At 34.8% G+C, this 288,358-nt stretch overlaps 2 protein-coding genes and 1 pseudogene across 6 annotated transcripts; 1 reads left to right on the top strand and 2 right to left on the bottom strand.

Annotated features, from left to right (window-relative positions):
* Positions 1-68,594: 68,594 nt before the first annotated feature.
* Positions 68,595-83,313, bottom strand: LOC150098734 (uncharacterized). The gene is made up of 2 exons (XM_090405669.1): positions 83,274-83,313; positions 68,595-69,840 (listed from the first exon to the last, which is right to left on the bottom strand). Exons 1-2 carry the CDS (start codon positions 83,274-83,276, stop codon positions 68,998-69,000), a joined length of 846 nt encoding a protein of 281 aa, XP_090261795.1. The 5' UTR covers positions 83,277-83,313; the 3' UTR covers positions 68,595-68,997.
* A 73,347-nt stretch (positions 83,314-156,660) lies between these two features.
* Positions 156,661-288,081, bottom strand: LOC150098732 (elongation factor 1-beta-like). Of its 5 annotated transcripts, none has more exons than XM_090404734.1 (10): positions 287,967-288,073; positions 254,233-254,347; positions 240,332-240,409; positions 232,000-232,096; positions 225,058-225,173; positions 209,015-209,074; positions 201,152-201,215; positions 179,517-179,642; positions 161,362-161,477; positions 156,661-156,747 (listed from the first exon to the last, which is right to left on the bottom strand). In XM_090404734.1, exons 2-10 carry the CDS (start codon positions 254,332-254,334, stop codon positions 156,709-156,711), a joined length of 798 nt encoding a protein of 265 aa, XP_090260860.1. In that variant the 5' UTR covers positions 254,335-254,347; positions 287,967-288,073; the 3' UTR covers positions 156,661-156,708. The 5 variants fall into 5 exon arrangements, with proteins under 5 accessions (XP_090260860.1, XP_090260858.1, XP_090260859.1 ...); XM_090404732.1 differs by having other exon boundaries at positions 232,000-232,111; positions 287,967-288,011; XM_090404733.1 differs by lacking the exon at positions 287,967-288,073 and adding an exon at positions 280,019-280,142 and having other exon boundaries at positions 232,000-232,111.
* Positions 253,865-254,030, top strand: LOC150098733 (U2 spliceosomal RNA; annotated as a pseudogene).
* Positions 288,082-288,358: the final 277 nt, after the last annotated feature.

Raw genomic sequence — 288,358 nt, 5'->3', positions numbered from 1 at the left:
ACCATCTGTTTAACGCACTGTCGTCATCTGCGTAGTAGAATGTATTTTTAGGGAAGTTTCACATTTGCGCCACTGCAAATGTGAGAACAGTGTTCCACGGCTTGGCAGATTTATAGTTGTTTACGTTATACATGTGCCTTGAATAGAGGATACCAAATTGCTTGGAGATTGAGATGTAATGTAAGTGATGTGTTTGATGGCAGGAAAGACTAGAGATATAAGTCAGTCACTCCGAAGAGAAAGCTAATCTCCACTGGAGATATGATTATCAAAATTAAGGAATACGTAAAGTGAGATCTCGTTCTGATGAGGAAATCTGGAGATAGGATGACGTCGACCATGACACATAAACGAATAGAAAGGACACGGAGGGCACTAATTACGCAGGTTGGTAGGCAGATAATAAGATGCAGATTATTAAGGAAAGAAATATCTCAACCACGCAAATTTCTCCAAATTTTTCCATGTTTTGTGTCCAAAAGTGAGTAGGCTTCGCTGGGAGATCAGCTTTGAAACAAGTGGTTAAGAGAAGTGTAAAGGAGAACTACTAGTGTTTTTGAGAAGATTTGGGCGAACACAATGAAATAATAGCTTGATGGTTGGCTTTTGCCTTTCTTTTTTGAGATGCGGTGAATATAGATTTGCGTCCATGGTACTGGATAGATGCCACTACCACAACTTGTATTGGATGCATACTCGTTTTAGAGCGCAAATTTTGAACGCAACTGCAGAGAAAGAGAGATTTTTTTATATATTAAACAGCAAAGCATATGCATTTGAAGAAACTATTCATATTCTTCTGAGTAGATATATAGATAGATAGATCATCAAACATCCATGCCCATGGCTGGGATTTGAAGTCGTTGTCTCTTGGTTGGAAAGCGGATACGCTAGCCAATTGGTATCACGCTATTAAGGATCATTTTTTGTAGCAAAAAAAATTAAAAAAAAATAAAATAAAAATGAGGCATGTACTTAACTGTTTTTCGTGTACTAGAAAATGATTTTCCAATATAACATTATCTCAAAATAAGGCTTCCAGGAGGGCATCTTTATCCTTGGGTAATGTTACATTGATACTATTTGAACGGAAAGAAGTATAGATGGCATTACGCTCTAAAAATTGGATCCTATAATATGCGCATCCATTCTATATTGTCTATGCAAGCTGTCGTAAGCCAGTTTGCCTTGCAAAAAGGGCAGAAAGCTCTACAACATTTTACAAATTTTGCCGCGGCAATGTTGGGTAATGCAAAATTAGGGTACTGCTTTGGAACACCCATGTTGAAGAATCAAGGCTTAGAATTTGTGTAACTGACTGATAAAATGGAAAATAAGGACCATAATTCCAGAATGGTAATAATGTTCATATCAAGAGAATGGAAATAAGTTAGTAATCAAACCATGGAAGGGTTGGGTACAAATTAAGGATGGCACCCCATATTTATTATTTCTTCACTCACGAAAAGTTGCAAACCTACAGTATATCAATATTGCAGGTGGGCTAAGGAATTTTTTTATTATGTTTTATTATTTTATTTATTTATTGTATTTTTTAATTTATTTGTACACAGTTTGAAAACCCTGCTATAGGGACCAAACATGAAGCTTTTTCAGTCACTTCAAACTTCTAATAAGCGGGGCGATGGTCTCATGCCGCACAATGAAATTCATCTCCCATCTAAAATTCATGTGCGGGAGATGAATTCGTGGGTTAATTTGATTGGAGATAAAATTCGTCTACCACCTAATAAAGATCAGTATATTAACATTTATCCAGTTATATCGTAAAATAGCATCTTTTGATGTTATTTTATTGCTGGACAGTGAAGGACATTTCATAGAAAAGAAATGATGATAAAGTTATGGTTTGCTTATCAAGAGGAGAGCTAACATCAAGGAAACGCTAGTTGAGAAGAGGTCCAAGGTATTAAGAGGATGGTCGTGATTATCCGGCATTCTGTTGGTAGATGGATGGCTATTTTTTTTAGCTCATTAGTAACAGCAAATACTTCAGTATCTCTTCTACTTGATTAGTGAAATTAACAAGCGTAAGCTAATTTGAGTTGTAAACATTGAATCCCTAAATAAGAAGACCTCGCTGTTTGAGTAGTCGAATTCCGGAAAATTCAACTTCAGTGATACATGTGGTTATCAGAATTTAGCATGTAGAATAAAATAAAACACCACAAGTTATTTTTTACGTTAATATTTGTGTTTTATAATGAACTTGAATCGTTTTGTCCATTTTGTAGCGCAAGGCGCTGCTTAGGAACCAGATGTACTGCACAATCTCGTGCAACTTATAATGTATTCACTGCTTAAAATCATGAAGGTGTAATTTTTGACTTAGCGCATAATTTCCAAAATCAAACTGAAAATAATTTCCTTGAAGCATTATCTGCACTTAAAATAATCAAAGGTAATAATGAAGTTTAATTCCCATTTAGCTTTTAGAATAACTCAAATATAATTTTAGTCAATATTATAACCATTGACTGCAGGTACAATAGTAAGAATAGGATAGTTATTTTGCTCCTGTAGCTTTTGATATAATGATCGAAAATCACTGTTATTACTAGAAAGTGAACACAGGAAAAATGATTTAACTTCAGAAAATAACAAGAATGACAAAGATAAATATTTTAGATCCCAGTGGAGATATAACTTTTGAGTTATATCTCTTCCAATCATCCAAAAATATTGATAAGTATTATCAATATTTTTGGATGATTGCCTAATAGCCGGTATATAAAATACGTACAGGACGAGAAAAATGGAGTTCATTGTACATTCTTCATAATACTAAAGACGTGATTTGAGCCTGTTCAGAAATATTCAGATAAATCTGCCATGCCGATGTGAACTTTTTTTTTTGGCACAAATTATTCAAATATTCGCCAAAGTATGTGGGAATGCCAAAATGATTATACTGAAATAAGTCGTAGAAAACATCTTTTACTGGTAGTCATACTGGTTATTTATTTATTTTTTAAATAATGAAATAGCCGATGAAGAGGTCCGATGATTAATACACCCTCGACACCGCAAGGTAAAAGAGGGAAAGGAAGATGAGATGATAAAATAGCAATATTTATTAACTAAGAAAGGGAAATAACGTATACTTTGCTAATATTTTAATCGCAATTTCGGAAAACGAAAACAACCGTCACCTACTGGATAAAAAGTCAATATTGCAGGATGGACTTGATTGACAACAATATTCAGATATTCCTTAGAGGATACCCCGACCTTCTAGCAATATCAGCAGCCCCTTTCTGCCAACAACATGTTCCACACCATAACACCACCTCCAGAACCTATAGTTGTGTTTACAAGGCAAGCTGGGTTCATTTCTTCATGGGGCTCTCGCCAAACTCTCTATAGTTCGCCCACCGATTTGAGGTCCCTCGAAACTACTGCATGTCAGAAAAAGGAGAATCCATTCCGATAATAGGGTAATCAGTCTGTCTTCTGGGAGGTAATAATAAACAAACTGAGTTTGATTATTATTACAGGTCGGAAAATTTAGCTTTTCTTTTACGAACATTGTTGTTTTTAAAGTGTAACTATTTTGCTTGTATAACAGTTGGAAAAAATGTACGTAGAGTGTTAATACGTGCAAATACTGCGTTCTACATAAAACAATGTCACTTCGCTCCATAATAAGTTTCCTTTTCATGGGACTTTTTAAAACAAAATCCGATTTCATGAAGTATTTTCCCTAAAGTTTCTCTTTTCCAAGGAAAATTAATTTTTTCTTTAAGCACAGGAATCAATTTCGGAACAGTTGGCACTCTTTTCTCGAATACGTAAAATTCGTGAATAGCTCTTCTTATAATGTCTACATCAAAATCATTCAAAGCTACGGTTTCGATGGTTTTACTCTGGCGCTTTTTTTTTTTTTTTTTTTTTAGGAGATTTAAATTTTGGCTTACCTTCACCTTTTGATTCCCTACGAATTCTTTTAACAGTCGACCCCGATACGCCCGCAATTGCACTTGCACGTTTTATGACTTGAGAAAGGGGAACAAGAAGACGGCCTTCTGACGATTCTTTTTCGCAGAATGTCAGCACATTATTCAATATTCTTTTGCAAGAGCTACTGAAACGTGTAACAATAGAACTTGTTGACTGTACTGGATCCATCATACAAATTAATAATAAAAAAATAATGCAAAAAGAGAACAACAAAAATCAAGCTAGTACTAGTACAGCGACAGACAAGAAAGCACGTGATTTCGCATGTTGGCGACCAATTCGTACATCCTTCATTTCTTTCTCCCCTTCAGCATGAATCGACTATTCTTGGCACAAAGCCAAGAAGGGACCTAGAAGTGGTGGGCGAACTATATCTACAGACAGTACAGAACAAGGTGCACCGCGACTCGTCGGACCACGACTTTTCTCCAATCTTCCACTGTCCAGTCACGGTGTTTCTGACACCACTGTAGACGAACTTTCTGATGCTTCAGAGTAATCGGTGGTTTCCATATAGGCACGCGACTGCCAAGTACCGATTTTCTTCAATTCCCTGCGCATAGTTCGGTGAGATATGGGTCGGGAACAGCCTTCATTAATTGCGCTGCACACAGGAAATTCTCTTTGTCTGCACAAGCCTTCTCAGAGGAAGGCGATTTTTGTTCCTGGCATACTGCTTTAGGACCATAGTTACGCCCTCTTAGACAAGCAATGTGGCTTATTTTCCCACTGATTAAACACCCGGGATATCTCACCTTTTGAGAAACCAATGAGCTTTGCTGTTTTCAAAATCGCGTCTCCAGCTAGACGGATACCCACAATAAACTTTATCTAACTCCGAAAGCTCCTTTGTTTTTCCCATTGTGATCAACGCTAATGATGATTACTGACCAGCAACATTCTTAAATAGTTGCATGGAACACGTGGTGACGCACGTGATCAAGTATTTTGTATATACGTTGTGTAAGTTGGCGTTTACATGCATCTGATTTCTAATTCAGTGGCCATTATGTGTAACGTAATATCATGCTTCAGAATTTCTTGTAGGAAATTCTGAAGTCAGTTTCTTCTAGGAAAATATGGATAATTCGATTAAAAATTACATTTTTGTATTCATCCTCTAAATAATTAGTATAATCGCAGTTAACGAAATTAAATAAAAAAAGAACCCATATTTTTAATCAAGTTTCCATATTTTCCACCAGAAACGCTTTATTTTTTTCTTTCCTTTTTTTTTTGAACCTTTTTTTAATATATTTTACTCATTCGCTGACATATCACTTGTAAGAAAATGCAATTGCCCTTAAATTTCCATAGCTTGTACTTGTATTTTTTTTTTTTTATGTTGTTCCTACAAACGAAAGGTTATTCACAAACTTGTAAGTATATTTTGTACCTTGGGTGGGCTAAGGATTTTTTCTATTTTTTATCAATTATATATATATCCTTTTTGTATTTTTCTTTTTAGTTTTATATAGTACTGAGCCTCCGTTCTAGAGGCCTAACATGGAACATTTTGAAGCCACTTCAGGCCTCCAATAAACGCGGCTGTGGTCACACATCGGGCAATGACATGTTTACGAATAAATTTTGCAGGTAATCCTATTTCCAGCGTAAATACAATCTTACTCGTAGTAAGGAATTGACTTTGTTACAAATGTAAAAACTTAAAATATTAGAATTAGTTCATCGCACAATCGAACAGTGATATCACATGTTTTAAGAATGGCCGAGTAGTTAGCGTTACCGCCTCCAGTCAAGAGGCGGCGGGTTCGAATCTAGCCAGGGTCATGGATGTTGGTGATTGTCCTACTAACTCTTTGTGGAAAGGGCATCTGCCACCCCACAACTTCTTCTAGCAGAAGGCTTCACTCTCAAAACCAAGTGAGGTATGGGAGTGACCATGCAACGTCAAAAAGACGTCACATGTGAATAACTCACTAAGTCATGCAATACATAATGAATAAATGCAGGTTTGAAACACAAGTTTATCATAATCAAAGAAAGCAGCCCTGATATGTATGCGTTGTTCGGTACGGCTGAAGCAACTAAGTCTGTGTGGCTAGTGTATTAGACCGACTTGCTCATTTTCAGTTGAAAAAATTCATATAAAGGCTTTGTTGTATAATGAAACCTGTGGAGCATTCATGACTAAACATACACACGTAACCACAGTAATAAAATTTTTTAATAAGTAAATATTTCGTCCTAAGTATCATAGGACATCTTCGGTACAGTTAATTCAAACAATACCAGGAATTACATACAGTTAGGACGCATGCTTAAAATGGATCCATTATAAGCATGCGCCCTAACTGTATGTAATTCCTAGTATTGTTTGAATTAACTATACTGAAGATGTCCTATGATACTTAGGACGAAATATTTACTTATTAAAAAAACCGCATTACTGTGGTTACGTGTGTATGCTTAGACAACTCTTATAAAGGTTTGAGTCCTGTATACAGGATTCGAATCCAGACTTCATAACCATAGGGCATCGTCGGTGCCGACTAAGCTACGAAAGCTCCCACTGCATTGAATGAGTAACGAAGCAAGATTAATATTCGTCATAGCTGATCGTACTATGCTGCTATCTTGTTTCATGATAGCAGCTTGTTGTAATCCTGACGAATTAAGGTTACATGAATAAATGAGACAGTCACTTCTAATCTGATAAGGCAAGGATCTTTTCTCTCTCTCTTATAAACTTCTAAACATTCGACGCTGATGACCTTTATGGAAAGTTATTTTAATGGCTTTCAGTGAAGTGGATAGCAACACGATGAAGTTTCACTTCTAGAACGGAATTCTCATAACCTCCTACATCTGTTACGGATGTAATCTTACTGGGGACTTTAACGTTTTAGAAAATACAATGCCATCCCACACAGAATTTTACCTAGTTCCATACAAGTAACCGAATTATTTAGACGAAGACAACTGTCTGAAGAATCATTCAAAAAAAGACTCGCTTGGATTTATTTATTTATTTATTTGAAACGTCAGACTTTGCAGTTCCTTACTATTCGGTGATCATTAAGTTCATCATAACAACAAGAAAAAAAAACACTATTTATTAGCTATAACCATAAACAGAAAAATGAAAACTATAAACTGTAGGTTTTTTCTTATTTATGTGTGGATAATTCAGTCACATGTTTTAAGAATCATATGGACTTTTTATCTGAAGGCGAGGCAACTAATCTCATGTGGGTTTGGGTGACGTTTTTCATTCTGGAAACTCGGGGATTCAGTTCTCCCCCATCTGCCATGAAAGAGTTGAATTGACTGAGAACATGTATTAACAGGCATGGTAGGCAGGTAGGCTATGATGATAGAATAAATCGCCCTTAAAAAAATTATATAAATCTCTTTATCTTTGAATTCTCCAAGGGTGTAGTTGGCACTCCATAGACCTAACCAGTCCTATTTGACCCATTATAAACCCAATATAAAATTGTGTTTATGGAAAGCTGGGAACATTAATTCTGCTCAGTAAATATATTACTTCGTATTTTCAAAACTCCTTTTCAATCTAATATATTATAAGAAAAACACAAGTCAGGATCGACTTTCGTTGGCAACCATTATAATGAATCACTAAACAGACTGCAGTGGTACATAGAATGGTGGCCATGACAACAAAAGGGAACAAGTTATTAGTTATTTTAAAAATCGATTGTCATAGATTGTACAGATACCTCACTCTCATTTCTGGTTACAACCTACTACAGAAGACGATTTCGCCAGAAGGTACATCGATCCATAATATCGATGAATTATCAAATCTGATAAGGTTTTGATACTCTACTAATACTGCTTTCCACAGGTTTTATATTATGATATAAGAATCGCAATGAAAATAAATACCCTTTTTTTCTTCTCTTCTCCTAAGTCTCTTATAATCTTTACTTCAAAATAAAAAAAAGAAGTTAAAAGTTACAATCTTAAATTTATATATGGCTATATTCTCTATATTCAAATTCTTTTAAATTAGGAAATTTTAACAGGTATTCAAATGACAGCATTTTATTTCTTAAATCGAAACACTGTCAAGATCTTTAGCAATACTATTAATCTGGATAATAATCATCCTTAGCCCTGACCCAAATCTCACTAAATCGAGATGCTTAAGTCTTACTTTAGAGAAGAAAAATTCTGTATTTAAATCTTGATTTAACTTCCTGCTACTTTCCGAGAGTAGCAGGAAGTTAGCTAACTACCTACCGTGAAGATCAGATCACCTGATTAAGCTTGATTCAATGAGACAGGATATTAGCTCAAATTTGGTTTGAATGCTGCTTAAAACACGAGCTTCTATAACTTTGAATTCGAATATTTATGCATGCTCCACAAAAATGATTTTATAATTATGCGGTGCATAATTATACTTTTATAAACTTAGTGCTTCATTACCTTTTTTATTCTTGGAATTTCAGAGCTAAGTTTCAGAGCTTTCACAAGTAAGAAAATTATTGCAGACAATCACAGAGGGGTTGGTGCCTTTTGTAATATCATTCTAGAACCTAGAACCATTTTTGACATATGTATTGTAGACATACTTTTTTTTGCCCAATGTTTCATTAAAATGATCCAATTATAGCAAAAGAAAAAAAAGAAAAATTATTATTTCAAATCGTTTTGACAAAAGAAGGAAAAAAAACAGGACTATAACAAAAAAAAATATTTTTCATCAAGCATTGTGAACCCTCGACAATTCGACATTCAAAAATTACTGAGTTGCAGTGTATACCGTTGGCTCATACGCTTATGAAATATAGCATCGGTTAGAATTGCTACAGGTTGATATTGTCCAAAATTGAATTTTCGATTGTAGATATCTTGGTTGTTTTTGCGAGAACTAACTGAATATGCCAACTGAAATTAAAATTGAACTTCATAGACATCTTTAATAAAAACTGAGATTTAGGATACTCCTTCTGTGAATCCTAAATCCACATAAATACACTGATCTGAGATCAGTGTATTTATGTGGATCAGTGTATTTATGTGGATTTTCTCCGTTATCAGTGAATACACTGATAACGGAGAAAATCTTAGCCTTAACTATGAGATTTTCTCCGTTAATCAAGTTTGTTCTTCCTCTGATTTGCCCATTTTTGTGTATATGGTGGGAAATATTTAGTTTATCTTTATTACTTTGCTGATGATAAAAGCATTTTGACTTTTTAAATAGTGGTAAACCTTGAAAATGGTAATGAAATATTTAAGATTTTCATTGTATTGAATGATGTGTAAAATTCACAGGAATACAAAACATTTTATAATAACACGAGTTTAAATTATACCTCCAATTAAATTATTAATTTATATTGAATATTTTCTGCAATTGACGTGAAAGTAGAATCAGAGGATTTTTATCAAATTTGCTCGAGTCGTTTACATCAGCTACATTTATTTCCTAATTACGTTTGCCAACTTCTTTATTAGGAAAGACACGTGTTATGAATAATATATTCGGTCAAACACCCAGAACTGCTATGTCGATAGGTTTTCTAGCAATCGCTCAACCTATCCTAGAACGTAAATTTATACGGCACTTTCCTCTTTGTGGATAGGGAATAAAAGTTATAGTCGCCAGTCGAAAAAACGACCTATTTCGATCCTAGGAATATAGTAAAAAACCAGACTAAGCCTTATAGGCAAAAAATTGGCCTCAATTAAAATCGTAGCTTTCTCTCTCTCTCTCTCTCTCTCTCTCTCTCTCTCTCTCTGACATTCCTTTCTGCCAGGAAATTTACCAAGGACATCATAGAGCTGTACATATGGATAAACCGTAGTGGTGAGATGATGTTTATTTGCCTCTCTTTCGGCGTCAATGCAGCGTTATGATGTATAATTAATGCGTGGAACCTAAGGAGGTCATAAAAATCATAAAAATTAAAACCATGCAATTTGGTCTGGTAATTTTAGGTAAAATGTTCCTTTGTATTGTAAGATCAAAGTTTACATTTTTATAGGGTTGATATTTGATTTGGAAATCGATAAATGAGTAGCCAGACAGTGCGTTTTAGTATATTGCAATATATAAAACGAGTAAATTAGAAGTTAATTATATAAGATAAATCCACCATAGAACGCATACCGTTTCACACAGTAATGCCAGTTAGGGTTGGGAACACAAGGTGGCAGCAGTTTTCTGTCACTATGGAAACTCTCTTTCTCTTTACAAATAGGCAATAAGAATGAACAAGAATAGTTCTGCCTATGTCCTTGAAAGAAAGGTGTTGAATTTATTTATGTTTTTATTTTTTATTAAATGCTTGCTTTGTTTGAATTGCCTATATTTATTGAAGTATTTTACTTAGGGTAATTAAAAGAGTGTTTCTCAGAACACATAAAATTTGGAAAATTGTCATAGGCTAGTTTATTAACGATAATTATACCGTGCTACCGCCTCAAAGCAGGAAATTCTGTAATCATGCAGTTGTATGCTGCGAACAAATGGGTTGTTTATGGTCGGTTTGTTTCCTTTGGGAAAGAAAAAAAACCGCATTGTCAAAGAACAGAATTTGAAAATACGTATCTATAATTCAAGGAATGTGTGAAAAAGTCGTACAATTACAAGGACCTGATATTATATTTATCTGTGTATATTGAGACTGAAGTAACTCCATTCAAAGAATTTTGCATAAATTGATACAGTTTGCCAAATTAATTCATTTCATTTTTCAAAGGTTGGTATCCTAACACATTTTGTACCCTGGATATGCTAAGGGTTAAATAATCTGGGAACCCTACTCTCAAAATTGAATATTATGATACTTTGTTAAGCTCGGTCTCCGATAAGCAGGGTGGTCTCACACCAAAAATTGCCTGAACCATCTAAAGTACTTTCATAAACACCCTCATCAGTGCAATAGTGTTATTTAAACCCACAATCTGTTGGTAGAGCAAAGACGCTAGAAACTCGATCAACCAGGTCGTTATATTTCATAAGTTACATAATAATGTAACGTTAACTTAAGTCGATATTTTAAAAATGGATTTAAAATATTTCCTAAAATTCCAGAAACATATTACATACATTTAAACATTCTGTACTCTAATATTACAATTATATTATATTATATTATGACAGTATGCTCTCACAACAGCCTCAACTATTATGTGTTGACTTTAGACATTAATGATAGGCGAAACATTATGAATGGAGTCATAGTGTAATTTATTTTGCATATATTTAAATTGTGTTCCAGAGTTCCAGTTATAAAGTTTCTTTATTGTGAACACGAGTGATAAATCTCTCTCTCTCTCTCTCTCTCTCTCTCTCTCTCTCTCTCTCTCTCTCTCTCTCTCTCTCTCTCCTGTCTAGAGAGAAAGAAAGAAGAAGAATGTTATTCAGAATTCTTAGCACAGTTGTGATTTACCCTATAGACCTTTACCTTTCTATCCTTTCTAAAGGTAATTACAGTGCATTGAGGACCTGCTTCCTTGATACACAATTCATATAAAACGGATTTTAATCAGGAATAATTTGTTTAATTATATAGTATATTATTCACTGATTAATTCAATTGATTTGTTACTTTAGATTGCATACCAGACAATTAGTAGTTAGAAAAACCTGTGTTAACCCAGTCTGAGGACTTTAAGAGCCTCAGGTACTTGCTTTGCATCTTAGATATTTGTGTATACGAGGCCAAGGTAGCGTTGGTTTTATTCGAGTGGATTTACTAGTTTCACTAGTTTTGAGAATAGTTAGTTATTCAATGAATGTCATATTTCCAAGACCAACGAAGTTAGGGTATACTTGAAGTAGAGTGAATTAATTTCGTAGGCAGGATATACATTTATATCCTGCCTACGAAATTTATACATTTATAAATATTGATTTTGATTTTATATTTAAAGAAAATTATTTTCAAGATATCTTTTAAAAGAAATTTAGATAATGAGTATAAAATGAAGTGCTTTTATGCTATCTAGAAAAAGGTACGACTGCATTTTAGTGCATATTCCAAGTTTCTTTCTTTCTTTTTTTAAGTTCCTGCTTATAGTTCTTTCGCACTCCATTACTAAAGCACACTAAAATGTGCGATAAATGTTTTTGTTTCCTTATCGTATCAGATTAGAATAGATATATAGACCACTCAGTGAAGATTAACGTGCTAATAGGAGCGTGTACTACATTCCACACTTAAATCCTATAATCGTTGGATAGATGGAACCGATAATTCAGCAATGGAAAACAATGTTACCTTGCTCTCAGCACATTGTCAAATATCTAGAATAATACTATTATCGATATAAAATTAACTATAATAGAACCAGCCAGTTTAGATGGCTATTTGTGAATAATATGAAGTTTGCATCAACAGACTTTATTGTAATTACAATACTTATACTATACACAATTTCTCAAATTATTTAATGTGAATTTTGAGTTTGATGAGTTCATAATATAATATATTATCATCCAAACATTAGGCATATATTTAAACTAAAACGACACCAAGATCTGGATTAGTTACGAGCATATGATTAAAATTAAATACTCATATCTGTTACTAAAATATTCATTTATGTGCAATTATTTGGACTAAAATAGATTAGAAACTAATTCAAGAACTGGCGGTAAAAAATGTCACGCGCATTAACTCAAGGTCTCAATACTGGAACTTTCCAAACAAGAATTTGGAAATGGAACGATTCATATAAAACACCAATTTGATAGAGAAATTCGATCTTTTGAAATTCTTCGGCAGCAAACACAAAACATGTTTTTACACTTTTACCTTGCATTCACAGACATAATTTCATTGATGCTGTTATTGAACAATGAACTGAAAGTGATACAATTCTACAAAATAAATTGTAATCATGGATCAGAAAGAATCTTACTGACAGAAATCCTCACGATCAACCTAGGGTGACCCATCCCTAGTGGTGGCTTATATAAATGGCACGGGACTTATTAATTCTGCCAGTACATTTCGAAAAGCTTGTAATAAGCTTCCGAAACTTTACGAAAAAGTCAGCGAGTACAAGAAACAATGCGAAATTACTATAGTTAAGATTTTTGAACTAAGTTTCATGTAGCTCATAAATTTAATGTGAATTTGTATAATAAAAGTTAAGCCTAATGGAAATGGAGCAACACTAGTGTAACCAACCTTCTAAAGGCTAATGGATTCAATAGCCTTTAGAGTGTTAGCTCCACTGGGGATCCAGTTCCCTTAGGCTTAGCTTTTATTATATAGATTCACAATAATTACAAAAATTTAAGAAATAGTAACCTCATTTTTAAAATGAACAGTGTCGTTAATTTCTTTAATAATAAAAACAGTCAGTTCAATGTAAATTATACTTAAGTTGCTTTCTTTAATTGCTGTCATACTATGTAGAAGATTTCCTCCATAATAGGAAAGGGACTATCAAGTAATTCTTTATTAATTGACTTCCCCGAAATAAAAGTTAACCCTTTTCCTTTGCCAGGATATGATCTACCAGTCATGTGCTGGCAATGATGTATCACGCAATGAGCTAAAGTTTGAACAGATCGATATTGAAGTCCAGGATGAGTCACAGGAACAAGAAATTATACAGAGAGAATTATGCTTAAAGATCCAGATATCACTAATGAGAGGCGCAAGGAATATCGTTAGCTCAAACTGTGAACGCATTTAAAAAAAACATTGACTGAAAAATAATTTTACAACAAATGCATTCCTTGTTATAATTTTGTCTAATTACACACATAGCAACTATAACAGATGAGTCATATCATGATCGTTACAACACTTGCAGATGGAACAGTTCATTGCAAGACAAGACATTACTTTAAACAGAAACAGAAACAGGAAAAAAAAATTAGACAGAGATGGGAATATGGCAGTGTCGGTTCTAAGTGGTTCTGAAAGTACCATTGTGAAAAAAGCAAGAAATATTCTGGACTTACTTACTAATGAAATCAAGAGCTTCCGGAAAATGTACAAAATTTAAATAATACTTATTGCAATTTTATCTACAGGTATCAATCAGTGACTTTGGATTCACTGTTTAAAGAGTCACCTATTGTTAAATAAACACAGATTTTGCTTGAAAAATTATATAGCATACCATATAGGGGTGGAAATTTCTGAGCACAGATTCTGAAAAATATCATTCAGTAAGAATATATCAAATAGATATCAAGAATATATCAAAATACAGGATGGAAGAATAAAAACAAAGCAGTAATGCAATAGAAATAGCATAAGAGGTGAAAATTACCAGAACCTATGGTTAAAAACTGTAAAGCAATAATTATATTTCTAAAAATTAACTTTTAAAAATATAAGCATAGATACAAATGCAAACGCAATTTTTAAAACCCAAATAAAACTATAAAAGGATTATATTTCTATTTATGAAAGTATGGAAAATCATATACAGTGAATACATCACAAAATATTTCATACAAAAATAAGAATAATGTTAAGGATCTTCCGACCATACCTTGCATAATCCGATAGTGGCCATTTCTTGATTGACTTGAGACGTTAATAGTTGTGAAAATAACACAGCATTATACAGTGCATGTCGTTAGCTCTGTAGAAAGTATATTAATACCGTTAATTAAGTATATTTATTAAAAATCACACATAGTGCATATATAGAAAAAACTTGTGCTTCATCATTGGTTATCGTGGAAAAGAGAATTTTCTTTCTTATAAACCACTTTGATTTAATTGATTCAGTTTCTTTTAATAAAGTATTTAGTGAAGCGAAGGCCACAGTCTTTAACCTCAGCTCCCTTATTGCTCTGGAACATTGTTAAAAGAACTATCGAATACCCATATGGAACACCCGTTTCTCCTCCAGGCTCTAGAAAAGTGTCTGCTTGTCACTGGCACAATGCTTCCCATTTCCATTTATCAGTGGCCTTGATTCAAAAATTAATTAGAATATGTGTCAGTCAATTTGTAGTACGGGTTATAATTTCTGATGATTAGCTTACTTTGCTACTGCTGTTACCAAAGTTATCGCAAACGGGTGTGTAGGCAAGAAAGTAGAAACTGCTGTATACATCTATACAAAATTTAATATCAAATGCTTTGCATTTAATTTTACCATTGTTATTGTTTATTGTTTGCAGTTTATTGTGAAAAGGAAAACTTACTAGTGTTATTAGTTCTTATTGCATCCGGAATACTTACTAGTGTTATTAGTTCTTATTGCATCCGGAATACTTACTGGTGTTATTAGTTCTTATTGCATCCGGAATACTTACTGGTGTTATTAGTTCTTATTGCATCCGGAATACTTACTGGTGTTATTAGTTCTTATTGCATCCGGAATACTTACTGGTGTTATTAGTTCTTATTGCATCCGGAATGTTCTTATTAAATCCAGAATGAAAGTGATTATTTTTAAAATAATTAAAATATTTGCAAATAGGATTCAACATTCAGAGCCTCAAAATTCCCCATTAAAACCTGGATAACTTTCTTTAACCATCTAGAAAATAATGCAATTTTAATTGCAAATTTATTACTCTTGATAGTATTTGAATGTACTTCGTTATTAAATTCAGATTTTTTTAGCTTACATTACTTAAACCATTTATATACTGATTGGGATAGTACAGTTACGTATAGGATTGAAAAATAATACCATATAAACTACTCACTTTACAGTAAACTTTTCCATAAATTGTTATCAGCAGAACAAAATCAAAAATTTTTATTCGGTTCATATGCGGTTATATTATAAGACAATAATGTATGATATTATGACTAAACATACACACACGTAACCAAAGTAATAAGATTTTTTATTTTTTTACTTTGGTTGCGTGTGTATGTTTAGTCATAATGCTCCACAAGTTTCATTATACAACAAACACATGTATGATATTCTCTTACATTATATATATTATGCTCTTACCACCTGTTTGGTTGAATTTGTACTTGCATTTCAGAGGTTGCACAAATAAAAAAAAATTAATAAAATACGTGATTTTCAAAAAAATTAGGACCAAAGGAGTGCTATCTATACCCTGTGATGAATGAGAAGGCATTCAACTTTTTTTTATTTGCTTGTTTTCGAAAGTCCGTAAGCAGTCGGTCTTCACTATTGCCAACAGTGAGTGTATTCTGTATAAGAGGTCATATCTAAAAACTAGTATTTATATATGTGTACTAGTCTCTGTTCTAAGGTCTATGTCGCTGAGTTCCTGGATTAAAAACTTGAGTTTCTTCTGGGACGACAAGAAAGAAAGGAAAAGGAGGGAGGAGAGAGAGAGAGAAACCTACTCGCCCGCTTCAGTGATCGATTAATTCTGGAATGGAGCAAAAAAGAGCATAAAAAAGTTTCTCTTTGAAATTTGATGGCCTTTTCTTTTGAGGATTTAGCGTCATGGAAGTTACCATAGAGCTATGCAGATCCATTGACGCTGATCGTTTCCAGACAGTGTTATGCAATAATTGGCCTTTATAATACATATCATAAGAAATGTGACACTCTTTACTAATGAAAAGCTGTTGTTCCAAACTATCCTATTATTTTTATTGCCGTCGAAGAGAGAATGAATCACCTAACCCGCCTCCATGTGGAGCATTTCGAATTTGCTAAAAATGAAATGCTTGAATGGAAGGCGGAGCCTCCGTAGCTCAGTCAGTATAGAAGAAACCCTTTGGTCGGAAAGACCTGGGTTCGATTCCCGTTAATGACGTGAGAAACCATGATGTGGTCTCTTTCGACTTAAGGTGAATTAGCTGGTCTCTTACGGAGGTAGGGATTTTTTTTCAGCCGGAAATTCAAGTTTTTCATCTCCCAGAACAGGCAAACCGGTCCTGTGAACACAAATGGATTACAGTCATGAATACGCCCTAGCAATATGCCCGTCCCGAACACGGATAAAATTGGCGGGGAGGGGTTGGGGAAAGCAGTGGACAATGCCTACAAAGTCACTTACAGTCGGAAACTACTGAAAGGGAAAACCAGGAATAGAAGACAACTCTCGAGTTTTATTTTCTTTTCTAAAGATGCATCCTTGATTTTTTTAATGTGGTTCCCACCCACGAAAAGTTATTAGTAAACCTATAGTACATTTGTTCCGTGGGTGGGCTAAGGATTTTTTTCCCCATTTTTATCAATTTCATATATTTTTTCATATTTATTTATTATACGAAACTTTGTGAGACCACCACCTCCAATAAGTGAGGTGGTGGTCTCACAAAGGTGGTGGCAATCAAATTCATCTCCCACCTAAAGACAATCACAAACATCCATACTCCCCCCCCCCCTGCAGATTTCGAACCCGCGATCTATTGGTTGGAAAGCGTGTTCACTAACCGCTCGGACAACCAGGCCGGCGTTCATTTTTACTCATCTCACAGGACTTTCCTATTTAAGCTTTTTTTTTTCATGTGTGCAGACAATCTTATTGATTTCTGAGTTCGTCTTTAGGCGGATTGAATTCTTTTTTGCTGAATGCAAAGAGGGGGCGAAGCTGTGGATGGATGACCTGCCTACTTTTACATTATATTGTTTCAAAGAGTGATATTTTATCGCGTGATAGTACAGATGCACTCTGCTTCTTGTATAATTGTGCATTAATTGACTTATATGGGAATAAAAGATTTTGCTTGCAAAATAGCCTATTGTAGCGTATTTTTTGTTTCTGTAGGCGCATACCTTCTCTCCCAAGTGTTGACTAGTTTTTCTTTCTTTCTTTTTCCCACAGAGCTGATTACTTCTTGTTTTTGTCCTAGCTGAAGATGTGATAAAGCATGTAGATATTTTCCCGTGTTGCCTTCCTGGACTATAGTTCAAGTAATGGTTTGAATAACATAGACTCCCATCATTACAGAGTGCAACATGACATGGATTATACAGGTTAGCATTACAGCGCATGACTAACAATAGCTGATAAGATTTTCCTCGACCCGCTGGGAAACGTACTGTTCTGAACTGTTGTGTTTAGGCTGTAATTTTCTCTATCTATGGACTGCAACCAGTTTTACTTGCTTGTAAATCCTTTTAGTTTATTGTTTTGGTGTATACAACCCTGAGAAAGATGACCACGCATTCAATGAAACACACGTAGATATGTAATTTGAGTCTTCTTCCGGTCATTTTTGTAGTTTGATACGAGACTTAAGTCTCTCAAGCCATAGAGGTATTCATCTAACATATACAGCAATAGCTAGCTAAAATGATATTAAAGCTTCTGTGGTTCTGTATTTAAATAAGTGGTTTTTTTTCCCTTTAACTATACTTTTTTTCCCCTTCAACCTATTGACAAGTTTTAGAGCGACGCTTTCCCAGCGAGTGAATGAAACCCGCTTACTTTTTTGTTATTTTTGTTTCGTTTACTGGAACGTATGGCATTCATTACATGTATTCTTGACATTTAGAAGGACATCCGGCTTTAAATTTTGTTCCAGTCATTGTGAACCTAACAAGTAAACTGTTTGAAAGAAATATAAGCTTTTATTGCATTTAATTAAGAAATGCAAATTTCGTGACGGTGCATAATGTGCGCTCACGAAAGTGCAAACGAGATACAAAAAGTTAAGAACACCATTCATTATATAAAGCCACGCCTAAGGAATCTTATCCGCAACCGCTCATGACTAAATAGGTTTTCCTCTAGTAAAAAAATTACTGCTCACTAAGCGATTTTTTTGGTGACCTATAGTTTAACTGTTGTGTGTGCACAAAAATCAAACTTTTATCGCACAAAGTATAAATGAGAGTTCATTTTTACTTACTATTATCGGACATAATCCTTGACAGACTGCACGCAATGCTAGTGATTTCCCACCGGAACTTAAACAACGTCCTTAATTTGTTTCTACATCAAAATGATACTTTTATTATTTCTAAAGTACTATTTTGCGTTTTTAAGTTGTGACTTGAATTCAATTCATATCAGTATTTGTGTTGGATGCATTCATTTTTGTTCTAATTTAAAGGAAAATATATTCCGAAGACCGGTATAATTTCTAAGATGATAGATATATACGAGTATAGTGGAACATCCTGGAAGAATTGTATCACTTCCCCCCCCCCCTCCACACACACACACACACTCTTGAATCTTTGGATTAGTGTCAGCATATTGGTGAATATCTTGCTTTGGCTTTTTTTTTTTTTTCGGAGAATTTGTTTTACTTATTTTTACACAGAAGAGATATGTCGAAATATCACAGAGAGAAGAGAGAGAGAGAGAGAGAGAATGTGCGTGTGTTTTATAAGCTGTTTTTTTCAATTATTGAAACTATAACTTACCGAAAGCACTAATTAAAAACAATTAATTTTTTGTTAATTGTTTAACAAAAAATTGCTCGCCCCTAAAGATGGGAAATATCAAAAATTTCATGAAAGTTAAATTTCCATGTTCATTTTTATGGAAGTTAAAATTTTAACGCTATGTAAACTAGGGTCAATTTGAGCACTATGGAGGATTTTATACCAAAAATAAAGTATACAAAAAGTTTTATGCGAAAGTTTTTTTGACACCGGCTTTCTCTGCTGTAACAAGCCACTGCAGTGTTGTCCGAGAATTCGAGCGTGTACTGTATATTAGTCGCAGCTGTATGTGGAGCCCTCGAAGAAGAATGACAATTGACTGCAAAGCAGTCATTGGTTAGCGGCGATCCCTTCCCCTCCTTATTTCAGTAAGCTCCTGATACTCACTGCAGACGTGTTGTTAACTTTATAACATTCTTATGTTATTGCGAAATTGTCATTAATGAAATATTAAAACTCTTTTACTTTTTATTTATCTATTTATTTATTTTGTTATTATTAGCTCGTTAGCATTTATACAAGTTGGGGATGAGGTTAGTTGAAAATGAGGCTAAAACAACTAAGGCTATGAAGCCGGTGTAATGTGACTGATAATTTCGTGTTCTCTGGCTTTGCCTGTTTGGAGGGGAAAAAGCTATGCCACCTCCATATGAGACTAGTTAACTTACCTTCATTTGAAAAGTCCGTATGATTGTCTCTGGCGCCCGAAGCGGGGATTCGCGAGTCTTTCGAGCCTAAGGAAAACGCGACAGCCTTGCTTATGCTTCACGGAGGCGCTGATGCCAGCAATTTACTAATTATTAATTACTGCTACTATTAGTGAAATGTCATGAAGCTCCACTGCCACTCTGCTGTGACAAACAGCAATGAGCTGTTTACATCAAACAAACAGCAATGCTGAGTTAGCTATTTACAGTTGCTACAATACCTGCTTGATTTAATGCTTCATTTTTGTGTTCCAGGTGAATTGCAGTTTAGTAGAATCGCGAAAAGAAAGAAGTAGTTGTATTTGTGTTGAAACAACGATAATCTAATATTATATCTGCATTTGTCATTAACAGAGCACAGAACATTTGACCATCCATAGATAAATTCCAAATTTAAATGATCGTTATTGTGTACAAAGCAATTTCATAATGAATATCATCTATAAAAGAACGACGTCAAAATCGCGTTATACATTTAGCAAAACTTTGTAATCACTTGCATGTAACTAGCAATATGCACTCACTATGCTTATTTTTAACGCATGGGTTGTCATTGACGTGACACCACTGTGAACGAATTTTGTGTAAGGCTGTTTAGCCTAAAACAGGTCGGATGCGTCGAAATTGCTAGTTAATTCGAATTTAGCCTTTTAAATTCCGTGATTTAAGAATTTTATCACTCTGACACACTTTAGTTTTTTCTTTCATTAAAATATTGCGCGAATGAGATACTTATGCCCCTTCCTCATATAAATAAAAAGTATTTGCACATCCTCGTCAACAACCGAGAAATTTTTAGACTTTTAATTGAATTATGAAACCTACGAAATATACATTCACTTGTATATCAAGATCTTTCCCAGCTTTCACCAGGTTTTAACGTAGTCGGTAGAACAAGAATTCTTTAAGCCCATTGAGTAAGTGAATGACTTGTTTCTATTAAACTCTTTGAAGCTTGATTTTTTTCATCTGTCGTGGTGTAGAAATCAATGTTTTTGTTCTGGCAATTTTTATTCATCAATGTAATGAATTCTTTTATATTATATTTATAGCGCAAAAAAAAAAAAAAAAACAGTATCGAACTTCGACGACCCCCCCCCCCCTTTAGTACACGTATGAGATATGCCGCGTGTCGACTGCATGCACACTAATAGAAGAGCACTTGCAAAGTCTAAGCTATTACATTTAACTATAGCAATGGTGTTGACATTGGAAGAAAACGTTTATCGTCGAGAATTATTTTCATCTATTCGGAGTTGGCAGAGGAAATGGTCCAGTGCATTGCCTTAATCGAGAGGTTGCGACGTACCGGGAATGTTCTTCCGCAATGCAAAGAGCATTCTGGGTGACCATGAACTGTTAACACAAAGGAGACTTTCTGTTAATCTTACAGCTGGCAATCTTTTCACCTCAATATACATAACTTGGTCGCATTGAACTGAAATCCATTCTCCTTTGCCCAGACTGCCAGTCTATCATCTATATTAATTATTGCTGTACCCAATTTTACATCATCGACAAACAACTAAACAGTTCATCCCAGATCCTTTCCTATATCATTGATGTGCAAATTAAATAGTAGCGGCCCAAGAACAGGGCCCTGTGGCACACCACTAGTCACTTCTTCTGGAGTCTATTCCTGAATAAACTACTCTCTGATATCTCTCCATCAACAACCCTCTAATCCGCTTTATCAACTTTATATCCATCCCCATGTGCTGTAATGTAATGATTAGAGTTCCATGCGGTCCTGTCAGAAGCTTTTCCAAAGCAGCAGTATCACTGTAAACCCATTACCTTTATCATATTCAGCTGTCATTGTATTATAAAACATGAGCAAGTTACTGAGGCATGATCTACCCTTCGTAAAACCCTCATACAGTATCCCATTTCAATCTATCAATTCCGGTATTTTGCTTTTGACCAACTTTTCCAGTACCTTGACAACGACTCCGGATATACTGATCGGTTGGTAATGTGCTACATCAGTCTTGGAGCCTCCATTATACAATGGAACTATTTCCCCCTCTTTCCATCCCATTGGCAATAACCCACAGGCGAGACTTGTGTTAAACAAGATGGTCAAAACACAAAAAATTCCCTAGCACATTCTCGTAAAACTCGAGCTGTTATACCATCTAATGCCATAGCTTATTCACATTAAGATTCTGTAATATGCTATTCATATCCATTTCATTTACTTCAGTTCCATATAAGCCTTCGCCTCGTGCAATATCTCCACCTGCTTGCTAGTAATTCTACTATTTCGCCTAATTCAGTTACCTCTCTACAATCGGCATTCGTTAAAATTTCTGCCATGGAAATTCTTCATTTTATTTTCAACATACCGAAAAACTGGGATTATCTTTCGCTTGCACTGCTAATTTCCTTTCATATTCTGCTTTTTCCTTTCTTTACATACTGGTCAATCTTCTGGCCTGTGCTTTGTACTGCTCATGTGCCTACTATTTTCCTTTCTCCTTGAATTACTTCCACAATTTTTTTTTCTTTCTTTCGTTCTTTTTTTTTTTTGTAGTTCCAGCTTAATGATGATATTCATCTATTTAACTCCTACTTGATTTATTTTCCTAACTCTAATTATGCAGTCTGCTATTACTTCCCTGAAACGATCCTTTTCCACTTCCCATGCACTATCAACATCCAACGCTTGCAGTTCCACATGCCATGACACGAATCCAAGCAATTCCACACATTTAGCCACCTTCTAGTTGTGCAATTTTGCCAAATAAGATGAAATGTGGTTTATCATATTGGAGGAATTTGCTTCAGGAGGTAGAGGAGAGTTCAGGGGACCAGTCACAAAAGCTGTAAAGATTAACCAAAAATACTCATATAATGCGGAGAACCTTCAGAGATGATAGTTCAAATAAGATTATAGTTCCGCTGTGGCACTAATCAGGCGACATTTGGATTTCTGTGCACCGATTTGGTCACATGTTGTAAAATACCTTTGTAATTTTTTTATCACATACCATCTAGGCCTACTGCATCCTTTGCGAAGGATGATTAGAAAATAGCTATCAAGTAAGGAGATTTCTGATTCTTGCTTTAAAGTAAGAATTTTCTATTTTTTCAGTTTCATTTTTACTATTCATCCGGCAAAACATGTGAACAAAACACACGAAATGCATGGCAGAAAAACTCAAAATTAATGTCGTTTCATGGCAAAAATGCCGGGTCGTGAGATGGATTGCAGAGATCGGCATTTCACAATGAGTTTTGAAACTCCACGGGTGGAGTTTCAAGATGATAAGTTAAAAGGGGTTTCTTGTAATAACTAATAAACGACAAATAAATGACAGCAATTTAAAGTAAAATTTTTCAGACCTTTATTAACATAATATGTACATTTTATGTTTCACAGTAATATCTAAATATTCGTGAAGCGATACATTAATTATTATGCAAATACAAATACTAATCAAATACAGAGCATTAAATTCTATTGTTTATAATATGATTAAATTTATTTGTCCTACAGCTCTAATAAAGCATCTGATATTTAATTTTATTTAACTAATTGTACTTCATCATCATCATCGTGCGTATCAAGGATTTAGGCCTAGCATTGCCTGTTCCGGCCTTAGAAGTTATCGTTGAATCGTTTAAGAGGACGTCCTGGTTTTCTTTTTCCTAATGGCTTGTACTTTAAGGCTTGTTTTGGTAATCTTTCTGTTTTCATTCTTTGAACGTGTTCCATACATTTATGTTTATATTTTTAATTTTTTCAATTACTGGTTCTTGGTTAAATTCTTTCATAATATCTTCGTTTCTTTTGTGATCAAATAGGGTATACTTTGCAGTTTTTCTCATAAACTTCATTTCTGCTGTTGTTAATCTTTGTTTGTCTTTTGGTTTTATTGTCCAGATTTCCCTTCCATACATTAAGACTGGTAGGGCTAATGTATTGATACTTTTAGTCCGGTTTGTTTTTGAACTAGGTTTGGGTTTAAATATTAATTACACCTGTTATTTTTAAATGTTTTGCCATTTTTACGTTTATATCTTTTTCATTTTCACATGTGATCATGAATCCTAGGTAGTTAAATGAATTCACCTGTTCTAAGATCTTGTTATCTATTACTGTTTTTTTTTCTTGCTGGATCTTGTCCTTTAAAGGCCATGGTTTTTGATTTTTCTGTTGATATCATCATACCATAATCTTTGGATATCTCATTTAGATCTAAAATAGCTTTCTGTAAGTTATCTTCAGAATTCGTAATTATTATTTGGTCGTCGGCAAAGAGGAGAGTGTTTAAGTTTACTAGGAGAAAGTTTCATTCCTTGATGTAAATTTTTATTCCATTTTATTATTATTTCATTTAAGTAGACATTAAAAAGAGTTGCTGAGAGGGGCATCCCTGTCGGCCCCCTTGGTTTATCTCGCTCGTGATTTAATCTTATTTGTATTTGATCATTTTCATATATACTTGTGATAGCTTTTAGGATAATATTTGGTATTTGTCTTTCTTTTAATATGTTAAATAATATGTTTCTTTTAACTTTGTCAAATGCTTTTTCAAAGTCAATAAATGCAATATATGTTTCTAAATTGTATTCTCTACTTTTCTCTATTATTAATTTTAGGCAAAAGGCCGGGTCTATACATGATCGTCCTTTTCTAAATCCATTCTGTACTTCTAAAATAAAGTTTTCGGAATATTTCATTAGTTTGCTATTTAAGATTCTGCTATATATTTTGTAACAGGAATTTAGTATACTGATACTTCTATAGTTTTTAAGGTAATCTCTGTTACCTTTTTTAAACATAGGAATCACAATTGCTTTTTTCCATTCTATTGGGGGATACCAGTTGAAAAAATTTTATTTAAAAATAATAAGAGTCTTTCTTTGAATCTTGTTCCTGCGTATTTATATAGTTCTGAACCTGTCTTATCTTCTCCAGGTGATTTTCCGTTTCTTGTTTCTTTCAGGCTGATTTTTAATTCTTCTTTAGTTATTTCCTTTTCATTTTCGTTAATTGTTTGCCAGTTGTCTTTTTAAAAATATTTGTCTGTCCACAATTCTGTGTAGTAATTTAGAAATTCTAATTTCAATTCAGTGTTTAATTTTATGTCTTCTTTGGTATCTGCATTTAAGTGTTTCAAAATCTTATATACATTGGCTCTTATTTTATATAAATCATGTTCTACATTAGAAACAAATTTGTTCCATGATTCTCTATGTCTTTTTCTGACTAATTGTACTTACCGCCTTAATTTCTTGCCTTATGTTTCATATTATATTAACTCTTAAACTGACTCATATTAAATGTACTCTTATTCCAATCAGAAAACGATTTAAATAACACACACTACTTGTAAATATATAAGATCAGATAACAAAACATCGTTATCTTTATTTTAAACGTATTTAAATAATACCCGTTATTTCTTAACGTTTAAATAAATAAATAAGTTATATATATAATTATTTCTCTCTTATTTTAAAAATTTGAATAAATATAATAATTGAGTCGAGAAAGAAAAATCAGAGGGCGCAACCGTTTAGTAGCAGATGATAGTTAGCAAGTCATGACTGGGTTTGCTTTGTTATTTTGAAAAACATGGCAGTGTAATTATAAGAGTGAGAAGACTAAATTCGTTATTAAAAAGTATTTTCTTTTTCATTTTGTTTTCTTAAATTTTTCATAATGCACACGTCATCAAAGAATTAACTTAACTGCAATTTCATTTTCTATGAATCAGTGAGGTAAGGACATTATTTTTTTACTTGGTTAAGTTGTGCGTATATTCATATATAATTGTATCGAAATTAACACATTCGAATTTCGATATTATTATTGTTATTATTATTATTATATATAAGGTGCCTCCATGGAGTCAAAAGACTCATCGCGGGAGAACCAACATTGACATACTAACCGTTATTCACACAATACCTGTCATACTTCCTCTTAAACTCATTCACAGATGAAGCATTCACAACAACCACCTCTACCAACGCATTCCACTCATTTACACCCCTCCGAGCAAAAAATCTAGTCCTAACACCCTTGTTAACCATACTCTTACACAATCGCCAGCGATAACCCCTCGTTCTCTCCCTTCCTGCACTGGTCTTAAAAAAGTTATCAGTATCAATCATATAAAACCCTTTTAATAATTTTATGCCTCTATCATATCTCTTCTCCTACATCTGTCAACTAGTTTTTGATATCTTCTTCTTCTTCTTCTTCTTCTTCTTGCATATAAAATCTTTATGCTACTTTCAAATTAATTACAATAAGAACAGAACTAATTCTTAATTAATGCTTAATTTTAAGCTTTTCACATTTTTCCTATTAGAAATAATTTAGAAGTAATAATAATAATAATTATTATTATTCATAAATTAAGTTTGGAATTCATTTAAAGAAGTGAAGCATAAACTGCAGACAGTATGCTCCTATCAAATGTACTAGTGCAGTGGATAAGCAGATTTTTCATGAACGATTTTTTGAACAGATTTTTCATGAGGTAATCATAATCTTGATAAATGCAACACAATTTTAGTCTAGCATTATAAAGATTATTAAATATTATTATTACTATTATTATTATTATTATTATTACGAGAGTTGAACCCGTTCAACTAAATCACTGATGATATCAAAAAAAGGGAAATTTTCCTAGGAAAGGAAATATCCAAGTATAAAGTCTGATTTGGAGAAAAAAAATGAAAAGGACCTCTCTACAAATTTTAAATTAAAAAACGTCGATTTATAAACCTGTAAATTAAAAGCAATTGTTTTTTAAAGTTTATATTCATATTATAATAAAATGTATAGTTTCATATTATAATATGAAAAACATTTCATATTAAATATGAAACTTTTTTTAACTTTGTTACAAATTAGATTATTCTTGCCAAGCAATTATATTATTATATTATTGTTTTATCCTGTATCCAAGTGTATTATCCAAGTATATTTCATGACTAGGATACTTGAATATACAGAAGCTAATGACCTCTGAAATTCTGATGACTGGAATTTTGAAGACTCGAGAGGGGGGATACCTCCCCCTCCCCTGGCGCCCAACCCCCCGAGTTCCGGACTGGTAGGCCGGTTCTCCTTGAATTCTGATGACTCGAATTTTGAATTCTCGATCGATACTCAGGGTAGCCCCTGAGTTTTAAAACGTTTCAAATAACTTGACAAAAAACATGACACAAAAATGTTACATAGAAACGTTTCATAAAAAAGCTTATATATATATATATATATATATATATATATATTAAATTTCCGCTGATTTCATAAAAGAAGACTACCGAAGAATTATTCCATTTTTGTGAGCTTAGTTGAGGGTATGGACATTTATGGAAGGCTAATATCACAATAAAAGTTGTCAAAAGGAGATAAAAGCATGTATATCGTTGATCCAAGTGTATTCAAATTATGGGAGGTCTGTGGAGAAATGATATATATTTTTTTATGTAACTCCCACCCACGAAAGGGTGGTACATAATCCGAAAACCCCTCTCTAGAAACCAAACACGAGACTTGTTCAAGTCACTTTACAATCCAATAAATGGAGGGGATGGTCACATTCCGAGTGATGCAATTCATCTCTCTTTTACGGTAATCATAAGTATTCATATACATCACGGAATTCAAACCCACAGTCTGTTGAAGAGGGAGTTCGTTAACCACTCAGCCAACTCGGCTGATGCTATGTTGCTATGCTCGTTTTAATCAATGTATTGTGAATACATTACGACTTAGCGTCACATGTTTTATTTCTAGTGCTTATTGCATATCACTGCTCTGCTTATAGTCTACGATGCATACAAAAAAATGCTACAGGTTGAGAATTCTCTTAGTATAAAACAATTTTTCTCATTCAATTAATGTAATAGAGACAGATTTCGGTGACTTGTTAAATATACAGTTTAAGATTCGCATGCATTCAATGTAACATATAGAACATATAGGACATGAATGGATACTTTGTTATTTATTATAATTACGCTAATATTTTGACTGGGTTTCTATTTCTTGATAAACTAATGTGATTCACTAATTGAGCAAGAACTCAATTGGTTTATAGGTAATGTTTATGCCTAAAATTTGTTTGTCATGTGATTAATGATTATGAATCCTGTTCTAGACCTAAGACAATGTTTAAAGAGTGACAATCCTTTGTAGAAGGAATATTCTGAAGAATTTCCAAACTTCTTTGAAAAATTCGTTTACGAACGATCTATTTAGAAAATGGCTTCTTGCTTTTTTCTGATAAAAGCAAATTTCATCCTTTCTCCTGTGGAGCGCACAAAAACCCTCTCCTTATGAGTTGTCTATGAGAAAATAGACATATCGACTGAAAACGTTGCAGAAGAATTGAAGAGTACTTTTGCTTTCTTGAGAGTAACTATAAGAAAGCGAACGATCTTGTTTGGCAATCCATGCAGTCTGAACTAGGTACAGAGTCCATTAGCAGCAGAAGAAGAAAATTAAAGTGTTGTATAGAATTTTGATTTGAAATACTTTTCAAAGAAAGTTGTGAAGTTTTCATTCATTATTGACCGAACTTAAACAAAAATGACTGTCATTATATTCACGTTTCGAAAAACTATTACACTTGACGTCTGTAAGTTTATAATTAATACCATGCATATATTAATTAATAATAATAATTCTGTTTTATTAGTACACCTAGTCCAATATTTCAGATCATCTCTGTTTGTGTTCTAATAATACTTAATAAAATTATTTCAAATTCTTTTAGGAAATATTTTGTATAAAAATTAATGCTTGAAATTAACTAAGACAGAAGAATATTATTTGCCACAAAACATTTTGTTTATGATACTCTGTTATGCCTATTTGGATATGCACATCATATAAGTATGCTTCATGACCAGAAAAAAAAATCACGTGAATCTTGCTTGAAAGGCCCTAAAAATTCCTGTTTCAAAATTGTAATTTTAATTCTGGTTCCTGGCTTCCCAACGTAGCAAATGACTTTTGGCTACTTAGCTACGACGCTTGTATCGTAAATCATGTATATTGACGAATAACCAAATCGCCGTGGTTACGTTCGAGTGGTTTAACTGTGCATAAGCAACTTCATGAGAAATTTAAAAACACTTTGTTTTCATGAGATGAATTTCAGAAAAGTTATCGTTGAAAGTGAAGGGAGTTAAGTACAGAATACAAAATATGAAAACATGACAACAGTTAGGAAAAAAAGAAAAAAATATATTTTAATTGAGCTATAGTGCAATTTTCAATTGAAGGACAGCACTGGTTAGGGCTATATAACTACAATGCGTTTGAATGGTATATCGCACTTTTTGTCACCTGTGAGAGTATCCTGCTCTTCAGGATCCTGCATAACTAAAAATATATGCAATGTGCCATGAAGAGATGACTGCAGTCCGAACAGAACAAATATTTTTTGCGCGTAACTGAAATAATAATCGGTTGAGAGATGTAATCTCTGTTGAGATGTAATGTCTCAGCTTGCTTCCTCGAAGCTTTTTTTTATTAAGCTTATCTGAGGGTGACACCAGTTAGATATTGTTTATTGGTTTGATTGCTGTGTTGGAAGTAGGCTGATGTTTGATAGGTGTGATATCCACTACAGCTGTAGGATGATAAATTTATTCACACACACACACACACACACACACACACACATACACACACACACACACACACACACACACACACACACACACACACACACACACACACACACACACACACACACACACACACACACACACACACACACACACACACACACACACACACACACACACACACACACACACATCAGTAACAAAATTTTAACCGAATAGGCAACAAAAACCACCATATTAACATCAAATACTTCACCAATAAAACCAACATAGAGAAATTTATAAAAGCATTAAAAAAAAAATTTTCACTCTTAATCTCAGAACATCACTTTAATGCGAACAGCGAAAAACAGCTCAGCTTAGACAAAAACCTAGCCATCTGGGCATCGGCACAAAGCGATATAGGCTTCCTTGCTTCTGCACTCTCATCAGGTCTGAAAAAATCCAGCGATCAAACACTCAGAACAACCAAGAAGCTAAACATCGATGGAAGAAAATCAGTACCGTGGTAGAACGACGAACTAACAGTCCTAAGAAAACGTGTCAACGCACTCAGACGATTATACCAAAGAACATGTAATAACCAAGATTTAAGAGAGAGCGAAAACAAAACTAGTATAAAGCCAAATACAGCTATCAGTTTAAAATTACAAACGCGAAAACAGAATCATGGAAAAAATTTTGTACAGTTTCAACCTTATCGAATCCTTGGAATTGCATATATAAATTAGAGCAAACAAGAACAAGATAACACCTATGTTATCAACTATCAAGAAAACAGACGGCACCTACACTAAAAGCTTAGCAGAAACTGCAGCTATTATGATAGAGAAGTTTATTCCCGATGACGATGAATCAACAGAAGAAGAAATCCACAAAACTTGCAGACAAAGAATGGAAATAGATATAGACTTTCCTGACGACGTCTCATTTGTAACTAATGAAATCGAGTCAATATTAAGATCAATGGATCCAAGAAAAACTCCTGGAGAAGACGGAATAAGCAGCGACATACTTAACAGCGTTTCTCGAATTCCCCGAATTCATAACAACAGTTTACAACAAATGCCTAAAAAGAGGACGATTTCCTTCAATATGGAAACACTCAAAAATTATATTTATAATCAAACCAGGAAAAGAAACATCCGACGAAATTAACAAATACAGACCAATCAGCCTCATAAACGTTTCCGGTGAAGTACTAGAAAAACTTCTAATAAACCGAATAATGCACCACGTCTACTCAAGAAACTTATTAAGCAGCAATCAATACACGTTCAGACCTCAGTCCAGCACAGTAGACGCAATTATGGAAGTGAAAGAGTTCGCAGAGCACAGTCTATCTACAGCAAAAAAAAAAAAAAAAAAAAAAAAAGACGTACTACTGATCTCACTCGATGTACAAGGAGCCTTCGATGCTGCTTGGTGGCCAGCCATAATCAATCAATTAATAGATTTAAAATGCCCTAAAAACTTACTCAACCTTACAAAAAATTATTTTTCAGACAGAAGAGCAATCATGAACACTAAAAAACACAACCGTAACGAAAAAAGTCAAACGAGGCTGTCCGCAAGGTTCCTGCTGTGGACCAGGTTTCTGGAACATCCACTACGACTCGCTTTTAAGACTCCCTGTTACCACTGAAATAAAAGTCATAGCCTTCGCCGATGATAATGATTTGGGGACGCAACGGCTTACAGTTAGAAGTAACGGCCAACGAAGAACTTTAAAATTGCAGAGTGGCCACGCGAGAAGAAAGTGACTTTCAATAGCCCCCAAGTCTAAAGTGCTCCACATCTCACGAAAAAAATCGAAACAACCTGTAACAGTCTTCCTAAACAGAGAAGTTCTCGAGGTAGCCAGTGAGCTAAAATACCTGGGAGTAACAATAGATGAAAAATTCACCTTCAATAAACACATCTCATATGTTGCCGAAAAAAGCTTACAAATAGTAAACCTTCTAGCTAAGTCTGCAAGGATTAAGTGGGAATTAGGCCAACGAGCTCTGAAAACGATATATACCGGTGCTATACTACCATTGATATCTTATGCTGCACCTGCCTGGAAACATACACTAAAATCAAAGATAAACCGACAAAAAGTAAACAGAGTTCAACGCCTTATAGCCATACGTATAATCAAAGGATATAAGACAATATCTTTCGAGGCAGCTTGCGTTAATTGCAGCTCTAACACCGATCTGCATGAAAATATAAGAATTATCTCTTATATATGAAGTCACTTCCGGAAGATATATCGAAAGTTACAAAATCGATCCAAATTGCTACGAACGTCCGCTTCACTACAGTAAGTGGCCTCACCCAGCAAAGAAAACAAATATAAAGGAGAAGGAAAGCTCTGAAAGTGATGAATTCCAAATATACACTGACGGAAGCAAAACAGAAAGGAAAGTCGGTTGTTCGTTCACTTCATACAACAGACAGTCCATAATACAAGAACGCTGTTCTAGACTGCATCCTCTCTGTTCCAACAAACAAGCAGAACAACTTGCTATAGTTCAATCACTCGCATATCTCCAGGAATTAAAACTCAACACCTCTCAGCAAAAGACAACAACAATCTGCAGTGATAGTAGAAGCACTATAGACGGCATAAAAAACCATAACAACCATATTGCATTGATAGAACAGACAAGAAATCTGGTTCGAAATCTCACTCTAGGAAATCAATTTTTCTTGGGTGAAAGCGCATACTGGAATAGCAGGAAACGAGAGAGCGGATCAGTTGGCTAAAGAAGCAGCTAGAAATAACTTACCAGAAATTCTCGAAATCTGCAATAAAAACACCTGCAGAAGATAAAAGCCTAGACATGTCGGAAGAAGAATGGAAAACATAAAAAAAAAAAACGGATCAACAACAAAACAATTCTTTCCTAGCATCAGAAACAGACTTGTTTCTGATGCTAGAAAAGAGACGCCATTTCTCCAGGTTTAACCACGCTACTAACGGGACACGGAAAACCAAGACACTACATTCACAGATTCCATATCCTGGAATCACCATCGTGCATTTGCAGTCCACATCTTCAACAGACTGTTGACACATACTTTACGACTGTCAGCTATTGGACTCCATCCGGATGCCCCTAATACAGCACGTCATCACTTCCGGAGACAAGTGGCCAGTGTCAAAACAGAGACTAATCGAAAACTATTACATAAAATTAACTAAATTTGTTAATAAAATCAATTTCCAGTCCCTGTGATCTAACATAAATACTGTTATTATGTGAATTATACAGTATAATGTTAATATATGTTTATATAAAAGTATAAATGTAAATATGAAAATTGATACAAAAATATAAATAGAAATGTTAATCAGTACTTATAAGCTACATGTAATATAAGCATTGTAATGCAATGGAGCATGTAGGAATAAATTACCTCCTGGTAGGGTTAAACACACACACACACACACACACACACACACACACACACACACAGACAATACCTGCTTTATATACACTGTAATGTAAAAATACTAATAGCAAAAAACTTATGTCGTTATACACACACACACACACACACGATAATTTTAAATGTCATGATGTCGCTGAACTGGAAAGCCTGAAATAATATTTTGTGTTTCATTAAGTTTGTAAGAGTTGCGTGGGTTGCGTATTTCTTGTTCATAGTATGTCCAAAAGGTAGTTTATTTAGCATGTGTGGGATGTAGAAGCTTCATGTGACCTTTCCGTAGTGATTATTATATTTTTATGTGATATAATTCGTTGTCTGAGGTCTTGTTATACGGTATGCATTTCGGGCTGTCCTGTAGTTGGCATCGAAATGTTTTAGCATAAGTGTTTTGCTATTAGTATTTTGTATTCTGACATTGCAGTGTATATATAAAGCCGGTATTGTCTATTTATTCCCAAAAGATCTGTTTTATCATTTTATACTGTAATGACATTAATCTATTTAGTTTGTAGCGTGCAGTGCACAGAAAGCATACTTTGTTATAGCGTATCTTCCTATAGTTTGGTATAATAATAATAATATGTCCGAAGTATGACAATTTTTGCTTGATGATCATAGTTTCGAAGGAGCAATCTGGCTTTATTCTGTCTATCTCTGATTTATTGGTTTGCTTTGCAGTCAATGGTATTCTTAGTAAGCGTCTCCAAACCCATAATTCAAATGCATCTATCTTCCTTCTTTCACTCTTTCTCAGCGTCCAACTTTCGCATCCATACAGTACCACAGGGAATACCATTGCTTTCAAGATTCTGATTTTTGTATCTAGGCCAATATCTTTAAATATCTTGCTCAAATTTGTCATTGCTTTCTTTCCGAGTAATAATCTTCTAACTTCTTCAGTACAATAACCATCTTTATCAATTCGGGATCCTAGGAGCACAAAATTGTTAACTGCTTCCATTTTCTCCCCATCTACTTCAAAATCATTAAGTTCACATGTTGCCATAACTTTTGTTTTTTTGAGGTTAAGTTTAAGACCATATTTAGCACTTTCTTCTTTAACTTACATAATAAGTTCCTCCAAATCTTCTTTGCCCTCTGCTAGTAAGGTGGTCATCTGCATACCTCAAATTATTAATATTTCTTCCACCAATTTTAATTCCAACTGAAGTCTCCTCCAGCCCTGCCATTCTTAAAAGGTATTTTCGCTGTGCAAGTTAAACAGGTACGGAGATAAGATATATCCTTGTCGCACCCCTTTACCTATTGTGAAATACTCTTTCTTCAAGATCTGTTCGGACAGTAGCTTCTTGTTCATAATAAAGATTCCTCAGAAGGATAATGAAACTCTGGTACTCCCATTCTTAACACATTCCACAGTTTCACATTATCTGCAGAGTCAAAAGCCTTGCTATAATCAAGGAAACAAAGGTAAACATTCTTGTGATATTCCTGTGCTCTTTCTATTATCCATCTCACATTGGCGATTTGATCTCTTGTTCCTCTGCCTGTTCATCTGGATTTCTCTCTTCATGAATAGTTCCAGTCTTTTCTGAATTAAGTAAGACTTTACTTGCATGAAAAATCAGTGCTATAGTTCTGTAATTTTCGCATTCTCTTGCATCGCCTTTCTTCAATAAAGGTATATAAACTGATTTTTTCCATCCTCTAGGCCATGTAATTGTGATCCAAATTCGTTGAAATAGAGCTGTTAAAATTTTAACTGCCCTTCTTCCAGGGCTTTGAGCAGCTCAATAGCTATGCCATCTCCTCCTGGTGCTTTCTTACTGGATAGTTGTTGCAGTGCCCACCTCACTTCACTCTCCAGTGGTACTGGCTCCTGTGTATAATCCTGCTCTTCAAATTTCTCAGTAATTTTGGAGTCCTTTCTGTAAACTCTTTCCATCTTTCTTTAATATCTACAGCTTCTGTAAGATATCCTTTGTGTTTACTTTTCAATATTGTCACCTTGGCACTAAACTTCCCTGTTAGTTCTCTTGTTTTTCCTTTCTTGTTTTGGTCTTCTATTTGTTGGCATTCCTGGTTAAAGTATTTTTCATTGTCTCTTCTGGCTTGTGGTTGAAACTCTGCATTCAAATGCCATACTTCCTGCAAATTTCCTGTGGCCTTCATTTTCTTCCTTTCCTGAGCAGTTTTGATGGCATCTTCTGACAGCCATTTGGACTTCTTCTTGCGAACTGTTGGAATATTCTTCTTTGCTTCTGTTTTAATTATATCTTTAATCCCTTCCCATCAGTGGCGCACCCAGAGGGGGGGAAGGGGCCCGGGCACCCCCAAAGAAAAGGAAAAAACAGTAGAAAAATTTCCAAAAATCTTTTCCTAATTAAAATTCTTTTTTTTTTTATTTATGTTGTGTGCTACTTATGAATTAGCGATCACTGCAGATGCTCAGTTATAGGTCGTATGCGATGTGTAGTGTGTATTCGCAAAACGTCTACTCAACTCGGCCCCCCAAAGGTTAAATCCTGAGCTCTCGGCCCCCCTCCAAGATTAAATCCTGAGTGCGCCACTGCTTCCCATAGCTCATCTGGTTCTCTTTCACACAAATTGAGTGTGTTGAATCTGTTCTGTATACTAATATTGTATTTAGCTGATATGTGTCCAAGATAATATCTGATCGACATTTGTGTTGTATTTAGTTTCCATAATTTCACATGTATCGTAGCCATTAATAACTCATGGTCTATTCCACAGTCTGCACCTGGAAAAGTCTTGACAGACTGAATTGCACTTTTCCACCTTCTTTGTTCAAGTATATAGTCAATTTGATTTCTGTATTGTCCATCAGGTGATATCCATGTGTATAATCTTCTTTTGCGCTGTTTAAAGCAGGTATTAGCAACAAACAAAGAATTCTCTGCACAAAACTCAACTAGTCTCTTCCCTGCAGTGTTACGAATACCTAAACCAAAATGACCTGTTATTCCTTGGTCCTCAGTCTCTCCCACTTTTGCATTCTAATCTCGATTAGTAGCCATAAATCTCACTTTGGTGTTTGCATTTTTGCATTCTAATCTCGATTAGTAGCCATAAATCTCACTTTGGTGTTGCATCTATCACTTCTTGTAACTTTCCATAAAATTCTTCAATGTCTTCTTCTGGTGCCTCTGTAGTTGGTGCATAAACCTGAACGATGGTCATATTGATTGGGTGTCCACTCACTCTGATAGAAATGATTCTCTCACTCACTGGATTATAACCTAATACATACATAGCCATCTTTTTCCTGAGTAAGAAAGATACTCCATTTTTACGACTTGTCTCATGTCCTGAGTTATACACCATATAGTCCCCTGACTAAAAATGGCCTATTCCTGTCCATCTAAGTTCCCAATATATCCAGCTTCTTGCGCTCCATTTCCATCTTTATTATTTCCAGCTTCCTTGGTTCATACTTCTAACATTCCAAGTTCCAATCCTGTGATTTCTTGTGAAACAGGGAGCCTCCCTTTTCCAACCAAACCAACAACATCCGTGACCAAGCTTCCTTCCGGGTTTGACCTGGACACATAAAAACCGGTTCTACTTGTGGAAGCCCTCTTCTTTTCCAGTTGCATGTTGGATGCCTTCAGGCCCGGGGGGTCTTACCATCCAGCACCATATCGTACTTTCTCATTTTTGGCATGTTCGTAGAACGTTCTTGGCAAAGTACAGAGGTGGTTTGCCATTGCCTTCCTCTGGAATATTTTTCGACTTTCCAGTCTGGATCCGCACTGTTCAATTCACAATAGCTAATGATATAACTTAATTGTTGTATAGGTGTGATTAAGAATTAAAAATCAAAAAAAAAAAAAAAAAAAGCCAGGCCTTCATTCGACGAAATCATTGCAAACGGTATAGTCTATAAGATTCGTTATTATTTCTCTATTACTCTACACTAGCTTCCTTATAACGGTGATCAGGTCAGCGAAATCGACACACACACACACACACACACACACACACACACACACACACACACACACACACACACACACACACACACACACACACACACAAACGAGGGGTAATCAAAAAATTCGTGTTTTCATATCTTTTATGCTATATTTCAGGAAATTAGTTAAGTTAGCCATTGTAATATGGAAACCATTTAGATATTTTTGCATATGTCAAGCGGAAGGCCACGCAAGACAGAAGCTACCCTTGGCCTACATATTGATGCATGATGTAAGATACATATCTTTCATCTCTTCCGTCGTTAGTAAGCTAGGGTGACAGACAACCTTCTGTTGTGTGCTAGAGTTGACTGATACCGATATAACTAAAAAAAAGAAGTAATCGATTTGTAATATCTTGTCATGTAAAGAGTATTTATATATGATGACAATTTTCTGCAGTGCACAAACACTTACTTTTTCGACATTTTACCATTAATTAGATTCTTAGTTTTCAAAAGAATTTCTCCCCAGAGTTTCCTCATTCTCCCATCATCTTAATATCATCACACCTCCCAATTATGACTCATACGTTAACCTATTTTCTTCATTTCTGAGACGTCATCATATCTTCAAGCACTCCTCATTTTACCATTTTGCCATTAGCGAGTCCCTGATGCTTCGGGCGTTGCATCGGTTTCACCCTCCAATTTCTTTTCCGAGTACAACCCTTTAATTATCTGGCCCAGTCACGTGGTCAAGGCCTTTTGCATAAAAGATTTACGAGATATGTTGGGAGAAAGTGATAGGGATGCTAATACTCCTACCTCTTCCTGTCGAAACAACTACTGCCTGGCCCGGTTATAGGCTGTGACCTTTGGAAACATAAAGACATTTCTATACAAGTAATGACGTCACGATTAAAAAAAGGCAGAAATTCGCGATGTATGACTCTTGAGGTATTGTTGGAGGCAACAGAAATGGTGGTTCTCGAAAACCAACTTGCGACACCCTTGGTATTAATACCATTTAACTATGAGTTATCCTTGTATACTTGAACCCGGAAGTAGTATTTTATTTTCACTGTAAAGTCATGTTGCTGGTGTTCAGCAATAGGTTAAAATTGTTGAATTGTGAACAGCGCCTTCTCATTGTAGTTGTTAAACCTGGCTGATTCTTATGAATTTTAAAGTACCGTATTTTTCGGACGATAAGACGCATCCCAAATTTATGAGATGATTTTTAGAAAAAAATATTTTATTATATAAAGATATTTACAAATTCTTACTTAATTTTTATTTATTGTTACAATCATTTGTATTAGCAATATTCAATTCATCTTCACTCTCGGCACTATCACTCGTCTCGTTAACGTCACCGTTCGTATTACTTTCGTCTGAACTATTGTTGTCACTCCCTTCAAAAACTGCGTCATCTTCGGTACCATTCATCTCATTACTCATCACGCGTTTTTTAAATGACTTTATAATCGTCTCTTCTTTCACAGCTTCCCATGAATTTTTCACCCAGGTACATACTTCTGAAATTGTTGGCCGTTTCATACGTCCTGTTGCTGTAACATCGTGATTTGGCTTTGCCATTCATTTGTTCCACTCTTCCCGCATAAAAGTTTTGAATGATTTATTAACAGATCCATCCAAGGGTTGTAATTGGCTTGTAAGGCCTCCAGGAATGACAGCTAATTCTGTATTCATTTCTTTTAGAAGCTTTTTGGTTGATTCTGTTTTATGCGCTCTGAATTGATCCCACACTAACATCGCAGGCTTTTTAAACAACGCACCTGGACGTTTTGCCCATATCTTTTGTATCCATAATTTCATTCCATCCAGCCTTTATTTTGAACGTGGATAATAATGCCACGAGGAATTTCATCTTTCGGTAACGTTTTTCTCTTGAAGATTAACATGGGGATAGTTTTGTTCCGTCCGCGCAACAAGCTAAAATACAGTGTAGTGAGTTTTTTCGTGACCTGTTGTTTTGATCACTATTGATTTGATGCCTTTTGAATCTACTGTCCGATTTGAAGGAACATCAAAAGTTAGAGGCACTTCATCCATGTTCGCAATTTGATTAAGCTCAAAGTTAAATTTCCTTCTCGCTGATATGACAAATCTATGGAATTCTATAATTTTAGCTTCATAGTCAGCCGGCATTTTTTGGGCTAAAGTGGTTTTTGTACGCATGCATAACTCGTGTCTTTTCATAAATCTAAAGCACCAAGACGGTGATCCGATCCGATAAAATCTAAAATTCCAAATTTATAATTTTCGTAGAAACAGATATTCCCATGTTTCGATGATTTGTTACCCAATTTTTCATTCGTACTTCTAATTCTGGCCATTTTCTAGGTGCGAACGGAATGCTTTCTTGTGTTTGCATAGCAGTTTTAATTGTTCCTCTTGTTTTCTCCACTCACGAACCATTGTTTCTATTGGTTGTGGACCAAAATGTCTTTCTGCTGCTCTGTTTCCATATTGTTTTGCATAATTTATCACATTTAATTTATAACTCACGTTATATGAAAGTCTTTTTTGTTTTACACTCATAATTTTAAGATAAAAATTCTAACGACTTATAAAAAATAATTCAAATGAACCGTACAAAAGCGCATATGTTTAAACACTAATAACTATTGACGCTCTAATTAACATATTGCGCCAGTAATTGAACTTCGCTAACAGTGTAAAGATTCGTATTTTAATGTTACCTTCGGACCATAAAACGCACCCCAATTTTCAGTCGATATTTCAATGTAAAAAGGTGCGTCTTATGGTCCGAAAAATACGGTAATTTTCTTACGAAAAAAGATATGCATTGTGTATTAAATACGAATTTGTTGACTTCTTATAAGTCAATCAACAAATTCGCATGTTGACTTCTTAGAACTAAATTTGCGAAATTGACTGTAAAATAATATAACTTTCTATAAACTGCATGATTATTTAATATCTTTACGAAACTAAACTTTTCATGTAATGAATGATGAGACAAGAAAATTCTAAGTAGATTAAAATTAATAAATATCCAGCACTTCAAAAATAAGGTTTACATCCCTGTATCTTCAATTAGTCTCGCATTCTGATAGAATCCTCTCCTCATTTTATTTTTTTAAATAATATGATAACAACTATTGGCAAGGAGCAGAAAGTAAGCTTAATGCAGAAAATTCAAATTAATAATTGAAATTTTCCTACTGAATCAATAATTTTAAATTAGAAAAATCCATTTTTGAATAAAAGTATTTTTTTTTTTAAATCTGATTTAGAAAAGCATAGTTTTCAGAATTTAAAACTGATTGTTTAATCATAAATAGTATTCTTAAAGGTCAATTTTCCAGGATTACTTTTCGCTCTTTTGTAAAAAAAAAAAAAATTAATAAGAAGAAACGAAGGATTTCTGTCTGAAAGTGTGATGATTCAAATGTAACATAGAGAGAGAGAGAGAACATTTTTGGAGTACTGAAATGACACATTTATAAATACTTTTAAATATTTAAATATTTATAATACAAAAACGTTTATAGATACTGGTATTTTACAGTTTTCAATTAGAAGTTTCACTTTCGTTTATACTCTGAGCGTCCCATCCTTACTATTCTTGAATACACTATATTGAAAGAAGTATTGGAACTGCTATTTTTGAATGAAACATACTGATATTTGTATTCTCATACTCTTGCCTAATATGCCGTATAAGGCAAAGAGTTTACCCTTGCAAAATGCATTACCTGAAAAGTCAGTTATGCAGCATTATTAGCAAATGTAAATGTAAGCATGTCACCTCAGCTAAGAAATGCACAGGAAACCTAAGGGCCTAGTGCTCCTGATGGGTGGTAAGAAAATCTTGGCAGGTAGATACAATGATCTGGAGTCAAAGAATCTACAAGTGGTTCAGCTTAGTAGGCTTGCAAACTCCAGCCCTAAACAGGCTCTATTTCTTCTACACATACCGGCCACTGAATTAGAAAACTTTATCTAGATGTATGTAATAATTACTTACGAAGCGTATATGCAAAATACTTGGTCACGTGTGTCACCAGAATAGTTTCTCAGAACAAGTCACCGTGTGTTCTGGACAAGTATTTAAGAATGCTGCTGGTCAGCAATCGTCAGCAGTAGTGATCACAATGAGAAAAACAAAGAATCTTTCGGAATTCGCTAAAGAGTTTATTGTGGGTGCTCGTCTGGTTGAAAGCCATAATTTCGAAAACAGCAGAGCTGACTGGTTTCTCAAAAGATGAGATATCCTGGATGTTTACTCAGTTGAAAAATAACCCATTTTTCTTGTCTAAGAGGCGTCACTGTGGTCCTAAGATAGTCTGTCAGGAACAAGATCGCCGTCATTTGAGAAGGCTTGTACGGACAAACAGAACTTCCCGTGTGCAGCAGTTGACCGAAGCATTCAATGAATGCTATTCCGGTCACACCGAACAATGAGCAGGGAATTGAAGAGATTCGGTACTGGCAGTTGCATGCCTATACGAAAACCACTGTATTAAATAAAAGTTTATAATTCAGTGGGCGGTATATGTAGTATGCTCAGATCTTTTGTTGTGCTGAAAAATGAACTCAGAAAGATATTGGACACTTCCAGATAATGCAGTGCTTCTTACATTGTGGAAAGTTTACGGAACAGACCTATTTTTCTTTTAACGCTGCAGTATACCATCATACTGTATGTGCCATTGAGACGTGATTTGAGGAAAATGATTTCGAAAAACTTTAGTGGTCTGCCAAAAGTTGCACTTTCAACCCAATACAACAATTTTAGATTTTGGGACTAACTGGAATGGCAAATGTGGGCTTAGACTAGTGCTCCAACAGTAGTACATGGATTGATCGTCATGTTGAAGAAAGAATGTCAATATATATATATATATATATATATATGTTGAAGAAAGAATGGTCCAAAATTGATGGTTTTAAAAATCAAATAAAGCTTGATTTGCTTCCTCAATCTTAAGAAAAGGCTGGTTATATTCCACTAATTGGAGCCCTACCCAAGGGCCTATGAGTTGTGGAAATACTTTCTGAAAATGAAAGCTGTGCTGAACAAAGTGGCCTTTTGCAGCCTGCCCAATTTTTAATCCATCTAACTCGAGTGCTTCTAGATGTTTTTTCAATGTTTTAGGGATGGCGCCTAAAGCACTATTATTATGGGAATAATTTTCATTTTCTTTTGCCAGATTCGTTCAACTTCGATTTGCAAATCGCGATATTTTGTAATTTATATATATATATATATATATATATATATAATGTATGTATAGTGTATATGTATAGGTATAAAATATATACGTGGCGGAGACAGAGAACTGTACAGTAGGAGGTGCCCCCCCTCGAGGAGTCCTTTGGGTCCCTGGAGGTGTCACATAATAATAGTAATAGTATATATATATCCGAATTATAAGTACAGCTCATATTACTAATAAATTATCGAAACGCTCTTACCCATGAACTCTTAATGATATAAAGGTTGATTGTCTTCTGATAATCTGATTTCCGCCCGATTTGCAATTTTGGCAGCGACCATATGTCTCGCTGATCGTCAGTATTTGTAAGATAGCTTTTCTAGATTAGAGGGAAAATTGAGGGGGGGGGGTAATACCAAAGGTGGATATATCACAGAGAAAGTTGAAAGACCTGCAACATATCAGAGTTACGTGACTATCAAGCTAACGCTGCACATATTACAATTGCAGCCAGCCGTATTACTGAACTCTAAAATCCCAGAATGAAACATTCAAAGAAAAAGAAGAATACTTCCACTTTCGCACTTTCTGTAGTGCGGAAAAAAAAATAGTCGAGATTTCGAAGATTCCGAATTTCTGAAACTTAAAAAAATCAACGTCATCCCAATTTTGCGATTATTACATTAGTTTCTTTTTTTAATCCCTATTTCGATTGAATTGAGGGTTATCTGACTTTTTAATAACGAATGGTTTCCGCTTTTTTTCAGTTTAGCTTATAATAATCGTGACTCGCTCTTTCGTTTTCTCGTCTCCATTGCTTTGTTCGCCTTTGGCTACAATAGATCGACCAGACAGAGTTCATAAAATAATCAGGTTTCATCAGCGTTAAAAATATTCGCAAGTTCATATCCTGAAGTAAGGTTTAGAATGCGAAACCGAAATTCGTTTACAATCACTTCGTTCACTGATGTCGATCGCCTGAAATCACCAACACGCCCTGACATGCTTATTTTTCCAATGATGTAGCCAAAGATTTGATGCTTTCGAATTATTGATTTCCAATTATTTTGCAAAACAAACCGTTTTTGATTGAATCAGTGGCCTATTTCGGTGACAAATATTTTTGAACGACAAACAGTAATCCAATATTCCAAACAAGTGTCAATTTTTAAATACGACTTCTTGCATCTGTAACTTTTCTCACAATTCAATCTATGACTATGATAAACAAAACATTACACAACCTTGCCTCATAACTAGATCATATCTTAAACCATTCAGATGTTGTTTACTGTGCAATAAGCAACTTTTACTTTCCTTTCATATTTCTTTCACATTTCTGTGATTATTCTCGTATGTTTGTCAGGAATTCCATAATTTATAATAATTAACCATAATGTATCTTTAGCAAAATCTGCAAAATTTAGGTGTAATGGACTTCTAAGTTCTGTGCTTTGTTCCGTGATGTTCCTTAAAGTAAAAAATGTGATGCACAGTACTCCCACCTGTCCTAACACCAGCTTGTTCATGCCTTAATATCTTTTCCTACTTCAATTTTAATCTTATTTATCAATATTTTACAGGAAAGTATTGCAGGTACTGACAGCATACTAATTCCCCTCCAATTCTCACATCTGATGAGAGCTCCTTTTTAGGGATTATAATTAGCATTGCTTCTTTTCACTGTTTAAGTATATTTTTCAGTGTCTAGTACATTGTTTAAGATCAGCTGCAGTTTTTTGTACTCCTGTATTTTAATGAAGAGTACAGTATGATTTTAGAAAGAGAAAAATGCGCTAATAGAGTAAACACTCCGCATTTTTTCCTAAACTATGTAATGTAAAACTTTAATGCTACTATTATTATCGTCTTTAGAATTATTAAAGAGCACATGTATGTCCATTAGACAAACTTCGTGCTTTAAAATTTAAGTAGAAAGAAACCCAGTCTTACCTTGTGGAAATAAGTATGAAGGGTTCATTGATAGTTTTAGAAGCACAGATAATGCTTCAGTATATTAGGGATGAATTTTCACACTATGGATATTAGGACTGGTTTATTATCTGATGTGGGTCGAATTCGTGATATATTTTATAGGATGAGTAAAACTCGTTCCTAACTAGTTGGTTTTGCTCTTCTGTGCTTTCATACTGATTTATGTTAACTTGATTTGGTTTACATACATATATCAACTTTACAAAATTATAACTGCTAGAGGCAAGAGCATTTCACCTCCATAATTCAACCTCTCAACACTTCTCAAAACTCTTTTGTACTTCGAAATGCAAGTTCTATTTACGTTAGCTCGAGAGAAAAAAATGTGCTGAGCCGAAGGACTGAGAAATAACATAATATCAAGCGGAACCAAATAATATCCTAGCAATTAGGTCGATTATGATGGATCGTAACATTTAGCGTCACTCCATTAAAGATAGTACGTGTAGGATGAATGGTAATTGCAAGCTTATGATGAGTGTTACGTTATTTCTTCTGCTAGGCTGCGTGCAGCTATAATAGTAAGCTTTCGATAAACATAATAGAAATAGCGACCTAAATGTCTGTTCCATATAGAATAACGGAAGAAAAGTGACACACACACACACGCGCGCGCGAGTATTATATTATAAGCCCCTCCCTGCACTTCCTTGCCGATGAGTGAGTAGCACTGGGATGCTTAACTTAACTATCACAATTAATAGTTGATCATCATATTATGGTATTCAATTTGTTCGAAAAATCGTATTTAAATTTTTACGGTAAAGTAGAAATCCTAAGAAACATCACGAATTCTATATTCCAAATATATGAAATAGTAAACATAATATAATTTTTTCTTCTTAACAGATTTCAGATTTCGATGTGATAAATATAACATTGTGTTGCCTAGCATTTTATCGAAATGATGTATCGAATGCCGACGATGAAAAATCAGTTTAACGAATACTCTGCGCGTTTAGCTATTTCGGCATTATTAACCTAGTAATATACTAATTATTTTTAAATAACTAAGAACCAACAGCATTGACTATCAGATTTCGTACCATTAAAATATTTTAGAAATTGATTTTCTTATATTATTATTTTTCATCTTAGTTTTGTATGAATGGTTGATTGTAATTTATGGGGAAATTGAAAAATCGATCCTAAGTTTATAAAGGGCGAGCAGTTCCTTCTGAAGTACAGTATATTACTAAGTTACCTTTGCTATAATATGGTCACGTTTGATTCAACACAACTACAAACATATATCTGCTGGTTTGACGAAGTATTTGTGTTCCGTTTATAAATGTATTATTCACTGGCCCAGTGCCGTGCTTATTTTAGATGTTCTTTCAAGAATGTTTCCCCAACCACCACACGCTAGTTGCAAGATTTGGTTCTTGTTTACTTGCATGAGACGTAGTTTCGTCTTCCTTCCTCATTTCCTTTTATGTGCAGTTATTGGCAACAGAATTAGGAACGTTGCCAAGTTCCTGTCGATAGTAGAAGGATTATCACATTGTTAATCCCATTACATGTAGTGCGAGTGTCTATACACATTATTCTTCTGTAGAAATGTAACTTTGTATGGATTGATTCTGTAAGAATGACCTAAGTTATTATTTTTTTCTTCTCATAATATCGGCGAATTGCTATATATATTCATTTCGATAAAGAAAGTCAGTGCGTGAATTCTCCTCTGAGAAAAAAGGTGTATATATGTATAATTTCTGGAAGGGTAATTTCTTAAAGGCTAACTCTTTCTCTCTCGCTCGCTGTGTGTGTGTGTGTGTGTGTGTGTGTGTGTGTGTGTGTGTGTGTGTGTGTGTGTGTGTGTGTGTGTGTGTGTGTGTGTGTGTGTGTGTGTGTGTGTGTGTGTGTGTGGGAGAGAGAGAGAGAGAGAGAGAGAAGAGAGAGAGGAGTTTATCTTCGAACAAAAGTTTCTATAGTGATATTGTCATTGGAGATGAAATTAGGTATAGTAAATTATGTATAATAAATTATTATTGTCATTATTATGATTATTATTATTTCGGGGAACTGGCGTCCACAGCAATGCAGGACTAAATTCATTAAATGCGTAAGGAAGAAGATCGTATTCACTCATCGGTTTACTTAAATTCTACTCTTTAAATGTCATACAGCAGCATAAAGAGACGTGTGGAAATACAGTTATTACATTCTAGAAATAGAATAACTTAATATTAAGTAGCCAGTGTTTTTTTTATCTGCGCTGATCTTACTATTTTGCAATGTAGGTTGTATATATATATAATTCCTGCCACCACACACACACACACACACACACACACACACACACACACACACACACACACACACACACACACTTTCTCTGAAGACTGAATAGGACAAGGGTTCTCAACCTATCGATCGCAATCGATTTCATTATGCTATTACATTTATCCTCAAAATATTTCGTAATTTTTATTCTTAAAGTCGTAAAGTTGTAAAATGTATAGAAAGCTAACAATAATATCATGATTTCCCTTAATAGACTCAATTAAAAATCAATAACACGATTGTTGTCAAGTTTTTAACCCCTTCGCGATGTCGGCCACCTGTAATAGAAAATCGAGCGAAAAAGAATTCAACATTAGATGGTACGAGCTTTAATGCACATTGTTCTGTGGAAAAGCAACTTTAATGATCCAGTAAGAATGACCTAAGTTTTTTTTTTTTTTTCATTTAGTTAGTATCTACACAAGTGTGCACATTCGCTGCAGTTCCCAAACTAACTTGTAATGAGTTTTGTCTGCTAATTTGGACATGGACAGTTGGTTATTGTCAAAATATTCCAGATACCTCTGACATGTCTTACCTTTTAAAGTTATCTGACGCAAGACCTTTTTTATTTCAACACAAAACAACATACTGCTTTCAAGTTGCATTGCAGTAAAATTTTTATCTGCTAGAACTTTCCATAAGAGAGCATTTTAGGCTCACCCATTGTACATTTGCTTGATGATCTCTTGCAAGAGACTAGCAGGACTTTCTCTGAAGCTACAGACAGAAAACTCAGGAAGTAAAGGCTCACTGCGCAATGTTTAGGATCTGAAGTTATCAAAGAGAAGCTTGATTCATTATGAAAAATGCGCAATTATGACTTCCCGAAAACCATTTTAATAATAATATATCTTCAGATATGAGATATTAATAATTAAAAGCAATCTGCGCTACTAAGATATTAAAGAGTATTATCTTGATTCCTCGGAAGATCCCTTCTTTAAAATCCGAATATTTTCTCATTAAATATGAATCTTCAAATATTAAACGGATCTAAATTAGTTACCGAATTAAACAACATGCAAAACAGAATAGATTATTAAAACTTATATATAAAAAACATATCTCTCAAGAGTTGACAACAGAGTTTTCTCCAGGACAGATCTGATTTTTAATCATTGTATGGATTAAAAATTACTCGTACAATATATATTTGCTTTTGAAGATAGTTTTTAAACCAAATAATTAGATGCAGTAACATTTATTGTTTCTGTAGTTTGAGAAGGAAAAAAGGGTGTATTTAAATTCTCGCTTTATATTAATAATTTTCTGATTTCAGTCGCTATATTTAGACAAATGTAATGTAATGCTTCTATTATATCTATAAGTAAAGTTAAGCTTTCATGAAATACACAGATCAACAAGTAAATGACATTATTTTCCTGTTTGATACATAGTGTGCCCTATTTGTTTTGTTTGTGTTGCAATAGTTTTGGGACACATACGTGAGAAAAGGAACATCAGAATCACTAGAATTGGAAGAACAGTAGCTCCCCGCATTCCAGTTCTGTTGCCTGATATGTAAAGATCAAGGACCGTAGACTTAATTTAACAAATTAAATTGGGGGTTGAATATGGAGTTGAATAAATTGGTTGATTAGTTTATGGTTTATTGGCACAAGAACAGCAAAAGGGAAATAGGCAAGTAGCCATGGTGCTTTCTATTACATTGGTATCACTAATTTACCAGATTATATGGTTAATTAGTCAGATTGACTTGATTGAAATTACCAGCTAACGGTTCTGCGCGCAGGGAAGGCAAGAATTTGTTTAAGGTACCGATTGAGAGGTGATAGATTGCAACTCCAGTGATATACTATGGACCATTGAAATTCTTTCGTTTATGGGTTAGTATCGTCAGCTCTCGATGATTCTCTGAGCATGTTGTTTGTGATATTCTTCCACTGTTAAAAGTAGCACTATCAAACAACAATGATTTTCCTTGTGATGCTTAAGAAATCGTTTATTCTTCCCCAATACGAAATAGCGGCTTCAGTTACTTGCAGCGCCAGCGCAGTTTGCCAATGACAATCAGTTAGAAACGTATTTTATATAATAGGGTTCGAACCTACTGATTATGTGATACTATTTATTTTCAACAAAAAGAATGAGTGGAAACCTTTGTTAGGCAGGGATACGTTGTGGTTGGAGAGATTAAGGGATCAACACAACTTACTTTTCCCGTACTTGATGTGTTTATGGAAAAATGCTGCAGGTGTTTTGTATTGTTTAAGCAAATGATTTCATTATAAGCATTAACGTTTAGAAAAAATTCAACTGCAGTTTTATTTATTTTGTTTCTAATGTTCTGTGTTTCATTTATGGTAAGATTTCTTTCCCCCCAAAGGCTTCGGGGAGCAAGAACTCTTTATCCCTAATTAACTTTTCGAAATCAGTTTTCACCTTAGCCGTTGATGATAACTGACTCTACGGCTGCCGATGATTTTTCAAGGCACTAGGGCGCGAATATAGTAGCTGTTTACCATACTCTCGTGATCTTAAACCTGAAATCATTTTATTGTCTGAAATAATGTGAGCACTATGGTCGATTTTTCAGAGTTACTGAGTTGAGAGTTAAAACACGAGTTTCTGTGTGTGTGTGTGTGTGTGGAAGGGGGGGGGGTCTGCTTGCCTGTGCTAGAGCTCTTCTAACTCGGTAACAAGCTAAAAAGGCCTAAAATATTCCTCTGGTCGGCGACTAAATCGAACCTATAACGGTGTTTCTTCTGGGAGTCTGGCATTATGGAGCCAGAATCGTAGCACAAGGCTAAACACACCATTAAAGCACCAATGCGTTTATATGTGGGAATTCACTTATTTGATGCATCTGTGTAGGCAGTTGCTATATTCCAAATTATTAATAAAGTTGCGTGAAAATAGTACCCAAAATTTATCTGTCAACAACGCACCATGGAAAGGTCATCAACATAAACAAATATTCTGAATGAATGCTGAAGCTGCAGGACAGGACTCGTGACACATGGAACTTATTCCTTTAACTCTAATCCATTCATGGATTAGTTAAAGGAATAATGATCTGAGAGATTCTATGAATTTCCCAAACGATCTTGAGAAATTCATGAAATGTCGAGCACTTGATTTCTACCAAATCTCGAAAGCCAAAAAGGAATAGCTATAACCAGTTATCGGTGTCAATTTTTTTTATTATTTGCTATTTTATCAGATTATTTTATGTCTATTATCTATTATTTGTCAGAATGTAGTGATTATCTCATTAACAGCACTCTCATTAAAAACACTGTTTGCTGACAAATAATAAATAATCTACTAAGACCTTTTATTCCTCAAAAAAAGTATGCGATGTCGTTTTAGCTCTAACTAGCTTTTGGAGAGAGATGGCCAATCCCCATCCTTAGCCATCGCTGATAGCTGGTCTAGCAAGACTATCAATGATCCAAATGTATCCGGAAAGGAAAGTAGAGTAGCATCTGCTCCATCATGTGGTCTTAACCCCTATCACTATATACTAGTGTCTGAAATAGTGTGATTTCTCCTGTCGATTTTCTTGAATCACAAAGATAAAATTCGAGTTTCAGAGAAAAAAAAAACCTACTTGCTTGTGTCAAATTGTACGGTCCGATGACTCAGTTCATGATGTTCTGTAATGATGACAGCACCAATGTCTGTAGACCATCCCATGAAAGTGTGAACTCTGCTTTGTGTATATTCTTCACAGCTCAGTTACAAAACATAATAATAATGACTTGATGCCTTTCGGCTGAGGTGGATATTGATCCGTATTTCATTAAACCGTATTTCATGCAGCATCTCAGTATAATGCTCAAAATAGGCTTATAAAATCATATACTAACGTCAAATACCACGACGTACCAACTGCCATAGGTACGTCTTCCCGTTTAGGACGTCAAGAACCTTTGCATGGTTTGCAGAAAAACTCAAGTTTTCGAAACCGCAAAACAGGCATACTGGCAAGGATAAATATTCCGCTCTATAGGTTTCTGCAAAGCAAACTTACTCAGCCTTAACAGGCCATTGAGGATAACATGAGAGGGAAGATGTTATAGGATGGAATATACTTACACATTTTATGATGATCACAGTCTGTGTAGTGTGAGTAACAGTCTATTTCCCGTTGTTATTAGTAAAAGGAGTTTAAATTGCTTCAAAGAGCAAGTCTGACAGGCACTTTCTCCATTAACCTTTGCTGCATACCATCTCGAGGTCTTATTTACAGCAAACAGTATAGGATATTCTGGATGGTAGTTTCATATAGGAGATGAGCAGTGATATTATTTTCAGTTTTTGAATAAGTCACAATTTGCAGCGATTGAGTTCCAGTGGCCTGGTGTTCCTTGTTCCACTCTCCAACAGGCTGCGGGTTCGAATTCCACCGTGGACATTGTTTATAGCTGGGAAATAAATTTTATCTATCCCTGTGTGAAACCACTGTTATATACTGACATAAGCCATTAATTAACTGCTATGGATTTTTTTCATTTTTTATTTATTATTATTTTTTTATTATCAGAACTAAAGGAAAATGATCCCAGAACTGTAATTATAACAGTACATTTGTTTAGTGCTCTGGGTAGATAATCTACTTATCTGGGTACACTCTGCTTATTGGAAGCCTGAAATGGCTTGAATAAATTCAATATTTGGTCTCTAGGTCTCTAGATTATGTAACTCTTATCTACCCAGAGTACTAAACAAATGTACTGTTATAATTACAGTTCTAGGATCATTTTCCTTCAGTTCTGATAATAAAAAAATAATAATAAATAAAAAATGAAAAAATACATAGCAATTAATGTATTGGCTTATGTCAGTATATAACAGTGTATCTACTAATTTTTACACATCTACTCCTCCAATAAATATCCATCTGCGATCGACTTTGTTTAATAAAATATTATTTATTGGTTTATTTATTTTACTTAAAACGTTTAATTGTTTACCTACGTATTATCTTAAAGAAGAACCAAAGCGATGAGAGGTCTGTGCTGCCATCTGACGGATTGCAGAGTGGTCAGCTGCTAGACATATTTCCGAGTGCGTTTTTTCTGTTTTTTCGTTTTTTTTTGTTTTTTTTTAAAGGACAGGTATATAGATCGTACATTACCGAACAAGATTTTTACATCTACAGTGTGCAGTGTGTAATGTAATCAAAGAACTTGTATTAACTAACTGCTTAAATGGTGTGGATAGTGTGGGAAAAAAATTATCAGCCACGTAATTATGTAATTTATATAGTCATTGAAATTATATGATTTAACTGTATCTACAGGTTTGAAGGTATTTTTTAAATGTCTCAAGAAAGTGTCAAGTACTCATACAAACCACACGTTACGCCACAGCTTACCATAATTAGATAATGTGTATATCACATTTTGTTCCTGGTATAAAAGCACCTTAACAGGGTCAGTCCTTTAGTGTACTACAAACAACATGAGAAGTGTAGCCTAATTTAATGACTTCCAGATAGGCTTTGCCTGGGCTGTGGTCAGCATCTGGAATATATCTAAAGGTTGCAGTGATTTTAGAGACTGTATATGCAGAAGAGGAACACCTTATACACTGCAAAAACACTTCTGTCCGAAATAAGAGGAATGATGCAGAACATCGACATTTCGTACAAAAGTTCTCTATATTTTCGTCTCCCAGTTTTAGGCAACCACATTACCTACTGTACTGAAGTAGATTAAAAGGCACTATATTTTGGACTCCAGAACAGGAAAACGATTATCACGATAATCTAACCCTCAGTCTATCCATTGTACTAAACGCATGATAGTTTTAAAAATTTTAGTTGGTGTAATTCACATAAAAAATAGCAAGCTGTGGAAAACATCACTGAGGAGTTCAACAAGAGTTGTTGAACTTCTCAGTGATATGTTACTTATACTATGCAACGTTCTAAACGTTGCATAGTATAAGGAATCAAAATTTTTACTAATCTTATAACCGGCGGGAGTTTGGATTCCGCATGCTGTACCTCTATGGTTTTCAAGCTTGTGCCAGATCTGAGTTCTGTGACGCCTTTTTTGTTTGTTTATTTGGGAAGGAGGAGGAAAAAGGACAATACTTGAAATTTCACTTGATAGTCGTGTCCTTTTGAGGATTATAGTGTAATACAATTCCATCTGTTGGCACGTATGTATACTCAAAATTTATCGAACTGGATATAATCTCTGGTGGCCACATGGTGTCCTTACGAGATTAATATGTTGCTATCGAGACAAAAAAAAAAAAAAGAAAAGGAAAGAGAGAACATGACACTGAGTTCAGTTACGACCAAAAATGTTCCTGGTTTAACTATTTCGGGTCTAGAGTGGTGCACGTAAGGCAGCAAGAGAAACTGTTCGGTTTCTCGCTTGCGAGATCCTGACATGTAGGATCTACCAAGTGTAAAGGATAGAGATGGTTCTGCTGATTACTGGGTGTCCTTTCCTCGATTGTTTTGTTTAGTCGCACCCACCGTTCAGGTTTTTATTTATTTTATGTTATTGTATTGTATGGTACTGCTCAGTTTTCAATGCCATGTTTTTCTCTTTGGTTAGTTGTATTGTACATCCTTTTTATATTTTTCTTACTCATACTCTTCTAAAGCATTCATCCATATCTTTAGTTAAATGTATATCATTATCGCCTATGCATTCAATAATACGCTTGGGTGAATCCTTAAATATATTTAAAACATACTTATTTGTAAATATACTTGAGCTGTGGAGACATAGGAATATATTAAATTTAAAATAATTAGTTCTCAACTTAGGAATGAGAAGAGCATTTGGAAAATACGGGGGCATTAGGTTTGCATGTGAATAATAAATTTGAATAAATATGTGAACAGATATATTTAAAGCATAACGTTTTTCTAGCTCACTAAATATACTTGACTTTGTGAGCGTATTCTTTTAGTGTAGTTATTGAAAGCGGAGATAATTTTAGTCATTGTGAAGCATCATGTTTAAAATCTCCTCTTCCCAACATCGAAGGAGATATAGGAATATATTAAATTTAAAATGAATTAGTTCTAAAATTTAAAAATGAATTAGTTCTAAATCCAGGAATGTAAAGAGAATGAGAAAATGCAGAAACATTAGCTTACATGTGAATTAGAAAGCATTTAAAAACAGTAATGTAACTATTTTTTGAAATTATAACTGCATTACAAAAGATTTGGAAATGTTTCGGTACACTGTATTAATTCACTAAACAATTGATGCAATACGCGTTATTTGTAGCAATAACGACGTTATTGCTACAAATAAAAATAGATTCGCCCATCTATTTCATTGTTTTATCCATCAAATTTATCATTTATATGGGCCGTTGATTGAATTATATGAACCCGGCTTTATTTTAATATTTATTTTTGTGAATTATTTCACTTTTCAAAATTGCAAACTTCTCTTCATGGAAAATTTGCTCTCGTATCCTGCCACGCAACATCAATGTAGTTTTTTCTTGTTTTTTTTTCATACTTTTTTAAAGTTACATTTTGCATCACAATCACTTTCTTATAAATAGGTTTAAATTTTTTTATTTCTTAAGTTTGAAAGTTAGCTCTTCAGATACCAGATGGCGCTACGTCGTGATGGTATGTGTTTTCTTAAGAGCACTCGAGGTCTGCAAGTTTCACCTATGTAAATGAAATACGACTGACCCTTTCCCTCTCCTTCTTTTATTCTCATCCTCCAAACTTTTTTTTTTATTTTACTAAGAAAATTTTTAAAATAAAATGTAAGCTTTGTCACCTAAATTGCAAAATTCTTCTTTTTTATTTTTATTTTTTAACGACAATCTTTTCACAAAGAGTGGAGTGTAACATATTAAATCAAGTACTTTATTTATGTATTATGAGTAAATAAAAGAGGGTGCGCAAATTAAAATTATACAGACAACAGCTAAGATTATTATTGAGACGTAAGTCATCTTATTCAAGATCTCTAATTGTTGCCATTGGTTCTCGATTTCTCGATATACCCGTTTCTAATGTAAATTTCATTTACATTAGAAATTTAGGATTATGTAAAAAATAAATAAATAAATAATATATAAAAATTGATTAGAACGTAGAAAAAATAATTACTTAACCCAACAGCGGTACTAATGCACATAGATTTATATCATTTCGTGTGTGGGAGCAGCATAAAAAGAAAAAAAAAAGTTTGATGAAATATATCTCAAGCCAGCCTGGTTTTCCCGGTGGATAGCACTTTTGCTCTCCCACCATTTGGTCGTAGGTTCTAATCCTACTATTGTATGGCAGATGAATTTTATCGTCATGTGTGTGAGACTACCTAAAGTAGCTTGAGGGGGGGGGGGATAATAATAAATAAATAATTAGCTACATTGACTCGGTGATTAGATATGTTCATTTTTTTCTGGCTTACTGAAACCGAGAAAATAGATAAGTTAATTTAATGGAACACACAACATGTTTAACGATTTCTTCAGGTGTGGTAACACTTAAAGCAAAAAAAAAAAAACACTGTGCCATTATAATAATAGACGTAAACTGAAGTTAAGTTTGAATTGTGTGTGCGTGTGGACGGTCTCTAGATCGTGGTTTCCGGTTTAAACTCTCTACGCTTCCCCCTCCACGACGCTAATTTATAATAGGTCTGCAACCTTCCAGGAGCGGGATTCGCATTAAAAAAAAAAAAAAAAAAGAATAAAGAAGACATTTTTTGAACGTGTTCCATGATAATTGTTAGGGTTAGAAACCAAGTGCATAGATTTGAACTTTTTAATTATTGGATTACCTGTGCATAAATAGTATATTTATTCCATCCCTTAATTTCCATAATAGATTTCTAATGAAGGATATTTTTAAACATGTTATTATTGCATGTTCATCTTAGTATAAAAATAACATGTGTACATAATAATTTTTGTATTAATTTATGGCATCCCAAACATGGAGGTTATTCAGTCTGGTAGATGGATAGGAAATGGGATGGGAAATATAAACCGTATCGAAACCTTTTTTTTTTCTAAACAACTATGTAGGAAAAATAATTGTTCTTCACGGTTAATGTTGAACTCTAAATGAGTGTTAGTCTGCCGCTGAATGTTTTTCTAGCTGATCCTAATCTATCATTAGGATTGCAAATTTGATGAATGGCTCCCTTTGTGGAAAATGCATGCAACAGAAAATGCACATCTGTGTCCCAGAGACTGGATTAAATCAGCAGGAAATGTATTAATAATTAACTTCATTGCATTTAATTAAGAATTTTAAGGGATCAAAAGCACCATCCCATATGAGAACACAGTTTTCTGCGGTATTTGCAGTTTTTTGAAGTATTTGAGATTCTGCAGAATTACTGTATCAGAATTACGTAAAACAACTTCTGGAGAGAAGTCTTTTGGTAAGTAGACGATACTTTTGATATGTTTCGCCAAGAAAAAAAATATTAAGGTGAAAGGTGCCCTTTGGTGCAAAGGGAGAATTTTCACCTTATCTAAAAATTTGGGCATCAAATATAAGGGTTATTTCTGAGAAAAATAAGACAAGTGAGTAAATGAACAACTAGTGTGAATTCTAATTCAAGGTGATAAATGAATGACATAGCTTACTGATAAATTATTTTGTGACCTAGACTTAATTATCTTTTTCAAAGATAATCTGTGCATTTCGTAAGTGGTACACACTTTCTATCCAACTTGTAATACATAGCAATTCCAAAGAATTATTATGGATTACGATTAATATTGCAGTACAGAGAATACTTGGAGCAATTATGATATTCTTTGCTATCAACTGATTGGCTGATCATTCTTAGAGTATGCTTATTGTTAAAACGTGATTCACAAATTGCTTGGATAAGGGAATCTTGAAAGAGACTTGTTGGGTTTCTTGCAAGTTACCATTAGACCCAGAGCCGTCCTTATTATTTGAGGGGGAGGGGGATTTCATTCCTTCTTTATTTTATTGTTCCACTTTATTTCTTACTTTCGTTATCTCTTTAACATAATTAGAAGTAAATACTGTATTATAAACGTTGCTTTAAGAATCATTCATTATGTGAAGAACTGATATGGTATTTGGTGCAAACTATGCAAATAAAATTAATAAATTTTTTTTCCTCCTGTCGGTTTTTTGTATGATGATGTTGTGCATCTGCATTTCAAAACTATAAAAGTTATGCATATATTGTATTTAAAAGGTGTTGAACATCCTCCGAAGTTATTGGGTACAGTCAGCACCTTTCTTGTCTTATTATTATTATCATACTTCGAGCCAGTTTTTTTACCAGAGTGAAATTCAAAGTAATTAATCTTGATTAAAATTACAATTAACATTCTATCTTAAATGTTATATTCCTAAATTTACTAAAGAAATTTAGTAACATCCTGTTGCAAATCATATTTCACCAATAGAAGGGGATGTGCACAGATAAGCAGGACTATCTATGTAGTTTACACACATTGTATAGATTATTTATCGTGTTTCCTACCAAATTTTATCACTCTTTCAAATGGTTCAAGATATTGGGTTGATTCCATCGCTCACATTTTTTTTTTTTTTTTGTAAATTTTAACGCAATAACTATATCCCATAGCTTTATGGGAAGTAGAATAAAACCTTATATACAGAAAAATTATTATTTTATTGTTTATCAAAATCAAAACATCGTAACTGTTATAAAATTAAAAGAATATGAAATACTTTTATGTTTTTGGTTTGTAGCACCTTCTGGAGTCTCTCTAATAAGAAGCCAGAAATGTTTAGTCAGTATACTGGAATTGAATCTTCACTGAAACCGCTTACTGAGGGCTGTAATGTCCTGATGAAAACTTTCGTCATGCTTAAATCTTAATCAAAGAATTGCACCGTTAACGATTTATAGAAAATCAACATCGTCAGAATATTAAAAGTTACCATGGTGGTTTAAACGAACTGCACTTAAATGATAATTTTTCTACTTATTTTTCTACTTTCTTTAGTTTGTTGTCAGAATTGGTGTCCTACATACGAGTAACTGTTTTGTGTTTTTGGACCAATGAATATAGCGCATGATATATAGCGTGAACAAACAAAAGAATGCGTGTAAACTCTCTTCATGACTAGACTAAAGAAAATGACCTTGATCTTGTTCTTAACTAGTTATATTTCAAATATAATGTAGTTGTCAGTTCTCTTGGTTACCTACACGCGACCGAGACTAGCTGGGTGAAGGAAGAACATTGCATAGTAAAAAGAAACTGGACGAGGTTATGGGCTGGCATCAAATGGAGTCTCCGTAATTTACGAAGATTCCATTTGATACCTCATGTCCTCATTTCCATGAGTGATTATCCAATGTATATTATACTTGACAAGAAATCTCATTCTCGCTTTAATCCGTTATCCAAGTTTCAGCAAACAAAAGTTTGAGCATCTGAAGATTTTCGCGACTACGCTACCTGTGTATATATATATTCATTCTGTTTATGTATTGAACAGAAAAGTTCATTTTGCATCTTTATGCAGTTGGATTATTGACTTAAAGAAAAGTGCTCGACAAGCCGGTAAAGAGATTAACTTCAAGTTCTTTAACCTTAACTAATCACTATATGTGAAATACCACTATTAGCGAGAAAAAAAAAATTAATTTATGTGAATAGTAAGACTACTTACAGGATGAACCGTGCTGATCGCTTTCGTTAAATAGAAATGAAAGTAACTTTTTGAATCAAGCATAGTTATGATTACAAGATAAAGAAATAATTTAAATGAATCTTTGATCCAGTTGGAAAAACGTAACATGCATTTGGGTTAGAAATATCTTAGAAAGATTTGAGTCCCGTTTAGAATGAAAGGGACATTTATAAGGGCTTTCCAACTGAAGATGAGTTAACCACTCTCCTATGGGGGTTGCAGGATATTTCTTTCTCGAAACGCGAATTCCTTCCGCAAAACAGAAAAATGTGGCTTGAGAACACGTATACTTAGCAGATGGAGTGGCGGTTGATCAACTGCCCTATCGTAATAAAATTAAATTAAGGAAAACTGAGATATTTGACTGTAACAGGTCAATCAGCTTCGCGTGAATGGAGGATGAGAAATAATTTAATGTAGAGAAAAATACCAAACATTTAGATGATAAATCAAAGATTACTCAATTTACAAATCAGGGAACAAAATTTTCAATTCATAGTTACATTTCTTAACATGGAAATCATCGGTACTAATCTGAAAGGCGATTTTAGTTCGATCTATTGCTGTAATGTAATATACATTCTTTTCTTTTCTTTTCTCTAATCTAATATGCATTGCAAATATTTTTTCACGCTTGTTTACAAATAATAGAATCGCTATGAAATTGCATACAAAGCAATTTCATAGTGATTAACCTTAACTAATCACCATAAGAGTACTTCATATTATAGTGAGTTTAGTGAGCTTCCATAGTTGGAAGCTCACTTAAATAACTGCTCGCTTGTAATTTCGTTTATTTGTAAAAAATATTCGAACCCGTATAGTTTTACTATTCATATTTCGGTAGACGTTCTATTAAAAAAAAAAAAAAGTACTTGTCAAATTCTTTTAATTTCATTCTCGCTTTCATTCTTTTTAATTCATTCTGACGTTTCTAGAAAATGTTTTTGCTGTTGCTGGACAGCCTATCTAGTCTTTATACAACAGCGTTAAACCTGGCTGTCTGGGTTCCACCCTTTCTTCTTTGAAAGCAAAGCCAGTGAACCTACGACAACCTTGCAGCTGCTTGTTTTGCTTCTTTCTTCGCATAAACAAGTTTTTCGACCTGGCGAAGCCAGACGAGAAAACTGCTGTATCTCGCAGCTCACAGCAGTTGGCTGTCATGTTTTCTTGCAGATATTTCTTCTGTCACCTCGTCATTTCATAAAGGCCTTCATTTATCAACCTCTTGATTTTTGCAACAGGAAACGACATTCTCTTTGAAAGAGCGATGTTCCATGTTGCATTATGTAACCTGTTTGTATAATTGCCTCAAGGGAATCTTATTGTCATGCTTTCAATCGTTCCTATCCAGTTTTTCAATATAACTTGCCAAAAGAATTCTATCTTTAGGCAGGAAATCTATCTTGTTTTTAAAAATTCTTACCATTCACATCTTGACACTGAATTAGTATAGCCTAATTAGTATTATCTTTTAGTGGATTTCTCTGCTGAAACCAAATTATTTAAACATTTCTAAGAATTTTCGAATACAAAATTATAGAGTCTTTGTATCTCGATTTCTACGAAGCCCTTTAGTTAGAAAGATCTGGGTTCGAATCATGTCTTGGATGTGAATAACCTTTATCTGGTTTTTCATTTGAGGGTGAATTAGCCGGTCTCTTACGGAAATGAGTTTTTTACCTCTCGGAACTTCGGGTTTTTCGCTCGCAATCAGACAGACAGGAGAACATGTGCAATTTCCACATAAAAATATATATTTAGGCATAAGAATAACCACTTTATCCTAAAGTTACGGTTCCGAAATGCAAAGAAACTTGACAGGTTGTGGACCTTAATTGCCTAAAACACTGCTGATTATTATATTACTTCCTTTTGTATGAAGACTTCTCTCCTCTGGGTTCGACGTAATATGTATAATTGATTAATTATTTGATGCATAATTAATTACATCTTGTAGTAACATTATTTTTCTTTTTGCGTTCCTTCTTTGATGAGTAACATATTTGACATGTGAGAAATTAATTACAAATAACAGATGAATGAAAGAATGGGTGATTGACGATTGTCTAGCTAATACCACTGCACCATGTGCATAAACAAAAAGGTTCAGCTTTTTGCAGTGAAAAAGTTGTCTTCATCAGCCACCAAGAGAAGTGTATCTATGCTCTCATTATTTGCCACGAAGATGTGGAGTTTAAATAATTATTGCCCACTAGGATCAATAAAAGAAGAAAAAAAAAAGTCCGACAGCGCTAACAAAAGAAAAATTATGTTGTACTTGACAAGAAAGTACACATAATTTCTTGCTAATTCATATAATTGTGAATTTCATAAATTTCATTGTGAATTCATATACTGTCATTATGCAAGCAGATGTCGCAAACTTAATGTTCGCTTACACTAGTGTAATATATGATAATAATATATAATATATAGTAAGCAAAAAACTTATTTCTTACCCTTTTACTCACCACATTCTTTTACAACTTCCATCAATGGCACCTTGTCTTTGTTGCATTCCCTTCCTTCTACCATATGAAAAATCTCCTCAGTGTTAATACGATAACAGCTTCAACAGCTAAAATGTCTCCATCATATCCACCAACCTCTGCAGTCCACATGCCCTCAGTCTTTCCTTATAACCAACGTTGTACAGTCATGATATAATTTTTGTTATCCGTTTCTGCACCCTCTCCAAGGTTACTTCATCCCCCTTTAAATAAGGATGACCAGCTCTGAGCACAGAAATTCAGATGTGGTCTGATGAAAGCTTTATACAATACAATGGGATCAATACTCTTTCTCTCTCTCTCTCTCTCTCTCTCGTGGTCAATGTTCTCCTCAACATTACCGCAATTTTCTGAGATATCTTCATAACCTATGTGTTAAACGTTAATCCCCATTCATTTTCCCACCTTCCTTTCCAGCTTGTTATAGTCCTCCCAAGCTTCACATCATCTGCAAATAACTGAACATTCCTGTAGTCCTGTGACAATATAATTGACATAAAGATTGAACTGCAATGGTTCTTTGATATCTATCATAGAACTCTTTGCAACTCTTTGATATCTATCAGAGAACCAATCACAAACCCATTCCACTAACCTGATATCCAGACCCATATGATGCAACTTAAAAATCACTTTGTCATGTGGAACCCTGTCAAATACCTTGAAGAAATAAATAAATTAAAAAAGACAGTGTATGCCTTACCCTCATCCACTGCTCCTGTTACTCTATTGCAAAATGTAAGCAGATTAATAAAACAAGAGCGCCTTGTAACAAATCCATGCTAGCCTGCATAAATAATATTACCGTCATTTGCCCAATTCTGTATACGAGTTCTTACCAATTTTTTCAAAATCTTAATAACTACAGAAGAAATACAGTTTGATGCCTCCATTCTACCACCACTCTTATGCATTAGTACTATCTTATGTATATATATTGGCCCATAAGTCACGAAGGAGTTTAAAATGTGAACAACATTTTGGATTATTAATTTTTTCAGGTATTCTAAGGAACATTTCGGAAATTAATCGTGGAAAGTTTACATCCCAACAAAACCAAAATCAACAAACCAATAGAACTCCTAAGGCAGATTTTTGGCGAGCGAATAATTTTGCGACGATCTGCAATTAATTGGCCATCATGTTCTCTGGATTTGACGGTTCTCGACTTCTTCTTATGGTAGTACCTGAAAGAAAAGGTGTATGTGAACGATCCCCAGACAATCAGACAGCTGATGTTTCTAGCTGTAGCGCCTTAATTTCTGCACGAATGTGCAGAAAAAGGAGCTGTGAAATTAAATTTTCAAGCACACAATTGTGTGTTTGAACATCAACATCGACACGCAAATAGTAAGGCTCTCAGTTAAAAAAAAATCAGTCAAAAGTGAAACTCGGTAATATATCTCCTCCCGTTTAACACGGAAATTCGTTTTGGAATGCTTAAAATGGTAGTTAGGGGGTTCCTGTGTGTGTATATATACACACAGGAACCCCCAACTACCATATGTGTGTGTGTATATACACACACATATATATGCGATGATAAACCTAGATATTCTTTATTACTCTACTATTTATCCTCTATTTTTCTATTTTAGTTACTTTAGAGAGTAGTTTCTCTATTTTTTGAAATACGAAACAGAAAAGCAAATTTGGAATATAAGATGTTATCTGAGCAAAAGTATGTTTAATTAGTAAACTGGTATGTTTAGTATGCTTGAAAATTAGTAAACTAGTAAACATTGAGTGAGTAAAGACTTGCAGATAATACTAAATGTTTATTTCAGGCTGGATAAATTTTTTCTAATATATAGTAGTCTCATATAATCAGTCTTAGGTATTCTGACCTCAGAATACCTCAGAGCCTCGTGGCAGGCTGTGTTCAGTGAAAAAAAAAAAGTGCAGAATTTTTAGAATTAAAGAATATGTCAATGGATAATATCTAAGGGATATCGAATTTTGAAAACAGTTCTACTAGAAATTTCTTTAAAAATAAAATAAACTGCCAAAATAATTTAAATTACATTTAATGCATTTCCCACAACTATTTATTTAGTGTGTCACAAAATATTTCATAATATGTTGCTATAGATCTGTAAGCCTTTTTTATGCTTATCCCACCTATCTAAGGTTATTTTCAAACCTACAGTACATTTCATACCCTGGGTGAGTTAATGATTTTTTGGGATGATGAAATTCTTCTTTCATATACAGATCAAAACATCCATGCCCAGAGCGAGTTTCGAATTCGCAACCCGTTGGATGGAGAACGGATGCGCTAACTGCCTAGTCCACTCCGGCAAGTAATAAGGAAGAAGAAGAAGAAGAAAAATGTGAAATAAATAAAAATTATAAAAAAAATAAATATTAACTTGGTGTAAGAACGCAAAGTGGATATTTTAACTATGGTAAACGTAGATTAAAGGCAAGAAACATCGTTTCCTGGCCTTTAATTCTACTTGAAAATGTATGTGTGAAACTACAAATTCTGGAATTATGATTTTTATTTATTTTATTCGTGTGGGATTTCCCCCTCCCCCGTTCCTCGACTTCCTCTCGGAACTGGTTGAGCCCTCCTAATGATGGATTAAGTATGTATTTTTTTGACTGTAGCAGTGTGTGTTTCCAGAGCCGGTTTGCCTGTTCTGAGGGACGAAAAACCCGAGTTTCCGGGGGGGGGGGGGAACCCTCTACCTCCGTATGAGATCGGCTCACTCACCTTTAATCGAAGGAGAGCAGATAAAGGTTCCTCGTGCCATGGACGGGAATCGAACCCAGGTCTTTGCGACCAAAGGGATTCGTCAATATCCGCTGAGCTACGGAGGCTCTTGGAATTATGATGAAGGGCGAGGACACATGAAAAAGTATATCATGTCATGAGGAACCAGCGCATGAGAATTAATAAACAAACATTTTGAAAGGTAATATTAATGTTAATTCTCCATAGTTAAAAGAGCTAACCGGATCAGTGTCACAGGGCTGACCCGCATTAAGCTGGAGCTACATAAAGAAAAAAGGATATTATGGAGCAAATATTAGGAAATAAGTATTGAATAGGTGTATGCAAAATGTAGTCTAGAAGAATGGTTATCATACAAGAATTCTGTATTCAGCAGAATACGAGCGTAAATTAACAAAACAAGCTAAAGAAAATAGCGAGGGTTATTTTTTAATTAATTTAACTACGAGGATTATTTTGTCAACTATTAATAATCAAGATTGATTAAATTCTGATTAAACTTATTAATTAAAACAATGCTTCTTCATCTTTCGTGTCTTTTTGGCTCATAACCTCGTCAATAAGATATTTAACACAAAACAAAGATGATTCCGAACATTTCCAACACTAGGCATGACTACTATACATTGCTCTGCAAATCTCAATGAGCAGGTAATACCTGGAGATAGTAAGGAAGTGATTGTAATTTCTTTCTTCTTTTATTCCTGTTTTACGCTTACGCGTAGATTGTATCATTTAGGCTTTCGAAACTAGATCCCATCGAACAGGATGATTAATCCTTATTCCGATAATCTCTACACAATAATATTACGTGTCTTCTTTTTGCGGTTTGCCTGTTTTGTGCGAAGAAAAAACTGTTTCCAGCCGAAAAAAACTTTCACCTCCATATGAGACCGGTTAACTCACCTTCATATGAAAAGTTCTGATAACGGTTCTTCGCATCTTAGATGGGATTTTATCCTGGTCTTTCCGACCAAACCGACTAAGATATGGAGGTGCAACTGTAATTAAATGAAGACAAATTTAATGGCTTATCATTTCCCAGATGAATTAAGCATACTTTTCTAGTCCTTTTTTTTTCTTTTTTTGGAAATCAATTGGTAGCCGATCTTCAACTTTCACCATCACCTGACTGAGTGTATCCCCAATTGGCTAGATAAGAATCAATTCTTAATCCAAACTAGAATGTGTTGGTTTTTTATATTTTATATATTTATGTATTTCAGTGTAATTTGCTGAAATGCTTTATTAAAATTTTTTATTTTTTCCTGTGGGTGGATAAAAACTATACTTACCTCCATCGCCGGCCTGGTTGGCCGAGTGGTTAGCGTATCCACTCTCCAGCAAAAAAGCTGTGGGTTTGAATCCCGCCGTGGGCATGGATGTTTGTGATTGTCTGGGAAAAATGCTCGTTGTAGTGTTGAACAGTAGATGGCGTTGGTGTAGATGATGTGGGTGTGGAGACGGAGAGTTGTAGAGTAGGTGCCCTCCCTCGATGGGTCTTGGACTCCCTGGAGGTGTCAAAATAATAATAATAATAATATAATAAAATCAAGGATCGACTAATTCTGGAATCGGTTGAAAAATGGCCTGAAAAAAATTCCACCGGTCGGTACTACAGCAGATAAAGTGATTAAATCATTATATGATAATAATAGAAGACTTCATTTCATTTGAATTGCAGACTCTGGATGCTTAACACAGCAATGGGATTGAATAAGACACTTTTAAAAGAATGCACAAAAAGAGTTTATAATAACTATAACTGTTTTGAGAGAATTCCTAATAATGGCAGGATCACGTAGAGTGAAATGAAACAAGATTACACAAAGTTACATAAGGATGGAGCCAAAAAATAAACTGTTTTTAAATTGAAATCCACATGTATTTTCAAATATCAATGTATGTTTCGAGAGAGAGGAGGAGGAGAAGAAACATGGTGTCTTAAAATGTGGTTCTAAATCAAAATGTCTTTGATAGCCAAATAATTCTAGACAAATTATCGATAAAAATAATAGAAGTTCAGGAATTATTTTGGGGATATTTCAGACCTGTTTTTTAATTAAACTCAAAACAAAACTAAACGAAACGTGTTTATACAAAATGTTATAAATTTTAATATCCATGTTTCAACATTTTAGAAATGTCATCTGTTTGCATGTTTTACGAACATCCTTTCAGGTGCTCTAAATGTTTGAGTCCATTTTTTTTAGTTTATTATTTTGTTTTTGGTCGGTTGTTTGTTATCATTATTCATGACCAAGTTTCTTTATTCGTACAGTAATGATTATGCATTATAAAGCAGTTCTAAAACAACAACTTTAAACTTTTTAATGGCAATCTCACTATGAAGTGTCGAAAACGTAGAGCCATTATAGTATCGCGCGAGTAGGCTAAAGGTTGATCAACAGGAGAAATATTGTTGACATTTGCTTTAAGCAGTAGTTTCTGAGAAAATACTTCCATAGAGAAGTGAGATAACTCTAATCGTAAGCAGGTGATGCACCTGTTTCAAGAGAGTGAGATGAAGACAAATGCCAAATAGGCCATACAAAGTGTATGAGAATATCAATGGGGAGGGGCGAAAGAAGAAAGCAGAGTGAATCAGTAGGAAAGGAGGGTAATTAATCATAAGTTTGTGAATACACTAACCATTCCCACTTCTTTCGGATGGTCTCAACTTCGCATTAGCTCTAGGAGCTAATGCGAAGTTGAGCCCATCCTATCCAGTAGATTATATCTACTGGATATAATAACTGATATAGAGAAGGGTATCCGGAGGCCATGAATAATTTTTTTTATCAATGCTTTATATATCAAGGTTTGGCCTCTGAAAACACACACACACACACACACACACACACACACACACACACACACACACACACACACACACACACACACACACACACACACACACACACACACACACACACACACACACACACACACACACACACACACACACACACACACGCACGCATTTGGTCAAAAAAATTAAATGCTAAATAACTTCAAAACGCCCAACCTTTAAGGATCTTCAGATCCTAAGGGCCATTACCTAATCGAGGACGCCAGAGATTTTCCGATATACAACTTTTCAAGATATTTATCCAAATTACACCCACATATAGAAAGACGGAGTTGGAGATCAGAATTTAGAGCTGTTAACGAAGTGTATATTCCCTAAAGTGTTAGTAATTTGTACAATGCAAAGTTTTTCAAATGAGAAAGAAGAGTACAATGTCTACCCAACGTTAGTTTTTATTTTTATAATATTCAGAAAAAAAATCTTATATAAAAGCAGTCATATTTTACTGATATATATAATGTACTGATGTCCTCCCCATTATTAGGCCTAATAATATTAGAAATCTAATAGTACCTATCACGCATGTCTGAACATATTCTGAACATGTATTCAGATAATACATGAAGTGTTTTCTTTGAAAAATAGAGATATTATCATAGAATTTGAGTTAAACAGCATGAATATTTTTGTTCACATACTTGGAAATTCACGATTTACCTATTTTCTTACACTGTAGACACTCCAGAAGTCTTTCTTCATATTTTGTTTATATGAATCTCCACACACGAGAGATCATAAAACCTATAACACAATGGTGCAGGGTGAGTGTGTGGTTAGAAAGAAAGAAGGTATATATTAATGTGTTTCTCGAAGACATGAAGGTTGTAAAACAGTTTGTGGAAGGTTTTTCCAAAGATTAGAAGTAGATAGAATGAAAGACTCAGAGAGAAGCTAGTGCGATAAGTTTGGCCTCTGAACTGTATATGGACTGTATACGTAGTATACAATCATCACTCCTTTTTCCTGTAAACATGTTTTTAAATGATTACAGGAAAGAGGAGTGATGTGGAGCAGCACAATCAAAAAAGATCTATTAATGCAGAAATGGAGCGCTATGATAAAGCGATAGGAAGTTTGCGAGGAAGGTATCATTTGTTAAGTAACCTCTTCTGCTATCCAGAAGATTTTGGTGCACCACTTCGAATGCAGGAGCAGTGTTCTAATATCGGGCAACTTGTGATTTGTTAAAAAGAAAAGAAAAGACTTCCATGAGCATTGTTCAGACAAACATATCTTCCATCAAGTTTAAACATTTTTATTCGAATTCTGCTTCTCCGATCTTAATAATTTTTTTTCATTTGTTGGTGATAATTAGTTGTGGGCTGACTGCATGCTGGGAGGTATGGAGAGCTTGCAGTTTGTGGCATTGATTTTAAATTTATTGCCTGAAACTTTTAGATTCAGCACTACAGTTCATACGCAGTTTGCTTTGCTAATCAAATTTGAAATTAACGTTCTATCTTAGGAATTTATTTGATAAACTTTAATTATGATTATGGGGTAAATAAATTTCTTCTCCGTGTGGTCTTCGGAAGAAATTCGTGGGCGAGATTAACATAAAAAGAAAAACGGGCGGAAAAGTGAGTGAAATCTGTGAATCAAATAAACATGGAGAGCGAGAAAAATGTGTAGGAAATCGTTTAGAGAACTTATTCTATGAAGACAGTTCAAGAAATGTAACTTTCTTTATTAAAATCAGTTATTAGAAGGGGGGGGGAATTGAGGCAAATGAACAAAAAAATTAATATTGAAGACAAGAAACACAACTGATGGTAGCTAGAACGTCTAAAGGGATGAACAAAATTATGGATTAATGACATAAAGGAATTTATACACAAATGAATATTTTGTAACATAGAAGAAAAACGAAAAAGGAGTAGGACCATTTCTTATGTTAATTAAACTGCGTTTATTAATACGCCAGCTATTTCCGGAATTGAGGATGCTGGATAATTCATTGTTTACTCAGTTTCTTTAATTGATGATTCCCGGTTAATGCATCATTTTTACAGAATAATATACAGAGATGAATTTTTCTATTCGGCTGTTCGGAAATTTTCTAGAGTTTTAAGAAGCTTTAGGATTCGGTCTTCCTATCAGTATAAGAGGAACTGGAAAGTTGTTGTTTAGACTTCAAGTTGTTTTCGTTTTGTTGATATTAGGGCTTTAGATTAGCAGTGCGTTAATTTTTGTTAGTAAAAGCATAAAGTTTGTTATTTTATGGATTTATACATTTGTAAAGAAACTATGCAACAATCTATAAGTACGGGTATATGAATTTCAGTTTCTTGAGAATCTATGACAGAAATTATTTTAGTAATTAAATTGCGTTTACTCTTTGTGTTTGTATTTTTATATATCATGAAATAGATCCAATACTTTTACTTATACTTTGTAATATAATAAAAAAGCAGACATTTTAGAAAAAAAGATGGTTTATTGCAAATAGTACAAGATACCACATCGATAAGTGTGGTTTTAGATAAGCTGCATACACCAACAGAGAAATATAAATTACACGTCAGTTAACGAATTTGCTCAAACCCCCCTTTTGTTTGGATTGCTTTTCTTCTTGATTCTTTGAACATGTGTTTTGTCGCTTAATTCTTTCCATTTGAGAACTGCTGTGCATGAAAACTCATATTTAAGAGCCAAACAAAACAAAAGGAGATAGAAAAGGAGGGGGGGGGGAAGAAAATCTTCGCTCAGTCGCCCGCAACTGTACCAAAACCCGTGATTCTATCTCGTGGAGATAACCATTATATAGATGATGCAGGCGTCACTTGCACCAATACCTGTTACTGACATATGTTTCGCAGTTGGATCGGTGGCATCTAGATAAGTCGGCGACGACGAAGAGCTCTCTCCACGCGTCCAGATATGATTGTTGGGACTCCTTCTCCTCCCTGCTGTTCATCTGAGGAATCACCTTTTGATTCTTCTTGCTGTGGGCTTTCCTGTGGTTTCAGTGTTGCTGTTTCTTCAGATGTTTCACTTGGTTTTTCTGGTTGGGTATCTCCTTGTTCACTGCCATCACTTTTGTATTCTGCTGGTTTTTCCTCCTGTTTATGACTGGTTTCATGCACTTCTTCTTGTTGTGGAGCACCATGATCGTGACCATCGTCTGCACTGTGTCCTGGTTCTAGTGGAACAACTCGATCTCCATATTGCTGACCGCCTGCTTCTTGCTGTTGTTGCCCACCGACTTCTTGCTGCTGATCAGTACCTTCTTGTTGCTGCTGCTGCTGTTGATCGCTGCCACCTTTTTCCTGTAGATCACCTCCGCCTTGCTGCTGTTGATCACCTCCGCCTTGCTGTTGATCGCCTCCGCTTTGTTGCAGCTGATCACCTCCGCTTTGCTGTTGATCGCCGCCGCCTTGCTGCTGTTGATCGCCACTTTGTTGTTGTTCTTGTTGTTGACCTACTTCTTGTTGGCCATCTTGTTCCTGAGCCCCTTGTTGTTGTTGTTGTTGACTACTCCCTTCTTGTGGATGACCTTCTTCCCCAGGCTGGTGTCCATCTGTGCTGTGATGCCCTGACTGTTCAGAGTCTTTGTCCAGCAGGAGGGGATCTACGGATTTAGCTGGATGATTGTCATCATGTACCTTATCATAACCTTCAGCATGGACTCTAGAGAGACAAGCCACAAGGGCAAGCACAGCGATCAGTGCGACTTTCTAGAAAAAGAAAAAAATATAGAAAATATTGTTAAGATTTGTCCACATATCAAACTTGATAATTATTTTAAAAAAAAAAAGAAGAAATTCGATTGTTTAAATTTGGGACCAAGGAATGTTCAGCTTAATATAATCTTAATTTAATTAATTTATATTAATTAAATCATATCTTCTGTACAAAAATTAAAAGAAATTCTTACTTGCAGAAAAATCTAAAAGTACAGATTAAGATTAAATATAGATTAATATACTTTTGCTAAGTAAACGACAAAACAGAAGTAAAAATTTCCTTAGAAGCATATGCTTTTATGGTCGTCAGATTTAAGTAACAATTGTTTTTGGTGTATTCATAGCTCAAATCGTAGCTGCTCCAATCTCCTGAAATAAATTTTAGCTGTGCATTTTTTATGACATCTCCATCCATAAAAGGTTGTAAATCTATCGTAGAGTTAGCAGTGCGCATGGGCTAAAGATTAGGCAATCCAGGGATCCTGCTCTGAAGAATCAAAATGGTCCTTTTTTTCCAGCTATCTAGTAAGCAGAAGGATGGTAGGCTCACTAAATAGGCTGTGAATCCTATAGTTGGTATGGATTGGCTAAGGATTAGTTAATTCAGGAATCCTGATCTAGAGATTAAAAATTGTACTTCTCAAGTACTTCAGTCCTCCAATAAGCAGGAGGATAGTATTCTCACAATGGACAGTGCAAATTGCATACCGCATAATATCCAGCAACGTGAATCGCATTACTTCTCATAGGGTGAGCACTCAAATGTTATTGAATTTACTAATTAAAAAAACTTAATTAAACCAAAGCTCATCGAGCGAATAAGAGTGTCTGTACGATTAATATATATTTATTCTAATGCTTTGTTAACTTGTTTTGAATTAATAGAAAACATTTAAGGCTTTGAGACCAGTGTATTATATCTGTTAATTGATTGTATTCTTCTAGCCAGTTTACTTGTTTTGTGGGATGAAAATCTAGTTACTGGGAGGAAAAACGGGCTATATTAGTCGGTCTCATACCTCCGTATGAGATAAACTAATTCATCCCTTGATGAATTAGTTCAAAATCATTATAAATACTGTAGGTACTTCGTACCCTTGACTGGATTCAAATGCAAATCCTTCCAACCAAAAAGCATCGTCGTTAACAAACTTAGATGGGAGACTAAGTGCATTTTGTAATTGCATTCTTGTACAGGAAGACAGTTTATTATATATATATATATATATAAACTTTGTAAACTAAAAACAAAAACACACACAAAAAAACCGTTCCTTATATTTTAATTTGAAAAAGAAAGTCCTAATCTCACTATAGTGATTAGTTGGTTTTCATACAGCGATATTTCATACCAAATGCTACTATAACATTTCCATGCCATGAGATAAATTTTCTCTCTAACTGTGGAGTAAGTTGAGACGTTGCTTCATAACTTCCTTGCAGCTTGCATTCAGAATGTGATTACAATCAGAAACGTTAGTTTTTTTTTTTTTACAAATTATTTGTTTGAATTTTTAAAGTTGCATTTGAATTACAGTCTATGTAACACTTAATTCTGCTACATTTTGTAGGGATGAGCAATCATCATAAATTGCGTAACGCTCTCTTTGAAGGAGTTCACCTTTTGTGAGAGTAGGCTATTACACTCGTATTTATTGGACATTTATTGATATGGCGCTTTGCAACATTGAGGAGCCCTTGTATCTGCAGCGCTGGTGTCATGATAGATATAGCAGGAAATTTAACAACAGCTGTATTGCTTTCTTTCATCGAGCTTTGAAACTATGAGAATATATGTCGAAAATAATGAGCTGCGTATTGTAGAAAATGTCAAACTTATAGTTCCACCTTTTGTAACATGTTTAGTATTATCTAGACTAGAAAACGAATGCTCTTAACAAATGTCTCCTGTCTCCTTAAATATCTCCTGCCTCCCGCTGGATATCTTAATATAAACCGTTAACGTAATGCATTAACAATTGCGTTTGCATAATACATAAACACATATGAGATTAAATTTTGTCTATCTATTTGCTTATAATAACAGATGAATAGATTATAATGGAATTTGGTATTTGAGATTTTTTTCTAAAATTTTCCGTAGATCTAAGTTTTAAATTTGCCGTAGATTTAAATTGGTTTTAAATGCTGTTTTCGTGATATAGCCTACTAAATCGATGTCACATTTAACATTGAACAAACATGAATCCAATCAAGTTTGTTCGAGTTGGATATCGAACAAACTTGATTGGATTCATGCTATGCCGAAAACGACTCTGAATTTATGTTATTGTTTATGATAGTGAATGACGTCACTATATGAATATACTATTAAAAAGTACACCTTTTATTATTGCCTTCGATCGTTCAACATCTGTTTCAGTTGTTAATTTTAAAGACTCTCGTTGAACTTATATGGTTTGAAAAGAAAATACATTTTCTTACAAAAGATGAGTCAATTGTTAAACTAAGAAATAAAAATTAATCATGAAAACGAGAAAGTGAATAAAAATCAATTATCTTATTGATAGTTTTTTTCAGCATATTCTTTTTCTTTTTTTATTATTATTTAATTATTCACATCCTGCTTCATGTTTCTCTGTATATGAGATATTTTCGTTGTTTACTTCGACAGACAGTTACAATGGTATTTTTACTGAGGACTGAAAACCTTAATTTAAAAGCTTTCAATTGAAAACATATAAGAGATCTAAACAGTTTAAATACCATAGTTACTGTATCCCAATATTTCATTTAATCATTTAATTCACTTTATTAAAGTAAAATAATAATATAATATACAATATAGTATTATCTGAAATACTGTGGATTCTGCGGTCGATTTTCTTGAGTTTCCCGGAGAAAAAACCCGCTTGACACACCTGCCAAAAACCTGTCTATCTTTGGCTGAAAAATCTGCCAAAGATCTACTGAGTCGGGAACAGTACTTAAATTAATTAGATATATTAATAAGCACTGCTTCTGGAATCTAAACAGCAATGCTTTATGACTATGTATAACAGCTGTTTCCTTAGATAATGAGTCATGCCATACTGTTCATAAAAATACAAAAAATATATATGTATTGTAAAATTTTAATTCATTCATTCGCCGGTGTAGGCAAGCATCATCATCACCTGCACGTACAGAAACCGTACGCCCATGACTAGTCAAGTATCATTGTCTTCTCATGTGTATAATTAATTTTTTTTTCGAATCCAGGTCATTTCAATCCAAGGGCATCATCGATAGTGGATCAGCTACAGAAACTTTCCAAGGTGTCATGATCGTACAGTTTTGTTTTACCTTAAACAAGAAAAATCCGATTTAATGTACCTTAATTTACCTGGAATTGGGACTGGTTGAAATGACGGTACAGACGACAAAGGCCATTAGTTTGTGAGATTGAAGGTTGCATTTGTTTTTACGTCAGAAGTGGGTAAGGCTATGAGACTGTATATCATGCTTTTATTGTTTTTTTTTTTTTTAACTGAGTATATTAACGTACCGGTTATCCTGTTTCGACTTGGAAAACCTGAGTTTCTCGGTGTGTGTGTGGGGGGGAGGGACTTTCCAACTCTATGTGAGATCAGCTAACTCCCCTTCAGTTAAAAAGGCTTTTTAAGAGTTCTTGGCGTCCTTGATGGGATTCAGACGTAGCTCTCTCTCTCTTTCTCTCTAACTAAACTGCAAATGTTGCGACGCTTCGCAACTACGCTTATGGCATACGTTCTTTACACTGCTTGTTAATTCTTGTGTTCACTATCTTTTTATCTTTATCTTTTATTATTTTGCGGGAAGAAAAATCTTATCATCGTTGCATAAAACTAATTAACTTACTAACTAGTTCTCTTAACTTCAGTTGAAGACCCTTATCAAAGAATCCACGTATCCTAGAAACTGGATCTGAACTAGATCTTTCTATGTGAACTGTAAATACTGCTTCTTTCCGAACTGCGCTCTTATTTACATCTATAGTGTGCCATTTTGCTACTTTTTGCTAAAGTATTTGCTTAGGATTCGATATTAATGTGTAACCTAAGTCTTTAGTAGTCAATATATCTTTAAGTTATTTTCTCCGTATCATAAAATGGCCTTATATTCCTTATTATTATTGCGATGTGCAAGTTCTCCTTAGCTGAGTGCTATTTATTAATAACTTATCATCTTTATCAAGTCACGCTTTCGCTCTTGTAAGTTGCCTACAATTTTCTTCATTGTTTCTCCAGTATTTTACATTCCACTACTCGCTGGCTGGTTCTATCGAATGTCGCTAACAGTATACTTGATTTGCGAGAGAGAAACTGCTTCTGGGATCAGCTAGTTTATTCTGCTTGATAAAGTTCGTTATCGTCGTGGATGAGATTTGAACCTAGGTCTCTATCCCAGACAAGTGACAGATGTAAGAAAAGCATCACGTAGTCAAAGGGTCATTAAATACCTTATTAATACATTTATATTTGAGGCCGCAACAATACGGGAAAAAGAAAAAAGCATTTACAGCCTACATGCTAAATTACTCTTGTTTCAAGTCGTTAGCCTTAAATAATCAAGACGATCACGTTGAAAACAAAATATATTTGGTATTTATACCAAATTTAATTAAATTGCATGCAGTAAGAGAAGAATTATAATTATCATTTCAAATAGTTTTACTAATAAAAACGGTTACGGGATATTTATTTATTTACTCCATATCATAAAACATTTATATCTTACTAAAATTTCATATTTATATAAATATGAAATTTCAAGATTTCTATGAATATTCAAGATAACTATTTAAATTTGCCGTTGAAGTAACAAATATTAGACTATATAATTGCAAAATTAGGAAAACAATTTTATTTCTACAGATATACCGAAAACGGCTGTGAGTTTGGTTGTGTTACGATAATGAATGCTGTCACATATTCAAGAACACATTTGATACTTATTTCGTGTTTCATAATACCAAAGAGAAAGAAAATTGCAATAACAAAAGAATTGGAAAAAATAAAACTGGAGATTTTCAAAGATCAGTATTATGCATGTCAGTTCTGTTCTGTTGTACGTATTCTCAGGTTCGGCGTGTTGTTTCGCAATAGAAAAAAAATGCGGTTTTCTAAAAGAAAACTGCCATTTTCTCAGGTAGCTGTTTCGCTCAAGGTCTCATCGCATGGCCAAGATTAAAGAAAAAGTCTCAGGCATGCATGCAGCTTTTAGAGCATGCAAGTTAAAGACGCGAAATACATCATTTCCTAAATTGTATTATAATGTTAATAGCGATAAAGAATGTTAAAGAGAAAAAATTAGAAATGCCATATCATTTAAACACATGTGACATCATACTCAAAATGAAACTTACCGATACCCGAAGAGAAAAACTGAAGCGCAAATTCTTACACCTTACAAAATACATAAATGATAGCACTTAAAATGTGCCTCCAAAAGTGAGATAATGCCATTTTGACAAAGAATGTATGGTTTAGCTCACTTGAGCTAAACGATACAGCCCTGCGTATCGGCTTTGGTAAGCATGTGAAATACTGAAATTAATTATTATTTCCGTCAAAGAATAATGAGCCCTCAGTAAGATGCTACTCAAAAAGCATGGACCAGTTGTGTAGATATTTGAGAGTATTTCAAGCTTTTTTTTTTTTAGGTTAGGAAAGGAAAATGAAAAAATGGGGAATCTGTTTAAACGTAACCTGATTGATCAACGTTTGTAAACATATTTTTCTAATTAAAATAAAAAGAAATAAAACTTGTTCACATTCTTTAATAATGATATCATTGAGTTAGACAAGGGAATGGATACACCATGATACTTTTGGATTTTGCTAAGGCTTTTGACAGCATAAGCACGAAAGGCCGTTGCATAAATTGTAGACTGGAATTGGATTATAAATTATTGGCATGGATAAAAAGATGAGTGACTGGCAGATATAAAAAAATGGTATATGGGGGATGTGAATCTGAAAGATTTAAGATAACCAGTGGTGTACCACAAGGATCAATCCTTGGTCCACTGTTATTCAATCAATTATTCACAATTATTCAATTTTCCAATGTCATTAATGTACATTAATGACATTGGAAAGGATTTGACATGCGACATACAACTATTTGCTGATGATACAAAGATAGCAAGGTAATCAGGAGCTGTTGATGTGCGGTACTTGCAGAATGATTTTAAAAGGCTGAAATTGTGGGCATGTGAAAATAGCTATCAGTCAGTTCAAATGTTAATAAATGTAAAGTCACGCACTTTTATGTGATGATTAGATATTCGATGCGGTATTATATTGGTGGGTTTATGCTAGAAGAAACTGATCAGGCTAGGGATCTTGGAGTGTTAATAGATAGGAAGTTGAAATTCAGGTGCCCTGTAGTTGCAAACTTTTGAGTTGCAAATACAACTCAAAAGTTAATTGCAATGCTGAAACGAACGTTCACACATAAAGATAAGGAAAGGATGTCATTTTGCCTCTACAAGGCCTTGATAAGACCTCACTTGGACTATTGTGCGCAGGTCTGGTCTCCTGGTTTCCATTGTGATTCTGATATAATGGAGAGAGTGCAAAGGAGAGTGTTGAAAATGATATCAGGATTGTGGAACACTGATTATGACGACAGATCGAGGATTTGTAGACTGCAGACACTAGCAAACAGGAGAAATAGTGGTGGTGTGATTGAGACTTACAAACTTCTGTAACGGTCATACAGGATTTCAGTAGATGGAATTTTTCATTTTATGGAGGGTGGAGATAGGATGCAAGGGTATCCTTGGAAACTGAAAATGAATGCTGTGAAGAAGGGGGTTAGGGCTAGTTTTTTTCTCTCATAGAGTAAGGCATGATTGGAATGGATTTGCCATTGGATTGCCAAGTAGGGTGAATGAATTCTAGAACAAGCATTACAGCTGTTGAGAATAGTATGGCCTCCATCGATGAGTCCCTGACTCTCTAGAAATCTCGCTTAATAATGAGAATAATAATAATTTTGACGGTCTTCAGAACACTGAAACTTGAACATAAATATCACTGAAAAGATAAAAAAAATCAGCAAGATTTAATTTTAAGTAGCACAATTTAGAAATTTCTGCTACCTTTATCAATGGACGATGATAGATAGAAACACATGCATGTACTGATCTTCAGAAATAAGTTGTGTTCTTACCTCATGATTTAATTTTTGCGATTTTATTTGCACCACAAATCTGTATATTTTTCAATTTATAGGAACAAATCTGTTTTATTCTCTTAAAATTAAGTATAATCGATAATGTTTTTATATAGAAATATCAATCTTGTATTAAATAAAGTAAATCTAATAAACGTAGAGGATGTATAATATTAGCAATATCCTAATAAACCGGCTGTTATGACATCATCCCTTTGCCAATTGAAGGTCTGAAGTGTCTTGAAAAGAAACATATGTGGTATTTGCAGTTGGGTTCCATGTGGTTTACTTTCCCTTGATCGTTCCGCGGTGCTAATGTACCATAGGTTTACAGCAACTTGTTGGTGTGATTGACATAATAAAATGAGTTACAAAAAATTAAATAAAATCATACCATATATTATGTGTTTCCATGTCTACGTTTTCACCATCGCTGTGGGTGTTTTTAATCTTGTGATGCTAGTAACTTGACGTTTGCTGAATTTGTGTTGAAATTTTTAGAACGCTTTCACTCTGAACGTATGCCTATAAATAATGAACGCAAATAATGTACGCGTGTATATATTTTCTTATTCAATGTTTCTTCGTCAGATATTTTAGTATCTGACGAAGCAGATACTCAAATATCTGTTAGATATTTACGAATATCTGAATGACGAAGCAGATACTCAAATAGCAGATACTCAAATATACTGCTGCTTGCGATCTCGTATTAATGGAATATGAGAACTGTGGGAGTAGCTTGAAAAATGACACAATCAAGAGTATCCATACTTATCGTCATACATGTGCTTCAGTAGTGAATAGTTTGTTTAGCACATCATTTTGTACAATTGTGGAAGTGGCAGTGAAATTAGGGATACTTTTCTTTCTCTGAAATCTATTGCCTCCTATTACTTGTTATTGAACTTGTCCACTTTTAGTATGAAAGTACTTCATTTTAATAACTGTTACTTTAGGAGAGAATGCTTTCAGCTGCGACCCATCAGCTTAAAACTTGAGTGCAAAAATTCAGAGATTCCGATTTAGATATTCATAGTCATTTTAATATACACATTGCACAATAACTTTCATATTGATTCCGTATATAGTACAACCAGTAGAATGGCACGTAAGGTCTTACTGGATAGGTTTGTGTTTAAATCAGATCTGGAAGGTAAGGAACCTTTATAAGGGTTTTTCAGCTGAAGGCGAATTTCTCTCTCACATGTACTGAAGTGATGTTTTTATTTTTCTTCTCAGAAATTCAAATTTTTACTGCGGCAGAAAGAAAAACCACCCAAGAATGAGTTTAATTAACAGGCATAATATATTGGCTGTAATATATTATGCCTGTTAATGAGAGTTTTCACTAACAGGCTTTCACTAACTTCCTTCCTTCTATACATCAATGACCTACTTCAGTTGACCTCCAACCCAATACACAGTTTTGCAGATGACTGCACATTGCACTCCTCCCTTTCATTTGATAAACCTTACCCTACACAACTCACTTCAATCCACAGAATATCAACCACAACTTCCCTTAACGCAGACCTCCAAAACATCCTCCGATGGGGCTCAGATAACCTCGTCAACTTCAACGCTAGTACAACCCAGTTCTGTCTTATTTCCCACAAAAAGGAACCATTTTACCCAGTATTATTTTTGCTAACACTCAAATTCCCAGACAAGACGAAATTTCTCTTCTCGGAATTACCATGACATCAGGTCTCTCCTGGCATCACAACCATTGCATCCTCAGCTTCCAAAAAACTAGGCTTTCTCTTTCGCTCAAGACGTTACTTCACTTAAAAACAGCTGTTAACCTTATGCAAATCGCAAATCCGCTCAGCTGTCGAATACTGTTCTCACATTTGGAGTGGGGCTCCTAAAAGTTCCCTCAAAATGCTTGACTCAATACAGAGGAGAGCAATTAGACTGATAAATGATCCATCTCTTACCGACTCACTCCCCCCACTTTCACATAGACGTTTAGTCTCTGCAATTTGTATATTCTACAAATATTTTTATGGAAAATGCTCATCTGAAATAGCATCAATAATCCCCCCACTCTGTACTAAACCCATTGGAACACGTACAGCCACCTCCCAACATCCTTTCACAGTACACCTTGAAACCTACAGAACAAGTTTCTTTTCCTCCTCCTTCATCCCTGCTACTGCTGTACTGTGGAACAGTCTTCCCCCCTGAGGTATTTCCCAAAGAATACAATATACAGGCTTTCAAATCGAATGTTAACAAGTTCCTCCTTTCCCAACCCACTACCCATATACGGTACTAAAGTACTTTGGGTTGACCAGCCAACCTCTCGTATATGGGCCCAACATTTAAATAAATAAATTTAAAAAAATTTAAAAAAAAAACAGGCATATATTATGCCCGTTAGTGAAAGCATTGTCCTCTCGGCTAATCAGGTTCAGCCTGATTGGCGTGAAGAGCGACTGTGTGTGTGTGTGTGTGTGTGTGTGTATATATATATATATACATATTATAAAGCAAGGTGGCTTCCCTTTGCTTTCCTTGTCGTTTTTGAGGGATGAAACGGAACCGGTTTGCCTGTTTTTGAGGGATGAAAAACCCTCTACTACCGTATGAGACCGGTTAACTCACCTTTAGTCGAAAATACCTGATAAAGGTTCCTAACATTATAGATGGGAATCGAACCTAGGTTTTTCCGAAAAAAGGGCTTTGTCTATACTGACTTAGCTACAGAAACTTCAGATTATATTTACACATTTATATTTAAATATATCATATGTATGAGAATTTGGGAGTAGGCTTTAGTCAGCAGAGGACAGAAAATGGCTGATGTAAAAGAAGATATGAGACTAAATATATATGTATTAATATTTCCTAAGACGCAATGCTTATTTAATAAAAAGACATGAAAAGTCTAAAAAAGATTAACAATAACTGCCATTTTAAAGTTAAGGGGGCAATAACAATTAATTGCGAAGTAATCTGCTGCTACTGCTGAATATTAAGTAAACACGAAGAAACTTTTGACTTACAGATGTTACTATTGTTATATAAGCATCTCCAGGAGTCTAGGACTCACCGATAATTATATTATATTATAATATATTTTATTAATATAGCAAAATAAATTTATTAATAACTTATTAATTATTCTATCTCTTACTTTGAAGAAGTTCAAAAAGGTATTAAGATTCTTAATAATAATAATAATAATAATACAGTATGTTTAGTATGTTATATATGCTATATTACAGTATGTCACACATTTCAAAAGTTTGTGTTTAAAAGCTATTCTTGTGCAACTTAGTATCGATATGCAAACTGCTGGTTGAATTTTGATGAAATTTAATATATAGCCCATTATTAAATTCATAATTAAAATATAACTTCATTAATTACTTTTAATCAGTATATCTCCAAAGAATAGTATTAAAAAGCACTTTATATTTCAGTGTACACATATCCAATTTTGTTTATTGTTACCGTGAATTTTACAACAGTATGTGTATTGGCGTAAACTTATATTAGAAATTTTATTTCAAGATTAGGAATTGGAAATCATGTAGGCCAAGAAAAGAAAAAAACAATAAAACAAAATAAATAGCTAAATAAATAAAATAAGCTAAATATAAATAAATAACATAAGCAAAATATAAATAAATAAATAATTAATTAATTTTCATTACAAAAAAAACTAGTGAAATATTAGCTATATTTTTATGACAATCCCATCTACTGTGGTACAGTACGTTAGTGCTATAATATATTCCTGTGACTGGACTAATTTGCCTTTAAGACCAAATTCAGCAGTTTTTCTTCAGGTATATGTACCATAAGGCAAAATGGTGATCTTAGACTGGGCAGTGACATGCATGTACTACCTAACGCATTCACCAACATCCATACCACAACTGATTCAAACCCATAGCTTCTAAGGTCGAAGAGCAGTGACGCTACCCATTCACCAAAGACCAGTAATATAAAATCATACTGTATATATATATATTATAATCACCATACCTAATATGCACATCAGTTTTATGTTTGTTTGTTTTTTTTAATGCAATAAAAGGTTTATTTTTTATATTGAAAACTGTGAGTGTACGCAGTTGAGTGAGCCAGCCTTATAAGGACGCGGAAGATTTTTTTGTTTCTTTCCGTGAAACAGACAAAACTGACTTCATAATGTTAGTTGATTCTGCTGTAATTCAAAACAACCAAGTCCAACTCTCTCTCTCTCTCTCTCTCTCTCTCTTTCAAGAAAGACTAGTACACCAAATAAAAATCCACCTATTGTGAATTTTTGTTACTGACACGTAACATACTGAAAGACAACAAAGATTAAAAACGTCAATCACCCCTCTTCTTACGGAAAGTCTACGTATGCCACTGCGTGACACATGCTGTTGTTTGTTAGCAACGTCTTTTCAACCTCCAGAAAACATTTTATGTGTGTGTGGGGGGGGGGGGGAAGACTACCTAAAATCCATGAAGACCGTGGGTATTGGTGTGTGTGTGTGTGTGTGTGTGTGTGTGTGTGTTTTATTATTATAATTTATTATTATTAATATTTCAGGTGGCAATATTTATAAATGGCATCCGATTTATTCGTAAAAGATGATTGGGTTGGGGAGAAAAGGTTATTTACTTGCATAAAATATGTATCATGATATAAGAATAAATTTGAATCGTTTACAAAATTACCGAATTCGATTGCACATTAGTACGACATAAATTTCATCGCCATCCACTATGACCTTGCTTATAGAGTGCCTGAATTGACTTGAAAACGTTGTTATTTCTAGAGCAGTGTTTCAATCTTTTTTTCAGGTGAAAAAAATCTATGTTAACACTTAAAATAATGTAAAGCATCAAGTTTTTGATTGTTCACTAATTATTATTACTATTAATATTGCAAAATTAATACCAGCAGAAATGTTTTAAAATGTAAAGATTTGAATTGCATAAACTTTTCCAAATATACGTTTACAGTTTTGCGTTTTGTAATTGTTTCATGTAAATAACAAATATTCTATCCATAGTTCAATTAATTAAAGATACTGTTGTTTTGTTTACCACAAGGATAGGTATTAATCTTGAATAAGACATGGATGTTTATAAAAGTTTACTCTAGACAGGTAAAGCTCGTTTTTCTTTAATGCTTTGTAATCATAGTATTATACAAAAAAGTATATATTAAAAGTATTTTTGCGAGAAAAGTGAATTGAAATAAACTGACGAAGAAAATACATATTCAAAAAGTATTAAAATATGCATCGAAGAGGCTTCAATTTGGCAAGTTCAATGAAGGATAGTATGCATTCATTTTTATTAAAGCCAGGTGTAGAAGCTTAAAAGTTTCGAAATTTATCAGTTTATGATAATATAACCTATGGCATCGGAATTGCCTTGGATTGCACTATTTAAAAGACAAGGATATTGTTCTGAGTCTATATATTCGCATCTTATTAGTGCTTTTAGATTTCACTCGCTTGCTAGTTGTTTCGAACAGTTGGGTCTCATCAGAGATCAGGTAGAAACCTTAAGAGGGCAAGAACTGCCAGTTTAATATTGTAGCAATCTCATGTCAGAAGGTTATGTTATTTCGTAAGTGAATTCTTGGTAGTTACATACCTAAAGTATTAACATTTAAAATGATGAGAACCAACAGGTCGAAACAACTAGCAAGCGAAACTAAAAGCACTAATCAAGGCAAATATGGGCTCATGGGCAGAGTCCATTTCTTTCAAGTAGTGCAATCCAAGGCAACTCAGTTGCCAAAGGTTATCTGATCATAAATTCTCTGGTAAATTTCGAAACGTAAGTTTCTACATCTGGCTATCAGAAAAATGGTTACATAATATCCTTCATTATGATACAAATTCATATTTCTAATCGAAGTTACATATTTGGTACATATTTAAATACTATTTTGCATTTATTATCAATGTTTATGGACTATTCTGCGTAATGTTAAAAACAGTTGTATCAGTATGAATATTAAAATTTGAAATATTTCTACTAGAATTAGAAATGGTGGTGAAGATTAAAATTGAATTACTATATATTTAACAACTGTGAATTACTCAACTATATTAATCATACTATCAACAAGAGAAAACTGTATGAATGCCAAAAAAATTTAGTCAAAAATAACTGTTGATTATCATATTTGAAATTCTCATCCAAAATACTTGTCCTTTTCACAAGCATCTCTCTCTCTCTCTCTCTCTCTCTCTCTCTCCGTTTGTTTGTTAACATTAAATCTAAGAACTCACCATAGTCCTATGTACTTGGGACCAGCACTGCTCCACAGAAATTTCCGATCCCACAAACTTCTCAACCTGAAAGGGTTAGCAACACTCTTTCCCCTTTATACATCAGGCCCAGATTGACCTTCTGACCTCAGGTGATGCTGGAATGCACATGTGACTGGTCTTGATGCTTTCCCTGAAGGCACGGGAGCCTGCGTGAGTGCAATTACTCTAGACATCGAAACTCGACTGCTCTCTGCTCCCTTGTTGAAGCCAGTCACGTGATTTTGCATGTCTAACCCCACCCATTTCCGGCGATTGTTTATTATTGAAAGAAATAAAACTACCATCGTTACAAGCACAATGTTTAAAAAGGCTTTGCTTCACAACAAAGCGCGCTGCAATTTGTTTCAGATGAAGTATAATAATAATAAAATAGAAGATCGGCAAATGGATATAAGCTTTTGATACTGACAATAATAATGCATTCGGTAGTTAGTGAGGAAGTGAAGTAAAGCATTTCTTAATATATAATGCAATATCACCTCGTGCTAATTGCTCCACTCAGCGGTGATAACAAAACTGCATTCGACGCGAAGATGCTATGTAACGGCCGAGATAAATGATAGCAATTACATAAATCACTGGTAATAAGCCAGTGTGCATTGTTAGGTACATACAGTCTTAATTTATTCCACGAAATAAGCTACGATCAGAACTAGAAATTGATGTTTGTTATCCTTCAAATGAAAAAATGGCAACTTTTTTTTTTTTTTTTTTTTTTAGAAAATGTCAGTCTTCTGGAAGAAGTAAGAAAATAATAATTCTCCTCTTGGTTATTCTTAAGTATGTATATTTCTAGTTTTTCAGAACTAAATAATACATTTTACCGTGCACCTTTTTACTGCTATGAGATTTTATGGTCAGCTTCTTCTCTTGCATGTGCATGTTCTATGACGTTGCTGTGTGTAATCACGTAAGTGGAATCCAGTTAAACATTCTTTTATGGTTATTATTTATAAATGCGGAAGGCGATCCGTGTATTCAGTTGCTACGAGTATATTTCTCTCTCTCTGAGACGTTGCTATAAACAGTTTTCAAGAAGTTTACGGAGATCTCAAAATGTCTTTTTCTGCTATTATCGCAGATTTAGTGGACAACTCACATGTAAGGAATGCCTTTATTCTACATTCATACTGGACTGTCGCTACTGGGGATTTACACGTTTAAATAGTTTGAAATAGATAAAGAATTAAGGTGCTTCCACCAGCCGATTCCCGGAAAGTGGGGTTAAATATTAGTTAGAATTTTTGACAATTAAATTAAAATGAAGCAACTTAAATTGCAGATCAAATGATAAGTCTTTCTTTGTTAGTTTGTAGTTTTGTATCGTTTATTTCAGCTAACTTTAGTTTATTTCTGGAATTCGAAAGAAGCATAGAAAAGTCGTAATAAAGAACTACCATTACTAATTTACTAACATCTTTATCACAAGTATGACCAATCGTTTGTTACATTGGAAAGCTACAGTAAGCAACAGCTTGATTTATTATTTAAAACAATTAGTTTATCACTTGTCGGTTCCAAGCCAAGAAAAGATCTAATAATAAGGATACGAGTTTTATGCAGCAGTCAACTTCTTCCCTTAGGATAAAATCAGTATATCCGGAAAATTTCGCACTGAAAAATGACCTTGAAGACCAAATTTATCTGCCTGTTTTATACAATACTTTGTCAGAATAGGGAATGCTATTGTAGTTGTTGTTGTTACTACTATTCCAAAGCATCTAAGGTTCTGATCAGAGTATACCATGTGTATGAATTGCTTTTGTTCTCTGATTATTTTATGTCTTTTGTAGAAAAAGCGAAACAGAATTTTCTGGAGGAAAATCATGCCATTGACATATTGAGACCGACTAATTAAATATTCTTTGCTTCCTGGACTGGATTCGAAATTTTTACCTCCCAATTTCATGGAGTCGAGAAAACATGAAATCCTTTCAGTTTTGTTGTTTTTCTGTGTGTGTGTGGGGGGGGGGGGGATTTTTAATTTGTTGAAAAGTTCATTTTAAAAAATTGGTCATTTTCACAATTTTTTCAACAATTCAACTTTCATCAACTGCATTTTAAGAAATTTTAAGCTCAAGGTATTATTTTTGTGTGTTTTCTAGTTGGGTACACAATAAGGATTTTAAATAACACATATAAACGAAGCTCATTTGCTTCCATAATTATCAAGAAAATGCATATCCATCCATTCATCCATCCATTCGAAGTTACAGGTTTGGCTATAATACTTTATATCGCTAACTGTTGTCATTTTCTCTTTTCCGTAGTTTAAGGGCATTTTCTCTTTCCGTGGATCTTCTATTGATAACTTCTGTGTTCCTACTTAACACCATAATTTAACGTATGGTTACGTATATCATTGGCTTTTAGAGAGAGTGATACTAGAAGATTAACTTCCCCTATAAATAAACTTCTTAATTTGTAGATAGACTTTAGACTTTCCCCCTAAGTTTCTGTTCAGCCCTTAGGCCACAATTCTGATACATTGTCATTTTCATTAATATTAAAATATTGGTTTATTATTGAAATATGCGTATTTCAATCATTATTGAAATCTCGTATATTACGGAGGTTAATATAACTTATTGGGTGAGAAAAAGTTTAGCTACCATTTAGTCGGATCCTCCTTCGCTCAGTCAGTACTTATGATGCTGTTCTGTTGGAAAGACCTGGATTCGAATCCCATTCAGCACACGAAGAAACCTTTATGCGAGCTTTTCAAATGAAGGCGAGTTAGCCGGTCTCATACTGTGGTGATAGGATTCTCTTTCCGGAAATTCAGGTTTTTCGTCCTTCATCTTCCCAATAATTTGGAAAAATCATTGGGAAGATGATGCAGAGTCTGCAGAAGCTCCAAATATATTTTCTGGAATCCCTTCTAAGGACTAAGTAAGACATAATTGGAGACTCCATAGCTTAGCTGGTTTTGGCAGTGCTTTTGGACTAGTTACTTTTGGACTTTTGGACCTGTGTTCGAATCCTGTCTATGACGCTAAGAACCTTATAACAGTTTTTATTGAAAGTGAGTTAGCAGGGGGGAATAAGCTTTTCCTTCACTTTAGCTGTTCAGCAGGATGAAAACCTGCTAAACAGTCAAATCAGCCAGAACTACTCATGAAGTTAACAGACATAATACACTGGCCTCATAGCTTTATTTGCTTCCGCCGTAATTCCAAACGATAACAAGTGCTAATGAGAATAAGAAATTAATTTAATGATTTCTTTTCCTCACTTATGTCTCAATGATTTATTTTAGACTAAAATAAAGACTAAGATTTAGACCAAAAGAATTCAACTTGGCTGTAAAGCTTCTTAAAACGAAAGATAATAAATATCCATCGTTATTTTCACCAAGCTGGCATACAGTGTTTGCTTTTGAAACTATGTAAGTTTAGAAAAATATCGAAATTTTACGATATTGAAGTTTTGAAGAGTTGATATATTTTTTTATTTATTGTAGCGCGTTGCAAATTCAGGACGAATCGGAATTAACATCCTTGCTGAATGGTATGTTCCTATCGAAAGGTACAAGTTCTCTTTCAAGAAAAACATAAGCTTTCCCTGTTAAAAATAAAAAATAAAAATGTTCCCTTTCATTTCCTATCAAAAAGTGCCAGCAACAATACCTCTTTTAGTGGCACAGTTCCAAATAAGAATTACAGTGCAACCTGTTGAAAGTAATACAGGGTGTCTACGTTGGACCTCCCTAGTTTCAACGCATTACTACTACTTAAGTGTATGGACCATGGTGTCGAAATCACCAAGTGTTTGTAAAAAAAATTCTGGATGAAACTTGTAGTCTCTGGAACGTTTGAACAACCCAAACCTTACATATTTTCCGCATTTCGATTTTTTACCGTTCCTTGAAACTAGGGAGGTCCAATGTGGACCTCCCTAGTTTTAGCTGCGTTATCAGATGCGGTGGTATAATAATAATCAGATTTGACTCTAGGTAATCATTAAGCTGCTGAACGGTGTAGTCTTCTGAACGTCGAAAGACAGCAATGAACCGTCTAGTTTTAATAACTTTCCTTCAAACTTTTGTTTTTCCTTCTCCTGTGCTTATATTTTGTTTGAGGCTGGAACCTCTTTTTGAAAATCTTTTTAGAGAAGTACACATCGCGCATGTTCACGTTCAAAAAAAAATTGGCTAACTCACAACCGAAAACCATCACTTCTCCTCAAAAAAGATTAATCAGTTTTCATAGTGATATACAGCAGTCGATTTGTTTTATGCGCTTTGTTTATCGCATCATGGACAAAAATAATTGACCACATTTCTGAAGAACTGTCCACTTCTTGAATTCAGTTTGATCCTTGAGATTGAAGTTTCGAGCACAAAAAGAAACAGCGACAACCTTAAGGTTGCTGTAATGCTTGTGAAAGTAGTGATTCTCCGTAGCTCATTTGGTATCGATGTCTTTTGGTCAGAAAGGCATGGGTTCGAATTTCATCGAAGATACGAAGAATTTTTCAACTGAAGGTGAGTCAGCTAGTCTCAATACAGTAGTAGTATGATTTTTTCTTCCTGGAAATCAAGGTTTTTCATCCAGAAAAAAAACAGAGAAATCGGATAAAAACAACACACGCAGTTTACATGCATATTTATTGGCTCCACACCCTAAGTTGCTTCGACCGTATTTCTAAACAAACTAATAAACAAACAAACAAACAGCTGGTGAACTAATTCGATAATCTGGTTCTCCTTACCCTTAACAGACCAACCATAGTACTTTTCAAGTCACTTCAAGCCTCCAATAAGCAAGGTAGTGGCCTCACATCGTATACAACGAAAATTGTCTCTCGCCTATTTAAAATAATAATAAAAAAAACAGGAATTTTGAACAACTGCACTTCGATTTTTAGCTAGTTATATCCATCTACGAAGTTGACATTTATGACTTTCGTCACGTTTACTGTTGGCTGAATATCCATCTTGGTTTTCAGCAGTGTCGTTTCAAAAATCTTTTGGTGTGTTTTGTGAAACAATATGAAATGACAGTTTGGATTGATTTCGCCATACGGGTCACGAATAATTGCTCCGAAACATTATTTTTTTAAAATAAATCTCCTGTTTTACTGCTTGTTAATTATCAGATTCAACTTAGTACAAGCAATGTTAAAAGTAATACAGAAGTTTTCTTTTCATGAATATTGTCTGTACTGCAGAATCTGAGCAGTAAAACGAAAGTTTTTTGTTTTAATTCTTTCAGAGTAGTTATTCGTGAACTATATGACGTATTAAAGCGTCTATAGCTGCCATTTTTATTTTTTAGTTTTTTTTAAAAGGCCGCTTTATTTTCTTAAATTGTGTTATATGTTTAATATCCGCAGATAATCTTTATTCGTGTTGAAATGTCAGAATTAGTGAAAGCATGGAATATGTGTTTTTTCATGTCATCCAACGAAGGAATGCTACGCTCGTTTTGCTTGATATGACTCTGCGTCTCTAGCTCTTGAGACATGATATGAAAGCAATCTGACTTAATGGACCAACTACGAATGAGATTTTTAGGGCGGTATCATCAGAGAAAGCTGTTTTATAGGTGTATTAAACTAGACACCATTTTTCTTCACGGATGAAGCATTGCAAATTACTGAAAGGGGCCTTGAGAATGACCTTGACACCAGAAGTTTCGCGAGACTTCTAGTGTCAAGATAACTATGCAGTAAACATACTCGGTGGAAGGCTCTCTCTCTCCCTCTCTCTCTCTCTCTCTCTCTCTCTCTCTCTCTCTCTCTCTCTCTCTCTCTCTCTCTCTCTCTGTCGTTCGTTATGCCTAAACAACATAAAAACTCACTGTTCGTTGCATGAATGCCTGGCACGCAGAATGGTAGGGTGGACCAGCAGGTTGTTGTTCATAACGATGTCTTCTGTACCATGTATCTCTTAGAAGCGAGCTTCATTATGACCACAGATTATAGATAAAATTATTCGTAATTTACATAACAGTATTAAGTCAAGTTTTATAACTTTAGGCAATTTATAGAGGTTATCCATCTTAGTTGACTACTGATTCCACTGACTTCCTACGCAAGCATGCATTTAATGGAAACTAGATTACCTTGATTCTTAGCTTGTTGAACTCGTACATGGTATGTGTTCAGTACAGAGTTTTGTTTACGGTCTCGGATCCCTACGTTGCTAATAATGATAACGATATAACAAATGAAAATAGAATATTGTTTTGAAAATAGATATTGTATTTTGAATAGCAAGAATCAGGCTTTTTTTTTTCTTAAAAAAAAAACATGCATAGTGTGCATTTATATATACTTATATACTTAGTCGGTGATTATTATTTGTGAACTTACACTGTTATTAATAAATTCAGATTGGGGAAGCTAATTAAAAAACAAAAAAGTCAATTACCACTCGTCGTCCAATAAAATAAAATATTAGAAATAATGAGAAGAAAAGCTGTTTTAAAACGTATTAGCACTTACGTTTATCAGTGTGGTCACATTTTGTTTATAGTATACAGTACAAAGAATTGTTGAGAAAGCATTTATGCCATTATGTATTGTATATATACACACTAGATGCACTCCAAGTTAACATTATCTTCATAGCCATCGCTTATGTCCACTGTTTCCACAACCTGTGCGGAAAAGTATACGTTTGTTGATTTTTTGCTTTATTTGAACCCATGAAGTGGCCAATTTTCATCGTGGACGGATGGAGAATAACTTACAATTTAGCTGATATCACAAACATGTAAAGTGATGATATTAGTTACTGTATGATGACTTAGTTTTATCTTATATCTGGAAATAATATCTTTCGCGAGATATTATTTCCAGCTTTCGTTTCTAAAATTGTATCCCGATATTTAGTCTTAAGGTATGTGCTACTGTTAAAATTGTAAAGCTACATGTAAAGTGATGATATTAGTTACTGTATGATGACTTAGTTTTATCTTATATCTGGAAATAATATCTTTCGCGAGATATTATTTCCAGCTTTCGTTTCTAAAATTGTATCCCGATATTTAGTCTTAAGGTATGTGCTACTGTTAAAATTTATTTACAAGTCAGATTTCTTACGATAATGAAGTAAGCAAGTTTCGAAACAAATCAAGTGCACCGCTAATGGTGCGACTAAATTCTTCCATTTCCAAATGTCTCGTTATGTCATATTCAGATAGGGACTTTGTCAATAAATGATGACACTAAAAGGTCTGTCCATTTCAGTGTGTCAACGGCATTATCAAATTATTGTAATCCCCAAAAATAATAACCGCTGTGAACCAAACTTATATGAACAGATTAAAAACCATTGCAAGAAACATTAAAGATACCAGTAGCAGTTAAGTTTTAGTTGCGGTGGGATTGTCAAGACATTTGATTAGTGAGTGTCATGGTTGATTTATTTGCATGCTACTGCAACTATTAGAATCTACCAAAACAAACGTTATGGGTAACCGAATCACCATAATATTAATACAACAGATAATGTGCACTATGTTCAAGTCTCATTAATGAATTTTGATGTAACGATTGTCGGAACGATGCATAGCAGGTAATTAGTATTACGTACTCTGTATCGTTTTAACAATGAAGTCTGAAGGAGGTGGTATTCTTTCTGTGCAGCTCCTTTTCATTATTATAAAGATTTTAGATTTTATCAAGATTTTAGATAATTTCGTCTTCCCTATGTTCTAGCGGTTCTATGAAGATAGGTTCAAAGATAGTCTCTTCATGTTCCAGCAAGAAAATGATTCTTTAAAACCATCGTGTAAATTGGTCCAAAACTGGTCGCTCCGTGAGACTTCATCTAACTAAAGTTCCGAATTACGACGAACATCTATTTTCTCTGATATTGCAATTTCGAATACATAATACAATGATAATAATCAAAAATAATACTAAATAAAAAAGTGGCCATAATTTCCAGTGCCTATAATTGTAGCAATTATAGCTTGGAAGAAAGTTCTATGCATCATTCTGTAATTTAAGCCAAATAGATAAATATATATATTTCTTTATTTATTTTATCCATTAGTCCGTATATAAACAAAAATAAATAACATATGAATCGACCATTTAAGCCAAATGGTCGATTCAATTAATATCTTATAATCCATTTCACCATTAAAAATCAAATTTCTTCGGCATTATTGAATGAAATACCCTTGGAAATACATTGCATTTATTCTCATTGATTGCAATATGATCTTGGAAGCTAGCATTGAGAGCAAATATTTTTAAGAGCAAGGTGGTGTTCTTCTCGACAAGCTATTTACAAAATCCTCTTGTGAAGAAGATTTGATTTTAAATATTTAACACTTTGAGTTTTTAATCTTTAAGCTTAAACACTCTGTTTCCGTTTAGGGTGAATTGCGTTGAGAACACTTGCTAAAACTTGAGAGCTGTTTACTGTTATTAAATAGCTTTTGACCGAATGCCATAACTGTACGATATAATCGGGAAAAAAAAACATTTCTGAAAATTTTACTTAAATACTCATAGCTCGTTAGAGTTCTTGGAATTACACTCGAATTACTGGCCTGTTTGACCGAGTGGTTAGCACACCTGCTCGACAACCAACAGATCTCGGGTTCGAATCTCTCTCTGTGGACATGGATGTTTGTGAGAGTCTTTAGGTGGGAAATGAATTTCATCGTCCAGTGTGAGACCATCTCCCCGCCTTATTGTAGGCCTGAAGGGGGCTTGAAAAAGTTCCGTGTTTGATCTCTAGAGCAAGGTTGCCGAACTATGTAGAAATAAATAAAAAATTTACAAAAAAATATAGAAAAATTGATAAAAATGGGAGGAAAAATTCTTAGCCCACCCACGATACAAATGTACTATAGGGTTACTAACAATCTTTTGTGGGTGGGAACCACATAAAAAAAAAGGTAATATGCGAATATATTATATCTGCTAGTTCATGTGTCATTCAACCGGTTTGTCTGTTTTGAAGAATGAAAAAAAAAAGTTTCAGGAGAAAATGCTGTACCTCTGCATGAAACGGCTAACTCACTTTTAATTAAAAGGCTATTATAAAGGTTCCCTGTGATTTAAACAGAATTCGAACCGAGGTGTTTTCACTATCGCATATTTCTCATTAATGTGCTGTGGAGGCACGTACTCTTAACACTCTTTTAATTAAGGAAACTTTATGGATACCTTGCCAAATTTATATCGCTATCGTTCAGATTTGATTAATTTACTTTATTTAATGTCAGTCCCATCCACAAAACATTGAAAAGTCATAACACGTGTAGTATCATGGATGCGGATTAACTTTAGATAAAGCGGAAATCCCCTTTCTAGAGACCAAACATGAAACGTTTTTCAAGCTACTTCGTGTCTCCACACAGTGTAACAGTGTGGTCTCACAACAGAATGAAATTCATCTACCACATATTCGCAAACATTCAAGCTCACAGCCACTTACTTGGAAAGCGAAGACACCATCCGCCTAATCAAACAGGCTGGGGCTGTGTTCACGTTGAAGAATTCGTTAACTTAATTAGATTTCTATTATTCATCACTATAGATTCCGTGTTTGAAAAATAGCCTTATGTGAAGTAAATTTTGCGATTCTACATATTCTTACAAATATTAGAGAATGCCACCATTTTCGTGTTATCCGTAACATTAAACTTTTTAAGCCACTAAAATAATCGATCGGTAGTGTCTCATATCGAACTATGAAATGACCTTCGAGCACGAAAACGCTATCCACTTAGCCAATGAGCGAGTGAATAGTTCAGCAACTTTAGTCAACAGGGTTTACAAAGTATATCCAGCACTTCTCCCTATTTCTAGCCACTGTCACTGAAAATTTATTTTCGTGTTTATGGAAAGCAGTTAACTTAGGCAGTATGCATCTCTTGAAATTAAAAAGAAAATATTTGGTGATAATTTATGTGCATCTCTACTCCTGAAGGAACCGTTTATTCAACATCACTTTTAAGCGCAAAGATGGATGTAGCAAACTATTCTTTGGCCCACTGCTATACCCAATTAAAAACGCAAGTCAGGTTTGTCGACTCTCCGCTGAGAGAAGAAATTTAATACCGGTCTCGTGCTGGTCGGCTGAGCATGATGGAGATGTTTACAGCATCGAGGATGACGAACTCTGCCAATTTAAAGCACACGTGTATACATATATATATATATATATATTCTCCCCCCCCCCCACTTTTCTGGGTGAGAGAAAGGAGTAGTGTGAGTGCTCATCCTTAACGTAACAAACACATTCAATGGCAGAAGGATGTATGAGAGCCAAAAAAAGTGATGTCTGTAGGTAGACCATCTAGCAGTTTATACTGAGATACTCTTTTGATTCCGTAGGTCAGCCACAGCTTTTCGATAAAAACCGGTTGGATTTATGGAGTTAGCATAAGTCTGCTCTATTGCAATGAATACTGCAGTGTTTTGAACTCACTAACTCTTTCATTTTAAATTTAATTTATTCAGTATCTCTGTTATCCGTAAGTGGGTTTTCCTGTTTGCAGATTAACCGTTCAGCGAACCAAAGAATTCTTTCGTTTCACTAGAGCTTCAAATTCTTTATTTATGGATCCCATTAATTTTGGTCGTTTCGCCATTTTATCTTTTATTTTCAGCATTTTATTGTTTTTACGTGTTTTGCTTACTAATTACTACTTCCCCAAGTATTGCCATCTCCATTCAGAAGAATGGCATACCATTTGACTGGAAAATCCTGGGTTCGAATCTTGTCCACGCGAGGAATCTTTATAAGACACTGTAGTGAGCTATTCGGTCTAGTAGTGCTACGTCATTTCCTTCCGCTTTTCTCTCCCGCAAATTTACAAACTTTCAGAACACTTGCAATTATCAAACGTGATATAACAGTTTCTAGCCTTAGTTGGTTTCATCATAAATAAGCAATAACAATAGCAATTGATTACACAGGCCTATAAATCGAAATCTGTTGGATAAAGTTTACATCAGAATGATTTACTCTGCATGTATGCTGCACTTCTTTTCAGAATTATATTCATTATTTATTGTCCAAAGATTTTTCACAAACCGGGAAAGTATATAACAAGCGTTTGTTTATTTATTCATTTTGAGTTATACGAATTCAACACAGTAGAAACAAAGATTATGAAATTTAAATTTTCAATAATAAAAAAAGTTTAATGAGACAGATGAAATTGTTTATGTTCCTAATAAGTTAATTTGATAAAATCCAGTTCTATATTTGTTGTTTTTAGGCGGACCTCCACGTTAAGAAGACAACTTGCGAAACAAATATAATCAAACATGTATTGCACGCACGGATGGTGAAACAATCGCTGAACACTGTTACAATTTAAGCTAGAATTATTCTGAAATTCAGCCAAGTTCCAATCGCATGGTTCGAATATTTGAATTTCAAATTTTAATGCAAACAATTCGAACCACACAATTAAAATGCGATCACGCCATCAACCAGATGCGGCCCTGATAGAGGTCAACCGATACATATGCTAAAAATACGTATTTTGTTTAAAATTTCCTTTAGATTTTATAATTATGGAATAGATCCCACTTATTTAAAATCTTTGCGTACACGTACCACACTTTGGGAAACACTGGCATCTTCAACTAAACTTTTTCGAATTTCTTGAGTATATTTTGAACTATGCATTTTGAAATCATGATCTACGTTATTCCTAAGAAAATTTTCTATTACATTTTTGAAATCATTCCGCGATTCTTTGTGGTCGCTGTTCCTTCAAACAAATCATCTTTAAGCTTCTCATCTGAGGGTCTTAGAAATTTGTAGCAAAGTTACTTGAAACATTCATCATCATTGAATTTTTTGTCTAATGCGAAGCAAATAGTTTCATTGACTCTCAGTTTTATATACGGCGATGAGAAGAAGTCTTTATTAAAATCCACTAAACGTTTCCAGAAAGCAGTTATTGTTGTTTTTTGAATGTGAAATGATGATATTCTTTGCGAAGTGCTGATTATAGGCTATGCTATCCCACTCACTAAGAAAACAGCATTTTTTCTGCAAATAGAAATTTCTATTCTAGAAGCGTAAAAGAACTTTTAGGTCTACACGAATTAATCACTCTTTTGAAATGTATTTTATTAAGAAGTTTGGGACTTTCATATGTGCATCTTTTAAGTAAAAATAATGAAGTAAGCACTTTGGCCATTTTGTGATAAAGCATCATCCACATTTTTGTTTAGATGAATCAATGAACACCCTCCAACGAACGATCCTCTCTACGTAAAAGGAGTGTATGAATTCATTTATATGACATCTCTGTTAAGTCAAGTTCTTGGAGCAAGCAGCTTCTTATCTTTGAATCTCAACTGCAAGATCTCTGCAGAATTCTTTCAGACCCAAATCTCTCTTAACAAATTATTTAATCTTTATGTGAACTGATGTACTGTACTGTACTGTACTCTCAATTTAATACTTTGCAAGAGAGATATTTTATTTCTTATATTGATACATTCCGAACTGAATAATGCAATTGCATTAAGAGAATTGCATTAGTTTGTGAGATCATATGATAGGAAGCTTTGGACAGGAAATAAGCTATTTACACAAGATGTTGATGGCATAATGCGTTTGCGAATTCTTCGCAGACAAAAACAGATAAAAAAGAATTGTTCGAATAGAAAACAGTACTCTGAATGACTCTTTCTAACTATGTTCAACACATACGAAGCCACCTATAGTTTTTGCTTCTCCTTAAGCCTAAAATATTCTTTTATCTGACATGTCGTCAGATAAAAGGGAAGATAAATGGAAGAAGAGGACAAGGAAGACAAAGAAAATCTTGGCTGGCAGATATCAGACAGTGGACTGGTATGAACTCTGAGAGACTGCTCAGAATAGCTGAGAATCGCTCAAAATTTGCCAAGGTGGTCGCCGACCTCCGATAGGAGATGGCACTCAAAGAAGAAGATTTGACATGTGCACATTATTTCTATAATACATAGTTCTCAATGTATTGTCATTTTTGTGCTCAGCGTAGTTGAATTACCAAGCGATAGCTAAACGTTTTCAGACTCCAAATGTATAATGTAACTATGCAAATTAATTGTATTCAGAATGTGAGACGAAATCTTATATTAAGAACACCAGAACAGGGTTCGATTCGAAATCTGTGGCACGCGCATTCGTGTGTAAAGGCACGAATAACAAGAGTGTATACCATAGGCTGTATAATAAGTACAGTTTACATTGATGGCACAGTATGACCTAGTAGAAAAGTATACCATAATATGGCGTCAGTGTGCGCAACAACTATTGAACGGTAGACTGTGTTGTAATATTTTGTAGCATAACAAATATGTAATATTTGTTATGCTGCCAGTTCAGAAATAAAACAGAAACATCCGTTGTGATGGACCAAGATCGAGCCACTGAGCATGGAGTTGGGTTTGCCACAAGCGTTTCCTCATTTATGCAGCGTTTAAACAACACAAACACAAACTTGTGCACCTAGGATGTAAAAGTTGCGAATAGGAGTTTGAAAAAGACGAATAGGTCGGATCTCACATTATCCGATATTTGTTTGTGCAGCATATGTATGCCAGCCTGGCTGCCCGAGTGGTTAGCGTATCCGCTCTCCAGCCAAAAGGCTGCGGGTTCGAATCCCGCCGTGGGCATGGATATTTGTGATTGTCTTTGGAAATATTAGTGGTGGTGGTCGGCAGTAGATGGCGTTGGTGCAGATGTGGTCAGTTGGTGGATTGAGTGGCGGTGACAGAGTTGTAGAGCAGGTGTGCCATCCTTCGATGAGTCCTTGGACTCCCTGGAGGTGTCTAATAATAAGAAGAAGAATAATATACTGAAAGAACACGTGCATTGCGATCCCGTGGCTTGAGATTATTCAGTTGAAAGACAACATCCAATGTGTGTAACAACATCCAATGTTTGATCAATGCCACGCGCTTTCAATTACTAGATCTTTGACAGTTTCCTTCGCCGATATGAAAAATGTCATGAGCGTGATAATATAATTTTTGAAATATCTTGAATTTCATGCGTATTTCGTATATTAATATAGCATCACTTTTGATGCTTCTCATTTCAGTATACGTTGTTTTAGGTTGCACAGTATACTGTATATGGTTAGGGCAGTTTGTCTATCTATATAAGAAACGGTATTACTCAACGATTGACAGTTTTGCTAAAATAACTTGATCTGATTGTTATACCTAATGGAGAATGCAAATTAACTGTTTCAGTGAACATTATTTTATCTTGTCAAACAAATTAAGCGTTTCTTAGTTGTCTGGTTGATTCTAGGTATTATTCATGTTCGATGTTAAATTCTAGAAATATTGAGAAAGTAATGACAGTCTTCATAATAAAGAATTATACACTTATCCTCCTGAAATCTGAGTAAAATTTCAAAAAAAAAAAACAAAAAACTTCATCTAATTAACACGGATAAAGATATTAGTGCACTATTTCATTTAAAGTAATTTCTCAGATTTTTTTCCCAACTCATGTAATTTATATTAAAATTTCAATAGAAATGCAGGGCTCAGAATCGAAGCTGAGGAATTTTAATAATATATCTTGCAATAACTTTTTCCCACCTTTATTATTATTATTATTGTTATCGTTGTTGTTGTACTCATAGTGGGAGAGCACTTCACTACACCGAACAATACTACAATACGACGACGTTACTACCCTCAATACACAACGCCATCTATCCCCCACCACCACAAATAGTATTTTTTGTCTATAAATTCCGTGCGTGTTTTCGTGGCTAATTTGCTTGTATGCGGGATGAGAAACCCTAGTTTCCGGAAAAAAAAAAAAAAACTCTTATTCACATGTATCAAACTCAATAATGGAGTTGGTTTTGACATACGTATTTTTATTTATGTAGAGTTTAAACAATCTTCCTGATTTACGCCCACGCGTAGACCCACACTCCACCGTGCAGGCATTCGAAACTGAAAATCCCACGGAATAGGTCGGTCAATCCTTATTCCAGGATTGTCCTATGTCTGTAGATGCATGTGTTCACAGGGCCTGGTTGACCTCTTCTGAGGGACGAAAATCCGAGTTTCTGGGTGAAAAAACCTCTACCTCCGTAATGAGACTTGCTAACTCACCTTTAGGCGAAAGAGACCAGATAAAGGCTCCTCATGTCATGGATGTGAATCGAACCCAGGTCTTTCCGACCAAAGGGCTTCGTCTACACCGACTGAGCTCTAGAGTTTAAACAATACGAACACAAAATAAAATTAGTTTGGAAATCAACGGCAAAATAAAAAAACTTGACTTGATTTGGTCATAAAACTTTATTTTGTATTGGTCAAACAAATATTTTCATTTATTAGTAGATATATATATATATTAATCCTTCATTAGAAAAGCAATAAGTAAGCTTAAGCAATCAAAATATTGCGTCATTGTCGAAAATAAATAGCAACGGCTAAAAAAAAAAAAAATATATATATATATGTGTGTGTGTGTGTAAAGATTGAAAGCCATAAAAACAAATACGAGCTTTATATAACTAGAGCATATTGAAGGGGGGGGGGGAATATAAATTAAAAAAGGAAATGTTAATGGTCTGCTATTGTGTTTGAGTGGTCTACATGTATCAATTATTATTAAAGCAAACAGTAATTATTTTAATGTGTTAACATTTATTAACTTAAGTCGATGTTATAATCTAAAGTTAATAAAAAGATGAAAGAATCCGCATCTTCTGCAAAGTAACACAGTTCTACCCTGTTAATATTTAGGAAGAAAATAATTTTAAACAAGTCTCGCTGCAAAAATTATATCAGAGATAATAAAAGTTACTTATTAAATTAAATTATTGCCAATATGTAATTCTACTTATGTGCATAAAAAAGTAAAAAAGTAAAGTTTGTTTATTGTATGTTTTGGTTTTCAGCGTTTATCTTTTATGTCTACACATAACGCAACTTCGTTTAGATGGTTTTAACTAGTTTTAACCCTTTTTATACTTTTATATAATTAGTGCACCATTTTGGTGGTTCAATGCTCCTTTCTTCTCCATCAAGCAATGCCTTTCACATGAATACTAAATCCAGGAACTCATTTTGAAGGACAGAGATTGCTTCCAGTAGCTGACAAGGTGTGCCACACTGACACGGTGAGAATGTAAATGAGTAAATGTAAACAACATGCCTGTTCTAATTCACAGAATTGCATCATGCTTGTTTCAATAACCGAATTATGGGAAATTAGCATTCATTGTTAAAACTCACTTGAAACTTGTTATTATCGCTTCAGCAGATTTAATTTTTTTGAGGAAAATGGAGAATATTCAATGTTTTAGCTATATGAATTGCAGTAATTAATCAGCTAAGATTTTATAGGTTGATTTACAAAAAAGTGGGGTAATAATTCTGCTTTAAATGTTGCGTCATCTTTTCGTTGCTTAAAGATGTTTCGATTTGGATAAAGGGTTGGTGAGATGGATGGGTGGGTGGTTGATGTAGAGATATCAGAGAGTAGTTTATTCAGGAGTAGAGTCCAAAAGACGACCTGTGATTAGTGGTGAGCCGCAGGGTTCTGTTTTTGGATCACTGCTGTTTAATTTGTTCATTAACGATATAGGGAAGGATCTAAGAGGAACGGTTCATTTGTTCGCTGATGATGCAAAGTTGGGTAGGGCAATAGTGAATGCAGAAGATGTCAAAATCTTGTAGGATGATTTGGATATATTGGAGGTCTGGGCTAAGGAGAAGGGATGTCAATTTAATGTGACAAAATGTAAGGTTATGCATTTTGGGGGTGAAAAGATTAGCAGCAGTATACCACATTGGTGGAACTGTACTCCAGGAGATTGATGAGGCCAGAGACTTGGGAGTGTTGGTGGATAGGGAGATGAAGTGTAGGGGCACATTGCAAAAGTGGCTAAATGAGCTCATCAAATCACTTGGTTGCTGAAGAATACTTTGACGAGCAGAGATAAGCAAGTTATTGTTCCTCTGTACCGAGCCTTGATAAGACCTCATCTCGACTACTGTGCCCAGATTTGGTCACCTAGGTTCCTTCTTGATGGGGAGGAGGTTGAGAGATCCAGAGGTGAGTGACCAAGATGATAGCAGGTCTATGGAATGAAGCTTATGAGAACAGGTTGAAGATTTGTTGGTTGCAGAAATTGGTTGATAGGCGGAAAAGAGGAGATATGATTGAGACATTCAAATTGCTGAAGGGTTTCTATAGGATTAATTCAGAGGATATTTTTGAGATCAGGACTGGTGGTAGGAGGACTAGGGACATCTATGGAAGCTGGGCAAGAATGTGGTTAGTAAGGGTGTTAGCTGAGTTCGTTACTTTTAGAGTGGTAAATGAGTGGAATAAGCTGCCAGAGTCTGTTGTGGGTGCTATGACAGTGAATGAGTTCAAGGCAAGGTATGATAGATACTGTGAGAATGTCGAATAGTTGTGTGGATATGATGTTTAGGGCCTCCCTCGATGAGTCTAAGGACTCCTTGGAGTCTCCCGTAGTAATAATAATAATTTGGTTCTCAAAGTGATGATGATATGCTAAGAACCATACTGTGATGTATCACACAACTTAAGGCTTCGATTTGCTATAGTCATCATAATGCATTTCAATCGCAACTGTACCAAATGCATTCTAATTATCACTTCAGCCTCTAATGTACCATAGCGAGTCTTACTATTATCTCATAACCTGTATTGGTGTGAAAAAAAAGAGATCTTTATTTCAAATATTGTTTTATGGTGCAGATGTTGTTGGTGCAGATTTTATGGTGCAGATGTTATGGTGCAATTGATGTGGACATTATCGTTTCAGAGCTCATAGTCATTCCTCACAATTTAGTTAAGGATTTAGGTTCGTTCATTTAATTCAAATAAACACGTTTGCTCTAATGTAATGTGTTATGACATAAGATAACTGGATGAATTATGTATAGTTTAAAATAAACTGTGTAGTAAATATTCTACCAAACAATATAGTAAAACCTTGGTACGGTGAAAATCATAAGTCAAAAACGACGCTAAAAACTGAAACTTCATGAAGATGCATTTGGGGACATTTATTGGCTCTTTAAAATTTTCTATGAGCGCGTAGTGAATTTATCCAGTTGTAGATACAAAAAACATTCAAGACATTCATGTTGAGGAAATCTAAATCAATTCCATAGTTCAGGGATGTTGACTGAGTATTACACGATAGTCCGATTATGATCGGTTCTTAGTAGCCATACTTGAAGAGACCCCCCCCCCTGCTGTAAATCGTCCAGATTTATTATTATTACATTACACCTCCAGGGAATCCAAAGGTTCATCGAGGGAGGGCATCTACTCCTACACAACTCCTCATCTCACGACTCCACCAACCTTCATCATCTAACACCAACGCCATCTACCGTCGACTACCACCACTAGTACTTTTACAGACAATCACAAGCATTCCTGCCTACGGCGGGATTCGAGCCCGCAGCCTTTCGGCTGGACAGCAGATACGCTAACCACTCGGCCAACCAGGCCAGCATTTCATCCAGAAATAACTAGTGTGTATGTGTATTTGGGTAGGTGTCTAATGGTGTAGAGGTTGGTGTCGCCCTCCACACTGCGCGTGGAGGGTAAAAACTCACGTAAAATATTTTATTGGCATAGAAGTTTCGCTTAAGTATCGTAGGCAAAAATGTAAAAGATCACAGAATAGCAATTAAACCTTTCCTAACTTTATTTTGTCTAAATATATATAATTTATTTTTTTTAAATAAGTTAGGAAATTATTGACCTTTTTATAGTTATCTTACATTAGCTACTTAGGTAGCTCTTTTTATAATTGTCATTATTTAATTCCCATTCCGTGATCTTGTACTGACGATGCCTATGATTTAGCTCATTCATAGCTAAAATTCTACGTTCATAAAGTTTTTTATGTGAGTTTTCCACTTGTTTTATAATTCTTTTTAATATGCCAATTCATGGTATTTCATTATTGAAATATATGATTAAAGATGCATTTTTCTTATTATGGTTAACGAAAAACCGAAAAGAAAGAGAGGAGAAATTAAAAAGAAAATATATATATGGAATATTCTCATGTACTACACCCAAAAAATCCTTGTTTGCATCATAAGAATGTTACTAATAGCACAAATTTCTCAAAGTGCGTATTTTCCCAGATACTTATGATTCATTAAATTTCTATGTCGTTTTTCTGCGTGCTCTTGATGATACCATGCCAAGTTTCATAATCTCTCTCTCTCTGTAGTAGTAATGTTAACGTCAAGTTGTAATTACAGAGATGTCATCTCTTACGCCAGTCTAGTTGGAAAGCAACTATATATTAGTGTGTGTGTGTGTGTGTGTGTGTGTGTGTGTGTGTGTGTGTGTGTGTGTGTGTGTGTGTGTGTGTGTGTGTGTGTGTGTGTGTGTGTGTGTGTGTGTGTGTGTGTGTGTGTGTGTGTGTGTGTGTGTGTGTGTGTGTGTGTGTGTGTGTGTGTGTGTGTGTGTGTGTGTGTGTGTGTGTGTGTGTGTCGTTCCTCCCTTGTATGCTAACTACATCCCTGAGGCTACATGCATTATTATATAAACAAGTCAACGAAACGGTCATTGCTCTGAACTGTCATGACATATCTTCACTACGTGGGCTAGTAACACTGACAATGATGTCGTCTAAGAATTCTAGTCCTGATGGTATAAGATTCGTCGTATAGCATAACATATCCGCATAGTAGACTCGGATTTCTCATTTGTTGCTTGGGGTATAAGTTTTTCTTCTTCCTTACATTCCATAACCCATTCGTACTTATTACTTGTAATGTAATCAAGATTTTTATTTATAACCGTTAGCGGATGATAATGAGCTGTCACCAACAAGGATATTTGATTATCCTGAGCACATACAGTATACGAGTTTAACTATATTACACAATAGAAGATGAACTTTCTAAATTGCTGATCATTTGAAAAGAACCGAGAAATAAGATATGTCAGCTAATTATATTACAACTTGTTCTTTATAATAAATCGCATTCTTTTAACTAACTTGTGCAACTGACTAAAAATTTCCAAGTTGTTCTGTTAAGAAGTATGTAATATAAATAAATCTGATTGCTTCAGAACAGTATGCAGTAATCAATAGTTTAACCATATTGAACTACAAATAAAGTAAGCTCAGGAACTTCTTTTTTGGAGGTTGTTGTACGTAACAACGACAACTGCAGCAGCGACAACAAAAAATCAAGCACTTTACAGGTGCGTGCAATCCATAAAATACCTTAAAACCTAATTAGAGAAATTGAAACCAGAAAGTTTTAAATATAGGGATAGGAGAATTACCAAACACTGTTGGAATTTCTCTCTTGATCGTTTGACTTTCACTATTAATTTTAGCAAAAACTCTGTTTTCACTAATCCTGCGAAGAGAAGGGATTCAATAGACATATTGAATTTCTGCATTTTCAGTTTTTTCCTGACAGTGGTCCTTGTCTCAAATATCTCCACCATATCCTCAAGATGCTCGATGAGATTGAGATCCAGTGACTGAAAGGCCAAGCGTTAAGGTAACGTTATTTCTCTAACTAAGGATGGAAGGAAAACATGCTCCTGATCACAATCATCGTATATATATTCTTATTCTTGTGACCAAAAATGACTGATCCATGTAGACGCCATGCACGTTATCCTTCTATCCACATAAAATAACCGGAATTCATTCCACAGTCATTTGAGTAATCGTAGCACCTCTGTTGTTCTCTGATGTCCTGTTTTCTTTCACATCCCCGTCTTGATTTGATGTTTTCTGTTTATCTCACCATTTCATTTTCCCCTTATCTTCGAGATAATGGGAAAATGTCATAAATTACAAATTAGTCTATTCATAGCTAGCACCCACCATTAATGTTCCATTGCATGTTACTACTAATTTCATTATCACGACGATGTCTCTAATATTTTGGAGATGAAGTCTGTATTTGGTTTTTAATGTTGTAGCAAGTAGGCAATTAGATAAGTACTGAACCAAGTAAGATGAACGTAAAAAACAATAATAATAAAAGTTCGCTAATACCTTTTATTCACAAAGGCCATTTAGCCATAAGAGCAGCCTCTCTTAGCTATCGCAGATAGCTAGCCCAAGGCCATCAATGATTTTCATAGGCATCCAGAGAGGAGAATATGGTAGACAACTACCACCATTTGTGATCCTTAACCCTAACATCATACCTTACTGCCTGCAATAGTGTGGTTATAAGGTCGATTTTCTTGAGTGGTGGGATTAAAAAACAGTTTTCCGGGAGAAAAACTCTACCAGCTTCTGCAAAAGATATCAACCCAACTTGAGAACCGACTGAAAAAGCCTAGAAACAGTTCCTCCTGTAGGCGACTGCAATCGAACTTGACACGGTCTTTCTTCTGGTGGCCTTACGCTATGAAAACAGATGACATTTCCAAGGCAACACAGACGACGTTAATATGTTATTTCTAATTATTTCTGTTCTCGTATCAAGCGCAGGAGGATTATCAGATCGGTGATCAGTGTCAGAGAGAGAGAGAGAGAGAGAGACCGGTAACTTAGAATTGGTACAGATATGTATTAAAGTTTTTCAGGAACTTCTGACAATTTGAATGCAGTATTTCTAACAAAGGAGGAGGAACATATCGAGAGCGAAATGAAGAATATCTGCATATGCGCTTCGGGCTTAGATCCCCTGATAATATTAAATCTCACGGATCACGATCAGCTGAATTTTCTCCCTTACCTAATTTTTTGAAACTTTATTTTATTTATTATCTGTTTGTTTACTTGGTATCTGATCTTTCTTCACTAATATTCAAATATTTATTATACCACTCGGAAAAAACACTTTAAAAACGGACTCTGAAAACATCACATTCTATAAAATTTTACTGAAGTAATTTAAAATAAAATGTAAATTAGAATGACTTCAAATTAAACTAATTTGATTTGATAATCTTTTATTATGACTATCTGTATTCGATCTCTAATATCAAATTGTCATCGTTTAAGTAGCTTTTTAATCACTTATTTAATGAAAATTTTAAATTCTAATGTAAATACCTCTGATCATTTTATAGCGCATTTTGATTTAATCTGTTTTTCTTTATTTGTTTCCTTTAAATTGTTTAAACTTTATTTAAACTTAAGTTTAAACTTAAACTTTAAATTGTTTTTGTTTCTTGCTCTCGTTTTGTTTCTATTACATGATTCTTCTCAATGATTGACATGCTACTATGTTGTGGCGTTAAATGCATTATAAAAGGGTGGAGGGGGACAAAATTATTATTTTTTTTAATGAAATGTCCTGATGAGAGAGAGGCGAACCCAAAATTTGTTTCAGTTTCATCGGAAGGAAAATAGGATATGCTTTATAAATTTGAACTCGAAATATTAGTCACAGAGTTAAGAGAATGTTACGGAATTAGGTGAAAAACAAAAGCAAGTATATTAATTTGAAAATTATATTCTATTTTTAAATTTATAAGTTACAGTAATAATGAAATGTCTACAATTTTTAATTATTACTATTATTATTATTAATAATAAATAAAACAAATTATACTAATAAATGAAAAAAAACATATAGTAAAAATGAAAACCATGAATTATTGAAATTAATGATTTATTATTAAACATTACTAATTAATATATCAAATTACTAAATAATTTAATAATGATTACAATAATAATTTCTTCAGATATATTACAATTATTTCAGCTGATAATTTGAGTAGGATTCTCGTGTGAAAAAGGTAAAGATTATCCTAATTAATTACGCTAATAATTGTTTATATTAATTAGGAGAAACATCAATAAATAGCCATTAAACGGTAATATTGGATAACATTAAGTAATAAGAAAAAATGCACCCTTTCGATTTGAATATATGTACAGCAGACCTGCATTTGCTAGCATCTTTAATCATTTTAGCGACACGATTTGGCACAAGAGGCTAAGACAACCCTTTCAAATAACTAGACCATAATAATGTTTATGATGTATTAGTTTTCGCTTGTTACAGATAACAACTAAATTTTATTATGAACATTAAGTCCTTTTTTTTCTGTATTCATACGCACTCGTCGAAGGAGAGAGAGAGAGAGAGAGAGAGAGAGAGAGAGACCAATGGATCACAAAATATAGCCAAAATAAAGGGAATTTAATAACTTGAATTATCCCTTTACTTGCCCTTTAAATTACAGTTTAAGACTCAGTTGTTTATGGAAGATGCATCTCTTTTTATAGGTTTTTTTAATGTTTCTACTAATGTTTTTGTACACGCCATGCTGGAAATAATTATCGGAGGATTGACCGAACCGCGCCATCTTGGCGCCGTAGTTGACGTGAAGCTATATCAAAATGTCACATTGAAAAAGTCAGTCAACTCGTGGTGAGCGAGCGGTTTGGACTCACTCTGCAGACAATGAAAACCGATTGACTTCAGGTTGTTAAATTTTACATAGTTTATATAAATAAAGAAAACAAAGTTCAATGACAGACTGCCTCAGGTACCATAACTCATCACATTTTTGAACATTTGCATAATAGAAATGAAATAACTATCTAAAAATATTTGCATGATAAATATAAACTATGGGTTAATTCTAAACTATTAAATTGTTCAGAGAACATATATAGGCACTCTATGTACTTTATTTAATATTTAATACTGTCAAAAAATGAAAGAAAAGAAAAGAAATAAATAAAAGCGCCCTCGTTTAATAAATAAATAAATTTTAAACCTTTCCACTCAATAAATATGTTAATGGAATCTCTTCATGTTGATTAAGTGGAAAGCCAACGGCACAATTTTGACATTACTGTATACTGTATTTTCCTATCGAGTCGTTTCTGCTTGTTGGCATAAATCTGTAAATCTGAAGTAATAAAAACATAGATTTCAAATTCTAAAAATTATCACATGATCCGAAGCATTTATAACAAGGCTATTTCATTCTTGTATTGTGACGGCATTTATTGTTACACGAACATATTTCTAGTTATCTGCGACCTATGTTCTCTACACAGTTTGTCTATTGTCATTTGTAGCATATTGTTTTGTATCTTTCGAATCCTTTTGCTTAATTTTTTTTTTTTTTTTTGCGCTAAAACAGTCCATTTTGACTACCCACGGATGGGAAGAATCGTTGTAATCAGAACCATGGTTGTATATGATATTTTCAAATACGATCCAAAGATATTTTACAGAACAGTACTGGATGATAATATAAAAAAAGTAAATGCATGGCTTAGATAGTTACTCACAAGAATGCCAGAATACTAAACCAGCCAATGAGAGATACCTACTGACTTGACTCTTCCGTATTGTCCTGCACACGAACAAACAAAATAAAACAAAACAAAAAACTTCACTGAATTGGAAAATATTTTACCAAGTTTTATTAAATTGGCTTATTTCTAAACAGCTATGTTACTTTATTATTTGTAATATGACATATCATATAAATATTTTCTTTATTAAAGTACAGATGGAGGTGATATGTTGTCACAATTCTTTTCCGAAATTTTTTTAGAAAATTTTCATAGGAGTTCTCAGAAAAAAAGCAGTATTTTATATCGCGTTCCGCAGTCTCAAAATGTTTCAAACAACCTGTGTTCGCAAATGGTCACACTTGGCTGATGTCATTTTGTTTATCCTCTGCTTTTGTTAATTTTGTTAATTTAAAGAAGACGGTATTTTTGTGGTCGTCATTCTTCATCCGTCAACCTTCGAGCTTGAACAGATTAGTCTTGTTTATAGAGATTATCCTTTAAAGGAGGAGTTGTCTTTTGCAAAACTAAGAGAAACGAAATAATTACAGAATCAAATCTCTTATTCAACATGATTTCGAGCCTCAAAAGTCTCAAAGCATACTTTTGACAATAATCTCAAAGCAAAATATTTGGTGAGAAATCAAACCGAACTCGGGTGTTTCGTTTTCATTCTTTCTTTTTTATCATTATTTTTACATTTTATGATTGACTGCTCGTGAAATATTAGCCAGATCAGTGTTTGCAGATTAACCTTAAAGCCTTTGTTGGTCAGAAGCGGATGCATAATTAAAATGTAGATCCAACATTCAATCATGTTAGGAAATTAATACGATAACAGTTATTGAATATTTTTGAAATCAACACTCGTGAAATATTTCAATGTACTACAACAAGAGTCTTTGGAGAAACTGACAACGAATGGTACTTTAGAGCTTTATGGCTCCTCTAATACTTTGTGGTCTAAAATGCTGGAGAAACTATTTGCTGCGAGAGTCTAGTGCTCATTAAAAAGATTACTCTGGAAACTCAAATAGAAGAAAATATCAAAAAATAGACCACTGACATTTAAATTAATTATCAATCCTAATTATGCGATTAATAAATAAGTATTAACTCTATTTATAATCCTTGTTCTTTATCTGAAATAAACAGCTGGACTGTAGCCAGCCATGCATATCAGTAGTATCACCGCTTGATGTGGCTTCCTGACAATGCACTCGCAGAATATCCATGTCTTTTGATCTTTCATACGCGGCTATTCACATCACGCCTAGTAACTCCATGTAAATACTTTACAATAATTGGGGGAAAGATAATCTATCTAAGAAGCCCGGTCCGGTCAACATCATTTCCTGTGTGTATTCCCGAGTGTAGCTATTTGTTAAGACTCGTGTGTGTGTCATTACGGATATGGGTTGATGCAATCATATTCCGAACAGGACATTGTTTTCTACACAGCTCCCATTTGCTTAAATGCTCGCCTCAAAAGAATCTCATTCTGTAGGCAAATAGCAGGTTATTCTGCACTAATAGGATACTTAGAAAGAAGTGTAGGGATTATCATGCATATCTCTTGGCACGCTAACAACTAAGGAATCACAGTGCTGAGAACAATCACAACAGATATTAAAGAAAGAGTCGTCTCTGGTGTATCTCCAAAGTGTAATCTTCCATTCCCTTCTCTCACTCTTTTCTTTCCGATTTTTTCTTACAATCGTTCGCTGTTTTGTCGAAATATCCGGTTGCACGTGCACGTTACAGAGATAGCGACACGCAATTTTATTTTATGCTTTAGAATTATGAAATGAATTTTGATGTAAATAAATAAATAAATAGATTGTGTGTGTGTGTGTGTGTGTGTGTGTGTGTGTGTGTGTGTGTGTGTGTGTGTGTGTGTCATAAAAGAGTTTTTTTTGTATTTTTTTAACCTTACTTATTGTTGGCATGCTGATCATGAAAAAACGTATATTTTGAAGACTGTTACTGACCTTATCGTAATGGAATACGACCAATAAGAGGATGTAATACACACGCATAATGTGATGCGATCCTGACCTATCAAGTGCCATCTAGGAGGTTGACTGCAGAAGAAAGATAAGATGATGAGGCTCTAATCTCTTCCATTTCGCGGTATCCTATGTCTATAGATATGTGTATCTATATACATACATCTAATGTGTATTCACGGGGACGATTTGTCTGTTCTGAGGCTCGAAAAATCCGAGTTTCCGGGAGGGAAACCCTCCACCTCCGTATGAGACCAGCTAATCACTATTTGATCGAGAGAAAGCACGCTTCAGTGCCTCTCTAGCGCTTAACCTTACTTTGAAGTAACTAATCGCGGCAAAGCAACTTGAAATAAATGCGCTACAGACAGCGGTAATTAGCTTATTTCGTATTCAGTGATGGAATATATAGAAATATTGAAAACTTGAGAGGTTGAGAAAGAACTGGGGCAGATTTTTTTTTTACAAAATATTCAGCTTTTATATTTCATTCCTAAAACAAGACCAAAATGTTTTTCGATTGTTTTCTTAGTTGCCACCGCGTCATTAAAAAACTTGCTAGTAAAGATGATGGATGTGTTGCCATAAAGTTTAATTTCGCTGAGAGTTTTATGATGACTTTTGAATGTTTTTATTCTCAATATTTGACGACAATCGTACAGAAAAAAATTGACTATATTAAACATGTGAAAATGAACTGAAAAAAAATGTTCTGTAGTAACACAACATTTTTTTTACAACTACAGTCCATTAGTACTGTGGGTGGGTATGTTTAGTTTATTTTTTATTTTGTTTATTTATTTATATTTTATTTATTTTTACATAATTCAGAAACCCTATCTTATAGACCAAACATGGATTTTTTTTCAAACCTTTTTAGGCCTCCAATAAGCAATGCATCACACCGAGCGATCAAATTCATCTTGAAAACTGTGTAATTTAATTCTTTTGCATTCATATATTAGAAATGTTTTAAAGGCTAAAATTAAGATTTTTTTTTTGATCCAGCTATATTTTAGCGAAATATAGAAAGAAGCGTAAAAAACAGTTCTGGAGTTTCGAAAATATAACCTTAGGCATCAGAGTTGCCTTAGTTTGCGCTAACAAACTCTGAAAAGGAGTTCGTATGCTCACTTTTTATTAATACTTAAATTAGGTTTCATTGGTCTATCAGCTGTTTCGAACTGTTGGTTGTTGAGCTGTCAGGCCAGCGAAAAAAACTAATTTAAGCATTAAGTAGCGTTTTTTTTTATTTCATTTTTTTAAAATAGTGCAAGCCATAGCAACTCCGATGCCAAAGGTTATATTCTCATAAGCTCTCTAAATTTTCGAAACTTTTTTTTCATTTCTTGTTATTTGGTAATAAAATATGGCAGGATCCATAATATTTACATTTAATAACTTATGCATACTAAACTGAAGCCTTTCGGTTGTGTACTTTTAAGTGAGCTTTATTATGCCATTTACTTGATCAACTGAACTTTTAATATCTTCTTTTCATCTTTATGAGATAAAGTGCATCCGCAGTTTATGAACAAGCTCACTTTTTCTGATATTTGAATACGTCTTAAATTGTTTTTTCTTTTAAATGATTTTCTCCCAGCAATTTGCATTTATTATATGTATTCATATGTCTAGAATATATTTCTAGAATTTCCAGATTTCTACAATCATTATAATTCTACCTATTATTTTCATTTTGAGTTAATAATAATACATTGGAAGATTCCTAATCTTAGTCGATGAAAATAACTTCAGAAATCGCTGTTGAAATTATTGAATATTATTCATCATAATGAATTATCGATTTTAGACTTATGTGAATGATTGATAATGAATTAACTAAAAAGTTGAATTTACACTCGTATTTCATAAAAAAAAATTCCAGGTGTTTATTTGGTGAACGCTACGCGAGCAAATGATATAACTTAATATTGGTTGCACAAGCATTGAAAAGCTCATAAATAAATCAAATCAAATTTGGAATGATATAAATCGGAATGAAAAGATAGAGGATATTGAAATCTAGTGATTTCAAAAAACCGTTCTCTTCATAGCACATTGAAGCAAGCTCCCTTACTTCAATGTGCTATGAAGCAAGCAAAGAAAAGCACGCAAGGCCAAGATACTTGGAAGGGATAATAATGTAGAAAGTGTTTATTAAGTCACAGCGAGGAACGGTTAATACCTATGGATATCATAAAAGCCTAAGGATTTATTGCTAACGATGCACGCAGTCTTCTTACATTTTTTTTAATGGGGATAAAGAAGAATTTGCCCCTCCCCCTACTAATAACAGTGTCACGGTCACCTCTGCATATCAGGAACATAAAGGTTGGTGTGGGATCATGGAAGGTACAACGAACCAGCGTCGAGATTAAAGCATCCTCGTGGAAGAGAGTGGGTCATCGACCGGACTAGTCAGTGGGGCCTTGATTAGGGGGCGTGTCAAGATTCTGTTTGTCAGATGCTGCCAGCGAAAGGGTTCTTGCAGGAACTGAGTTGTTCATATTCAAATCACGTACCAGACGATCTTAGATGGACTACTATGCACCTTTGCAACTTGTCAGGTATCAGAGAAAGACGCCGTGATGTTCGATTACGTTGCCGCACCATCTCAACGGTGTGTCCGAGAGTGAGGCTGTCATTAGTAAATAAGCAGATAACTGTACTGCTATCACTTTATCTGTGCAGGGCGAAGCACTTTCATTTGTTCAAAAATGGCTTGTTAGGAAGATTTGAGACTATTCTGTCTGGTATAATGACTTCCATTATTCTTTCACATCCTCAGAAAACTGTGACTTGAGAAGTTTCTATCTATAATAATCTACTGAAACGATCAAATCATTTGTAGAATGAAAAAATGACAATAATCAGAATGGTAGAGGGTCGATTTTACAGAAAATCTTCATTAGGTGCGTGTTTCAAAATGCGTGAGCACCTATTAGATTCGCTTCGTTCGTTCGTTCACCTGTACGAATACAACTTCGCTATCGCTCGATGTTGTTTAGTACCGTTTAGTAATCTGGATAAAAATGACCATTGATTTACGTCGATTTTCTATTTTCTATGAGGGCTGCCTGGTTTCTAATTTTCTAACCAGAAAAGAGTGAAATAAATATATGAAATAAAATAAACACATATAAGATAAAGAATAGAAAAATAAAATAAAAAGATATAAAATAAAGAATAGAAATAGGTAAATAAAATTTACTTTTAGGCGAACTATTAAATCCCCCTCCCCCCCCGAGTTAATCCACTTCTGTGGAGAGGTACTTCTGTACAAGTAGAAAGTCCCGGTTTTGAGGTGAATGCCCGGATGTTATCAAAGTTAATTTAAATGTGAGACCGTGCTATTTTTTTTAAAAAAGAAAAAAAAAACAACCAGTGTTCAGGTGATACCGGTTTACGAACTACCAGATTTGAAAGAATATGTGATATTTTAATAGTTGGAACAGCACGAAAATACTTGCTACCTTATTCTCGACAACCGTATGAATTCACGGGTTACGTTTAGCTCAAATGTATTAATAATTATGTATTTAATTTTAGCAAAGCTATAATTTCCTTTTTTTTTCTTATAACCGAAAAATAACCTTTCATATGTCATATAAGAGTAAATTAAACAGCATATCTCATTACGTAATTTTATTTCCATTATTAAAATGAAAAGATACTTGATCTTACGTCTTTTCTACGCTTCATCATCATCATCATCATGTTTCGTCATCATCATCATCATCATCATGATTTCCTGGTATTTATCTTTAAGAGTGCACAAGATACTACGGCGCCCTAACGTAATTAAGTTTCCAGTATTACTAGCTTTCTAGCAACTGTTTTCTTCCGAATTAATCTATTATTTATCAGGTCAGTACTGTTAAGTTTTCAGTCTTTTAAACTGCATCATCCATCAAGGTCTTTGTCTTTCTCGGGGTCTTTTTCCTGGCATCAGAGATCTTTTTTTGCAACCTTTCCACTTTCATTCTCCTTAATTGACCATATGGCCTTGCTTACACATCCCTAAATGTTAATATGTCACATTTATTTATATCACCATCATTTTAATGTGGTTCTGCTTTCTTCATTCTCCTAATTTTCCCCAAGACCCCAAGATCTCTCGTTATTAATCTTTCATTAATATTATTCCCAATTCGGTTTGTCTTATATACTGCTAGCATGATATTTTGGCTAATTTCTATCTTGTTCCATACAAATTTTTATTTTCTTTAATTCTTAGAATTAATATGAATCTCTTAATTCGATCAAACATCCGATATGTGGTTTCCCATCATTAGTTTGCCATCTTTACTTAAAATTGTGCTTAAATATTTCACTTTCAAGTCGAATATCACCGCGTTTAAAATGTTGAAATCACTTTGTATTAACATTAAAGTTTCAGTGTGTGTGTGTGTGTGTGTGTGTGTGTAATAAACGACTTTAATTTTTAGTATTATTTTATCAAGTAAGGCTTTCTAATGTGAAGCTTACTATCAGTTCACCGACATATCAGATATTTGATCTAATTAAGAGACTCATATTAAAGCTAAGATATCATTTGCCTCACCTTTCTATTAGCCCCATTAACTTGGCTTCGTATAATCTTGAACCTGATAATATTATAGCTTAATCCTACCCTGTTTGCATAGTCTGCTTTGTGTTCTATGGAGGTTTTTTTTTTTTTTTCAAGAGTAAAACCACTGAGGCTCTGGAAGAAACTTTCTACCTTCTTATGAGACTAGGTAACTCATCCTTAGGTGAAAAGCTAGTGTCTCAGATGGAACTTTAGAGTTCTATCCGAATAACGGATGTCTTTGTTTCGCTAGCAGTTGAGCTACGGAGTAATAATTCGAAATGGATAATGATTCTCGAAGAAATATTGCCTCTTCATTTCATTAACAAAATATTATTTTTCTTCATGGTATTTGATTTGTCTTATAAAAGGATGACTTACAGTCGCTGTGTATAATTTCAGAAACTGTAGTATAATATAGTAAGATTTTAATATTTTGTTTTGTTATAATTTGAAGAAAGACCAGCACAAAAATGACATAGTCCTTTTTTTTTTTTTGCTGTCTAATTTGTCAGTATTAAAGAATTAATCTCTGAAGCAACGACTTGCAAGCCATTTCAAAATAAAATAAAAAAGACGGAAATCAATAGTCAAAACAGTCCCTACTAAAAACCTGTTTATTCTCTTCACTTGGCATTCGGATAAGAAATAATCATGAATAATTATTTGTATAAATTCTTTTTTTAAGCGGGATTTCTTCAGAAGAGCCGCAATTTGTTGACATTGTAAAAACTTCTCTATTTCCCGCTCAAACTAGTGTTACTTCTTTTCCTACACCACTTTTGTATATTGTTTGCATATACTTGTTTAGAACTCGGACTTCATGGATAATGATGTATATACAATCTATCATTTCAACTGAATCATTTTATAATATTGTGCACTAAGCTATCTGGTTCTCGACCTTTTCCAGCCTGACACCTTTGACAAAAAAATCCTATAATTCATTTTTCTTTCTTTAGTAATTCAAAACTATTGTCGAGAGTTTTGAATTGCTGCCAACAGTTGTTAATGTTAAGTTTAGAAATGCTGAATGAGGTCCACATAATTCTCAGTAAACTATAACAAATTTGATTCTGCATGTTTATTAATATCTTTCTACTACTATTGCATAACTTCCTTCGTTCCTTCTTGATTTACGCTAACACATATACCTACACTTCACCGTGCAGGCTTTTTATAGCCAGTCCTGACGGAATAGAGTGGTTGATCGTTATTCCCATAGTGTTCTGTGTTCGCATATTGCATGTGTTCTTCCGGCCACTTTGCCTATTTTAAGGGATGAAAAACAGAGTTTCGGGGAGGAAAAACCCTCCATATCCGCATGAGACAGACTAATTCACCATTCAACTGAAGCCTGTTTTAAATCGTTTTAATGTCATAGACGGTATTCAAACCGGGCTCTTTCGAAAGGACTCGTCTAAACGAGCTGAGCTACGGTGGCTCTGCATTGAACTAAATGGAAAAAATGTGACCCATTTTTTTCAAAATAAAGAAATAAAAGATAAAATTTAACTGAATTTGAAACAGAGATTTAAAATTATATAGTTAGCTTGAAAATATGGTAAAGACTCACGTATATTACTATATGGGTGAAGTTTTCAAAACGAGACTAATAAGATAATAAAAAGAATTCATAACCTGAATTTTATTAGAGTAAGAAAAGAAAAGTAAAAAAAAAATCTCAGGAGTCCCCTATTCTTGATCAACAATAACAAAATGATAAATAGCGTAAGGTTTCGCTGTTGACGTAAGGTTTCGGGTGCATCGAATACTATTCATTAGTTGAGTGCATAGTATCCGATCTCTCCAATCAACAAACAGCTGCTGGTTCGAATTTTACCGTGGATATAGATGGTTTGTGAATATCTTTGGGCGAAAGATTAAATTTCATCTTCTGGCGTGTGAGACCACTACTCTGCTTATTGGAGGCCTGAAGTGGCTTGAAAAACTGCCATGCTTGGGGAGGGATCCTGATAATGTAACCTTTAGACCGCCCATTGCACTAATGTATGAAAACTTTACAACGGTTCCGTTATAATTCACAACTAGATTTGATTAAATTTTAACAATTGAAAAATTTTAAATCTAGTTTTGATTAAATTTGGTGTTTAGTGATATACTAAACATCATTATGAAAATATAAGGATTTAGCCTCAAAACGTTTTTTAATTATCACTTTTCCACATGAAATGTTGAAAAGTTAATTGATATTGAACTACCACTGTGGGGAATGAGAGAGTATTCAACAAATACAGATTGTAGTTACAGTACTGGTGGAGAAGATGGATTATATAGGATGAGGTAAATGGATGAAGTTAGGCAACAGACACTGGAATGAATAGTCAAAATAAGAGCTATTTATCAGTCTCATTATTGAACAAAATCTAGGAGTTTTTAAGAGAATTTGGGTGAACAGTTACCCGATTGAGGCCAGAGAGGAACTGGACATGCAGTTGCAACCTAACAGAGAAAGACCATATAAAGAGAACTTATTCCAAGTCATTTTTGTCAGACCATCATGCCTTAAAAATGATATCATAAACAGGTTGGCTTCTCCATATTTTTATTGTATCATTGTAGGATTGGAGAGGGTGGGCATACTAGAGACTGCTGATGTAATTGCAGAATAGTAGTATACAATTTAGTTGAGAATAGATTTCTCCATTATTTTTGAAAAGAATAAAATGAGAATAATTCAGATAATCGAATAGTGTATACTTGTCTTCATTTTGGTTAAGTTGGATATGAGATACTTTCGAAGCTATTGGATAAATGCTATTGGCATGTAAGATCATACACATTTGGGTGGGACCTCAAGTTCAGCTGTGTTAATGGATATGATCTCATTTAGTAGTGTAAACGTTTTGTAGATAATTCGAAAGTTGAGAACAAAAGACTCTGAGGTATTAGTGGGAAGACCGAGGGAAAATATTATACTAAGAGACTAGCTTTTAATTTTGATGATATTGCAGAATTGTGTATATTTAATCGAATTGTCCTTTTGAAACCTGATTTGGATTTGTTGACATATATTTATACACTTCGTGGCTAAGTTAACCATTTGATTGATACGACGATAGGACTCTTTTCTGCCAAGCTGGTTTCTCCTCCGGTAAAAAAGAGAACTATCTCGAACACGTCTTACAGACCGACGGTGAAAGTTTATCACTAGAAGATAACTTGTTTACAGATATTACTAGCTTCAAGTATAGATAAAGAAGGAAACTAGGGAGTTGTACATCTAGCCATATTTGGTATATTTATTTTTTCTTCATTGCTAACGGCCACGCTGGATGTTTCTAAGTTCACATAATGAAGGCTTCGATAAAGGACAATATTTCAAAGTAAAATAAGAATGGCCTCATTATACGGAAACAATACTATTAGTATATTTCTCTTGAGAAAAACATACTAAGAAAATTTCTAATTATCATATGTCCGAATGACTTCTTTAGATAACCTATAAAGGAATGTAAACTGTTGGTTTGGAATCTCTGAAATTATGGCAAAAGCAGCTAAGACTCTGCGACAAACGAATTATGTCTGTATACTTCGGCCGGTTTGCCACTTTTGTAGGAGGAAACCCTGCCGCCACTATATGAGACCGATTAGCTTACCTTCAGTTGGAAAGCTCTTATGAAAGTTTCTCGTGTCTTAGACGCGCTTCGAAGTTTTAACAGTGGAAGGGCAAATGCCGATATGTCTTTGCAATTGCGCTACGTAGGCGCCCATGTAATTTGTAAGTACACTTGCGCAGAGAGGAGGTGCTCGTGACAGTCAGTGTGTATACTCAATGTTCACTGTGTTCGACGAGTAGGCGTCACTTCTCGGTTCGTTAATTGTTTTGACAATACATTTGTGACGCGAGTGAACAGTCAGGTTCTATGGGGGCATCATCTATTTGGGACTAAAAATCAGGACCGTATTAGAGAGTAAGAGACTGCAGCATCCTTGATATTATTTGAATAAGACTGTTCATTTCTTCAAAATATGAAAGGATCCATGATTTCAAATGACAATACTCTCGATTAGAATTGTAATGCTGAATGGTTTTGAGACTAATAAAAACAATATATGTTAACATTTAGAATCCTTCTCGAACCACACAAGTTTTATCCAAAATCTCTGGAGTTTCATGAGAAGCATATCTAATCCCATAAAACGAAAGCATTTGGAAAACATTCTAAAGATTATGTGCCATGCCAATTTCTTGTAAGTCTACTTTGTAAAAATTAAAAAAAAAACTCTCGAATTGTAAAAGGGTATTTCTGTTATTAGTTACGCAATTTTCTCAGTACAGGGTGTGCTTGGAAGCATACTCTGGAAAGTATTCGTGCAATGAGCCATTTCTCTAAAAATTAGCCTTAGCATTGCATTCAGCATTTTACAAGTTTGGTACAGATGTCAGCTATACCAACAGCAGGAATAGGCGAGTGGGGCATTTACTTCACGTAGAATTAAAACGATTCCTATTTACTAAAATTTAAAAAAATAAAAATAAATAAAAAACTGATCATAGATTTAACACGAAAAAAATTTTTAAATTATAGAAACAGCAGAAATTAAGCTATATTGAATTTTTTGTTCCAAATATTAAATTTTTGAAAGCTCATTAATTGTCTCTAACAGCGATAAAAGAACATTTCTCTGTTGAGAAATGTTCTTTTAGCGAAAGAACAATAATTCCTTTTTGGTGGAAAGACCTCGATTCGAATTCCCAGAACGTCAAGATCACATATAGTACTCATTTAGGTGTGATATTTTGATATGTCCGCGCGGTTAGCTTAGTGGCTTTGCACTTCGCAGCCATATTCCTGGGGAAGGAGTGTCCTAGGTTCGATTCCCGTCAACGACTTGAGGAGCTCAAGGATCTTCCTCAGCCATAGCCAAGTTAGGCGGTCTTGGGCGTGGACAGCAGGGTTTTTTCCGCCAGTGTATCTGGTGTTTTTCATCACGCAAGCAGGCAAACCGGTCCGAGGACACACACACACGGGTTACAGTCAGAAATACTGACCCAGGCATAGGTCTGATTCGTCAGCCTATGCTGGTTCCGGAGCCCGGATAAAATTTGGGAGGACTAGATGGTATCTTGAACTCCCGTATAAAAGGGGGGAACGCTGTATCATCACACGGAATTTATTTATTTATTTTGAGATGGTGTTGTAAAGCACACCAGAGTATACTATATAAGTACATCATCCCGACTCTGTGTATTACCTCGCATCCTATATCGTGCCATCCTGGTCTCCATACAGTGAAAGAAATGTTACTTCGTTTACCATAGCAATTAAATATAGACCACAAAACTGAACTACTTTCCTTTTATTGAGATATAGACAGAGAGATTTATTGATATAGTCAGACAGAGAGAGAGAGAGAGAGAGAGAGAGATTGATACTCTCTCTCTCTCTCTCTCTCTCTCTGAACTCACTATTCATGGTACACGTAGTGACGGAAATCACTACGTGTACCATGAATAGTGAGTTCTACAGTCGAATTTTCTGCGTTGCGGAATTAAAAATCCGAGTTTCTGGAGAGGGAACAACTTGTTAATGCCAAAGATCGACTACCTGGAGAACTGGGTGAAAACATCTAGAGAAAAGTTCCTCTAGTAGACGACTGTAATGGAACTTGTAATGGTCAGTTTTCTATGGCCTACCATTATGAAACTAGAGATGTTCCCAAAAGGCTACGCAACCATTGTTCATACCATCGTTTTAAAGCAGATAATTATCTGAATAATTCATTTAAAGAATTTCATCACATTAAACATTAAATTCTCATTGGGGACAGCTAATCTTCAAATACGCAAGACTCTTCTATAGCCTCCAGGTATCGAATTTGCAGTGCCAGATCTACAGTCTTCTTTATTTCTGCATATGCAAATTAAAAATATATCTTCTGAAGTCAATAGAAAATGTTTCTATCTAGTTCTGGGTCTCCTTTCAATTCTCATCTTACAAACAATGATCGACAGGTGGTCCTAAAACTTCCCAGTTTTTTTTTTTTTTTTTATGTTGAGCCGATACACGAGAGGTTGGTAGATCAACCTTTAGTACCGTGTATCTAATACTTAGAGCTTACTCATTATCATAGTACTGTATCAGAAAGTATTTAACAGATGAACGAAACCAACTACCAGTAAATAGTATTTACTAATGAATCCTCAAACATCACAAAGCAGATTTTCCATCTATTGTTGCAGTCGTGCGTATATTCTGTACATAAATAAAGTGTTTCATTTTTAAATAACGAAAGATATTTCTTTCTTTTTAACTGAGCTGTTTGTTCTAATAAGAATTCGAATCACCCTTGAGAGACTTGTTCCAACCAACCTTTCTCATCATCTTTGATGGTGGCTGCACTTGAGAGAGAGTCATTAATCTATCTCTCAAGTGCTTTTTTGTTGCTGTTGCCAGCGTAGGTCCAAGGCTGTGTAAACTTAAAAAAACACATATTCATGTTTCGTTTTTTAATTTATAAAAGGATGAAACGAATTTGTTCATCTTTCAGCATTGTCTCCACTCTTCACTCATTCCCACCGAACCATGGATGGTTGTGATTATTTTCGTGGCAGCGATTTTCGTCGCCCGATGTAAGACCATGATTCCACTTATTGTAGGCCTGAAGTGAAATCATGTTTGGTCTTCCATGTTCGGAATTACCTAATAGATAATCCAAATAATAATAATAGATAAGAGCGAATCTATGCTATTTATTCAGTCGATTTGTTCGAATTGATAATAGATAACAGAAAAGCTAATAGATAATTCCGGATTATCTAATCCTTAGACCACCCGTGTTATTATTACTATGGGGGGGGAATAAAGGTGGGTGGGAAAAAAAAGTATGGTGCATTAGAAAATACTTTATCTAACTTGTACTATTTTACTTATGTAATATTAAAGGTATTTCACAAAGTGATTATATATATATATATATATAATGCTTGTTCAATCGAATTAGAAGTCAAACTGTTCCTACTAGAATATACATATATTCGACCCATCAAGGCTGGAGGTTCCTTCATGTTCATACAGATATCTTTTTCTTCAGTATTCGACCATTAACAGACCTGCACGTGCCACTCAATGTCTGCACTAAATGGCGTTGTGTGCACGTCCTTGACAGTTTTACGAAGCAAGAGGTGAAATGTTAAGGTGGTTTCGAGGTAGAAGACCTTGTTGATGTGACAGTTGCTGGCGACCTCTGCTGTCAAGAAATCGCATATTCTCTGTACGTACCTATGATGTAACGCGGCAAATATTTTTTTCAACGAAGAAAGAACCAAACAAAACAGTTTGCGGTGTAAAAAACATAAATTAAATATAAACCCAAGAAGTTATTTAATTAATTGCGTGATCTTCGAGAAGGAAAAAACCTGATTAATTTAAAACTTATCTTGTTTATTGAACAGGTGAGTTTTGAATTCAATATTTTATGTTCGCTAATTATTTATCTCTAGTTAATTGTAATAGTTATTACTGCCTGTTGGCCAATTATACGGTGCAGTATTTTTGATCTTGTGAGATTTTGGACTCCTTAAAATTAAAAAAAAAAAAAAAAAGACGAAATTTCAATGTTGTAAGAAGAAATAAAAAAAAATGTAAGCGCAATTTCTATAGCATTCTTATCTACGAAGAGAGGTTAATATCTATTAAGTAATAATTTGTTTTATTACTTCCATGTACTAATATGCTATTCTGAAGACAACAGCATACATAGACACTGTTATTTCCTTTAAGGAAATCATAAATTATAATCTTATATGGAGCGGATCATAAAAGTGCACTATCTGATGACGTAAAGGTTTTCTCAATGTTTCTGTGACTCCCGTAGAAATTTCCTTAGATTGCCTGCGACTCAATTTTTGTCATTGCAAGTAAAAAGTATTGAAGCTGTTAAGTGCCTATATGACTTATACAATGAAAGCAAGTTGCTGAAGAGAAAAAATGGTTGAGCATCTTACATGCATACCCACTTACGAAACGATGTAGATATTAAGGAGAAAAATGAACGACACCAGCGACAACTTTCCAGGACAAGATTTTACTTTTCTGTTCCGGTTGAAAATCTATGATTAAAGCTTCTCGAACACTCATTTAAGAGGAGTCTACGCAATAACCCCCCCCCCCCCAACTAAAACAGGAATCAGGCATATGCCATTATGCCCGATTTATGTTACATGTTAATTGTGTGCCTTAGTACGGAAATTACTGAAGGAACATACTTGGTTTTTAAGTTAAGGGGATAATAAATCCCTCATTATTTTACAGCCGGTTACGAAACTCGGAGATCGAAATCTAAGAGTTTCAAGCTCCGTCACTATCCTTAAATTAAGGATGGTGACGGAGCTTGCTCCACCTTTGACAGGAGTTGCCATAGTGTTGTACTACCCAAGTGATGATTTACACTTGGACTCGCCGATAGTTCTTCGGCTTGAAACTCTTAGATTTCGATAGATTTCGATCTCTGGGTTTCGTAACCGGCTGTAAAATAATGAGGGATTTATTATCCCCTTAACTTAATTGATGCCGCCGGAAAAATAGCCTCCTGGTATCATACTTGGTTTTTCTTAAGCTACATTAGCATAATAGGAATATATACTTTTAGTTAAGCGACTTATTCAACCAATTTCAGAAGTCGAATTTTGAGTCATGGTGGTTTTACTCGATTTCTTTTAGAATGCTTAAATATGATGGACATTACAGAAAGTTTTCACTTGGTTAGAAATTAAATTAAACTTGCCAAAAAATCATATTCTTGTTTAATCCTTTATCAAACAAAGTTTGCCGTGAAGTAACTTTACAACTGGGCTACTTCTATATAGAAACTGATCACTTCACATTAAAGGATTTGATTATGGGATGCTAATCAAAGCACACTTCACGCACATACTTTGGGTGCTTACACTTGGTAAAGGATTAAACCAAGTATATAATTTCTTGACAAGTTTATTTTGATAATGGACGTAGTGTTTGGAGATGTCGCTGTAGTAGATGAAATACTTATACAAGAAATAAAAAAATAATAATAACAGAAAAGAACGTAGCTCTCGTAAAGTGTAAGACTGTGGGTATGGAAATAAGTCATGAGATGTTATACACTAGGCGCTTGGTTTTGCTTCCTAAATGAAGTTCTTAAAATTCAGCCTTTCCAGACATCAAAGAATCAAAGAACAGTATGCATTGTGCAGTAAGTCGTTTTAAAGCCCACCCGCAATTTCTGAAAACACACGCACGATTAAACATACGGTTCTTGTAGTTGGAAATCCTAGCGCCTCCATAAATTACATTTTGGAGGTAGGCTGTCTTAGGATAATAGGCCTGGAGGTCATTATACATATAATATATATGCACTTTTGGACATTGGCATGTAGGAAAGGGCTTTAGAAATAAAATAATATTAATAATAACTTCATTGAAGTGGATAGGGTGCACTATTTCCTTCTCTCATATTAAAACTATTTTAGACTTTTTTTAAGAAATTAATATTTTTATTTATCTGAATTTCCTGACTAAAATGCACAAATCGATGACTATTAATGATTACCCAGTGAGAAACTGATTACTGAATAGAGATAACAAAATTAGTATTCGGAGTGCATCGTTCGGAGGTGGGATTTATTTATTTATTCGTATGGGATTTCCCCCTCTTTCTCCCTGGCCCTTTTGTGGGAGGTGGGTTGGCCCTCCTAATGAGGGATTAAGTTCAGTTTTTACCAACGTAGGGCGTACTATCAAAGCTAATGCCTCACCGCGGGACGGGGGGGGGGGGGATTTGAATATTTTGAGGTTAGCAAATGATGTTGCATTCGTCACCTCATCACCGATATAGTCAAAAAAATCACTATTGTCGGCGAGAAATTATCGATGTTGCAACCCTGACTTTCCGAGAAAAAAAGCTGGCAACACTAGTACAGCAGTCAACAAAAATACTTCGCGGCGTAAGTGTGTTAAGGTTAGATTAGAGCACCTGTCACTTCTGAAAAGTAAACAGTGCCAATTTAACTTTGTGCGGTTTTCGTTGTAGAAACAACGAGGGAAGTTTGTTTAATTTTTTTTATGTATTATCAATGTTCTTTTAATGCTAGCAGACGTTTTATGTAATATTTTTACATATTGTTAGTTTTCTGGTTACCCAGAGGTTGTGCTACTTTTTTAGCCAGCAATATCAACTTTTCTCAAAACAGTTCTGGAGAAAGATGACAAAGATGTCAAAGGAATGCCACTGAGCAATAAAACTGTTAGCAGAAGGATAGATGAGATGGCTAAAGATGTGGAAACACAACTTGTTGAAAAGTTGAGATCAAGGAAATTCTCAATACAGATGGATGAATCAACTGTAAGAGACTGTATTGATGGCCTATGTAAGATATGACAATGGTGAATTTTCTTAACAGATGTTCTGTGAAGCATTGAAAATCACCACTATTGCCATTGATATATCCAATAAACTCAAAAATTTAGATGAAGCTCAAATATCAATGAAAAATATTACATCCGTTTCTTCCAAAGAAGAATTACATCATTTGAGCAATTTATTCTCTATTTAACTTCGTGCTCATTGAAAGAACAGAAAATATTTAATACTGAAACTGTCATTAATACATACTGTATATTAAATAACAGTAATAAATGGTGCTCTTGTTATGATGGGCAAGAAATGTGGTTGTTTAAAATTAATGGATGACAATCCTAAAATGTTGCTTGTGCATTATTGTGTTATTCACAGAAAAAAATTTGTTTCCAAAAAACTTTCACCTGTTCGAAATGAGATATTGAATTCAGTTATAAAATGTATCAACACTATCAAAGCTAATGCCAAATGTGAGCGTCTCTTCAAACAATTTTGTGAGAATAAAACCATCTGACCATGTAAGACTATTGCTTAACACCCAGGTGAGATGGCTGTCACAGGGGAATTGTCTGAGAAGATTCGTGGAACTGTTTAATATTCTTAGTGAGTTTTTGAATGACAAACTTGAAATGAAACTCCTACAAACCAGTTGATGGTCAAGCATTTGTGAGTTATTTGACAGATATCTTTGAAAAGCTGAATAAGTTAAATATGCGACTGCAAGGAGCAAATAATTGATGCAAAGGCTAAGATATTTGGCTTCATTGCATTTTTGCAATTATGTCAAGAGAATGTTTCACCCAAAAACTTTGACCGATTTTATTGACTAAATAAGTGTGAAGTAACTGATGCTGCTGTACTTGTTATTGCGTATCACCTGAGAAATATGGCCTGTGATTTAAATGAGAGATTTTCTGATGTAAAAGAAATTGATTTTCCATCTTGGATAACCCAGCCAATGCTAGTGGACCTAACTGTTGTGGCCATGCAGTATCAAGAAGAACTGCAAAATGATGAGTCTATTAGAACTTTATTCAACATAAAAGGAACAACGGCATGGCTTTGTGACGAGACAGAAACGAAATACCGAAATTCAACTAGTTTTGCAAGAAAATTACTGTTGCCCTTCCCGTCGTCATATTTAGTTGAATGTGGCTTTAGTGCTGTAAATGATTTGTTACTGAGAAAAGAAATCGTCTGGATATCACAAACCGTGGGGGATTTGAGATTGAAATTGACTAAATTAGTACCTCAAATAAAAACTCTTTGCAGCAAATAATCAAGCTCAAGGATCACATTAAGTTGGATTTTATTTTCCCCAGTTGAGTTCGATTTATGTTTTATAATATAGAAAGTGTAATATAAAATTGATATTCATTGAAGAAAGTCAAATTAAAAAACAGTTTTACCGATCTTCCATTTTTATTTGAAGTACCTATTTATATTATACTTTTTCAGAACTTGGTTAACTATTATGCTGGGGGGGGGACATCAAAATCTTTGAGGCGTTGAGGTGTGACATGATCCAAAAAAGGTTGTGAGCTAGTAAAAAAAAAAGTATATATGTATTTTTTGACGGTTGGTCCGTGTGTGTTCATGGGGTCAGTTTGCCTGTTTTGAGGAACGAAAAACCCCAGTTTCTGGGTAAAAAAATCCTCTACCTCTGTATGAGACCGGCTAACTCACCTGGGAATCGAACCCAGGTCTTATCGACCAAAGGGCTTCGTCTATACCGACTACGGAGGCGGGATTAAGTATCTACTTAATATCTACTTGGAAGATGAAGTATCTACTTTTAATACTGTTATTTAATATACAGTATGTATTAATGACAATTTCAGTATTAAATATTTTCTGTTCTTTCGATGAGCACGAAGTTAAATAGAGAATAAATTGCTCAAATGATGTAATTCTTCTTTTGAAGAAACGGACCGAATGAGTGGACAGAGAAATAGAGACAAAATTAATGTGGAAATATATGGAAATGTTACTTGTTTAAAAAAAATTATAAATAAATAAAGTAGTATTAAAGGAATACAAATTAAATGAATAGCCTTTCAAGAAAATTAATAAGAACTGTAGTATTTATTTTTTTTTTTGGTTGAAATTACATATAAGTTTAGGAATAATATTAGTTAGACAACTCAAAATATTTCTAGTTTAATTAAACTAATCCTCAAATAAGGAAGTCATAATACTGTTTATATAATTCCCTTATCAAGTTAATATTATAATGCCGATCACACTTTGGTGATCGGATTTTTAGTGGATGCTCAGAAGAATATGTAATTTAGTTATGGGAATACGTTACTAATCTGTTGAACTTAAGAGATTCAGCTGAAGTTTATAAGACAATTCAGGGATATATAATTTGGATAACTGGTTTATTTTCTGTTATACTTGACTGAGCCAGTTCCAACTCGGAAGGACTGGGGATGGGGCATAATGAAAGGTAAGTATTAATGTAAGGTATTAAGGTATTAATATAAATGTAAGGTATTAATTAAAGTATTAATGTAAGGGCTTCGTTTTAGATGATTTTAGGAACGAATTAGATAAATGTAATGGATTGCCTTATTAATATTGAATGGTGTGAAGATTGTGTGCAATTTGCATATCATTTGATTTTAATGGATTAGTTGCATTATTTGGAAGATGCATTAATAGTCAACTTTTACACTACCTGGAAATTTCTTAGCTAAGAAATTATCACCAATATGGATTATGTCATCACATGACAGACATGAGTCATTATTCCTTATCTCCTAAAGTATTTGATCGGCTTTGATATAAAAGCCAATAAACAGGTTTCATTTTCCTCTATCTTCTGTCTCTTACAACTGGATTGCTGGCTTTCTTTTTAGTCTCACTATGCACGTGATAGTGATAGGTGGATTTTTATCTTAACCTTCCAATAATGTGAGGATACCGCAAGGCTCCATTTTCTCTCTCTCTCTCTCCCTTCTTTCCTCAACTAGTTATATGCAAGTCCATTATCAAATAATACGAAGACCACTTTCTTATTTGACACTACACGAAAAAATAAATTAGAATAGCTTTTGTTTTTACGTCAACCCGAAGTGCATTAGTTTGTAAAATCTGGAGCATATTAATACGTCGTGAGGACAGAGGATTAAGGGAGAGAGGGAAGATTTTTGATATTTTTTATGAACAGAATATGATGTGTACTCTCTTACTTAGCTCTCTTCAAACTTCGGCGTTGCAAGTGTAATTCGCACATGGTTTTGTTGTGATTCATCAAATATTTTAGTATGTGTTTCTTTATTACTGTACTTGATATCATAAAACTCAGTGTACCTGTCGCTGTATTTATATATTGTATTCAATTTACCTGAACAGAAAAACAACATAATGAAACCGAAAAGTTTTGAGAATAAAATGAACAAAGATACCGTGAACAAAACAAAAGACCATTTATTTTGTTTTTATAGGGGAAAGAGTGAGGGAGGAGAGGGGAGTGCTGAAAATATGCTCGTCTGCTGCTATGTATGAGTCATAGCCGATGACTTTAAGTCGGATACTTGAAAATCTATTTAAAAGCATTGACATTGATCAATGTGTAGTTTTTTGTACTCATGTGATAATCAAAAATTGGTAGCAAGTACGAACTATACAGAATAGGTGAGCTAAGGGTCAGGAGAAGAACCTCTAGTTTCTCCTGAAACAGTAAAATTTTTCAAAACTAATTCAAATCTTTTTTTACCAAATCATACAGCCATCGACGACACATCAACAACATGAAATATTTAAATAACCAATCTTCTTCTTTCACTATGCGTTATTCCCGCTTCCTATGCAGGGTCTGCGTGTTACTCAGATGCGACTTCTTGTTAGTACCACTCCCAACCGACCTGTCGCCTAGCCTGCCGCTGGGGTTAAATAACCAATCATTAAACATTTTTTAAAATAAATGTTAAAAAACGAATCGGAGAGATCGTGCTATTTTCATTTGAATTGTGTAATTGCCGCTGATCACAACAATAAAAATGCTAATAACCATAATAATAATAACACAATAGAAATATTATATATACACACACACACACACACACACGCATATATATGTGTGTGTGTGTAAATAAGTTTTTTTTTTACCTTGGGAATAATGTATATTAGGGTTACCAAGTAATTTTATAAACTTGGTTATTTTACTCTTAATCCCAAGTAAGCAAACAGTTAAGTTTGCGGTCTTAAAAAATTAACTTAACGTTAATTTTTTAAGACCTGAACGTAGTTCAAGTCTAAAGGTGGTGCAACACCAGGGCAACTCATTGTAAAGGTGGGTAAAGCTCTGATCACTATTCTTAGATTTTCCATAATGTAAAGCACATCTCACTAAGAGATGTATACTGCAATACATTATGGGTGGTGTCACTACCCAGACCAGTTTCAACCTTTTTTGAGGTCTCCTCAGTCCCTAGTAATGCATATTAGGGTTACCAAGTAATTTTATAAACTTGGTTATTTTACTCCTAACGCAAACTTGACTGTTTGCTTACTTGGGATCAGGAGTAAAATAACCAAATTTATAAAATTACTTGGTAACCCTAATATACATTATTCCCAAGGTAAAAAAAAAACAAAAACTTATTTACATCTATATCTTCTCCAGAGATTCTTATTCAAAATAAAAACACCTTGTAGCAACTTGTATAGGTAAAGTTGATAAGGCTCTGTATTACTAAAACCTTGGCATTTAGGGTCTATCTACTGAGGAGACCTCAAAAAAAGGTTGAAACCGGACTGGGTAGTGACCCGACCCATAATGTATTGCAGTATACATCTCTTAGTGAGCTGTGCTTTACATTATGGAAATACTAAGAATAGTGATCAGAGCTTTACCCACCTTAACAATGAGTTGCTCTGGTGTTGCACCACCTTTAGACTTGAACTACTTTCAGGGGCAAACTTAACTGTTTGCTTACTTGGGATTAGGAGTAAAATAAGAATAGTGATCAGAGCTTTACCCACCTTAACAATGAGTTGCTCTGGTGTTGCACCACCTTTAGACTTGAACTACTTTCTGGGGCAAACTTAACTGTTTGCTTACTTGGGATTAGGAGTAAAATAACCAAGTTTATAAAATTACTTGGTAACCCATATATATATATATATATATATATATATATATGTATGTAGAAAGTATATTAGCTTGGGTATAATAAATGTTAAAGATACCAAGCTATTTTAAACCTGGTTTTACTCCATTTCCCAAGTAAGCAAACAGACAAGTAAGTCAAGTTTGCGCCTGCAAGTATTGCAAGTCTAGGTGATCCCACACGTAGTGCAAGACCAAGGAAACTCATGGTAAAAGGAGGATAAGCTCTGATCACTATTCTTAATATTTACCCTGAATGCAAATTGTCTGTTTGCTTACTTGGGAAATGGTTTAAAATAGCTTGGTATCTTTAACATATATATATATATATATAGCTTGGAAAGAAGTCAACAGACATCGTAGTGTGAGGAACAATTAGCCATGACGCCCGCCTTAATAAGATGTTGGATGTCATTTCGCTGCGATAACTGCAGCAATCCTACGCGGCATAATTTTGGATGGTTCTTCCTGTAGGCATGTAACGAGGTTCTGGACTGTTGTGGGGCGGATGTCCCTTGACAATACCCGATGCTCCAGTTCATCCCACAGATGTCTTCCAGTTTATCTACCCTTTCACTCATGCTCCCTCCCAGGTGTTTATAGAACTTCTTGTTTTTGCATTCTGAGTATTGCGAACAAATTAGATGTATTGCCAAAATGAGAAGAATGCATTCGATTTATTTTTACATGGGAAGTCTGGCATAGTTCACCATGCCTTATCTATAGACCACGGGATTTGCTGTAATCAAATGGCATTGCTTCACTGCATTTCTGTCGAATTTAAAAGAAATCTTTCGGTGCTTTCCTCCATCGGCTTGGTCCTAATGTTAACTTTCTATTGTGTATGACGAGGATATGAAAAATGTTTACTCAAAATAGGAACATTTAATTTTTTTAAATCTGATATTTATCTTTAGGTCATATTATGTTTTATATCTCGTGTACTTATTTTAATTGTAACGGTTCCAGTTTTTCGTGTTAATTCTCTGAAAATGTGCCATTTTGGTCCCGAAATAATGAAGCATAAATAAATTATTATTAATGTTGCAGGCCATGTCTTATTTCTGTATTAGTAATATATATGCCACAAGGATATGCAACTCTCCAAGTTATAGTTATTAATTTTTCCATACCGGGAAATACTGTATATCTAGGAGGCAAAAATGAATGAATTAAGATGCCTGGATACCCTCTGGAAATGGTATTTGCATCCATTGCGCTAGGCCACCCAAAGAAAAATGTATAGGTTCGATTCTGGCCTCCAAAAGCTGGTTCTTGATTTACTCGATCTTAGAGAAGGATAAGTAGGTTTTGTTTTCTCCGTTTTTCCTAGCAACTCGGGTTCTAATCTGGCATCTCAAAAAAAAAAAAAAAAAAAGACTGTAAAATTCACACTATGACAGACAATAATACGAATGTTAGGAGTTTAGAGCGAAGAAAGAGCGACAATTGTTTGCTCTACCCTCTCTCCGGAAATGTTTCGATTCATCGATAGCTTGAGTTCACTATCCTCGAAGTCTTGAAATATAATGACTACCTGGCGTCTTCTGTCCTTAGGGCTAAAGGAGTCACCTACTCCATTTGTCAAATAAAAGGCTTTACAGGGTGTATTTTAATAAATAAATGGGAAATCATATTTTGTAATCATAATTCCATTTAAAAACTCTGTAAACCTTTTTATTCCCAAACGAAGTAGTCGAATTTTTTGGAAATCCCCGAGGCTGAGTGAATCCCATGACGTACGAGAAAAGAGACATATTTCTTCATCTTAAATCGCTTTTATTTTTATATGTTTTATTCTATTTTATTAATTTATTGTTTTGTTTCCTACTTTAGATTTTCCTACTGACCACCAGAAACCACCCAGATATCTAATAGCATCTGCTATTTAAAGTTTAGCGTCTTTAGTCACTCTTTATAGTACTGAGCCAGCCAGGGATGCCGGGGAGTGTATTCCCGCAAGCTCTCTGGTCAACTTACGAAACTTTCATAGCTTCTACATTTGGCTTTGAAATAATGTTGGATCTAATATCCACTTTGCTTATATAATTTTGCATCACCGAACTAAAACCTGGCTCTTTATTTTAATAATTACTATAATAACGTTTTCATGGCAAAAAAGTAGTTTCAGTTCAGCTAGATAGAGTAATGCCTATAAATTAGTTTCTTATCGAATTCAACGTTACGTGTTTTCCTTCGCATTTTGATTTGCAACTTCGTTCAAACTTATGAATTGCATATTATTTGTCCATGATTGCACAGTGCCGAAGAGCTTCTGAACCAAAGACATTTTGCAATGTTGATCATTTTATATCGAATTAATTTTCAAGTCTTATTTGAAAGTCGCAGTGCAAAAGATGTCATTTCTCTCACATATGTGGTGTACTGGTCTAAAGAGATTTCTTCTTCTTTAAGTACTGTTTCCTAACGGAATTTCCAAAGTTACCACCTTTGCAAATTTACTTCTGTCTTTAGTGGCTCTGATTAAGAAGTGTGTTCAGTTTAGTCCAGTTTTTTATATTGTCTAGCCATGATATATTTCTTCTTCCAGGTTTTCTCTTTCCGTTGCTTTTATCTTCTAGTATTAGCACTCATTCCGCATAGCAATTCCGCTGTGGTTGGTTATTTATAAACAATTTTAAATAAACAATTGAAACAGCTCTTAAATTCTTTTTTTTTTTTTTTCTTCTCAAATCTCAGTCGACCTTTCATATAAAATTTCAATTTTGAAACGTGGATTTTCAAAGCATTTTTCCTGCCTCTTAGAAAAGAATTCTTAGTACTTTTATTCTTTTGGTTTTACGGAAAAAAGAATAAAATTTTGATAACAATAAAATGGCCAATTTATACAGTTTTGCTCTCTCTCCTTTATTCTTATTGAAAAATTTTGGTTGCACTTATCTCAAAGAAATAGTCTGAAAATAGGCCTAATAATTGAGAATGACTTGCAAAAAAGAAAATTTATACAATTGGAACATTTTATTTCTGTTGTATCTCAGTAATGATAAAAACATTAATAAGATGATCGCATGAGTGTTACAATTAGTACCTGCATTATTTTTTTTTCTTGCATTTATAAGTAGATCGCTTGTCATCAGCCGCATACAACCGACTGAGTCAAGTCATCAGATCTCAAGTTCACTCCAACGAACTTTGCTCTTTATGGAATACGTTGTGAGAACAAGCAATTGCAATCTTTTGTATTGCAATGGCATATCAATTGGCATTATCGAAATTTTTGATATCAATGCATCTTTTGCACTATGACTACCAGTGAAAATAGTTCCTTCGGTTATGTTTTTCTTTAGTGATGTAATACATAGTCTTGTTCCATTGCGCAATCTTGGCTTATCTAGATAACATAAAAATATATAATAAAAACTAACCGGGGGGGGGGCGCTATTTATAATAAAAACTAACATTAAAGTGAAATATAAACCTAAATCAACAACAATAAAAGCACAAAGCGGATCCCGTTTGTTTATAAAATGGAGTATATTCTGTGTGATTAATTTTGATCTTTTTTTTTTTTTTTTTTTTTGCTATATGTAGATAATGCATTATAGACATATTTTGGAGTTTCTGTAGCTCAATTCATCAAATTTGACAAAGCCTAGGTTCGAATCCTGCCAATTAACCTTGAATGTTAATTCAGGATTAATGAATTCTTTACATTAACCCTGAATGTTAATGCCAAGGTTCTATGTAAAGAACCTTTACAGGGTTAATTGAGACTGTCTCCTTATGAGACCAGCTAACTCATCTTCAATCAAGTTATCTTGTCTCGTACAGAGGTGGAAAGATTTTTTTTTTTTTTTTTTCTTTCGGAAACTTTGGTTTTTCATCCCATAAACAGCTGGCCAGAGACATATGCAATTTACGCACAAAGATTTATATTTTTATATTCAGGCACAAGCGTAATTTGTACAGGCGTTAATTACCACGGATTATTATTACGTTTTTTGTGTGTGCATTTTTTTATGCCCTTTGATTCAAGGTTGCGCATTAGTTTTCTATGGCCACAACATATGTGCAAGACATTTCTCTCTATTTTATCCCTCGTTTTTTGAAATCCACGTTAAAAGCCATGAAATTATTTTCATATTTTCATTTAAAATACTGGCTCTGGGTAGTGTATAATGAGAGAAGGCTTTACTATATAGTAGAGAGAATGAAGAGAGATCATTTTGTATTGGTGAAATTCATCTCCCATCTAAAGGGTGGGGAATGAATTTCATCTCCCGATGCGAAACTGCCGCCGCCGCCACCATCATGCTTATTAGAGGCATAAAGTGGTGGAAAGCTTCACGTTTGCTCTCTAGAGATTTCCGGAATACTTAATCCTTAGCTCACCCATGATACTAATGTACGATAGACCTAGAATCTTTCGTGGGGTGGGGGAGATTCATATATTTCAATTAACAAAACAGCATATTGCTGTACTGTAGCTTTCTGTTAGCGCAGTACATGTGCAAAGCATTTTTGAAATCAGTATGAAAATCTCAGCAGTATTGTGCCACTGACGAAAAATGTCTCCTAGGTAACGATTCCGAGGGACCTATACGGATGAGTAAAAATCATCGAATACAATCCAAATCGGGCTACCGAGACAAGAAAAAACATACCAAGTCTAATAGGGATCTAGGGACAAATAACATTTGTAACTTTGTAAGAAGTATTTTGGAAACTCGGAGATTACTTTTAAACCAAGGGTGAATATTATTAAAATGAATCCAAAAATTTAAAAAAAACATTAATTTAGCAAATGAAGTCTGGAAAATCGATAGCGTTACCGATATTCGATTCGAAGTTATCTCAAAAGGCTAAATATGGTTTTGTTGTCGTTCCGCTCTCCTCTCTCGACTCACTTCATGCAATGGCAAAATACATGAAAATGCAAATAATTGAATTCGTAACAAACGACAATATATCAGCGAGGTTAAGTCGATTTATGTATAATACGTTGCTTCCGTTTACAACTATATCACTTACATTTCATAATTCCTAAAAAAAAAAAAAAAAAAGAACTGAAGTGCTCCAAATCATGAAATTTAATTGAGGTTTAGATCAAGGTAAAAAGAAATACGTTGAAACGCAATTTAAAACAAACAACGCATGATATTCAGAGAAATATCGGAGTTTTCTGGCATGATTTCGACCTCTAACCTCCGAGAATTTCTCTCATGAGTGTCATTTACCTTTGCCGCACTGCAGGCTCCACGAAAGGAAAGGAATTCCAACTGTTAAATGCAGACTGACGGGTCCAAGCACGTGATCTCGCAAAGAGGCCCCAACATTCGTCATCTGCAAGAGGTACTCGTGCAGATAGACATCTCCGCAGGTCAGTGGTACAAAGCGCGTGCCCCACTCCCGGCGGTAAAACCGGCCGAGATGACATGAGGCGTGTGCCCGAGCCAGCAAGCTTCTACGATGCTGAAGCTTAGAAGTAACCTAAGGCAACTTGCCACATCACTGATGGAAATAAAGGATCACGTTCATGAACTCCATTCCTTCGTTTAATCCTTCATTTTCTTGAAGAATCCGGTTTTTGATTAGTAAACAAAAAAATACTTCTTTGACCAGTTGATGCTTAAGTTGTTTATACCGCAAGAGAAATTCCATTTGCCCCCTTACTTTTCCCCATGTTGATTCATTTTTATCGGATTAGTTTCCCTTGGTATGCACGTGTGTATAAAACTATTGGCTCTGAGAGACTGCTGCCACAATAAATTAGCCATGCGAGTAAAATTTAACGTAGCCATTATAGAAAAGTTGTCAATCTTATGATTTAAATATCACTGTGTAATCTTGCAATTGGTATTTAATTTGATTAGTACATATAAGTGATATTTATCTCTGAAGAAGATTAATATTGTTGCTTAAAATATCTTTGGGAATTTTTCATTTCCAAAGAAAATATCCTGAAATAACAGTGAAATTAAATATCCTATGGGAAATCAGAGCCTCTGTAGCTCAGTTGGTTTCAACAGATCCCTTTCGTTGGAAAAAGCTGGGTTCGGATTGCTTATGACGCGAAGAACCTTTTATCGGGACTTTTCAGTTAAAGGTGAGTTAGCCGGTCTCGTATGGAGTGTAGGGTTTTTCATCCCTCAAAATGGGCAAACGGGCCGCGTGAACACATATCTATAGAAATGCTTGCCCTTATTGGTGATGAAACAAAGGAGTGGCAAGCCAGTTGCATTGTCTAATACCGCTAATTAGGAGACTGAACTGTCTCCGACGGAGAAGAGATGGATGGGTATGGGAAATCAATCTGTAGAAATTCAATACTACACTGCAAACGGATGTTTGTAATAATTAAAAAAAAAACTTGAAACCACATCCAAGGATATAATTTCTTTATTTAGTAGGAAGTGTTTTTGATTTTATTTTAGCTGGGTGGAAGGTAGGAGTGCAGCTGATCACAGGTCTTAACACAATATCATTTTTAAGCGACTTTGAAAGGATGTAGATTTGAAGCAACTTTAACATCTCAACTAATCAATGAGAGAATGTTATGAATTTGCATTATCCAATAGATCGCTTTTTTTTTTCTCTTTTCAATTAACTGGTGGTGAGATTGCCACTGATTCAGTGTAAGTAGGACCATTCACGAAGTAACACGTTTAGGTCTCGATTATGATTATTACATAGCGAATCCATTCACAAAATGGCCAAGTAACTTTACACCTGTTTTTCCTAGCATCCATCTCCAATTCCACCATTCAAATGTAAATGTATTGAAATACACTATTTATTGTGTATACTTTCACATCGGTGTGTTTATTTTACTGGGTAAAAATGGACTATATGATCAGCTAACTCGCGTTCGTTTTAAGAAAATCCTTTAAAAAAAATTAAGTAAAAGATTTCTCATTTATACAGTGTGCCCAAAGTACACAGATCATCCCACTGAGACCAGTTGTTGAAAACATAGACTAACCTACAGGTTGTGTAAACAATTAGTTAAATTATTAAAAGGACCGACAGGTTCAGCCGTTTCCGAGATCAAGACAAGCTTCAATGCAATTCTTTTTTTACACACGTAAAAAAAGAATTGCATTGAAATAATAAATCTCCAGAGTGCCGAAGAATAGAACTCTCTCAGAGTATGGGTCAAAATATTTAAAAACGACAGGAAATTGTTTAAATTACATAACTTTCTACAGATATTTTAAGTCAAAATTTACACAAAAATTCATCAATTGCATTTCCAAACCCATATTTTTTTTGAATGCCAAGAAATTGAGATTTCTGAATTTGTTTTCTGCAATTACAACTGCATTTTTTTTCTTGCATTTATTTCTCTTTCCATCATTTACGAAATTAAAACGATTTCTCCGCGAGAATGTTTGTGGATGTGGTTCTACACTATATATACAGTATAACAACAAAAAAAATTTATTAGCAGCTTTTCACCTGTCAACTTCATATTTATGAAAGCGGAAAGAAACACAATTCAGAACTACAGTTCTGACTGACTGTCGACTGAGGAAAGAAAAAAAAATCAAACATTTCCTGTATATTGGCATTGGCACTGTTGCCAAATCAGTATACATGACGTGTATAAATCTGATCATAATTTATCCAGATGGATAGAATTAATATGAACTTACTACATACCAGTCATGTATCTGAAAATTCCTGCCAGATTTCACTTAAGCTAGATGCTTTCCATTTTAATCGTTTTTGCTTTTCCTACTTCTACCACTGATTGTTGTGCTTCTTTAAATGTTCGTAAGTCCTAAACGTCAGCAAACAGCTGTTTGGCTTGCATTCGTTTCAGTTTTTATTTTATATATTAAAATTTATATTAAAATTTCTTTTCATGGATTTTATGTAGAGCACCAGAATCATATTTTAGAACTATTTATACTCGAGCTAACCTGCCAGGCAAGTTGGAATTAGACCTTACCCGATTGTCTTGATGAAAATATAAATGTCAAGTCTAGACTGGTGTCGCCATCTCTCGGATCGATTAACTTGGGGACCGGTCGAAGAGAGGGTCAGAATTCCTCTAGTCAACAAATAGAATCGAACTTGGAACTTCTTTCTTCCTTCCTTTTTCTTTGGCTAAAAACCTCTTCCTCCTAAGAAATCATTGTCTTCATCACTAGTCCATGTCACTAAACCGCTGAACTCTTTGACTTCCGGTATTTAAAAGTTAATTTTCTCCAGTCCAATTTTTTTTTTAATATTAAAGTCATCTCTTCCTTGGGAATTTTAATATTTAAAACTCCAACTAGCTTTCTTCTTCAACCACAGATTCAGCAAGTAAAGATACTGAGGCATTTGCTGTCACCAGTGAGCTCATAAAAATTCTCATCGTGTACACAATGAGAATCTTTCATGAGTGCACGTTCATGCACTGGGTATGTACATGATCCAAAAATGCTTAATCTCTTTTTTCACTAACTAGTAACTATTTAAAGTTTTATACAAATATTTCATTTGCTGTGATTTATCAGAATTGGTATTATTACCCTATAATATCCTGCTCTCTTCTAAATCTCTTTAAACATAAGCAGCGGCTATCAGCATTCCTTCACAGGTCCACTGCAAGCTCAAAGAACAATTTTTTCTTCCCATCCTACTGGTGTCTTCGAAGTCAACTCCTTTTGAATTTCTTATACAGTAATCACCAGCTTTTCAAATGCAAGACTAAAGTTTTCTTCTTTTCAACTCTTTTAAGCACTAGTTATTAACGTAGCTGTATAGTCCATCTCATGTGTGGTATTACAATTTGTTCTTACAAAAGTTCAGAAACAATGTTGGGTAAGGCTTGTAGATTTGTTTTAAAAAAAATTAGACAAACTTTGACATTTTTGCCATCAATCATCAGGACAAGCAGTAGAAGACATACTATGTGATCTGAATTTTTTTTTTTTTACATGAAAGCAGGTGATAACATAATAGCTTATACACGTCATTAGATATATCATGCACTTTCTGTAAGTAGTTGCTGGCATATCAGAGGGCTTGTATTTACATAAATGAATAAGAAACTTCCAAATTTCATTTATTCTAAAAGCCCTAGTTTCGTATCAAGGTGTCATGTGCACAAAATCACTTCAGAAGATTCCTTAAACATCCCTAGCAAAAAGGTCTTGAAAGTATGGCATGGGAGCAGACAGCTAATCCATATCATGATGTTCAGAAATGTAGTTACTCTTTTCTTTCCTTCCAAGTTACACGTCACCCACGCACTTATCATAATGGATTTTGAAACTTCCTATATAAAGGATGTAAAGCCTGCAATGGAAACATGGGATCCTTTACAGCCCATGTTATTTAAAAATTAACAATCTTTAGGTGAATGTAGCAAGTTCTGTAAGATGTGTGATGGTTTGAAGTCTGAACGTTCTTAAAATGTGCAATATCTTTCTGGACGTTCCACCCATGTAATGTAAGTAAATGGTGCCCTTGTAATTTATTCCTAGATGCATGAGTTGATTTTGCAGAGAATAACAATTTAATATCCCTTTTGAATAACCATTTTGCAGGAATTGGTTGAACAATTCATCAGAGAAACTAGAGCTATACATCCCAGGTTATTTTAAAATGGAAACCTATACACTTGAGGTTATTTGGGAGAAAGTATTCCAGTGAGGTTTGGAAATTCATGAGGGAAACTACAGATATTGGTAGGGGAGATAAAATTGAGCATATGTACAGGAACCCCTGTTGTTTGCCTCAAGCATATGAGAATGATCAAAATTAAATGTATTTTGTTGGGTAACAAATTTGAAAGGCATAAAGAAGGTTGTGAGCTCCAATGGATACTGATACTTAAGTATAGCCAGCAAAGGTTGGTCGATTGGTAAAACCTCTGCTAATGCCTCATGCAAAAAGTTAAGCCAGTTTGAGTGGTGTTAGTAGTTGGCACACTCTCCCTCGATGAGTCTTTGGACTCCCTGAGGGTGTCACATAATAATAATATTACTGATGGCAGAAATAAGGAGTTTTCCGGTATTTCGTGCAACTTGGCTAAAAGTTATAAGGATTAGTGAGAACTCAATTGAAGATGTAGTTTAGTGATAGAATAGTATTTTTACAGATGATAAAAAGAACAGAATGGGAAGGGGATACTGCTCATGAAGATGATCTGCAGACAAAAAAAAAAAAAAATAATAGGTCGGCAGGATGCAAATACTGAAGGCAATGCATTTAATGCTAATCTGGTGGGAGTAGATATAGTTGTTTCTATGCCAGAGAGCAGAAGAGATGATATATCAATGACATGTATCAGCAAAATAATGCGAGTACAAGTGAAGTAAATATTATGGGAACTTCAACTACATTCACTGACTGAAAAGTCACACAGGAAGCAAATGGAATTTATACAGCTGCTAACAAATAATTACTGAAAGAGTATGTGATGAAACAAAGTCAGAGTTTGAGAGCATGAACCTGGCATTGACATCAGCCAATTTGTACAGCCTTGGTTACCAAGGTAGTCACAATGGAAAAAGCTGGCAAACAAGGTTTTCTTAAATATTAAAAGTGGCTTAGAATTCACAGAAACTCACCCTGTCATCAGTTGTCTTGATATTGTACCCATTTACAGACCTTGATGATGCTCATCATTCAAAGTTTCTGCATGTCTGTGATGAGAACCAACAGTTCAAAACAGATGTCAAACCAATTAATCAAAGCAGCAATACAAGGCCAACAGATTTTGCAAAGGAATGCAGTAAGATTATGCATGGAACTTGGTTACACAAATTGAAGCAAATGGGGATGGATTAAATGGCTGATGGAATGATACCCGAGTACCATAGAGAGGAGCAGCATTCATGGCATGCCACAATTTTTTTGACTACTCTGCTATTTAATTTGTTCATTAATGATACAGGAAGTGATTTGAAGGGAAATATTCAGTGGTTTGCTAAAGATGCAAAACCAATAACACATTTGTATGGGCAAAAGGATAATCATTACCAGTTTAATATTGCAAAGTGTAAGATGCACTCTGATATGAAAACATCGCAAGTGCTGTACTAGAGAAAACTGGACTAAAAGAAATTGATGTAGCTATGGATTTTAGGTGATGAAGTGGGAGCTGAAATTCAGAGTGCAGACTGCAAAAGTTCCTGAAGTAACTCACAGAGTATTATTTGGTTATAAAAGAACACAGTGAAAAAAACATTATTCCTCCATATGAAAGCCACATGGCCACACAGTAATGTGGCCATATGAAAGCTTTGCAGATTTAATCACCTGGGTTTCTTGGAGACAAGTGGTAAGTGACCAAGATTGTCAGTGGAATGTTTCTTATGAGGTCTGTGGGTTGCAGAAATTGAGTGATAGGCAGAAAGGAGGCAGGGGGAATAATAAAAACAAGTTACTAAAAGAATTTTAAGACTGATGTAGAGAAAATTTTTTCATTGCATGACCAGAGAAAGAAAGGGTCATACCTGAAAATTCAGTAAGAGTGTGGAGTCAAGGGAGTAGAAATTTTGCTTGGAGTGGTGAATGAGTGGAATGAGTTATCAATGTATCATGAGTGCTTTGTCACTGAATAGTTCAAGGAAAGATGTTATTGTGAAATAGCATGGAATTTCATGATCAGTCTTCGAACTGCATGGAAATGCCCATGCTATGACAATTTCACAGATGAAATTTTTCAATTTAGTAATGACATGAATACTATTAAGATGCGATAATTTATCATTTAAATGATCTGATAAAAAAAAATGAGGTGCAAACTAACAATTTTCTTATGAAATAGTTTTAAGCTTTTAAATTCTTACTGCAGCAGGTCTTAGCATAAACATCTCTTCCTTGTTTTACTGATTATAGACTGTTGACCAAATGTGCATTGAGGTATAAATGTGTTATGACATTCCATAATTGAAAATCTTATATGTACCATAATTCTTAAAAAAAAAAAAAAGCATTCTTAGCTAATGATGTTGATAAAGATGTATTGAAATCATTTACTTTTCACATGAGAATGTAAAACAAACTCTTAACACAAAAAGCTTGTTTATACATTCTTCTACTTAAACTAAAGGGGCCACATGAACCAAAGGTTCAGAATACCACAATTTATTTTCATGTTAAAGAAAAAGTATACTTGAAAAGCATTCAGATATAAATAAAATAATGCAATTAATAAAACATCAATAAAGGGAATTTAAGTTATATCACTGTATTATAATACATGGTGCCAGTATCAACAAAAAAAAAAGTTCATTTAAATGAAGACTGACATTTTCCATGGCCAAGCCCGCTAAAATAAACTGATTCTAAGTAACCGTTTCAAACAGAAAATTCACTTTGAGAATTTTTTCTTCAATTATCTGTGCATTAATATTATTCAATATTAAATTTAAAAAAAACTTGTCTAGCAAAGCTTTTCTCTATATGCTTTTATTCAGCTCCTTAATCACTGCAAAGCATTTTTTTTTATTGCCTGCCCAGTGCCCCTCCCCGCATCTTAAGTTATATCTCTTAATAACTAATGCAACTGTCACTGAGTGGTTTTACAACACATCTAGCTGGGAAAGAGTTCTGGGTTCAAATATGACCTATAATAAGAAAATTTTTTCCATGCTTTTTTCAGGCAAGTTCATTTAGATAAAGGCAACAGTTTTCCTTTCCTGGCAAGCCAACTTGCCAAAAAAAAAGAAAAATGACTAAAAAAATAACTTTAAAAACTAAAGACGAGATTAAAAAAAATAAAGAAAAAATAATAATACATATCCACAGAAAATGTCATTACAGTATTGCTTTATTAACTATTTGTGCACTGAATGGTTGATGTGATGTCAATTTGTTTTTCAAGTTGTCATTCCTGAATGTAACTTTTCAATTATATCATTTCTTGATGTATATTAATTATACATCAAGTCAAGTTGCGAGAAACCTAATCTGAATTTCCTATTGAATTTTGTTTTATATATATATATATATATATATATATATATTTTATAAACATCTTAATATTAATATTCATTTATATTAATATAACAGATTCATCATCATCAATTTCCTGCTATGTACCCTCAAGGGGTGTACAGGATATGACAGTACTACATGAAAAAATTACATCATTACTAACTTCCTATCTACAATTTTCCTCCAAATCAGTCTGTTACTTGTCAAGACTCCAACATTAGCAGATCTTATATTTCTATCGTCTAAGGCACTTTGTACCGTATCAATCCACCTATATCTTGGTCTTCCTCTCGGTCGTTTTCCTGCCAGCCTGGCAGAGAACACTTGTTTTGCTAATCTTTGCTCTCCCATTCTATTTAAGTGACCATACCACCTGAGATTAGCACTGCTAATGCATTCCTGTATGCTGGCAATGTCAAGTTCTTTCCTAATATCCTCATTTTTAATATGATATTGCCATTGATGCCATCTGTTCACGCCTCTAATCTTTCTCAGGACTCTCATATCTGCGGTCTCTAGTCTTTGGTCAAGTGTTTTACTTCTGACCCAGCTCTCAGATCCATAAGTTAAAACTGGTTTGAACACTGTCTTGTATACAGCTAATTTAGTGTTCCGACTAATTTCTCTCTTATTCCATATGAATTTATTCAATTGACTTCCCACCATACCAGCTTTGCTGATTCTGTTGTCTATTTCTATATTTAATTTACCATCTTCAGTAAAAATTGTGCCTAAGTAGCTGAAATGTTTTACTTGTTCCACAGGTTCTCCATTCACAACACAGTTGACATTTTCAACGATTCTGCCTATTTTCATTGTCTTTGTCTTTTTATTGCTGACCTTCCTACCATATCTATTACAACAGCTATTCAATTTAGTAAGAGAATCTTGCAGACTTGTAGCGGATTTATTTAGAAGTATAACATCAATCATCCGCATAAAGCAAAGAGCTGACATTAACATCTCCAATTTTGATATCAGGTTTAATACCACTTTCCTTCATAATGTGATCCATATAGATAATGAATAACAGAGGGGATAATGTACATCCTTGTCTCACAGATTTAACATTAAACCATCTTCCTGTACTTCCTTCAATTCTAACTGCTGACTTACAACTCAAATAAAGACTAAGTATTGCTTGATATAATGCCCCATTGACACCATATAACTGCAGCGTATTGAATAGCTTCTCTCTTGGCACCTTGTCATATGCCTTTTCCAAATCGACAAAACTTAAATACAGATCTTTGTTATATTCCCATGCTTTCTCGACTATTTGTCGTAAAGTGAAGATCTGATCCTGACAGCCTCTATTGGGCCTGAATCCAGCTTGTTCTTCACCAAGCTTTTCTTCCACAATTCTTCTCAACCGTTTCTCAAGTATACTTGCATAGATCTTGCCAGGTGCACTCAGCAGGGAAATACCTCTGTAATTCTCACATTCAGTTTTATTTTCCTTTTTATATATGGGTACTATGAGAGCTCTACTCCAATCATCGGGAATTCGTCCCTCTGTCCAGGCTTTCTGAACTATGCGGTGCAGCCACTGTAAGACTTTTATACCACCATACTTCAGCATTTCTGGTCGATTATCATCTACTCCTGCTGCCTTTCCACATTTCAAGCCTTTGATGGCTTTTTCTACTTCAAGAATGGATATGTATTCCTGACTGCATGCCTGGTCAGTGTTTTTTTTTATCACTGTGCTGTCATCATTGCTTGTTTCATTTAACAGTTTTTCAAAGTAATTACTCCATACTTCAAGGATATCTTTTTCTCCTGCTTTCATGTCACCTTTATCATCTCTAACTCCTTTTACACCTAAGCTTCTTCAACAACCTCCAGAATATTTTGCCACCTTCTTGATATTTATTTTCTGTATTCTTGCCAAAGTCCTCCCATGACTTTTGTTTAGCTAGTTTTACACACTGTTTAGCTTTCTTACATTTGTCTCTGTATTCTGTAAGAGTAAAAGCTGACTTATTTGCCAGGAACTTTTGATATACTTTCTTCTTTTCCTTCACTGCCTCTTTAACTTCCTGTGTCCACCAGAGAGTTCTGATTTTTTTTTATCCTTGCACACAACCTCACCACATGCCTCTCTGGCAGAATCAATGTTTTCTTCAGAGTTTGCCACTGAATCTCCAAGGTTTGATTCCTGTTCTCAAACTCTTTCATCTTCTTTTCAATAATCTTTCTGTATTTTAGTCTACAGTTCACATCTGAGAGCTGCTCAACTTTTATTCGCTTTAAAACTTTCTTACATGTTATTCTTTTCAATATGAAATTCAATTTTATTCTGCTCAAGACTAAATAGTGATCACTTCCAATTTCAAATCCTCTGTACACTCTGGTGTCCTGCACCAGGGACAAAACATCACTATCACTATCAACAACATAGTCAACGAAACTTTTCTTATTCCTAGCATCTTCTCTCCATGTGAATTTGTGCACATTTTTATGTTGGAACATGGTGTTAGTAATAACCAGTCCATGTCCTCAGCAGAAATCCAGCAGATATTTGCCATTATTATTAGCTTTGCTCTTTTCTCCAAATTTTCCAAAAATATTTTTGTATGTCTTGCAATCATTTCCTACTCTGCTATTTAGATCCCCAACAAGGACCAACTTTTCCTTTTTCATTGTGTCAGTTGCTTTTTCTAGAGCGTCAAAAAATTCCTCCACTTCTACCTTAGTAGAACCTTCTGTGGGACCATAGGCACAAATAAGTCTCATTGTCCAGTTCCCCATTCTCATATTTGCCCACATTACTCTACTTGAGACTGACTGCCATTCAAGAAGATTAGCCTCGTATTTTGTGTTGAATACTATGGCTACTCCTTCTTTTCCTTGATTGTCATTGCCTGAATATAACATTTTGTATTTATTGCTTAGAAAGATCTCACCAGTTTTGGTCTTTTTTGTTTCAGTCACCCCTATTATGTCGATCTGGTACTTATCTAATTCCTCAGCTAGCTCCATTTCTTTGCCATTCAGGCTTCTTACGTTGATAGTACCGATCTTTAACTCTGGTGATGTTGAGTTGGGGTTTGTTTTCAGATTTGTTCCAGTAGCCGACTTTTCGCTGTTCGCCCTGGTTCCCTGGCGAAAACAATGGGGGCCTTGTTTAACTGGGCGACGCCCCAGCCGGCATGAAATTTTGTCATGTTGTACCATCATTTTTTATTTTGGTTTAACCAATAAGAATACAATTTGGTCGGCTAAATCCCAAATTGCCAGCCCATCCTCGTTCGTTAAGTATCAAAGTAGATACCCAACAGGGTGCACCACGAGAAGGTGAGGATTGGACATTAGATCAGAAGCCCTGGTCGGTTCTCCGCATTCCTTTAAAGGCTATATATATGGAGATCTCCTCTCAATTATACAGCTTTGACCCTTATAACATCATCATCATCATCATCAAATTCCTGCCATGTACCCTCAAGGGGTGTACAGGATATGACAGTACTACATGAAAAAATTACATCATTACTAACTTCCTATCCACAATTTTCCTCCAAATCAGTCTGTTACTTGTCAAGACTCCAACATTATCAGATCTTATATTTCTATCGTCTAAGGCACTTTGTACCGTATCAATCCACCTATATCTTGGTCTTCCTCTGGGTCGTTTTCCTGCCAACCTGGCAGAGAACACTTGTTTTGCTAATCTTTCCTCTCCCATTCTATTTAAGTGACCATACCATCTGAGATTAGCTCTGCTAACGCATTCCTGGATGCTGACAATGTCAAGTTCTTTCCTAATATCCTCATTTTTAATATGATATTGCCATTGATGCCATCTGTTCACGCCTCTAATCTTTCTCAGGACTCTCATATCTGCGGTCTCTAGTCTTTGGTCAAGTGTTTTACTTCTGACCCAGCTTTCAGATCCATAAGTTAAAATTGGTTTGAACACAGTCTTGTATACAGCTAATTTAGTGTTCCGACTAATTTCTTTCTTATTCCATATGAATTTATTCAATTGACTTCCCACCATACCAGCTTTGCTGATTCTGTTGTCTATTTCTATATTTAGTTTACCATCTTCAGTAAAAATTGTGCCTAAGTAGCTGAAATGTTTTACTTGTTCCACCGGTTCTCCATTCACAACACAGTTGACATTTTCAATGATTCTGCCTATTTTCATTGTCTTTGTCTTTTTATTGCTGACCTTCATACCATATCTATTACAACAGCTATTCAATTTAGTCAGAGAATCTTGCAGACTTGTAGCGGATTTATTTAGAAGTATAACATCATCCGCATAAAGCAAAGAGCTGACATTAACATCTCCAATTTTGATATCAGGTTTAATGCCACATTCCTTCATAATGTGATCCATATATATAATGAATAACAGAGGGGATAACGTACATCCTTGTCTCACACCAGATTTAACATTAAACCATCTTCCTGTACTTCCTTCAATTCTAACTGCTGACTCACAACTCAAATAAAGACTAAGTATTGCTTGATATAATGCCCCATTGACACCATATAACTGCAGTGTATTGAATAGCTTCTCTCTTGGCACCTTGTAATATGCCTTTTCCAAATCGACAAAACTTAAATACAGATCTCTGTTATATTCCCATGTTTTCTCGACTATTTGTCGTAAAGTGAAGATCTGATCCTGACAGCCTCTATTTGGCCTGAATCCAGCTTGTTCTTCACCAAGCTTTTCTTCCACAATTCCTCTCAACCGTTTCTCAAGTATACTTGCATAGATCTTGCCAGGAACACTCAGTAGGGAAATACCTCTGTAATTCTCACATTCAGTTTTATTTCCCTTTTTATATATGGGTACTATGAGAGCTCTACTCCAATCATCGGGAATTCGTCCCTCTGTCCAGGCTTTCTGAACTATGCAGTGCAGCCACTGTAAGACTCTTATACCACCATACTTCAGCATTTCTGGTCGAATATCATCTACTCCTGCTGCCTTTCCACATTTCAAGCCTTTGATGGCTTTTTCTACTTCAAGTATGGATATGTATTCCTGACTGCATGCCTGGTCAGTGTTTTTTATCACTGTGCTGTCATCACTGCTTGTTTCATTTAGCAGTTTTTCAAAGTAATTACTCCATACTTCAAGGATATCTTTTTCTCCTGTTTTCATTTCACCTTTATCATCTCTAATTCCTTTTACAGCACTCTTTCCTCCATTCCTAAGCTTCTTCAACAACCTCCAGAATATTTTGCCACCTTCTTGATATTTATTTTCTATATTCTTGCCAAAGTCCTCCCATGACTTTTGTTTAGCTAGTTTTACACACTGTTTAGCTTTCTTACATTTGTCTCTGTATTCTGTATTCTGTAAGAGTAAAAGCTGACTTATTTGCCAGGAACTTTTGATATGCTTTCTTCTTTTCCTTCACTGCCTCTTTAACTTCCTGTGTCCACCAGGGAGTTCTGATTTTTTTTATCCTTGCACACAACCTCACCACATGCCTCTCTGGCAGAATCAATCAATGTTTCCTTCAGAGTTTGTCACTGAATCTCCAAGGTTAGATTCCTGTTCTCAAACTCTTTCATTTTCTTTTCAATAATATTTCTGTATTTTAGTCTACAGTTCACATCTGAGAGCTGCTCAACTTTTATTCGCTTTAAAACTTTCTTACATGTTATTCTTTTCAATATGAAATTCAATTTTATCCTGCTCAAGACTAAATAGTGATCACTTCCAATTTCAAATCCTCTGTACACTCTGGTGTCCTGCACCAGGGAGAAAACATCACTATCTCACTATCAACAATAACATAGTCAATGAGACTTTTCTTATTCCTAGCCTCTTCTCTCCATGTGAATTTGTGCACATTTTTATGTTGGAACATGGTGTTAGTAATAACCAGTCCATGTCCTGAGCAGAAATCCAACAGATATTTGCCATTATTATTAGCTTTGCTCTTTTCTCCAAATTTTCCCAAAATATTTTTGTATGTCTCACAATCATTTCCTACTCTACTATTTAGATCCCCAACAAGGACCAACTTTTCCTTTTTCATTGTGTCAGTTGCTTTTTCTAAAGCCTCAAAAAATTCCTCCACTTCTACCTTAGTAGAACCTTCTGTGGGACCATAGGCACAAATAAGTCTCATTGTCCAGTTCCCCATTCTCATATTTGCCCACATTACTCTACTTGAGACTGCCTGCCATTCAAGAAGATTAGCCTCGTATTTTATGTTGAATACTATGGCTACTCCTTCTTTTCCTTGATTGTCATTGCCTGACCCTTATAACAGATTCATATAACTTTAAGAAGGCAGTCAGATAAGTTGATAGTATTTATATTTTGGCATTACACATACCAACAGAGATAATTGTGGACATTTAAATTTTTCTTATATATTGTGTTTTTCATGTATTCATTTCTCATTTGTACTAATACTAATTTTTATTAAAGTAGTGTTGATTTTGCTTATTCTCAGCTAATTTAAAACAAATCATATCTGTATTCTGCCAATCACTTTCACTGCATTCTTTATGTACAGATTATAAAGCAGAGGCTATAGTGTTCAGCCTTGTCATAAGCCTTTATTTTTGTAGTCGCTTCATTTTTCTGTATATGTACTTGTTTTGTTTTTCATTATTTTAAAAAAAAATGTTCCAGTGTGCATTATTGAAAGCCTTTTCCAAACCTACAAAGGCAATTTATTTACACATTTATTTACTTAATTTCTGTCTATTGTTGTTCTTAAGGCTAATTCTTTAAACATTCCAGAATCAAAACTTGTCTTCATCCAAGCAGCAATGAACTGTTGATTTGAATCATGTTTCAGCACATTCAACATATTCTTTGACACACATGATTAAGTATACTAAACCTAAAATTCAATAATTTTTACAAAATGTTACATTCCCCTTCTTGGTATTGTTCCCAGTAGACTTTCACAGAAATCGTTTACTTTCCTTCTCTCTCTAAACGGACTTTAATCATTTTAAACAATGTTTCCTTTGTTGAATCTCCCAGATTGTTTTTTTAATTCCTAGAATTTTCCAGTTAGTAATTCACTGATCACTCTTTTTGATTTCATCCAGGAACTCTGTCCTAAAACATTTTTTTATTCATCATCATACTGAAGTCTTCAATAATTTCAATATTCACATTTACTCCAATATATAATTTTTCAAGATATTCTTCCACCTCTCTTTATTACGAAGGTGGTCTGAAAAGTTCTGCACCTGAACCATAGATGGCAACACTATCAGCACTATTTTTCCCCCCCTAAGTTAGTACATCTGTCATAAGCATCCATGTGAAATTGCAAGTCATTCTATCAAGTAGTTTGTTTTATACAGCTGTCTGAAGCAAAAGTGTTGTCTGTATCCCTTGAAATGGATAAAATTGAGTATCATGTGGTTATAAAATTCTTTGTAAAAAGAAGGTTTAACGGCAAAAGAAATTCATAAAAGTTTATGGGCACTCTTCTCCTTTGTTTTCGACAATTACGAAATGGGTTGCTGAGTTTAAACGTGGCGTACCAGCCTTGAAGATGATCCATGTGAAAAACGTCCAAAAAATGTAACACCACCAGAAATCATTCATCAAGTGCATGAAATTGCTGAGACTATAGGCATTTCATAAGAATGTGTAAGATATATTTTGCATGAAGAATTGTCAAATGAAAAAGCTTTGCACAAGATGGGTGCCGTGCTTGCTCACAGCAGATCAAAAACGCACTCGCATGAAAATCTCTGAAAAGTGCTTGAAGTGTTTTTAACAAGAATAAAACTGATTTCGCACATGGACAAAAGCCAGTTGCTCAGCACCAAAGACGACAAAGTTGGTTCCATCAGCAGGAAAGGTCATGGCATCGGTGTTTTGGGATGCTAAAGGAATTTTGTTTATTTGTTTATCTTGAAAAGGGTAAAACAATAGCCGGGGAATGTTATTCCGATCTTTTAACCAGACTAGATGAAAATATCTGTGAGAAAAGACCCGGTTTGTAGAAGAAAAAATCATCTTTCATCAGGACAATGCACCTACCCACAAAGGTGCTTTGGCAATGGAGAAAATAAGGGATCTGAACTATGAATTGTTGGAACATCTGCCCTATTTCCCAGATTTGGCTCCCTCTGACCTATCTCTTCCCAAAACTAAAATTCTTTCTCACTGGTCAGCATTTTTCTTTGAATCAAGAGGTGATTGCAGCTGTAGAGGGGTATTTTGCAGATCTTACTGAGAACCACTACAGGGATGGGATAATGTCTTAAGGGAGATTATGTTGAAAAATAAAAATAATTTTGGAAATTATAAATTCGTTTTTTCATTGTCAGGCCGAGAACTTTTCAGATCAGTGTAAAGTAGTAATTTTCCTTTTTTGCTTTGTGTTACTTTTTTTGTTGTTGTTTTGGTATCATGTGTATACAGTAGTTAGTCAATATACTTTGTCAGCTCTAAGATCAAACTAGAGATAAAACTATTTGTACTTGTACTTTTTCAAGCCAATTCAGGCTTCAAAATAAGCTATCCATGCTAATTACTGCCAACTAGGCTAACATAATCAATCTATATATATTCTAAATTAAATATGCCAAGAAATTATATTATTGTTTAATCCTTTATCCTGTGTTAAGCATCTTCACGACTAGGTTACTTGTATATGGAGGCTGATAACTTCATATCAGCCTCTATATACAAGTAGCCTAGTAGTTTCCCATAATGCAAAGCACGCATTCTTTCTGACATGTATAATGTAATGCATTATGGGAAGGATCACTACCCAGAGGAGATACCAAGGTCGAATGCAAGTCATATTTCCTCATAAAGTAAAAAAGTAATAAAAAGGAATATCACCTTAATATCAAAATTCTCTGGATTAGAGATAGATGAAAGTTTTCCCCACTTGGTTACAAATTAAACTTACCATGAAATTATATTCTTGTTTAATCCTTATCCAAGCATAAGAAAACAAAGTTTGCATGTGAAGTATCTTCACAACTAAGCAACTTGCATAAAGAGGCTGATGACTTCACATCAAATGCCCCAGTATCCTATAATGAAAAGCACACATCAGATATGTACAATGTTATCATTATGGGAAGGTGACCTTAATAAAGGTTGAAACCAATGACTTTCCATAATGCATAGCATTATACAGGTCTGAAAGGATGTGCTCTGCATTATGGGATATCTATGATATTTGATATTATGGTAATTAGCAAAAATATAATTTCTTGGCAATTTTAATTTAATTTTTAATCAAGCAAAAAAAGGATTTTATGTGTTTTTTCAGTAAACTGAAAAATAATACTAAAAACCATAATACATATCATATACGTAGTAAAATAAAATATATTCAGAACTACCTACACAAGTAACATGCAACCATATACATACAACATAATTGGGTGCACATATATGGTTTAATTTTTAACTGGTACATGTGTTCCTCGCTTTATGTGATTAATTGGTTCTATGAAATAATCGTGTAACACGAAATCGCATAAAATGAGTTGAATTTAGCATGGGTGAGATAGGGATAGGGGTTTCTTCAGAAGGATAAAAAAAAAAAAAAAATGAAAACTTCACACCTGTGAGCAAAAGAAATTTTAATGAATGAATGGCTGGATAAGTGAATTTAATTAATACAATGTCATAAACACCTAATGAATGGAATGGGTTTGGTGAGTCTGGACCATCACTCTCTTGAAGTTCCTGGGATGACAGGCTGATGATCTTCAACTTTTTTTAATGAAATAAAGTCGAGCATTCTTCCTCTTTGTGGCAAGTTAAAGAATTCTGAATTTCTCTCACAACTTTGGTGCTTCTAGTCTCATTAGGATCATTTTCTTCAATTATTCTGATGGTACTCTCAATGTGTTTAAAAAATTCAGTCATTTGTTTTTTTTGAAAGCTGTTTGATGGGCTCAGCAACAAAGGGCTCCCGACTTCCATCATTCATGTTGTTTTCCATTTCCAGAAGATCTTCATTAGTGAGCTCTGATGAGTGGGACTAGTTCATCCACATCCTCAAATCGAACAGATTTTGCCATTTTAACTATGTCACGTCTTGAGTTGGGAAGCTCACTTTCAGGATCAAAATCATTAGAATCAGAAACTCCAGCCCAAATTTTCTTCCAAACTCCCTTCATGCAGGACTGCTTAACTTCTGCCCATGCCTCTCCAATGTTGTCAATTGCCATTTTTATATCATATTTCTTCCAAAATTCTTTCACTGAAATTTTATCTTCACCGTCGGTACATGTAGCCTGAACTAGCTGTGAAAATGTTCTGCAGAGATAACTCTTGAAAGTTGCAATAACACCCTGATCCATGGGTTGAATGAGGGATGTGTTTGGTGGCAGAAAAATAACTGATATTCTCATTGATTTCAGTGGTACTTGGAGGATGTCCTGGTGCATTGTCCAGAAACAGAAGAATTTAAGGGTATATTTATCCTGTCACAATAAGCCTTCAATTCATGATGCAGCTTATTGCAAAAGTAGGACTCAAACACAGCTCCAGTAATCCATGCTTTTTTATTTGACCGCCATACAACAGGCAAATCCTCCTTTGAGTACGCATGGGTTTTCAGAGTGATAAACCATCGGTGGCTTAGTTTTATGATCTTCAGATGCATTTCCTCCTAACAGCAAAGTGAGATGGTCCTTGGAAGCTTTAAAACCTGGGGTCCCTCTTTTCTTGCACCAATAGAAATGTTCTACTAGGCATATGCTTCCAGAACAACCCCGTTTTGTCAAGATTGAACACTTGCTGAGGCAAATAACCATGTTCCTGAATTACACTTAAAAATTTTGCTGGAAAGTTCTCAGCAACAACAACATCAGCTCCCACAGCCTCGCCAGTCAGCTTGAGATTATGGATTCCATGTCGCACCTTGAAATGTTCAAACCACCCAGCACTTGCAGCAAAAGATTTCACTTTAGGATCAGGATCTATAGCATTCAAATCATCAAATAAACTTTTCACTTTAGCCTGGATAATCAAGGTGGATAACGGAACAGCACATTGATTTTCATGTTCAATCCATTGGGCTAACATCCTTTCCAATTTCTCCATAATTGGTGCCCTTATCTATGTTATCTTAGTTGTCTGTGTATAACTTAAGTGCTATGAGGACATCATGTTGGAGGCTTAATGGATTGTATACAGTACTCAAAAAGGCAGAATTTAATACTTCGTATATTTCGTCTCAGTGACTGAGACGAATATGTTACATTAGTTTTTTGTAATCCCGGAAGATGTCTCAGTGACTGAGACGAAATATAGGAAGTATTAAATTCTGTTTCAATCCTTTCTGAGTGCTGTATACAATCCATTAAGCCTCCAACATGAGGTTATCTTAGTTGTCGACATTCTCGTCGCACTTTTACAACTTTCTTTTATTCTCTGCTTGATTTCTTATTGTTCTTAAAATTGATTCTGAAATTCCTGTAGCTCTGACTATGCCGACTGTGCGCTCATTACATTCATACCTCTTTATAGCTTCTAATTTTTCCTCCCGTGTTATAGCTTTTCTCTGTTTTTGAATCTTGGAAGTATTTTGATCACAATTACCTCTTTTTTCCACATAATATTTACATTGCAGAAGACTCCAACAATAGAGCTTACTAGTTCTACACCTTCTGTGAATCTGACATGCAGCATGATGCAACCTTGTCAAAGTGATGCATGCACAAGGGTGACTGCAAAATTGCAATCAGTTGCGATTTTTTTAATTAACTTTTTAAAATCGTGTTATAGCGAAAACATGTAAAATGAGATCATGTATAACGAGGGATACCTGTATATGACAACTGCAAGATAAAACTAGAAAATTGTGTTAAATAAGACATTTAAGATGCTACAAAATTAAATTTGTAGATATAATATAGAATTTGTAAAATAATATTAAAACTTGCTAAGAAGTTGGAAAATTGATTATTTGAGAAACTAACACCAATGAAGCCATTATAACAATTGCTCAAAACATCTACTTCCTACTTTATATTTCCACATGTTGTAATAATGCATATGTTGTTCTATCACTGGTTGGTCATTTTAACTGGTTTGCGGCATCCAAAATTCCTATGTGTACATCACTAGCATTAACAGTGTGTGTATACACTGATGCTTTCATGCCAATCCAGGTGCAATCTAAAGGGGGTTAAAGTCAAGAGATCTAGATGGCCATGAATAAGGATCATCTTGACCTATCCTATGGATGAGATAATGACCATTCAGATAACCAGAAAATATGCAATGGAGAAAAATATTTAGTGGAAAAACATACTAACTCATGTTTCTCTACTGAGAGAAATGCTGAACAGCTGTGATCTGATTCTAATAAGTCCACGCTAAACAGCAGTGAAAAATCAATACTAGAAATTTGTTTCATGTAGATTTTGAACAGAGCATAAATGCTCATTATGTGTGTTATGCTTTCCACCTTCAGTACTTTCATCAGTGAATGAATATATATATGCACACGTCAAAATGTGCAAGCACTCAATGATAAAAGCCTCAAAATTGACTCTTTAAGGTGTTTCTTGCAATAGTACAGATGTTTTATTTAATGCCCTCCACACAGTCATTGATTCTATTTAATGACCCTCACACAGTCATTTTAGAAACTTTAAAGCACTGATATGCACCAAACTTGCTCAAGAATTGGAATATACCTCTTAAAGCATATTTTTAGCAATGATTAATGGTGAATTCCAATTCTGGAGCAAGTTTCGCACATACCAGTGCTTTAAAGTTTCTAAAATGACTGTGTGAAGAGCATTAAATAGAATCAAATGATCCAGTTTCTCATAAATGCTGGCGTACAAGTCACTAAAAACTTACTTAGGACAGCATGGTTAAGAAATCACATCCCTTGACAACTGTTCTTACATTGCCATTATAAAAAACAAACCAAAATGAGGAGTATCAACATGCTTTATTTGAAAATTTAACTGGCATTTTTTCAGTAAAAGTGCACAGTTAAGCTAGTCAACCTCATAACACACAACAGGACACTACTGACAAGTTCAGACTACTTATGAGAACCAAACTAAGTGCTTCAGTTACACAGGATGAATTATGAAATTATATTTCTACCTTACAAGAATGAAATTAATATTAATATAATTTTTTTCTTCCTTAAAAAATCACTCAACGAATCAATTCCTCAACAGATATTCTTTAGAGCAGGGGTCTCCAAACTACGGCCTGCGATATGATTTTATCCGGCCTGCCAATTGGACTACTTTTTCAATAAGAATCCGCAAAAAAAACACGGGGTGTTGATAGATTTCAAATGCATTAATTAAAATTGTGTTCAAAATATATTCCCGAATAGCAAAAAGTAACTGTAATCCAAGTACGGTCTTTCTGACTGTAAAAGGTCAGTTAAAATGGACTAACGAAGAAATAAATTTGAATTTTACAAAATTTTACAAGCAAATTTGAAGAAATTTGATTGTAAATTTATCTCCATCTTTGGGACAACGTATCTTTGCAAACAAACTTTTTCCCGAATGAAATATATCAAGTCAAAATACAGGGCAAATTTATTTGATGAACATTTGAAATCGCTACTTGTAATTAGCACTTCAAAATTTGAACCCGAGTTTAATAAGATTTTAATTTGATTAAAATTTATGATAAAAATATGAGAATTTGCTGATAGTGTTCGTTGTCATTAATATACAATAATTTAATCTCACATACTCTGTAATCAGGAATTATCAGTTTTTATCATTTCAATAAAACTCCTATATCTAGTTCTAGAGTTTTTTTTTTTTACTACGGCCCGCTGAACAGTGCAGAAGTACCCAATGTGGCCCTCACGGCGAAAAGTTTGGAGACCACTGCTTTAGAGGATAATTTGTGTAGATGCGTATGTGTAGAGAGAGAGAGTCTCTCAGCAAAGCAGTAATTTCAGTGAAAGCTTATTTGTATGTTCTGCTGCTATGAAATACAGTGAGAGTTGATATATCTGTCCACAAAAGAGTTTTATTTGATCTGTTGCTTAACCCTTATGTTTTTCATAAATTTTAAGCAATATCCACTCTCCCCAACCTTTGCTTGTTTTTAGCGAATCAACTCAAATTCTACAAATAAATATCGGATTTTTTTTTCTTTCCTCCCATCTCAGGAATTATCTTTTGTGAATTTATGTGACACTGGCATATATATTAAACAGCAGCAAAAACTAAGAAAACATAAAATTAAGAATCTTTATTATATAGTAAGAGGAAATAGTGTAAGGCCTCAAATTTTGTTGAATGCAGCAACATCGACACTCTGGACCTAGAGAAGTTCAAAGAAAAAAAAATTATTAGCAACTTAAAAAATTACATATAAATATTCTGAACAGTCATTATTTAACCAACAATATCACTTAAATATTCCATCCCTCTATTCAAATAAGTTATCAAATAGCTACAAATATTTGATAACTTATTTTTTTTTATTATTATTATTTATAAGTATTTCATTATTATTTTAATAATAATGAAATACCTATATCAGAATAAACTTTTTTGGAGAGTAAATTTTAAATTACAAATGAATTCTGATATCATGATTTTATTAAGAGCATTATTGCCAATGAAACTATCTTTGAACATAATTTAAAACTGTGAATATTATTTCTTATACTCAGAAAATGTTTCTTAATTAGAGCTTCAGATTGCACAGCAACAAACAAAATGGCCAGCCTGGCTGGCCGAGTGGTTAGTGTATCTGCTCTCCAGCCGAAGTTCAAATCCCGCTGTGGGCATGGATGTTTGCGATTGTCTGTGGAAATACTAGTGGTGGGGGTGGTTGGTGGTAGATGGCGTTGGTGTAGTTGAGGTCAGTTGGTGGATTGAGTGGTGGAGACTGAGTTGTAGAGCAGATACCCTCCCTCGATGAGTCTTTGGACACCCTGGAGGCATCAAATAATAATATATTGCTTATTATCACTTCCTCCTACCCCCAATTATATTTTTTCCAGTTATTCTTATAATGTACTCAACCAATTGAAACCATAGGAGCAAGAATCATCACACTGAGCAACAGTTTTCACTAAAGAGTATTCATTTTGTAAAGTACTTCTGTATTACTTTTGAAATAAGATGTGTCATTCCAGACAAGAATTTAAAAGGAAACATTGATATAGGAAACTCTCACTACAGCAAACACTGCTAAGCCTGAAGAATTATGTTTAAAAATTTTTTAACTTAATTCTGAGATTCAAAATTTGGTTTACCCATCTTCTCTGCCTACTCTACTAAGTTCAAATTTGCATAGTTAAAAATGGATCCACCCCCCCCCTCAAGACAACTGCAGATGAAAGTTTAATTTTTAACTGCTACCTACTTCTTTTGTCTTGCTTTAACATTCCTGTAAGAATTCCTCATGATGCCCTTCCAAATCACTGCCCCCAGTGCCATTTCCCTCTTGCATTTTGTTTATAAGAAATTCACTTTCCACTGTTATCCTTTACCATTTGTACTGCTAATGGTGTGGACTCCATGTATGCTGGCAACGAATACATTTGTTCTGTAGATTTCACAGTATAAGTACGAAATAGAAGCTAGGTCATCATAATCGTTTAGAATTTTGTTATTTAAGTTATCCTTTACATACCAAAAGAAAATGAACCACAATATACTCATACAAACTTTTAAAGAAATGCTTCTCTATTTACGAGAGAAGGGAGTCTGGAAAGTTCTGATAAATACCTAGAACAAAAATTAATTTTATGTCTTCTTATATATCCTAAAGGAGAATATATTTTCTGAAAAAATGTTTTTTATATGAAAAAACATTTTTTGTTCTAGGTGGTTATCAGAACTTTCCACATCCTCCCTTGTAAATAGAGAAGCATTTTTTTTTTTTTTAAATTTTGTATGAGAATTTTTTCCCTACATAAAAGTAACTGTCAAAGCTTTATTTTAAAATACAAAGAATTTTATGCAGTATACAGTGTACTCTCAATTATCTGGATGTGGATTATTTGATTTACAGATTATCTATGCACAACTAATTTACCTAGTATCTGATTCATAAAAGCAGATATCCTTGTGTGGCTCATCTCCTAGCACATGTGTGCAAGCCCAGAAGAAGTAGGAAATGTGTTGTGAGGATCAAAACTAGCTCTAAACGAGTAGTCAGTGTATTTCTCAGTAATTAGTGATTCTTATTATAAAGTGTACATCCAGGAAAATATCTGTAAAAAAGACGAAAGTTGTGCTTGCTATAAAACAGCAGCTTCGATTATATAATGATATAACTGAATATTTCAAATTCCGTGACTATAAGGAATACAGTAATGTATCTGAGAAAAATTGTTATTCCAAGTGTAAGCAAACTTAAAGGATTAAACTAAATTTATTATAGTCTAACCAAGTGGGAAAAATCTTCCAACATCTTTCTCTAAATCCAGAGTAATTTAATAATAAGGTGAGACACCTTTTGGCAACTCATATAGATAAAGATGACTTTTCCATTGCTTCCACCTTGGTATCACTACCTCTGGGTAGTGGCCCTTCCCTTAACGCATAGCATTATACATGTCTGCACATCTCCTTGCAGACATGTAAAGGAGTCCGGGCGACTCCTTGCATTATGGGAGATACTAAGACAAAGAGCGATGACACTTGCTCCACCTTTACCGTGAGTTGCCCCAGTCCTGAAGATACTTCAGGTGCAAACTTTGTTTGCTCACACTTGGATAAAGGATTAAATCAAATTAATTATAGTCTAACCAAGTGGAAAAAGCTTCCTACATATCCTGTCACAAACAAATATACGATTCAGTTAGAAACAGTTTTAACTTTTATGAAGATGATGCAAAGCAGTTTGTTCTTATAGAAGTCAGTAATTACTAGAACTTCCACTATGATTCAGGACTTTATGAATTTTAGTTGTGATATGAACTGAAGATATGAAGTGTCTTGTTGTTGTAGTATTTTATTTATTTATTTATTATTTTTTTTGCTAGTTGGAAACTACATTATACTTGACAGGGAATTATATCCTTTTTATCATCATCAGTGGATATGCTAAGAACTATCTAGATAACAAATAATTTTTTCATATACACATGGTGAAATGGTATACACCACATTACTCTGGCTGAGTTGGAAAATATGTTATTTCACCAAAGCATAAGCAAACAAAAAGTTTGCATGTGAACTACTGTTACCACAAGGCTTTTCTCTTTTCTTATGGGAAAAAAAACTTTGTCCTCAAGATAGTTCTCAGCAGAAAAAAAAAAAAAAACATTCTTTGATAACAAGAAAAGTTGAATAAAACTATACTGCATCTGTATGTTGCTTGTCACTGTTAATAAAGGTGCCGTATGCTGTACCATCTCATAAAAACCTTTCTGATGGCCAAAACCAGTCTCACATCTTCATTATACATGCCTCTGAAAGATATACAAGTAGCCTAGTTGTGAAGATATTTCATGTACCAAATTTTGTTTGCTCACACCTGAATAAATCAGGATGAATACAACCAAGAATATAATTTGTTATCAAGGACAAAGTCTTACACTTATGCTTAAGTGAAGTCTTGGCCAAGATTATGTTTGTTATGTTAATTGTTAATGAACTTTTGTTTCTAATCTCTCCTTGAACTTGGAGTATGCTCTTGGTCATGTCCTGCTACTCTGAAGATGCTTTCAACAATCTAGAATCACTAATTCTTCGTATAACTTCTGATCACTTGGAGACACTTTTACTTACTAGTCAGTCTCCATTTGTCCTTCCTGTTGTACTCAGTTTCAATTCATCAGGTGAATTGAATCTGATTCAGAGACAGCCTTGGATGCAATCACTACATTTTTTTAATATAATAAATTTAGTTTAATCCTTTATCCAAGTGTGTGCAAACAAAGTTTGCGCCTGAAAGTATCTTCAGGACTGGGGTAAAGTGGTACAACACCGGGCGACTCCTTGCAAAGGTGGAGCAAGCTACCAACACTCCTATCTCAGTATCTCCCATAATGCAAAACACATCTCCTTGCAGATATGTATAATGTCATGCACATCTTTCTCTAAATCCAGAGTAATTTAATAAAAAGGTGGCACACTGTTTGGCAGCTCCTACAGGAGGAGATGACCTTGCTAATGCTTCTGCCTTGGTATCTCCACTTAGGCCTGGCTCCCACTGAAGAGACCTCAAAGGTCAAAACTAGTCTGGGTAGTGGCCCTTCCCTTAATGCATAACATTATACATATCCGCAAGGAGATGTGTTTTGCATTATGGGAGATACTGAGATAGGAGTGTTGGTAGCTTTCTCCACCTTTGCAGGGAGTTGCCCGGTGTTGTACCACTTTACCCCAGTCCTGAAGATACTTTCAGGTGCAAACTTTGTTTGCACACACTTGGATAAAGGATTAAACTAAATTTATTATAGTCTGACCAAGTGAAAAATAAACTTTCTACATTTTTTGAAGTAATCCTTTTATCAGATAAAGTACCTGCAAGTCTTAAAGTAGTTTCAAATATACAATTAAAAAGAAAGTACTTATTTATAGGAAAAAATTGTGCATCTAGGTCATTATATTATATTAAGTATAACTACAATAATTTTCTTTAATTGGCAAAATCAATACATTTATAACTAGCTGAATTATGATTCTCTTTATAAAACAAAAGGTGCATAGTGTTGTTTAAGAGATACTTGTGCTATGAGTTGTTTCTTTTTTTTCAATGAACATGAAAAAAAAAAAACACTATTTAAATACTATACTACATATAAACCAACTGTTTATATGTTTAAACACACTTAAATAAATACTATTTATTTAAGGCATATATTTCAGGCTTTACATGTTAACTGTTAAAAAAAAAGGGGGAGAGGGTATATACAATAAGTATAAACAAAGATAAGCCATAATTATAAATTAGAAAAGAAGAAATAGCTACCAGATCTTCAATTTCCTGTATAGTTTCTTGCAGCCAATCAATACTGACTTTTTCATCCTCCACAACACAGCAAATCTGAAGCTTTTTAATTCCATATGCTAAAGGTACAAGTTTTGCTGAAAGAAATTAATATTACTTAAGTTTCCTCCGGGCAAACTCCAATTAGCAACAGAAAATAAAATAAAATAAATAACTGAAAACCTTGAAGTAATAATAATAATAGATTCCATTCAACCTGCACTATAAACTTGAGATCTCCTTTATATCAAACATTTACACAACTTTTTTTTTTCTATAAATCTTTTCTCCTTAGAAATTCTGGTGATAAATATGAAAGTACATTATTAAAAGAACACATAAGATCACAGTAATAACTCTTAATTAATAAAAGGTACAGATATTTCATACTAAAACTAATAGTACATCTTCAGTGTCATACAAACAGTTATAGGAATGGAATACAAGTAACGAACATTCGGTGGATCACCTATTAAAATACAATTGTTGTCGCGTGCTAGGAAATGATAGAAAATAATAATTAATCTTTAAGATAATTGGTTTTTTTTATTGATTACATAAAATAAAAGTCTCCCGGATCTTTGATAGACAGAGAGAGTTCTAGTAATTCATCATTAAGAACAGCTGAAATTTCTTCTTCGAGATCCAAAATAGACTTAATATTAGAAGCTAATTCTTTTTTGGCAGTATGAAGTTGGTTACAAATTAAGGAAAAACTTGCACGAATGTAAATAGTGGGCTCCAGGAGACCGAATTGTTTCTTTAAAACCAGCAAATGTAGGAGTAACTTTCATGTCACAACATTTTTTGAGGAAGGCAATCTGTGCTCGAAGCTTACCTTATAAAACAGATAGTTTTCCTAACTTTCCTGTTTGCTTAATAAATTCTTCTCCATGAAGGATGATGAAAATGCGCTTTCCACATTTCTACAACAGATAAATAGCCTTCACCCACGTATTCAATTCACCATGGAAAAAGAAAATTCTGGTACTTTACCATTCTTGGACATCTACAAGCATCTTTCGAAAGCCCATATTTACTGGCAGGTACATTCATAAAACGTCTGCTCACCACACATCTCAAAAACTTGGCATTCTTAAATCTCTAATTAATAGAGCACATTAAGTTTGCTCTTTTCCAGTAATCTAAAACAAGAACTTTCCATCATTAAAGTTAATGGAATCGAATAATTACAGCCCCAATCAAATCCAACAGGTAATTGAATCTTATGTTCCAATACCTAAGGTTCTTCAACAGCCCACAGAGTTCCAATCCCATACATTCCAGGAATCTCAGAACCTATAGGTAGAATTTTGAAAAAGTACCGATTCCCACGTATGTTCCTATCAACAAAATTTCCTCTTTATTGCCTTCTACAAAGGATAAACTGTCATCTCTATCTTTGGCTGGCGTTTACCAAATACCATGTGAATGCGATGTTTCTTATGTTGGACAAACTGGCCGTTCTGTGGAAAAAAGAATTAAAGAACATTAATATTATATTGAATACAACAAACTTCAGAAGTCTGGTCTAGCACAACAAAGTATTAACACTACTCATAATATCCAGTGGGATAAAGCTATTCTCCTCAATAGATGCAGGTTCAAATATGAACGCTTTTTTAAAGAAAGTTGTGAATCTATTTTATACTGACCGAATTTAAATCGAAATGATCGTCTCTCTCTTGAAGATCTGGGAGACTTTTATTTTGTAATCAATAAAAAAAAATCATCTTTAATATTAATTAATTATTATTTTCTATCATTTCCTAGCACGTGGCAACAATTGTATTTTAATAGGTGATCCACCAAATGTTCGTTACTTGTATTCCATTCTTATAACTGTTTGTGACACTGAAGATGTACTATTAGTTTTAGTATGAAACATCTGTATGTTTCTTAATTAATTAAAAGTTATTACTGTGGTCTTACATGTTCTTTTAATAATTATACTATGCCACAAGTACCTCTAAAAATATGAAAGTACATTACATATGTTATTTTTAGAGCAGATAGCAATAGAAATTTGATTTTTGAAAGATTCAGAAATTAAAAAGAAAAAAAAATGCATGCTTATTTTGATCTAGTTGCTAGTCTTTTATACAGATATCTTACGACAATTACTGTAATCAATTAATCTAGTCATCATTAAGTGGACAAAAATACAATAGCTTTATTGTCAAAGTCAGCATTATAGCACCAACTTTTAAGTGCACACTAAGTGTCTTAGAATGTGTTCTACTAGACCAAACAATTTTGATGTTTATGTAATTCAAGCACTAAAAGCAACGCAAATTAGTACAGCTACAAAAACATTCAGTTTCAGAAACTGTCCAGGCCAAAACCTAAAATGGCCCAAGAAATTTTAAAGATTGTGATCAAGAAATTTTAAAGATTGTGATCACTAAATTTAATCTATCTATCACACAGAAGAACTAATATGTATCAAGCCACCAAGTGGCATCTGTGAATAAGCTATCCTAAACTTGTGCTTCTGCATTTTATTGTTACTGCAAGTGTTTTTCATTCAAATTAAACATTAAACGGAAATCTTAACTGCAGGTACTAAGGAGCCAATTACTTCTGCACAACCTGTAAGTACTTATAGTGCATTAAACCAGTTATTTTTCGATTTAAAAATCAGCTGCGTGTAAGTGCCTGCCATACGCAGCCAAGATGGTAGCAACAAAAGCCAATGACGAACGAGTACTCCTGCGTCTCACCGGTGCAGTATCGTTGATCACAGACAAACCCACAAAGTGCCGCAGCTGTAAAACTAATGGCAGCAATAAAAATAAAAAAAAAGGGTATAATGTGCGAGTTCTGTTGTCACTGGCTACATGCTTCCTGCACAAAAATAGATAAATCAGCGCATAAGATATTCATCGACCTCAACCTTCCGGTTGAGGAACCAAAGGAAAACAGAAAAGCACTAAAAGAAGGCATCATCAAATTAGCAGAAGAATTCAACATCGATTCTAAAAATATCATCAGGTGCCATTGTTTCGAACTTTCTATGCCTAGTAAAAGTAACTTGCAACATGCCCACAAGCACAATGAAATTAATAACGGCGATCAACAAGTTTAAAGACACTTGCCCCCAATTGCACATACATGCTCAACCAGACCTAACATTTTCCCAGAGGGAACAACGACGCTAGCTTCGAAGACAACATCAAAATGGAGACAACAGTTGGATCATCGACTACACACAAGTTAAATTGGTGCAAAAAAGTGATGCCACTAGCAGCTACCATGGAAACCAGTATGCAGACACTACATAGGAAATGTGCAAGATCCTTGGGATCAAACATATCCCTCGCATATGTTTGATCCTGCATATCCACTTCATCAACATCTGTGGCTTAAATTCCATCTTAATAGTGTCCACTACCATCTTCAGTCTACAAAACCCCACTTACTCTTTCTGGCAGAAACTCAAATCTGTATAAGTAATCAAATAATAAATCTGAATTCTCATACAACAAAATCTTCGTTCAATTCTTTTATAACTTCAATAAACACTAATAGTGAAAAAATTAAACTGATTCTCGTCACATTACTTACCATATTTATATAACATGAAAGATACAAGTTTTTTAAGAAAATTCAACTTTATGAAGTGACTTCTTTCTAGAAATACAGTCATCCCTAGACTTATGTCCGTGATCCCATAAGGGAATAAATAACATTTTCAGCTATACTTTCAAATAAGATGCAAGTGAGCACAAGGAAAAGGATGCATAGTGGCAACAGCACTTTCAGCGGCACGTGTCCTCAACAGTTCATATGTTGATCATGTTTGAGAAATGGATTATTTGTGTATTTATTGTTAGTTATTTTGCGATGTTTTGTGCAATATGGCCCCTACATGCACAATCAAAAAACCTAGTGAAGAATCACAAAAAAAGAGGCAAGCAATTGATCATGAAATGAAGTTGCAAGCTATAAAGCAACATGAAGCTGGTAAGCGCGTCAACGTGATCGCACATCACTTCGGATGGTCTCATTCTAGTGACAACCACTCTGAAAAATAAGGATAAAATCTTAGAGGCTGAGAAAGGATCTGCTTCCATTAAATTGATGATAGTGATGAAGCAACGACAAGGTCCTATCCATAATATGGAAAAGCTACTTGCATCATGGATAGAGGACCTGAACCAAAAGAGCATACCGCTTAGTATTGTGACCATAACTGCTAAGGCACTAAGTCTCTTCAACATGTTGAAGGAGAAAGCAGAACCCGATTATGACTACGAATTCAATACTTCTTCCAGTTGGTTTATGAAATTCAAGCAACGTTTTGTGTTGCATAATGTGAAATGTATGAGAATCTGCAAGTGCTGAGAAAGCTGCCAAGGAATTTGTGGAAAAACTGGATAAAATTATTACAGAGGAGAATTATTTGCCACAGCAAATATTTAATATGGATGAGATGTCCTTGTTTTGGAAAAAAATGACCGAGCAGACATTCATCCTCAAAAAGCTAAAATCTATACCTAGTTTCAAAGCTCTTAATGCCTGTATTACGATTCTGTTACAGGTAATGTGGCTAGATATGAACTGAAACCATTTGTAATATGGCACGGTGAGAATCCAAGAACCTTCAAAAACATTACGACGCATACTCCTAATTCATTTTTGGAGCAATAAGAAGTCGTCGATGACTCAAAAATTGAGGATGCCTTAATCAACTGTTATGCAAGTGAAATAAAAAGCTATTGTATGAAAGAAAATGTAGAATTTAAAATTTTATTCTAGATAATGCTCCAGGTCATTCGTCCTATAGCGGTGATCTTCACCAAGTTCAAGGTCATGTTTCTTCCTCCAAACACTACTTCATTGATCCAACTGATAGATCAGGGAGTTCTTGCAGTGTTTAAGGCTTATTATCTATGGAGAACTTTTTCACAAGCCATTTCTGCTACTGAAGGAAATGACCAGACTCTCATGCAATTCTGGAAAACATTCAATATTTATAATGCTATTAAAAATATTGTTGTGGCTTGGGATGAAGTGACCTCTCAATGTCCGAGTGACATATGGAAAAAGACATTAGAAAGGTTTTGTGCATGATTTTGGAAGTTGGTAATAGTGGGCCTAGTAACGATCTCGAAGGTGAATGATGACATAATTCAACTCATAGAAAGTACCCCTAAAGAGTTGACCAATGAAGAATTGGCCGAACTGAAAGAACAACTGTCGTAGAAGAGGAAAAACGAGAAAAGGAAGAGGGGAAAAGAGAAACAGGAAGAGGTAGTTAAACAATTTGCAGTGAAGGGTCTTACAGAAGTGTTCTCTACAGTTAGCAATGTCCTCAAAATGGCTGAAGACATGGACCCCAATGTTGAACGCTATTTAATAATAGAATTGCTTGCTATGAACAAATTTATGATGAAAAGAAGAGGAATAAGCAAAGCACATTGGACATTTTCATAGAAAAAAAACAAAGGTTACACCAGAAGAGCCACAGCCTGATCGTTCACACAAAGAAGAAAATGAAGATGTGATTGTTCTCCAGTTTTATAATAAGGTTTAAAAATTAAAATGACAGTATACTTATTATTGCTAAGTCCCCAACCCCTATAACTCTGTTGATTTAATGTATCGACTTACATGCTGCCTGATGGAACGGAACCCGGATGTAAGGCGAGGGATGACTGTATTCTCACTCGTCACATTTTCCCAAAATGAGACGAAAAAAATAAATAAATATACCACGAGCAAAGTTATATAACAGTAGTGTAAAATTTAATATCCTTTCATGTCTATTTCTATTGTCTTGTCCTTTTTCTATGTCGCCATTGTAAAATTTTAATTTCTCCTTTTTTTTTTTTTATCTTACGTATTGTTCTCCTTAAATCTTAATTACACTTATATTGCACTTGTATCTGTGCCCTTAGTAAAATCCTTCTCTAGTAAGACTTTATTCTCTTAACTTCTATATTTCTCTTGGCCGATCTTTACATATAAGAATGATGCTAGTGGTTTGGGGGACAAAGGGATTATTAATGGTCAATGCCAACTCCCTTGTCTCTATACTGGTTCTAATTCCATTTTCAGATTCAGGGAAAATTTATTTTTCACTGCACCGCCCCGAATCCTAGATTAACAAAGAATGTAGAATCAAGGAACTAGAAACAGTTTAGCTTACAATGTTATATTACTATAGGTTACATTTGCAGTCGTAGCTTCTCTATAAATTAATCTCCCGCTGTGGTCCATATTTAATGAGAAAGTGCAATAGAGAAGAAAATCAAGCAAGTCATCAGTTAAACTTAAAAAGCAAAGCATTTAATTCAATTGAAACATCTTACACATTATGGTTCTACACAGAATTAAGTAATCCGTTATTTCTAAGGAATAAGTATTAATTATTCAATTCTCTATCATATTATGCACAACAAAGAACTTCATACATAGTTAACAAATTCTACTTGATAGATCCAACTCATTTTCCAATATTAAGGACATTTGTTAATTGAATTACTAAGATAACTCCACGTGCTCTCACGCTATTTCATTTAAAAAATTCTCAAGATTTCTTCATCATTAAAAGAAACAATCTGTAGGCTCCACGTGCTCTCGCACTAATTCATTCACAAAGTTCTCATAATTACTCTATCATTAAAAGAAACAATCTCTAGAGTCCTTCCTAAAGTTACAGACTTCTTCTTATTACACATTCTTCTTATTACACATTTACTAAAAAAAAAAAAACATAGACTGTACGTTACCAACTGCTGGGGAATCGTTTGGCCATATCACATATCTCGCCTGGACAATCACTTTCGACTCCAAGTTCATTCTGCTTTTTTTTCTGAGGCATTCTTCAAAATTTCGAGCTGTACTTATCTCTGCTGCCTAAATTAGGTAGACGTTGTTCTCTGGTGAACTGGCTTAACATCGCAATGATACTTCCGTAAGCATCGGTAACTATCTCTTCTGCTGAGCTGATTGCCGACCGGTAAACTTTCGGGAATTTCACGGCATAGTTCCTCAGTCATTGTCTCGAATCCGCATCGAAAATGGGGAACTAAAAGTCACCACGAGGAGGTTCCACACACAACAGCATAACCGCAGGAAGGCACGAGATCCCGAGCGAAAAAGAGAGCACAAGCCGAAGAGTAAGAGCCTTTTTTCTGGCGCTGAAAGACTTTTTAAATTGCGCGCCACACGTTAACACTACATCATCGATTTCTCCTCCCATTTTTTCAGTGTCACTTCACGTTACCCATCCATAATATGGAAGAGGAATACTGAGCGCCACACACGGAATCCTTAGCGTGATTCTCAAAATGCATAAGTGTGTGTGTGGGAGGGGGAACTACTTGCTTACGAAAAGGGTACACCTGTACTCTTTGTTGCACAGGTTTCCGATTCCGGCCACCTTTTATTTAATCGGATTATCTCTTTCTCCCAGCAATTTATAAGTACTTACACTTAAGCAGTAAGATTTAAGCAATTTAGCAATTCATAATACTTTACATTATAATAAAATAAATGAAAGATTCTCAGTTTAGAAATATTTTAGTAATTTACAAGAGTTTAGTAACCCCATGTTAAGTCTGAAGGAAACGTAATTTAATCCAATTTTAGTTTCATTCAGAACTTAACAGTAGAATCATGGTTTCAATAATCGCTTTCTTACAAAGCAAATAACACAGCCAAAATGAAGCTTTCTTTGCAATTATTGCCATTTTCCAATAACTGATAAATACTTCGATTCAGATGCTATACATATTTAGCCTATCTCCACAAAAGCATGTGGTTCTTTATTGATTTATTTTCGGTTGCATCAGTTTTTATCATTGCCTGGTATGTACCGTCAATATACCAATATGCTTATCAATCAATAATTAACATTTTAATTTGAAAAAAATTTACTGATATTGTCAAATCTTACATTTCAGTTTTCAGAAACTAACTGTAAACACCTGTTTTTCTAACCTTCCTTTTTTTCCTCTAAGTGATAAATCATTCTTCATTAGTTCTGCTCACACTTTCTTGAAAACACTAATATTAAATACCATTCTATTATTTCATTTTTCTTTCTAATACTTCATTTTTAATACAATTTTGCTAGATGTCAGGTGTTTGCTCTTTTTCCAAAGACCATGCATCCATGGTCTTCAATCCATTTATTTCTAACCCAATTTTCAGGTCAATAACTTAAAACAGGTTTAAGAACTATCTTGTAAAGTGCTGGCTTAATATTTTCTCTATTATGTTCTTACTCTAAATTTACTGAATTTGCTCTCCACCACACCAGCTATGTTTGTTCTATATGTAATTCACTAAAAACTATAAATAGAAGAAATGTTTTCTCTAGAGGTTCTAACTGAGAATGTAGTTAATATTTTCTGTATTCTTTCCTATTTCCACACTTTGTCTTTTTATTGCTGATATTCATGACAATTTATTATAATAGTTATTCAATTTAGCTTAATAATTAAAGACTAATATTATCTCAATGAAATAATGAGCCGAGTTTAATACTTCCAAATTCTGATCAGCTTTCACACCACTTTCATTCCTAACATGATATATATATATATTTACAGATGATGAATAATACTGGGAATAGTGCACTTTCCTACACCTGATTTTATATTCCATCAATCCTGTACATTCAGTTTTTTCATTGCTGATTTACAATTTCAATACAGGCTATATACAGCTCTGTATAATACCTCATTTACACCAAATATCAACTTCCACATTTGGTATCTCAACTTCTTGCCTCTAAATAAAAAAAGGTGGTGAGTGCATCCACTCTCCAACCAACAGGCTGCAGATCTGATTCCTGATAGGCATAGATGTTTGTGAATGTGGGAAATGAATTCCATCACACAGTGTTAAACCATCATCCCATTTATTGGAAGCCTGAAGTGGCTTGAACAAGTTCCATGTTTAACAGGTTTTCCAGAATATCATTTAAAAAAAAAATATATATATATATATATATATATATATATATATATATATATATCCTAATTTACGTTCACACGCAGACCTACTACTTTTTACCGTGTAGGCATTCGAAGCCGAAATCCTACGGAACAGGTTGGTTATTCCTTATTCCTGGAAGTATCCTATGACTGTAGTCTGTGTTCACGGGGCCGGTTTGCCTGCTTGCAGGATGAAACCCTCACACCAGTTTATCTGGGGGGGGGGGGGGGCTTGCTGACCAAGCTCAAGACTAGATAACTTGGCTATGGCTGAGGAAGATCCTTGGTGCTCCTCACGTAGTTGACGGGAATCAAACCTAGGACACTCCTTCCCCAGGCATATGTTGCGAAGCGCATATGCCACTAGGCTAACCGCACAGGCACACACACACACACACACACACACACATATATATATATATATATATATATATATATATATAACCGACGATAATCAGTTAATTTCAGACTGAAATATTTAGTAGTATATTTAATAAATAATACTCTTACCTTGTGTTTTCATGTATATATTGTATAGTACTATGGCACACAAGTTTCTCTTAAAACTAGAATTCAAATCCTTCACAGGGAAAGCTTTACCAAAAAGACCATTAAACTTAGTGAAATATCTGTATTACAAGGTAAGCTGCAAGCTAGGATTACATTTTTTAAAAAATGCAGTACCTGCAGATTATTCCAAACTTTGCTAAGATAAAGGAAACTATAGAATCATCTGGCTCATGCTATCTACAGGAACACCAGCTTATCTCTAGTTGTGCAATCAACTCGGAGCAGATAAACGTGACCCTGCCATTAATATTCATCTGGTTGCTGATCTCCAGACTTATATTTCCCCAAACGTAGACACACAACTTTCCTACATAGTTCTTAATGTGGCTAAACGCTCTCTACACTGTTCATTTAATAAACAAAATCGACATCTAAACTGTAAATTTGATGTCCTTGTTGCTAGCAAATCAAGCCTCTCTATGTTCCAGATAATTGGGTTATCAACATATCCAGACGCTCTTTAATTGACAATGAGACACTTATTCTTTCAAAAGGATAGGAATTCTCCATAGTTGCAAAAAAAACCATATTTAGATTTCCATTTTAGCATCGAATGAAACTTATTTAACCTTTCCAGAGGAAAGGCTAATAATCTCTGCTTAGAAGTTGCATCCATCCTACTTAAATCTAAGCTTCCACCATCTGACAAATCTCCATCTGAAAAGGAAGCTTTACATTCCCTAAGACACAACAGCCACCTTATTATACCAAAGCAGACAAGGGAAAAGCTACAGTAGTTATGATTCAGCAAATTATTAAAAAAAATTTCTTTTACTACGAGATCGTTCAATCCATGAAGAACTGGATCATAACCCCATTAACAAACAAGTTAGGAAATTAAACTCCCTTCTAGACGAAGTTAAATTTAGATGCAGAGACACCATAGAAAAGTTAAAAACGTATTTTGCAAAAACACTGAGGTTTTATGGTCTACCAAAGATATAAGAAAGACATTCCTCTCTGTCCAATTGTAGAACGTATTGATTCACCTATGTATATCTCATAGCCAAATATTTAGCAAACTTACTGAAATCACATATATGCAAGTCCGCTCTTTGTTTAAAAAAATGCTTCAGATTTCTTAGACAAATAAAAAATGTCTCCATATAACCTACTGCTCTTATGATGAGTTTTGATGTAGAATCCCTATTTAGAAATATACCTCTCCAAGAGACTTTACAACTGCTTACTAAAATATTCCCACAAGATATAGTAAAACTGTTCAAATTCATGATGCATTCTGGACATTTCGTTTGTCAAAACAAATTCTACAACCAAGTGGAAGGAAGTGCAATGGGAAGTCCACTCTCCCTGCTTTAGCAACTTTTATTTAGAGCATTTTGAAGACATCCTTCTTTCATCTATACACCCTCAACCTTCATTTTGGGTTAGATAGATATACAGATAACATTTTTGCAGTGTGGCCCTCACAATATAGATACCTTACCAATGTTTTTAGCTAATATCAATACTTTACATCCTCGAATCAAATTCACTATGGAAATTGAAAGGAACAACAAATTATAATTTTTAGACGTTCTTCTCATCTGCTCACCATCAGGTAATTTAACAACATCAGTTTATAGAAAACCCACTTTCACTGGACGTTACATTCTTCAACAATCTGTACATCATCCTTCTCAAAAGATAGGAATCATACAGTGTCTAATTCGATGAGCTAGGACTACTTCAACTCTCATCATTTACAGGAAGATCTCTCTACTATCAAACAATATATGAATTAAATGGCTTCTCTGAAAGGACTACACAACATCTGTTCGACTCCTACAAACCTAAACATTTCAGAACCTATTTCTAGAATTCTGAAGATATGCGATTTAGTAGTGACTTATATTCCTATTAATAATAACTGTCAATGTATTTCCCCTCTTCTAAAGATAAACGCTCACCTATGTTTATTCCAGGTGTATACCAAGTTTCAAGTGACTGCCATCTTTCCTACTTTGGAGAAACTGGATGTTCAATAGAAAAAAGAATACAAGAACATCAATCATATATTTTTCACAACAAATCTGAATCAGCACAACATGGAATAGAGACAGACCACAACGTTCTCTGGTCTGAAACACACCTTCTACATAGATGTCAGTACAAATTCGAACACCTATTTAAGAAGTGTTGAGGCCTTACTTCACTGCCCTAACTTGAATCGGAATGACTGCCTATCCTTATTAAAAGTATAGGAAACTTTGATCTGAATAACAAATTAATTTTTTTTCTCTAATTAAGACCAATAATGATATTTATAAAGACATAAGGTCTTAAGAAATCAACCTGATATTACATCTCTCTGATGATCTGTTCAGTATGATTTATAAATTATATATGTATATGCAATTTATTTTATGATTAACCTTTTCTTCAGTGAAAGCATAACACTGTTAGCAATTTAACATGCAGCTCGTTCTATTTTGAATAAATCAATTATTTGCATTCTACTTTGTAAAAACATTTTAAGCCAATGATGATAGTTTGTTAATTTCAAACTGAAATATTTGGCAGTATATTTAATAAATAATACTTTTACCTTGTGTTTTTATGTATATATTGCATAGTACTATGGTACAAGTTTCTCTTAAAACTAGAAATAAAGAATAGGAATTATAAAAAAAAAATCCTAGTTGGCCTAAATACGGCTTGTTCTCCAACTTTTCATAGCTGCTTCTGAAGTCTGTTTGAATAAATTTTACACGAAACACTGACTAGAAAAATTCTCACATTCTGATCGATTAATTTCAAGTTGAATATCGTCTACTCTAGTTGCCTCTCCACATTTCAGACATGTGATCCTTATCATCTCTAATTCCTTTTACACTACTCTTTTCTCCATTTCTAAGCATTTTCAAAACACTCCAGAACATTCTGTCACCTGTCTGATATTTATCTTCAATATATTCTTATCAGTCTATCCTTTTATTTTGCTACTTGTTTGCTTTGCTACATGTTTCTCTGTATTCTCTCAGAGCACACACTAATTCACCTGTCAGGAACTTTCAATATGTTTTCCTTTCTATGACTGCCTCTAACTCCTTGAGTTTATCATGGAGTTCAGATTTTTTCTATCCTTGCAGAACAATTTCACCACACAAATTTCTAGCTGAATCAGTGAAAGTTTTCTGCAGAGTCTGCCATGGAGTCTCCAAGGTTTGATTTTCAAAATAACTGTCAACGACGAGTTAGGACATTAGTCTTAGCTATTCGAATTAGACACTTTATGAATCCATTCTTTTCAAACTCTCATTTTTCTCTCCATTAATACTGGTATGTTTGATTCCACAGTTCATCTCTCAAAGCTGCTTGACTAATGATTTTTAAAACTTTTTACATATTTTTCTTTTCAATAAAAATTCATTTTTATCCTGCTAAAAGCAAAACTGTGATCACCTATTTCCAATTCCCTATATACTTGTATCCTAAGCTGAACCAGCATGAAGATATTCCTATCATCAATATATATAGCCAATGACTTATTTCTTCTCTCCACGTGAATTTGTGCACACCTTTATCAGAACATTGTGTTAGTAATTGACTAGTTCATGTCCTGAACAGAAATCAAGCAAGTACTTACCATTATTATTCACTCTGCTCTTTCTCCAAATTTTTCTATACCATTTCTGTCTGGTATTCATTTTCTTATGTCTACTGTTTAGAGCAAAATTTATTTTTTTTCTTTGTCTTAATGGGGGGGGGGGAACTCTGCTTCTTTCTTAGAATCTTCCGTTCAGCCATAGACCAAAGTCTCATTGAATGCTATGCTCATGTTGCTAGTTTTCTACAAATATTACCAAAAACAATCTAATTTGGAATTGACAAATGTATTGTAAATGCTAAAAAGACAAAACAGATATCCAAGTAAACATTTTGTGAAGAACAACACAAAGAAATACATGAATTTTAAGAAAGGTACTTACATACCAAACAACTGTGCAATATCCTCCCAAGTCAACATGCTCACGTTCACTAAACACAGTATCGTGCAGTCAGTTCACTATAGTAAATTCAAAGGGACCACTGAAATAATTTATTACAAGTGGATAGTTTGCTATGGTAAATTTCGTTTAGTAAAGAACTATACTTACTTTGGTCATGAAATTTCAATAGTTTTTTTATAGTGAGCTACTTTGTTATAATGGTATTTGCTATAGTGAGAGCCAACTGTATATGTATATAAACCACACAGTTGTAAGTTGCTGTATTCAACCTCTATTTAGCAACTATCAAATTAGATCTGTAATTAGAGTATCTAGAAAGACAGGATATTATTATTTTCTTTTCCTATAGTGAACTGGATTCTTGGGTGCTGTCTGAGATGGAGGAAGAAGTCTAACATGTCTGAGCCACGTGATCAAATAGAGAACAAATCAATGTATCTTAATCAGAAGGTTTGAAAACAGCAGTATCAAGAGCATGTTTTTCAAAATGGTTTATATAATAACTGGCTAGAGGGGAGAGCCCATGCTGTATCCCCTCAATCTGTTTATAAATAGTATTTTTCCAACTGAAGTAGCCAAAATGAATGGCAAAATTAAAAATATCAATGATATCCAGGGGAAAACCTTTTTTTTAGTAAATTTAAAGTTTCAGAAAGAGGAATACTGGTACAAAGGGAGGCAACATCAAAACTAATCATGATATCATTATTGTCTAAAATTAAATTTTGGATTAAAAATTTGAAATTAATGGAATCTTTAATATAAGAAGAAGAATGCTCTGTAAGTGAGGTTAAGGATTTAGCTGTTTGGTTACTTAAAAGAGGGAGAGTCAGTAGCATCTACTATGGGACGGAGAGGACTATCGGGTTTATGAATTTTTTGCAAGCTATATATATATATATATATATATGGGGGGGGGCATGTTTTTAAGAAGCCATTTTTATGTTTTCTTTAAAGAATCAGTGAGAACATAATCTAGTCATTTATAAGCAGTGCAGTCTCTGAGCAAGGCATTCATCTTACGATTATATTTAAGAAGCCATTTTTATGTTTTCTTTAAAGAATCAGTGAGAACATAATCTAGTCATTTATAAGCAGTGCAGTCTCTGAGCAAGACATTCATCTTACGATTATATTCACTGGCACTGATCACCACAGTAGAATTACCCTTATCGACTCTAGCGACTATTATGCTACCACCTTTGTGTAATTTATGGAGAGAGAGAGAGAGAAGTTGGCTGTTAGAGATTTCTTCTGGACAGTGAAGCTTAAGAAAGGATGTTTGAAAGGCTAAATCCCAAGTGAAGGCAGGGTGGGAAAATAATTTCTCAGGCCATTCTTTTTCATTGTCTTCATCTCAAATGTACAGATAAAGGTGGTGTTGGAGAATATCTCTTTATTAGCAAACTGCATGTTGGATAGGCCAGTCAAGAGAAATCCATACTACTTGAATTTCTGCTAAAAGTGAGAACCATCAAGACATGTAGGTAGCTATAATGCTCAGACACATTAACAAGTGCATGCCATAGTTGCTGAAGTGTCTGAACAGTAGCTACATGGACTGATGGTTTGACTTTTGTCAGAAAGTCAATTAATATACATATCTCTGCATCACATGCAAGTTTCCATGGTCTTTCCAGCACCAAACGTATTGATTTAATTTCCAACATTGAGACCACATTCTAGAATATTCAGCAATAGATTTTTATTAAAATAAATAACATAACTTAACGAGTTTCACAAGTAAGATTTACATCAGGGATGCAAGACTTGTATTATAAAAGAAATGACAGATCTATAAGAACTTCAACAAACTAATGCATACGTGGGTGGTCTGAAAAGTTCTCGGCCTAACAATGAAAAAACAGATTTATAATTTCAAAATTATTTTTATTTTTCAACATAATCTCCCTTAAGACTAATACGTTCATTCCAGCGATGCTCCAGCACCATTCTCCCGTCCCTGTAGTGGTTCTCAGTAAGATCTGCACAATACCCCTCTACAGCTGCAATCACCTCTTGGTTTGAAGAAAAACATTGACCAGTGAGGTAGAGTTTGTTTTGGGAAGAGATAGAAGTCAGAGGGAGCCAAATCTGGGGAATAGAATGGATGTTCCAACAATTCATAGTGCAGATCCCTTAATTTTCCCATTGCTAAAACACCTTTGGGGGCAGGTACATTGTTCTGATATGAAAGATGATTTTTTTCTTCTGCAAACTGGGTCTTTTCTCACGAATTTTTCCGTCTAGTCTGAAGATCGGAATAATATTCTTCGGTTACTGTTTTATCCTTTTCAAGATAATCAATAAACAAAATGCCTTTAGTCCCTTTGGCACTGAACAACTGGCTTCTGTCCACTGTTTTGACTGCTGTTTCGATTTCGGTGTGTACTGGTGAATCCAAGTCTCATCCATAAATAAATAGTAATAAATCGACACACAAAATCAGTTTTATTCTTGTTAAAACACTCTAAGCACTGTTCAGAGATTTTCATGCGAGTGCATTTTTGATCTGTGTGACACCATCTTGCATAAAGCTTTTTCATTTGCAATTCTTTATGCAAAATATATCCTACACATTCTTTTGAAATGCCTATAGTCCAACAATTTCATGCACTTTGACTCGCTGGTCATCCAATACCATATCGTGCACTGATCAATGATTTCTGGTGTTGTTGCACTTTTTGGATTTCCTTCACGTGGATCATCTTCAAGGCTGGTACAGCCGCATTTAAACTCGACAGTCCATTTCTTAATTGTCGAAAATGAAGGAGAAGAGTGCCCATAAATTTTCATGAACTTTGAATGAATTTCTTTTGGCATGAAACCTTCTTTTACAAAGATATACTCTATTTTTTCAATTTCAAGGGATACAGACAACACTTTGACTTCCGACAACTGTATAAAAAAAACTACTTGATACTGAATGATTTGCAATTTCACATCAATGCTTATGACAGATGTACCAACTTAGAAAAAAAAATCTTGCCAATAGTGTTGCCATTTACGGTTGAGGGCAAGAACTTTTCAGACTACCCACGTATAAACAGTGATAAAAAATGGATTAACTAATGTGCAAACAATTTGAACAATGCTGATTGTTGCAGCTGTCATGCTCTGTGGCATAAAAAGTGTCATATTCTAGTTCCAGTTGTTAGATCTGATGAATGCTAACCAAATTTTATGTTGGATTAAACCTTATTGTGTGGGGGGTACAGGAACTTCTGAGGCTTCTTTAAATTTTCTTATAAAACAATTGTGATCCGGATCTGTGCTTTCTTTTCTTAGCAATGTCTTGTGTGTTCAGACATGCACATTTCTCCAGACTGTCCCATCTGGCCTACATAGCAAATGCCACAGGAGCAATGAATTTTGTATTATCCTGTTTTTTTTTTTTTTTTATGGGTGGATGCAAGAACCTTGAACACTGCTACTTTTTCTGTAACATTCTTGATGAAAGGTAATGTGACTGCATTTTTGAAAATGTTGAACTACTGAAAAGTCCTAACTATAGCAAACTGTAAATAAAGGACATCCTGAGAGAAGAAAGGAACAGCAAGGGATATTTAGAACTGCACAAAATATATCAATGATCATTTAATGAGAGAGATAACTGGCAAATACATTCCAAAAAAGATTCAATCAATAGCAGAAGTCTGTTGTTCTGTTAGTAACTGTTCTTCAATGAAATCTGTGAAAGGACATTTACTGCCTGGTTGGCCGAGTGGTTAGCGTATCTGCTCTCCAGCCAAAAGGCTGCATGTTCGAATCCCGCCATGGGCATGGATGTTTGCGATTGTCTGAAAATACTAGTGGTGGTCTGCAGTAGATGGCATTGTTGTAGATGAAAGTAGAGCGGTTCATTGTAGTTGGATTGAGTGGCAGAAAGGGAGAGCTGTGGAGTCAGTGTCCTCCCCCGATGAGTCTTTGGACTCCCTGTAGGTGTCATGTAATAATAATAGTAATAATAAAAACATGACAAAACAACCAAGCTATCAAGAATAACTGAAAACAGGGATATAGATATTTCAAAATTTTCAACTAAACAAAACTAACATCCTTAAAGCTGCACTATACAGAACAATACTGTTTTAATTATATGTAATTATCTGTGTAAATAAATTTCAAATGGAAATTACATTGGCAACCTCAAAAAATTATTAATTCTTCAGATTCTTTATAGGCAATGCAGAGATCCCAAGTATCTAGTTTTGCCTTTAAATAACCCCTTAAACATATATTAAGCAGTTATTATTTACAAATAAAGGGTCTATAGATCAGCATTTCCCAAACTGTGGGCCGCAGCCCCCCCCCCCTTGGGGCTGTTAGTTTTGTTGAGGGGGAAGCCCTTGAAATAATGAAAATAAATGTCAAATGTTTTATATATAAAAATATAAGAAATGTGTCATGTCAAATATGTATGTAAGATGCTAAAATATAATATTTGCATTTGATTTTTGCAATATTTGCTGTGTATGTGTTGTATTGAATATAAATGCAATAAATATTATAATAATATATGTCTGTATTACTATTTTTTTTCCGATGGGGGCCGTGAAATATTTTAATTTTTCCAAATGGGCCTTTACATCCATAAGTTTGGGAACCACTGCTATAGATGACTAAAGGATTATAACTGATTTTCACACTTCTTAATACTTACAGGCTCCCCAGACTAAACCATCACACTGAACCTCCCGAACTTTTTTTTCCATTTCTACCATGTCTGTTGTATCTTCCCATGGCTTAACATCTAGAATAATACTAGATTTTGCAATAACAGGATTCTCTGCAAGGGTAAAAAAGTAAACATAAAATAATCACTCATAATTACAAAATATTAAATGTTTATATTAAAGTGGTTCTGACTTAAAAACTAATCACAACTATTTCTTAACAGTACAGACACTCACTGTTTCTAGCCCATTCCTAATTAATGTTCAGTTCAACAGATAAGTTATCCTTATGAACTCAAATAGCAGCTTTTGCAGATAAATGTAATATTTTTATTCTATGTGCCTCTTCAGTACCAAGAGATTTGTTTTTGTATTATTATGACTACACACCTCCAGGGAGTAGAGGACTCTCAAAGGATGTCATACATCAATAATACCATGTCAAACTCATCCACTACAGATGAACTTACCACTTCAACTGTTCTACTCACTCACTGCTGAGAAAAATCTAGCTCTCACCCTGTTAACTTCACACAAACTTTCATGTTCCATGGATGTCCACTTGTCCTTTCCCTACCTTCCATATAACAAAAAATTTCAACCTCATCATCATAATCAAATTGCTGCCATTAACCCTCAAGGGGTGTACAGCATGAATAAATTACATCATTACTAACTTCCTATGTACAATTATCCTCCAAATCAGTCAGTTACTTGTCAAGACTCCAACATTATCAGATCTTATATTTCTATCGTCTAAGGCACTTTGTACCATATCAATCCACCTATATCTTGGTCTTCCTCTGGGTCGTTTTCCTGCCAACCTGGCAGAGAACACTTGTTTTGCTAATCTTTGCTCTCCCATTCTATTTAAGTGACCATACCACCTGAGATTAGCACTGCTAATGCATTCCTGTATGCTGGCAATGTCAAGTTCTTTCCTAATATCCTCGTTTTTAATATGATATTGCCATTGATGCCATCTGTTCACGCCTCTAATCTTTCTCAGGACTCTCATATCTGCGGTCTCTAGTCTTTGGTCAAGTGTTTTACTTCTGATCCAGCTCTCAGATCCATAAGTTAAAACTGGTTTGAATACTGTCTTGTATACAGCTAATTTAGTGTTCCGACTAATTTCTCTCTTGTTCCATATTAATTTATTCAATTGACTTCCTACCATACCAGCTTTGCTGATTCTGTTGACTATTTCTATATTTAATTTCCCATCTTCAGTAAAAATCGTGCCTAAGTAGCTGAAATGTTTTACCTGTTCCACAGGTTCTCCATTCACAACACAGTTGACATTTTCAATGATTCTGCCTATTTTCATTGTCTTTTTTTTATTGGTGACCTTCATACCATATCTATTACAACAGCTATTCAATTTAGTCAGAGAATCTTACAGACTTGTAGCAGATTTATTTAGAACTATAACATCATCCGCATAAAGCAAAGAGCTGACATTAACATCTCCAATTTTGATATGTTTAATACCACTTTCCTTCATAATGTGATCCATATAGATAATGAATAACAGAGGGGATAATGTACATCCTTGTCTCACACCAGATTTAACATTAAACCATCTTCCTATACTTCCTTCAATTCTAACTGCTGACTTACAACTCAAATAAAGACTAAGTATTGCTTGATATAATGCTCCATTGACACCATATAACTGTAGTGTATTGAATAGCTTATCTCTTGGCACCTTGTCATATGCCTTTTCCAAATCGACAAAACTTAAACACAAATCTCTGTTATATTCCCATGTTTTCTCGACTATTTGTCGTAAAGTGAAGATCTGATCCTGACAGCCTCTATTTGTCCTGAATCCAGCTTGTTCTTCACCAAGCTTTTCTTCCACAATTCTTCTCAACCGTTTCTCAAGTATACATGCATAGATCTTGCCAGGAACACTCAGTAGGGAAATACCTCTAATTCTCACATTCAATTTTATTTCCATTTTTATATATGGTTACTATGAGAGCTCTACTCCAATCATCGGGAATTCGTCCCTCTGTCCAGGCTTTTTGAACTATGCAGTGCCGCCACTGTAAGACTCTTATACCACCATACTTCAGCATTTCTGGTCGAATATCATCTACTCCTGCTGCCTTTCCACATTTCAAGCGTTTGGTGGCTTTTTCTACTTCAAGTATGGATATGTATTCCTGACTGCATGCTTGGTCAGTGTTTTTTACCACTGTGCTGTCATCACTGCTTGTTTCATTTAGCAGTTTTTCAAAGTAATTACTCCATATTTCAAGGATATCTTTTTCTCCCGTTTTCATGTCACCTTTATCATCTCTAACTCCTTTTACAGCACTCTTTCCTCCATTCCTAAGCATCTTCAACAACCTCCAGAATATTTTGCCACCTTCTTGATATTTATTTTCTATATTCTTGCCAAAGTCCTCCCATGACTTTTGTTTAGCTAGTTTTACACGGTGTTTAGCATTCTTGCATTTGTCTCTGTATTCTCTAAGAGCACAAGCTGACTTATTTGCCAGGAACTTTTGATATGCTTTCTTCTTTTCCTTCACTGCCTCTTTAACTTCCTGTGTCCGCCAGGGAGTTCTGATTTTTTTTTTATCCTTGTAGACAACCTCACCACATGCCTCTCTGGCAGAATCAATCAATGTTTACTTCAGAGTTTGCCACTGAATCTCCAAGGTTTGATTCCTGTTCTCAAACTCTTTCATTTTCTTTTCAATAATCTTTCTGTATTTTAGTCTACAGTTCACATCTGAGAGCTGCTCAACTTTTATTCGCTTTAAAAAACTTTCTTACATTTATTCTTTTCAATATGAAATTTAATTTTATCCTGCTCAAGACTAAATAGTGATCTCTTCCAATTTCAAATCATCTGTACACTCTGGTGTCCTGCACCAGGGAGAACACATCACTATCAACAGTAACAGAGTCAATGAGACTTTTCTTATTCCTTGCCTCTTCTCTCCATGTGAATTTGTGCACATTTTTATGTTGGAACATAGTGTCAGTAATAACCAGTCCATGCCCTGAGCAGAAATCCAACGCATCTTTGCCATTATTATTAGCTTTGCTCTTTTCTCCAAATTTTCCCAAAATATTTTTGTATGTCTCACAATCATTTCCTACTCTGCTATTTAGATCCCCAACAAGGACTGACTTTTCCTTTTTCATTGTGTCAGTTGCTTTTTCTAAAGCATCAAAAAATTCCTCCACTTCTACCTTAGTAGAACCTTCTGTGGGACCATAGGCACAAATAAGTCTCATTGTCCAGTTTCCCTTTCTCATATTTGCCCACATTACTCTACTTGAGACTGACTACCATTCAAGATTAGCCTCATATTTTGTGTTCAATACTATGGCTACTTCTTCTTTTCCTTGATTGTCATTGCCTGAATATAACATTTTGTATTTATTGCTCAGAAAGATCTCACCAGTTTTTGTCTTTTTTGTTTCAGTCACCCCTATTATGTCAATCTGGTACTTATCTAATTCCTCAGTTAGCTCCATTTCTTTGCCATTCTGGCTTCTTATGTTGATAGTACCGATCTTTAACTCTGGTGATGTTGAGTTGGGGTTTGTTTTCAGATTTGTTCCAGTAGCTGACTTTTCGTTGTTCGCCCTGGTTCCCTGGCGAAAACAACGGGGGCCTTGTTTAATCGGGCGATTCCCCAGCCAGCATGAAATTTTGTCATGTTGTATCATCATTTTTTATTTTGGTTTAACCAATAAGAATACAATTTGGTCGGCTAAATCCCAAATTGCCAGCCCATCCTCGTCCGTTCAGTATCCAAGTAGATACCCAACAGGGTGCACCACGAGAAGGTGAGGATTGGACATTAGGTCAGAAGCCCTGTCGGTTCTCTGCATTCCTTTAAAGGCTATGTGGAGGTCTCCTCTCAGTTATACAGCTTTGACCCTTAAGCACTCCAAAAATTTCCACCTATATCCTGTAATACCCTTTCAAAGGTTTATAGCCTCCATCATATCATCTCTCTCTTTCTCCTGTTTACTAGTGTCTGCAGACCACATACTCTCATAATATGTCCTCATAATCTATATTATATAATCTTGATGTAATCTTTTTAACTCTTCTTTGCACCCTATCCACAGTTTCTTTATGGCCTCCGAACCTAGGAGATCAAATCTAAACACAATTGTCCAGATGCAGTCATATCAATGCCTTGTAACAAGGCAGAACTTTCTTATCCTTATATATCAATATTCATTGCAATTATTATTAAGAGAGACCTCCAGGGAGTCAGAGACTCATCGAGGGAGGCCACATACTACACACACCAGCTATCATACTTATTCTTGAATTCATCACACTGCTTGCACTCACAACATCCAATGGCTATCCATTCCAATCAAGCGCCACCCTATGAGAGAAAAATCTAGCCCTCACCCCCTTCTTAGCTCCCCACCTTCCATAAATTGAAAAATTACATCAATTGAAATCCTGTATGTCCCTTTCAGAAGTTTGTAAGTCTCAATCATATCACCCCTCTTTTTCCTGTTTGCTAGTGTCTGCGGTCTACATTCTCAATCTGTCTTCATAATCAGTATTCCACAAACCTGAGATCGTTTTTAACACTCTCCTTTGCACTCTCTCCAACATATCAGAATCACAATGGAAACCAGGAGACCAGACCTGCGCACAATAGGCTAAGTGAGGTATTATCAAGACCTTGTAAAGAGGCAAAATAACATCCTTATCTTTATATGTGAAAGTTTGTTTCAGCATTACAATTATATTTTGAGTTGTATTTGCAATCTTTGTCACATTGCCCCTGAACTTCAAATTCCTATCTATTAATACTCCAAGATCCCTAGCCTCATCAGTTTCTTCTAGCCTAATCCCACCAATATAATACGACATTGGATATCTAATCATGCCGAAGTGAATGACTTTCCATTTACTGACATTGAACTGGCACCCATTTTCCCATGCCCACAATTCTAGCCTATTCAAAGCATTCTGCAAAGATTACATATCAGCAGCATTCCTGATTACCCTTCCAATCTTTGCATCATCAGCAAGAAGTTTTGAAATCAGGGAGAAGGAACACATAGGAGACGTCAATAATAATAGAGAAGACAAATCGGGGTTAGCCTTTCATTTTGCTAGGACTAACCATATGATAGAATGGGATAAAAGCTCAATACCATACAGAGGACTTCCGCTCCTGAATTATAAAAGAGGCCACCACAACAGTTCTCCGTTCAGAACAAAACCTTAATAGAAACCAAGGATTGATTTTGCCCGAGATCTGGAAGACCCTCATTAGATCTTTCAACATGCCAGAATTAAATTTTGCTGCCAACTACAGAACATTCCTACATAACTAGTAGATCATACACGCACTATGCATGTGATGTACGCATTCTTCTGCTTTTATAAAAATGCAGTTGTATTCAGTTCATTTTATGGTTTTAGTGTAAACAGTTTTTAGCGTTTAAGTGTTCTTATTTTTTATACATCTTTTACCCTGATGAAGCCACAACAGTTCTTCATTCAGAATTGATTTTGCCTGAGATCTGGAAGACCCTCATTAGATCTTTCAACATGCCAGAATTAAATTTTGCTGCCAACTACAGAACGTTCCTACATAACTAGTAGATTATACACGCACTATGTGATGTACACGTTCTTCTGCTTTTATAAAAATGCAGTTGTATTCAGTTCATTTTATGGTTTTAGTGTAAACAGTTTTTAGCGTTTAAGTGTTCTTATTTTTTATACATCTTTTACCCTGATGAAGCCAACAGCCACAGTTGGGGAAACTAGTTGGTATAACTTAGTTTTTAAAATAAATTTGACCAAAAAAAACCCAAACAGTAGTCATTCATTTTTCTATAGTTCTTATGGTCAAAAATAATCGTTTTATCATCATTATTATAGAATGTGAGCAAGTTGCTAAAACGTAACATTCCAATTAATAAATCCATGTTGCTCATTGCAAAGTAAAGATTCACTGTAAACCCAATTTCTGAATGCTGGCCCTAACCAATTTTTTTAAATCTTCACCACCACTCCTGAGATACTAATTGGCAGATACATTGGTCTTTGCAACACCCTTGTGCAATGGAATTACCATACATTCATTCCATTCCTGCGGAATCTTCCCTGTTCTGAGACTCATTAAACAGCCGGTTCAGCTGAACACTCTTTTAAAATCACATGCTAATATTCCATCAGTCCCTACTGCTGAATTTCAACTTTCTATCCATCATAACAGCCTAAAGACCTTGGCTCATCAGTTTCTCCAAGCATAATCCCACCAATATAATAGGCCACTAGAAATCTCATCATGCCAAAGTGCATTACTTAACACTTATGAACAAGAACCTGTGATAATAGTAACAAACTTTTCCAGTAACTTCTTGACAATTTTCCTCCAAATTAGTCTTATCTGTTGGGACTCCATTAGTATCAGACATACTTTAGTTTTCTAAGGCACTTCTAACTACATCAGTCCATCTAGATCTTTATTTTCTTCTGGGTCTTTCCTGCTATCAAACATCTTTCATTTCTCATTCTGTCTAAGTGGCCACACCATATCAGACCATCAATATCAATAAGATATTGAGTGATACATGGTCTATATTTAAGTTGTCAGTTTTCTGTTAGAATTGACTGGGATATAGGAAAATGGAATGATGTAAAAAAGATAAAACTAGAGTACCCTATCTAACTGTTATTCTTTTCTATATGAACCACATTAAGTAGGAAAGTGGCATTAGATCACATATTAAAATAGGAGATCTTGCTTCATTAGTTAATCTTGGCTCTTTACTTTATGCAGACCTAAATAAATCCAGTACAAGACTGCAAGATTCCTTAAATGAATTGAATAACTGATGTAACAAATTTATCATGGAAATCAACAATACAACGAACGGGGACAATAAAAAGACAGGGACACTTAAAACATCAGCTGCATCCTGAATAACTTACAGAACAAAAAAGCATTTACTATTTATACATAATTGTGCTGCTTCTGAGACTTCTGTGGATGGTGAACATACTAAGCATTTAAGTGAAGTATAAATTTCCCATATACTGTTTGTTGCTTAATTATTTTATTGAGTTTAAACATCTATTAGCTTTGCAGACATAGTACACTTGATAAGGAGAGTGAAAGTTTTTTATGTGGCTGCCATTCACAAGTTTTTTGTTTTTTTTAATCTATAGTATATTTGTGGTCCATGCAGTTAGCTTAGTAGCTATGTGCTTTGCAACCATATGCTTGGGGAAGGAGTATCCTAGGTTCGATTCCCATCGACGTTGTGAGGGGCTTAAGGATCTTCCTCAGCCACAGCCAAGTTAGCCAGTCTTGGGCAGCAGGGTTTTTTTTTTTTTTTACACCAGATTATCTTGGGTTTTTCATCCCACAAGCAGGCAAACTGGCCCTGTGAACACACAGGCTACAGTCATAGGATATAGTACGGAAAGGAAGGCAACTTTAAACCACCTTGCTCAATCATATCCCGGGTATGGTAGCATATAGCAACCCCCCAACACACACACACCAACCGTATAGTTGAGGGAATAGAATAGAATAATACATTTGTACTATAAGTAGGCTAAGGATTTTATTTTTTTTATTATGTATTTTTTATATTTTAATTTATTTTTTTACAAAGTCTGGAAGATGCTATCTATAGACAAATATGGAACTTTTCAGTTTTTAATGGTACTTATCACATAACACAGTAATAATTAGGCACATGTGTTCACAAGAACAAAGAACTTTATTATTGCAAATATTTTGGCCAGAAATTAAAGACCACCACCAGTGCATCAACTTAATCACAAGGTGAAGCTAGAGTAAAGAAAGTTAATCCTATTTACAGAGCCATGCCAGAGGCATATGAGGTTTTGTGGCCACCATACAGATGGTTACAAAATAAAATGAGATTGCAATTAAAGTTAAAACTAAAATTAAGAAAATAAAATTAGATAGATGAAATGATTGAATGACAGCATTATATATTGAGTTTATATGTACGCCTAAACCCTCAATTGGAAATCCACTGCCAATATTTGGGAATCTTATCCTCATAAATGGCAAGCAATAGCACGTTTCCCTTTCCTCTTTCACTCCCCCCCCCCCTTTTTTTATAATATATAATTCTATATTCATTCAATCATCATCCTGACATGTACCCTCAATGGGCGTACAGGTTATTATGATAATACTACATGAAGAACTTACATCATTACTAACTTCCTATCAACAATTTTCCTCCAAATCAATCTGTTATCTGTCAAGACTCCACATTATGAGATATTATATTTCTGTCTTCTAAGGCACTTTTTACAGTATCAATCCACCTATATCTTGGGCTTCCTCTGGGTCTTTTTTTCCCCTGCCAACCTGGCAGAGAACACTTGTTTTGTTAATCTTTCCTCTCCCATTCTGTTTAAATGACCATACCACCTCAAATTAGATCTGATAACACATTCCTGGATGCCAACAATGTCAAGTTCTTTCTTAATATCCTCTTAGGGGATGTGAACAGATGGCATCTGTTCACATCCCCTAATCTTTGGAAAATGCTTTATTTAGAACCCAGCTCTCAGACTCATAAGTTAAAATTGGTTTGAACTCTGTCTTGTATAGAGTTAATTTAGTGTTTTGACTAATTTCTCTCTTATTCCATATAAATTTATTCAATTGACTTCTACCATAACAACTGTTGATTCTGTTGTGTATTTCCATATTTAATTTACCGTCTTCACTAAAAATCATTCCTAAATAGCCGAAATCTTTTACTTGTTCTACAGCAGGAGTTCCCAACCCTATGCCCAAGGGCACCATGGCACATGTCGACCAATTTTTGTGTGGATGCTGCTGTTCAACCGTGTGCCGTATAGTTTGAAATAATCACGCAACAATTCATGGCATGCTATATGACGCATGCGTTAATGACACATGACGAGTATTAAACGCATATAATGTAAAGTAGACGGGCATTCGAAGTTGTTCATTCCAGTTTAAGAACTGGAATATCATCATATTCTCCTAATTATGAAGCACTGGCCAATGAAATGCTATGCCAAAGATCACACTAACTTACATATATATATATTTAAATTTTTATATAATGTAAACTTTTAAGTAATAAAACATTTGATTATAATGTAAACTTTGTATGTATTCATTTAACAAACTAATTCAAAAAATTTACTTGAAAAAATAGATAGTGCCCGTCGCACTATCGGTATTTTAGAATATTTTAGAATGTGCTCTAGGAAACAAAAAGGTTGGGAACCCCCTGTTCTACAGGTTCTCCATTCGCAATGCAGTTGATATTTTCAGTTTTTCTACTTATTTTCAGTCTTGTTATTGCTGATTTTCATACCAAATTTATTACAACCAGCTATTCAGTTTAGTCAGGGAATTTTGCAGACTTGTGCTGGATTTATTTACAAGTATAACATCATCTGCATAGAGTAAAGAGCTGAGATTAACATCTCTAATTTTGATATCAGGTTTAATACCACTTTCATTCATAATGTGATCCATATAGATAATGAATAACAGAGGGGATAATGTACATCCTTGTCTCACACCAGATTTAACATTAAACCATCTTCCTGTACTTCCTTCAAATTCTAACTACTGACTTACAAATAAGGACTAAGTATTGCTTGATATAATGCTCCATTGACAGTCCATATAACTGTAGTGTTTTGAATAGCTTTTCTCTTGGCACCTTGACATATGCCTTTTGCAGGTGGTCTACAAAACTTAAATACAGATCTTTGTTATATTCTCTTGAGATATCATGAGAATATGCTGTTGTAAAGTAAAAATCAGATCCTGACAGCCTCTATTTGGCCTGAATCCAGCTTGTTCTCCAAACTTCCCTTCCACAATCCTTCTCAACTGTTTCTCAAGTATACTGGCATAAATCTTACCAGGAACACTCAGTAAGGAAATACATTTGTAATTCTCACATTCAGTTTTTTATTTCCTGTTTATGTATATGGATACTATGAGAGCTCTACTCCAATCATCAGAAATTCATCCCTCTGTCCAGGCCTTCTGAACTATGCAGTGCAACCACTGTAAGACTTTTATACCTCCATACCTGAGCATTTCTGGTCAAATATCATCTACTCCTGCTGCCTTTCTGCATTTCAAGCCTTTGATGGCTTTTTCTACTTCAAGCATGGATATGTATTCCTGACTGTATGCCTGTTGAGTGTTTTTTACCACTGTGCTATCACTGCGTGTTTCATTTAGCAATTTTTCAAAGTAATTACTCCATACTTCAAGGATATCTTTTTCTCCTGTTTTCACCTTTATCATCATTAATTCCTTTTACAGCACTCTTTCTTCCATTTCTGAGCTTTTTCAACAGCCTCCAGAATATTTTGCCACCTTTCTGATATTTATTTTCTACGTTCTTACCAGTCTTCCCATGACTTTTGTTTAGTGTTTTTATAGTGTTTAGTTGTCTTACATTTGTCTCTGTATTCTCTAAGAGCACAAGCTGACTTATTTCTTGTGTAGAGGCTTAAGTGCTGTGAGGACATTATGTTGGAGGTTTAATGGATTTTTTACAACACTCAAAAAGAATTAAAATAGAATTTAATACTTCCTATATTTCGTCCTAGTCACTAGGACATCTACGGGGATTACAAAGACAATTAATGTAACATGCACACAAAAACTTACAATACTAAGCCCAAACACGTGGGTGACAATAAAGTCCTATCTAGGTGGAGCGCCCTCTAAGGGCAGTAGTAGGTGGCCTGGAATGTAAGGTGGGACCTCTGGTGATGACTGTTTCCCAAATCTTCGGAAGCTTAATGCAACCGTATTTGTTAAGATTTGGTTGGTTTCTGAGATCTGCTGCTGCTTCTAAGAAAAGTCTCTCTTTCTTGAATTTGCTGTGGTGGAGCATGGTGGTTTTCTTCCATGATACTCTGTGGGTGGTGTCCAAAACATGGTCAGCCAAGCCTGAATGGCCATAGTTGTGTTTAACGATGTACGACTTGTGTTCCTCCAGGCGGATGGATGCTGATCTGCCTGTCTGTCCAAAGTACGCAAGCTTACAGGAACAGGGTACTTTGTAAACTCCAGGCAGAGAGAGAGAGGAGGGAGCTGATCTTTCGTAGAACGGATAAGGGTAGCCAGTTTGCGGTAGGGCTTATATGCTGTGTGTAGGTTATACTTTTTTAGTATCTTGGCTATTTTTTCCGAAGTGCCACGGATGTAGGGTATGGTGATGGCATTTTTAAATTCTTGTTGACGAGAGGGACTGGGAATGGGGGAGGAATTGATTATTTTTTTGATGCTGTGTTCGCTGTAGCCATTGGAGAGGAAAGTTCTGTGTATGTGGTTAAGCTCAGTAGTGAGGGCGGTTCCACTGGAACAAAGATTGTGGGCTCTCTTGGTAAGGATTTTAATGATGCCATATTGTTGTGAGGGTGGTGGTGGGAGAGTTTGTGAATGTATCTGCCTGTGTGTGTGGGTTTTCTGTATACAGTGAAGGCAAGTGTATCATTAGGCAGGCGCGTGACTAAGGTGTCTAGGAAGGGTAAACAATTGTTCTTTTCCTTTTCCATAGTAAACTGGATTCTTGGATGTAGGCTATTGAGATGACCGAGGAAGGAGTCTAACGTGTCTGGGCCATGAGGCCAAATAGAGAACACATCATCTACATATCTTAGCCAGATAGAAGGTTTGAGTGGGGCTGAGTCTATGGCTCGTTTTTCGAAATCTTCCATATAGAAATTGGCAAGGGGGGGTGAGAGGGGGGAGCCCATGGCGGTTCCCTCTATCTGCTTGTAGATTTTGTTATTCCAAGCGAAATACCCAGAGTTGATGGCGAAGGAAAAGAGATCTAAGATGCCAGAGGGAAAAACGTTTTCTAAGAGAGATAAAGTGTCAGTTAAGGGAATATTGGTAAACAAGGAGGAGATATCAAAGCTTACTAATATGTCTGTATTATTCAAGGTTAAATTTTCTGTGAGGGCTTTAAAGTGGGTCGAGTTTTTTATATAGGAAGCTGAATTTCCAGTGAGGGGGGACAGAGAGTTGGCCAGCTGTTTAGACAGTCTGTAACAAGGTGCATTGGTGGCATCTACTATAGGCCTGAGTGGGGAATAAGGTTTGTGGATTTTTGGTAAACCATATATTCGGGGGGGGGGGAAGGTTTAAGTTTCTTCGTGACGTCGGGGGGCCAGGAGGTTACTTTTTTAAGTAAGATTTTTAATTTCTTAACTTGCGTTTTTGTGGGGTCGTGTTCTAGCGCGATCGCGTAGGATAATGTTCATTTTACGATTGTATTCGCTGGTATTAAGGACAACTGTGGCATTACCTTTATCCGCTCTGGTGATGACGATACTTTTTTTCTTTGCGTAGTTTCTGGAGAGCCATGCGTTGGGAATAAGATAAGTTACTTTTTGGAGGCGAAGAGTGAACGAGGATGTTGGCTACGTCGAGTCTAATGTTGTTGGCTACCTCCGACGGTAAGCGACCGATTCCCCGTTCGACGTTAACCATTACATCGAGCACCGGCACTTCTTTCGGGGCGACGGCAAAATTAAGGCCGAGGCAAAGGGCACTGACGGCATCATCGTTGAGCCTTTTGGACGAGAGGTTTATTACTGTCTGGAGCGGTTGAATTTGTGGTTGTGGTTTGTCTTTAACCAGGTTGTTGTATTTCTTGACGTGTTTGTTTTTTATTTTCTGAAATTCTTTCTGTGCGGAAGTTTCCGAAATGTCAGAGAGAATCGACCAAAGTTCAGGGTTAAGAACGGTGGAGAGCTCCGCATGTAAGGAGCCAATGGCGGCGTTCGTCACTGCGAGGGCAGCACGAGTAGAGGCGATTTGCTCGCGTAGTAATGCTAAGCTGGCACGTTTGTATATCCGGAGTGCTTTTCTGGAATGGAAATTGATCTTCATTTTAACACATTTCGGTATCACTCTTGTATCCCGACATCTTTTTAAAAAGGCCAGCCTATTTAGTTGTCTAGATAGTCGTAGTTTTGACTTACCATATTGCTTGGATTTGCGTGCTAACTCTTCTCCATGGATGATTAGAATTCTTGTGTAGAGGCTTAAGTGCTGTGAGGACATTATGTTGGAGGTTTAATGGATTTTTTACAACACTCAAAAAGAATTAAAATAGAATTTAATACTTCCTATATTTCGTCCTAGTCAGTAGGACATCTACGGGAATTACAAAGACAATTAATGTTTACCATTTACCTTGTTTACCAATATTCCCTTAACTGACACTTTATCTCTCTTAGAAAACGTTTTTCCCTCTGACAGCTTAGATCTCTTTTCCTTCGCCATCAACTCTGGGTATTTCGCTTGGAATAACAAAATCTACAAGCAGATAGAGGGAACCGCCATGGGCTCCTCCCTCTCACCCGCCCTTGCCAATTTCTATATGGAAGATTTCGAAAAACGAGCCATAGACTCAGCCCCACTCAAACCTTCTATCTCGCTAAGATATGTAGATGATGTGTTCTCTATTTGGCCTCATGGCCCAGACACGTTAGACTCCTTCCTCGGTCATCTCAATAGCCTACATCCAAGAATCCAGTTTACTATGGAAAAGGAAAAGAACAATTGTTTACCCTTCCTAGACACCTTAGTCACGCGCGCCTGCCTATGATACACTTGCCTTCACTGTATACAGAAAACCCACACACACAGGCAGATACATTCACAAACTCTCCCACCACCACCACCCCTCACAACAATATGGCATCATTAAAACCCTTACCAAGAGAGCCCACAATCTTTGTTCCAGTGGAACCGCCCTCACTACTGAGCTTAACTACATACACAGAACTTTCCTCTCCAATGGCTACAGCGAACACAGCATCAAAAAAATAATCAATTCCTCCCCCATTCCCCGTCCCTCTCGTCAACAAGAATTTAAAAATGCCATCACTATACCCTACATCCGTGGCACTTCGGAAAAAATAGCCAAGATACTAAAAAAGTATAACCTACACACAGCATATAAGCCCTACCGCAAACTGGCTACCCTTATCCGTTCTACGAAAGATCAGCTCCCTCCTCTCTCTCTGCCTGGAGTTTACAAAGTACCCTGTTCCTGTAAGCTTGCGTACTTTGGACAGACTGGCAGATCAGCATCCATCCGCCTGGAGGAACACAAGTCGTGCATCGTTAAACACAACTATGGCCATTCAGGCTTGGCTGACCATGTTTTGGACACCACCCACAGAGTATCATGGAAGAAAACCACCATGCTCCACCACAGCAAATTCAAGAAAGAGAGACTTTTCTTAGAAGCAGCAGCAGATCTCAGAAACCAACCAAATCTTAACAAATACAGTTGCATTAAGCTTCCGAAGATTTGGGAAACAGTCATCACCAGAGGTCCCACCTTACATTCCAGGCCACCTACTACTGCCCTTAGAGGGCGCTCCACCTAGATAGGACTTTATTGCCACCCACGTGGTTGGGCTTAGTATTGTAAGTTTTTGTGTGCATGTTACATTAATTGTGTTTGTAATCCCTGTAGATGTCCTAGTGACTAGGACGAAATATAGGAAGTATTAAATTCTATTTTAATTCTTTTTGAGTGCTGTAAAAAATCCATTAAACCTCCAACATAATGCTGACTTATTTGCGAGGAACTTTTGATATGCTTTCTTCTTTTTCTTCACTGCCTCTTTAACATCTTGTGTCCACCGTCAGGTTCTGATTTTTCTATTCTTACAGACAACCTCACCACATGCCTCTCTGACTGAATCAGTGTTTTCTTCAGGGTTTGATACTAAATCTCCAAGGTCTGGTTTCTGTTCTCAAAATCTTTCATTTTTTCTTGAATAATCTTTGTGTATTTTAGTCTACAATTCAGCAATGAAAGCTGCTTAAACTTGGATTTTTTTTAAACTTTCTCACTTCTTTTTCAATATGGTGATAACTTCCAATTTCAAATCCTATGTACCATAGTCTCTGGTGGATACGTTCCAAGAACATCTCACGGATAGTACCGAACCCTATATATACTTATGCTTTCTATACATACCTATGATAAAGCTTAATTTATAAATTATTCACAGTAAGAGATTAACAACAATAACTAATAATAAAATAAAAGAATTATAACAATATACTCTAATAAAAGTTATATAAATGTGATCTCTTTCTCTCCCCCCTCTTTTTCAAAATAGAATAACTCATATTGTACTCATTCTTCTTATGATGTGCAATGATACAATGTCTACGTGATGAGCTGAATAACACAGTGTTAGGCTACTATCAACCTTCTGAAGATACATCAGAAGGAGGAACATTGAGCCATAATGATGCTGATGGATGGATGCCAGGTGCAGAAGACATTGATGGTTGGAGGTCCTCAATAACTGAAGGTTTATTTTGCAGAAACCTTTTGGAAGAACATTGTAATCAGAAGTTGTCTCTTCTTTTTAACTCAAAGTGTTGCTGCAGAGGTTGTAATCCTTCTGTGATCATACAGATAACTGTAAAGCTGCGTTTCATCTGATGATCGTGCAATTCAAAACACTTGAACAAATTTTGGTAATGTCCACATTGCTGGTTCTGCTTCAGTTTCTTCTGAAGATGACTCAACAAGTTCTTTCAATTCCCCATTAGTTAACACTTCTCGAAGAAGTGGAAGAACAATATGTTTTTCCACTTCTTCATCAAATCCTTGTCCACCGATTTCTCTTGCTGCATGAATGACTTTTCCTAACTTCTCGTTTCATCCTGGCGAACTTTAAAATCATTTACGACTTCACTCCATAAGTTCTTCCAGCAGGCATTCACATTTCTGGTTTTAATTCATCCAATGCAGCTTTGACAAATGTTATTGTGTCAGCAGTAGTGAATGATTTCATGCACTGCATTATGTCTAGATTAGGGTCTGCCTCAATTGCTGAGTGAATGCGATTAAATACAAGGTGGGTGTATGTATCCTCGATAAACTGAATGATGCACTGGTCAAGGGGCTGAAGCAATGAAGTATTTAGATATTCAGGATGGCCAGGTGCATTGTCTACTGTTAAATCATCATCATCAAATTCCTGCCATGTACCCTCAAGGGGGTACAGGGTATGACAGTACTACATGAAAAATATTACAGTATTACTAACTTCCTATCTACAATTTTCCTCCAAATCAGACTGTTACTTGTCAAGACTCCAACATTATCAAATCTTATATTTCTATCGTCTAAGGCACTTTGTACCGTATCAATCCACCTATATCTTGGTCTTCCTCTGGGTCATTTTCCTGCCAATCTGGCAGAGAACACGTTTTGCTAATCTTTCTTCGCCCATTCTGTTCAAGTGACCATACCACCTGAGATTAGCTATGCTAATGCATTCCTGGATGCTGACAATGTCAAGTTCTTTCCTAATATCCTCGTTTTTAATATGAAATTGCCATTGATGCCATCTGTTCACGCCTATAATCTTTCTCAGGACTCTCATATCTGCGGTCTCTAGTCTTTGGTCAAGTGTTTTACTTCTGACCCAGCTCTCAGATCCATAAGTTAAAACTGGTTTGAACACTGTCTTGTATACAGCTAATTTAGTGTTCTGACTAATTTTTCTCTTATTACATATGAATTTATTCAATTGACTTCCCACCATACCAGCTTTGCTGATTCTGTTGTCTATTTCTATATTTACTTCACCTTACTAAAAATCGTGCCTAAGTAGCTGAAATGATTTACTTGTTCCACAGGTTCTCCATTCACAACACAGTTGACATTTTCAATGATTCTGCCTATTTTTCATTTTCTTTGTCTTTTTATTGCTGACCTTCATACCATATCTATTACAACAGTTATTCAATTTAGTCAGAGAATTTTGGAGACTTTTAGCAGATTTATTTAGAAATATAACATCGTCTGCATAAAGCAAAGAGCTGACATTAACATCTCCAATTTTGATATCATGTTTAATACCACTTTCCTTCATAATGTGATCCATATAGATAATGAATAACAGAGGGGATAATGTTCATCCTTGTCCCACACCAAATTTAACATTAAACCATCTTCCTGTGCTTCCTTGAAATTCTAACTGCTGACTTACAACTCAAATAAAGACTAAGTATTGCTTGAAATAATGCCCCATTGACACCATATAACTGTAGCGTAAATAGCTTCTCTCTTCGCACCTTGTCATATGCCTTTTCCAAATCGACAAAACTTAAATACAGATCTTTGTTATATTCCCATGCTTTCTCGACTATTTGTCGTAAAGTGAAGATTTGATTCTGACAGCCTCTATTTGTCCTGAATCCTGCTTGTTCTTCACCAAGCTTTTCTTCCACAATTCTTCTCAAACATTTCTCAAGTATACCTGCATAGATTTTGCCAGGAACACCAGTAGGCAAATACCTCTGTAATTCTCACATTCAGTTTTATTTCCCTTTTTATATATGGGTACTATGAGAGCTCTACTCAAATCATCGGTAATTTGTCCCTCTGTCCAGGCTTTCTGAACTATGCAGCGCAGCCACTGTAAGACTCTTATACCACCATACTTCAGCATTTCTGGTCAAATATCATCTACTCCTGCTGCCTTTCCACATTTCAAGCCTTTGATGGCTTTTTCTACTTCTATGGATATATATTCCTGACTGCATGCCTGGTCAGTGTTTTTTACCACTGTGTTGTCATCACTGCTTGTTTCATTTAGCAGTTTTTCAAAGTAATTACTCCAATATTTAAGGATATCTTTTTCTCCTGTTTTTCATGTCACCTTTATCATCTCTAACTCCTTTTACAGCACTCTTTCTTCCATTCCTAAGCTTCTTCAACAACCTCCAGAATATTTTGTCACCTTCTTGATATTTATTTTCTATATTCTTGCCAAAGTCCTCCCATGACTTTTGTTTAGCTAGTTTTACACAGTGTTTAGCATTCTTGCATTTGTCTCTGTATTCTCTAAGAGCAAAAGCTGACTTATTTGCCAGGAACTTTTGACATGCTTTCTTCTTTTCCTTCACTGCCTCTTTAACGTCCTGTGTCCACCATGGAGTTCTAATTTTTCTATTGTTGCAGACAACTTCACCACATACCTCTCTAGCTGAATCAATCAGGTCTTTCTTCAAGGCTTGATACTAAATCACCAAGGTCTGGTTCCTGTTCTCAAACTCTTATTTTTTCAATAATATTTGTGTATTTTAGTCTAGTTCACATCTAGCTGCTCAACTTTTATTCACTTTAAAACTTTTTACATGTTATTCATTTCAATATAAATTCAATTTTATCCTGCTCAAGACTAAATAGTGATCACTTCCAATTTCAAATCTTCTGTACACTCTAGTGTCCTGCACCAGGGAGAAAATATCACTATCAACAATAATATAGTCAATGAGACTTTTCTTATTCCTTGCCTCTTCTCTCCATGTGAATTTGTTTTAATAACCAGTCCATGTCCTGAGCAGAAATCCAACAGATATTTGCCATTATTATTAGCTTTGCTCTTTTCTCCAAATTTTCCCAAAATATATTTTGTCTCACAATCATTTCCTGCTGTGCTATTTAGATCCCCAACAAGGACCAACTTTTCCTTTTTCATTGTGTCAGTTGCTTTTTCGAAAGCATCAAAAAATTCCTTCACTTCTACCTTAGTAGAACTTTCTGTGGGACCATAGGCACAAACAAGTCTCATTGTCCAGTTTCCCTTTCTCATATTTGCCCACATTACTCTACTTGAGACTGACTGCCATTCAAGATTAGCCTCATATTTTGTGTTCAATACTATGGCTACTTCTTCTTTTCCTTGATTGTCATTGCCTGAATATAACATTTTGTATTTATTGATCAGAAAGATCTCAACAGTTTGTCTTTTTTTGTTTCAGTCACCCCTATTATGTCGATCTGGTACTTATCTAATTCCTCAGCTAGCTCCATTTATTTGCCATTCAGGCTTTTTATGTTGATAGTTCCGATCTTTAACTCTGGTGATGTTGAGTTGGGGTGTGTTTTCAGATTTGTTCCAGTAGCTGACTTTTCGCTGTTCGCCCTGGTTCCCTGGCGAAAACAACGGGGGCCTTGTTTAATCGGGCGATGCCCCAGCCAGCATGAAATTTTGTCATGTTGTAGCATCATTTTTTATTTTGGTTTAACCAATAAGAATACAATTTGGTTGGCTAAATCCCAAATTGCTAGCCCATCCTCGTTCGTTCAGTATCCAAGTAGACACCCAACAGGGTGCACCACGAGAAGGTGAGGATTGGACATTAGGTCAGAAGCCTTGGTCAGTTCTCTGCATTCCTTTAAAGGCTATGTGGAGGTCTCCTCCAAGTTATACAGCTTTGACTCTTAAGCACCCCGTCTATTATTAATATGACTTTAAATTCCAACCCATCTTCTTCCAAGTATTTTTTCATTTCTGCGATGAAGCATTGGCAGAACCATTCCATAAACAAGATGGCTGTCACCCATGCTTTCTAATTATGTTGCCTGAACATGGGCAAATAATTTTTATTCTTGTTTTTGAGAACGCATAAGTTCTATGCTCTGTACACTATGCCTGGCTTTATCATATGCCCTGCATATTGCCAAATAGTACCAGAGTTAATCTGTTCTTTTCATGCTTTATGCCCTGGCGCACTTTTATTAATGTAGGTTCTATCGGGCATCTTCTTCGAGAAGATGCTAGGTTTCATCACAACTGAAGAATTCTTTTGGATGGATCCTTTCTCTTTAATCAACTTCAACTCTGCCAGAAATGTGACAGCAGCTTCTTCATTGGCAGATGCAGCCTCTCCAGTAATTTTTATATTTTTCAGTCCAACCTATTCCTGAATCTGTGTAACCATCCCTTACTTGCAGTAAATGGCTTGGTGCCACTCTTTTCAGGGGATCCCTTTTAGGAATCCCCTGAAATCTGACACAACACGTTACCGTCAATCGGAACACGTTTTCTGTTCATGTCATCCACCCACAAATTTAATGCCTTTTCTATCTTAACTAAGTACTTATTACACACTGTGGCTGTAACTTATGCAGTTGGGGTATGAGAGAAAAAGTAGCACAAATTTCTTTTTCTTTCTTCACAATTTCACGGATAGAAGATTCATTCTTACCATAGATTTTAGCAACCTCAGCATACAATTATTATTTCTTTTCTTATTAAGTCCAGAACTTTCACCTTTTCATTCGAAGGTGAAAAGCTCCTCTTTGGCATACCTGAATTGCTAGCATCGCTACCCTCTTGTGCTTTGGGGTCCATTCTTAAGTATACTGCACAGGTTAATTGAACACAAGCACTGTGATACCATGACAGTCAATCTGCTACTAAGTAACTAACGGCTGGGTAGCGTACATAGGGTGGAAAAGCTGGACAAAGGGACGAATCACGTCAAAGGCAAGATGGTGCAGATATCATCACGCTACTCAGAACGGCAAGCAATTTAAAAAGTATGAATTGTATATTTCTAGAATTTTCTATTTAATATTTTCAGACTGGGATTGACCGTGGACACACCTGAAACCACAGACAGCGAACCCGCAGATAAGAGGAGAATTACTGTATACCCTTATGTTATGAACCAGTGGGAAAACATTATCAACAACATAATAAATGAGACTTTTCTTATTTCTTGAATCTTTCCCCCCCCACATTAACTTGTGCACATTTTTATGTTGGAACATGGTGTTGCTACCAACTAGTTCATGTCCTAAACAGAAATCCAGCAAGTTACTTACCCATTATTATTAGCTTTGCTCTTTTCTCCAAATTTTCCAAAACCATTTCTATATGTCTGGTAATCATTTCCTACTCTGCTGTTTATATCTCTAACAAGGACTAACTTTTACTTTTTCACTGTGTCAACTGACTTCTCTAGTGCTGCCACTTCTTCCTTAGTAGAAGGTTCTGTAGAACTATATGTGCAAATAATCTCATTGTCCAGTTCCCCATTTTGATATCTGCCCACATCACTCAAATTGATATAGCCTGTCATTCAAGAAGATTATTGGATTTAGTGTTGAATACTATAGCTACTCCTACTGAATATTTTATTAATTGCTTAGAAAGATTTCCGTTTTCATGTCACTTATCTCTGATTCCTTTTATAGTATTCCTTCCTCCACTTCTAAGCTTTTTTCAATAGCCTCCAGAATATTTTGCCAACTTACCTGATATTTGTCTTCTATGTTCTTACCAAAGCTGTCACGTGACTTTTGTTTAGCTAGTTTTACATGCCGTCAGATAATATGCTAACTTACTTGTCAGGAACATTTGACACACTTCCTTCTTTTCCTTAACTGCATCTTTAAACTTTCTCGAGTCCACCGTGCTGTTCTAATTTTTTTTTTTTTTTAATCCTTGCAGACACCTTCACCACATGCCTCTCCAGCTCAGCGTTTTCTTCAGGATCTACCACTGAATCTTCAAGTGTTAGTTTTTTTCAAACTCTCATTTTCTTCTTGAATATTTGTAGATTTGAGTCTAAAGTTCAACTATGAAAACTGCTTGACTGATTCTTTTTTAAAAGTTTCTCATACAGTTTTCTTTTCAATATAACATTCAATTTTATCCTGCTCAAAACTAAGTCAGTAAAATATGGTTTGAATGAACTGCATGATATTAAATAAATCAACCAATAAATATGATCAACAAATAACTTACTTTTAGATTTCTTTTGCTCATAAGCTTTAAGTCTCTCTTCTTTTACTCGAGCTGCTTCGGCATCCTAACACCATAAAAATGTCATACTTATTAATGCAGTATAATGATAATGAATGAAAAAAAAAATATGCAATACAAAATAAAAATCAATTTAAACTATATAGATGGTAATGAGATTTCATGCTGGCTGGGTCTCACCCAGTTAAACAAGGCCCACTGTTTTCGTCGCGGAACCATGGTGAACAGTGAAAAGTCAGCTACTGGAACAAGCTCCAACTCAAAACATCCAGAAGAAAAATAATAAATCCAACATTAGACAAAATGAAGACAGGAACCATCAATATAAGTAGTGCTAATGAAATGGAAAGAGAACTTGCAGAAGAATTGGAAAAGTACCACGTGGACATAATTGGCATTACTGAGACAAAGAAGACAAAAATAGGTGAGGTCTTACTAAATAATAAGTATAGGGTGTTATTTTCAGGCAATAATGATCAAGGAAAGGAAGGAGTAGTGATAGCATTCAATACTGAGCACGAGGATAAACTTCTTGATTGGAAAGCAGTTTCAAGTAGAGTTATGTGGGGAAACTTCAAAATGGGGAAATGGAAAATGAAGCTTCTTTGTGTCTATCGTCCCACAGAAGGTTCTTCTAGGGAAGAGGTGGAGGAGTTTGAGTCATTAGAACAAGCAACTGTCATAAAAAAAAAAAAAAGGAAAAAGTAGTCCTTCTTGGTGACTTGAACAACAGAACAGAAAATCAATCTCACCAGGCATATAAAAACATTTCAGGAAAATTTTGAGAAAAGGGCAAATCTAATAATAATGGTAGATATTTACTGGACTTCTGCTCAGGACACAGACTAGCCATTACTAACACCATGTTTCAACTTAAAGATGTGCACAAGTTCACATGGAGAAGAAGACATGAAATAAGAAAGCCTCATTCAAATAAGAAAGCTACATCATCGTTGATAGTGATATCATAAAGTTGGTTCAGGATGCAAGAGTGAACAGATGAATTGAAATTACTTAGTACTAAGAAAGATAAAAATGGATATTGCACTGAAAAAAAAAATATTTAAGAAAGTTTTAAAAAGCATTAAAGTTAAGCAGCTTTTACAAGTTAATTGCAAACTTGATTATGCAAACATTGTTGTTATTATTATTGTTCCGGGCAACTCCAAGGAGTCGACAGACTCATCGAGGGTGGCCCTAACATCATGTCAAGAACAACTATTCGACATTGACACAGTATCTATCATACCTTGCCTTGAACTCATTCACCGTCGTAGCACCCACAACAGACTCTGGAAGCTTATTCCACTCATTCACCACTCTCCAAGTAAAAAACCTAGCTCTAACTCCCTTGTCAACCATGCTCTTGCCCAGCTTCCATGCATGGCCCCTAGTCCTCCCAACACCAGTCATATTTTCAAAAATATCTTCTGGATCAATCTTATAGAAACAAACCCTTCAGTAATTTGAATGTCTCAATCATATCACCCCTCCTTCGCCTATCGTCCAATCTCTGCAACCCACAAATTTTCAACCTATTCTCATAAGGTTCATTCCACAGACCTATCATCTTGGTCACTTGTCTCTGGATCCTCTCCACTTCCTCCCCATCACGAGGAAACCCTGGTGCCCATAACTGGGCACAGTAATCCAGATGGGGTCTTATCAAGGCTCGATACAGAGGAACAACAACTTGTTTGTCTCTGCATGTTAAAGTATTTTTCAGAAGCCAAGTGATTTGATGAGCTGATTTAGTCACTTTTGCAATGTGCCCCCTAAACTTCAATTCCTATCCACCAACACTCCCAAATCCCTGGCCTCATCAATCTCCGGGAGTACGATTCCACCATGCAATATACTGCTGCTATTCTTTTCACCCCAAAGTGCATAACCTTACACTTTGCCACATTAAATTGACATCCATTTTTCCTAGCCCAGTCCTCCAAACTATCCAAAATCATCCTGTAAAATTTTGACATCCTGTGCACTCACAATTGCTCTACCCAACTTTGCATCATCAGCGAACAAGTGAACACTTCCTCTCAAATCCTTTCCTATATCATTGATGAACAAATTGAAATTGAAGAGCCCTGCGGCACACCACTAGTCACAAGCCGTCTTTTAGACTCCACTCCTGCATAAACCACTCTCTGGTATCTCTCCTTCAACCACCCTCCTATCCATCTCACCAACCCTATATCTATCCCCCATCTGCTCCAGTTTACTGATTAGGGTTCCATGTAGTATCCTATCAAAGGCCTTGGCAAGGTCCAGTAGTATCACTGTAAACCCATTACCCCTATCCAGTTCAGTCGTCACTGTGTTATAAAACGTGAGCAAGTTACTGAGGCATGATCTACCCTTCACAAAACCATGTTGTCCTCCATACAATATCCCATTTTCATCTATCCAATCATGTATTCTTTTCGTGACTAATTTCTCTAAAACCTTGACAATGATTCCTGATATGCTAATCGGTTGGTAATTTACAACAGCAGTCTTGGAACCACCTTTATGCAGTGGAACTAATTTCCCCCCCTTTCCACCCCCTCGGGACTAACCCAGACCCTAGACTCAAATTAAACAAAATGGTCAAGGGTACTGACAATTCTTTAGCTGCTTCTCGTACGACACGAGCTGGTATACCATCCAATCCCACGGATGTATTGACATTGAGGTTATGCAATAGACTACTCACCTCCACTTCATTCACCACAATTCCCGTATAATCTACTGGTTTATTCGTTTCTGCAATGTCACCACCTGGATGATATATACTTGCAAAGTGCTCACTCAGTAACTCAACTATATCAACTGATTCAGTTACCTCCCTACCATCAGCATTCTTTAAAATCATTCTGCCATATACATTTTTTCTTTTACTTGCCACATATCGAAAAAATTTGGGATTCTGTTTAGCCTGCATGGCCAATGTGCTTTCGTAATCCTTTTTTGCTTTTCTTACCACACTCTTTACCCTTCTGGCCTCCACTTTATACCGTTCATGTGCCTGCCGGTCACCTTTCTCCTTAAATTCCCTCCATAGTTGTTTCTTTTTTGCAGCTCAAGCTTAATGGCGTTATTCATCCATTTAACCCCTACTTGATTTATTATTCGGACTCTAGGTATACAGTCAGTCATTGCTTCATGCAAACACTTCTTAACTGCCTCCAATGCACTATCAACTTCTAATCCTTGCAGTTGTACATGCCATGGCACTGAACCAATGAAACTCTTAAGCTTGTCATACTTTCCAGCCCGATAATTCCATATGTACCCTGTCTTAATTGAAAATTCCACACCTTTAGCCACACCACCTCCCAAGTCAAGACCCTATGATCACTCTCACTAATTGGTGGCAATGTGGTCATATTTGTTACAGCCAAATCCTCAGATGTAATTACTAGGTCAAGCACTCTCTGACCCCTAGTATTTTCCATTACATGCTGTCGCAGATAGTTATCCCTTAATAACCGCATAAAATCCAATTCCTTCCTCCCGTGTGTCCTCTCCTCACTCCAATCAATGCGACCATTGTTGAAATCTCCCATAATAATTACCCTCTTTCCACTCATTTCTTCTATTTGCTTGTGCATACTGTCACCACCATCTTTTCCATCACCTGGTCTATAGCAGCACCCAATTGTATATTTAGTTCTGCTAGCCACAATCTCACACCAAATGGCCTCAAATGTGCTCTTTTCTCTATCCTGCAATTCAACTTCTATTCTCCTTGGCTGTAGTTCATCAGCTATCATCAACAATATTCCTTCCCCCATTTTATTCTCCCTGTCTTTCCTGAACACACTATACCCATCACATTCAATCCCACTTCCTATATCATCTACAGTCAGCCATGATTCACTAATACCAATAACCTGTGGTCTGGAAGTACCAACCATGGCCAAAAACTCTTCCTTCTTGTTCCTAATACTCCTAGCATTAGTGTACATGAATTTAAGACCCCCATTAGCCCCAACCCTACCTTGATATCTTATATTAACTATCCCACTCTGATTTGTTGTCCTTATTCGCTCAGGCATATTATATTCATTCATACATTTAACTGCCTCCCTAAGGACTGTATATCTACCCCCCCCCTTTGTTGTAGAAATTTTTGATTGAAGAAAATTTGCAGGAATTTGAAAACAAGAACCAAACCTTGGAGTCTCAGTGGTAAACTCCGAAGAAGACATTGATTGATTCAACTAGGAAGGTATGTGGTGAAGTTATCTGCAAGGATAGAAAAATAAGAACACCATTGTGGACACAAGTTAAAGAAGCAGACCTGCAAAAGAAGGAAACATACCAAAAGTTCTTAGCAAATAAGTTGGCAGTTGTTCTAAGGCAGGGTCTCCAAACTGTGGCCTGCGATATGATTTTATCTGGCTCGCCAATTGGACTAATTTTTCAATAAGAATCTGCAAAAAAAAACATGGGGTGTTGATAGATTTCAAATGCATTAATTAAAATTGTGTTCAAAATATATTCCAAATAGCAAAAAAGTAACCGTAATCCAAGTCACGGTCTTTCTGACTGTAAAAGGTCAGGTAAAATGGACTAACGAAGAAATAAATTTGAATTTTACAAAATTTTACAAGCAAATTTGAAGAAATTTGCTTGTAAATTTATCTATATTTTTGGGATAACGTATCTTTGAGAACAAACTTTTTCCTGAATGAAATATATCAAGTCAAAATACGGGGCAAATTTATCTGATGAACATTTGAAATCGCTACTTGTAATTAGCACTTCAAAATTTGAACTTGAGTTTAAGAAGATTTTAAAAACACAAACACAGTTACATCATTCACATTAATGGTTTTATTATAATTTGAGATAAAAACATGAGAATTTGCTGATAGTGTTCGTTGTCATTAATATACGATAATTTAATCTCACATATTCTGTAATCAGTTTTTATTTGATTTCAATAAAACTCATATCTAGTTCTAGAGTTTTTTTTTTACTATGGCCTGCTGAACAGTGCTGAAGTACCCAATGTGGCCCTCACGGTGAAAAGTTTGGAGACCACTGTTCTAAGGGAATACAAAGAAAAATGTAAGACAGCTAAGCTGTGTGTAAAAGTAGTTAAACGAAAGTCATGGGAAGACTTTGGTAAGAATATAGAAAATAAATATCAAGACGGTGGCAAAATGTTCTGAAAGCTACCGAAAAAGTTTAGAAATGGAGGAAAGAATACCGTAAAAAGAATCAAAGATGAAAAAAGATAACATGAAAAGAGAAAGATTGTGAAAGAGAAACTTGAAGAACAAGCTGGGTTCAGGCCAAATAGAGATTTTTCAAGATCAGATTTTTACTTTAAGACAAATAGTTGAAAAATCATGGGAATATGACAAGGATTTGTTTTAAGTCTTGTAAATTTGGAAAAGACATATGACAAGGTGACCAGAGAAAAGCTTTTCAAAACACTTCAATTATATGGAGTGAATGGAATATTATACAGCACAATCCATAGTCTATATTTAAGTTGTCAGTCAGCAGTTAGAACTGAAGGAAATACAGGAAAATGGTTTGATATAAAATCAGGGGTTAGACAAGGATGCACACATTATGAAAGTAAGTGGCATTAGGCCTTATATTAGAATTAGAGGTGTTAAACTTAGCTCTTTGCTTTATGCAGATGATGCTCTGCTCCTAAACACATCTAGTGAAAGTCTCTAGACAAATAAAATCTGATCTTCCAGTTTGTCCAAAATAAGATAACACGTAAGAGCAAGGAATCTGGTAAATGCCTGGATAACTGAGAGGTGGAAACTTGTCCTTGTATAGAAGAACACGAGTCTTATATTTTAATACCACGAGCCTAAACAGTCTGGACTTGTGGAGCATGCTGTTTAATTGCTGTTATGCGATACGGTACTGATAATACTTTGCCAAAACTTCTACAGTATTTTTTTTTTTTTTTTACACAAGTTTCGAGTTTTTAGAATTCTTTTGATTATGCTAACTCACAGTATTCATTACTGAGACAAATGACAGGTACTATTTCAGATCCTCAAACTATGTAAGGTCTGTGTAATTAATGATTCTGGAAACAATACTCAACAGTTCTTCAAATTCATATTTTATCACATTAGGAGTATAGTTTATTGGTTCCTGTATTGTAACTGCTACAATAACTATATGGTTATGTATTCCTAATTCAAAATGCCATAAATCTTACATTCATTTCAGATTTGTCAACTTCACCGTGGAAATATAAGTAAATGCCATGATGGTTTTCTATCACGTAACCAAAAATGTTTGTGTGGCTTTTGGTATAGTGTGCTGCAATGACTCATTTTATTTTGTAGTGGTTTGCAGAGCACAAATTTTTTTATGTGCATCATAAGGCACAGATATGCATTAGTTAATCAATGTGTTCTAACTTGGTGTGTACTCTTTTTTTGTGACTTTGAACCCTTTTAAAATGTCAACTGAATCTAGTGTAATTTAGGCTTGTTTACTTTACAAATTTACTCTGTTCAAAGGCTTTATAAGTATCCCATAAGATGCGTGTGGCATTCAGAAAAGATGCAATAGCAAAATTTACTGCACAAAAATGGTTTAAAAAATTTGTTTCTGGTAATGAATCACTTGAAGATGCACCACTGTCATTATTGATAATGAAGAATTATGTGCCACTGTTGAAAATAACTCCAGATTAACATGTCAAGAACTTTCACAAATGTTTAAAGTGAGTGGTGAAACAATTCGTTTACACTTGCCTCAACTGTGAAAATCATGGAAGCTAAGCAAATGGATCCCACATGCATTATCAGATGACAATAAACTTCAAAGGCTATCAATTTCTCTTTTACTTCTTTCATGTCATAAAAACAAGTTGTTGTTGGATTACTTGTTTTTTTGACGTGAAAGAAGTAAAAAAAAAATCGATAGCCTTTGAATGTTTGATTCACTTGTGATGAAAAATGGATCTTGTACTCTAACAAGAAGTAAACTTATTATTGGTTGTCACCAAACGATCCCACACCACACACTTCATCCCAGAAGAGCTTTGTGTATGGCACACTGGAGCCAGTATTGTCCACTATAAGTTTCTCACTGCAGGCCAAACAATTACAGCTGAGATCTACTCGATGCAACTTAAGCATGTGCAGGATGCTTTACATCAGAGACAGCGAGGACTAGTTAATCAGAAGAAAGTGCTATTCTTACAGGACAATGTAAAACTCATACTGCAAATCTCATAAGAAAATCTGTGCTTTAGGATGGGAGATACTCCCTCATTCTCCATATTCTCCTCGCATTTCTCCAAGCAATTATCACTTTTTTTTGGCAAAAGACAATCACATGTGAAATACAGTTCTGTAATAAAACAGAGATTGAAGTGGAGGTTGCTAGGTTTATTACTTCTAAAAAAAAAAACATTTTATAAAAGTGGAATTTACAAACTTGTATCTCGTTGGGAAAGAGAGTTGTAGATTGTGAAGGTGCTTATTTTAATGAATAAAACGTTTTATGAAAATTTCTGCAGTAGTTTAATTTTTATTATGAAAAACAGCACAAACTTTTTTTGGTTACCTGATATTTGGGCTTTCAGTTTATTTTCTTATGAGAGTGGAGAACTGGACTTTGCATAAGTCTGGGGCATGATTTCTGATCTGCTAAACTTGGAAATCAGGAGCTCACAGTACTGTGTGCTTAGATTAAATTCACCAAGCCATGCAAGACAACTTACCAGCAATAACTTAATCATGGTTGTAATCCATAAGGTTTTTTTTCTGTAAGACTTACGACACACACTTCAAAGGCACCATTTCAACAAAAATCAGTATATAAAAACCAAATTATTAACCCAAGATTTTCAATTAGGGTTACCTCTTCATCTGAGCCAAATAAATCTAGATCATCATCATCTTCTTCATGCTTTATGGAATTCTGAAACAAAAATGATTAAGAATATAAGAAAATTATGTGTTATTGAATATGAAACAACAGTTCTGCTGAAATCAGCAATGAAATATAGGAAATATTTTAATAATGCATTCATCATCATCAAATTCCTGCCATGTACCCTCAAGGGGTGTACAGGATATGATAGTACTACATGAAAAAAATTACATCATTATTAATTTCCTATCTACAATTTTCCTCCAAATCAGTCTGTTACTTGTTAAGACTCCAACCTTATCAGATCTTATATTTCTATCGTCTAAGGCACTTTGTACCGTATCAATCCACCTATATCTTGGTCGTCTTCCTCTGGGTCGTTTTGCTGCCAACCTGGCAGAGAACACTTGTTTTGCTAATCTTTCCTCGCCCATTCTGTTTAAGATGCATTAATGCATAATAATAATGCATTCTAATAATGTAAATATTCTAATAATATAAATTCTAGATGTATGGATTAAATTTAAATGTATGGGTATAGTTTTATATCATACATTTAAATTTATACCATACATCTAGATATATGGTATAAATTTAAATTGAATAGTTTCTGTTGACATAATTAATTTCATGTCTCATGCAAAACATTTATGCGCTTCAAGACACTTATTTATTCTTATGTATAATTAATCTTAATCTCATAAAGTGGGTGTGATATGAAAAGTTATGGGAAAAGGATCAAGAGGCAAAAAAACGAAGGACATGGCTTGAAGATATAAGATCGTGGACAGGATCACATGGCTATGCAGAAACAAAAAGGAAAGCCACCAACAGAGAGAACTGGAAGGACATGGTGCTGCACCCTCTCACAGAGGAAGCTACATGAAGAAGATATGATACTTGCACATGCCTATTAAAATTCAGATTCCAGCTAGAAGAACACCACACACACTGTACACTCACAGATACGAGACCCTTCGATACATGTCAGAAGAAGAATCCATTTCTTTAATAGGGTAATCAATCCGTCTTGTGGGATGAGTTGTTTATTATTACAAGTCGGAAAATTAACTTTCTTTTATGAACGTTGTAGTTTTTAAAGTGGTAACTATTTTGCTTGTATAACAATTGGCAAATTTTATGTATAAAGTATGTGCTTTTGCATGTTGGTGACCAATTCGTAGATCAGCTTATTTCTTTTTCCCCTTCAACATGAATTGACTCTTCTTGGCAAGTTGCCAGACTAGGGTCTCGGATCTGTGGTTGGAGAGTACACACAACATACAATCATAGCAGACAATACTAATAGGAAAATCTCCTTATCATGATTTCTAGGCCAGGTTGCTTGGTTGTGACAAGCCACTGAGCCTAAAATGAAAGGGAAGATTGGCTATACTGAATGTTTTAAATATCCTAAGTGTTTTCGTGCTATTTCATGCTATGATCTGATGAATGTCTATTGTCACTTGCAGTGATCAAGTGCATGATATGGGTATTGAATTAATTTAAGAAAACAAGTTATACGAGGGTGGTCTGAAAAGTTCTTGGCCTAACAATGAAAAAACAAATTTATAATTTCAAAATAATTTTTATTTTTCAACATAATCTCCCTTAAGACTAATACATTTATTCCAGCGATGCTCCAGCATCATTATCCCATCCCTATAGTGGTTCTCAGTAAGATCTGTAAAATACCCCTCTACAGCTGCAATCACCTCTTGATTCGAAGAAAAACGCTGACCAGTGAAGAAGAGTTTTAGTTTTGGGAGGAGATAGAAGTCAGAAGGAGCTAAATCTGGGGAATAGGGTGGATGTTTCAACAATTCATAATGCATATCCCTTAATTTTCCCATTGCCAAAACACCTTTGTGACAGGTATTGTCCTGATGAAAGATGATTTTTTTTTCTTCTGCAAATCGGGTCTTTTCTCACAAATTTTTTCGCCTAGTCTGGTTAAAAGATTGGAATAATATTCCCCGGTTGTTTTACCCTTTTCAAGATAATTAATAAACAAAATGCCTTTAGCATCCCAAAACACCTCTGCCATGATCTTTCCTGCTGATGGAACCAACTTTGTCTTCTTTGATGCTGAAGAATCAGCTTCTGTCCACTATTTTAACTGCTGTTTGGATTCTGGTGTGTAACGGTGAATCCAGGTCTCATCCATAGTAATAAATCAATGCACAAAATCAGTTTTTATTCTTGTTAAAATGCTCCAAGCCTATTTAGAGATTTTCATGCAAGTACATTTTTGATATGCTGTGAGCAAATGCAGCACCCATCTTGCACAAAGCTTTTTCATTTGCAATTCTTCATGCAAAATATATCCGACACATTCTTATGAAATGCCTATAATCCTAGTAATTTCATGCAATCTTTGACTTGCCAGTCATCCAATACCATATCATGCACTTGATCAATGATTTCTGTTGTTGCACTTTTTAGATGTCCTCCACGTGAATCATCTTCAAGGCTGGTATGGCCACGTTTTAAACTCGGCAGCCCATTTCTTAATTTTAAGAGATTCAAAACCACAATCTGACCAGGGCAGTAGCAATTTAATATATCAGTTTGAATGCATACAAATTGAAATTTCATTTTTAATTATCAAAAACAAAGGAGAAGAGTGCCCATAAACTTTTATGAACTTCGAATGAATTGCTTTTGGTGTTAAACCTTCTTTTACAAAGAATTTTATAACCGCACAATACTCAATTTTATTCATTACAACACCTTTGCTTCAGGCAGCTGTATAAAACAAACTACTTGATAGAATGACTTGCAATTTCACATGGATGCCTATGACATATGTACCAATTTAAAAAAAAAATCTTGCCAACAGTGTTGCCATCTATGGTTGAGGCCGAGAACTTTTCAGACTACCCTCGTATGTGTGATATCCAGATATAAGAATCTATGTACAAGTTGATTTGTAGTTTAATTTCAGGATTTTCTTTTTTTAAAAATTTTAAGTTAAAAGTTCAAGTACTCAGAATTAAGGGAGTAGTTTACAGATGGTGTAAATGACAGGACTGCATTCCCCCCCCTAAAAAAAATCTCCCCACTCCTAACACTATGACAACAGTAGGCTGTGTTGCCCCTCCAGGTGACATGGAAGAGTAGTTTGTCAAGAATGAAGTACCCGTCTGTAGCTAAATGATTAAAATGCTCACCACCACTTCCAAATGTTCATTCAAGTTTATTTAATTAATGTCACAAATATGAATGCTGCACTTTTAAAAATAAAACAGGTGATATTTTAGAACATTGTGCCTACTAAACTTCCAGTTTATTCATAAAACTGAATATGAAATTGTTAATGTTGACACACTGGAATGCTACATAAGGTGAACAAAGAAAGTTTCCTACACAGAATAAAAATGCATGGACAATGCATGAGGTGGCTAAAGAATATTATGTCAACATAAATTGAGATACATTCTGTATTATCAAAAGCAAAATTCTTGAATATGAAAGGGGGGGGGGGGGGAATGCTCAGCAAATACAAGCTATCAAAATAATTTCCACATTGCATATATTTATGTAAATAAAAATGCTACACAACTTTTATCTGCCCAATCCTTTTTAGGATAATCGTCTCCATTCTAACTATAACAAATATCACTTTTAAAAACTTAAGGAAAAAACAGGTTAAAACTAAGGATTTCATATTAATCAAGCATTTCTGATCATCATATTTACCTAACTTTTTTTGTGATGAGTCTACCTTCAAAAGGATGTATACTTGTAACACATTAATGTTAGTCAACTAAGACTTTATATAATATGGTTATATATTCTACTCTAAAAACCAAACACTTTTCTTTCAGACGTACAATAAACTAGATGGTGGCCTCAATGCTGGGTGATGAAAATCATCTATTTACACTAATAAACATCCATAAACATGGCATAAAGAGATTCAAAACCATAATTTGACCAGGCCAGTAGCAATTTAATATATCAGTTCAAATGCATGCAAATTGAAATTTCATTTTTAATTATACACATCATTACTATGAAAGGTTGGTTTAATTTGATTCTTGCCATGAATTTTTCACAGGTATTTCATTTCAAAAACAAAAGTTTCTGAGGAAAGAACAAAAAAATTTTTCTTTTCTTTCATAAAAAATTATTAATGAAATTCATTCTGTCAAATCATACTCATTTCCAGCTATCAAATCACCAAAAAATTTCATTTCTAGCATTTTTATTTAAGATACAGCATAACAATATTCACTGGAGATGAAAATTTTAATGTTGTAATAATTACTGGATAGCCCTGTATCGTAAAGAAATACAAACTGATGTAAGATGTCTACATAAACATTATATTGTAACTAGGTCATATTAACTTTTTTTTGTTTTTAGTTATAATTGGCCTATTATTGGTAACATAATTTGATATAATTCCTTCCTGAGCACACAGAGTTTAATGAAAAAAAAAAAACAAAAGTAACACTAAAATGTTAGTAAATATATTCATACTGTATCATTTAACAATACACTAATACTATTTTACTGTTGATATCTTCAGACTGATTTAGGATAAAAGAGCACATAAAAATTTTGAAACAGGTGATTATCATTTATTTTTGAGCAGTATAACAATAAGTATCATACTGAAAAGAAAAATATACACAAAAGTTTAAAAAATAATCTAAGTTGAGCAACTTTCAGAGGTGAACTGTAGATTCAAATATGCAAATGTTATTAGAAAGAGGGGGTTAATGTAAGAATTAGAAAAAAGAACCAATCTTTACAGATCCATTGGCTAAATCTGAAGAAAACAGTACTGATTCAGCCAAGGAGGCAATCCTCAAGAAGAAACAGCGGAAATCCTACATGTTTAATAGACATGCATGACAGATATATTAGAACATTCACACGTGTAAGACAAAATTAAACAGAATTTATTACTCCTATATATTTCAATCAATATGTCAATTGCTTTATTCAGAGAGAAGACAGAACTGTTAACAAGTTATGAATACAATAACGAGTCATACAGCATACACATAATATCATGTCTCGGTCACAGCCAAACAGTAGGAGGAAACAGAGTTAGGTTATGTTGGTATAGATGTAAAATTAATTTTAAAAATTATAGGCATATAGTCCGTCTGATTAGGACATGTTAGCAGTAGTTCTGCCTTCTCCCTGAATGAAGCTCATGACCTTTTGAGCAAAATACTGTATATAGAAGTGATAAATTCTATTTAGATTTCTCTTACATGTGTGAAGCCATTACCACTCAGTGGACAAAATATTAGAGATACCCACCTAATAGCATGTCAGTCCTCTAGCACAAATAGCATTGACGCTAGAGGAGGACTGACTGAGGCATTGACTCCCCCACCAGATGCTGGAGGTAATTCCAGTCATGCCTGTTGCAGCATTGCCCACAAGTGCATCTTAGACATCAGTCCCAGATACATGGATCTGATGTCTCGCCATATGGCATCCCAGAGAGTTTCAAGTGGATTTAAATCCAGAGGCCTTAGGCCTTGGGACCACTGGATGGTACCAAACTTAGATGAGTGTTTCTTGAGCCATGCCTCAGTAGTTGTGGCCTGATGGGGCAGTGCATTGTCCTGCTGAAACAGACCATGAGCTGCAGGATGCAAAGGCCATGAAAGTGTGTAGGTGATCAGCCAGCACATTCTGGTAGCTCGCAGATTTAAGGACATTTCCAGACATATTAAGGGACCTAATGTGTCACATGAGAAGGCTCCAAACCATCACAGAGCCCCCACCTTCTTGAACAGTGCCAACCTGGCATGACGGGACCATGGTCTCATGCTGTCGATGCCACACTCGCACCCTCCCGAAGGTTTGGTACAAGTGACAACAGGATTCATCAGACCACACGACCCTAGTCCACTCTGCAGAGGTCCAGTTTTGATGGTCCCGACACTAGGCGAGGCACAATGCCAGATGATGAGCTGTTAACAGTGATACACGATAAGGTGTCAGCTCCTGCAGCCCATGGTATATGAAAGGTACACCATATCATTCATTCAATGACACTGCTTAAACCTCCGACACTGAAACCGGATGTGATTTATGCTGCTGTTGCCCTATGGTTGGTCTGTATGAGCCTGGACAGGCTATTGATTGGAAGGCAGTCTGAAGTATTTTGCCCTGGTCATCAATTGCTTGCTAAGCACTGGTATGTCCATTGATTGTATACTCACGGTAGACCCTGGAGAACAATAAGGCTCTTACCACTTGGGCAATAGAATGACCCATCTCTTTTGCAATGATAATACGTCCGTGATGACCAAAATCACTAAAATTGCAACATTTATCCATGGTCAACTGCGATACGCTGTTGGGAAGCCCTGATGTTTGCCTATTTACCATCTGCATTTGGTTTGGTTACATTTCACTCTGCACAAGGGATGCCACTGTCAACTTCCAATCACCCTTATCGCTAATGTTCTGTCCATTGAGTGTATTTAAAACATTATACACTGAAAGTTCTTATCAAGCAAGTCAGCATGTGCCATTAGAGAATACAGAGCAAAATGTAAGAAAAATAAATTATGTCATTCCAATGCATATCTTTTCATGTGTATAATCTTTCATATGTTTTTTTGTGTCTATGAATGAAAATAATTTAGTTTACGCTGCAGCCCTGAAACAAATTAACTTCTTATATGGAACTGTCAGTCTCACTAAATAATAAGTATACTGTCAATCTTACTAAATAATAATAATATAGGATGTTATGTTTGGGCAATAATGATCGAAGAAAGGAAGGCGTATTAACAGCATTCAACACCAAACATGAAGATAAACTTCTTGATTGGAAGGCAGTCTGAAGTAGTTATTTGGGCAAACTTCAAAATGAGAAAATGAATAATAAAACTTATTTGTAACTATGGTTCCACATACAGTTTGAAGAAGTGGAGAAATTTTGAGTCACTAGAGCAGGTAGCTGTTGAAAAAGTGGTACTTGTTGGAGATCTCAACAGCAGAGTAGAAAGTGAATCCCATGAGGCATATACAAGTAGTGTGGGAAAATTTGCAGAAAAGGTTTAGGCTAATAATAATGGTAATTATCTACTGGATTTCTGATCAGAATATGGACTAGTCATTATTAACACCACATTCCACATAAAGATGTGCAAAAGTTCACACAAAAAATAAAAGCCTCATGGACTATGTTATCGTTCATAGTGCTGGTTTAGGTACCAGCTGTACAGAGGATTTGAAACTGGAAGTCACAACTACTTACTTTCAAGTAGGAAAAAACTGAATATCATATTGAAAAGAACAGTATGTAAAAAAGTTTAAAAAGAATTTACAGCTTTTACAGGTAAACTACAGACTCAACTATGCAAACCCTATTGAAGAAAGAAAGAATAAAACAGTTTGAAAACAAGAACCAAACCTTGAGTCTCTGTAGCAAACCCTGAAGAAAACATTGATTGATTCAGCAAGGGAGGATGGTGAAGTTGTCTGCAAGAATAGAAAAATAAGAATCCCATGGCAGACACAAGAAGTCAAATAAGCAGTTCTGGAAAAGAAAGAATACCAAAAGTTCCTAACAAATAATTCGACAGATGCCCTTAAAGAATACAGAGAAAAATGTAAGGAATATCTATTCTAAAAGTAGCTAAACAGAAGACAGAGGAAGACTCCACTGCATAATTCAGTCAGAAGTCAAAATTGCAGATGACCAGAGTAGAGTTCTCATAGTTCCCAACTATAAAAAAGGGAAAAAAGCTGAATGTAAGAATTACAGAGGAATTTCTCTTCTAAGTGTTCCAGGTAAGATTTATGCAAGAATACTTGAAAAGAGGCTGAGAAGAATGGTGGAAGAAGAACAAGCTGGGTTCAGGCGAAATTAGAGGTTGTCAAGATCACATTTTCACTTTACAACAAATAGTTGAGAAATAATGGGAATATGTACTTATAGATCTGGAAAAGGCATACGACAAGGTGCCCAGATAAAGCGTTTCAAAACACTGCAGTTATATGGGGTAAATCATCATAGAAGGCAATACATAATCTATATTTAAGTTGTCAGTCAACAGTTAGAATTGAAGGAAATACAGGAAGATGGTTTGATTTAAAATCAGGTGCAAGAGAGGGATGCACGTTATCTCCACTCTTATTCATCATTTATATGGATCACATTATGAAAGAAATGTGGCATTAGGTGAAAGAATTGGAGATGTCAAACTTAGCTCTTTGTTTTATGCAGATGATGTTGTACTCCTAAACACATCTAGTGCATGTCTCCAGAATTTGATTTGATTTTTTTTATGGTGCAAAGACATCAAAGGTCATACTGCAGCAGGACACAGGTCACAGCAGTACATATGGTGATTCGTTAATAGGACAATCGCAAACATCCATGCTGTTGGTGGAATTCAAACCTAAATTGAATAACAGTTTTACCAAATTGGCATGAAAATCAGCAATAAAAAGACCAAAATTATGAAAACAGGCAGAAGCATAGAAAACTTCAGCTGCATTCTGAATGGACATCCTATAGAACAAGTAAAATATTTCAGCTATTTAGGAATGAACAGTTTTTAGTGAAAGTGCCAAGTTAAATCTGGAAATAGACAACAGAATAAGTAAAGCTGGAATAGTTGGTAGCCAGCTGAATAAATTTATATAAAATAAGAGAGAAATTATTATTATTAAGAGAGACCTCCAGGGAGTCAGGAACTCATCAAGGGAGCCATATACTATTTGCACCAACTGTCAAACATGTTCTTGAATTCATTCATGTTACTTGCACACAGGGGCGGCTCGTGCATAGGCACTGCAGAACTCCAGCACCACAATTTTTCTCGATATATAAATATATTTATTAATATTTGCTTGCAATATTTAATTTTATCAAACAATCCTATACAATTCTCTTATTTTGTACAAAAAATAATAAAAATCCATCTTGTAGCACTTAGGAGGGCAAAGGATGCTAGCAGCACTGTGTTTACCACAGTATCATATTGCTACTTGCACAAGCATATGCACGTCATAGTGAGATGCGAGCTATTAGTGTAATGCGGCACTGTCCGTCAAGTAGTTCCACTGTTGTTTAAATGCAGTTTGCGCCAGTAGTAGAGTGTTCGTAGTGCTTTACGTGTTTACTCTGTCTCTTTAAATATTTGGACATTACAACTAAAGGATTTAACTGTAATGTCCAAAAATTGTAAAGCCATTCCTTTAATTACAATTAAAGGAATGGATTTTAACTGTATAATTTTATCAATAATAAACAATATTTTTTCATGAAACAAAACAAGAACAATATATTTTATTTTAAAGTAATTTTGAATTATACCAAACTGTATAATTTTATTGATAATAAACAATATTTTTTCATGTTTAATTTTTTTTAAAAATTTTTACCATAATTTTGATATTTTATCCAAACGTGTATCACCGTAATTACAGTGTATATGTATATTTTGAAAGTTGCAGCACCCCCACGATTTCAAGCCACGAGCCGTCATTGCTTGCACACACACAACATCCAATGGTAATCCATTCCATTCACACACTACTCAAAAGAAAAATCAAGCCCTAACCCACCTTCCCCCCCCCCCCACAGCATTCATTGTCAACTTCTATGGATGACCTGGCATCCTTTCTCTACCCTACATAAAAAGAAAAATTCCATCTTCTGAAATTCTGCATAACCCTTTCAGAAGTTTCAATTATATAATTCTTCTTTCTCCTGTTTGCTAGTATCTGCAGCCTACAAATTCTCAATCTGTCTTAATAATCAATAATCTGTATTCCACAATCCTAATATAATTTTTGACACTCCCCTTTGCTCTCTCTCCACTGTATCAGAATCAATAGTCCAAGTGATGTTTTATCAAGGCCTTGTAAAGAGGCAAAATGACTTCCTTATCTTTACATATTAAGGTTTGTTTCAGTATTGCCATTTTTCTGAGTTGTATTTACAACTTTTCTATATGACCCTTGAACTTCCAACTTCCTGTCTACTAAAACTCTAAGATCCCTAGCTCGTCAAACATAATTCCACCAATATAATACGATAATGGATATCTAATCACACCAAAGTGATTGATCTTACATTTATTAACACTGAAATAACAGCCATTTTCACATGTTCACAAATGCAGTCTATTCAAATCATTTGCAAGTACTGCAAATGATCTGAATAGAAAATAGCATTCCTGATTGCCTTACCTATCTTTGCATCATCAGCAAATAGCTGTATGTCACATGTCAAATCCTTCCCAATGTCATTAATGTACACATTGAATAACAATGGACTAAGGAGTGATCCTTGTGGCACACCACTAGTTACCTTAAATCTTGAAGACTCACATCTCCTGTATACCACTTTTTTGATATCTGGCAGTCAGCCATACTCTTGTCCATGCTAATGTTTTATAATCCAAACCCATATTCTCCAATTTATGCAACAGTATTCAATGCTGTATTCTGTCAAAAGTGTTAGCAAAAAAAGGTACCATTTTGTATCCATTCCTCTTGTCTAACTCAGTGGTAACATTATTATTATAGAATGTGAGCAAGTTGCTAAAACATGCCTTCCCTTTAGTAAACCCATGGTGTTCGTTGCAAAATAGAGATTCTCTGTCAACCCATTTCTGAATGTGAGCCCTAACCAACTTTTCCAAAATCTTCACCATCATTCCTGAAATACCGATTGGTCAATATGTTGGTCTTTGCATAGCCATTATGCAATTGGATTACAAACATTCTTTCCAGAGAAGATTCCACTCCTGTGGAATCTTCTCTGTTCTGAGACTCAAATTATATAGCCTGGTCAAGGGAATAGCTAGTTAAGCTGAACCTTCTTTTTGCATCTGTGCTGATATCCCACCAGTTTCTACTGCATAATTCTGATTCAATTCATGTAACAGCTCTAGTACCACCCTCTCTCCCTCATCCACATTAGTTGCCTCATATAGTGAAGATGTAGCAGTGAGTTCAATGTTGCATATACCAGGTTGATGGTTTTTAGTAAAATGCTGCTCATTAGTTGAACAACCACTTCTGCATCAGTACCTGCATTCAGTAGAGTTGTTGTATTTTCCCTTCAACCTTAGGTTGGTGGAGTAGCAATATGCCCCTATACTAAGGGAGATAATTATGAAACAAGGTGGTTTCCCTTGTTTTGAGAAATTAAAAACCCAAGTTTCTGGGAGAAAACCCTCCACTTTTGTATGAGACCGGTTAGCTCACCTTTAGTCAAAAGAGAGCAGGTTCCTCATTTAATGGACAGGAATCGAACACAGATCTTTCCGACCAAAGGACTTCATCAATACACTGCCTGAGCTACAGAGGCTCTGTTAGAGTTATACTTTCAAATTCATTCTTTTACTTGCAGCATAATGACAGAATTCTTTTGGGTTGTCTTTAACTTGCAGAGCCGGTATCTTTTCATACTCAGACTTAGCTCTCCACACAATACTTGTAACTCTTCTGGCCTGGTGCTTATAAGTATCATAATTGACATCATCCTTATACACACTATATTCCTTCCATATCATCTTTTTCTTATGAACCTCTTGCTTAATTAGATTACTGATCCATTTCACTCATACTCTATTTATTCTTTGAACTCTAGGGATTCACATTCTGATATTACATCATTTAGGTATTTTTTAAACACTTCCCACACATTGTTAATATCCCTTCCATCCAATAATTGGTGTTTCATGGCACAGAACCCAGAATATCCCTCAATTGGTCATAATTTCCTGCTTTGTAGTTCACAGCATGTAACCTCTTCTGAATGGAATATTCATAAACATAGCCACTTCTCAAGTGAGTAATACATCATCACTGTCACCAACCAGAGGCAGAATAATTATATCTTTAACTGAAATCCCTCTGACACTATAATCAGATCTAACACTCTTTGACCTCTAGTTCCTTCTGTCACATGCGCTTGAGGAAGTTGTCTTGCAACAGCTCAATAAATTCAGTTTCATTCTTCTCATGAGATTTCATAGCTACCCAATCAATGTCCGGATAAAAGTCATCCATTATGATTACTCTTTTCGCACCCATCGTATTAATTTGTTGACGCATTTCTTCGTTAGCCTAATAGCCAAAACACTAAACTAGCAGTATACAAGACGGTGTGTGTTCAAACCACTTTTGAGTTTTGGATCTTGGAACTGGGTTAGAAATAAAGCATTAATCAAAGACTAGAGACCACGCATACAAGGGTTCTGAGAAAAATTAGGGGAGTAATCTGATGGCATTAATGGCAGAATCATATTAAAAATGAAGCTATTAGAAAGAAACTTGACATTGTTAGCATTCAAAATGTCAGCAGAGCTAACATAGAATGAGTGAGGAAAGGTTAGGAAAAACCAGTGTTTGATGCCAAGATAGCAGGAAAAAAACCCAGAGGAAAACCATGGTCTAGGTGTATTGATTCAGTCAGAAGTGCCTTAGAAGCATGAAATGTTAGATAAAACAATACTGGAGTGTTGACAAGTAATAGACTAATCTGAAGGAAAATTGTGGATAGCAGATTATTAATAATGCAAATTTAATCATGTTGTGCTTCATAGTAACCTGAACACCCCCTTGAAGGTATATATTTCAGGAGATTGATGATGATGATGAGATAAATTATGTGTAAAAAGCTAAACAAAACTAGTAAGAGTTTGGAAGATAAATATAATCAAGGTGGCAAAATATTCTGAAAACTATTGAGAAAAGACTTAGAAACAGACAAAAAACAGTGCTGTAAAAGGAATCAGAGATGTAAAAGTAACAAAAAACTGAAGATAAATATATTCTGGATGTCTCGTGCAATTTGAAAAACTTAAATGAGGTAAGCAATGAGAAGATGAAAAGAAAGGAAGGTCCAATGAAGATATTTCTAATACTGCAAGATACTTCTACATAAGATTTGGAAACTGTGGAATAGGGAATTAAATTGTAGCTAGTTGCAGTATAGATATAATATTGTACTTTTATTCCACTATGTTTTCTTATGTATAATAACCTTTCATATGTGTTTTTGTGTATGAATGAAAATACAAATATTTTAGTTTATACTGCAGACTTAAAACAAATTAGAAAGTTAACTTCTTATATGGAACTCTGAAGATTTCTCTATTTAAGTAGATTAAACTTCAGTGAGAAGCAGAAGCTAAAAATATATGCCAATTATGCACACAAAAAATAATAAAATCATGAAAGATACTGCTGGGAGAGAATGGGTCATAATTATCTTACCAATGCACACTGAATAAAGTCACCTCTTACAATAACGAACAGAACTACAGCAAAATCGCCACTATAACAAATTGGCAAAGAAGTCCCCAACCAAAGAACCACAGCATTAATGTCATTAAATGATATTCACTATGACACACTATTCCTTTAGTACTTACAAGTTTACCACAGTAAAAAGGAACTGTAATTCGAAGAAACATCCACAAAGCAAGTGAATATTACCCTATATATGGTGGCCTGGTTGGCCAAGTGGTTAGCGTATCTGCTCTCCAGCCAAAAGGCTGTGGGTTCAAATCCCGACGTGGGCATGGATGTTTGTGATTGTCTATGGAAATACTAGTGGTGGTGGTGGGCAGTAGATGGAGTTGGTGTTATTGCGATTCGTTGTAGTTGGTGGATTGAGTGGTGGAGACAGAGTTGAAGAGTAGGTGCCCTCCCTCGATGAGTCTTTGGACTCCCTGGAGGTGTCATGTAATAATAATAATAATAATAAGACATGTTTGGGGGTTCATAATTAAATCACTTATTAGTTACAATAAAACAAAACAAAAAAATTAAACAATAACTAGCAAACATTTTAAAATAGGAATATACACTAAGGAAAAGGAATGAAAACTATAGTACTTAATATACTAAATGAATTTTAAAGCTCCATGCAAAGAGTGGCATAATATCTTTAACACGTTCGCTGCCGACTACGAGCATACTCGTAGTTGGTATATGAGCCACACAAGCCAGCTAAGAGTATACTCGTATGATGCTTACCGCTGGCAATGAGATTACCCGTATTGACCTTGAAGAAGTGAAATGCTTGGCTTGTGGAGCTAGCAGCAAAACTGTGTATACTCATAGAAGGTATATGCTCCGCACAAGCCAACTATGAGTATACTCATATGTCGCTACCGCCGGCAACAAGATTACTCGTACTGACCTTGAAGAAGTGAAATTGCTTGGCATACGGGAACAAACTATGCTGGTCCAGACTTCTCAAAAAAACTAAGCTATAAACTATATGTATAATAAGAGATACTGCTGTATTTTTGAAAGTGTATGTGTGTGTGTGTGGGGGGGGGAATTTAGATGAATCTCACCTGTCAAATGTGGTATCTTCGTATATTAGATAGATACCACAAATAGGTTAAGTCAGATCATTTGGAAACCTTACTACAAAGACCAAACATGAATTTATTCAAAGGAACCTCAGGCCTTCAAGCAGGCAAGATAGTAGTTTCATTTCACACACTGATGAATTTCATCACTGTGTGAAAGATCAGTGTGATTATGTAAAGACTGAGTCAATGAGAAGACTTAAGTGGAAAGTCAAGATTATAACACAAAGTGTGTATTGGTGGTTGTGTGTGTGTGGGGGGGGGGGGGAACAAGGTGGCATAATAATTACCACTAGTATGGAGCAGCAAACTCACCATGACTACGCCAAGTGGGGATATAGTGTCAGCCAAGACTGCTAATGTGCAAACAAGTTAAATTTCTGTCATGATAAAAACCAAAGAAACATGTTTCTCAATTTGTCATTTTATGAACACATTTGAGAAATGACTGCTAGAATTTTAAGGTTTCATATTTTTTGTATACACAGAAAAATTATGACGTTGGCATTTCTACTAAGTAACAATTGTTTTTTTTTTTTAGAAGTCTTTCACAGAACAAAAATAACTAAAAACAAATTGTGTTAAAAGATTAATATATAAGTTTAATTACTTTTTTCTAAGCAGCCAAAATCTAAATACTGTCACTGATTGATCAGCCAAATATCAAAGGTGGAACTAGAGCTTGGTCAGTTGATGAGGTCAGAAGCTGTGTAACTTATTAGATATGTATATACAATGAGCTGTTTATATCTGATCATGCAAATTTAATTCAATTAAAATGTCACTTTAAAAAAAATAAATAAATAACCTCTTATTTAATTTCTTACAAGAGTAAAAAGACACAAAAGGAGTATTAAAAAAAAACTTTGCGGCAAACTGAATAATAATAAAGATGAAATTTCATTTTATTTCTTTTACACAAGATTCTGGTATGAACTTGCACTTAAATGATATGGAGTATCTTATTGTCTAAGCAATTTCCCGCCCCCCCCCACTTCACAATTCCAAGAACTTTGTGCATACAAAAATAAATAGCCTATATATGGCCATACTGTGGATTAACTATGCCCTGCATAGTTAATCCACACCTATAATCAGCCAGGAAATTACTAAGATCATAACAGGATTTTTTTTTATGTTCACAGTAAAATATACCAGAATGATAAGAATACATCTAATTGCACAAGTGGAAGAACAACAGGACATGCCGCCCTTCGAATGGAAAAGACCACAGTTTGTTGTGATGAGAGGAATCTTTACATGGAATTTTCCAACTAAAGGCTGTTAGCTGATCTCATATGGAGGTGGCAGTGTTTTTTTCTTCCTGGCATTTAGGTTTTTCATCCTGCATACAGGCAACTCGGCCATGAGAACACATGTAATCTGTAGACAAAAAATACAGTGTTATGTGTTGATGATAGGGTGGAAGTAGTTGGAAGATTAAGTAGGGGAGATGGCAAGTTGAATATAGTGGAGTACAGTGCCTTCCCATAATGAGTCCTTGGAGGTGTCACGTAATAACAATGATAATTGCCAGAGTTGGAAGTATCCAAATGCAACTTATGCAAAAATTTTACTGTATTTTTTTTTTGTTTGTTTTTGTCTGAAGCACCAGAGAATTTGCAATTAACATTTATTAGCTTTTATTTCTAATCAGCAATCATTCAAGAATATTCATCTCAAAACTTATTTTACCTCTGTTGGTGGTGCAGGACATTTGGCTGGAATTTCAGGTATGGTGGATTCTTCATGTTCTAATTTTGAAACCCTCACTTCAATTTTTGAAACCACATGTTGCAAGTCACTAATCACTATAAGACAGAATGAATATACATATTATCAAACCTTATCTCACATCTTGTACTAATCCATAAAATTATATAGGCCAGAGTTGGCCTATATAATTTTATGGATATACAGGATATCCTGTATATATATCCTTTTCTGCATTTCATGATATGCAGAAAAGGATATACAGGATTGTACCCTCACCTCCCTTGATAATGTTAAATAACTGATAAAGATCAAAGTGATGCACAATGTTCTGAATTCGGTGTTTTCATTTTGACAAACATTACTAACTACATTGATATTTTTAAACAATTGATAGTATACTGGTGAAGAGAACAAGAAGTTAATTAAAAATAAGACCTCTGCTATTCAGGAAAATATGCAGGAAGATAATTTAACCCTTGACAAAGTTGAATATTAAAATATTTGAGAAATATAAAAGAATCAGGCTGCACTGCACGTTCTTATATAATGACAACTGGAGGGAAGAAGATGAGAAGAGAGTTATTCAATCTTCACATCTACTATGTATTTGCTGAACAGATCACAATACAAGATTCTTTTCATTGTTATTATGCTCATTTGCAATAAGCAGAATTCAGTGCACTTACAGTAGTTTTTTTTTTTAATATATATTTTTAATGTAAATCCTACCTACAAAAGCTTGTAAATTTATTGATCTATCATGCATACTTCTGGTTGAAAGACTATGTTGGTTATTCATAACTATTATTTTTCAGGAAATAAGGTATGCTAAATTAATATTTAGCATACCTTATTAATATAATACTTTCTATATTTTGGATGTTACATTGTCATCATCAGGGATCACAAAAACAATGATATGTGCATGCAGGTGAAGCTGAAGATCTGAGGATGTGCTTCCCAAATTTGGGGCAATTTCATGCACACAAATTTGTTGAGATTTGGAAAGTTTCTCAGGGCTGAGGCAGATTCCAGGAATAGCCTCTCATATTTGTATTTGCTGTGGTGCAAAAGAGTGGCATTCTTCCAATGTATCCTGTGGTGAGTATCCAAAACATAGTCAGCAAGTCTAGAGCAGCTGTAATGGTGGAAACAGATGTAGTTCATGTGTTCTGAAATTCTGATAATTGGCTGTCCTGCCTGTTTGGCCATAGTAAAGCAGTTTGCAATTGCAAGAGATCTGGTAGGTCTAAGGAATGTGGCTGATCTTTCATGGAGCAGATACGGGATGCCGATTTTTTATGTGGTCTGTAAGTGATTGTAAGGTTGTATTTCTTTAGGATTTTTGTTAATTTTTCAGAAATGCTTTGAATATGGAATGGTGATGGATTGTGTAATTTGCTGACCATGCTTTGGCCACTCACCACACGATATGCTGAAAGAAGGCCATTCTTTTACACCCCAGAAAAGACAAACATGAGAGGCTATTCCTAGAATCTGCCTCAAGTCCTGAGAAAATTTCGAAACCTCAACAAATTTGGATAAATGAAACTGCCCCAAAGTTGGAAAGCACTCATCCTCAGATTCTCAAGCTCAACAGCCAAGACCATCCAATTTAGCCCACTAAGGACCATTCAGGAAATCTATGCCTTTCTTCAGCCTCATTTACCCAATGTTAGTATCTGCATGCACATGTCATTGCTTTATGATCCCTGATGATGGCAACATAACATTGCCAAAATATAGAAAGTATTAATTAAAGTTATTATAATTAATATTTCACGTTATTTCCTAAAAAATAACTATCATACTTACCTAGTGCAGTGGGTTAGCTAAGCTTAGACTAGATAATCTAAATCCTCCTCTCCTCCCACTCTAGAGACTGATAAATAGAGCTTACAATACAAATTTTTTTTTGTCCTAAAAGGTGGAATTTTGAGAATATACTCGCTCTGATATTCCATGACAGAGCGAGAATATTCAACCAAGAAAACCTTACAATAGGAATGTAATCTGTGACAATACCAAATCTGGATTTTTTAAAAAAGAGGACTTGACACTTAAAAATTATGAATATTTTTACAAATTGTTTATGTTAATATATTTTTAGCTTTGGTTTCATAACACATGAATGTGATGTGCCTGTTATTGATATTAGTACTGTCCAAATGAAGTGTAAAGTGTTTGAAATTTTGATGTACTTTCAATCCTTGTTATTGTAATTTAAAATTATCAAGTGTTGTGTTTTGTAAAGACATTCTCATTAAGGCAACGGAAACAACATGTCAACCATTATATGTAACTTCTTGCTTGCCTTTTTACATGGAGTGTGCATGCTTGTCGAGGAGTTTGATGAGTGATTGACAGCTGACAGATAGAGCATTTAGTATCGGGGTGACGAGCAAAACAAGAGAGAGCTAATGGAAGTTTAAGAATGCAGACTGGAGAAATTTTGTTCTTAGAAAGTTAAGTTATGTGACATAACTTAACTGACATAACTTAACTTAACATAAAAAGGGTTTACAAAAAAAAGAAGCACAGACTATTCATCAATCAACCAACCTTCTTCCAAAATATAACACTAAACCTTATTGGTCTCTTGTGCAAGGATGGTACTAATTAATGATTTATTAAGGATGGTGATAATGGAGAAATGATAACTGCTGCAACGAATATAACTGAGGTATTTAATGAGCAAAAGTAAACCTTTTCAGAGCCATAGTTTTAGAACCATATTCTCACTTCTGCTTTGCTGACAATCATTTTCAAAATATATACCCTTAAAGAAGTCCAATGGAGTCAACTCCAAACAGAAGAGAGAACAAGAATATAATTATTTTACCATCAGTTGGTGACAGTGATTATGCCGTGCTTTCTTGGGAAGAATCTAATTATTGCACTTACAAAACGATTTGAATAGGCTGGAAATTCCAGGCTCCAAGGGGATAAAAAAGCTGTGGAAAGGATGAAGAAGAGTTACAAAGATTATATTAGGATTATATGGAATTTCGATTATGAGGAGAGATTGTGAATATGTAGATTACAGACTCTGGTTAACAGGAAAAAGATTGATGATATGATAGAGGTCCATAAACTTCTGAATGGATATTATAGGATATCGGTAGAGGTAGTGAATGCATCTTGTGCGAATGAATTTAACAGAAGGCATGCCAGCTGGTTTATATGTATAAGCCTCCATTGATGAGTCCTTGACTCCCTGGAGGTTTCAGCTAATAATACCATGTCAAATCTTTGATGGCCATTAATGCAGAACCATTCATGTGCAACCTCAGACTGTGTTGCAAAAGCAATGGCAAGCAATTTCTCAGCATGGACACAACAAAGTATCCACAGAACTTTGAAAATTTATTATCACTTTATAAAGTCCTGGTGAAAAGCATCTTAATGCTTCAAAAGAAACTCACAAGAAATTTCTTGTGTCTTCTCTACATGTGAACTTGTGCACATCTTTATGTTAAAACAGTAATGACTAGTCCATGTTCTGAGCAGAAGTTCAGCAAATACCTACCATTATTATTAGCTTTGCCATTTTCTCCAAATTTTCCCAAAATGATCCTATATGCTTGGTGGGATTCATTTCCTAATCTAATGTTCAGATCTCCAACAAGGACCACTTTTTTTTATTTTCTTTATGTCAGCAGCCTATTCTAATAACTCAAAAAATTCCTCCACTTCTTCCTTGGAAGAACCTTCTGAAGGAGGACTATAGGCACAAATAAGTTTTATTGTCCCTGTCCTCATTTTGAAGTTTGTCCACAAAAGTCTACTTGAAACTGCCTTCCAATCAAGAAGTTTATCTTCATGTTTGGTGTCGAATGCTATCGCTACTCCTTACTTTCCTCGATTATTATTGCCTGAAAATAACATCCTATACTTATTTGGTAAAATCTCATCAGTAATGCTAATTATGTCCACATGGTATTTTTTCCAATTCTTCTGCAAGTTCAATTTCCTTTCCATTAATACTCCTTATATCGATGGTTCCTATCTTCAGTTCTTCTAATGTTGGGTTTATTCTTCTTCTTTAGATGTTGACCTTGTTCCAGTAGCTGACTTTTCACTGTTCAGCCTGGTTCCCTGAAGAAAACAGCAGGATCCTTGTTTAACCAGGCAACGCCTCAGCCATCAAGAAGTCTCATCATGTTGTACCATCATATGCATTTGCCAATAGAGAGTACAATTTGGTCAACTAAGTCCCAAATTGTCAGCCTATTCTCGTTCATTCAGTAACCAGCATATACTTACTGACAAGGTGCACCATGTAAAAGTGAGAATTGGACATTAGGTCCGAAACCCCAGTCGGTTCTCCACATTCCTGAAAAACGATGTGGGGTCTCATCCCGTTTATTTGGCTTTGACCCTTAAGTGATCCTGGAAACTAGAATATGGTATTATAAACCTTAATCTAATTTTTTTTTAAAATAATTATAGTTATTTTTGGGTACCCCTCATGAAGGATCACTTTTTTTTTTCAGGTCTATGGAATCCTAGTGGATATACCTTCAGCAAGAAGCTTATGCTGTTCAGCAAACCAATGACTAAAACACAGCTCACTTACTGTTCTCATCATCAGTGAAGTCCAGTTTGTTGCTACATGTTATGTTGTAGTATAGAATGTTTAATATTATTATTGTTGCTCAGAACCTCCATGGAGTCACCAGACTTATTGTGAGAGGCCCATGTTAGAAAATACTAACATACCATTCCTTGAACTTGGCCACTATTCATGCTTTCACCATTCTATCAAGCAATGTATTTCACATTCCAACCACCATGCAAAAAAATACTTTTCTTCATCTTTTCCGATCTTAACTTCTAGGGATGGTTCCCTTGTCCAACCATCGAGATATCCCTGGTGTCCATCCTATAGCTATCTCTCAAGAGATTGTCACAGTCATATTACCTATGTCTTCTACCCATCCAACTCTGAAGTCCACATACCATACACTCAGTTTATCTCCCAACTAATATTCTAGATATGGTCTAATCATGACTTTATATACAATGAAAATGACCAGTCTCCTAGCTCTGCTGGTCAACACCCTCAATATTTTACAAGTCCTATGGTTACCTTTACCACCTTCACGATATGTCTCTTAAACTTCCAATTTCTATTAAGATCCCTTTTCTCCTCCTCCTCTTCCTCTAGTACAGTTCCACCAATAGAGACCTTTCATTTAGCTGCATGAAACTGATCCCATTCCTTTGTCACACTTACAAAAAACTTTATTAGTTGAGTCCAAATAAATCTTGTAAACAGTAACAAATTCTTCAGATAACATATTAGATAATGTCATAATAAAATCAATATTACAACTGTCAAAAAATAAATTTATTTGCTTCTCAAATCTCATCAATTAGCAATGAAAACCTTGCACATCTGATCATGGACTTCATGTATAATATAGATAAAGGCCTTCATAACAGATCATATAATTTAGTGAGTAAAATCATATTTCAACGTATATTTTATTTAAATCAATATCTCCTGAAAAAAATCTCTAAAAAAGAATCTCAAGCCTCATTTTCTCTGAAATGTAATAAGAGCATAGTTATTACTAAATCCAACAAAAATCATGCAGTTGTAGTTCATGATAAGAACAATTATTTTAGAAAATTTAATCTTCTTCTTTGAGATCATCCTATGTACAGAAGCATTGCATAGAGACCCAATCACAAATCAATAAACTAACAGCCTCTCTTCAGATGAAGGAACAGTAGAAAGGCTAAATTCATCATGCTTTTGCTCAAAGACTGTATGGCCTTCCTAAATTACATAAAACAAAATGTGCCATTAAGACCTATTTGTAAACTCTCAAAATACTTATTTAATCTTCTTTCTGCATTTACAGAAACTGCTTCTTTCATAAAAAAAATTTTTACAAAAGTAGATTTTAAGAATAAAATTTCAGAATTATCCTTACAACATGCAGATTTTCTAGTAAGTGTTGATATAGTCCCACTCTTTACAAATATCCCTCTGACAGATATGATTGAATTACTTCATAATGACTTTCCTCCTGATATTGTAAATTTATTTGATTGTCATTAATTCAGGATAATTTAAATGCCAGAGCAAACTGTACAGATAGAGGGAACAGCCATGGGGGGGGGTCTTCCCCTTACAAATTTCTTTCCATCCAATTCACAAACTTAATACCTTTCTTATCTCTCCTCAAGAAAAATAGCCTACTCTTTTTTATCTTGTAGTTTACAGAATTCTCTGCTCTTATGGCTTATGATATTATGGACAGACTAGTCATTCTGCACAAATTCATCTTGAACATCAGGAATACATTTCACTTGAAGAATCCAACAAATCCGGTTTAGAAAACCATGCATTATTTACAAAACACAGGATTCAGTGGAACAAAACCAATGTTACACAAAAGTTATTTTCTTCTGGAAAGATTGTGCAAAGAAAGCTGTGAAGCACAGTCACAACCCCAACCAGAACATAAACGATTACCTAAAAAAACATTCTCAATTTTGGGAAGTTATACTAACTAATACTCACAATTCATGTGTTTCCTTAATTTGTTATTAACTGATTGTTCATATTCAGAAATAATTTATTAACTCAATTATTTTATTATAATTTATTGTGTATATCTATTAATGCAGATTGAGCTATTTTCCTGCAACCTTATTTTCCTATAACTGTATTAACAATTGCTACTATGAAACTTACCCAAAAATTTTACAATTAAAGACATTTAAATTAATATGAATTCACAATCATGTCATATGATTTTTATCAAATAAGAAAACAATTAACATTAAGTAATTATTTTCATTACTATGGTGGGAACAGTTATCAATGGAATATCTTTAACCTGCAGGACAAACATATAAAACTAAAAAGTATAAAAATACTTAAAACAATTTTGGAATACATACAATTTCTTAAACTTTTATTTTCTTCTTCTAGCCTTTGAAATCTAGAGTTCAGATCACTTCCAATTCCAACACTAGAATTCACCTCCAAGCTATCACCCTGTGAAAAAGAAACCTATATCTCATTTAATATTTATCTCAATATTTAAAATAATTGATAAACATACAAATACAACAAACACATACAGTGCTTATGAATTCAAACATTTTAAATGCAGAGTGATCCATAAGTCATCAAGAGGTTTAAAATGGGAATAACTTTTTTGATTATTATTTTTTTCATTTTTTTTTTTTTTTAAAGTATTCCAAGATGGGAAATTAATCATGGAAAAGTTCACGAACCAAAATCATGCAATTTTATTGCGAAAATCGGCACATTTTTGGTAAGCAAATAATTTTGCAAAGATCCACAATTAATTGGCCATCACATTCTCCAGATCCAATGGCTCCTGAATTCTTTCTATGAGGTTACCTGAAGGAAAACGTGTATGTGAACAAATCCCAGACAATCCAACAGCTGAAGAAGAATATCTGTGCAGAAATCAGGGTGCTGCATCCAGAAACATTAACAGCTGTCATGGAAAATGGAAGGCATTTTACATGTGGTTTTTCATAACTTAAAAAAAAAAAACCTCCAGGTCCCGTGTTTTCATTTATAACAAATAAATAAAAAAATAATAATTAATGAATAAAAACATTATTAAAACTCTTTTGTGACTTATGAGCCACCCTGTATATCCCTCATAATCACATATGTTCAGATATGAACAGCTTAATGCATTACTTCAAAACATGGATATTCTGTATCAATTTTTTTTATGTACCCCTCACCCACAAAATGGCTCTGCAAATGTATAGTATGTTTTGTATGGTGGGTGGGCCAAGAATTTTTTCCTACTTTTTTTTTTTTTTTAATTCAATATATTTTTAACCAGAAATCCTGACCTAGAGACCAAACAACTTTTTCAAGCCACTTCAGGCAGTGGTCTCACACCAGGCAATGAAATTCATCTCCCACCTGAAGACAATCAAACATCCATGCCTATGGTAGAATATGAATCTGCAGCCTGCTGGTTGAAGAGTGGATTCTAACCACTTGGCAAAGCAAGCTAGCAATAATGGGGGAGAGGGGAAATCCACTGATATTTTAAGACAAATGAATTCATCCCATTCTATCAATCACATCTATGTGAGTGACATTATCAATCAATTTATACATTAAACAAAAACAAAAAAACTTAAGGTTACTGTTAATTTTCTCACATCTGCAGAATATAAGTTAAATTCTGTACTGAAGATGAAGAGAAACATGAAAGTTATAGGACCATTCTAAAAGCAATTTTAAAACTCATTAGAAAAAAGCAGCAACAGATATAAATAAAAACAAACAACTGTTCTTGTTATCGATACACTAAGAAACAAATCACAAGCCTACAGAAATATTCTGGATGAATTTGAAGAAAGGCAAGGCTAATAATAATGGACAAATACCCACTCAATTCCTGTTCAGGATATGGCTTCTTCTTCATTTAAAGAATATTCAAACATATGTGCATAAATTCATACAGAGAAAACATACAAGAAAAGAAAAAAAAAATCATTGTTGATAATATTTTCAGACTGGTACAGAACACAAGCATATATAAGTCATTTGAAACAGGAAGTGATCAGTATTTAGTTTAAAAATTAATATCAACAATGGAAGAAAAAAAAAAAAACATGTACATAAGATACAGAAGATACTTCAAGTTGAGCATCCTTCAGAGGAGAACTGCAGACTAACAGAACTATTATCAAAAAAAAGAAAGTGAAAAGGTGACATGAGTTATACATCAGTTGTGTGAGCTGCAAGATAAGTAAATTTTATATTTAAATGTATGCCAATATTGTCTAAATTGTAGATTAATTATTATTGTGAGATATTAGTGTGGAACATGATGTTTGGATATACTGTTAGCACACTGATACAACATGGCAGTGAAAGGCAAATCATTTCACAGGTCTTCATGAAAGACAAAGTAGATGGCATGCATTTCTCTCAAAAATGGTATGGTGCTGTGAATGTAATATGTATGCGTGGGAAGATGTCACAGATATTTAAGTAGAGAGACTGAATAAGAGAAAAGAATGTGTGGGGATGTACAAAATGCGATATTCTGATGGATCATGAGGATTGCTTAAATAGGAGTTTAAATGAGTAGGGAACATGGTATCATAACTGACACGGAATTGAAGATTGTGTGAATGTTTAGAGAGTGTGTGTGGAAATGATTGGACGGAAAAAAAGTTTGATTGATGAAAAAGTAGGTGATCATTTATACGATGTTAAAAAAAAAAAAGTGAAATCAACAATAAAGTGGGAAATAATGACACTGAATAACAGAGTTCAGTTAATGATAAGGTGATGAGTGGGATTGAGGGGGAACAAGTGTGTGACTCTGGTGATAAAATAACAAGAGTGAATGATAAGCAAAAAAAGTACACAAGATTTGAAAGCTGAGGTGGTGAAGATGAGGCAAATGCAGAGTGAAATGAAGAGAACTGTAGATATGTATTGAAGAGCAAAGAAAACAAAAACAAATGATGTCTGTATGAAAATAGTAATGAAAAACCCGCAATTGGCATTGTATGGCGATTCAATTATTAGTGCTATGGCAAACAAGAAGACGTACAAGGTTTGTTTTCCCAGGAGGCAAAATGAATAGGGTGATTGAGGTGTGGGATATGAGGACTAAGCGAGCAAAGGAATTGGTAGTGGTAATAGGGACAAATGACTTGACTGGGAACAAGGAGAATGTAAGATTTGATATCAGGAGGTTGTTCAGAAGGATAAAAGATAACAGATAGGAAAAGTAGTCAGTGTGTTGCCCAGGTATGATAGTGATGAAATGAAGCAGAGAGCAAGAATTAAGAATGATATGTTAGCAGAAATGTGTAAAGAGAAAGGAGTGTAGTTTATTAATGTGAGGAATGAATGTGAAGGAAGAATTGAACTGTATAAGAGTGACAGACTGCATATGAATAGTTTTGGTGTGAGTTGGATTGACTGCTGCTGCTGGAAAGGGGAAAGAGTAATGCATGCAGAGAATGAATCTGAGCAAGTAAGAAGCAATATGAAAGAGTGGAAGAGTAAGGGGGGGTGAACTGATGCTTATGAATGAAGTGGGTAGAGAATGAGAGAACAAGTGTGCAAGATAAACAGGAAAATGGGGAGACTCAGAGTGGACAGGAGAACAGTGTGAGAAAGGTTGATGTGAATGTGTGTGTAGACAATAAGGGAAGGAGGATGACCTGGAATTTAGGGAAAACAGCTGGATTTAAATAAAAATTCAAGGATGAGTAAGGAAAAAAAGAAATAGCTTGAGGAAAGTATGGAGAAGTCGCATCTAATAAGTGGTATCAGTAAAACTTGTTATAGATCCAGGAATGAGCTGTTATGTTTGTATAAGAATGCTAGAAGTATCAAAAACAAAGGAAATGAATGGTTGCATTGATTGAGTTTGTTTACCCATAAATTGTTGGAATAAGTGAGGCATGGTTGGACGAGGATAACATCCTGATAAGAATAGAGATGGAAGAGTATGTTGTGAAGATAGAAAGGGAAAAAAGGGAGATGGAGTGCAATTGATGATAGAAAAAGAGTTATGTCCATACAAGGTAGAGAGAGAGAGATGCAAGAAGGAAATAGTGGTAATGGTTTTGAGGCAGTATATGGTGTAAGATAGAGGTGAATAGAATTCACCTCTATCTTACTTCATTGGATCTTGTAATAGACCTGGTAATGTGAAGGATAGTGACCAAGAAATGTATAAGCAAATTAGCCAAGCAATGGAAAAAGGGTGATCATTATGGGTGATTTTAATTATGATGACATAGATTGGGATGATGAGATAGCAAACAGAAGTAATCAAAATGAGTGAGTTTTTGCAGGACAACTACCTCAAGCAGTATGTAATAGAGGGTACATGAGGATATTGAGGGTCTTGGATTTGATCATCTCATCAGAGGATGTTATTACAAATGAGGTGTCAAATCTCAGTCCAGCTGGTGAGAGTGACCATGAAGTGATTACTTGGGCAGTTGCCAATCATGTGACTTATGTGAGGAAAGGGTATATGTGGAACTACAAGACTGGTGATTACGAGAAGCTCAGGAGAGAATTTGGAGCTGAAGCATGAATGGGGAGTTGGGTGGAAAGGAGATCAATGCTGCTTAGGTGATATTCAAGAACTATCTAGTAGAAGCAATGTCTAAATGTATTCCAAATGTCAGAGGTTAAATAAAGTAGGTGTGTGAATGGATGAATGAAGAGATTAAGCATGTGATACAGAGTAAAAAAAGGCATTATGGAGGCATTATTGAGGAATTCTTTACAGAATTCCCCAATTCCGTGAGGAATACAAAGAACAGGCAAGAAGGGTAACTCAGTTGGTAAGGATAGCAAAAGTTCAATATGAGCAGCAGTTAGCTAATGAAGCCAAAAAAAAAAAAAAAATCCTAGAGAGTTCTTTTGATATGCAGCCAGCAACGATTATGGTAAAATGGCACTGATTGGAGAAAATGGTATAAGGATAACTGCTGCAGAAGATATAGTGGAAATATTTAATGAGCAGTTCATAAAGGTTTTCATCCTTGTGAATGTAACAGCAGTGGATGAGGAGGAGAGACTGACTGAGTGGGGAAGAGGTTTATGGGGAATTAAGCAAACTTGATATTAATAAGGCTGTGGGACTTGATATATCACCACGTATTTTGAAGGAATGTGCCAGGGAGTTGACATCTGCCTTAACACATTTGTTTAATATAAGTCTTACATTGGGTCAAGTTCCAAAGGATGTGACAGAATGTACCAAGAGAGTGTACAGGATATCATAATGGTATTACATGAAAGTTTACATTATTACTAACTTATTATCAACAATTTTCCTACAAATTAATCTTATGTGACAGGACTCCAGCATTGTCAGATCTTACATTTCTGTGTATTCTAAGACACTTTTTACTGCATCAATCGACCTACATCTTGATCTTCTGGGGTCTTTTCTTGCTATAGCATCAAACACTTGCTCTGCTAATCTTTCCTCTCTGTTTAAGTAACAACAGCAGCAGCTGAGATGCTCATTCATTCCTGAATCCGAATAATGTAAATTCCTTCTTAACATCTTCATTTTTAATGTGATTCTGCCACTGATACCATCTGTTCAATCCACTGATTTTTTTCAGAGCTCTCACATACGTGGTATTCAGTCTTATCAAATGTAAGACTACTTATATTGTTACTTCTGGGTTAAAGGAACCCAGCTCTCAGTTTGTTAAGTTAAAACTGGTTTGAACACTGTTTTGTATACAGCTAGTTTGGCGTTTTGACTCATTTCTTTATTATTCTATATAAATTTATTCAGCTGATTCCCAAAACACCAGCTTTGCTTATTCTATTGTCTACTTCCATATTTAAATTGCTATATTCACTAAAAAGTAATACCTAAAGAGTTGAAATATTTTGTTTGTTCTACAGGTTCACCATTCAAGGCTGCAGCTATTTTCAATGTTCTTGCCTATTTTCATATCTTTTTATTGATATTTTCATGTCTTTTTATTGGTGATTTTCTTGTCAAATATGTTACTGGAGAAGTGAATCAATTCAGTTAAGGAATCCTGCAGACTTTCACTGAAATTATTTAAGAATATAATATCTGCCTAAAGTAAAGCTGAGATTAATATCTGCAATTTTGATATCAGGCCTGATGCCATTTGTCTTCATAATGTGATCCATACAGATCAGAACAGTAAAGATGAAACATGCTCCAAACTATACCTTTGTCTTACACAAACTTTTATATCAAACCATTTTCATTCAATTCTAATTGCTGACTTACAACTTAAATACAGGGTGTTCGGGATAAATTTGACATATTTATAATTAATTATATTTTTCCGTAAGTTACATGTATTAACACACACTTCTCTTCATTTAAAAGTTTGGACCCTTCTTCATTCATATACAAGATGTCAGAAAGGATGGATAGCTGGAACCCACCTGAATCATGGAAGAGAATAACTTGTATCATGATGATTCGTGCCCGCCATCAAAATAAGGATATTACGACTGCTGCCCAATGCTCCCTGAATACAGTAAAAACAATCAGGCATGAACTAGAGACTTGCAATGGTGACTACGAGGATGTAGCAAGAAGAAAGATCCCTAGCAGACGATCTGATTGCGTTCGTACAGCAGAATTCCTCGCAAATCTGCAGGAACAGGTGTTGAAGAACCCTGGCATTGGAATTCGGGCTTTGTTCGTGGAGTTGCTAACTGTAGTCAAGCCCTGGATAACAAGGGTAGCCAATGGTAGGCCGTATGTATGGCAGCAGGATTCGGTCCCTTGCCACACCTCTGGGAAAAGTCAAAAATGGTTGTCTGAAAATTTCTACGACTTCACCAGTCCAAATGTTTGGCCTCCAAACTCCCCAGACCTTAACCCCATGGATTATTTTGTATGGGGCGCAGTTGAAAAAGACACCAATCGCACTTCCAGTAATACAAAAGCCCAGTTAATGGATAAAATTAAAACAGTTTTTGCGGCCCTTCCCAGGGAGACTGTAGCATCAGCTTGTTCGAGGTTCCGAAGCAGAATTGAAGCTGTGATCGATGCTAATGGTGGTTATTTTGAGTAAATCTTGTTGATAGTATTGTAATTAACTCTGCCTGTAATGTTTTTTTGTCAATTCATTAAATTTAATAGATACAAAGAAGATTTTCTTTTTCCTTACGAAACTGTCAAATTTATCCCGAACACCCTGTATAAACTATATATTGCTGAATATAATGCTCAATTTATTACACAGAACTGTAGTGTTATGAACAAGTTTTCTTTGTAACCTTGTCATATGGCTTTTTCCAGATCAACAAACCTCAGATACAGATCCTTGGTTTCTTAACTATTAATTTTAAAGTGAAAATCTAATCCTGACAATCCCTATTTAGCATGAATCCAGCTATTTTTCTCAAAGTTTCCCATTCACAATTTTTGTTAGCCTTTAAATATACTTATGCTTGCATAAATCTTAACTAGAATATGTAGCAGGGAACCTCTGTAATTTTCATATTCATTTTTATTTCCCTTTTTACAAACAGGAAGAAGACATTATCAGAAATCATAAAAAAATGTAGAAAGGTTGCTACATTCCTACATTTCTGAAATGTAGAAAGGTTGATAGTGTACATGATATCTCAAGAAATTCTCAAATATGAATTAGAATGTGCCAAATGCATTTGACATTTTTTCCACATTTGAGGATGCATGAGATATTTATCCTTGTTTATCTCCATAAGGTGTTCTCTTTAAATAAAAAGACCAATTTACAGCAAAAACATGCTTTCCTCTGTAAATGCTTTTTGGAATGTTTCTTGTAGACATTGTGGAGTGCCAAATATCTTAACCTAGAAATATAAATAAAAACCTCCAAAATTGGATGTTCATTTAGATGAGAAACATTGACAGACAATATTTCAAGTTACCTGCTAAAGTTATGGAAAGAAAGTGGTATTTGGCACGATGCATAAACAGAACATTAAACTTTTCAATAAGCATGCTCCAAACTATGCCTAAATGAAATAGTAACACTTCTTTTACTGCATGCTTCACAGTGACCAAAATTCATAATAACCTAAAGAAAGCTAACATAGAACAGGATGGTGATTAACCCTTTTAAAGAAATGTGTCTCAGATGTTTTAATGAAAGAATAATGGTCAACATATATGAAAAATATACACCAATAACACAAGTCCCAGTTTGCTGGAATCAAAATGATGATCCATAAGTAAATTTAAATTCTACTCTGTTGTGAAACAATGTCAATTGCTCTGATTGGATGTTTATATCCTATCCAAGTTCCAGAAAGTAATCATAACAGTTCTCTTGCTTGTATAACTGTGCATAAGACTGAAACAGTAAATGCATGATGCACAAGATTTGTCATTTTTGAATGCTTCACAAGAATGAAATATTGAAAACAATAAATCTATTTTAACAGTTTCCCCCCCACCCCATGTTGACCATTATTCACTTCAGAGAAAAAGTGAACAAGGTGAATGCCAACATCTGACTGGAAATGAAACTGTGCTACAGTGTAGATTGCAATCTGCATGTATAGGCAAATTCTAGCTGGATTGTGCATAAGTATTAGCAAAAGTTAGTTATTATAATTATCTAATTAATATAACATAGCACAAACAAACATGCATGGACAAAAACAAATCTTGCATGCTTATAGTTGTGAGAAATTTGTAGAAACAAACAAATAGTTACAATTCAGACATAAGTTATTACTCACTGTCTGCAGGGAATTTTTTATGAATTGGCGAACTCGGGCAATTTCTTCAACTATCTTACTTTGGAACTCAGGTAACTCCTAATAAAGAAAAAAAATTTACACCAACCAGACAAAAATTCTGCTTAGGAAAATAATGAGACCCTCATAAGCAAAAATCACAACATCCACATGCTTATGAGTTCAATGTGCTTGGCTGCCATTTTTGAGTGCTATGACCCATTACATAAATAAAGCAAATATATTCAAATTACGTTTTCATTTAAAACTTTTTTTCAACTTTAATTAATTTTGTATAATTTGATTAAATGAATTCCTAGGAAAAAAAACGATTTTCACTTTTGAAATCCCTATCACCATTTTTTACCCAAAATATTCACAATTTCCTGTCAAGAAACAGTACGACTACTGATATTCTTTTGATTTTTAAATCCAACCTGTTTTATTATTATATTTTTATTTATTCCACACAAGAGGTACAAGAACTTATAACAAATCAGTGTAGTGGGTGGAATGCAGGTAAAGAATAAATCTACTGGCATTTTTCATGAAGAGCTCAAGGTTGCAGATGCTGGGAACCACATGAAGAAGTCTGTTCCGAGGAGAGAGGCAGATGAAATAAAATGAGGAAAAGTAGAAGATTTTTTGTGTTTGCAGCTGTAGTGAAAAGGGATGTTGATAGCTGCCTACTCTTGGCAGGCCCAACAGAAAGTGGAGGAATGATGCTTGCCATGGTCACCGGAGCAGTGACCATGGAAATACCTGTAGAAAAGACAACTCAAAACATTGTATCATTAAGATAGTTAAGGTGAGTCTGTGAGGGATGGGTCACCTATGAGCCTAATTTTTTAGGGAGATTTTAGATGCACCACCCCCTAAATGTTTGAACTGCATTTTAAGAATGGGCAGATTTCATCATCATCAAATTCCTGCCATGTACCCTCAAGGGGTATACAGGATATGATAGTACTACATGAAAAAAATTACATCATTACTAACTTCTTATCTGCAATTTTCCTCCAAATCAGTCTGTTACTTGTCAAGACTCAACATTATCAGATCTTATATTTCTATCATCTAAGGCACTTTGTACCATAACCATCCACCTATATCTTGGTCTTCCTCTGGGTCGTTTTGCTGCCAACCTGGCAGAGAACACTTGTTTTGCTAATCTTTCCTCGCCCATTCTGTTTAAGTGACCATACCACCTGAGATTAGCTTCCTGGATGCTGACAATGTCAAGTTCTTTCCTAATATCCTCGTTTTTAATATGATATTGCCATTGATGCCATCTTCATGCCCATAACAGGACTCTCATATCTGCGGTCTCTAGTCTTTGGTCAAGTGTTTTACTTCTGACCCAGCTCTCAGATCCATAAGTTAAAACTGGTTTGAACACTGTCTTGTATACAGCTAATTTAGTGTTCCGACTAATTTCTCTCTTATTCCAAATGAATTTATTCAAGTGACTTCCCACCATACCAGCTTTGCTGATTCTGTTGTCTATTTATATATTTAATTTACCATCTTCACTAAAAATCGTGCCTAAGTAGCTGAAATGTTTCACTTGTTCCACAGGTTCTCCATTCACAACACAGTTAACATTTTCAATGATTCTGCCTATTTTCATTGTCTTTGTCTTTTTATTGCTGACCTTCATACCATATCTATTACAACAGCTATTCAATTTAGTCAGAGAATCTTGCAGACTTGTAGCAGATTTATTTAGAAGTATAACATCATCCGCATAAAGCAAAGAGCTGACATTAACATCTCCAATTTTGATATGTTTAATACCACTTTCCTTCATAATGTGATCCATATAGATAATGAATAACAGAGGGGATAATGTACATCCGTGTCTCACACCAGATTTAGCATTAAACCATCTCCCTGTACTTCCTTCAATTCTAACTGCTGACTTACAACTGAAATAAAGACTAAGTATTGCTTGATATAATGCCCCATTGACACCATATAACTGCAGCATATTGAATAGCTTCTCTCTTCGCATCTTGTCATATGTCTTTTCCAAATCGACAAAACTTAAATACAGATCTTTGTTATATTCCCATGATTTCTCAACTATTTGTCGTAAAGTGAAGATCTGATCCTGACAGCCTCTATTTGGCCTGAATCCAGCTTGTTCTTCACCAAGCTTTTCTTCCACAATTCTTCTCAACCGTTTCTCAAGTATACTTGCATAGATCTTGCCAGGAACACTCAGTAGGGAAATACTTCTGTAATTCTCACACTCAGTTTTATTTCCCTTTTTATATATGGGTACTATGAGAGCTCTACTCCAATCATCGGGAATTCGTCCCTCTGTCCAGGCTTTCTGAACTATGCAGTGCAGCCACTGTAAGACTCTTATACCACCATTTCTGGTCGAATATCATCTACTCCTGCTGCCTTTCCATATTTCAAGCCTTTGATGGCTTTTTCTACTTCAAGTATGGATATATATTCCTGACTGCATGCCTGGTCAGTGTTTTTTACCACTGTGCTGTCATCACTGCTTGTTTCATTTAGCAGTTTTTCAAAGTAATTACTCCATACTTCAAGGATATCTTTTTCTCCTGTTTTCATGTCACCTTTATCATCTCTAACTCCTTTTACAGCACTCTTTCCTCCATTCCTAAGCTTCTTCAACAACCTCCAGAATATTTTGCCACCTTCTTGATATTTATTTTCTATATTCTTGCCAAAGTCCTCCCATGACTTTTCTTTAGCTAGTTTTACACAGTGTTTAGCATTCTTCCATTTGTCTCTATATTCTCTAAGAGCACAAACTGACTTATTTGCCAGGAACTTTTGATATGCTTCTTTTCCTTCACTGCCTCTTTAACTTCCTGTTTTAACCAGGGAGTTAAAGAGGCAGGGAGTTCTGATTTTTTTATCCTTGCAGACAACCTCACCACATGCCTCTGTGGCAGAATCAATCAATGTTTTCTTCAGAGTTTGCCACTGAATCTCCAAGGTTTGATTCCTGTTCTCAAACTCTTTCATTTTTTCTTCAATAAGCTTTGTGTATTTCAGTCTACAGTTCACATCTGAGAGCTGCTCAACTTTTATTCGCTTTAAAACTTTCTTACATGTTATTCTTTTCAATATGAAATTCAATTTTATCCTGCTCAAGACTAAATAGTGATCACTTCCAATTTCAAATCCTCTGTACACTCTGGTGTCCTGCACCAGGGAGAAAACATCACTATCAACAATAACATAGTCAATGAGACTTTTTTTATTCCTAGCCTCTTCTCTCCATGTGAATTTGTGCACATTTTTATGTTGGAACATGGTGTTAATAATAACCAGTCCATGTCCTGAGCAGAAATCCAACAGATATTTGCCATTATTATTAGCTTTGCTCTTTTCTCCAAATTGTCCCAAAATATTTTTGTATGTCTCACAATCATTTCCTACATGGGAAGATTTAGGATTTATAAAGGGTTAAGGGTATAAAATAACTTGAGCAGGAAAGAATACCTAGCTTTTTTTTTTTTTTTTCTTCTTACAGGCTGAAGAGGCTACTGATGTGATATGTTTATGCCAGGAGTGGTATAAACATATCACATCAAGTAACCCAGTCCAATGAGAGAGCCATGATTTCTGTATTACTGATGGTAAAGGAAGGTTAGCTGAGATTCTTACTGTGAGGGGAAAAGACAGGACTGCATTTTGGGCACATTGAAAGTGACCAGGTTATTCTTGAAGGATAGTATGGAGATCAGTGTTTAAGTCAAATTGAAGAATAACAGTATCCAGAAAACTGCCAATATTTGCAGAGTGCTACAGATAAAGATGCTGGGAAGAACAATGGTCACTGGGGTCACATGCCTCCACCAATGAGGCATGGTGGGTGACCACACCTCAGTGTTTGTGGCGAATGCCAATTGTTCTGCCTTGTGCAAGTCCACATATGAAAAAAACTATAAAACAGCTGATCATTGAATTTAGCCAGGAGAATAATTATGTTGTTTTCTAGACTCATCCAATGAACCCTCCTTCATATGGTCTGCTGAAGTAGGTACCCATCATGAGACCAATGCACATGCCTAATTATCAATGATTATATCCACAGCCTGCATCTTACCAATGTCACTGGACCACCAAAGACTGGAAAAGATGAATCTTGTTTCCAGTTATATCATATGAACACATGTGGATAAGAGTCAGGCAAAAACCTGGATAGAGAAATCAGCAGAAATAGGAAATAGGTAGCAAAACTTTATGCTATTGAGGATGTTTTCTTGGGAATCTCTTGGAGCCCTGATACCCATAAACCACAGAATGAATGCTGTGAAGTATCTAAAAAGGGTGTCAGTTCATGGTGACTGTTTTCCAGATACACAGATATGTAAAGCAAGTTAATGTGCCATGCAACATTTCCAGCATCATTCAAGAGTGATTTTTCAAAACATATCTTCCAGGTGTTACTATGGCTTCCAAATTTGCATATTTGAATCCCATAGATGTCTCAGATTATGTGAATCAAGGAATCTTTGGGATTTGAATTATCCACCTGAACACTCACACAGATCTAAGGAAAACAATCCTTACAGCATATCTCCTGCAATACTCAAAGGTTTTAGACTTTGAGTCTGTGCCACACTGCATAGCAGCAGTGACGGCAAGAGGAGGCCTACAAACTATTACGACAGTGGTCATAATATTCTGACTGGCAGGGTAAGCAGTTAACATATTTGCTTCAACACTGGTAACTAGTAGTGTGAAAGGTAAAAATTAGACAAAAACTTATAAATTTACAAGGTCTGACAGTGAACACGTGACTATGATATATTAGGCAACTATGGATACAGTACACTAGGGCTGAAGTATGACTAGTGAGATAAATGCGTGATTGGTGAGCTAACACAATTGTTCAAATCCTGTAAGTCTCCTTTTCCTAATGATATTCCCAGTTTTGCTCAAAACTTGTGCTCTGGAATTAACATCCGTCCTATAATGTCTATACAACAGCATGGAAACAAGTGTATTTAGTCCATCCCAAAGTCAGCCAGACTATTCTCTCACTGCCCTTAACTTAGTCTTCTCAAAAAGAATGGAGAAAATCATCAACAGCCAACTTCTTCACGACTTGGAAGCTCACCAATAAGTTAGTGATCACCAATACAGATTCTAATACTCTTGTTCCACAGTAGATCTTCTAGCCAACCTCACCCACCTCTGGATCCAAATCATGGAAGGATTTAGCGAATCAGTGTAGTTACTCTTAACATGTCCTGGACATCTGATCAGATGTGGCATAGAGAACTTCTTGCCCATCTACCATCTTATGGTCAGTCTTCTGTCTTTTGTGATTAGGCAGAATGCCAATAATAAAGATTTATCCATTTCCTCTTAGGTTATTCACTGTATAACATAGTGAATGGTTTTATCAGATTTCTCTATTAATGCAGGGCTATACCCCAGGGGTCTGTGCTTTTGTCTACACTCTTTCCCTTAGAGATTAATGATGGTCCTTCACTAACCACAAAATGCTATCCAAAGTCTAGGATACTCAGGCTTCAAAAAACTTTTATCGTCCAATCAAAACTACAATTCCCAACAATACATAAATCTCAAATCCACCCATCTATATTCTCACATTTAGGTGATGGACCAAAAACTTAAGAATGCTATCCAAAAGAGAGCAATCCATATATTGCTATTTATTGGTAATTTAGGAGGACCTAAGATTTCTTAATTGCTACATTCATGTTATTTATATTCTATATTCTTTCTAAAACAGTGCTTTCCTAAAGAACAGATACATGGAAAACACTGTTTTCCATGTATCTGTTCTTTAGGAAAGCACTTTGTGAACCTCACAAATATGTCTAAAGGATAAACATAGCATCACCAAAAATTATAAAACATTTTAAGGTTCTCCAAAGATATCAATTCTTCCCAAAAATCTCTGGGTGCATACAAAATCCAAAGCACATATGGTAAACTTTACAAAACTATACTGGTCTAAAGCTTGAAAATCTAGCTTTGTAAGATTTACTATGTATAGTGTGGATTTTTTTCATGCGATCTCTAACCACTATTCAGTGAACTAGTCCACAGCAAAACAACGTCCTATTTACAAGAAACTTTGTTAGCATGTCATTTCAAAGAAACTGACAAAGCTATCTACTTACAAGGCATCCACAATAGAAATCAGAACTTGATTGTGCATGACGTTTAGAAATTGCCAAGCCCTGTAACTCACTCATCCCAACAGTCACTGTTTGTTGGAATCTGAACACTAAGAAATAGATAACAGCTAACATTATCTATGAACACAAGAGCTGGATCCTTCGATGTTTCATTATTTAAGTTTTTGAACCGTTTTCTTTGTTTTAAAATTTTTTGTCTTTTGTGTTTTCTAGTTCATTATAACAATAACAGAAAACTTATGCAAGATGTTTTCATTTTAAAAGAATTTTGCCCAAGTATCAAAGGAATCATCAGTATAAAATTTAAATTAAACAAGCTGAAGTAACAAAACAAAGATCTAACAATGAGAATGTGTGAACCACACATAAATGACAGACGAGCAGAGTCTCGAGTACTTTTTTCATCCTAATGACAATTTTTAAGTGAATTAGATATATATTTTAAAAAAAAAAAAAGTCTAAGGGGATGTATGAAAAACAATTTCTGGTAAAGGGGAATCACTTCAGTCCATACTTACTATTCTATTCAGAATGGGGCAACCAAGTAAGGTTTCACTGCTTTCTTTGCACAATCAATCTAAAAGAAAACAGCTTTTGTGTAAAACATTAGCCTTCTTCCAAAGAATTCTATGTTTGGTAGAGATGTTATGCTCCACAGGTCCAGATGGATCTAACTCATGGAATCTAATGTAATCAAAATGTTCATGATGACGAACAGACACAGACCTTCTAGTTGAGCTCAAAAAAGAGTAGGGTAGAGGTCAAAGCATATCCTTTGCAGAGAGCCTAGAAAGTAAGAAAGTTTATTAGCCAGATGAAAAGACAATGAGTACAACAGAGTGTGGTGATCCTCTCAGAAATTCCCTTGATATATAGGATGGCAATGCAGTTGATTTCTTGGGAGGCAGGTGACTTAGAAACTGCCCAAGTAATGACCTTCTTAACAAGCCTCAAAGCCATTAGACAAGAATGCTGTCTTAATAAAATTTATTTCTTGTATCAGCAATTCTTCAGCAGAGCTTATGATTATAAATATTCAGTAAATTCCTGATATATATACCCTCCTCTACATCCCTTGAAAAGGGATGCACAGGATACTATAATAGTAATAATGTAAACTTCTCATGTAGTACTACCTTCCTAATAACAATTTTTCTCCAAATTAAGTCTGTTATCTACGAGGACTCAAATATTACATTATTATTATCACATCAGCTTGCATGGAGTCAGCACTCATCAAGGAAGGTTCACTAAATTATTATTTATATGGGCACTCCATGGAGTCTAAAGACTCATCGCAGGAGACCCACTCTTCCATTAACACAATACCTATCACACATCTCCTTAAACCTATTCACTGTTGGGGCATCCACAACTACTGTTGCCAAATGAAAATTACTAAATCTTAAAAAAAGCTAAAAAGGAGTTAAAAATAAAAATTTCAAGTAAAATTTTAGCAGTAGTAGCTGATACTTTTTCAGTTACTTTATTCAAGTTGAAGTGATACTTGCACATAAGTGGCTAAAGACATCTTCCAAGTGGTCTTCTGTACTTAATTCACCAACGTTTTCACTTAGATTTTCAGCTTTATTATATGTGGCCTTTGTTCCAATATTTCTCAGCGTAGATGCTGGTAAACAATAGTCAGCACAGCACTTGTTATGCCTGAGGTCATACTTGACTGACAAAATAGCTGTCAGCATTGGCAATTCCATCTTGTTTCTTAATTTAGTTTTAATTACATTCATGGAACTAAAAATTTGTTCATTTTCCACATTAGATTTTGGCAGTATTAATAAATTTATTGCACACCGAGCAATTTCTTTAAATGGATTCATTCCAGATGCATCTTTGTATTCTCATACTAGAGTCCAGAATAACTGAGTGTTTTCTATATTTGTCCATTTATTTAAGTGGATAGTATTGTACTGGTATTCAGCAGCAGCAACATCTTTTTCTGTTTTCAGAATTATTTCTAAGATGGGAGTAACAGGTTCTTTTATATGTTTTAGGGTATTGTCAACTCTAAAACAGAAAAAGAAGAGATCATTCTTAAACTATTCAAGTTTTCAGGCAACCTTTGCTAAAGTTGTTTGAAGAGACCAAGAAGAAACTGTTTTGCTCTATTTCTAAGATTTTGCTAATAATTTTGTGTTATATTCTTTTGTATCATCAATTCTGAAATTTTTCTTTCAAATCTGTAACCAAGATTTGGTTTGGGATCCAAATAGTCATCAATCTCTGACTCTAGGGGTCGACTGTGGTTGATGGTAGCACTAACATATTAGCAATAGAATAAATCAAACGAGAAAGGTCTTCAAATAATCTTGTCTTATTCGCACTGTTAGATTCAAAAATTTTGTTCACGTGCTGAACTTGAACAAGATGCAAAAATACAAGTACAACAGATTCTTTTCCTCTTTGTACATCTCCCACAAAATTTTAGCTTCTTTGTAACATTTCTCAGTCACCCTCATGACTTCGAAGTGAGTTTTTAATTCCAACCACTGGCTGAGAATTCTGTCTACTGCAGGTTTAATGGAGAGCCACCTGTTGCACAGTTGCTTACAATTTTTCAGAGAAGCATCATTTTCGTTGGCAGTTTGATACAGCTCTTTGTATGCTGCTTGTCTTGAAGAATGTGAAAACCACTTATACGTTTTGGCAGCTGAAAATTCTAATTTTCTTGGGAGAGAGATTGCACAAATGTAAGACATTGCAAGTTATAATGAATGGCATATACATCTAATTAAAATTAAGGAGGAAATATATGTCTTCAGTTGTTCATAAATGCCATTGACACCAACCATAACACTGGAATTGTCTGTACCAACTGCAATGAAATTTTTAATGTTCAGTTTAGCTCTTTTTTCAGAGCAGCCACAATACCACTAGCATCACACTTTTCTAGAACCACCATGCTCAGAAATGTATGCATAATTTTGTTGAATTTCTTGCTATAATAAATGATGGCCATTCCTAAAATCTTATTCACTCTGATATCATTCAATTCATCAAGTTGAAATTTTCAACTCCAATGTCTGCAATTAGATTTTCTTCAAAATGTTCACTTAGAATATTCTTTACAATTGCAGAGTACTTGGTTCAGTGCATTTTTACTTTGGACATAATTTGACTGTCTGGGATGATATTTTTGCAAAGATCTAGTAGATGATCACAACTGTTCAACGATGAGTGACAAAGAAATAATGCTAAGCTGCCTTCAAAGTTCGGTGTCTCATCAGACTTCTTCACAAGCAAATTTGTAATAGGAACAGCCTTATATGGAACGGCAGCAAGATGTTTCTTAGTTTCACTATGCTTTACAAGCTGACAATATTTAGCAGCTACATCACATCTGCAAAACTTACAGTGTCCTTTTGTAGAGTCACCAAGAACTTCACACAGCCATTTACTAAACATTCCCATTTGCAACCACTCGCTCCTAAATTTTTGCTTGTAAATTTTTGTCTCTTTGCTCATTTTTGAAGAAGGGTATACCATTCTTTACTGCAACAAATTACGATCAGTCTTGGAAAGCTTCCCACTCGCTACTGTAACTACACCAGCACACTGTGCAACAGACTAACTTGTAGCGGTGCGCTATCAACTTAAGGCGACAAAATGGCAGGCTGTTGGGCCAAGTGACTGATGTCATCGCACGTTTGAAACATGTATGATACTCACACCAAACATACAATACAATTTTCTTTAGCAAATGCAAAGATCTGGAAAACTTTTAAAACAATTTCTTTAAGAGTAGGTTATAAAAAAAAACTAAAAAGAGCCAAAACAAGTTCTGAAGGAGCTAGATTTGGAGCTAGGTGCTAGATCAAAATTTTTGGAGCTAGGGAAGAAAAAAAAAGGAACTAGATCTAGCTCCAAAAGAGCTAAGTTGGAAACACTACCCACACCCACCTCTGACAATCCATTCCACCCATTCACCAGCCTCCAAGTAAAGAATTTGGTCTGCACACCTTTACTAACCACACTCTTAAAAAACTTCAAAATGTGATCCCTTGTTTTCCCCCTACTCTCCCATGTATGAAAAAAATTTCTTCCGTGTCAATCCCTTTAGTAACTTATAAGTTTCTATCATATTGCCACTCCTCTGCCTGCCAGCTGAACTCTGCAACCCACATACCCTCAATCTATCCTCATATGGAATATTCCATTGACCTGTCACCAGCTTGGTAACTCGTCTTTGAATCCTCTCCAGCACTTCCTGATCCCTAAGAAACAAGTGACTAAATCTGTGCACAGTAATCGACATGTGGCCTAAGCCTCATAAAGAGGGATGATAATAACCTTTACATGTCAATGTATTCTTTAGCAATCAAGTAACCCTCTGAGCAATTTTGTCAACTCTTGCAATATGTCCTCTAAATTTCAAATCTCTATTCATCATCATCCCCAGATCTCTAGCCTTATCAATTTCCTGTAAACTAGTGCCATCAATACGACATGAAGTGTGTAATATTTTCATTCCAAAGTGCATTGCCTTACATTTTACACTGAACTGACATCCAATGTCCTTTGCCTACACTGCCAATTTATTTAAAATCATATAAGATATCTAAATCACTTTATCAACCACTGCCCCAGTTTTGCATCATCGACAAACAATCTTCCACTTGCCCACAATTCTACATGTAAAATATTTTCTTCTCACACTCTTCTTCACATGTTTATGCCTAGATCTTGGTCTTTCTTTCTCTGGGCCTTTTCATGCAAAACACCTGTTCTGCTAACTTTTCCTTTCCCAGATCAGCTCTGCTCCCATTCCTGAATACTAACAGTATCTATATTGAATACACTGAATCCTAAATACTAACAATAGATGGCCAGTGATGGCATCTCCTCAATCTCCTAATTTTTTGCAGAACTCTCAAATCTGTAATTGTAAGTCTTTGATTAACTGTTATTTCCAACCTAGCTCTCGGATCCATAACTTACAACTGGTTTGAACAGTATCTTATAACTACTTTATAAAACAATCAGCTGATTAAAAACACTAATCAATTTTATAATTTCATTTTTACAATAATGAAATTGATTTATTCAATTCCCAAGTTCAAAACCATAGAGAAATTATGAAAAGGAAGAATGTCTCTTACCAATCAAAAATTGCTAAGACACTAATAACAGTAACAAGAATGCAGGCTGGCCAATTCTAGATTTTTAATTCTAAACAGTGTGGTTGGAATTAACTTAATCCAATGACTTAGGCAAGCCAGTGGATGCACATTAATTGCATATATTCTGTTTACACATAAACCAGTTTGAAAAATCTCCTTCAGGAAATTTTTTTGTGTTCTTCATTGTTTTTTATTTATTTATTTATTTAACACGTTCATTGCCAATCACGCGATATTGCGCGATCTGAGTTCTCACCAAACGGCCGATCATGCGTTATTGCGTGGACGTCGCTAACTAAATAAAAAAAAAAAAATTTGGCCACCACACGAAATTCCAATTTTCAGCTTGGCAATGAACGATATCGCGCGATCATGCGATGCGAGTTCTCACCAAATGGCCGATCACGCGTTATCGCGTGGACGTCACTAACTAATAAAAAATTTGGCCACCACACGAAATTCCAATTTTCAGCTTGGCAATGAAAGTGTTAATGTATTCAGATTCACCTAGAAAGAAGAAGATCTAGGACACGAGGACAAAATTCTCCTGTCCTAGAGTAAGGACATGTGGAAGCTTAGAATTTATTACAAAGTCACATGCAAAATTATAAAGATTTCATTCCAGAAACTTGAGTTAAAAGTGTGTTTTCCCCAGAATGTTACCAACAATATGGTGATATTAGAACATTTAATGATGAAAAAGAATAGAACATTATCAAAGCAAAAGATATGTATACATAAAGCAAAAGATATATCTTTTGCTTTATGTATATGTATGCTGATGAATAATAAATACTAAATGAAGCTATTTCTTGGTCAGATATTGCCTGAGATACTGCCACAGAAAAATGTCAAATAGGTATGATCATGAACTGACAAGCCAATTTCAAATGATGTAATAAACTTAAATAAAACTAAAATATTCCAAGAAGAATTAATATAACTGATTTAGCAGTCATGATGCACATTCTTTTTAAAGTATTTAGATCAAGTGTAGCAAACATTTCATAAAACTTTAGTAGTTAGAAAAATAATTAATGAAATCATGCATGACCACACTGCAAGCACATGTTAATTTCTGAAATGATTGCAAACAATCAAGAATAAAAATTCTATACATAAAAACCTTAATTAGAATATAATATCAATTTTATTATTATTATTATAAATTGGAATAATAATAATATTATTATTCCAAGTTTGTTCTTTAATCATGTCTAAGAAAATAAAGTGCCAGAATATCATCAGGCTACAACTCCAAAAGCAGAAGACAGAAATATCCTGATTCGAGTATTCTTATTACAATCCCCCAAGTTACGTTGGTTTTGTGTGTGTGGAATATTTTATGTCAATGTCTCTTTCTTAATGTTCCATTTCAAACTGACTGAACCACTTACAGCTGTGCTCTTGTGTAATTTAAACCTTAAGTATTGGCTTTTTTGTGTAGACTTTGAGAACACAATGAGACCTAAGGAAGAAACACTTTATGCTAGCAAGAGATGGTTTGAGGATTTTAAAGAGGAGATTTTAACATGTTGCAAGATTTTAAACTTGCTACATATTAACTTCACACTTCCTTCACTCTGTCTGTTCACAGAAATTAACAGACAGATGTTTAGAGATTATTTAAAACAGAACTTATTTTTCAAATTTAACTAGATTTATTGTTGCAAATAGCAAAAATAAATAAATAAATAAATAAATAATAAAAAATAAAATAAAATAAAATGCTACTTCATAGAAGCAGAGTCTAGCAGGACCAGTATACTTCAGTTTCATTAATTATATGAACACCATTTTATTTTAGAGCAGTCTACCAGAATACAAAGTTCTGTTTGAAATCCATGTGAATGAAAGAACATTCATCCCTGTGGCTGCACATCTCTCTATGCAGAGAGAGACCTGTTACTGGATTCATTTAATACAACATTTTTCAAATGTTTTGACCAAGGCCCACAAAAATTACATTTCACATCTCAACCCAGCACACACAGACACAATACTGTGTGTGTGTAAGGCCGAGAAGCAAATCCCCAAGGGGACCGAGGTTGTTGTATAGTACCATGTAACTGACAACAAAGGAAGAGCAAGCCCTAAGCACTTTGCACCTTCCAAAAATCAAACTGATTTTTGGTACCACATACTACACTTTTATTTTAGGTAAAAGGCTGAGAATAATAATAAATTTAGTTTAATCCTTTATCCAAGTGTGAGCAAACAAAGTTTGCGCCTAAACTTTCAAAAGGCTGAGAAGAAAAAAGTGTAGTATCTGTTCTTATCAGTTTAATAACTGATACAGGTCCCACCAGACCCCAAGATTATTAAACTGATTTTTGGAAGGCAGCAATGATAAAGTACTATGCTTGACTGAGATTTTTCTGCTGCTCAGTAACTATGAAAATGTTGTTTTTCAATGCTGGAATTTTTTAACTACTTTTTTTTTTTAACCTAATATTTTTAAGAAGCTGAGTTTAACACAAATTGCAATTTTTAAATAATGAACTTTTAGGCTAATTTTCATTGAGGCACTCCTATGTGCTTTATGATTTACAATCTGAAATTTAATTTACAATCTTAAATATTAAAAAAATAAGCTTACCACTTTCCCTTCCTTCACTCTATGTTCTTCCCACTGCCTTTCTGCATCATCATATTTGTACTTGTCAAACCAAATTGTTTCATTTAGCAGAGGCTGTGCCATTTTTCTATATTATCTAATGGACAAACCAGATAAATTGGAATATTAGCAAATTATGAATTTATTTATAACAACCAACTTTTACACTTTTTTATACAAGCTGATGTTCTATCAGTGGCGTCGCATGCCCATTTCGGTTGGGTGTGCTATAATGTGGGTGATGCAACCCGCACTACAAATTTCACGTCAATTTGACTCAATTTGCGTCTGCAGAAAATTTTTCAGGGGGGGGGGGGAGCTTGGAGACAAATAATTACATTAATAAATTTTTATAATTATTTGATTTAATTAAATAATTACATCAAATGTCTTTTAGCTTTTTTTATGTAATTATTTGTCGATGTAAACTATAAATACATTATTTTCATTTTGCATCGATTTTAATGATCTTTAATTCTTGGGGAAAAAAAAAGGTATTCAGAATTAATAGTTTTTTGCACAATTAAATATATTAAAAAATTGACCTGCATATTTTATTAAAAATCGACTAATTAATTAATCCTAAATTAAATTATTTCAGTTTAAAAGCAAAAAAATCACAAAACTAACAAGTAAAATAATATTAAATTACATACACTTGCCTTTTAAAAATATATTTTTTTTAAATTTTGTTTCACTATACATTTACAATTCACACTTCACTCTGTAACTCATTAGACACGAAGGGCAAACTAACCGGTCACTGTTCACAAATCAGAAAAAGATGAACCAAAAACAGGAAGACTTGTTTTATTGCTGCAATAAAACACATGTTGTATAGCTACCCCACAACAGGCTAACCCATAATAAAATTTTAAGACAGACAAAGCGTTCCCAGGGTCGAGGGTGTAAGATTACATATCTCAATCAATTTACAATTATAATTTGTGGAATTTTTAATCGATCCCGGGAGAAGCGCCCCGTCCCCCCTCCCCCCCTGCAGACGCCCATGACCGTGTGATTGCATTTTATCAATGTATGAAAGTTTTGAGAGAGCACAGCGCATCAGCAACATTATAATTGGATATACAGGTAGCAGCAAAGCTACATATGGAGAAATGTGATGAAGAACAGTTAAGTAGAACATAAGATAAAAATTAAAAAGGAAAAAGTCTACCTACCTAAATTTTATTATGATCACAGATTTTTTATTTATTTATTTTCATGGTTGTTTCATGACTACTGTCAGTGCAAATGAATGGTTTAAATGAATATAATTTAAAAACCAGATTTGTGTTTCAAATATGATATTAAAATCTGCAGTATAATTCCTAGAAGAAACACACAAAATTAACTATGATAGCAAGCTGTATTATAGTACGCCCACAGATATGAGACCCTTCGACACTTCTGCGCATGTCAAAAGAAGTAGAATCCATTCCAATAATAGGGTAATCAATCCGTATTGTGGGATGAGTGTTTATTATTACACATCGGAAAATTAACTTTTCTTTTATGATCATTGTAGTTTTTAAAGTGGTAACTATTTTGCTTGTATAACAGTTGGAAAATATTAAGTATAAAGTATGTGATTTCACGTGTTGGTGAACAATTCGTACATTGCCTTATTTCTTTCTACCCTTCAACATAAATCGACTCTTCTTGGCAGTGTGCCAACAATAGCTCTCGCTTCTGTGGTCGGACTATAGTAAGATCACGTCTTAAAAACTAGGAAAATCTGATGCAGTCATTTTTATTTAAATTAGGCTGATTAGTCACTGTTCATAACTCTTATACAATTTTTCTATTTAAAAAATGGCTTTTATACATTACTTTAATTGTTGTTGTTTTTTTTTGGCCAAAGAACTATATTTGGAAGATTAGCCTATCTGCAAGACCTGATCTGTCCAACTCAAAAGCAATCCTGGTGCTCTTCTAAATGTACCTACACCAATCTATCAGTCTCCTCCTACCATGAAATGACAAGGGCCTGATATATATGTATATATATATATTATACTACTATACATTTAACTACCTAGGATGTACGATCACATATGAAAATGAAAAAGATATAAATGTAAAAATTGCAAAATATTTAAAAATAACAGGTGTAATTAACTCTATATTTAAACCAAACCTAGTTCAGAAACAAACCATACTAAAAGTATCCAATACATTAGCCCTACCAGTCTTAATGTATGGAAGCGAAATCTGGACAATAAAACAAAAAGACAAACAGAGATTAATAACAGCAGAAATGAAGTTTATGAGAAAAACTGCAAAGTATACCCTATTTGATCACAAAAAAATCAAAGAAATTATGAAAGAATTAAACCAAGAACCAGTAATAGAAAAAATTAAAAAATATAAACATAAATGGATGGAACACGTTCAAAGAATGAAAACAGAAAGATTACCAAAACAAGCCTTAAAGTACAAGCCGTTAGGAAAAAGAAAACCAGGATGTCCTCTTAAACGATGACGTCTAAGGCTGGAGCAGGCCATGGTAGGCCTAAATCCTTGATACGCATGATGATATATATATATATTTTTTTTTTTTTTGAGAAAGCTTTTGACTATGTAAAATGATAAGATGGTGGAAGTAATGGAAAAGATTGGTATAGATTGGAAAGACAGAACGCTAATTATCTCACTATATATGGGACAAACTGCCATGATGAGAGACATATATGGTACAACAGAACCAGGTATCATTGGACGAGGACTAAGACAAGGCTGTTCTCTGTCACCAATTTTGTTTAACATGTATTCCGAAGCATTGTTAAAAGAAGCACTGGAGAATTCGGAAGAAGGAATAAAGATTGGAGGTAGACAGATATTTGCAATAAGATATGCAGATGACTAGGCATTACTATCAAACACTGACACAGGGACTACAACATCTGTTGAACAGATTACTGGAATCCTGTATCAATTATGGAATGAAAATTAACATCAGAAAAACAAAGATGATGAAAATAGCAAGGAAAGAGGCAAATATGGATATCAGAATAAATGGGAAAAATTGAATCAAGTAAAGACATTTAAATATCTAGGAAGTGTTATTAGCAGTGATGGAAGATGTAAAAGTGACATAAAAGCAAGAATAGCATTAGGAAGAGATGCTATGCCTTTAATAGAAAATAGAATTTATTCAGAAGTAAAATGGATAGAAACCTAAAGAAAAGACTAATAAAATGTTATGTGTGGAGTGTTGCTCTCTGTGCATCTGAAACTTGGACATTGAAGAAAGAAGAAATTAAGATTTTGGAAAGCTTTGAGATGTGGATTTGGAGAAGGATAGAAAAAATCAAATGGACAGATAAAATAACTAATGAAGAGGTCTTAAAAAGAGTAGAAGAAGAAAGATGTCTGTTAAGGAGGATAAAAAGAAGCAAGAGAAACTGGATCGGACATATTCTGAGAGGGAATGGAATCATCAGAGATGCCATCGAAGGAAAAATAGACGGACAAAGATCCAGAGTAAGGAAAACAATGCTCAATGGAGACAGGTACACAACCTTGAAAGATATGTTATATATATATATATATATATATATATATTATTGTATATTAGGATAACCAAGCAATTTTATATGCTTGGTTATTTTAGCTCCTAATCCCAAGTATGCAAACAATTAAGTTTGCGCCTGAAACAAAGTTCAAGTCTAAAGATGGTACAACACCAGGGCAACTCATTGTAAAGGTGGTTAAAGCTTTGATCACTATTCTTAGTATTTTCCCATAATGTAAAGCACATAATGCATTGCAGTATACATCTTCTAGTGAGATGTGCTTTACATTATGGGAAAATACTAAGAATAGTGATCAAAGCTTTAACCACCTTTACAATGAGTTGCCCTGGTGTTGTACCATCTTTAGACTTGAACTTTGTTTCAGGCGCAAACTTAATTGTTTGCATACTTGGGATTAGGAGCTAAAATAACCAAGCATATAAAATTGCTTGGTTATCCTAATATACAATAATATACAATATACCCAAGTTAAAAATTTATTCCCATATATATATATATATATATATATATATACAGGGTGTTCGGGATAAATTTGACATATTTATAATTAATTATATTTTTCCGTAAGTTACATGTATTAACACACACTTCTCTTCATTTAAAAGTTTGGACCCTTCTTCATTCATATACAAGATGTCAGAAAGGATGGATAGCTGGAACCCACCTGAATCATGGAAGAGAATAACTTGTATCATGATGATTCGTGCCCGCCATCAAAATAAGGATATTACGACTGCTGCCCAATGCTCCCTGAATACAGTAAAAACAATCAGGCATGAACTAGAGACTTGCAATGGTGACTACGAGGATGGAGCAAGAAGAAAGATCCCTAGCAGACGATCTGATTGCGTTCGTACAGCAGAATTCCTCGCAAATCTGCAGGAACAGGTGTTGAAGAACCCTGGCATTGGAATTCGGGCTTTGTTCGTGGAGTTGCTAACTGTAGTCAAGCCCTGGATAACAAGGGTAGCCAATGGTAGGCCGTATGTATGGCAGCAGGATTCGGCCCCTTGCCACACCTCTGGGAAAAGTCAAAAATGGTTGTCTGAAAATTTCTACGACTTCACCAGTCCAAATGTTTGGCCTCCAAACTCCCCAGACCTTAACCCCATGGATTATTTTGTATGGGGCGCAGTTGAAAAAGACACCAATCGCACTTCCAGTAATACAAAAGCCCAGTTAATGGATAAAATTAAAACAGTTTTTGCGGCCCTTCCCAGGGAGAGTGTAGCATCAGCTTGTTCGAGGTTCCGAAGCAGAATTGAAGCTGTGATCGATGCTAATGGTGGTTATTTTGAGTAAATCTTGTTGATAGTATTGTAATTAACTCTGCCTGTAATGTTGTTTTTTTGTCAATTCATTAAATTTAATAGATACAAAGAAGATTTTCTTTTTCCTTACGAAACTGTCAAATTTATCCCGAACACCCTGTATATATATATATAACATCTAAGTATCTATACACACTCCTGGATGGAATAGAAGAAGAAAAAAAAAGCTGATCTTTTGTACAGCAAAAAAAATGTTACCAATTTTCAAACCAGATGAAAGGAGACCAGCAGATTTATAGCGTACAGAATATAAATGTTATACTTGATAAGAAATTATATTCCTGTTTTAATCCTCTCAATAGCTGTTATGATTCATGTTGAAGTTTCTGGAACAAAAAAAATTACACGGATACTTAAACATGAACCATAGCAAACAGCTACAGAAATTTTAACATGGAAATACTTCTTTATGAAAAAGCTGTAAGCAAAGTCATTAAAGCCACCTCCAACAAGATAAAAATCAAAGATTATTTCTTGAATCTGCCATAGCATTCACCAAATTAAAGAAATTCAGCTGACTCACCTTACCTAAAATATGGGAGATTGTCATTGCCCATGAAGATTTCTTGGTCACCAAGTCATTTTCATGAACACAAAGAAATACAACTAAGCACATGCATTAGTAGAATAGGAAGGTAAACACAAGAGTATGAAAGGCAAGATCCTACAGTCCTAAGTGGTGCTTTCTAAGGGTAGGGCAAAAAAACTCACTGACAGTTTGCGATATTTTAGGTAAGGTGATGCCGCTGAATTTCTTCAGATTTGCTGAATGCTGCAACAGATTCTAGAAATAATCTCTCTTATTTGTATCTGTTCTTATTAGCTAAATAAATGTGTTTTCTGCATTAAACTTCAACATGAAATCAACATCTAAGTATCCATACCAAATTTGTAATCTTGTTAATTATTCTCTTACTTTTCTAAACATGCAATATTCAACCCCCCCCCCCCAGCAAGAAAAATCTTGTCCACACACACAGGATACTTGTAAATCTCTGCTCCTGTATCTCTTCTTATAGAAGAGATACAGGACCAGAGATTTGTACTTTAGAATTAATGCCAGTTCTATAATGCCTTTTTATTCTCTCCTATTCCACTGGCATCCATCCTACAGCTTAAAAATTAGCCCATATGCAATCTACTTAAGATGCAACAGATTTACCTTTACCTTTAAATTAGTTCAATTTCTTATGGATACTAGTAGGTTTCATTATCTTTGTATTTATGAACAAATAAAACCCAGTTTATTTACAATTATAGTTTGATTTCTTTTCCACTTCTAAAGAAATGAAGAAACCTATTAACAGTCAATTCTATAGTAGCCAGATAAAACTCAACTAATTAAACAATCACCAGTATGAAGTTGGCATCAGCTGGTTAAAAGAAGACCATAGTTACATCATTCAACTTTGGGAAAATGGCATGCCAAAAGTTGGAGAATCTCAAGTGGCTGATCTTGATATTTCTGAAGCATTTGATTGTCACAAAAGGCCTATTAAAGACATATCCATTATATAGTGTATTCTGCAACAGGGCTACTATCATTATTGTCTGAATGCTCATCACGTGTTGATGGATGGATATACTCAAACTTTGTGACTAATTTTGGCATTCCATAAGGTTGTTCTTTCAACTACTCTCTCTTCAGTTGACTGCCAATCCTAAACACTTCTGCTGATGACAGTACTCTGTACTATCATTTTACAAAACTTTGCACTATAAAGATCACCAAAAATTCCAGAATATCAACTCCCACCAGCCTAAATTCTAATCTCCAAACCATTCTTCAATGCCCTTTTAATTTGAATGCTGGTGAAACTCAATCTTGTTATATTTCCCACAGAGGGGAAAAATTTTTTTTTTCAGCTTTGCTTTCGACAATACCAAATCCGTTCTATGATTCCTGCCCATGAAAGGTAGTAAAACCTATGTAGTATTAGTACCACAAGTTGGGTGAATTTTTTTATTTTTACATAACCAAATATGGAACTTTTTCAAGTTGCTTTAGGCATTCACTGAACAGGACAATGGTCTCACACTTGGCAATGAAATTCATCTCCCACCTACAGTTATGCCCAGGGGTTGGGAGAGTGATGACAATTATCTGGTATTTTGGTTGGTAATTTGTATAAGATCATGAGTGATAGCAAATCTGTGAAGTTAAATGAAAGAGAGGGTAGGGGAGGGGAGCAAGTCTGTTATGAACATTGTCTCCAAAGAAGAGGATCTCACTGTTTGGGCAATAAATCTATGAGAAATCAACTTTCCGAGATAAATAATCTAAGAGGTCAGCACAGTCATCAGAATTAGGAGACCAGTAAAGGCAGCAGATCTTTTTTCACTTCACGTTATTCCCGCTTCCAATGCAGGGTCCGCGTGTTACTTAGATGCGACTTCTTGTTAGTACCACTCCCAACCGACCTGTCGCTGGGGGGGGGGGGGGGGCAAACCGGCCCCGTGAACATATGCTACTACAGCCAAAAAGTTCACGGGGCCAGTTTGCCTGCTTGAGGGATGAAAAACGCCAGATAAACTGGCAGAAAAAACCCTACTGCCCGCATCTAAGACTGGCTAACTTGGCTATGGCTGAAGAAGATCCTCAAATTCCTCACGTGAAGGCAGCAGATGAAAAAAAACAAAGTGAGGCAAGGAAATCTTGAGCAAATCATACAGAGATTTCAGGTTTAATAAGTGATAACAAAATCAAATATTCTGAAGGAAAGCTGGGATGCTTAAGTGAATTGTAATCAGAGGATGCCAGTCAGGGTTCAATGAGAAATATTGGGTTTTGAGGGCTGTAGCTGGTGGCACAAATCAATGTCCAAGATGTTAGTGAAATAGATTTGGATGTGCATTTTATTGTATGAAATGTATGTTATTTTGGCCTTTTCTGGGAAATATTTATAATTTTGTTTGCAAGTTTTCTTCCATTTTTTTTTGTTTTGTTTTTGTGGGAGATATTTTGTTTATTTTTATTATTATTTCGTCAGCGGCCAGATCGGTCTGAAAGCATCACCACTTGAGCTTTGGACGTCGTCAAGTGAGGACCTGTTTTCTTGTGCTCCGCATCTCTAGGCTATTTTCCCATTGTGAGCGGATTAGTGCAGCTTAAGCCAATTACCAGTGTGACTGCCCGCATTCCCGCAAGTAATTGCCATAAGAATGTCTACCATAGTCGGTAAATCTGTAACTCAACCCTGCAATTCTATAGTATCCAGTCTGGCCACTTCTATTGGAAAAGGCAATAAAGTAAAGGATTCTACAATGAAATATCCAGAAACATCGCCAAGTACTTCTAGGGATATTGGAATGGACGTCTTGAATTTGCTAAACCTACCCGAAGAACTGGACTGGACGAAAGCCTGTATATTGAAATGTGATCCTGTCGGCACCCCATACACAGAGGAGGATGTTATACAAGGTTTAAATAACAAGATAAGAGGTTCTGATGTATGGCACTTAGGTGTGCTAAAATATAACTACGTGCTTTTGATATCCTTTAAGCACCTAGCAGTTAAAGATAACTTTGTTAAATCGAAAGAAATTACTGTCCATAATTTGAAATGTGAAATTATATCTATTAGCAAAACTCATAAAATTGATATTGTCATACACTGGTTAGCCCCCCCCCCCCCCCCCAAAAAAAATCAAACAGGTTAGTAACTATGCATTTTGAAAAATTTGGTAAAGTTGAAAATATTGAAAACATCACTAGCAGCAAAGATAAAGAGTGGGCCCATGTTCTGTCGAACAGGAAAAAGATAAGTGTTACCTTAAATGAGGATACAAAATTATAGGAAATACCTTATGTCATAAAGGTACAAAAAAATGACTGGAATTGTTACTATTCCAGGACACCCCTGGCATGCTTCTGGTGCAGGAAGGTCGGATACTTGAGAAAGCAATGCACTGCACCTAAGTGTGAAAAATGCAAACGAGTCAGACACAAAAATGGAAGACTGTAAGGGGCAAACTTATGCTTCAATGTTGGTCAAACGATTTGCAGTAAACCAGCCCAATGCATACAAAGAGCTGGAGACAGTAGATGATGTGCAAGAAAATAATACTCTACATCATATACATGTAGAAGAAACTAAACAAATAGGCATAAACGAAGAAAAGTCAGAGCAAGGTGTTTCTAAAATATATCAGTTGGACCGGCAAAACCAGAGGATCCAGAAGAAAGCGAATGGGACGGGAATGGCTTAGAAATAGATATAGAACAAGTATCTATGAGAAAGGATGAAGAAGAGACAATGACACCTGAAGAACGGGGAAAAAATGAAGCAAACCTCAATGCTTTACCCCATGAGACGAAAAAAAATTAAGTTTGTACCTAATGTAAAACCAAAGAAAGAAAAAGGGAAAACAGAAAGATACAAGACCTGCTAATATAAAAAAATGATGAATAAGCCAATGGAGTAAATAACCAGGTTTCACAAAAATTGCTAACAAATACAATATACCAGAACCATGCAAACATAATCATGCTACAAGACACCAGACTACAAACACTCAGAAGCAGAACAAAATCTACTCAGAAATTTGCAGTGCAACTACTACATTATTGGTGAACCAGCCCAAGATAATGGCATTGCAGGTTTAATGACTTTGATAAGTAAGAGAAGTAGCATACAAATATCATCACATTGCACTTTAATAGAACAGAGCACTAGAGGTTGAAATAGTCTGGAAAGATCCAATAGTGTCGTTAACATTTATAGCCCAGCTGAACACACACAAAAAAAAAACTTTTATGAAACCCTAGAAACCAAAATGGCAAACACGAGAAATATAATTTCGGCAGGAGACATGAATTTTGTAGAAAACAATATATTAGACATAGAGGTGAAAAATACTATATCAAAAAACAATTATTCACACATTATACAGCAATGTCAGCTCAGACACATTCTGCATATTACACATCCAACATGTAAAGCTTACACTCATTATTCCACACCAATGTCTCACAGCTAGACAGAATTTACATAAGCCGATATATGAGATTAACCGTTAAGGAGGTTTGCCACTTGCCACTGACTTTTAGTGACCACTACATGGTGAAGGGCAAACTTTCCCATGAGGCTAACAACAGAAACTACCCACTCTGGAAGTTAAACAATAGTATAATCAACACATATACATTTACAACAGAAATAAAAAGAATATTAGATAATATAACAGAAATAGAAAATCCAGTGCATGCCTGGAACAAATTCAAAATACAAGTAAACAAAGGCTGCCATACAAATAGGAAAACATAGGAAATACACAACAAACCAAGAAAAAAGAACATAATCAAAGAACTAAGACGACAACACAACACAGACAGAACCCTACCAGAAAATAAAATAGCTATTAATGCTCTTAAAGCAAAATTAAAACAAATAGAAATAAAAGAGAGTGAAAGGACCTGGATACGTGCAAAAATCAGAACAATGGAACATGATGAAGGGAAGTCCAAAGCACCTTGGCTCTTTGAAGAGCAGAGAAAACAAAAAAAACATGAGAGGACAGAGGTCGAGGGAGATGCAAACCTCCTCTGATTCTTCCACTCACAATACATAAGTATCTTCTCCCAAAAAGAAAATGACAAAACAGAAACACAAAACTTACTAAGAAGCTTACTGAGATTAACAAAGACAGAAGCTGAAAGTATAGATTTACCCTGCAAAAATACTATAAAATCCCTGCCACTACACAAATCTCCAGGCCCTGACGGTCCCACTGCTGAATTTTATAAAGCTTAATACCCCCTATTTGAGACACTATTTCTGAAAATGCTGACTTTTTTTTTTTGAAATACAGAATTTGGAAAGCATCCCAGAATATTTCAACCTTGGTTACATAACACTCATGCCAAAAAATAAAGACACCACAAACAATGTAAACAATTGGGACATCCTGGCATAGGGGGTACTCATTTAGGAGATGAAGGAAAAACAAAAGTACTAACCGATGCCGACGATGTTATGTTAACGCTAACCACAGCCGAGTCCTTCACGATTGCTTGTAATATGTTTAAATGTTTTGAAAGGGCCACTCCTCAACACGAACTTTAAAATCTTATCCAAAATCATATCACAATGAATTCAAAAACACATACACAAAATAATATCAGAATCCCAAACCTGTGGCATAAAAAACAGACAAATAGAAGATGATATTCTGAAGTTAGATGTATATATGAACACTACCAGGCAACACAACAACCATGTCTGTTGATAAGTCTGGACATAAAAAAGGCCTTCAATTCGGTTAGTCACCACTACCTGAACTAAGTCATTAAAGCTGCAGGTTTCAGGAAGAAATTCCTGAATTTAATGTCAAACATATACAACACAGCAAAATCACGACTAATAATAAATAAGAAACCATCTGCACCAGTAAAAATTGATTGCTCAGTAAGATAGGGAGACAGTTAATCAATGAATCTTTTTGCTCTTGCCTTAGAGCCGGTGATACAAGAGATATTGGGACATCCCGGCATAGGGGGTACTCATTTAGGAGATGAAGGAAAAACAAAAGTACTAGCCTATGCTGACGATGTTACGTTAACGCTAACCACAGCCGAGTCCTTTATGATTGCTTGTAATATATTTAAATGTTTTGAAAAGGCATCTGCACTAAAACTAAACTTTCATAAATGTCACGCAATGTTCGTCGGCAGGTGTGTAAAAAAAAGCCAACCATGCCGAACAAAATTAAAATCAATGAACACCTCCCTCTTTTAGGGATCACCATAGGGGACCAAACCCAACATAACAAACAATGGTAGCCCATAACAAAATTACGAAAAAAATTTCACAAATGAGATCCAGACAACTATCAATTAGAAGCAAAGCAAAAATATGTAACCAGTTTTTACTATCAAAAATATGGTACCTTGTAACCAACATTAATTACAATGGCAACAAAGTGTACAAAATTCACAGAGAATGTGCAAAATTTATTTGGGGTTCGAAATACGAACCCATACAAAGGTCTACAATATTTCACGATATAGAAGCTGGAGGATTTGGTCTAATAAACGTACATTTAAAAAGTCTAAGTGCAAGAGCAAAAATCATAGAGAGAGCTTACTGAATACAAATCATAGATGTTCCATGAAATTGCAGAGGAGCACAACTTCATTAATAACTGTATAGCAATAAAAGATTTCCTCAACACGAAACCAAAAATAGCACATATCACTCTCACATGAGCAGTTATACCACCACAACAACATCGAGAGATTGAAAGAGGTAAATTAAAATTATCCAATGTACTCAAAAAGGTATTCAGACTACCTATAAACCCGAAATTAAAAACATTTTATTATAAAGTTATTTTATTTTACTACAAATAAAAAAACTTTCAACAACTATCTCTAATCCCGAGTATTTTAATAATAAGGTGATACACCTTTTCATTACTTGTGGATGGGAAATATAATTTCTGCATTATTTCCACCTTGGTATCTCTTCTGAATATGTCTTCCACCAATGATCTTTAATAACGTTCATCTTTGGCTTGCTTGCTTCCTGGAGAGTAGAGAGATTCTGCTCAGTGGTGGGTTTTTGCCTGTCACTGAGATGAGCAACTGCTCATCTCAATGACAGGCAAAAACTGCCGAGTTTTTTTGCCTGTTTTTTTCCAGAACAGGGGTGATGAATTTAGTAGTGACCTTCTAGGATCACTCAATGAGATTTAGAATGATCTTATAGATCAGTTTTTTGGAGAAGTAATCTGCACTTTAACAATACCTCAATAAGGGTCAAAACCAGTCTGTGTAGTAGTCCTTCCCATAATGCACAGCACATACATGTCTGAAAAAATGTATGCCTTATATTATGGGATATTAAGGCAATTCATGTGAAGTGATTAGCCTCTATACATAAGTAGCTTAGTAGTGAAGATACTTCATGTGTAAACCTTGTTTGCTTACACTTAAATAAAGGATTAAACAAGCATAGAATTTCTTGATAACTTCAATTTAATTATACTGTAGTGAACAAGCCTAGCAAGGCCACCCACAACGCACGTTAATAAAAAAGGGTTAGAAACTGGAGATCCTCTCTGGAGATGAGACAACAATGATCATTTCATGCCTCAAATAAGCAAGGTAGTGGAGTTTCACTGGGCATAGTTGGCACTCCACGTAGAATAAGGTGGCAACATTCACCTTACCAGAGCCTTGTTTGATACTGGTTAGGGTTCACTTGACTGGGAGAAAAAGTATATTGCACAGCACCAGCCAATTAATGGCCGAGACAAGACGAGGTACAGAAGAAGCATCCTAAGGATTACAGAAACCAGATGAAATGGTGAAGAATATTTTAGAAAACAGGACAGCAATATAGCTATTTACTGTGTGAGAAATTCAAAGTATTATGGGATAGCCATGGTACTGAGGAAAGGTCAGGCAAGATCACTTTTTAGTTATAAACCCATGAATGACAAATTTCTCTCTCTCCCTCTCCAACTTGTCAATTGTGGTAGCTGATGCACCATTCACAGTGACAGGTCTGATGAAGAAACTGCAGGATTCCACAAGAATCTATGGGCTATTTTTGACTGCCTGCCTAGAAGAGATATTTTCTTCATTCTATGATTTCAATGCAAAAGTGGGAATTCTTATTTCTGTCTGTGCACTGACACTTATTCAAACAGTACTTCTAAGAGTGATTAAGGCACAACCAAATGGATAATAATTTATTCCTTATAAGAGAACAGGAATAAATTATGCTAATCCCATGAATGCTTAGAGTTCTAAATTGGAGGTATTCTGAATTCTTTATGCAAGATAATATAAATAAGTGAAATATTACTTCTCTTATGCAAACAAGAATGGAACTCAACAGTATTGTTTTTTTAAGACATGAAACTTGAATTACTGTAGAATTGGTTCTTCATCTAACAGTTTTGCAATGGCATTATTACAACACTGCACTTTCCCTACAAATCACTTAAAATATTATGAATTAAAAGATGTACTTCGATAATAAAGATTTCCATAGTTGTAATTATTCATGTTGAAAATTTCTGCAATAAATTATGTAAACATAGAAATGAAATAACTAAAATTTAATATGTAAATTAAGAATTTACAACTTAATGTTAGTTTGAGCTGGTGAAACATGATCAAAGGCATTTTGAAGACACACACTCAACAGAGACTAGAATTACAATGGCATCAAGAACAAGGACAGTCACTCTTGAAGCAATAAAAATCAGAACAGTTTACCTCTGGACCAAGTCTCCAATTTTTTCAGGCAAATTAAGGACCATCAAACTCCTCTCTCCTTCTCAGGTGTCTGAAAGTATCCCCTGTCAATGTAGGATCCAGTATTTTGGACAAACAGGATGGAATACCATTATCAGAAGAACAAAAAATATATCGGCATAGACAAGCAAACAGTGGACTAGCCAACATGCCTCAGAAACCATTTCATCATGTGGAAATCACAGAGAATGTTTCAAGAAGTGGAACAAAATGTTCCACTTCTTGGAACTACAAAACACATACAGAAAACCTGTTGAACTGTAACAGAAATGCTGTAAAACAGGATGGAATACCATTATCAGAAGAACAAAAAATATATCAGCATAGACAAGCAAACAGTGGACTAGCCAACAGTGGACTAGCATTTCATCAGGTGGAAATCACAGAGAATGTTTCAAGAAGTGGAACAATTTTGTTCCACTTCTTGGAACTACAAAATACATACAGAAAACCTGTTGAACTGTAACAGAAATGCTGTAATTCTACATAAATTTCAGTGCCCCATCCATCACAGCAATAACCACAAAATGTAGAGCACCACCACCATTGCCTTCATGTCCTTATTCTGGAAGCAAGTGTAATCTAGTCTCTGTTGAATGTGTATCTTAAAAACTCATTTGATAATGTTAGTTTGAGCTGGTGAAACTTGAGGTTGTAAATACTTGATTTATTTACTAAATTAGTTATTTCATTCCTGTGTCTACATCGTTTATTCCAAAAATGTTCAATGTGAATTGAAAGAGTCTGAAGTTAGGAAAGAGCAGAATTTTATATGAAATAGGAGAAAACTTAGTCAAAAAAAATAAACTAGCTGTATACAAGACAGTTCAAACCAATTTTAACTTGATATGAGAGTTCTGAGAAAGATTAGGGAAATAAACAGATGGCATTAATGGCAGTATCATATTCAAGATGAAGATATGAGGAAAGAACTTTACATTGTTAGCATTCAGGAATGTGTTAGCAGAGCTAATCTCAGGTCACAGAAATGAACAGAATTGGTGAGGAAAGGTTAGCAAATCAAGTGTTTCTTGTGAGAGTGGTAGAAAAGACTAAGAGGAAGACAAAATTCTAGGTGGATTGATCAGTAAAAAGTGTCTTAGAGGACAGAAATATAAGATATGATAATATTCAAACCTTGATACATAAAAGATTAATTTGGAGAAAAACAGTTGTTAGGAAATTAGTAATAATGCAATTTTTTTGATGTATCATTACGGTGACCATACGGCTTTTATTTAAGAGAACAGTCCTTTATTTCACTGCTCTGTCCTTTAGATTTATTCCTTTTCTAAAATGGAAATTTTTTCCTATATTTTGTGAATTGAAATAGTAAATTGAATATTATCGCAAAGCACATGCCCATAAAAACATGAAACTGTCATTTCACTGGCACTCCCTAGCGGCATGGCATATATGGCTGCGTCGTTGATGTGCGTGTGTACATATTATAAAGTTATGTCACCAGTGAAAAGTTCAAAGAATGACGAGTCCTGCCAATATAGATGGGTTGAAAATTTTAAATATTTCACAGATAAATACGTATCTTTTAAAAAAATTTTAAAAATTGTTGTTGTATTTTGCTTATGCTTCTCTGGATCTAATGTCCCCACTGAACGAGTATTTTCATTAGTAAACAATATGTGGACCAGTGAAAAAACCAAATTAAAAATCTAAACATTGAAGGCATGCATTTATACCAAATACAACTTTGACATGAATTGTATACAGTTTTGTGAATTTTTAAAACACAAACCTAATTTATTAAAAAAAAAAGTTCATTCTTGTAAAAAGTATCAAAATTAATGATTGTTTAAAAATGCTATGCATATATATGCTTATATTTTATAATAAATGTTATAAAGCTTTTTAGTTTTAGTGAAACAAATAAATGCAACCTGTATTTTTTTTTTTTTTATCATGAAACAATTTCTGATTTGTCCTTTATTTTCTCCAAGAAAATATGGTCACTGTATGTATCATAGTACTAACACCCTCTGAAGATATATGTTAGGAATTTAATTATGATGATGATTAGAAACATTGCTCATTAATGACAAAGTAAAGCAGAATTAGCTTATGCAAAAAAGTTTGCTTAGTTTGGCAACAGGCCCTCCTCTAACAATTGTGGGGCCCATGGCAAGAGTATAAATAGAGGCCTAAATACCACATATCTAAATATTTAAAAACAATAACTCAAGTTAACAAACTGTTAAATATGTTCTATCCTCCTATCTTGACAAATATACCTTTATATTCACCTAGTTTCTATTGTGAGTCTGATACAGTGGAGAAAGTGCAAAGAAGAGTATTAAAAATGATATCAGGATTATGGAATACTGATTACGAAGGCAGACTGAGAATTTGTAGATTTCAAACACTACCAGCAAAGTGAAGAAAAGGGGGGGGGGTGATATGATTGAGACTTACTTCCAAGTCATACAGGATTTCAGTTGATGGAATTTTTCATTTTATGGAGGGTGGGAAAATCTGAAAGCACAACCCAACTAACATCACCAGAGTTAAAGATTAATACTATCAACATAAGAAGCCTGAATGTTAGAGCTAGCTGAGGAATTAGATAAGTACGAGAGCGATATAATAAGGTTGACTGAAACAAAAAAGACAAAAAATTTTGAGATCTTTCTAAGCAATAAATACACAAATGTTATATTCAGGCAATGACAATCAAGGACAAGGAGTAGCCATAATATTCAACACAAAATACGAGGCTAATCTTCTTGAAAGGCAGGCAGTCTCAAGTAGAGTGATGTGCAAAAATATCAGAATGGGGAATTGGACAATGAGACTTACTTATGCCTATGGTCCCACAGAAGGTTCTACTAAGGTAGAAGTGGAGGAATTTTTTGATGCTTTAGAGAAAGCAATTGACACAATGAAAAAGGAAAAGTTGGTCTTTGTTGGGGTTCTAAATAGCAGAGTAGGAAATGATTATCAGACAAACAAAAATATTTTGAGAAATGGAGAAAAGAGCAAAGCTAACAATAATGACAAATACTTGTTGGATTTCTGCTCAGGACATGGACTAGTTATTACTAACACCATGTTCCAACATAAAAATGCACACAAATTCACATGGAGAGAAGAGGCAAGTAACTATGTTATAATTGATAGTGATGTTTTCTCCCTGGTGCAGGACACCAGAGTGTACAGAGGATTTGAAATTGGAAGTGATCACTTTTTAGTCTTCAGCAGGATAAAATTGAATTTCATATTGATAAGAATAACATGTAAGAAAGTTTTAAAGCAAATAAAAGTTGAGTGGCTCTCAGATGAGAATCCGAGGCAAACCTGATTGACTCAGCCAGAGGCATGTGGTGAGGTTGTCTGCAAGGATAGAAAAATCAGAACTCCATGGTGGACACAGGAAGTTAAAGAGGCAGTGAAGGAAAAGAAGAAAGCATATCAAAAGTTTCTGGCAAATAAGTCAGCCTGTGCTCTAAGAGAATATAGAGACAAATGTAAGAAAACTAAACACTGTTTATAATGAGCTAAACAAAAGTCATGGGAAGACTTTGGTAGGAACATAGAAAATAAATATCAAGTTAGTGGCAAGGTAATCTGGAAGTTGTTAAAATGGAGGGCTGTACTGTAAAAGGAGTTAGAGATGATAAAGGTGACATGAAAACGGGAGAAAAAGATATCCCTGAAGTATGGGGTAATTACTTCGATAAACTGCTAAATAAAACAAGCAGTGATAGCACAGTGGTAAAAAACACTCAACAGGCATACAGTCAGGAATACATATCCATACTTGAAGTAGAAAAAGCCATGAAAGGCTTGAAATGTGGAAAAGCAGCAGGAGTACATGATATTCGACCAGAAATGCTCAAGTATGGTGGTATAAAAGTCTTACAGTGGCTTCACTGCATAGTTCACAAAGCCTGGACAGAGGGACGAATTCCTGATGATTGGAGTAGAGCGCTCATAGTACCCATATATAAAAAGGGAAATAAAGCTGAATGTGAGAATTACAGAGGTATTTCCCTAATGAGTGTTCCTGGTAAGATTTATGCAACTATACTTGAGAAACAGTTGAGAAGAATTGTGAAAGAAAAGCTTGGTGAAGAACAAGCTGGATTCAGGCGAAATAGAAGCTGTCAGGATCAGATCTTCACTTTACGACAAATAGTTGAGAAAGCACGGGGATATAACAAAGATCTGTATTTAAGTTTTATCGATCAGGAAAAGGCATATGACGAGGTGCCAAGAGAGAAGCTATTCAATACGCTACAGTTATATGGTGTCAATGGGGCATTATATCAAGTAATACTTAGTCTTTATTTGAGTCAGCAGTTAGAATTGAAGAAAGTACAGGAAGATGGTTTAATGTTAAATCTGGTGTGAGACAAGGATGTACATTATCCCCTCTGTTATCCATTATCTATATGGATCACATTATGAAGGAAAGTGGTATTAAACATGATATCAGAATTGGAGATGTTAACGTCAGCTCTTTGCTTTATGCAGATGATGTTATACTTCTAAATAAATCCACTACAGTTAGCAAGATTCTCTGACTAAATTGAATAACTGTTGTAATAGATATGATATGAAGGTCAGCAATAAAAAGACAAAGACAATGAAAATAGGTAGATTTGTTGAAAATGTCAACTGGGTTGTGAACGGAGAACCTATGGAACAAGTAAAACATTTCATCTACTTAGGCACGATTTTTAGTGAAGATGGTAAATTAAATATGGAAATAGACAACAGAATCAACAAAGCTGATATGGTAGGCAGTCAATTGAATAAATTCATATGGAATAAGAGAGAAATTAGTCGGTACACTAAATTAGCTGTATACAAGACAGTGTTCAAACCAGTTTTAACTTATGGATCTGAGAGCTGGGTCAGAAGTAAAACACTTGACCAAAGACAAGAGACCGCAGATATGCGAGTGTTGAGAAAGATTAGAGGCATGAACAGATGGCATCAATGGCAATATCATATTAAAAATGAGGATATTAGGAAAGAACTAGATATTGTCAGCATCGAGGAATGCGTTTGCAGAGCTAATCTCAGCTGGTATGGTCACTTAAACAGAATGAGCGAGGAAGGATTAGCAAAACATGTGTTCTCTGCCAGGTTGGCAGGAAAACGACCCAGAGGAAGACCAAGATATAGGTGGATTGATACAGTACAAAGTGCCTTAGAGGATAGAAATATAAGATCTGATAATGTTTTAGTCTTGACAAGTAACAGACTGATTTGGAGGAAAATGGTGGATAGGAAGTTAGTAATGATGTAAATTTTTCATGTAGTACTATCATATCCTGTACACCCCTTGAGGGTACATGTCAGGCATTTGATGATGATGGGAAAAGGACAAGAGGGCATCCATGGAAGCCGAGAATAAATGCTGCTAAGAAGGGATGAGGGCTAGATTTTTCTCTCATAAGGTGGTCAGTGATTGGAATGGATTGCAATTGGATGTTGTGTGTGCAGGCAGTGTGAATGAATTCAAAAATAAGTATGATGGCTGGTGTGTGTGTGTGGGGGGGGTGTAATATGTGGCTTCCTGATGAGTCCTTGACTCAGTGGAGGTCTCTCTTAATAATATAAAATCAAAAAGGTGTGTAAAGCTATAGTTTTTATATGAGTGAAAGTTGGCAAAATATCAAAGATGGCTGAAATTAATTATTACTGCTATTTTTAGGCAATTATGTCTTGGTATTTTGGGGTAGAGCTGACTGATACTGAGCATGTCCCCAGGTGGCAGGTGGGGGAATACCCCCCCCCTCCCCCAGATATCTAGGTTAGATGAGAAAACTGGGAAATAAGCAGTGGCAACTCTAACAAATGATCAGTCATGGACCAACAGTAGCAGTTGCTAACAGGATGTGGGAGAGAAAGCAGAGCTAGCAACTATCTCAACTAAAACTTCACATTATCTTATCTTATGGCATGGTATAGCAAGTCAGTGCTGCCACATAAGCCCTAGATCTAGAGAATGCTTTCTCTACAGGGACAGCAACTGTAGAATATCCTTCACCAGATGGAAGAACAACTGTGTTGTCAATGACAGAAGACTCTGGCCAGCAGATAAATTGGCATAGCCCAATCTATGGCTGGCAATCCTAGCCAAGTACTGGTTATTGCTGTAAGTTACAGTATTCTGCTAAACAGTTCCGTGGATTTGGAATCAAAACTAGCATCAATACTCCCACGTTCGGGGGAGCTGATGTGCCTGAACAAGAATCACAGGGGGACAGATGAAAAATTGGCTATGTGGTCCTCAAGAAGACATTTTCACATCTTAACTGTAAACATCAGAACACTGCATAAAACTAAATAAATCTACTTGAAGTGATGCTAAAACACTTTAGACAGAATGTGATTGGAATTTCAAAGATGCACTGGATGGAACAAAGGTTTGGTAGACTAAGTGAAGAATGTACTGCTCTGGAAGAAGAGATCAGCAGCACAGAGAAAGAGTTGCAATTATAATCAGAAAATATTTCAAACACCATAACTGATATAAGACCCATCTCTTCAAGAATCACATCTATCAGCCTTAAAGCAAAAGTAAAAGAAAAGTACCTTTATATTAAAGTTATTCAAGTGTATGCACCAGACCATACTTGAAGTAGAATACACAAAATTTTTGGAACTGCAAGAAGAAATAAATGATACAAATAAGAGACATTCTGATAATCTTAGGAAATTTTAAAGCAAAAGTTGGATGATTTCCAGATTCTTACATAGATTATTATTATTCAGGATCTCCATGGAATCACAAGACTCATCATGGATGTTATGGGAAATGAGAGGAAAAATATTACTAAATTTCTGTAAATTAAATGGCCTGTTTATCACCAACACAATGTTTTATCATAGGAAAAGGCATAAATAAACCTGGACTTCACCCAATGGAGAAACCAAGAACTTCATAGACTATATATTAATTAATAAAAGATGAAAAACTCAATTCAAGATGTAAAAACCCTCAAAAAAAAATAGATAATGCAGACCATGAACTCCATACAGCCAAAATAAACATCAAATTTGCCAAGAAGAAAATAGCACCCAAAGCAAAAATAGACAATCAACTTACTTAAAAACCCATAAGCAGACAAAGCTAGTTTTCACATTTTCATGCTGAGATCGCTATGGCTAGTTATGTGCAGAAAAAGTGTGGATTTAAGTTTTGAATAGAGAAGGCTATTCCTCTGTGAAATAGCTAAAAGGGTGTCCTGTAGTCAATCTACTGTGGTAGAACTGCTGTCAGAAATGAAGGAACCTGGATCTGCTGAAAAGGAGACAGGAAGAAATCCACTGTCTACACCATGCCAAGGTAGAGTTCTAAAGCGGCTCTACCTCAAAAATTGCTGTGTGTCATACGGAGAACTGAAACAGGACTCAGAAGAACAAACAGGAGTTGTGGCAAGCTCTGTAATTGTCAGGAGAAGAATCATTCGACAGGGACTGAGAGCCAGGTGCCTTAAAAAGAAGTCCTTGTTAACCTAAAAAGAAATTAGATTGGCTCAGATAAATTGGTGCAAAGAACATGCCAAAAGTGGAATAGAGTAATTTTTTTTCTGATGAGAAAAAGTTTAACATGCAGGGTGCCAATGACAGACACAGTTTGAAGATAATCAGGGGAAAAATTCAAGCCCAACTGTCTGGTGCCAACAACCAAATTCTCAGCCAGTCAGGTGATCGGGGGTTGCACATTGCATCATTATGTTGGTCACTTGCATTCCACAAAAGGTTCGCTGATTGCACAAGTATACCAGAAAATTTCAGAATTACTTCCTCTGTCAGACCACTTTACCATAACGACGAACTGCATCTTTCATGAAGACTCTGTCCTTGTCATAGGGCAAAAAAGTGTAATAGTAAGTACTGCTATTTTAACCTTAAAATGTACCATATGAATTCAGTTTAGTACTTAAAAAAACTTTAGTTTTTGTTACAGGTTAATAAGTGGCTCAATGAACACTCGATTCAATGACTACCATGGCCAGGAAACAACCTAGATCTTAACTCATCGAGAATTTGTGGTACCAAATGGAGATTGAAATACACAAGAAAAAAAACGAAAACACTTTGGTAGCTTCAAGACGCCATCATAAAAGTATGGCACCATGAATTGACTGTTGCATCCATTAGGAAATTGATTTTGTCAATAACCCACTGATGCCAAGTAATAAAGGCAAGAGGAGGACCCAAAAGTACTAAAGAGCAAAAAGTGAATTTTTAGCTTTGAATGTTAGTAAAACTGTGTAGTCTAATTAAATTTTGATACCGGTATTTGTTTTTCCAGTGAAAATATCGCTGTCCACTCCATTTTGAAATATTTGCAAATTTGTCAAGTTTGTTGTCATCCTAATTATGACACATCTTGTACTAAAAATAGCTAAATATTAATGAAAAATAAAAATGCTATATTACCTTCATTATTTGTGAAAATTACTGTGTTATCTCTTTTCAAATAGGCATTCAAATTTAATTACCAAAAAAATTACAGCAGGTGATGCGGTTTCTATGAACATGAGTATTAGAAAAAGAAAAAATCCCTGATGACTAGAGAGTCAGTAAAATCATCCCAATACATAAAAAAGGAGAAAAGAAAATGTGACAATTATAGACACATATCAATGTGAACACAGCAGTCAATCATTTAACAGATAGCATATATATATTTTGAAAAGAAATTTGATTGGTCAAAATGTTCTTTTATGTTTCTGCTCTCACCTGTTTATCATGTTATTTTGGGTGAAATATGTAAGAAATTTAAAATATCGATAACTTTAACTAATTAAAGACAACAGATACATTTTGTATAGTGAAAAAAATAGAACTTAATGCACCCAGTTTCATTTAAAACAATGCTCAACAGTTGTTGATTCAATGCTCGACAGCTTGCACTTGTGCAGTTTCATAATAAAGTCATGCATCCAACAATTTTTCAAGTGCAATAGAATTAGTGATCTTCTAGTGTTTAAGATTATTTTTATTATTAACACATGGCCCAAAAGCAGCACAGACATTTCTATAATACTGCTTTTAAACTTGGCATTATTGCATATGCAAAGGAAAATGGCAATAGAGCAACAGCATGGTATTCTTGACCATCACCAACCAACCAAAAAATGATATAAACTTGGAGAAAAACAAAAACAAGGCCTAATAGAGGTTAAACATATACAATCTTCCTAAAGGAATTGTAAAATGGCCAGAACTTGAGTAAGAATTAAGAATGTAGGTATTAGACAACAGAAAATTATCTCAAACGATGCCAGGTGAATATGAAAATAAAGTTATTGACTTTCATAAGTATGTCATTGAAACAAGTAAACTTTGAAACTATCACAAATAGGAAATATGGATAAGGTACCTATGACGTCTGATGTGGATTCAAACAAAACAGTAGATGTCAAAGATGCAAAAAAGTATTATTGCTAAAACCTGTGGCCATGAAAAATACTCATGCTCTTGTTTTGTCATGCTGTGCCGATGGCACAAAAGTGCTGCCTTTTTTGAATTTTAAAAGGAAGACAACCAAGTAAAACTTGCCTACTGGAGTTAATTTATGATCACGCTAAAGGGCTGGGTGGATGGATGAAGAAGGAATGAAACTGTGGACAGAAAAAGTATGGTCCAGGAGTCCCAGTGGAATGTTAAAGAAACTAGTTTTGTTAGTATGGGATTAAATTTGCTGTCACAGAATAAGACTATTAAGAATAAACTTAGTCACTTAAAAATTCAGTTCACTTTAATTCCAGGAGGCTTAACCAGCAGCTACAGCCTTTAGATGTCTCCATTAATAAGCCATTTAAAGCACTGATAAAGGAGAAGTGGAATAACTGGATGCAATCTTCAGATTTTGAAGTAACACCAACTGGAAGAAGAAATCTACAATTTTAGAAGTGTGTGAATGGATTAAATCCTCATGGAATAATAAAACCAGATTAATATCAAGTCATTTAAGAAGTGTGGCATTAGTAATGTGTTTGATGGCACTGAAGACAATTTGCTGTTTGAAGAAAGCCATGACTGTTTCAAAAATAGAAGACATTTCAAAAAATAATTTTGTCTAGATCTGAAGATGAGGATTAACACTGTTATTGTAATCCTACATTTTTTCCTTGATACATAATTGTTTTACACCAACATTCTCTGAAATTGTTTTCAATCAATCTATAATAAGATAATTATTTTCAAAAATGTAAATTTTTTCGATAAAATAATGTTTTTTCCAAAAAATGCCCCTGAGAAACAGGTGTGCCTTATATGCCAGCAAATACAATATTCTGCAATGCTTATGATCAAAAATGTATATCTTCAGATTTTTCAGTTTGTTGAAAGAAAATGGGAAGATGATTTCATATATCTTCTAATGAAGAAATTACAGCATAATATATATTTGTTTTTAATGTAACTCTCACCCCCAAAAAGCTTATTTGTAAACCTATAGTTAATGAGGCTAGGGGTGAGAGATTTGAAATTCAGGTGACATATTGCAAGAGTTGGCAAAATAGCTCAGAGGATTACTTGGATATTGAAGAAAACACTGACAAGATAGGAAGGTTTTTATCAATTAAAGATGCCAAAAAATTATATTCTTGGTTTAATCCTTTATCCAAGGATAAGCAAACAATGTTTATGCATGAAGTATCATTATGAGTGGGCTACTTGTATATAGAGGATGACTTAACATCAATTGCTTTAGTATCCCATAATGCAAAGCACACACTCTTTTGGATGTGTATAATGCTATGCATTATCGGAAGGACCACTATCCAGACCAGTTTTGACCTTTGAGATGAGACTTCAATAAAGGTTGAAACTGGTCTGGGTAGTGGTCCTTCTGATAATGCATAGCATTATATACATCCAAAAGGGTGTCACCTCATTTGCAGGAAATGAGGTGACTGGCAAAGGCAATTATTTATCACATAATTATAAATCACAACAGATATATAATATCAACAGAAAAGAAAAACAAGGGCCGTTTTCTTTAGTGTTACATGGTGATCAGCATTCATTTTACACAAATTATGGACACTACAACCGTGTTATAAATAATTATTTTAATTTCCCCGACGTTTCGACCTTCATATTAAGGTCATCATTTAGAGTATACACATATATATACAGAGACAAGCTAAATTACATTTCACATAAGTATGCTGAAGAGACAATGATTTGATCAACGGTTATTCTACTGGCCTGACCTCCAGTGAAAATAAAATAAAATTACAATAAATAAATGAAATAAAATAAAATAAATTAACTATATTCTATTTAAAATTTAAGAATCTATTTAAGGCCAATTGTCGGTTCACCAGAAACCGACACATACTGGCCAATATATATACACAAAAACTCCTACCACCACCACCCAACACAAAAACTAGGGGTCATTAATACACTTAAAAACGCAGCTTTGAAAATTTGCTTCAATGAACAAGCACTTAAAGATGAACTAAAAGTTATCAGCAATACTTTCTAAAAAATGGTTACAGCCAAAATACTATCAACAAAATTGTGTACAAGACCTCACTTAAAAACAAAAATAAACAAGACTATAATAAAACTAACCATTCCATACATTAAAAGGGATATCAGACAAAATAAACAGAATACTACAAAAATACAACCTTAAAGCCATCTTTAAACCTCTTGCAAAATTAAAGAACTTGCTCAACACATCCAAGGATCCACTCCCTCCACTGTCCCACCCTGGGGTATACTGTATTCATTGCACTTGTAATTTGCCCTATATAGAGGAAACAGGATGCACAATTCCTATAAGAAAAAAGGAACATAAACGACACATTAAATATAATAACTATGGTCAAGCAGGTCTTTCTGATCACGCCCTGAACACTTTACATAGAATTGACTGGAAAAGCACCTGTTGTTTACATCACACCAAAACATGGTATGAAATTAAATTTAAGGAGGCCTGTTAGATTCTTATCAATTGCCCTAATCTTAACAATAATGATAGTCTAAAAATCCCAAACATACAGAAGGCACATATTCTACCGACTTAACCTTTTCACGAAGGAGTAATTTTAAATAGAACCATAGATAATCCAGGATCCTAAATCCAATATAACAATTGTCATGTTAAATTAGGACATCATTTTCACTGTAACCAAACTATCTATAGAAAAGAATGTTTCCCTGATGTTGTTATAACTTTGATATAGCAAAATTATTTTATTTTATTTCATTTATTTATTGTAATTTATTTTCACTGGAGGTTAGGTCAGTAGAATACTAAATCAGAGTATGAAAAGAAATTGGCCATGCATTAGCTAAAGACAATCCAAAAGAATTTTATCATTATGCTGCAAGACAAAGATTGTGTATTCAATGCAGATTGTAATCAGAACGTGATGTATAGGAATTTTAGACATGATAATAAATAACATCAAATGGATTCACCATACATAAGGATCAAATCATTGTCTCTTCAGCATACTACGTGAAATGTAATTTAGCTTGTCCCTGTATATACCAGGTGATCCAAAAGTAACAGAAAAAGTAAAAATTTGTCTGTTTCGAGAAGTATAGACAGTAGCACGATGCAGTTTTCACAGAAATGCACAGAAAGACATGGGATTCTTTTAATAAAGAAAAATTTTATCGCCAGAATAGTTACATTTGCCATCGACAGGTGGCACTTCAGTTGTCAGTAGTTTGTACAGTGGCACAGCACAGTTCGCAACGCAGCTAGGATTACAAATGTTCAATGTGACGGCCGTCATTCGTGAGAATGGCCATTAGACGTGGCACGACACTCTGCACAGCATTGAAGAGGGTTTCGGCTGTAATTCCTGTCACATGATGGTGAATAGTTTCTTTCAACATGGCCAATGATGTCGGCCAACCTCTGTACACCTGTGACTTCAAGTAGCCCCATAACCAAAAGTCACAAGGTGTAAGGTCTGGAGACCTGGGTGGCCATTCATGTGGGAAAGAGTGACTGAGGACACAGTCAATGCCAAATGTTGACGATCGGATGCAGGAGGGAATGATGCTGTCTCTTAAAAGTGCTGCATAAAGCTCGCCTGTAACAGAAACAGTTCGAAATGTACCGCTGTGGGCTTCCTCGAAGAAAAAGGGGCCTATAATGAATGATGCAGTGAACCCACACTACGTTGTCACCTTTGGCTGATGCAAAGGGGTTTTCCACAATCACGTGTGGGTTTTCTCTCGCCCAGATGCAGCAGTTGTGTGCATTTACACTTCCATTAAGTGAAAAGTGCGCCTCATCAGTCCACAGGACGTTTAACAGCCAGTCTGTAGAAAAGCCCAATTTGCAAATTCATGACGTCTCTCGAAATCGGTTGGTTTCAGTTCCTGTATGTGTTGAATTTTGTAAGGATATCTCTTGAGGATGATCCTGAGTGATCGCCACACAGTCCCGTACGAAATGCCAGTTGGTCTTGAAATTTCATGCGAACTGCATTCCCCACGTGCAGAAGCTGCCAATTGTGTGTCGGTCTCGTGTTTGACCTCGTGCACAACTGCAATAGTTTTTTTGAGTCTCCCGCTTTTTGCACGTGCTTCCAAACTGCCAGTGTCCTCAAACCTTTTCATCATCATAGCTATCAGTGAGGAACAAGACATCGGTCTCTTTCCACTTCTAATACCCCACATCGAATGATAGGTGCACAAAGCCGCACTTGCACATTCGGAGTTCTGATAGTACAGCTTAACAAAAACTGCTTTATCTCATAACGATAATATGCCTCACCTCAGCAGAATGTTTAACTTCAGTATTCACTACATCTAAAATTTATGTACCTCACGGTTTAAATAGTGACAGGCAGCAGCTCCGGGATAGTTGCAGCGCCACCTGTCTGTGACAAATGTAACTATTCTGGCAATAAAATTTTTTATTAAAAAAAATCCCATGTCTTTCTGTGCATTTCTGCAAAAACCACGTCGTGCTACTGTCTATACTTTTCGAATTATTCAATTTTTACTTTTTCTGTTACTTATGGATCACCCGGTATATATATATATATATATATATATATATATATATATATATATATATAGTGTGTGTGTGTGTGTGTGTGTGTGTGTGTGTACACACATACAGAGTAAAACCCCTTTTTTTACACTTTTCAGGTGACTGACGGAAAAAAGTGTAAATAGCAGGAAATGTAAAAAAAAATTTAAAAAGGCTAAAAGATGACTTGCTGCTAGTATGCGAGTCTACCTACTAGATTACAAAATTTAATAACTGAAAATAAATGAATTTACAATTACATTTATCTATTTTAAAAAAATCTTTTATTGTTGATTGTTTTTGCTTTTCATTTTTATTTATTTATTTTTTTGACATAGCATCAGATTGCTTTGCATTGAGTTCAATGCTTGACCTGTTTTTTTACTATCGTATTCAAATGGACATGGCGAGTCTAAGATCTTTTGCTAAATGCACATGTGTTCCGGCATGCCAATCTACATGTCGCAGAATTACAATCTTTTCTTCTACCGAAATACATTTTCTGTCTTTTTTTTTCTCCATGTTACTAACATGGCTAATCCACCACCGCAACTTGAAAGCAACTTTCACATGCTAAATTACGTAGCAGAAATTCTGCAATATCAATTCGTACTGTGATTGAAAAATCATGGTATCACTCATCACTAAATTACTGCTGCAAGCATGCAAGTCACCGTGATGGCGGAAACAAAACTACAGCGAAAGCAACGCCATTTTGGAACAGAAATGCGCAGATGTAAGCAGAAATAAATTCGAAAATTGGTATTGCCACCCGAGAAAAAAAAACGCAAATCACAAGAAATAACATCCACATCAAGTTGTTAATGGCGGGAAAACAATATATCGTAAGAATATGACTTAAGACGGGACCAACAGAAAATGACATAAATGGCAGGAAAACATAAATTGCAGAACATAAAAACGGGGTTTACTGTACACACACACACACACACACACACTGATATATAAAATATATATATCTATAGTAGATCAATTTTGTTTATTAATGTAATATCAATTAGTGCAATGTCATGTTCCAGTTTCTTATGTCATCATCATTATTAGATGCATATATTTGCAGGAATAAATATATTTACAACCGTGTTATAAATAACCTCTACAAGAAACTCTACAACCGTGTTATAAATAATTTTAATTGCCCAACATTTCACCTGTTGGTTTAATCCTTTATCCAAGGATAAGCAAACAATGTTTATGCATGAAGTATCGTTATGAGTGGGCTACTTGTATATAGAGGATAATGACTTAACTTCAATCGCTTTAGTATCCCATAATGCAAAGCACACACTTTTTTGGATGTGTATAATGCTATACATTATCGGAACTGCAGGAAATGAGGTGACTGGCAAAGGCAATTATTTATCACATCATAATTATAAATCACAACAGATATATAATATCAACAGAAAAGAAAAACAATGGCCCTTTTCTTTAGTGCTACACGGTGATCAGCATTCATTTTACACAAATTAGACACTACAATTCTTTAACTTTATAAAAGTAAAAAAAAAAAATGCCTCATGCATGAAAATATAGTCATCCCTCGACATACATTGGGGTTTTGTTCCATCCAGCAGGACGTAAGTCGATACATTAAATTAACAGAGATATAAAGGTTAGGGACTTAACCGTAATAAGTATACTGTCATTTTAATTTTTAAACCTTATCATAAACTGTACTGTACGTTACTGCCACCTATAAAGCAGGAGAATAATCGCCCAAATCTTCTTCCACAATCACATCTTCATTACCTTATGTATGCGAAGGACTGGGCTGTGGCTCTTCTGGTGTAACACTTTTGTATTTTTGATAAAAATGTTCAATGTGTTTTGCTTATTCCTCCTCTTTTTTTCATCATAAATTTGTTTATAGCAAGCAAACGCATCATGTACTTTCCTTTCTATAAGTAGCATTCAACACTGGAGTCCATGTCTTCAGCTATTTTCAGAACATCTCTACTACAGAGAACAAGACCCTTCACAGTGAATTGTTTACTGCCTCTTCTTCTTCTGCAACAAGTTGTTCCTCCAGTTCAACCAATTCTTCGTTGGTCAACTCTGCAGGGTAAGTTTCTATGAGTTCAGTTATTTCTCATCATTCACTTCAAGATTCAGATTGTTTGCTAAGTCCGCTATTTCTTCACTCAATTTACAAAGGTCTTCATTTTTTTCAAAACTTCCAAAATCGTGCACAAACCTTTCTAATGTATTTTTCCATATGCCACTCATACATTGAGAGGTCACTTAGTCCCAAGCCACAACAACAATATTTTTAATAGCATGAGAAATATTGAATGCTTTCCAGAATTGCATGAGAGTCCAATCATTTCCAGTAGTGGCAGAAATGGATTGTGAAAAAATCCTCCATAGATCATAAGCCTTAAACACTGCAAGAACTCCTGATCCATCGGTTGGATCAATGAAATAGTGTTTGGAGGAAGAAAACATGACCTATAACCTTGATCTTGGGGTGAAGATCACCAATGTAAGGTGGATGACCTGGAACATTATCTAGAATCAATAAAATTTTAAATTCTACATTTTTTTTCACACAATAGCACTCCATTTCACATGCATAACAATTGATTAAGGTATTCACAAATAATTTTTGAGGTCATGCATGACTTCTTTTGCTCCAATAATGAACTGGAAGAGTATGCTTCCTAATGTTTATGAATGCTTGTGGATTCTCACTGCACCATATCACAAACGGTTACAATTTATATCCAGCCACATTCTCCCTAACAGAATCGTAATACAGTCATTAAGAGCTTTGAAACAAGGATTGTTTGAAATGATTTGAAACACAGATTTTAGCTTTTTGTAGATAAATGTCTGTTCGGGCATTTTCTTCCAAAACAAGGCAGTCTCATCCATATTAAATATTTGCTGTTGCAAATAATTTTCTAATTTATTTTATAATAATTTATCCAATTTCTCCACATACTCCTTGGTTGAATCTGCAAGTGCTTTTTGCACTTGCAGATTCACCATACATTTTCCCATTATGCAGTGCAAAAAGCTGCTTGAATCTCTTGAACCAACCGGAAGAAGTGTTGAATTCGTAGTCGTAATCGGGCCCTGCTTTCTCCTTCAACATGGTGAAGAAACTTGGTTCCTTAGTGGTTATGGTCGTAATGCTAAAACTTGCATGAACCAAAAGCGTATATCCTTTAGGATATACGCTTTTGGTTCATGCAAGTAGCGTTTCCATATTACCAATAGGATTTGTCGTTGCTTTGTCACTATCGTCGATTTAATGGAAGCAGATCCTTTCACAGCCTCTACGATTTTATTCTTATTTTTCAAAATGGTCGTCACTGTAGAATCAGATCATCTGAAGTCATGTGTGATCACAATGATGGGCTTACCAGGTTCATGTTGCTTTATAACTGGCAACTTCGTTTCAAGATCAATTGCTCATCTCTTTTTCTGTGATTCTTCACTAGGCTTTTTAGCTTGCACGAGTAAGGGCAATGTTGCACAAAATATCGCGAAATATTTAACAAAAAATACACAAATAACCTACTTTTCAAACACAAAATCAACAGAGGAACTGTTGACGACACGTGCTGATTGCAGAGGGAGGCTGCCGCAGAATGCACTATTGCTGCTGTGCATGATGCATTGTTGCTGAATAAAAACCTTTTTATTTTATGCTTGCATCTTGTTCGAAAGTATAGCCGAAAATGTTATTTATTCCCTTATGGGATCACAGATGTATCTTCAAAAGGATGTAACTTGAACGGATGCAAGTCGAGGGATGACTATATAAAGGGTGACCAACTGAACTGTCATGGTTTATCCAAAACAGTCCCAGAAATCTTATCCTTTACCCTGGAATATGTCTACCCTGTACACTGAAGGTCCCCAATCTCATGAATGAGGCATGGTTGTTGTTGGTTTTTTAATTAGTTTAAAAAAAAAAAGTTAAAATGATATTTGTAAACTAGGACCTATAATAAAGCTATGAATAAAGTATTTATTTCTGGTTTGAGCAGTTGTTGCAACTCTGATTTCAGTTATGTTCAGTAGTTCTGATTTCATCTGTCCATTGTTTCAGCAATGGACAGATGGTCCTTATGAAAGAAACAGTGACTCGTTCGTTTTGGGTTCCAGGTTCACAGATTAATTAAGTTACAATCACACATTCCTAGTTTTATATTGGAAGATTATTATTATTATTTTAGAAATAAAATTTGTAAGCAAATAATTTTGAGTGAAGATGCAGAACAAGGCTGTAGCATATCTCTGCCAAAACAGATGATGATTTTTACTGATTTATTGAAACCAGCAAAGTGATTAATATTGGTGCAATGACATGTATTTTAAGCTTTTATTATTGTTCCATAAAATGTCTGAAATGCCTTGTTTGATAATATAGCCCATTACATTATATATATATATATATATATATATATATACACATACACATATATACATACACACACACACACACACACACATATATATATAGACACAAAATCATAAAGTTTAAATAACATTGCAAAATTCAGATCTAAGTTTTAACTTTATTTATATGTAAAAATGTTTTTCTGTATGATTATACTTAAATCGTTCTTCATTAGAATTAATTATACATTTAACAACATTACAATGTAATTATAATTATTAATAGTATCAATAAAAATGTAAACTAATATATATATATATATATATATATATATGTGTGTGTGTGTGTGTGTGTGTGTGTGTGTGTGTGTGTGTGCTAAAAATTATAAATTAAATAACTGTGGAACTTGTTATTATAATTATTATTGAATGGCCTCGCCATGCGGTTGGCTTCCCACATCTAACGTATAAGGGAACTTAAGAAAATAATGTGCCGGTTTAGCCACTATACTAAATTTCACATGAATAAACGAGTAGAGTTGAATAGTATGTCCATCACTGTTTTTCTGTAATTTTTATTTACAAATTAGTTTATTGTGACTGATTTTTACATTACACAGTTTTTATTACATAAAGAAAATAAGAAAACATGCTCTACTGATAACTTCGAATCCCACGCATATTCCCTTTCTCTCTCTCTCTCTAGTGTCCAGCAATGTAAATATCTTCCCCATTCTGGAATCTTATGCCTGGGCTCTCAAGAAAGAAAACTGGCCCCCTATACATACGCGGCCATCACTGGCATACAATGGGGTGCATAAATGTCAGCATCCAACCTCAAAATTTTTTTAGGCTGGTCATTCATTTCATTTTTTCATGGAGGTGACCTCCTCAAAATGAGATTCTACTCTGAACGGAAAACATCAGGTTCCAATATTATGCTCTTTCAAAATGAATGAGAAATTCACAAAATATGATCATGTATAGTATCGAATGAACTAGCGACTAAGATTTATAACACATGTGAATATGCCTGAAGTTACAAATTTCAAGAATGTTATGATTATACTTAGATACCCCTTTAACTATCACAACTAAGTATAAATAATTAGGAACACAGAAAACCACAATTCACTCTCATTTATAGTTTCATTTACTTCGCAAAGCTCTATACGCCACAACAGAAAATTTCCGGCACTTACCGGGTTGGAACAACTAGCCACGAGGACGACACTAAAGGAGGCCGCTCGATAAAAGGAGAAACAATATCTACCAAACAGAAAAGGTGGAAATTCTTTGACTTTATGGAGCAACATAAAATTGCTCGCACTTCATAAATGAGTACATAGATTTTTCGATATTTGTTTATTAATGCTTTAAAATAAATATATATTTAATTTCGCAAACTTTAATTATTAGTCATAAAAAAAAAATCACCCAGGTGAATTTAAACAGAACGGAACTGCCCGAAAAGAATCCAGGATAATGAATATCGAACAAGTATGGAAATAGCCAAGACAAAATAAGCTTTGCACTTTTCTATAACATTCTTTTATAGCAGAATTATTATTACATTTAACCCCACAGTCACTTT

The sequence above is a fragment of the Typopeltis vanoorti genome, chromosome 15 (genome assembly GCF_054136105.1).
Source record: "Typopeltis vanoorti isolate ZY-2024b chromosome 15, IOZ_Tvanoo_1.0, whole genome shotgun sequence".
NCBI classification, from domain to species: Eukaryota; Metazoa; Arthropoda; class Arachnida; order Uropygi; family Thelyphonidae; genus Typopeltis; species Typopeltis vanoorti.
This window is presented reverse-complemented; position numbering and strand designations above follow the sequence as displayed.

Excerpts from the sequence above, each read along its gene's own strand:
- LOC150098732 (XM_090404732.1), bottom strand. The coding sequence starts at position 254,334 with ATGGCACAGCCTCTGCTAAATGAAACAATTTGGTTTGACAAGTACAAA. Across the intron at positions 225,174-231,999 it reads AAATAAAAGTTTAAGAAATT|TGATTAGTGACTTGCAACAT; the intron begins GTATGTATTCCA and ends TCTGTCTTATAG. Across the intron at positions 179,643-201,151 it reads TGAGCAAAAGAAATCTAAAA|AGAATCCTGTTATTGCAAAA; the intron begins GTAAGTTATTTG and ends TTACCCTTGCAG.